General features: G+C 42.2%; 4 protein-coding genes and 3 long non-coding RNA genes across 12 annotated transcripts; 4 read left to right on the plus strand and 3 right to left on the minus strand.

Moving 5' to 3' along the window:
* Positions 1 to 589: 589 nt before the first annotated feature.
* On the plus strand, positions 590 to 4982 carry LOC138241841 (uncharacterized). The gene is made up of 4 exons (XR_011191099.1): positions 590 to 847; positions 1596 to 1694; positions 3895 to 4195; positions 4825 to 4982. It is a non-coding gene; the product is annotated as an uncharacterized lncRNA (long non-coding RNA).
* Positions 4983 to 6278: 1296 nt separating this feature from the next.
* Positions 6279 to 50176, plus strand: asap3 (ArfGAP with SH3 domain, ankyrin repeat and PH domain 3). The gene is made up of 26 exons (XM_069195570.1): positions 6279 to 6638; positions 14540 to 14612; positions 18482 to 18627; positions 21618 to 21692; positions 22893 to 22942; positions 23453 to 23582; positions 24133 to 24218; positions 24979 to 25054; positions 29252 to 29338; positions 29841 to 29950; positions 30653 to 30722; positions 31141 to 31228; positions 32523 to 32571; positions 33636 to 33802; positions 35017 to 35150; positions 35252 to 35343; positions 35542 to 35722; positions 38565 to 38650; positions 39829 to 39944; positions 41730 to 41797; positions 42573 to 42680; positions 43950 to 44136; positions 45035 to 45335; positions 46202 to 46376; positions 47718 to 47840; positions 48281 to 50176. Exons 1-26 carry the CDS (start codon positions 6513 to 6515, stop codon positions 48353 to 48355), a joined length of 2979 nt encoding a protein of 992 aa, XP_069051671.1. The 5' UTR covers positions 6279 to 6512; the 3' UTR covers positions 48356 to 50176.
* A 10109-nt stretch (positions 50177 to 60285) lies between these two features.
* Positions 60286 to 78628, minus strand: LOC107077596 (TMF1 regulated nuclear protein 1). The gene has a single exon (XM_015349095.2). The coding sequence runs from the start codon at positions 68442 to 68444 to the stop codon at positions 67962 to 67964; it is 483 nt and encodes a 160-aa protein (XP_015204581.1). The 5' UTR covers positions 68445 to 78628; the 3' UTR covers positions 60286 to 67961.
* Positions 78629 to 78894: 266 nt separating this feature from the next.
* Positions 78895 to 167595, minus strand: rps6ka1 (ribosomal protein S6 kinase a, polypeptide 1). 5 transcript variants are annotated; one of them, XM_015349092.2, is made up of 23 exons: positions 166917 to 167595; positions 152379 to 152423; positions 109009 to 109062; positions 100241 to 100357; positions 97856 to 97937; positions 95403 to 95483; positions 94620 to 94699; positions 93857 to 93963; positions 92890 to 92927; positions 91469 to 91611; positions 91110 to 91180; positions 90089 to 90177; positions 89614 to 89678; positions 88710 to 88812; positions 87588 to 87718; positions 86458 to 86580; positions 85652 to 85741; positions 84880 to 85038; positions 84451 to 84612; positions 83211 to 83287; positions 82504 to 82621; positions 81751 to 81888; positions 78895 to 81035 (listed from the first exon to the last, which is right to left on the minus strand). In XM_015349092.2, exons 1-23 carry the CDS (start codon positions 166977 to 166979, stop codon positions 80913 to 80915), a joined length of 2259 nt encoding a protein of 752 aa, XP_015204578.1. In that variant the 5' UTR covers positions 166980 to 167595; the 3' UTR covers positions 78895 to 80912. The 5 variants fall into 5 exon arrangements, with proteins under 5 accessions (XP_015204578.1, XP_015204577.1, XP_006631517.1 ...); XM_015349091.2 differs by having other exon boundaries at positions 86458 to 86583; positions 166917 to 167594; XM_006631454.3 differs by lacking the exon at positions 109009 to 109062 and having other exon boundaries at positions 86458 to 86583; positions 166917 to 167594.
* LOC138241801 (uncharacterized) lies at positions 108810 to 121643 on the plus strand. The gene is made up of 2 exons (XR_011191069.1): positions 108810 to 109185; positions 119734 to 121643. It is a non-coding gene; the product is annotated as an uncharacterized lncRNA (long non-coding RNA).
* Positions 167596 to 168160: 565 nt separating the features above from the next.
* On the minus strand, positions 168161 to 168903 carry LOC107077597 (uncharacterized). Its single transcript, XR_001478598.2, has 2 exons — positions 168793 to 168903; positions 168161 to 168525 (listed from the first exon to the last, which is right to left on the minus strand). It is a non-coding gene; the product is annotated as an uncharacterized lncRNA (long non-coding RNA).
* Positions 168904 to 175936: 7033 nt separating this feature from the next.
* Positions 175937 to 225926, plus strand: cnksr1 (connector enhancer of kinase suppressor of Ras 1). Of its 2 annotated transcripts, XM_015349182.2 has the most exons (21): positions 175937 to 176233; positions 179843 to 180000; positions 183160 to 183362; positions 184658 to 184742; positions 194464 to 194505; positions 195418 to 195537; positions 201271 to 201330; positions 204317 to 204385; positions 205901 to 206029; positions 207099 to 207172; positions 208152 to 208309; positions 208779 to 208930; positions 211235 to 211259; positions 213700 to 213875; positions 215892 to 215965; positions 217218 to 217289; positions 219177 to 219250; positions 221512 to 221585; positions 222464 to 222584; positions 222885 to 223069; positions 224020 to 225926. In XM_015349182.2, exons 1-21 carry the CDS (start codon positions 176182 to 176184, stop codon positions 224425 to 224427), a joined length of 2511 nt encoding a protein of 836 aa, XP_015204668.2. In that variant the 5' UTR covers positions 175937 to 176181; the 3' UTR covers positions 224428 to 225926. The 2 variants fall into 2 exon arrangements, with proteins under 2 accessions (XP_015204668.2, XP_015204669.2); XM_015349183.2 differs by lacking the exon at positions 179843 to 180000 and having other exon boundaries at positions 176008 to 176233.
* The last annotated feature ends 877 nt before the right edge of the window (positions 225927 to 226803 follow it).

Here is a 226803-nt window from a genome sequence, read left to right on the forward strand (position 1 = left end):
GTGGAGCACAATTATGTTTAATAAGTAGCTTTGCCAAATAAAAAAAAACTCCGAACTGTCTCATTTGGCAGCACCACCCAAACTCTGTGAGCGTTTCTGCTGTAGAATATGTGCATGTCCTTGGCACAGGAATCACACACGCAAAGACAAACACTTCCCTTTGGTGAGGAGCCCGCGTTTAAGAATTGTGAATGTGGAAATAGTGCGTTCGTATCGCAGGCATGTGACTTCGGCAGTACCCCACAGGTTTGTGGGAGAAGGCAACAGATGTTTTAATTTATTTTGCAGCAAACGTTATCTCGACAGCTCTCCAAAGGAGCAACCTGTAACACCACTGTTTTTTTAATGCTTATGACCAAGAACTGTAACACCTCAGAGTTAAACAAATTTATTTGTTTGATCAAATCGACAGGAAGTGATTTTTTTGCAAGCCTATTTTGTCCTTGGGAGTCACTATCAGGGGATTCAAGAAATAAAAAAACGTCATAACTGCTTAGTAGAAACACTCTTCACAATGCGGGCTGTGTACACAAAGAGGGTGCCAGTCTGGTGTCCTGGCGCAATACCATAGCAGGAGTAACTACAAGAGACTTGTTCGTCCAAAATCATTCAGGAATTTTTTTTCCCCTTTGTTCAGTGACGTCAAAAAGTCTGCCTGTATACAAAGACGTCGCAATGAGTCACCTATTTTGTGTTTCGCCAGATCAGAACCTGATGACAGCTGGTGTTTACTGAAACATTGATCAGAGTTAATGAATTGTTCTGGGGTACAGAGATTTTTAACCGCTTTGTCCAATACAGGGTCGCAGGGAAGCCGGAGCCTATCCTAGCAAGCAACGTGCCCCAGGTGACAATCAAGCCTTCCACTGAATGCAATTGTAGGAGTGAAGCAGAAGCTTCTCTTCAAGTGTTTGATCAGCTGGAAAGTTATAATGTGATACAACTGAGTATCTGGTTTTTACCAAAGACCAGCATGTGAATGGACCGGAGGTCTTCTCTTTTAGCTGCTTCTTCTGTTATCTTCTAACTTAGGAGGGTCCTGGACGGCTTATGCATTTTCATTCCTTAACTGTCCGTTTCTAATAGTAACATGGACATGTTTAACAGACTTTGCAAGTTTTTTACGGTGCTGATTATTTTGGGATTCTTTTGACACGTTTTTCCAGGGCTGAACCACTCTGATGGAGAAGAAAGAGGACATCTCTGATTGTGGAGAGTTACCTTTTATCGTTGAGTTATCAGGGTTTGCAAGACATTGCTGTGTAACAAGAGCTGACACAGCCCTCCAGGATACCTGTGTCTGTTAGCCACTCTGCAAACAATAAAATGGGGAAAAAGATGTCGAACTTAACACATTGCTCCTTTTCACATAAAACACAAGTCCTTCAAAGCCATCCTTTCTTATTAACAAGAAAACTCATTAGGAGTTCACTTGAAGGCTTCAGGCTGGGAGACCCTGCATTTATTTCAAATGACTTGCATTACCTAATCAATTAAGTGGTTAAAGTGAACTTGTTACTGGCCTTTAAAACCTGGTTGTGCTTTAAGACACAGTAGGACAGAATGTTTAATGGTAAATCATTATTGTGTTCTAGAAACATTGGGTACATTTGATGTCTTTCCTAGTGGTTGAAGCCACAGAAATGACTGCTGGATGAAATGAAATGCCCAACTGGACTGCCAATCATAAACAGGTAACATGTTACCAGATAATAATAATAATAATAATAATAATAATAATTGCTTACATTTATAAAGCGCTTTTCTGGACACTCCACTCAAAGCGCTTTTACAGGTAATGGGGACTCCCCTCCACCACCACCAATGTGAAACCCCCACCTGGATGATGCGACAGCAGCCATAGCGCCAGAACGCTCGCCACACACCAGCTATCAGTGGGGAGGAGAGCAGAGTAATGAAACCAATTCATAGATGGGGATTATTAGGAGGCCAAGATTTGTAAGGGCCAATGGGAAATTTGGCCAGGATGCCGGGGTTACACCCCTAATCTTTACGAGAGACGCCCTGGGACTTTTAATGACCACAGAGAGTCAGGACCCTGGTTTTACGTCTCATCCGAAGGACGGCCCCTGTTTACAGTATAGTGTCCCCGTCACTATACTGGGGCATTAGGACCCACATGGACCACAGGGTGAGCGCCTCCTGCTGGCCCCACTAACACCTCATCTTTCTCACCAACAGAAAGATGAGAAAGATCTCATCTTTCTGTTGGTGAGAGGCTGTATCCTCTTCCTAATACAGGAATCCCCAGTCCAAGTCCTGCTCACCTCATCGTCTATTGGTTTTCATACAAGCTGAGCAATTTACTCGGTTTATACAGCTAAATCTGAAACAATGTTGACAATTTGAAATGTCCATATTTCAGAGATGAAATTGGTGGACCGGGGCTGTCTTAACTGATGTGGGAACTGTGTTTAGGACAGGCGAGAAAATCCCATCTTGCTTGTTTTGATTGCTTGTCGCTTGTCGTTTTCTTGATGAATCCCGGGGAATCTGTTGGAACAGCATGGCTGGGCAGCTTGTTAAAGGCACCCACCACCCTTTCTGTAAAGGCCTACCTTCTGATTACATTCCCAAATGCCCATCCACTTAACTTCTGCTTGTCTGATTCACAAATGACTATGCAGCAGTTCCCTTGATTGATTTTTAGGGTTTTTAGTACCTGAATCAGTTCCACTGTATTTCCTGTTGTCCGACACAGTTCTTTTCAATGATCTGTCTGGTATGCTCTGTAGGCCATGAATTAACCCTACAAGGGCATACAGTCTGGATTTTCTTGTTTTCCTAGTGGAAGTTTGGGACTTTAAGATGTATTACATTTTGGAAATAAAAAAGTACAGGTTGCACAGAGGAGTGGAAAACTTGAGCAGCACTTCTGTCACGTTAGAGGAATCTTATTTATTACTGTTCCACAAGACACTGTCCTGTGCTTAGAACTCAGTATTAGACAAAGCACCCATGTTAACTGTGTGAAGAGAGAATTTAAATAAAAAAACACAGAAGAATCTCGGAATGTAGCATACAGATTTGTAAAGTCCGTCCCTTCTGTGCAACTCCCCTGCAATAATTAACTTACAGTGAATTCTTGCACCAGTATGCCACGGAAATCATTCTGTGAGTTATGGGATGACTTTATAAAACGGGCGGTTGGAAAAGAATGCAGGCTCTTGGCTGATTTCCAGAGTGAATGAAAAAAATATGGATAGTGTCAAACATTCCCTGGATCTTACTAAGAGAACACGTGATGCAATCTCCCATCCTCATGCATGGTAATTCAGTGGAATAGTTAGAAAACTAGAGAAGAAAGGGACTGCAAAATGAAGAGTTCAAAATATCATTCTACATACAAATATATTAACGTGAAATTATTCTCATTCCTTTTGTTAGTGCACAATTATTGTAAGATTACGGAACCTTAATGGCAATTGTCAACTGTTGATCCTTGGCTTTAATAAGTAGTTATATACATACTCCAAACAAAAAAAAAGCAAAGAAGCACCTGGTCACTGCTATACCAGTAGTAATGTTGACTAACATCCACATTTCATCTCACTACAAGCTCGCTGGGTGGTGTAGTTCTCTCCGAGGCCGTGTCAACAGCTTGAATAAATCCAGGACAGTTCTGCCGGGAAAATTCTCTGCCCCACTAACTTTTACTGGAAAGCCTCAGAGTAGCCCTGTTCTGACTAACCGCTGCAACCTGAAACCCAGGCTCTTGTCCCTGCTGATTGGTGGCTGGGAGAAAGTCTCTCAGGTGGGAGGAAGGGAGGAAAGCAAATGAGTCATGTGAGTTGTGTATACACAACAGGACAAAGAACGACTGTAAATGTTGCCTAAATGGTCTCTTTTCTCTCCTCTGCCTCTTTTTTTTAGGCCAGCATGTTGGCCTGAATGCAGGCCGGCCGACAACAGAGCTGAAGCGCAACACAAAGGAGCAGAACCGAGGGGGGGTTCACTTCGATAATAAAAGGCATTGTGAGCAAGCTGGCTTGGCAACTGCCGTGATAAATGGTGATAGCAGGGAGAACTACGGAAAGAAACATTCTCAGAAAAGGAAAGAAGAGAATGCAATTGTGGTGAAAAGATGGAAGGAGTCTCTTGGGCCCATCATGCATTCAGGATTATTAGAAACCTGATCCACGATTGCTCAGCAAGGCCTTGTCTGTTCATCCCAGTGAGTCAGCATTCAGAACATGACGCCGCAGTGTGCTCTGCAACCCTTCTGTAAAAAGAAGCGTCTTCTCTGCCCTCTCTCTCTCTAAACATTTGTCTTGGTCTTGTAGACTGTTCTCCACCCGCAAACCACAGCAATCACTCTCCTAGCAACTGCAGTATTTTTGTTCTTTTTTATGATTTTGTTACCAATTCATCCCTCATTCCAGAGGAAATGTGTGATTTTCCTGTATATGCCTTTGCAGGTGTTTGGAAAATACTTACAAACCCTTTTTACAGAGTTTAGCATTATTATCATAACCACCAGTAACAATCAAACAGTCTTCTCTTCTCAGTTCTGAATTTACAACTTTAGCATCACTTGTAAATGTGATAGCCATATGGAGGAGTATATGGAGTATATTGATGACATTGGCTTAGAGTATTAACAGAGTACTAATTAGAGCGTATTACAGTAGTGCTACTAATATGCTGAGTATCAAAAGAAACTGCAACACATTCATAAAGTTATGATAAAGAAAATGTGTACCTGGTGCACTGACATATTATCGGACTGACATGATATAATAATAATAATTCCTTACAGTTATTTAACACTTTTCTGGACACTTCACTCAAAATGCTTTACAGGTAATGGGGACCCCACTCCACCACCGCCAATGTGCAGCCCCATCTGTGAGGTGATGGCAGCCATAGTGGGCCAGAATGCTTACCCCCACACCAGTTCTCAGTGGGGAGGAGAACAGAGTGATGAAGCTGATTCATAGATGGGAATTATTAGGAAGCCATGATTGGTAAGGGCCAATGGCAATTTTAGGTAGAAAAAAAACATTGTAAGAGTTCTAACCAAACAACCTGCTGGTTCCATTAAGTAAAGGAGCAACAGTGAAAACCAGTGGTTGTGTGGCACCCTAGGACCAGGACTTGGAACCTCTGCTTGCAAGCATTAAGCCCTGAGGAGCTGGGAGAAGTTAGTAAATTGTTCCAATGAAGTAAACTATAAGCTGGTTGAGATGGTAAGACACACGCTGGTCCTCCAGGTGCAGAATTAAGGACCTGTGGCACAGGTGATTTCCTGCTGTTTGGAGGTTTGAACAGCAATGCCCTGTCTCTTCCTTAGTCCCTTTGGGAGGGGAGGTATAAAGTTTTCATGATCACAATCACTCTGTTAATTGATTGTGCTGCAGTGTTTGAGGCTGGAGAAGAAAAGAGTCTCAGCTGTGCTCTGCAGAGTCGGTCACCCAAAGTCCATGCGGTTTTTATCAAGAGGATTGCTTACACAGGTGAAAGCCCGGCTGGCTCAGGAGATCTGTTTATTTCCCAGAGAGGCCATGATGAGTCACAGGGGGATCTGTTTATTCCCAGAGAGGCCAGAGTGAGTCACAGGGGAGCAGTTGGAGGTTGCTCACACCGTGCAGTGATGCAAACAGTGTCCCAGGAAAAAACAGGGTTTCATATGATGCCCTAAGTGCAGGATGAAGATAATTATAATAGTTATAGAAACTCCTGGTGTTGAGAAATGCCTTGCATTTGAGAATTCATAGATTTTAAACTATTTTAAAATAGTTTTTTTCATTTTAAACTAATATATTTTACAAAGTTAAAATATGTAAAATTATACATACATGTAAATGAAAATAGACACCAAAACTATTATTTAATTAGTATTCATTGTAACTGTGAGGGAGGATTCACAATAACGGAATAATAGAAAAAATACTCGTATTCGTCCACTTCCCTTTTTCTAGGGTTTTTTCTTTTTTTTTCTGGCTATTTCGTTTGAATAGTATTTTAAATTCTGGAGCCTACACTTTCTTATCACTCATTAGGATTTTTTTTTAAATAAAATAAAGTAGCAAGTTACTACACCGTTGTTGCCTAGGAATTCACTGATCTGTCCGGAGTTACAACTCATGACCCGAACCACTGGGATTGAGGTTGTAAATCGCTCAGAGACACGGTGACACTCGCACCACGACCGTTCCTCCTTTACAGAGAAAACGAGCTGCACTGAAACAAAATTCCCCAAGACCGGAGTGAAAACATTCCCACGTGATCGAGAAGCAACTCCCTCCCAGCTCTGGGCTGCTCTGAGAGGGGAGGCACGCTGCCCCGCACACGGTACAGCTTGAATCCGAGCTCCGCTCCGACACGGCAGCTGTTGTGGATCATGACGGGACGAGCGCTGGACGTGAAATCCGGGGGGTGTCGGAGTTAGGAAGATTCCGCAGCAGTACATTTTATTTATTTTTAATTTATATTTTTACGACATACCTTCTTTTCGGATCAGCCAAAAAAAAATCATTAAAAAAAGGAAAATGCCGGAGCTAATTAGCGTCGCAGAGTTTGTTAACTTAACGAATGAGGATATCGCCTCTCCGTCTCTCTCCACCTTCCCTTACAAAGTGAGCGACTGCAGGACCACCGTGGCCGCCCTGGAAGAGGTAAGGGGCTCAATTAGGATTTGTTTACCTGTGAGAGCTTAAACAAACAGGATAGCGCCGCTGGACCTGGAGAGAACAGTGCAAGGATTGATCCTGACTGGTACGGGAGAACTGGTTTTGCAACTTTCCTTTTAGGTCAGTTGCAGTCACTTCTCTGTTTTCTTGTTTTTGCTGAGACGGATAATAAAAGGCTGTGCATCCAGCATATAAAAAATAAGTCATATTTCCATTTAAGTCTCACACACGCTCACGATATGCTTTGTAGCATAAAACCTGTTTTTTGCTTTTGTGCTTTGTGTGTTGGGTGGGAGTTCCTCGTACTTCTTAGGTGGCACCAAGTTTCTGATCTGCCAGTAAGCTGATATGTGAAGTGGGGAGGCTGTAAGCGACTCGTACTCGGGTTTCTGAGCGCTTTGAAGTTTGTAAGACCAGGCGAAAGTACACTGAGAAACAGCGTGACAGCGTTGAGCCTTGGCGGCGGGTGAACGAGAGAGATTTACTGCACCCCAAAACACACTCTCTCTCAACATTTGTCTTGGTCTTGTAGACTGTTCTCTACCCGCAAACCACAGCAATCACTCTCCGAGCAACTCTTATATATATATTTTTTTATTTTGTTACCAAATCACTCCTCATTCCAGAGGTAATGTGCAATTTTCCTGTACAGTATGTGCCTTTGCAGGTGTTTGGCAAAACCGTTTTACAGAGTTTAGCATTATTATCATAACCACCAATAACAATCAGCCTCCCCCTGTTCCAGAGTGCAAAACGCCTCCAGCTTTGAGCCCAAAACTGGACGTATGTGCTTAGATAAATTGAGGACACAGAGCAGAGAGACCCCTGTCATTCAGAGCGACTGTTTACATGACTGACTTACTCCAGTTTCTGGTCTTGTGTTTCTATTTGGGAAGATGGGTGCTGGTGTAGGTTCTGAGGGTGTCACAGGTGGAGAGACCGTTGCACGTCATGGCGATTCTTTCGACTGCTATTATAACGGAAGGAACTGCTGTCACGGGCACACCTCTGAACGGGCCCAAACAGATCCAGCGGCTGTCGTTTTCACTGTCATTCCTTATGCTTAGCTGGGTTACAGTACTGTTGTCCTACATCTAAGCAGACTGAGGATGCTTCATTTCTTCCTTAGCTTCTGAAAAAGTCCTCCTATTGCGGTAACAAACAAGAGGAGGTCATCAAGCCCGTCTTGCCCACTTGTTATCTGATTCACATGAAGATTTCTTCTAGTCATTTCTTGAAAGAAGCCTGGGTGCCAGGGTATCAGCTTCAGGGACGTTGCTGGTATCTTGTGTCCTGTTTTCAATTTTACATGCCCTTCCCTCTAGTTTCCACTTGTGATCTCTGGTTTGTATTTCGATGTTCTTTGGAAAGAAGCCTGCTCGGATGAGGTCGTCGAGGGTTTGGAATACTTGTATCGAATTCCAAATTCCTCGTAGTCTTCTGTGTTCGAGGCTAGAAAGGTTCAAGCAAGTGACGGGTGCCTGAGTCAAGAGCATCACCCTTCTGGTTTTATGTCAAACTGGGCAATCTTGTCTGTTTTATTCTATCAGCTTGTTATGGTGCTGCCTTTGTTTGGTTTGCCTCTTCAATTACCAGGTCTGCTTTAGCCTGACAGACAACCTACAGGAAATAGAAGGGGTGTAAAAAAAACCTTATTGCACTTTGTTTAACTGCATGTTTTTTTTTTTTAGCAGAGGCAGAAACAGGCAGGGCAGGAGGCATCAAGAATCAATTTTCTCTCATCAGTCGTGCACAAATACGGTGCATGATGCTCTTTTGGTATCTCAGTGGAGAATCCCCTGAAGGCAACTTTATTGTAGAAACTCCAGTTGTTCTTGAATGTCTCTGCCATTAGAGTCAAATGCATGCTGAGCTCTATGATTCAAGCATCATGGGTTTGAATACGGGTCATATCTTCATTTGGGACTGGGGTTTCCGAAGTGCTAGGCTTGGGATTACTTGGCAGGCTCCCAGGAATACACTAGCCACCTGCAGCTTTCCAAGATGTTACCTGGGTGATGTTGGTGAAGGATACTGGGGCTGAGCCTCCAGTGCAGGGCTGTGGTGCCTGAGACCTGTTGAAAGGAAAGTGGGCAGTGGGAGGTGGGCGGGTCAGAAGGTCTCCTGTGTGCGCTTGCAGGCTTTGCATCCCAGGGGCCAAGTCCTGAAAGCACACAACTTGTGTTTCCTGATTAGATGTGTACCAATAAATGATAGGAGGAAAAAAGTTGTCCCCCACATTGTGCAATGAACTGCAAAAATGAGAGAAATGTGATGTGGTGGAGTTGCTTGCATTGTGATCCACACTGTGAAAAATATATATGGTGTTCCATTTGTTACTACTCTTTAGAGTAACACATCATTGAGAAATGAAAATCAAGGGGGCACAACATCCCAGAGAAGAACCCAGCCTTAGACTGATGCTTCTTTCCATCGTGGCTGGTGTAAAGATACAGATCTGTTGTTTGTAGGGGTCTCCAGTCCTGGTTCCTAGTGCTTCAGTGTGTCTGCAGGCTTTTTAGGTCTTTGTAAGGTGCCAGCACCTGATTCTAGTAGAGTTGTAGTAGTGAAGGCATTTTTTGCCATATGTACATGTACATTGAAATTCTTATTTGCGCCACTCTTTCAAGACAATCGCAGTACAGCCGACAGCACGGAACAACAGACAGTAGCATCAAACATAGGCAGTACATTAGAAACTTACTGTAATACATAATAACCAGAGGTTGTCACGAGGAGTTGATGAATTGGTCATTAAATGAACAAGGAGCTGAATAAGGCCATCAAAAACGTTATCATATACTGTTCCAATATTCCAGATTGGAAGTGAATGCAGATTTTTCAGTTTTGTTCCATGCAGTGACTGCAGGTCTATGTGCCAGCTCTTCATTATTTCATTGAGTGGTTTTCGGCAAACAGCAGCAGCGAAGTAATTAAAATAAAAGCTGAGTCAAAGTCCTGCAATGGTACTGCCTAAAAAAGCACTTAAGTGCAATCTGAGAAGTGTACCGAAGGTTCTTTGAAGTCAGCCCAGGGTGCTCATTCTTTCTCTGATTTCGAAGAGATTGGGGTTTCAGAGGCAGCAAGGAGTCGGCACTTCTACAGTATTTCCAGGAAATTTGTATCCTCTCGGACAAGGAAATGAGAGTCTGGAGACTTTCATTCTTTGTCTCTGCCAGCATGCTGGCCATTGTCAAGTGGACGTCTCAGCCGCTGGATCTGTTCATTTAGATTATGTGCATCTGTGCAATTTTAGTGACTGGAAACTTTAAGAGCGTCTCCGGATTTTGGAATGTTACAGCAATGCCAGGTTCACAGAGAGCTGAAACTAAAACTTTTGGTATTTTCCAGGACTAGAAGGGATTATTTCTGCTTTGGCAATTTGTCTTTTACAAGTGTCATTCCTTGACAAAAAGGACCAGGAATGGTGTTTGCTTGTAATGAACAAAATAATGACAAATACTGGTCAGACATTTCATGTTTGAAAATAGAACTGCAAGTTATTTTTGGTGGTAAATATGTACATAATGTGGTACTCCCATTTCTTTTAAAAGAAACGGCTTCGACTCCAATGCTCTACAGGACGGAACAAGGACCTCCAGACGAACTCCTCTGACACAGTCAGCAGTTAGTCGCCCCTCTTGTTCCTCCACAGCGCCTCCTGGGAGAGCTGATGCTGATTGGAGGAGCAGCGCACTCTCAATGACATCATTGCCAGCCTGGAGTCCCAGGAGTTGGAGTTTTGCTGGAAGCTGAAAAGCTCCAGGCCCCACTAATAACCACTTTGCTGTGTTGTCAGCTTCTACACCCCTTTGGCACTACTTGGTGACTCTTGTTTGCGGTTGCCTAGGGTCATGACCCAGAAATGTGCCAGAGTGTTCATCCTGCACTCTAAATGAGTGTCTGTATGGGCTGAGCCCCCCAGTTATATTTTCTTTCACTTGCGTGACTTTCTTTCAGTGGTGCATTGGTTAGCGTTGCAGCCTTGCGGCGCTGGCACCTGGGATTTATTTCTGGACCTGGGGTGCCTGGAAGGTTAGTTGGTTTCTGGGAAAATTTGCCCTGATGCTTGTGTGTATGTGTGTGCACAATGAGGGACTGGTGTCCCATCCAGGGTGTATCCTGCTTTATGCCTGTTGCTTGCTGAGAAGGTCATGGTGGAGGGAGCCTCTGAATTGGTTGAAATGGTTACCAAATGGATGACTTAAGTTCTCATGAAAATAATTCCTTAGAAAAATCTACTTCTTCTGTCTGGGCAAGCATTCCTAATTTCTCAGATCTTGGCACACTGTCACCTTGTGCTTACATTCTTCAGTCTGGAGATCAGACTGGGTGCTGCAAGTATTTGTATTATTCAGTCATGTGGTTACTGCATTACATACTGATAAATACTGCTGTTAATGCATTTGTCATCTTGTGTGTTTTTGATGTGAGAGATGCATGTTTTGTTTGCCTGTCAAAACTCAAAACATGTTTTTGGCAAAAATCATAAGTAAAGATGCACCATTACATTTTCAACTGTTCTTTCTGCACTGTCCTGTGACAGAGTCCCAGTGTCTGAAACCCTGTGTTTGCTGGCTTTGATGGTCTTGTTTTGCCTTGTTAATAGCCATTGCAAGTGAAAAAACGTGCTAAAAATGAGTAGGAAGTAAGATTTTAAGAGCCGTCTTGAAATTCGAGGTTTTTGGGAGGATTATTAGCATTTTAATTAGTATAAACCTTGCAGGAATCTGCTTAGATGGCAGATTTATGCAACGGGCACCACGCACAGTGCATGCAAAGCTTTCTTTTATGTTGGGGAAACGTGAATGTTGGCCCTTTCTCTGCAGAAAGGCGGAGATTGGTTTCTATTTAGGTTTTGAGGTTCCCTCATCTTGTTGGAGTTGTCCATGTGAATCCTCCTAGATTTTAGGCAGCAGCAGAACATCTGTAGGGCTGTTTTCAGGAGTTCATTTCTGTGTGTGCCACTTGGCATAGGACCTCTTGCCTCCTTAGAAGAGTGTCTGTGCCCTGGTAGGCTGTGATTTTGGAGTGGCTCAAAGCCCCTATGTCCTGAACTCGGGCTGTAGGAGCATAGTGCCCGGCCACCCACTGTGGAGGAGTGTGTCTCCACAGCCTTATTAACACTTTCCACTCTTTCGGTGTGTCATGAGGTGAAAGCTGACAGAGAATAAACGTTGGTATGGAGCCCATGGGCTGGAATGCGACCTCGGGCCTCGTCAGCTTGAAGGTGGGCCAGCCAGCTGCCCGATCCTCCAGCTTCCATCACAACACAAGGGGCGCACAAGCGCTTGCCGTTAGTCACGGAGTAGGACGAGGCTCCAAGATCTTTGATTCAAACCGGGGGGTGGATAGCGAGGCCATTTCAAGTGATTTAACTTCATTGTCACCACACTCGGATTTTTTTTAGATGACCAAAACCCGATCTCAGAGACCTAACAGATTTTGACAAGGCAGTTTTGTCTTGAGTTCATTCATCTTATTGCTGCCCTTCCCACTCACTGTGACATGTAGAGGCTCTGCCAGCATGTTTTTGTGCATTCCTGCCCCAGCTCCAGTGCTGCTTGTGTAAAACCATCCCTAGTATGTAGATACGCTTGAAGGAATTTGAGCCTGATGGCAGAAAGAACTTTGACTCGCTTGGTGAACATGAAGGAGTGTGGCAACAGAGCTATTCTTAAAAACATGCTCTTACTTAGAGGCACAGTTTAAAACATTTGCTCTTGATGTCTACCTGAAGTGACTCTGCATTCCTCAATACAGCTGTGTTGTGAAACTTTCTAGTGTAAGATTTTTTTTTAAAGTAATCTGTAATCAGTTCTTAATTATTTTATCACCTTTCTTTGGGTGTGGAGCCTGGGGGTACAGGATCAGCTCTTTGAGGTCAAGATACCACAGCCCTGAGGTAGCCGTGTGTGGCATTGGTGCAGTTCTGAGCCAGTTCTAAAAAAAGTATTCATTGCACATTAGTCTAGTTTTGTTATAGAAAGAAAATCTATAACATATAACAAATCTATAAGATCTCGTTCTTTTCTTTGTGAATGTGATGAAAATCAACACTGCCATTCTGGATTTTCTGCAGGGTAACTGAACTGGGTATTTAATTACTATCCCATGTCAGGAACATTTGTTAAGTTAAAAAAAATCCCTAAACTGTCAGATTTAAGCAAGTGCCTCCTGCTGGTCATATCACTGGATTATTAATTGGTTTGGAGGTTAGTGCTGTGGTCTCAAACCTCCAGGATCCCGGGTTCGATTATTTGTAGATGCTTGTCTGTATGGAGTTTGCTTGGGTTTCTGTTAGGTGGTCTGGTTTCCTGCTGTCTCCCAAGACTAGCAAGTTAGATTTTCTTGGTTGTGCAAGAGAGGGGTTTATTCCTGCTATGACCAGCAAGAGATAGGCAAAATGACACTGGGCCGCTTGAACAATCTGTCCTTTAGTCACACTGTTGTTCTGCCCCGAAGTGGATCAAACTGCTGTGCAGTGGGCGTCTTATTTCAGAACAGAAATATAAACAGAGTGTAAAAAAATAAAACAAAACATCACAGGGACACCATATTTCTGTCGTGTTGAAATGACGGTCTCTTTGGGCCGCTTGAGATAAATACAGCCCCTTGTTCTTAAGCGCCGATGATTTCATGAGCTCGCAGAGTGGTGCTGGAAGAGACTGCTGGACCCCTGACCATCCGCTGCCCTTTTTCTCCTGTCGTCGACTTGTGGCGAGACGATGGAGGCGGTGGGCAGGGGCCGCGCTCTGGGATGTGTGTGCCTGGATGCCAGTGCTTCAGGGAAAGCAAGCGCAGACATCCCATCTCACTGGAAAAGCCGGAGCAACGCATTAAGCTAGTCTGTCATTCAGAGGGTGAACAACCTACAAGTCACTTCACTCCTCTTGTCAGCTGCTGCTGCTCTGCCTCTTAAACAGTTGGTTTTAAGGGGCGCTGAAGTTAACAAGCCACATTTTTTTCCTTCAGTTCCTTCTAAATCTCATTGAATTATTAAGTGTAAAATTCTTTGATTTGCTGCGCATCAGCAAATGATCAGTCAACCCTTTAAATGTATGAAACCTTAACACTTTTACGATACAGGGCACAGATAGTAGTACAGTAGCTTTAACGGTATAGTTGATGCATTACGTAGTACAAGAATATTGGCAAAATGTAAGAGTGCATATCATGACAGCCATTCCTCAGTTTTCATAGAGTTTTTAAGAAGGTGAAAAAGTACTGACAATTTGGTTAAAGTATAAAAAAAGTTCTTCATAGAACACACCAGAGTCCAAGATGTCCAGTCATGTGAGTAAAGTAAAGTTTATATGAAATGGAAGAGCAAGGACATCTGAGGGGTGTAGAGTAATTTCTAATTTATTGCTGCGTATCGAGGTTTATTATTACAGCGATGTGAGTATGCATATACCAGGTCTCTTAATATGTGACGCGAGACGTCTACTGTAGCATTGTTCCCCATGACATTCCAGAGCATTCAGACTCCCATGTTTTGCAATGCCAGTCTTTTTTAGCATAGAGGGTTTGACACATGTCTGTGCTTTGTTGGTTGGGTGCTTAGTTGTGTCTGACATGACAGCTCAGGACTGTGTTCTAACTTGACATGCTAGGCACATAGTAATGCATTTATGAGATATAGAGACATCTAGCATTAGACTTCAGTTCCCTATTACACATGCATAAGAATGAGGAAGGAAAAGACTGCAGCACTTGTCTAATATCTCTTTTGGAATCTGTCTGTGTTGAGGTGTGGACCTGCCAAGGGTACACCGTGGGTTCTGTGTATTTTGAGGGTGTGTGTTGTCTGTAGGAATGTTGTAAATAGTTAATCGATGCAGAGTGTGGGAGTCATGGTGTTTTTTTGTGTTTTTGTGTTTCAGTCACTGGAAATGGATCAGAGTACCCTTCAGAAGATGAAGAAAATGGTCAAGGCCATTCATTCAACAGGACTTTGTAAGTCACTACCTTTTCAACACTGTTGTTCTAAACTTTGTAGTAATTTAACACATAAAAATCAGTCTTCATCTGTTAGTACGGTTCTTGATACAGGTGGTATGGTCATTTAAGGAAGTGAAGAAAAATGATTAACTTGACCAGCCACTCGCTTGCATTTCTCTCATGCTGATTGGTTTGGCCTGCACTGGCCACCTCAAATCTCATGAGACCCCACCCAAACTTTTCTTCACAGCTTGGCTCACTGCAATCGAGCCTTTCGTCTTTTGACAAGCTTCAGGGTCCATGTTTGCTACGATCTTTCATGGACTTCACCACAGACCAGCAGGAATTTAGGGAAGCTGTAGAAGTCCCTAGTTTTGCCTAGAGCAGTGAGAGGCCTGGTCTGCTATGCTTGAGCTCACGGCTTCATGTCCTTAGACTTGAACCTGCACTGGAAGCAACAGCCCCTTACTTACTGAGCCACTCTGTGCTGTGGCTTGTGCTCTGTACTGAGTGTGCGTCTCTTTAAGGCATGTTCGTTTGGTCTGGGACTGAGAGACTGCACCGGGAGAAACATCCAGTGCACATAAAAGCACATGCACAAGACTTTGTAGTTACAAATCCCCTCGATACACAGTCAGTCTTCATTAGCACTTTTACTGGTATTTTCTGCATTTTTTTTATGGCTTTGAGGCAAATGCACTTGCCTTCATAACTGCGTTTCAATACACATAAACCAATGTTTATACTTTTCATTGAAACAGAATAATCAATTATTAGTGTGTAATGTACCCAGACAGCTCATTCAGTAGTCTGATATTTCTTACATAATAAGAGATAATTACTGTTTATCTAAGGCTTGTTTGTGCTTGGTCTGAGCTGACTGAAGGCTAAGGGATTTGTTTGTGTGCCTGTTCCAGGTCAGGTTTACTCAGGTGCACCTTCTAAAATAACAGTTGCTGCACAAGTTAAAGGTCATTCTCCAGCAAAGACAGACCACCCACTACCCCCCCCTTAGAGCTGAAGAATGACTGGGCATTTAATGCCAACAAACTGGCTTGTGTGAAGTACGCTGGTGTGAAGAAAAGAGTGTGGTTCAGTGGAGAGCTTCTCTTTATCTGGTGTTCACTTGTTCACCTTAGGTCTTAGTCCTCATGAGGACTACATAACAAATTGCATGAAGACTCCACTCAGGCTAGAGGCTAAACGGAGTGATTTTATGTGGCTTTGAAAGATCCCAGACATTTATGCTTCAATATTGTGGTGTGGTAATCTGTTACACTCATTGAAAGATGTTTACTAGTTAAAAAGTGTTTAAAAAGTCTTTTTATTTTACAAATGGCTTCTTCAAGCTTGGTGTTTCTCATTCATAATTTGTTTTTGCTACGTGTATACATATTCTGCACTTCTCCACACGAAATGGAATCTGCCAGATGTTTGCCTGCCAAATGGTCTTGTACTGTTAGTGGTGACACTCGTATCTCCAAAGCAAATGAAATGAGGACACAAATGGGAAATTAAGAAGATGTGCATAAAGGAGAGAAAATATAGGGCACTGCTTTGCACAAAGAGTCTTCATTGGCTGTAATAATCAGCTCAGCCATATTATTAAAGCAAGTTGAAAAATTTAGGAAATGTCTCATTGAATCACAAACCATCTAATAATTAAGCAATGCGGATGGATCATGTTATTTCATCTTGTTTCTTTTGTTCTTATGTTTTGAAGGTTGTGTTATCCCTGTATTTTCTCAGGAGGTAAAAATCACCATTTGGAATTACATTTGATCTCTCTGATATTGGTCAGTTCTATGAAGTAGGATTAAAAATCCGGTTTGATGCAGTAAACTGTATTGTTTTTTTCCCTCAGAGCATTGATTACAGGCTGTTATTCCAAGAGTGTGGTTTGTAAAGCTAGATTCCCAGAGTTTCAGCTGTAACTAGCGAGCCAGGTTGTGCAACATTTTGCTGATTTCCAAAATGCATTAATTTTCAAAGAGGAAAATGGAAAAAATAGCCCAACTCACTTATGAGAGCAGTAAAAAAAGTAACTCTGGTCGCATGTGACTTTGCAGGTCTTGGCGAGACTGTTTCCGTAAGTCTTTTTAAAAAAGAGTTGGTAGATCAGAAAATGTGCTGATCTTGGTACATCAGTGTATAAAATTACCTTTTTGAAAGGGACTACCTGTTCGTGACAGGTTTACTTAGATTTTTATAAACAGGGCTGTATAAAGCAAGATTATCTTGGTGAATGATGCCGAACAGAAAATCTTGAACCCTTTCCTTGCTCAGCAGTTAAAATTTAGAGGCTAACATTTGAACTCATTACAGTGAGGGGGGATATTGGAATGTCACAGTCATTGTAACCACGAGACAATAGGTTTCACTGAATCAATTTAATTACTTAAAAGCCCGTATCGGCCTGTCTGAATCACAGATTAGACTTGAAGTTATCCATTATGAATTTATTAAAAAATGCAGTTCTGCATCTACTTAGTGCTTTTTCTCAATTGCAAAACTTGTGCAAACATGGGGGAGCCAACCTTTTCTGTAGGGCTGCCTTCATTGGTACCCTGTTGTGTTTGTTTTAGTAATCCAGGTTTGGCATCTTGTAAACGTCACATAGGCATGATTGACCCTGGAGGTTTGTGTTCAAATGGAAGAGGACGTCCTCCTCCAGCTTCCTCTTCTTAAACACAGTCGTGTGTCTGAGTGCAGGCTGCTCCGGTGAGCTCAGTCCTTTGCCCCCCTCATGAACACGCACACTGGAGGGAGAGCTCTGTCCCATGGTGGGCCTCTTCCCTGCACTCCACTCTTCTCTCACTTCAGCTCTTGCTGGTCTCTTGCAATCCTCCTTTTCCTCCTCCTCTCCTCACTCTCCCACCTCCCGCAACCCTCGTCTTCCTCCTCCCCACTCTCCTGTTTCTGCAACCCTCCTCTTCCTCCTCCTCCTCTCCTCACTCTCCTGTCTCCTGCAATCCTGCTCTTCCTCCTCTAGTCACTCTCCCGTCTTGCTTTCTCTTGATTTGTATTTCTGCCTTTCACGAGCAGTTCTCAGGCTCAGCTTGTCCACGGGATCTTGTGTTTTGGACGGAAAACTGAATTTTCCTTTAGAGATGTTTCTTTTCCCCCAAAGTGCCTCTTAATTTGATGGTATCAAAGAGTGGCTTTGTCGTCGTTTCTTACCACAGCGACTGGGTTGGTTACCTTTATGGCCTGGGATGGATTGAGGGGGGGCAGTGACCATTATTGCAGTGAAGCATAGAAACATTTTGTTGTGTCTTTGTGCTTTCCAGTCTATATGAGTTATGCTGGTAGTCTTGGTTCCGGCCATTGTGCGGTCTGGAATCAGGCCTGTGAGAAAGAGGCTAAAGACAAACAGATGAAGGGATTATTGCCTCAGAAAGAAAAGCATGATGGATGGAATACTTAAACAATCAGCTTTTTTAGTTTCAGATTTTTCTCTGCAGTTTTTGCTGACTTCATTCATCTGTGGAAGTGTTCAGTTTGAGCAGTCATGTTTTGATTACAAATATTCACTCAAAAGCCTACAGTCCATCTTTATTCAGCAAAATGGTACATCATTGGAAGAAGGTAGATAGGCTTCTAAGGCACCTCAAGTATGAATTGTTTTCAGTGTTTATTAAAAACGTGAATGTTCCAGTTTTCTCACTAGTCAGAGATGCGTCTCAAGTTGAAAATGGAAAACAGTTACGTTCCTCTGGGGCCTTGCAATGCAGTGTTCTGTTTTTTTAAAACATTCCGTGACTTCAACCAACTTCAGGTACGGCCAGGATGTGGATCCACATCACAAACCTCAGCCTGTGACTTGTTGTTGATTCAGAGAATGAATGCTCAGGTGCTCCTCTGCTCTTCTGTTCCCCTGACAGCTCACGTCGAGAGCAAGGAGCAGTACATTGAGGTGCTGGAGAACTTGGGCAATAACCACCTGTCCCAGGACAACAACGAAGTGTCCACCGGCTTCCTCAACCTGGCTGTGTTCACCCGGGAGGTCACGGCACTGCTCAAGAATCTGGTGAGAGGCGTCATGCCCGTCAGGCTGGTAGCCTAGGCTCTTGTTCGTGTCAGTGTCCACACCAGCTTTGCAAAAGATGATATTCATTCAATATTTATCAGCTGTTCACTGAGTTTGAACAGACGGTGTTTTTACTATGACACACTAAACGTTTGTAAGGATAGACTTCAGTACTGCACAGGCCATGCAAGTGTTCCATTATCCTGATCCTCTTTTCCTTGGCTGAGTTTATTAGGATTCTCTGAATGCAGATTGGAGGCCTGGCATTTATTAATGGAAGCCATTTAGGAAGTGTTGGAAATCCGATGACAGTGTCAGAAGATTTTCACTTCTTACCCTTTTGAAGTCCGATAAACCCAATTTGATTTTCAGAAACGCGACGAGGACGTGCTTTCCACACCAGCGTTGCCTTGTGCTGGATTTACTCCTTTAAGCTCTCCGAGTTGCTGTGGGGAAATAAAGGGGCTGCTGGCGGATTTGCAGAAAGCTGGGAAAATGCCCTGTGCACGCTGCCAGATTATGCATTTAGGAAGGGCCGTGCAAAAGTCGCAAATTCTAGACGAGGGAGGAAACGAGTGAAGAGAAATGCATGTACAGCTTTGCATCATCCTTCAGTCAGTTGTCTGACTTCAGGGAAAAACCAAAGATAATCAAAAGTTAAACACAAAAGGAAGCAAACTTTTGGGAGCCTGGTATTAGTCATTCTGTACATTGTTAATTAAAACACAATGGGTATCATTGTGCAACCTGTCTCAGAGCTCCAACATTATTTTAGCCTTACAAGCTCCACACGGTTCTAAATGATCACTGTTGTGGGTTTGGTTTTTCATGAATGAAAAGCTGACATTCTTCTCCAGCTGTGAGCAGGGCTGGCTTATCTCTCCTGAGGGCCAGCAGACCCACACTCTCCACTCCGAGGGGAGAGGGGCAGGGCAGCATCTGCTTGTGAGGCCTCCAGACCACAGCCCTCTGTAAAAAAAAAAACTCCTACTGCTCATCTCCATAGCAGCACTAATCTATCCCAGACCTCCATGGGTAATGAAAGCTGCCCCCCCCCCCCGGCCCACCCTTTACATATTAACTCTTTACTGGCCTTTTCCACAGCCCTGTGACCCAGAGATTTCTGGGGTTCATGAGGGACAACACAGGGGATATGCATGATACCTGACATCACCTAACACTAACAGACCTATCAACACTTAGGCCTCTTGTTCAATCATCCGTTTAGTTTTTGCAAATCCGAAATGCCTTCAATGCAGCTTTTTCAGTCCCTTGCCTGTATGTCGAGGTCCTGAGTGTGGAGAGATTTGTGAAAGAGCGGGGAGCTGAGATACCTGTCCTGTTGTTAAGAACTAAAGTACGTTCGCAGCTCTTTGACATTCATCTTTAAGAAAAACACCAAGCGACTGCAATCCACTTTTGAAGCGAAAGATTTCATTCTGGCCTCCTTGACTCCCCTTTAAGTGTCAACTTTCAATTGATTAGCTATGTATTTTCTATATTAAATGGTTGGAATCTTAAAACCAAAGATTCCCTGTGTGTAACCCTAATAGTGAAGCAGCATGTTAATAGACTTATGATGCTCCGTTTTACCTTCATTTTCTCTTCATTTTCTGAGTATTTTTCATTTGCAGGTTACAACATGTAATCATTGTGGTACAGATTTCACAGATGGAAAAAGATTATTGGACATTCTTAAGAAAAAAAGTGTCTGAATGTTTTCAATAAGATATTTAACGAGAACTAATTCTCTACAGTATTCTGAGGGAAAATATAAATACAAGACAAACTTCAAAATAGAGCAACTCTGACTAACTTTTTTTAGTGTAAGTTTTCATAAGTTTTATTTTACCTTAAGTCCTGTTAGAAAGACATCTGTCTTACAGATACATACAGCTCCAGCAGTACTGAGCAATTGTACAAGAAGTACAGTAGGATTGTAATTGAAATTAAGATCAAGTTTAATGTTTAAGATAATTAAAATTAAACTTACCTCATTGTAGTAGAATCCCTCGTGGATGGTCCGTGCTTAAAAATAAATCTAAAGGTAAGGGTTCCTCTTTGGAAAGCTGAAGGAATTCTTGGTGTAAAAACTGGTGTAATTTCAGAACAGTTTACTTTGGTCCAATGTGTATCTTGCTTTTCTGCAGTCTCAGCTTATTTTGCAATAACATATGGGGCCCACCTTAGTCCCTGCACAGAGCCAGTATACAGTACATGCAGACAAAACGTTGAACTGGTTTGATAAATTGACATTATAATATATGCATGTGTTCTTAACAAGAGGCAGATGTTTGCCAAGTTGTACGTTTGCTTAATAGACCCTTTGTCATAACGATAAATGAAATTTGGAATTGAAATGTGGTTTTGCAACAGATTTTGAAATGCACTTGGGTTTGAAAAGGAGGACTTGTCTATAGCATGCACTGTATTTTGTTATTTCAGAGATATCTCTGGAGAGGTTTCTAGAACTTTTCTAACTGAGCCTCTCAACCAGGAGATTGCCTGAAACAAAAGGAAACCTTCTAGCCCCCAGTAACATACAGTAGAAAGACAATCTCTTCCATTAATGGATCTGTGCGAGGGCACTTGTAGTGGGTTTGTTAGCCTGCTGTTTGGTTTTGAGTTTTATTTTCATACAGTATTTTAAAAAAAGTAAAGTCTCAAAATTGTAGCCAGATTGACATACTGCGCCAGAGCTCCTAGTTTATGTAGGACTAAGTGGACCCAGTGTAACTCTTACATTACTACATTATTTATACATTTAGCTGGCACATTACCTTACTAACAGTTACTTTTACTTACTACAGCAGCAGCAATTCGAATATTTTGCTAACTGGGTCATGAGAAATGGAATTAGTTTTCATTTGTGATTTGCAGAGAAAATTCAGGGTGGGTTTCAGTGAGTCAAAGCCCTCTTTTTTTTTTCTTGTTGTGTCTCCTCTCTGTTAAAACGCACGTGGGCTGAACAGTGTTCTCTTCTCCTCCAGATTCAGAATCTGAGCAACATCGTCTCCTTCCCTCTAGAGAACATCCTGAAGGGAGAGCTGAGAGACGCCAGACAGGTGAGTCTCAGCTGGCAGTAGGATTCTGGGTGGTTTTCCTTCTGTTTGCGAAACACGGCCAAACTGGTTTATTTTAATTCCTTTTTAATGTATAATTAGGAACAGTACTGTAATTAATGGTTCAGCAGACAAAATGACTGCAATAGGTACAACTGTTTCCTTAAATGACTAGTTACGTGAAATTTTGGGAACTCCCAATAAGTGTCACTGGGCATGTTTCCCTGTACTCTCTTATGAACTGGATATGAGCTTTTAATGTAACAGGAATGGATAGTGCAGTAGGCCTACCACAGTTGTGTGGAGTTGGCATCCCCTTAAAACAGGTTTCTCGGGTTTCTCAAGAAATAGTGTCTGTGGCATGAATGTTCACCCACTCCGTGATGGTCTGGCTGCATGATTCAAGTGCTGGTGTTTGTATTGGCTGCAGTGTGCCTGTAGAGTTTTGCTGCACGTGTACTCTCTTCATATTCAGGCTGCCCAGGCTGCTATGGCTTTATTGTACTACTGAACTTCTAAAGCAAGTTGAGAGAGCGAGAGCGAGATCACTTTATTAACCCTATACAATTTTTTGCATTAGGAATTTGTCTTTTCGCATACCCCAGCTGATTGGGTCAAGGTGTGATACAATGTAATTAATTGATGAACATGTCTTTTTTTGTTGGAAATGTGCACTCTTTCATGGGGACTTCCTTTTCATTATTTATAGGAGTGTTCTAATCTTACCAAGTGACACAGGATTAACAAATAGCGAAGTTTGCTTTTAAAGGGGCATGTTGGTTAACTGATTTAACAATCAACTTCCAAAACTAGATCCATGTTGGTCCAGACCTGGACGGAGGCCACAGGCTTCCAGCAGGTGTAATGTATGTATGCGTACACACTTGGACAAGTATACTTAAATATGTATAGTGTATTATATAGTATAACCGGATACTCAAATGGGCATATAGGTTTGGACATTGTTTCTAAGGTGAGAAGGTCTCTTTTGTGCATCACTCTTCATATTTGAGCTACAGCCAAAGAACCAGTGACTTCACTGGCTAGGCTATTCTGCCTGGAGTTGAACCTGCTCCACAGTCACGTGCCTTAGGTTCATTGAAGAATCAATGTGTTTAGACTGAATTCATAGCCCCAAAGCTCTTGCCAGAGAAGAGCCCCAGCCTGGTCATGTGCTGAGCTAAAACGGTCTCTTATTTCCAGGAACTGAAGAAACAGATGGAGAAGAGCTGGAAAGACTATGACCTGAAAGTGTGAGTACTCTTGGGCTTGCTTTCCCAGTGAGGCTCTTGCAGGGTTTCCTTGATCAGCTACCTACAAGTTGAATTTGGCCTTGGGATGGAATTAGATAACCCCAGCTGGAACTGAGTAGTTGAATTCAGATGGCTTTTTGAATTCAAATTTGTCTTTTTCAGTAACAGACACCCTGATTCCTATCATTATTTTAAGACTGTCATGTCACAGGTCACTGTCATTGACCTGTGTCTGCAATGCTCAATGCTCACGTGCAAACACGTTTTGGTTTTTTAAATGTAAAACACAGCTCGGACTTTCCACCTTTGTTTTTCTTAAATTGCAGGCCATATAGAGGCACAACCCCAGATTCTGCTTTTGGTTTTTTATAACATGTGGCTTGTGAGGTACAGATTAACGTCAGCACATCAGCAGTTTCCCTGCAGACCGGAGGTGAATCTGAGTGCAGCTTGCTTTCTTTGTCCCTGCGGGCTTTGCAAGCTGCTTGAGCTTTCCGTCTCTCCCCGCAGTGCGAAGCTGGAGAAGGAGAGGAGAGAGAAGGCCAAGCAGCTGGGCGTTATAAAGACTGAGGTGTCTCCGGCCGAGATTGCTGAGGACATGGAGAAGGAGAGGCGTGTTTTTCAGCTGCAGATGTGTGAGGTGATGGGGGGGGGGACATGTCTGGGCCAACCTTAAAGAACCAAACTGAAAACCAAACCCCTGAAACTGGGCCATCGTTGTGCCTTTTTCCCCCTTTTGCACAGCTTATTGTTTTAACATCTACAGGACTTAGCGTGATTGATTCCCTTGTGGTGGAGGTCCTTCTGCGGTTAGTGGGCCTAGTCAGGAAACTATATGAAACCTGTGGAATGTCCAACCACTGCCAGTCTTGAGTTTTTGACCCGATGAGTATTCTAGAAATCTGCTCTGCTTTGCATTTAAAACAAGCACAGGTCTCCAGTTTTAAAGCAAAGGCATTAGTGAGTTGTGCACAATGTAAATGAGTGCACGAGGTGCTTCTGAAGCTAATTGGCCCCCTTATTAGTCTACAGACTTGGTGCTGCTAATGGAACCTGGAGAAAAGCATTTTCCATGGTGCGTAAAGGGCAGTGACGTCCTAGAAACACTTGGGTGTAGACCACTCTTGCCAGAGATTCCACATCTGATTTGTATGTCTCACTGATATGTATTTTTCCTCGCTGTCTTCCAGTATCTCCTGAAGACACAGGAGCTGAAGGTCAGGCAGGGTCCTGATCTGCTCCAGAGTCTCATCAAATACTTCCAGGCGCAGCTGAAGTGAGTGTCGGTGCTGAGGGTAATCCTTCCCCCCCTCCATTGTCATTTCGGTGTCCTCTGCCTCAGGGAAGTTTCCCATTCTCCCTCATCCCAGCCGCTCTGACAAGGATGCCAAGACAGAGGCCGTCTTGTGACTGGGCTATACTCTTTCTTGTGGGCTCAGATTCCTCAAACCAAGCGAAACCAAAAACATGGTGGCCAGCATATTTTCTAAAAAGAATAAGGTGGCAGTCAGTGACTGAGCTGCAAAAATTAAAGAGGTAAACGCATCTGTAAATATAAAAATATGTATATCTAACACACATAAAATGCAAAAAGAAATCTATATTCATTTAAAATATTTTTTTATTTATATGAATATTAAAGTATATGAGTATAAATGAACAAGATTTCTGGCTGGTTTTTGTAGTTTCTTCACTAATTATAATAAACCCCATCGTTAGACTGGACCCATTTGTCAGCTCCTCTAGCTTTGCTGACTGCATATTCTAGAAAGTGGCAGTTCCAGTAACTGAACTGATTGGAGAGGCAGGGCAAACAAATGACATATATACAGTATGTCTGTCAGTTTTCTGTGAAATTGCAATGGCATTACCCTCACAGATGCAACTAAAAAAAAATAACAGCTCAGGATTAAACAGTTTGACTTGTTCCAGTAACCCGTGGTGGATGCCTGTGTGCTAATATTGTTGTATCTCTGTTTGTTTCGGGTTATTACAGCGAAAGCAGTTAGTGGCTCAGTGCAGTATTCTGTGTTCAGTTTTTTCCAGGATGGCCTGAAAGCTGCTGAGCACCTCAATCCTTTCGTAGAGAAGCTGGCGGCCTCTGTTCACACGGTAAGGCAATTTGTACATTTCCCAGCATGCACCTCTGTCCCATGCTGTGTTTCTCTTAGGCCTCATTAAGAAACTTTGTGTTGGGGTCACCAGAAATCTCACTTTCTCTTCTCACTTTATTAAACATTTATTGCAGCCTTTTTCAATATATCCAACTCCTGCCATACTCAGATGCAGACAATATAAAATGGGAGCAGGGAGGCAGTTCTCCTAGTAAAATGCAGAACCAGACATTTTGTACATTCCACAGGATGTCAGCAGCCAGTGAGTCCTTGAATTGTGCCCTTGTACACTCCCAAATTTAAATTGCAGTCTGAAGCAATTCAGCCTTTTGTTTTGTATGCTCAGGAATACACACAGAAACGCTGGGAGGTGCCAGTTTTTTTCCCAACTTGAGCTGGCATCATCAGACACACTCTATTAATGTATCAGAAAGTTTAGTCTTCACTCTGTGCCTGAGACCTAAATCTCAAGGCCTGACGAATCACTGCAGATTGTAATATAGGAACAAGCAAAGGTTAATTCCCTGCCGAGAAGCAGAAAGATGCAATGTTTTGGCTGTTAAGCTAAAGAGGCTCGACCACAGAAATGTGCTTTTTTCTTTTCAAGTTTCCAATGTGGAATCAACTTTTACTTGTTCCTCTGCATCAGTGTGATGCAACTCGGCACTCCAACTTTGCTTATCAGTTTTATTTCACTGAAAGCACAAAGAGACTACAAATGTCTGGTGTTGCATAAGCCCAGTCTAATTTAATTTGTGGTGCCTAACCTGTGTTTGTTTAAACTTTTTAATCTCTGTCTCTGTTTCTGTCTGTTGTTTGTGGCTGTAATATTGGCTCTGCAGGCAAGAGCAAACAAGTGATTGTGTTATTAATAAGGCAGTACCATTAAAAAGTGGAGTCAGACTGGCATCGTCTGCTAATATTGCTGTGTCGAGGACATGATACTACTTGTTCAGACTTGTCATCATCAGGATCGTTGACACTTTAATGTTTGTTTTAAAAGAAGAAACAAGAAGACTCCTCAAAATCCTTGTGTTTGGCGGGGTGGGAGAACTCTTCTCAGTTGCCAAACTGGACTCCACAGTGGGGAAAGCTCTCAGGAACCTAAATATCTCAATTCCACTTACTCTCAGAACACGTATCCTTGGTGATTTATCAAAGGTTAAAGTAGCAATTCAATATAAAAATACTTTTTTGACACACTTGACACTTTTTGAATGGATTAAAGAGGCTGTATCACAAGTTAAATTTGAAAATTGAAGATTTCATATAATTTACAGGGGAAACTTAATGAGTGTAGAAATGTTTGGGGCCCATTAGAGATCTACCAAATCTTTTTTAAAAAAGTTTTCTTTAGATTTCTTTAGAAACACCTACCCACGTCTCAAATTTGAAAATGTTTCAGTTTATAGCTTAGACTAGGGGAAACCAAACTTCTAAGCTGATCTGACCTACATAAGAGTGGACTAGAGTTTGTAATCTGTAGGAGAGCAAAAACCTCACACTACAGCTCTGAACCTCATTATTCTTAGCATGACAAGTTGAAAGGAATTATAGTTGCCTAAACTGCAAATCAAACAGCATTTTTTTGTGATCCAATACATTTGTTTTCCTTTTTCTCTTTGCATTCATCCATTTTTGTATTTGCATTTTTCAACATTTCGACTCGATGTTGGTCTCATCGTATCTGAATGTCTCATCTTGAAGTGCTAGAAAACCAGAAACCGGTGTTAACTGGGAACCTCAGTGAGGCTCCATGCCGAAGTCATGATTCTGGGAGACAGAGGTCTGTAGATGCATTCCTTGTGGTGAAGAGAACACTTTTCAGAGGGTGTCTTCTGAATGTTTGGGCTCACTTCTGGCCTTGTTGGCTTGTCAGCATGTACTGATAGGTCTTGTTGACCACAAACGGCTCTGAACAAACTAGAAGATTAGAGAGCACCTACCCGTCTGCAGACAGGATTCCTACAGTGGGGAGAGGTTTGCAATAACTTTGCAGGGAAGAATGTGGAAATCGGGGACATGATGATTTAGGGCATGGGTAGAATTGATGTACAGCTGCCAAGATGTGTTCCTCCTTTGGAAAGTTGAGATAACTGTGCTGTTGGGAAAGCTCTTTAAAAAGTGTATTAACTGGGAATTTGCTTCGATGCGCCTTGATGGATCATGTTTGTGAATTGCGTGGTTCACTGGGTTTAGAATGAGCAACACCTACAGTATCTGATGGCTTTAAGATGATGACAATTAGTTATTAAGATTCTTGAAATCTGTCTGCATAGTTATCAAATGAAAGGAAAGAGGAACACTCAACAGACAGGTTTTGTGACTGTTTTTAGCATAACACGAACCATGGTAATGTCTGGATTTAAAAAGGAAGACATAATACAGTACGTTTTTTTTTCAATTTATCTTCGCTGTCTGAAAGAATTTAGAAGCATTAATAGGGGTTTGAATTTTCCGTGTGAAGACATTGGAAATGATCCTTTCTAGATTATCATACAGTAAAACGAGGGTTTCTTGCATGCGAGGAATGCATTACCAAAAAGTATGTGTTTACTGTGGTATGCCTTGCAGTGTAGGGCAGTGTAGCATTGTGAAATTGTTTCTGATTGGCAAGACATGGTAAATCTTAATTTACATTATGCAAAGTCACGGCAACGTAGAGAGATTCTTTAACTTGCAAGTCCCTTTGGAGACAGTCGTCTTAGAGTTATGAGAATGATGTCAGGCCACTGTAACCGTAAAAGCCTGACAATGATTATGTGACAGACTGCACATTAGCTCTGGTTTCCCCCCACAGTCGAAAGACATGCTGGTAGGACATGTAAGACATGCTGTAAATTTGGCTCTGATGTGAGTGTGTAGTGTGTAGTGTCTCTGTGTGTCTGACCTGTGATGGACTGGCATCCTGTCCAGGCTGTACCCCACTTTGTGCCTTTTGCTTGGTTAGACAAGTCACCCCTGCTGCGCACACTTGATGCCCTCTGGCCGTCTTGTCTTGTGCTGTTCTCTTGTTCTCTTGTTCTCTTGTTCTCTTGTTCTCTTGTTCTCTTGTTCTCTTGTTACCTTTATAAACTTTATAAAGCCCAGATCATGTGATCCAAGTCCATCAATCACAACCCGACAGCAGTACCATAATGTATTAAGTATTAAGGGACTCATACACATGAGGTGTTGACTGCTCAAATAAAGGACTGGAACATATGAGAGACAAAATAATTGTAAAATAGACAAAACAATCTAACAATTCAGTAGAGACAGCTAAATGTACAAAAATGTTCAGTAACTTCATAAAAGAGAAAAGATAGAAAGTAAAAATGCAAGGAATATAATATCCTGGTCCATTCTTATATATGATAGGTAATAAAGATAAAAGGAAAGATGTTCTAGTTTTGAATGAAAATTATTCTAAGGAAGAACTCAAGATGGTGCCTCATTGAAACGTGTTTCTGAAATGTATTTCAGTGTAGCCTTTATGGTTGTATTATTACAGATTATCTGTGTACATAGAGGATTAAATCCCTGTCTATGCCTACTGAATTTTATAGCTCTGTGCTTTTGTACCTTTCCCCATCTATGTGTTGCATTCTGGGTGCAGATTCCTCTGTGCTTTCTGCTGTGTGGTATGCTCTTGTTGGGGTCTCCGTTGTATGGTTCTATACATTGTGAGATGTGCTCTGTGCTATGGGTAGACATTGTGCTACTGTATATGTTCTATACATTCAAGATTCAAGATTCATCACATTGTGATAAATATTCTGTATGTTGTACTGTGAGTATACATTATACTAAATGTTCTATACATTGTATGATGTGCTCTGTGCTGTGCATTCTATACATTGTCTCATATGTTCTGTATGTTGTGCTATATGTTCTATACATTGTGTGATGTGCTCTGTACTGTAGGTTCTATACATTGTGCTATATGTTCTATACATTGTGCGATGTGCTCTGTGTTGTATGTTCTATACATTGTGCTATATGTTCTATTCGTTGTCTTGTGGGTCCTATACATTGTTCTGTATGTTTTATATGTTGTGCTGTGAGTCCTATACATTGTGCGATGTGCTCTGTGCTGTAGGTTCTATACATTGTGCTATATGTTCTATTCGTTGTCTTGTGGGTCCTATACATTGTTCTGTATGTTTTATATGTTGTGCTGTGGGTCCTATACATTGTGCGATGTGCTCTGCAGCTGCGGCAGGCGCAGGACGAGGAGATGAAGCAGCTGGCCCAGGTCCGGGACTCTCTGAGGGGCTTCCTGCAGGTGGAGGGCAAGGAGGTGAGTCCAGTGTCTGATCCCCCGGGACTTTACAGATTCCCGCAGCTCTCTTCTTGCCAGTGTTAACACTGTTGTACAGTATAAATGATCAGCAATCCCTACATTTCCAGCTCCTAAATGGATACTATACTATTTGTAATAAAACGATCAAGTCTGCACACCAAAAGAAAACATTTTAGTTTGCAAGAGAAAAGCCCTTTTCTGTTGTTTTTTTTAACTCCTGCAGCTCCTTGCAAAATTGAACTCCTCAAACAGCGTTTTGATGCCACTACGTTACCTTTTTCAGAGACATGTCAAACAGGACCTACCTTGCAGGGAATAAGTCTTCACTCTCTGCTGCCAGAACAGCCTGAAGTGTATTGGACCTATGGCCCAGGTCACTCAGCACTATTACTCTTGCCCAAGTATGGCTGAGCAGAATCGTATATTGGGGAAAAAGCCGAGCCTGTGGGGAATTTTTCTCTTTTTCTGCTTAATCTTCATAGTTTCTGTCCTTTATCAGGACCACTTGAACAGGAAGAACTCTGGGAATGGCTACAGCATTCATCAGCCTCAGGGGAACAAGCAGTATGGCACGGAGAAATCTGGATTCCTGCTCAAGAAGAGCGACGGGTGAGGGGTCTTTCGGCCTAGATTTATTTCCCCCCTTCACCATGAGTGAAGGGAATACATTGGCTCTGGGGTGGTTAAGCCTTTACAGGGCCGAATCGCTGTAAAGCTGTGTCTGATTAAAGAAACTGGAAAATGAGCAAGCCCCTGATCACAGGGGTGGGGCTGCTTTGTTAGTTTCTCCAAGATGATCAGAGGCTGTGGTGAAAGTCTTGCTTGAAAGCAGTAGCAAACTTTTCAAATGCAGCTGCAGATCACTTTGTTGGGGTTTTTTTTTTGGTGGGGGAGGGTGGATTTTTTTCAAGTCTGTTTTGAATTAAACATATAGAGGAAGTACTGGTTAAACAAATTCTGTTGCCGTTGTTTTAAGTGACTAAGTGCTGAGATCAACGGTTCGTGAGGCCTAAACCTTTGGGTCTCTTGTCTGTTTACGTACATTATTTAATGTAGACTGGTGGTGTCAAAGATTAAAGACATCAAAACACTTATCCATCCATTCATTTTCCAACTGCTTTATCTAGTGCAGGGCCATGGGGGAGTTGGAGCCTATACCAGCAAGTAATGGGTCCATCTCAGGGCACAAACAGCCACGCACTCACATCAGGACCAGTATTCTCTGAAGCCAGTTAAACTCCCAGCATGTCTTTGTAGTGTGGGAGGATATTCTAAAAATCAATTTTTGGGTTCTTTTCTCACGCCCTGCAGGATCAGGAAGGTGTGGCAGAAGAGGAAATGTGGAATCAAATATGGCTGCCTGACAATATCCCACAGCACGGTATGGCAGGCTCCTGCTCCTGAGCCTCTCCTTCTGCTAATGATCTGTTTACACTTCCAGCGGTCTCCCTGCACTCAGGGAGCCTTGGCAGGTGCCTAATGCGTTTTCCAAAGAACTGCAACAGATGTGCGCCAAGGAAAAAGCTCGTAATGTTTCAGACTGTTATACAGCAATTTAAGCTGTGTTTTGGGTAATTATCCTGTGTACTGCCCAGCATGTGTGCCAATAACTGTGTGTTTTTACCATTAATGTGTAAATGTTACCCACATTACCCACGCACTTTACATGTTTGAAACCTGGGCGTATGTTGCAAAGTTGGTGCTGCCGACGCGTCAGCCTGGCCGCCTTCCTCTGTCATTCATGAACGGCGCTCTTGGGTTTGTCGCGTTGGGCCGATTTGTCTCTCGTCATCCCGCAGATCAACAGGCCCCCCGCCAAGCTGAACCTTCTGACCTGCCAGGTTAGGCCCAACCCCGAGGAGAGAAGGACCTTCGACCTTGTGACGCGTAAGTCCCAGCAGGGCTTGTGGAACTCCTCAGCAGCTGCTCAAACGAGACAGAACGGGTAGCAGCTGGACACCTTGTTTTGAGCCTCTCGAGCGGACAAGTTTTACGCGAGGCGAAAAGGAGTGTTCGAATATTTGTTTGTGGAGAGAACAATGGCTAACTAGTGTACTAATATGTCTTTAGTTTTAGAAATCATCACACTGACATAAAAACTGCTGCCATTTATCATCAGCACTGTTTGCAGTGGCTATAGGTCCCTCAAACAAGAAACTACCTCTCAGACAATGTTTTTGCCACTTTTTACAGCAGTGAGTCCGGTGTACGTTAACACCATCGAATCTGAGCAGTGCAGCCAGCAGTTGGATTCTGTGTGCTCGTGTTAATGATTTATATTAAGGAATTACTCTGCTTGGGTTTTGTACATTATAAGGGCAGTTTTCAAGGTTGCACTTTCAAGTGCCAGACTATGTGAAATTAAAGACGGGCTGACTTGAGAAAGCAAAAGAAAACGTTCATTTTTTTTCCTTTGAATTCAGCAGCTATGGCAAGCACATCTTTAAAAGAGCAGGGTGTAAGAGGTTTGCCCAGTATTGTTTGTTTCTGTTTGTTAATTATATTGTGTGCCAAGCAATGTGTATGTCAGGAATGGCAGTCTCTCCTGCTAGCCGGTGTTTAATCCTTTATATAGGTCAGGTTTTGATTTGAAGCACATGTGCTCAGATTTTTGGATAAACATATTAACGGCACTACCGGTTGCTCATTTTTCAGCGTGGAAGGCCATAGAAATCCTGCAAGTCATCAGATTGTGAAGCACCTGTCTTACATTAAGGTTAATCCCAAGGAGCCACACCGGAATAATTCCTTGCAGCACTGGCTCCTGCTGAGTTTACGGATATAACACTGCTATTCCATGGCCAGACAGTGCACTGGGTACTCCAGTGGTTTTGGACTGTGCTGTAATTCCTAAAGCAGGTTCATTAAAACAACAGCAGTTACAGCTTTGAATTTCCTTCTAAAGGCTTAAGTGAACTTGATTTATTTAATCTCTGTAAACAATTCCTCCCATCCGCCACCCTCACGTTTCTAATTCTTCAGAAATAAAGAGCAATTAGGGGCTGGAAGATTCTGACTGATAGAAAATGGCTGTATGGAGCAGCAAGTTAGTTCTTGTGCAAGAAGTTTTGGTTTCTTTTTGCAGGTTTGATTTCTGCACGCAAGGCTTTGTTAGAAAACCTGGCCTGCAGCAGTAATTTACCAACTAATTTCCATCTCCTCCTCTCTTTCTGAATTTCAGATAATAGGACTTACCACTTCCAGGCAGAAGATGAACAAGAATGTATGATGTAAGTAAACCAGATGTATTAGAAAGCACTTTCCATATGCAGTAGTGCGTAACACTATTGTTATAGTCTCCTTTCTCCTGCAGTTTTCAAATTTAGTTCAGACCTGGTACAGAGCAGGACCTTAGATTTGGCTGGAGACAGTAGATGTTTCACTTGGGAGCAACCCTTTGTAGACTGCCCATCCTTTCGGCTTCCCACATGCCAGGGTGTTTTGCCAGACGCCTCCTCTTCCTCCAGACTACAGGCAGTGAGGAGCAGAGAGCCCCTTCACTCGAGCCCCAGGCTCCAGCTGAGGCGGAGCCGGAGGAGGCCGAGCGGAGGTCAGGCGTTTCTCGGGACACCAGGGGAGTTCATTTCTCAATGCGAAGCAGATGGGGCCTCTGTCTCCAGCTGCTCCTCCAGTTCCCACTACTCCTGAGCTCAAACATTTGAGGTTTTGCAGGACGCTAAAGAAACACCCAGTGTTTGATCTGTCTCTTTTCTGCTTTGTACACATGCATCAATTTTTTTTGTCGTTGTCCACACCTCTTAGGCTGAACCCTCGATTCAGGCTCTGCCAAACAATTGCTTGGGAGGACAATAACCTTGGGGGGGGAAAGAAAGCTAAACTAAATTATACTGATGTTGTGAAGAAAAACCTGTAATGAAAAAAGAGATCATATGCAAGGTTAATGGAATTGCAGTTCTGTTTATTTAAAAGTACCATAAATCCTGTTTTTTAGCTTCAGGGAAGGTGCCACTCCTTTCTTTTTGAAAAGAGAGAGGGTGGGAAGCAGAGAGGAAAGTCAGAACGCTTTGAAAAAGGTCACAGGAATTCCCAAAAATGACATGGAAGTGAGCTGGTTAAATTTATTGCCTTCCTGGTAGATTTGACAGTTTAATGGACCTTTATTATGAGTAATCCCTAACAAAAACAGTATGGGTTAAAACCAAGTAAGGTTTTTCCAAGTTCCTAGTTGGATGGGACTGCGGTATTAGTATCGCTTCACCTCAGAGCGCGAGACGCTCGGGGAGCAGAGACAGAAGTGAGCGTTCACGAGGTGGCTGCGTACGTCTTACCGCAGATGGGTGTCGGTGCTGCAGAACAGCAAGGAAGAGGCCCTCAACGCTGCGTTCAGGGGAGACCAGAGCCAGTTCAAGGACAGCAGCCTGCAGGAGCTGGCGCGGGCCATCATCACCGAGGTGCGCCACATGCCGGGCAACGAGGTGTGCTGCGACTGTGGAGCGCCAGGTACGCGCACTTCAAAGCCCCACCAGTAGGTGGTGCTGTTGCGTCCCGGACGGGGTTTGGACTTGACCACTGTCGCTATGAACACCAATTGAAGTGCCAGGAAGTTGTTTAAATCACTGTAGTTCAGTGACCCGACCCCCATCAGAGCTGACTGCAACATTGAATTTTATTAAGTACTGTTTTATTTAGTATTGCACTAAATTATTCACTATTGTTGTGGGTGGGTGTTGCTCTCCATTCTCCGTTTGCGTTCGTAATCAACACTTGGGTGTTCATTGCTAGCAAGTCATGCAAATTCGTAGTATATGTAGCAGTAGGTTGAGGAGGTGGTTAAGGGCTCGTATTACGGACGTCATGGGATCCAGTCTCCAGATGGGGACATGACTGTGTAAGATAATTTGCACAGCTTGCTTCTGTAGAGTACCTGGCTGTATAAACGGGTACACCTGTAAAAGAGTGTATAAAGACATTGGCCAAATGATTTAAAATAAAAAACTAATCATCTAGGGTTTTGTATAAATTGGGATGAGATGTTAAATGGTGGACATCTGATTTTTTTCACATCAAAACTGTAGGCATTTAAATTACAGTTACAAGACATATGCGGGAAATATCAAGTATCACAACCTTGCAAATGCTAAACAGATATTTGCATGTGAGCATCGGTCACAGGTGACCACGCCCAGTGTTAGGAGCTGCTAGTTGAAAGGAAAATGGTCCTATTGGGACTTGACAAGACCGATGGTGATCATGACAGCCCTTACTTCACTAGAGCAGTAGCTTGAAGCCACAGGCCCTTGTGGTCTCAATCAGGTGACCTCATATTACTTATGACCTCATTCCGATTTTCTTCAGCACACTGTCCAGTTGTTGATTGGAAGGCAGGCAGTGAGGGAATCACAGGTGCTCCCAGGCCAGGCTGACATGGCCTTAAGGAGACCTGTTATTGCTATGAAGTCATTGGAAGAGTGGTTCTGTTCCGTATGGCTGTTAACAGATCACATGGCTTTTATCTTCTCCTCAGATGTTTTTACTTTGGATCCACCTGAGTGAATATCACTACAGATCTGCATGTGAATAGAATTTTGACAGCCTAATAGTGCTGGAAGAGTCTTCAGCTCCTTCTTTTGACTTGTGTGTAAGCAGCGAGCCAAGGAAAATGGAGTCCTCTTTGTTGTAAACTCACTGACTGGCCCTGACTCCTTGATCTGCAGATCCCACATGGTTATCCACCAATCTTGGGATCCTAACCTGCATCGAGTGCTCTGGAATTCACCGGGAGCTGGGAGTGCACTACTCCAGGATCCAGTCCCTCACTCTGGACATGCTCAGCACCTCTGAGCTGCTGGTAGGTCAGCTGCCCCCTTGGCACCTGTCCCAAGGTGGATTGTGGAGTATTCTGTTCAAAGGCTAGGTGTTGCACATTTACCATGAGGCTCTGTTTTGCAGCTTGCTGTGAGCATCGGAAACACAAGGTTTAATGATATCATGGAGGCAGGATTACCCAGTGATTCTGTGAAACCTCTTCCTAACAGTGACATGTAAGTGTATTGCTGCTGGAGATTAAAATGAGTTTTGCTCATGCATGAACAGTTTACCATTGCAGACAGGAGGTTTATCCAGATGATTAAACAATGGTTGCTCTGTGATATGATTCTAATTGTTTAATTGATTTCTTAGCAAAATAAATGTCTTGGGCTGCAGTTCATTTTTTAACAGCAGTATCTTATCTGTTACAGGAATGCCAGAAAGGAGTATATCGTAGCTAAGTATGCAGAAAGGCGGTATGTTCAGAGAAGCGGTGATGAGGACTCCTACCGGCTGTACGATGCCATTAAAAGCAGAGACATCACCACGCTGCTCCAGATATATGCAGAAGGAGAAGACCTGACCAAACCAGTGACCATCCCAGAGGGACAGGTCAGTGAAGTATTTGAGTAGGAATATCTTTGTGTTACGGATGGGATCTAGAACTTCAGAGGCTCAGGCAATAAACACCTTTGCTTGAATGGAAATTGGGCTTTGTCTTCGTCTTTTGTGGTTTGGGCTCCGTTGTTGTAATTGGGATTCCTCAAAGGGATGAACCACAACTGGCTCAAAACTTTTGGGGTTTGGGGGTCAATGTCGGGTGGGTTACCTTAAGCCTGCCACTGGCAGCATGCCCTGCAACTGTGAGATGTCAATGTGATTGTCTTTGAGAGCTGCAGCAAATCTACAGTGATCCTGCTTACAGTGAGAAAAAAACCCCGGTAATTTTGCAGTGCATGTTTCTGGACAAGCCTCTAATTTTTTGTGTACTGATGTAAGCGTTTAAAAGGTGCACTTAATGAATAAATAATTAATGATCCCAAAATGATGGGGGCTCTTAAATAGATTGCAGTCAAACCCAGGACCCACAACTGTGAGTCAGCAGTGCTAATGGTAATTCCAATATGCTATTCATTTGGTTTAAGCTCTAAAGCTATCTTCTAAAAAACAACTGCAATTGGCCCTTGTCAGCTACAGATTTGGTCATCATGGAATTTGACTATGCAGAGTTTCCTGTATGACCACGAGCACAAGCTTTTGAGAACTCTTAGTTTTAAGTGTAGAAACTGAGGGGGAGCAATTGTTAATTTAAGTCCATGGAGCTTGGCTACAATCCCATGTTTTATAGCCAACGTGTTGTACGTGCTCAGCAATTCCTTCATTTTTAACCCGTTTTACTGCTTTTATGGTATTTAAAATCGTGGCCCAAAAACATATAAAGAAGTGATGAAAATATTGCTGTAAGGTCTCAATATATGACATCTTTAGAGAATAAAATAACAGCTTTACATAAACTTGGCCACGGTAAATCTTTTGCTTTTTTGAGGATGTTAATGTTTTAAAATCAATGATTGGGTTTCAAGGTAAGTCTAAACATTCAATTGTACAACAATCAATTTATTTTTATAGGCAGGCTTTAGTGGCAGCACATTCACTAGACTGTTCTAGTTTCTCTTAAATCCTCCCATGGTAGACATCACAGCCTCTGTCTGTCAGTTTTCGCAAACGCAGGTCTCTCATTTGACTGTGGCACCGGTGTCCATGACCCTTTCGTTCAGCGCCGTTAGAAACCGGCCAGCAGTCTAGCCTGGGAGCGCTCCAGGGCTGCGCAGATGTGCGGCTTGACTGCTCAGGACTCCAATTGCAGGGGTCCGTCTCACTCTACAACAGTCAAACAAACAGAGCACATCCGTTAAAGACCCCCTGCTGGCTTGCACATGTGTTTACTGCCATCTGGACACGCAGCCGCCAAAGAACACGGACCTCTCAAGCTTATAGAAACGCCAAACGTCATCTTTGGCCAAACAGCTGTTGAAACTCTCAACTGCAGCCTCTGCCTCACTGATGGCCTTATGCCTGATCTACAAGCAGTAGGCTTGTGTTTCGAACATAATGATTCCTGAGAGCCAGAAACCACATAAAGCTGCTTTTAAACTACCAATATCTGGAGAGCTGGAAACAAGATGAGACTGGTTTAATCAACAATCTTGTGTGTTTAAGACCTTGGGTTGAATGAAAGCCAGAAGATGCTGTACTCCTTGAAGACTCTACTCTGTGCAGTAAACTGTGTAAATATGAAGGTTTACCTAGCAAAATGCTCTTACTTCAGCTTCTATGCAGGGTGTTTGCTGAAATAACTGTAGCTGTTAGACCAAATGGAACAATTTGACAGTCCAAATTAAAAATAGAATTGCCATTTGTTTTTCTTTCTTTATTCCCTTATTTGAAATCGGCTAATTTTAATGGTCTTGATTTGCCACTGTAACTGTAGCAACAAAGAGTGAGGACTATACCAATTGTGTGAGCTCCATAGTACCCATCAGGAAAGTTGCATTGCTCACTGATGGCTCTGTGAGCTCACAGGTGTCCTACAAGGTGAGGAGACCCCAACCAACTCAACTCCTGCAGCACTTGCACAGTTGTGCAAAGCTTCATATTCAATGTCAATAAGAGACATCAAGGCTTGTAATTGGTTTCAGCCTGCCTTCTGAATCAGTGCCTTGTCTGCTTGAACACCTGGACAGTCCAATGTGCCAGGAAATCATGACTTTGCTGGAAAACAGAAGCCAGGGAATCTCTCTTGCTCATGCATGGTACAATTTGCTATACACATGTGCCTGGAAAACTGTCCAAAGATGTCTCGTCTTGGAAACCAGACATTGCTAAACCACTCTGTCTCCCAGGCCACAGTCTCAAACAGTGTCACCACATCAGTTGGGCCGCAGTTCTAACCTGGTATTCACTTCTGTCTCTGAAGCTCTGAGGCTCTCAGGGGTTTAAAGCTGACCATGCTACCAGTCTTTTAGTCCCTGCCAGAGTACCACACCCAGAGTGTGGTTAAAAGACCACAGTGTCTTTCAGTCTCTCTGACTGATGTCGGGCAGTTTGGATCTCAGCAAATCTGCTTTTGCAGTCTCTCAGGTGTTAAGAGTGCAGGGTAATAATCTCTTTGGGTACAGGAAGACTCCTTTGTCTGCTAGTTTTGGTTCTAACTAAGCTGAACATTCAGTTCCCTAGTCTTAAGTGACCTTTTCATTTATATAGTCAGGTTCTTTAAAAAAATAGTTGTTAGGTAGAAACAATTACAAGGATCTGGTTAAGAATGTGTTTCCTTCGATTCAGGACTCGATGGAGGGAAGATCTAAGCAACAGGACGGGTCCTAGGTGAAAATGTGGCTTTGCAGAGTACTTGTGTACAGTGAAGGTAATTGGCTTTTCTCTTCTGCTCTTGCAGGATCTTGGCGAGACAGCTCTTCACCTGGCAGTGAGGGTGGCTGAGAAGAGCTCTCTGGCTCTGGTGGACTTTCTCGCACAAAACAGGTCAGCAGCTCTGTGAAATCCCATCACCCGTCTCCTCACCACCAGGTGATGTTTCCAGCTGACCTGAATAATTTCGGGTGCCTGGATCCATTTCTACATTCACCAACCCTCTTTTTTTTTCCTTCCTAAATGACTGCAGAATATGGCAGGAAAATACAGAATTAAAAAGTAAATTATGTGGATGTAATGGCCTGACACTGTAGCTCTCTCTTACAGCAAACTAAATAACTGAATTATGTTAAATTCTTCATGGGCTTATGTCACTACTAGGGTTGGACTGCACCCTTTCTGTAGTGGTGCGCAAACTGATAGAACAGAGCTCCTGGTTGGGGAAACTATAGTTCATTACACGAAGTTTGAGCGGGGATCTGTGCGTGGGCTACAAAGGAACAAGTTAAGGTTAATTCCATGCTGGAGAATAGAAAGACGAAATGCAACATTTGGGCTTGTCTAGTCCATTACATTACAGCAACTGGGTGGAGCAGTCCCTTCGCAAACTGGACATTTTCACTGGACATTTTCCTTCATCTATGAGTTGATCTTTATCTTCAAACTACTTCCCAAAAACTTGATGGCAGAACTGTTATTTGTGAAGGCCTTAAATCTCCACCAGTGCCGTTAACTTAATGATCAGTGTCTTAATTGTAAACATGATTTGTAAAGTCAATCAAATAAATCAGTCCTTTTCTTGTTTCTAATTTTTTACATTATATTCCTTTTAGAGTTGTGTTGATAAAAACAGTTTGTCAAACATTGTGTCTAGCAAATTTAAATTGTTTTTGCTAAAAATGTCAAATTAGACTGTTATAGAATCATTTATCTCAACTGAAAGGCTCAGAAGTAGCAGTGTGATCAACATTTTGAGTCCGTGGCCAGCCAGCAAGTACCTCTTAGAGCTGTAATTAATTCCTCTGGGATTGTCTGAATGGTTAGTAGGTGGCTAGGTCTGTGTATCCTGATTGGCTGGATCTCCAGTTATTGCCTGCCAGCTTGGATCACCCTCCTGTCAGTGCAGTGTCAACTGGAGTGTCCACTCCAGGGACTTGAGCTCACAGGTTGCATTGATTTGTGTGTTAGGGAAAACAGCCAGTGCTGGAATATCGTACAGTAAGTGAAAGTACAGTACTGATTATGGCCATGCAGTGTGTCAACGCTTCCTGTTTTACCTTTCTGCCCAGTGGGTGCCTGGAGAAAAAGATCTCAGAAGGCAACACTGCACTGCATTACAGCTGCCTGTATAACAAGACTGAGTGCCTCAAACTGCTGCTGAAAGGAAAGGCAACATTAAGCACCGGTAAGAAGATACTGCATTCTCCATTAGAATTTCCTACAGCTGCACAAAATCACAAAATCAAATTCATGCTTAAAGAATACAATGCTACCTTACAGTGAAGATGGAAATCATTCATTCTAGTGCAGACAAAGTTAAGATTTGAGCTAGAGATTGTTTTAAATTCTATGAAGTCTGGTAAGTGTTACTGGATTGTCTTAAAGATCAGGTTAAATTTGGCATGGTGGTTAGCATTGCTGCCTCACAGTTCTTGAGTCCTGGGTTTGATTACAGACTGGGGCACCTTCTGTCGGGGAGTCTGCATGTTCTCCCCCATATCCATGTGGGGTATCTCCAGGTGCTCCAGTTTCCTCCCGGTAATCAACGACAATAGGTTAGATGACGTCCCTGGATTGTGCTTACGTGGGTGGGTTTGTGTGTGCATCCTGTGATGTACATGCATCTTGTCCACAGTGTGGTCCCGGCTTTTCCTGTGTTTCTGAGATAGGGCTGGTGTTACTGCGACAGCTGGCAAGAATAAGTGGCTTTCTGTTGATGGACAGGTGCGGTTGAAGTTCAAAGTCTGAGCTCATCCCTGTAACGCAAATCAGAGTACAAGACTTACTCTAGATAACCCACCCTAATTCTGCTTCCTTCTTAAATTACAGTACTTAAATTAAACTCAAACAGCCTTTTCTCCCTAAATATACCCTTTAAATTACTTGCAATATTCCTCCCTCCCCCCACACCCCCAGCACTAGCTGTGGTTTAAAAGCGTGGCTGTGTATCACAGTTCTGTTTCTTGTTTTTCAGTCACTATAGCTTTGACAACATTTTTTTTTTTCATATTCTTACCAGATGTGCATGTGACTGGAAATAGACCAGCTGACAGTACTCATCTGGTCTGAGCATTCCTGTCCATAGCATAACAAAATAGGAACAGATACTACAGGCTGGCATTGCTTGTTGTGAGGTCTCATCACAAAGCCTGCCTCATAATCTGCCTTCTCCTGTTCGACGTCATAGTTAATGACAGGAAATGGACGCCTGGTTTTGGGGACTTGGCTTGAGCACCCCCAGAGATGAATTTTGACTGCATACCAAGGGATTGAGCATACACAAGGCTAAATAACCATTCTCTTGTCTTGAACTTTGTAGTCAATTCAACTGTCTATTAATTCAGATTCAGTTAATTTATCAAATTAATTAATGATGATTTATCGACTTATCAGTGAATAATGGGCAGCTGAAAAGGGATCAGGGCTGGTCCCTGCCAACAAATGAACGTTACAGAAGTTATGTTTCAGAAATGGATGAACTAAATAAATTCGGAAAACTGGCACTACAGAGAATAAACCCCACAAACTCCAGTATGTGCAATTAATTTGACGCCAGAGGCAACACTGCAGAGGAGCCTGTGTTGTTGAAGAAGGGATTAGAAGGAAGGCAAAGTGTAATAGTAAAGGTTTAAAAGCAAAACCAATCTGATCATCATCATGAAGCTTCTATAACGAACATAAAAGGTTTTGTTGCCACGTAATCATGGATATTCCATTTTACTAGACATTGAAGACTTTAAATAGCTTTAAAGCTATTTAGCAGAAGAGAAGTGCAAAACAACACGTCTTCCTTAACACATTCTTGGGGTTAGTGAATATCAGAAAATATTTTATTTTTTTGTGTGTTAAGGCAAGAGGTGGCAGCATATAAATGCTTGGTTAATATGAGTTTGTTACAAGCCCTGCCAATTATTTTGAAAAGTTGGGGTCTATGGGTACCTTCACATTTTTTCTCTACTCACTTCTGTAGTTAACAGCGCCGGGGAGACAGCATTGGACATAGCAAAGAGACTTCACCACACACAGTGCGTGGAATTGGTAAGAAGCACAAGTGAATGCTACTTCACTGAGAGGGACATAACTACTGCACACCACAATATATTCCAACATTCTTTATAAAACACAATAAGTAGTAGAATGAGTGCAGTTTATTGCTTTTTATTTTTTAACATTTGCTATGAATCCACCACTGGACCTCGAATTTGCAAGCCATTTCTTTGGTAAAGAAAACAATTCTGTGCTAAAAAAGGAAGCCTGACGGTATCTTGCAAAGAATTAGAAACTGTGACATCGACACAGTAGTGGAAGAAATGATGTCGAAAATCAGGGTAGCGTGGGTGGCGTGAAACTTGGTGATCGTCCTGTCTTACCAGGGACAGGAAGAGTGAATTATCTGTTGCACAATGTAATACTGTATCAGTCTAACAAGGGCTTATTATTGATTAATTTGCACTTTGGATTAGTTTAGTTTAAGGGGCAAGTTTAGAATAATGGTGCTATCTCAGAACATCCTTACGTAAAGTGAACCCTATGCCAGCATGTGGGGAAACTGAGACAAATTGTGAAAGGTGCCTGTAGAAAATCAGAACCTAGATGTCCGTAAGAGTTCATAGATCTGCTCTTTAAGAAGTCTGGTCACAAAGAGGATTGATTAAAAGCAGCATCAAACTCAAACTTTCTTTGTTGTGTTATAGAGGCCTACCGGGTGATTTCTTTCACAATGACGCCTGACTGTCAGAGGTCAGGAGGCTAGTAGGCCCTGATGGGTTTACTGCCATCATGACGTTGCTTCTGCCCTCTGTATTTGTCCCAGCTGGAGCTGGCCCAGGCGGGGAAATTCAACTCCCAGATCCACGTGGAATACATCTGGGAAACGCAGCAGGAGTACATGTACGACAGTGAGGATGAGCTGGATGAGAGGGTAAGACACAGCTCCTGTTATACATGGCCAACAGGCGATTGCACCCCGAGGTGACCCCAAAACTAAGTGGGCTCATTACAAACTACAACCCTAAACCACACTTTCTCTACTCTGTGTTTCTCTTGGACTATGTCTTGTATTTTGTTTTAATCTCAGCGGTCTCTTAAGTGGCCCCCGACTAGCTCCGTTGGTAGAGCATGAGACTCATAATCTCAGGGTAGTGGGTCCGTGTCCCATGTCCCAGGCCAACAACCCTGTCCCATAAAAAACGAATGTTATGGAAACAGCAACAGGATGTTGCTGCCCCTACATGCCGGAAGGCATAACGGGTTAACATCCATGGAACCGCGACCCTCACAAGGAAAAGCGGAGTGAAAGTGGATGGACGGTATTTTGGCTTGTTTCTTGCTTACTATGGTGAGGAGTCCCCAAATATTGTCCCTGAAATGCTTGTTGTTTCCCTTTCCGATATATAGTACTGTCTAAACAGCTCTTAGTAAGTTGTTGACAATGTCCATACAGGTGAGAATTTTTTTGTGTCAAAAACTCCTGTAATATATACCTACAGTATAACACTCCTGACTCAAATATGAGCACAGGACAGGGTGGCATCAGGGTTAATCCTGACTGGGCTGGGGACAGCAGACAAGAGCCCATTTCCTTCTTCAGTAGGCCCACACAGGAACTGAGCCCCGGACGCTAGGGCTGTGAATCAACCAGCCATTGTTCCCAAACATGACTAATCCTGCAAGACTTCTGTTCTTCACACCACGGCAATCCATGTGAACTGGGCTCTTCTGAAACACAGCAGTTGGTTGAGTGCTAATTCCTCTCCTCAGATGACCTCCTTGAAAGCTGCAATTTGCTTATGAATGCATTTTGAAATATAGTTCAATTAAAGGTTGAATAAAAAAGGCTGAAAAACAGGACTTGGTTTGCACAGACTTTGCTGTTATTATGTTTATTCAGTATGTAAATTCAAATTCTTGTGTTTGAGCCTTCTGGTGGAAGAACATATGCCTCCTCTTGTTGAACACCTGTCATCTGCACCAAATGTACAGTTGTGCCATCTTACCAAGCTTATTTACAGGGTATATTTACAAATAATATTTACAAATTTATTTGTTTCTTAATAAAAAGCTGTTTTATTTTTTTACAGTTCCTAAATACTCTCGAGTCACCCAGGGGTGAGCAAACAGCTACAGTAACGTTTTTAAATGGGGTCCTCCTTAGCGACTCCGTCCTTTTACTCTGTGCTTGTTTTGCCAGGTCAGCCCATTACAGAGGTCTCTGCGCTCCACCATACCTTCTGGGCCACCTCCGACCCGCTGGAGCTATACCAACACCAGCATCTCCAATAAGACCTACGAGAACATTGACTTCCTGTGTCGAAGCCCAGCCTCCAACAGCTCCCCCTCTGAGCCCCCACCACTGCCTGCCAAAAGCATCCAGAGAGGTGAGGGGTTGCACTGCACCACAGACTCAGAGCACACGGACTGGAGCAGCGCTACACTGCGCCACAGTCTCAGAGCACACGGGCTGGAGCAGCGCTACACTGCGCCACAGTCTCAGGGCACATGGACTGGAGCTGTGCTTCACTGCGCCACAGTCTCAGAGTACATGGACTGGAGCTGCGGTACACTGCGCCACAGTCTCAGGGCACATGGACTGGAGCTGTGCTTCACTGCGCCACAGTCTCAGAGCACACGGACTGGAGCAGCGCTACACTGCGCCACAGTCTCAGGGCACATGGACTGGAGCTGTGCTTCACTGCGCCACAGTCTCAGAGCACATGGACTGGAGCTGCGCTACACTGCGCCACAGTCTCAGAGCACACGGACTGGAGCTGCGCTACACTGCGCCACAGTCTCAGGGCACATGGACTGGAGCAGCGCTACACTGCGCCACAGTCTCAGGGCACACGGACTGGAGCTGTGCTTCACTGCGCCACAGTCTCAGAGCACACGGACTGGAGCAGCGCTACACTGCGCCACAGTCTCAGGGCACACGGACTGGAGCAGCGCTACACTGCGCCACAGTCTCAGGGCACACGGACTGGAGCAGCGCTACACTGCGCCACAGTCTCAGGGCACACGGGCTGGAGCAGCGCTACACTGCGCCACAGTCTCAGGGCACACGGACTGGAGCTGCGCTACACTGCGCCACAGTCTCAGGGCACACGGACTGGAGCTGCGCTACACTGCGCCACAGTCTCAGGGCACATGGACTGGAGCTGTGCTTCACTGCGCCACAGTCTCAGAGTACATGGACTGGAGCAGCGCTACACTGCGCCACAGTCTCAGGGCAGACAGACACGAACTGGATCTGTTTCCTTCCCCCCCCCTCCTCCCCAGGACGCTCAGACCCCCAGATCTCCATCTCCGCCTGGGAGGGCAACCCGCCAGTGCGCCGCTCCTCGAACCCCCTCTCGCAGCGCCACAGCCCCCCCGCGCAGGACGGCCAGGCGCCCCGGACGCAAGCCGCCCCCAGGTCCCCCCGCAACGGCGTGCTGCGCAGCCAGAGGCAGACGGTTTTCTGGGAGAGCCAACCCCAGCATGATGGCCGCAAGGCAGCAGGAGACCCGGGCTCCAGCCCCACTGGCTCAGAAAACCGGCTGTCTGTCATCTCCCCAGCGACGCCTTGTGGGCCATTCAGGTGGAGCACAGCCTTGCCGAAAAATACTACTTGCTCTTCATGCAGATCTCGCTACATCACATTACATTAGTCATTACGGAGACTAGTAAACAGGAATCACCGTGCCGCCTCTCATCACAATTTGTGGAAACTTGATGACTAACAGTACTTTCACGATTTTGTGAATTTATTTTGTTACTGCGATTTAATAAGCGGTCTGAGAAATTGGGACTGCAGTTCCCCTTTAATACATATTATTTGCGCTGCTGCCACAGAGCTTGTGATTTCCTTCTCCACAGCGCCACCTACTGGACAGCTGTGAGTCCTAGCTCTGTGGTTTCAAGTTTAATTCTAATGCGGGGGTTGGCTGACTGTCCTGCTTGTGTATACAGAGCTTTAGAGCTCTGTGTGAAAACTGTGGCCAAAGCTGCTGACTCCAGGTTTTAAATTACGAATACCTTTATTTTATTATTGCGTTTACCTGTCTTTTTTCTTTAATTGCACTCTTGCATCAGAAGTGTATTAGATAGATACTTTATTGATCCCGTGAGGGAAATTGCAGTGCAACAGCATCTTAACACAGACAACACAGCCACAGTGTAACGAATTATATAATAATAGTACAATACATACAATACAATACAAGAGTTACTCACAGTCCGGACACACAAAGAACAAACTAGAACAGAACAGTACACAGAAAAATCATATCGCACATATGAATATAAATATAGATGTAAATATAGATATAGATATAAATATAGATATAAATGTATTGCACAGGCCCATGGCATATATTGCACAAAAAGAGCTTACGTTGTTCAAGAAGGAAAGCTCCTGGGGCTGGAGTTTAACGTTAAATGCCGGCGCCGTTTCTGTGCTTCCAGCTCGGAGAAGACCACGTCGTACCGGCGGACGAGCAGCGGGGGACAGGGGAAGTGTGCGGTCACCTCGACGAGCTGCGCGGAAAGCCAGGAGGAGCTGTACAGCGGCCTGATGGCAAACCCGCCCGCCTCGCCGCCCATCCCTGTTCCCGTGCCACGCCCAAGGAGGAACGCCATGGTTAGAGCTCCTTTCTCACTGGGGTCTGAGCTCGGGAAATGAGGAGTGGGAGTGGCCCGAGCTTCTGTGCAGCTCTGCGCCTGTGGGCTCTTCATTTTCTATCTACTGTATCTCCTTTCTTTAGACTCCCCAGCTTTGGAGTCGTGGAATAATCTCGTATTGCCTCCTCTGTTAGGAAAGCTGTGGAAGTCATGGCCCGGGTTTCCAAAGATGTGCCCATCTGCTTTCTAGATAGACGGTCCTTAACGTAGACAATTGTGTATTGCAGGGAAGGCCGACTCTGACCCCTGAGAGCCTCAGTAAAAGAAGGCCTGATAAGGTCACCCATTGTAAAGGGCATTACCCGTTTGGAAATACTTGGAATGTCTTGGTTCAGTTAAGTTGGGAATGGTCTAGTGTGTTCCTTAAGAGAAAGAGACAAGAACCTGGTGTTTTAGTTTCGGGTGATCTTGTAACTACTCAAATCGCCTGACTTCTTAAGCGGTGAAAAGAAAGTGTTTAAAAATGGCCGACACAAAGGTAAAGAAAAAAAACCTACTGGCCTGTGGCTCGATTCCACTAGTTTTCCCTTGCAGAGTCGGCGGTGTTTGAAAAGAGGCAGAAGGTGGTAACTGCACCTCACTGGCTTTATTACGCTTGCCAGTTGGACAGGTGTGCTAGTCGCAGAGATGAAGCTTGGAGGAGAGGGCAAGCAGTGGAGTAACAGCTATAGAACAGGCGGAGGGAAAGAAGTCCCATTTTATAAAGGGCAGGGGGAGAGGAAGTAAGCTTGTAAAAGGGGGCAAGTGGTCAGTGTTCAGAGGGTGTTTGGACAGACTGCTACCAGGGAGGGGTGCTACAGAATAGTGATCGGAGAACAGACCTACTGAGAAGGGGGTGCGGGGGTGGGTGTGGTGTGGCAACCTCAGGAAACCCTGACTTTGCTAGGGGAGTCATTTGTACAGCAATCTCTGGCCTACAGGGCTCCATTCTGAACTGTGGACCTCAACAACAGGAGCCTCTGTTTTTGTCACGCCCTGTGAACACAGGAAGTGTGAAAACTGTCAACTGCATGAGACTGATTTGATGAAAGCCTTAAATCAGGTCTACTCAAGAGTGACCCCTCATCTCTCTGGCCAGTTTTGCAGCAGCTAGCTTCTTAATGTGGTGTTCATTTGTTGGATCAATGCAGCAATAAAGGAGCAGGGAGAGGACTGAAGGGACTGCAGATTTAGTTGTTCTGCATTATATGACCCAGTGTAAGGGAAAAGGAGACAGCTTCAGTTTGTCACGGTCCTTTATTAATTGTTATTCCCCAGTTGCAGTTGCTTCTATCCATGGATCCTCGTGTTCTGCTTGCAGGTAAAGCCGAGGCAGAAGAGGGTCCAAGCCCTGGTGGACTGCAAGCCGGTCAGCACAGAACAGCTGGCATTTTGCAAGGACGAGGTGATCGTGGTGACTGGAGTGGAGGACGCACACTGGTGGGTACGTGATTCCCGAAGCCCTTCCCAGCTGGCAGCGGCTTTGAAGTCTTGTCCTTGAAGCGTGGTGGGGCTCCCTCCAGTGGCCTGTACCAGGAGAGGAAGAGGACTCTCTGTGACCCAGGCCCTGGGGTTAGAAGAAGATGATAATGTCTGTTGCGCAGGTCGTCACTTTTGGACCCTTTCGGTAATGGACTTGTACAGGAAGCTTCGTTTGGTCAAAGCCGCCGCCAAAAATAATGATGATAGAGAATGTGAAAAGATAATGGACGTCATCTTGACTGAACGAATGTGCCATTCATAAGAATTTTCCAGTGTGCATTAACACGTTAAAAAGGTAGTAGTAAACATGGGTGGGGTAGGTTTTGGAAAAGGCCAGAGCAGATGTTTGAACTGTGATGTTTGAACTCTTTGTCTGTTTGCTGATTTTCTGTATGTTGGCAGGTGGGTCACATCGTTGGAGACACATCGAGGACAGGAACATTCCCAGTGAATTACGTACACATGTTGCCAGATTAGCACTTCCAAGCTCTTCACACCAGAGGGCACCGACAACCACAGACCAGAGTCAGGTGGGGGAGCAGGAAATGGGACACCAGCTTTTCGACTGCACCAGCAGTCTGGTCAGCATGGATGAATGTATAAGACCAGAAAAGGAAAGAAAACTGTATTTTTAGATTGTGAATAAGATTGGACAACCAGCAGTTTGGTTGTTGATCTCCATTAGTATGCAGACGTTTTTTGTGCATTTTTTATAAGCTTCAGAAAGTCCATATCGCGTCCTACTGACCTTTTGCCCTGCAGTAGCCTTTGTGTGACGCAAGTTGTGAACTATGAGATCTGATCTCTCATGCCAGCCTTCCTCTCTGGCAAGAGGATGTGTGCTGATGGGAACACTAGATCTTTGCTTCCCAAAAAAACTCCAACCTGACCCGTGTCTGCACATCTTCCTACTTCAGTTTGACCTGCCTGCTTGGAAGTGAGAAACATCACTGCTCGTCAGCCACTTATCAGCACCCTTGCTTCTCCTAGACAAATACGACAGTCTTTGCCTGGATGGACCAAAGAAAGTCTCTGCAGTCTCTGTCCTGCTTGTTGGGAAGTGTATGTTTTCAGTTGACAAGACAAACGTGAATAAGACCCTGAAGAATAGTACAAAATGGAAATGTGGGCAAATACTGCTCACAAGGGAGGAAGAGTCATGTTTGGATTTTCTCACTCATCATACATCCTCTTCAAAACTGCACAAAAAGTCTTAAAAACAACTTGGAAGTTCTCCATTTACAACTGGTGCAGTGGAGAAATCTCACGTGCTGTGGCCCATACCAGTTGACTGGGTGGTATTCATCAATGACCTAGAGGAATACATAGGGTACTCTGTACTAAACGAGTACAGATGTGTCTTGTGATATTTGCGAAAGCACACAGTGCTTATTTTACTGTAGATATTTGACATAGGAGAAGCAAGCAATCTTCCTTAATGTCTTTGACGTTAGTGACTGAATTCTTTGGTATGATTGCTCAGCAAAAACGAAAAAGGACAGAAATGGCTGTCTGCTTCAGAGCTGGAGTTGTAGCTTATTTCAGACTGAAAGCCCACTGCTCTGTGTGCCACACTGTGGCAGCTTGCTCATGGGGTTTGTCGAGATGCTCAGCCTAAGTTTAAGATCTCTCCTGACTGATCCCTGAACTATGAACTGTCTCAAAAAATAACTGTCACTAGGAAAAGTAAACAGAATTGGTTGCTCTTCATCAAATGTTTATGTTTCTGAGCCATTTGCTTTGTTACAAGGCAGGAATTGATCCTTTAAGCAATGGCAAATTAGATCAAAGTGCCATCAGGTGTGGTAGGGATTGTCACCAGATTACCAAAACTTCATATCATTATCTTCACCCTATATTGGGACTGCAGGTAAATGTTTGATACTATTTTTTGTACTCAAGCTGCAGTGGTTACAGGGGTGATCCTTATTGAAAGAGCCCCATGCTGATATGGAAAATCTGGCTCCAACATAAAAGCATAGTGTTGATCTCAAGCTGCTGAATGTTTTAATTTTGTCAGATCATTTCATTAGACTTGGTCTCTGAGTCAGCCTTTTAACTAGAGATAGGAAATCCACTTTAGTGGAATGACTTTCTTCATGGGAAGTTATTTCTAAAAATCCTTAAAAATCCAGAATTTTCCAAAAGCCCATGCTAAAGACTGTGCTAATAGCCTAGCACATTTCAAGGTGCTACCTGTATGTGAAAGACTGCCTTTGTTCTTATTTTGCTGGTGCACCTCATTGAAATAATTTTTTTCAAAGTGTGTATCTTTTTTATTAAAAAATGCTTCATCCACTTGATGAGTGAATTGGTCCTTCAATAAGCTGTGTGCTAAACTAATTTCCAGTAACCCTTTCCAGTAAACCTGATCCCAGTGATAATGACATAATGAACAGTCTGTAAAAAGCAACATTTGCGAGCACTGCTCAACAAGACGTCTTTCATCGTTTCAATGAAACACTGACCTGACTGCTCATTATGTTCAGCACAATTGTTGAGTTAACACATATCATCCTAGATCATCATTTTCTATGGTGAAAAAAATCGATAAGCACAAAAACTGTACTTCGTTATTCTACATAGAATGTGGGTTATTTAAAATGTCATTTGTTTCAGTATATTTTAATTATGTGATGAGTTGATAAAGCCCCTCAGCAAGCTGTTGGGCTGTTGGATTCTGGGAGTAACACTATGCCTTTGCTGAGTACAACATTCAAGTGTCCTGCTATCAATAACACTTGTGCCCCAAAGTTCTTAAAATGCATGCGTTTGCAGCAAGATGTGCCTTGTGTTTCACCTATTGAGAACTAAAAATGCTGTCAAAATGCCTCTGCATTTTGTCTCTTCTGCACTAAACAGTTTCCTCGGATTTCAGCTTGTGCTGCTGGAATGGGCTGAAGTCCCATGATTCAATGGTTTTTCGTTGGTTCTCTCAACTGTATGTCCTCCGTCTGTCAGCATCTTTATCTTGTAAGTGACCAGCTCTTCCTGCGGACATTTAGAATGAGTAAATAACCAGAACTGCCTGATTTTCCAAATCCTAAGCACATAGTCTCCTTTCTTCCCGACAGCTGTCTGCAGTGAATTGTGTGTCTATATAGAGAATCTTTATTCCCAGATGTATCTATAATATGATGTATCTAAATATCTGCCTATTGGTACAGCACATACAAATCTGAAGGATGCGCTGGTATTTGGCCCAGGATAACATTTGGAGCAAGGGTTTTGAGGCCTGCATAAAGCCTGTGTTTAACTAATGGCATGTGGTCCTGCAGTTTAGTTTAGTTTAAGTTCACCATAAAGCAATTTAGATGCAATTTAATGGTTTAGAATATTCTACTTTAAACAATCCATACACTGTCATAGCACTAGTTTTGCAAACCAACAGTTATTATTTTTAATCTGTATATACTTTTACAGACCTCATTAGGGTGTACAGTACCTCATTGACTTGGATTAGGAGTGATGTGTATTGACGTTTGTCTGATGGATCCCAGAGCAAAAGTGGGCACGATATAATTTGATTCATTGGACTAGTGTACAACAAAGTCTTCACATTCATGAGGATTCAGTCGTAGCCAAATTCACATATAACATATTAGTCCACTCCATAGCCCTGCATAAGGTATTACAGTATATACAGTAGTATGTAAGACATAAGTAACCTTCCCTTATATGATAATTAAAGTACTAATGCAATGACATCCAGTTAATTTAAATTACATTGATAATGTAAAAGAAACAACAGTGATGACAAACAGTAATCAGCTAAAATAAATCCCACCTCTGTATCCTGCCTGCACTTTCTCCATGATCAGCACACCCCACTGTAATCAAACTGTCAGTGAGCCTGTGGAATTGTCATTCCCCACACTGCTGACACGGAACCTGGAGCGTTCGTTACAATGTGAAAGGGCCGCGCTGAGATGCAGAGGCTGGGTAGTTGGGCAGGGTGTGGGGAGAGGCTCACTAGCTAGGCTCATCTTGCAATCCTAGGGTGTCGTGCTGCTGATTTGAAAGCTGCAGTTAGCAGCTTTCAGCTCAGTTTCAATCTGCTCTGCTCTTCTTCCATACAAAATCCCATCTGCCAGAAAAAACAGAGAATCGGCAAATGTTACATTTGCAGATGTCTAGACCCTACTGTATATTTCTCTCTTTGTCTCAGGTTTTGCACATTTTCAATATGCTTGTGTTTTCTGTGGTTCTGAGGAGGAGTAAGGTTTGTCAAAGTGCTCCCTGGTTTCAATATAAAGACCCCTACAGTGTTCAACAGACCACACCTGTGCTCCCTAATATACAGTAGATCAGAATCGGAAAGAAACAATAAGGCCTTAAAGCCTTAATTGTTTAGCTTTGTTTAATTGATTTTTTTCTCTCTTTCATGCTGGCTCCATTTTCTTAATGTTACAATTTCTGTTGTATTATCGGTGCATGCATTTGTATGGGTTTCTAATGACTGTTGGCAGGTTGGTTTTTTGGAGAATTAAACTATTTTCCTAAGGTGGTCTTTATCTTTATCTTCTCTGCAACAGTAACTTAATTCATTTTCTCCTTTTACCTGGTGGACATTGCAATTAAATCCAAGCTTTATTGTCCCATGGGGAAAATGTATTTATGTTTTAAGAGATTACAGAGCAGATGAAAGATTTATTGAGTTTGGGAGCTGTGAGGGTGAGCATCATGCAAACATTTGTAACTAAATATTAATTACAGACACACAACTGTGCTGCACCAAACCACATTCAGGTGATATCTTTAGGATATAGCAGTTGCTTTTTATCAAGAGACAGACTCTTTACAAGCATATCATTTGCAGGGTTAAACACAGCAATGGTCTTGCCAATTTTTACAGCTGGTTGGACTGGAGCAATTGGGGTTAGATACCATGGTTAACAGTACAACAGAAGTGTTCACAGAGGGGACTTGAAACCACGATCTCCCACTTATGAGCCCAGAGTGCTAACTTCTACTCTACATTAAGCACCCGAGGTAAGAGACGGCAGTTTGTTGGCAGAACCTGGACTTGAACAGGAAGCCTCCTGGTAATAAGCCTTTTACCATATTCTGACCTGTGTCTAGAGGTCAATAAGGCCTCTATTGTTTGTTTATAGGTTCACATGCAATGTATTAATTGATTCAATAAGTAATTAGTGAATGACTGAGTGCCACATTTTCATATGGGGTTGATTTACATCAGTTTGGTATATAAAAGGTGTGCTGCATGGTGGTGCAGTGCTCAGAATTGCTGGAGTGCTGGCAGGTTAATTGGCTTCTGGGAAAAATTGACCCTGGTGTGCATGTGTTCCTTGTGATGTCCAGGGTGTACCCTGCCTTGTACCTGTTGCTTTCAGGGGTAGGCTCTGGCTCCCCTTCACCCCTCTACAGGGTAAAGCCAGTAGACAATGGATGGATGGTATGTGGAGGGACTTGGTGATGGGTTGTTATAGGGTAGGTCTTTGTGTAGTGGGATCATGGGATGTTGCTGAATAAAATACTGTGCAAGGAGACTTTGCTGTCAATCATGGCAGGTACCTCCACTGTCATAGATACCCTCCATAGCAATGTGATGGACAACCTCCACTGTTCTCCTCTGTGATGCACTCTGCAACTCGCAGTGTAAGAGCTGGGAGGACAGGAATGATCATGGGGGAAAAAAGGGAAGAAACTCTGAAGAGCACAGAATGCAGTTTCTGTGAAATTAACTGTAAAGCTACAACAGCACAATCATTTCTCACCATGGCCTTATTTATTATTCATGGGAGAAAAACATCAAAAGGAAAGTTTAAAAATGAACGAGGCTGGTTTCCCCAAATAGACAACATGAATATTTCAGATATGACGTATTTTCTATCCGTATAAGTCAGAAAGCCTTTCTATTTCCATTCTTCATCCTTGTGACTCCCACTGGTATGGGACTCAATAATTTATGAAAAGCCCAGAGATGATAAGAGAAAAACCCTTCTGTGTTAACTGTGTGCCTATTCTGCCATATAGTGACTCTCCTGGGAGAAAGGACCCTGTGGAATACTGAGCCTCCACTCTGTTCACACTACAGAAGATGAGGGGGGGTAGAAATGGGATGATGCAATACCTGTCGGGTTCTTTCGTAGCAATCTCCAGAGTTTTACTGTGTTTGCAATGCAGTAATTTGATTGAAGTCATTGAGGGGTGGAAGGAACACTGTCAATTAACCAAAAGTAAGAAGGAAAGAAAATTTAAATTGTCACTTAATGTCCTATTGATAAACCTACTGTACCATAATATTGCCACACAGCTGCAACCTGTATCTGACTGGTTGTGCATGTAGGTCAGAAGTTGGTTGCCCTTGAGTATTTTGAGCAGCTCTCTCTTGGGCAAGTACTGTATATTGCAGCCTTTAGTAATTTCATTTCAAATCTGAGTCAGATGAAAATTTCATTTTTCATTTGATTGAAAGCTTGTCTAAAGAAGGCAAAATATGAAGAATTTCCAAGAGTTTGATGGTTTTAGGCGCGGTTATTTTTGGTTTCAGGAACATTATGAAATCTGATGACTGGAGGGCTTCAGGGAACGATTGCAGGATTGCTTTGTTGAAAACCCAGCTAGGGTTAGGGTTAGCATTCCCACAAAACGTCGACCTTTTTTGCGCTCAGTAATGGATTTTGGGTCCCAAGGGGACTTTAGGAAGAGCTGTAATTTGCTCTTATCTGCAACTTTTGTTTAGGACACTTTTGGATGTAGATGTTGAATAATGCACCGTTTTTGTGGTTGTGCTCAAAAACATTTAGATGAAAAGAAAACCTGTTCTAAACTCTCTTCGTTTTTTTATGTAATGTGCAACTACATGTATAACTGGAGAGAACATTTAAAGGTTCTTGTAACCCACACCCTATACTAGCCTGAAATGAATTCTCCTTTCAATATCATTTTCTAGCATGTTTGTAGCTAATTGAAAATTTAACTTTAGTTAACACATTCTTGAAGAAGAAGAATTTTGTCAATGGTTTTAGGATCAAATTTTGTTTGGTTTGACGAACCAAATGACTAGAGGGCTTCAGAGACAGATTGCAGGATTCCTTTTGTAACGAATATATTTGAGGGCTTTTTGAAAATTCTTTCCTGTTCTTAAGAACGTCAATGAGATTTCTAATTGGTTATACTCGGTCAGATGGTTAGCTAGCGAAAATATTACCAGTTGGACTTAAGCTGAAGGGGAGACACTGCTTTACAGATACAAAGTCATTTCCACCTTTGTCTGTTCATCTTGAGTTGATCACCTAAAGTGTGATTGATGTTTAGCCAGCAATAAGGGTACAAATTCTTATTAGCAAAATAAAGAGAGGCTGTGTAGAGTTCTGTTTTTGTTGGAAATAATGCTCTTTATGGTATTTTTTAAACCAAGGACTGAGGGCAGAAAGTCAGATCACTTATAGGCACCAGTGATTAAGGGTCCACTTTGGATCAAAAGTAAGCAGATACAGGGATCCTTCTGCACCAGGACTGACAACCGCTGCTTTAGGGTGACCAATCAAAATCTATCTGTCCTTAAGAGTGGTAGGAAACTGAATTGCCCGGATAAAACTGAAGAAAAAATGCAAACACTAGGAGAACATGCGGACTCTGGGTAGATAGAGATACCCAAGGATAGATCTGAGCACAGGAGGTGTGAGCCAGAAGCACTAACCACCACCCTGTTTTATAACCACAACAAAATCACGCAGTAATAGAATTATAATCGCTGCTGTGTGGATAAAAAAAAAAACATCAATGTTATAGTTTTGCATTCTATCCATTGGTAATGAAAGAATTATGCTTCACAGAAAAGAAATATGCCAACAAGCTTCGATAAAGTCTACATTTCCTATTCCATAGTAGGTGTTTCAGCCTACCAGTGCTTATACAGTACATCCTTAAAATAGACTAGAAACACACAAACTGCTTGGCATGCAGTGAGGGGCTGGCAATAAGACCATGTCTGTTGTTCTGCAGGGAGTTACAAAGTCCCTTCTGGGAACACTTTTTCAGGAATTCATTTTTAATGTTTGGTATCTGTTTCACACCTGCGAGGCAAGACTATTTTCCAAAGATCTTTCATCACCAGGTCTTAGCACTGCTTTTCTAAGAGACTAGTCCTGAGAAGAATGGAGATGGGTTGCAAAGGGAATCAAAAATTGAAAGATTGTAATGCCAAAAAGTTTAGATTCAATTTTTTAATTGGTCTTTAGGATAAGTTCTGCTGTTGTAATCTCCTAGTCCAATTTGATAGGAAACTTCAGTTCAGGCACTTAAGGACACTTACATATTATTACCTTCACTCACATTTTTAGATGTATATTGATTTCTTAACTGCCAGATTCCCGTTAATACTGCGCAGTTCTATGCATTGAAATAAAATCTACCTCTCAGACCCAGGGGTATGAGATGATTTATTCTATTTATTGAAACTGGAAATTGTCTTAAGATGAGACAGTCTGGGGCCTCCTGTGTGACTCAACCAGGAAAGGCACTCCCCAAAATGCTGGTCGATGTAGTCTAATCTAGTAACTGCAGTTACTAGTTTATTTTTAAAATCCTGTTCTGATAGAACAAGAGAAGACAAAAAAAAAGTAAAGTTAGTTCTGACTAACGGATATTGTAATGGTCAAACAACCATCCTTTAGACATGATCCCGGGTTCAAATCTACGGCATATTATTAGACAACTGTGACCCGAATTCCCCAAGTGGCACCACACAATTGGCCAGGTACCTTCCAGGACAGGTTGGGAATAGTCAGCCAGTGGTTTGGCTGTGTCCACCTCAGCACCAGCACATTTGCGGTGCTAGAGAGAGACACTCATCTTTTCCAGTGGGGTCTGAAACTACTCTACATGTTTGTGATGCTTAGATCATGTTCAGAGAGGAAAGGCATAAAGGTGCACAGGTCAGAGGAGCCTATCTGCATTTCCTCATTCTCCCCCGTGTGCTTATGTTAGGTTTGATACCATAATATGAGACATGAAAAATGATTCAGATTCGTCTGATGATGATTCAGTGTCCTAAAAATTATTGATGATTCAAAATTCTGCTTTGCCAGAATGATGGGAATACTAAAAAGCCGCAAGCCTTAAGAAATACCTTCCTTTTAAGATAAAAGAAAGCGATGAGAAATAATTATGGATTTGCACATAATTTTGTTACACGGTCCACTCTCCCACGTTTGTTGATGTGCCATTATTTCAGGACCGGTCATGATGAGCTCATATTGGTAGTGTGTGGGTGGAAAGCTAAGCTGAATGTCTTCCTCTTTTTGTCTAGTTTATTTTTAAAATCCTGCATTCTAATAGAGCAGAAAGAAATCTAAGCAAACTGTTACAAGAGAAGACAAAAAAGGTAAATTTAGATCTGACTAATGGATATTCTTATGCCAAATAACCAGCTTTTAGTCACCAATCTTTCAGCAGATATTCCTCAAATGTGAATTTTGTGTGTATGGATCCCAGGTTAATATGACCATCTTGGCTCTTCATGTGCTGACTCAGGGATGTTCTTAAGGAGATGGCAGATTTTCATGCTGGAATCAATAGCATTGATTTTGTGGAGGGGTAGTTGGGTGCAGTCAATTCAATTTACCAATAGCTTAAACTAAAGAAAATGTTGAGTAGTAGGGGCCAATGTGTAACACGTCCTGGAAAGCATGGTGCACTGTGGTCATGCGAACCTTTCTGACTCAGGTCCTTGGATAATATTGAGCTATTTTCCCAATAAGACAGAAAGGACTGCTAATGATGTACATTGTAATTACTGCTTATGCATTATTAAATGGAATAAATGGATAATGATGCATAAAGGGACTCCTTGTCTACAGCCCTTCGCCGTTGATCTAAAATATTTAAAAGCACCTTTAAAAGGACATTTTAATGTTTAGTAAAAATGTTTTTGTAGTCAGAGCTGGGCACCTCAGTAAAGTGGTTAAAATCCAATAACACTTCCTAATATCTGTGGGAATATGTCAGCATAGTCATGCTCATGGCCTGAAGACAACTTGAAGTTCAACTGTATTTCTAAACTTTGTCCCGTAAAATGGAAAGACAATACGTTGGCCTGCAGTCACAGAGGCGGAATTGTGAAATTGTTGGTGGCCATGGGGTGTCTGTGGTCAGGTGTAAGGAAAGTTATCAACCTTGTGGCAAAACCTAAGAAGAAATACATGATGTTGTGTTACTTTCATAACATGCGATAAAATGTGGGGTTTTTAAGGACTGCCAAAATATCTTGTTAATCTTTGTATTTTGTTTTTAATTGCTGTACTTCCCCCTTTTTGTGAGCTCTCTTGATAATTTTTTGCCTTGATCTGACACTTTTCAAATTTTAATCAACCTTTTTTTTACAAAGGTGTACTGTACCTGTAAAATAGGTTTGTTCACCGACAAGCCAGAGATTGTGCTGACTTCGTCCTCTGGTGTTGGACAGCTGTAATACATTGGGCACACTGTACTGTACTGTAATACATTAGACACACTGGAGTCCTGTGTAAAATACCCCCTCCCATATCCGACACACATATACCTACACCAGAATTTCAATATAAATCTATGGATTTAACTAGGCACTGTCTCCTGAGCTGGATTAGCAGTAAAGACATCTGTAAGGGCGGATTAGAATGTTTTACAGAAAAAATGGTCTCATTATCCATTTCAATTCCCTCATTTTAATGGCTCCTAATGGATATTCCCTCTTGGCAAAGAGCCCCTGTTGACCTCGATTTGGAAGACACTGGATGAATAACTTTATTTACAGTCAAAATTACAGACAGTTGCTGCAGGTCACTGCTAGTTTCATTTTGAGATAATACCATAAAAAAAGAGCAACCTCCATGCCTCATGGGGCCACAAAACTGTATTGACACTCCTCTGTGAGAGAACTGTAGATTGTACTATGTTGTTCTCTATTAATAGAGTGTACCTCAGTGCACATTAGGCTTTTCATGATGAACACTTGTGGTCCAGTGCTACTTGTACAATTAAGAAATTTCTGTATCTACACAATGGTTTTATGTGACTAAATAACTCCTGATAAGTCTTCTTAAGGATGGCACAGTGGCACAGTAGCTGGCATTGTTGCCTTCAGAGATGGGGCCTTGGGTTCAATTCTAGACCTGGGGTGTCTAAAACTGTCTGTTTAGAGTTATGTTCTTCTCATGTTTGTGTGGGTTTCCTCTGGGTGCTCAGGTTTCCTCCAGATACATACTGGTAAGTTAATAAGCTTCTAGGAAAATAGGCAATGCTGTGAGTATGTTTGTGTCTGTGTCTGCCCTGTCTGTCCCTTTTCTTCACATCTTGCACATTTAATACAAACAAGAAATATAATGCATGGAGTTTAATTTTGGGAGTGGTGTGCATACATTGTACGACAAAGAAACTGATTTCACTCTGGTTTTTGTTAGACTATAGGTGGGGACCTACAGTATGAAGGAGGAGTTCTGAATCATTTACCTTCTCAACACACATCTTTGGCACCTCTTTTACCTTGTGTGTGTCCACTGGAATAACAACAGGGACTGTTTTAATCTTTTACAACTTGTTTATGGTAAGATGTTCAGCCTTCCCCTCAGAGAGCTTTCACATGTCTTTGCTGCTCAAGGCCTGACTCTTGGGGCTGAGGTAGGCCTCGCAAACACCAGGGACTGGATTTTGAAGGAGGAGGTTTTTCTGCATCTTGAAAAATGAGCAGACGGTGGTTAGCCATTGCTGTTTCCCCCTTTTCGCTGCTCTAAAATCACAACCAGTTAAGGCTTTTTTGCTCAGAGTGGAGTTTGGGCTGTTGGAATTTCCCCAGTAGAAACACACCCCACTGAGCACCTCTTATTCACAACTGTAGCGGTGTTAACCTGGCACCCTGGTTAAAGTCCACTCTGTGCTTGTGTGATATGGTCTCCCTAATATTCTCCTTTAATTAATTGTGAATTGACTCCCCTGATCTATGCAGATCTTCTGCTATGCAGGCTGCTGTGTGTCGCTCCGGTGGGTGGTGGATGAAGTCCTAAATGTGATTACTTTGTGATGAAAATCTCTACAGAAATGTGAGGAATGTTATGAATATTACTAATAACATTTTAGGAAGGTAAAGATGCAAGAAAAGGTCCATTTTTCAATTATACATGTACTACCAACAGTGAGCAGAGCTGACAATTGGTAGCATAAGTTTAGAAAGGGATGGATGAAAACAAAAGCAAATGACAATAGCAAAGTGATAAAAAGGGTCCCTTTCTTTTCAAGAAATTTAATCTAAGTAACTCAGGGACGTGCAAATGCAGCACAGAACTTTCCGATCTTGATCCTTTTCTATTTAACTGCATTTCTTCCTGGCTTGATCTTCCAAGTCACTTTTAACAGGCTGTGAGGGGCAGTGCATGTAAACAGATTGGATAAACCATCAAAGACAAAGCTGCTCTTCTCAGATAACTTTTATTTCACAATTAAAACCTCATACAGACATTCTGCTCAGTGTACATTCATCTTTGTGCAGCCACAGGTTGAGATTGACATTAATCCACATTGGGTACAACCACAAATCGAAATGCATATACACCGTCCCACAAACATTTGTTCATTTGAGACATTTGTTCAACAGTTTGAGCCATCTCTCTCCAAAGCATGACTCCATGTTGATGTTCTTGATCCTTTCTAGTTAGCGGGAGTTAGTTGATGGTGTTTCCTCTGTGGAGACTGATGTCTGGAAGGCTTTACAACAAATCTAATGCTAAATCCTTTCCAGGGACAGCTGAGGTGGCAGTAGCTGTTTTGCAGAGACAAGCTGTTATGTTCTTGGTCTTCCTGGTGTCCAGTAGCTGTATTATTGAAGGCAGGGTGTTCAATGTATATTTCCACTTGTTGCCATATAGTTCTGTGAGAAATGTAGTCAATCTAATAGGCAAACTGCTTGCGGTGCTACAGTATTCTCTTGTTAAATGGTTTAAGTTTACATGCCTCACATCTTTTTTTCGGCAAACAACACAGTCATGTGGTGGTAGGGAGTTACGAGTGGTTGGGGACTCATGACACTTCACTCAAAAACATTCCTGTCGTTTATTAAAAGTAATTAACAGCTGTGCCTTTCTGTGTCCCTTAAAAAAAGTCTGAAGTTTGTGCATGGTCAACAAAAACTTAAATGTACATTCGTACTGCTTGTGGGCCCACATTTCTTTGGGAAAGTGTTTTTTACATAGTGAAGAAAGGAAAAAAAAGGTACAGTACAAAGTAAATACAGTGCAGCTGCATTCCTGTTTAGAGTGATAAAGATGTGGCTGCACTAATCATTCTAGGAATTTGAAGTGCATTTTAAAGATTACACCATTCAGTAAAAAAACAATGAGTAAGGCATTATAATGAACATCACAAATGATCAGCAATACATCAGCATCTAAAGATTCCTAAGCTTGGTTAAGTTAGTATATAGTTGGAGCATTTTTTAAATGCTAAGATTTAGTTTAGTTCATTCATAAAAGATCCCTAAACAGACACATGAAATATTTGATACTTGTTTACCTTAGAAGCTCAGTCTGATTTATCTAAGAAATCTAGATTCAATAGTAAGCACTTAATGATGTAAGAGCCTTAAGATGTTCCTATGAAACCCTCACCCATCACTCAGCATTTTTTATTCCCCACATTTGTCTTTAGTGGCTCTTTGTGATGTTTGCATCCTTAAACCTGAGGAGACAGACACGGCCTGTGACCACGGCTCTGCAGGTACAGTAGCTGTGCAGATCTGTCAGAAGGTCAGTGGGGGTCAGGTTGATTGGTCAGTCAAGAGTTCCCATGCTGAAACCCAGATTACTGCAACTTCCTGGATGTCTGTGAGAGACCTACTGCGCCACCACTCAGTGCTGTTTCTCCTGTCAGCTGCCATGGAGTTCACAGTGGGTCAAAAGACAAATGGTTTAAGTGCTGGACTGGGGGAGCATGGCTGCCCTTTCTCCTTCACTTCTTGCTGTGCAGGAGTTGTTGCTCTCTGTTGAGACTATAAGAAGCAGTTGGTTGCCTTAATATGATGTGACAGGTAAAGGTGATTATAAATTGAGTGGGTAAAAAAAATATTTTGTTGTACAGGGTCAGCATCAGATGGAAGATACAGCACTGCAATTCATGGCAGGTCACTGTCACATAGGCAACACTGGCTGACTTAAACCCTTTGGCCTTCATTGTACTGCACTAATATTGTACTGTCAGGTCACTGGATGAGCTGGATCACAGTTGACTGATGGAATAGCCCACACTTGAACCAGTAACATACTGTATAAGCTGCAGTGCATATGAACTTGCCCAGTGCTCCAGAAAAGCACTTTAACTAAGTGAATCTCTCTTTAGCTCCCTGACTTATTTTTCTATTGTGATTCCGAACTGAAATTCTCAGATTATTGTGGAATGGGAAAAAAAAATTCCACTGTCGTATTGAGCCTGAAGCAACTGTGAGAGATCTGCACTGAAGCACATAAGTAACACAACAGAAGAGTCATAATCTATAACATGACTCAAGCAGGAGTGACTACAGCACAATTTGGCTGGATTTTACCATTGCAAAGTAAAGGTGCCCAACAGTCAACTGAGAGTATAGGAAAATACAATAGCTAGTACAACAGGTTTTTTACTTTTGTATTTTCTGAGCAGAACAGCAGTTTAATAATTCAAAGACGGCTTGTTTTATCTGGCAGGGATACGGAGGTAAAGCAGAAGCATTGAAGCTAGGCTACTCTAGTGTACTCTGTGCGGATTATATCCAGCTAGAACGATGGTCTCTGGGGTTTTTCTGTTTGTTTCAGGCTCAGAAACGTGCCAAACACCCTCTTACTAGTGTGAGATCTCTGCTGAGGTGTTGCTAGGTTTCTGATGCTCCAATAGCAGAGCCAATGCATTGCCAGCCTAGAATTAACAAAACTAAATGTCACTTTGCACACCTGCAAGAAGTTGTAAAGCCAGTCAAGTCCTTTTTCTGTGTGGCACTGCTTCAGGGCTTAAAGGACCAGCTAAGAGCCTACCACACCGACCGTGGAGTGAATTACTCAACTTTGGCCCTGCTCCCTGGCTTTAGACAGACAATAATTTAAAAAGATCTATAAATCCTTCAGGATTATAGCTACCTTCCAGTGGTCAGGAAGCCAAATGCCATAATCCTAAGAATTAAGAGAATCTCCAGGTGCAGGTGCTGATTCTCTATCGTAAATGGATACTACATTCCATTTTTTTTAATTGGCTAAGGCTCAAGAACAGCTAAGAACTGGTGCTCTATGAAACAATAGCTTTTTAAAAATTTGTTGCTGAATGCGTATTTCATTTTGCAATGCCAACCTTGCCCAGAGAGAGTTTCAGTGCCCTTTGAAGACTTGTTGCTATAATATACAGTATACAGTCTTTAATGCTGAAGAACAATAAGTGTAAAAGGTGCTTATAATGTCAGTGGGGTCATTCCACAGATTTCAGTCTTGTTCAGTCCCACATGCCATAACTTTCCTCACATCCTCTATCACAGGAGCTCGCACAGGAAAAGTGGGATTGTTGTGGACTGCCTGTTGAGAAACATCCAGCATTCTGTTCCAGGTGATTGGAGTGCTTAAAGAATCAGAGCACAGAGCAGAGTGCTATTTGGAAATAACTAAAATTGCTTCAGTTATGACTTCATTGTTACACCATCCGTTAATGCATCATGTCTCCAACTCTATAGCAAGGCAGCTGTAGAGCCAACTTTGGCATAGCAAGTGTCTTAGCTGAGTGTATGGTAGGTCCAGAAAAAGAATATGCTATTTGACTTTTCCGTTTCAAAATATTGGCAAAGTTTCACTGATATAAAATTCTGCAGTGGCAGAATTCTTTAGCTGCAGTGGTTGGTTATGCTGTTAGGTACTGCTTTCTCATATGCAGGTCAAAATGTAGGATTCTTTTCTCACAAGATGGTCGGACTATGCGTTTTCCTGAACAAATTGAATCGGCAGCCAAGAGGATAGTCTGAGGGAGTGTGGGGGTGTCTCCCAACTCCACTCACACCTAGTAAAAAAGAAGAAAAAGCCATCTCTCCAAGTCTGATTTCTTTAACTACAACTAGAAGGCTGTGAGAGGCATTTTAGTTCTGAACAAACAGGCATGCCAGCTGAAGAGCATGTTAGTGTATTTCCCCTGTTTGAGTCTGCAATCACAAATATTAGAATACCTAAATATACAACAAGAGTTCTTTCTCTGCATTGTACGATATTCTACTGTGAGAATTTGGAGTAGCGGAATGAGGTAAGTTGCATTGGATAGATTGTAGTAATGATATGAACATTTGCAGCTTGGGGCTAAGGGATTTGGTAGTGAGTGCTGCAGAAAGCAGTGGCGAATAAGAACACAGGTATGATGAGGCAGATCTGCAAAGCACAGTGGTACAAAGATGCACGTTCCAATTGATTTGATCTTCCTCCGCCCTCCTCAGCGCTAAGAGTCAATAACGTGATCGAATAGGAAGCTCTTTAGGTACACCTCCACTGTGTCCCCTTGCGTGCAACGTGCTGGTGTCAGTGACTCACTGAAGCAGCACTCCAGCCTACATGCAGTACTGTGTCCATCCCACACAAGTGCTTGACTGAGGAAAATGTTTGATAGCACCTCTCCAACGATTTTACGTCTCTTGGGAGTCACGGAGGAAGCATGACTGGTGTTGGTAATTGCTACATTTAAGAATTTCACAAAGCAAAAGAACCGGTGCAGAATTAGTGGCACAACTACATATCAAAGCCATACTCCAGCCCTTTTAGCAGTCTGTTACATTAGCATTTATGCATTTATCTGCTGGCTAGAGCCCAAAATGCATATGCATAAAGCTGTTATAAATTGATTTGAATCCTGAGAGTAATGGGGTGTCTTCTTGTTTTACTGGTTTCAACAAAGAAATGCATAGTTGAAAAAGCAAATGTTGCCTGGCTTTGGTGGCTAAATGTTGCTCCTCCCCATTATAGAAAGAGAATCAATTCACTCAAGCAGTAATGGAGGAGCCCCATTCTCTGGGGTCTTTTGCAAGAAAGCAGAGGAAGTACTGTATGATCTCGTTTCTGTTCGGTTCCTCAATTTCTGGCACTTAGAAAAAGAAACAATTCGCTCTAACTGGCCAAGTGAAACAAAACTAGCTATGTTAACTTTGAGAAATGGATGCTTATGAGCCCTCTGTTGTGCATTAGCTATAAAACCAATAAAAAGCTAAACAAAAACTCTCATGGTTTTAACTATACCCCTTTATGTGTCACTCCATAATAAAAAATCCTTTTAAAGTTATGACGAATGGAAAATTCTACTTTCTTTAAGCAATATGTTCTCTTCACCACATTTTTCATTCAGTGGCATAGAATCATTCTATAAAGCAATCCAATGTATTTCTACAGTCCACCTTTCTGCATCCATCTTTTACTCCACTGATCCAGTGGAGGCTGCCTGCAACATGGCTACATGGATCCTTTCCCAGAAGAATACCATTTAAGGTGGGGTTTTCTTTCTAGAATGCCAGTCCATTTCAGGGTCACAGAGAAACAAACAATTTTGAGTAGTTACTCAAACCTAACCAGTCTGTCTTCAGATAGAGGGAGAAAACTAGAGAAACAAGTGAAAACCCTTGCACACATGAGAACATGCAGACTTTGCAAATAAATACTTTAGAATATGGGTGGAAAATAGCTTTTGTGAGACTTCATGAAGTGCATCATGCTTACATTCAGGCCAGTTTTTCCCTTTTGCATAAGATTTTTTCTATACTCCTCTTTCTTCAGCACACATTACCCGTTATGTGTTAAGACGTCTAAGAGAGAGGTCTGCTTTGCAAGTCTTTATCGCAACACTTATTTACTCTCTGTCACTAAGTGCTGATACTAAACTCTGAAGAACTGCTAAAGAATTAGGACAAATGATCACAAGATTTCTCCCAAAGGCAGGAGGTAGAACCAGAAATGAGGACATTGTATTTTGGGACCGCATGCTGGCTGCTGCATACCTCTGAGAAAAGCAGTAACGACCTTATTCTGAAAAAATAAACCTGCAAGTAACCCAGTTTTAAAGAACATTTTCAAGGACAAGTGGTAGCTTTTCTTACAATGAGCAACCGGGATTAAAAAAAAAACGCTATTTTTCTCATCTATGTACTGTATCATAAAAATATAACATAAAACCCCACACATTAACCCATTACTTAGAATCTGTACAGCATTATAGGTGTAGTGTAGGAAAAATCAAATAATGAAACTTCCAGTCTACTCCAGTGTGAGTTTCTGGAATCAGCTGTTTCATCATATACATTAGTTTAATGCAGGGATGCACAGCTCCACTCCTGAATTTTCTTTCAACATTAAATTTCCACATGAATTCCGCATGAAGCTCTCAATTACCAAATTGAACTCATTGTTTGCTTAACTGGACAAGGAAGCCTTTACTTGTCTTAAGAAGATGGAGATTAAAAGAGACCTATAACACCTGCTGGACAGCAGTCCCTGAGGAACCAGAGTGGGGACCCCTGGTCTAATGTACTGTTATAGTAAATAATTAAAAAGCTTCTTGTACACGGATTCTGTACAGTAATGGATTGAAAGTTTCAGTATTTGACTTTCCCTGGTGTATAGTATTTAAGTGAATTTGAGAATAATAACAATACAGAGGAACCTGGATAACCAGTGCTTTGCTTTAAAAGCTATAAAACTGGATGCAACACATCTCACTACCTTACTGCCTACCCATATTATTTAATACCTTAATTTCTGTAGAAAATCTTTATTCTCACATCTTTTGTGGAAGATACATGAAGCTGTGTTTTTACGATTTAGCCAGACAAGACCATAACTGCTAGTTTTGTGGTCGTATAAGGACCTGCACACCCCAAGTCAAGTTCAAATAATTCTATTTGGAAATTGATTTTTATAGTAATTTTGCATTGGTATACATAAGTAGCATGCATTTTCACTTTTTTCTCCAGTAAATTTGATCTGCAAATTGGAATGTTCTCAAAAGCTACGACGAATAGATATTGTTATCTAGGATCTACTGAGATCCGGTACAATTTACCTCCTGAGAACAGTACAGAAACTTGCAAGAAAAAAATATTTAGTCCTGTCTAGCAGCGTTTTCAAGAAATATCAGTTAGGAGACAGAGCCAGCTTGATAGTTTGACAAAAGCTGGAAACAAACAACATTCTGTTAGATGTAATAGCAGATTAAATTGGTCAAAATCTTTAGTCAATCTAATGTACGCAATCTGCTCAGTGAAGATATACAGTACACCACCTTTAGATATAACTGAGGGTCTCTTTCTGAAGGTGTGTTGATAAGCCTGTTTGTGGAAAGATTGCAGCAGTGCCTTTCAAGATCATGACGGAGAGATACAAAGTGGATTGCTTGATCTCCATTGACAGTCCTATTCCCCTCTCCACAATGTCTGGATAGCAAAATCTGAGCCTGCTTGCAGAGAAAGGGCAGAGCTAGGATCCAGCTTAAAGCCAATTCCCACACAAGACTCACACTGACAGGTACTGTAAGTGTATCAAACCCCCCTCCCCTCCCCATTACAAACACAGGGATGTTGTAATACACATCTGTCTAAGGGAATTAACAGCTCAGATGCTCTCACTCTCTGGTGCTGTTACATAAGACTACAGCGTAGCCCTTCTAGTGTCATTAGCAGGTTTGGGAATTCAAACCCTTTAGCTCAGCAGTGACTGACCTCTCATGGTTATGCAACACCAATTTTTTACATAACCTGCAAACTAGAACTGAAGACCGTTACCTTACAGCTGAGCGTTGCACGTATCCCTGGAGCCAAAGTCTCCAGGAAAACAGCAGCAGGCTCTGACATGTCCTTGCCTGTTGTAACTGAAAAACAGGGATGTTAAAAAAAAAATGACAAAAAAGGATACTTTTTCTCATCCGCCGAGAGGAGTCTCAAAAGTTTTGGTCTGAAGGGTTGAGAGAGAAAAAAAAGGATTTGTTGGGCTTTGACTGCGGGGCAAATATTTACTGGCATTTAGAAAGAAAGCAAACCCAGTTTTATGGGTGAAGAGAGTTCAAAGAGCTAAAGGCAATCCAGGCACAGTTCTAGTGGAGGTCACCATGGCAACAGGGCCTACTTGAACTTTACTGGCAAAGGTAGACAGGTCCTGAGACCTAACATGGAGGCAAAGACGATGGTAGGTCGGTGCTTCTTGAACTTGAGGGTCTTCTTCTTCAGGCTGCGGCAGTTCTCTGCGGCAAAGAGCTCCCCCTGCTGGGCGGCGCCGGAAATGCGGGCCACCAGCTCCCCGTGTTCCACCACCTCCTGTTCGGACTGCACGAAGATGTCATGGAGCTCCTGCAGCCTGCTCTCCATCTCCAGGATGACCCGCTGACGCTCCTCCACCTCCAGAAGCCTCCGGCGGGCCGCCTCAAACTCCATGCTGCAGCTGGGAGTCACCAGCTTGGAGGACGGGGCGGTGACGGCCGCTGGGGGGGGCTCGGACTTTGGCAGGGTAGCCACCCGCTTGAAGTCCCCCAGGGAGATGGAGCGGCGCGTGGCAGAGGCTCTGGGTTTGGGTCCTTGGCTCTCCATTTCTTGGCAGTGTCCCTTCATGGCCAGAGACTGAGCGGAGCTGGTGAGTAGCTTGTTTAGATCTCCTCAGATGGGAAGGAGAGCACAGCCTGCTCCTACTCCTGCTTCATTCATTAATAAGAGATTCCCAGCAGCTCGGGGACTGTGTTTCGGCCTGCGATTGGCTGCCTGGTCGATGACTACATCGCCTGCCGAGTGGCTGCCTTCCTCTCCGAGTCCTGCCCCCTTTCCTGCTTTCCCCCTCACTCCTGGTGCTCGGTGTGAGAGAACTGCTTACTTCTCCCCCCCCCAAAAAAAGCAATTGTTTTTCTCTACCTCTCTCTCCACCTCAGCGGTCAGCCCTCCCCATCCACCTTCTTACCTCCCCCCTTCCTTCCCAGCTCCAGCACTCTTCCGCCTCCATCCCTTCCACACGTTGCCCGTAGCAACAAGGCCTTGACGTCAAGTGGCTTGTCTCTGGGGGTGTGCCTGCTCTTCTCTCAGAGCGCTCAGAGCTATCAGCCGCATCAGGGTTGTCTTTCCAACTGCGAGCTCCCTGACGTGGAAGCAGACCTCGGATGACGTTTTTGTAGCTGTTCTGCCCTGAGTGGCAGACAGTTATGGGAGAGAAAGGTAACAAGATTAAAGGGTGGCCGAGGGTACGTGCGTGTTTGAGCCCACTTCCCAAAACTGGGAGTTGGGGAGGGGGGAGATTGATAGAGCATATTTCACACTGTGCAGGACAGATGACAGCCCATTTGGTGCGTTGCGTGAGCTTAAAAAATATCATATCAGGATAAACACTATAAACAAAGAGGAAAAATTCTATTTGATACTGTACCTCTCCTTGTTGGTAAAAAAAAACATATTTCAAAACAAGCTTTTTCACTTCTCTTTTTTCTAGAGTTCTCAGAGTTTCTGCTAGCTGGTGCCCCTGTGTTTTGATCACTTGCTTCCTAAAAAAGCTTTGCCTTTTCTGATTGGGGAGACACTCTTTCAAGAACTCCCTCTTATTTGAACTTGGAAACAAACTGGATTTTTTTTAACTGAGCTGTGAATAACTGGATCAATCTGTTGCTTAATTAAGAGAAGTTAACATGCTTTTACAAATCTTACCAGAACCAGAAGCCAATTAACCTACCAGTATAGGACTTTGGACAGTGGGAGAAAACAGGAGCACCCAGAAGAATCCTGCACAAACTCCACACAGATAGCACTCCAGGAATTGGACCTATAACTCCAGCGCTGCAAGGCTTGCTGACTAAATTAGTAGAATAATTTCTACTGTTAGTTATAAAACAATGCATATATAACAGCAGGTCCACACATCCTACAGTTAGCAATTTCAAGACCGAATTCACTTTGATATTACAGACTCCAAACCTTTCCCCATGTTTCCTGGGATCTTTTATTCAAGAAACACTCCTCTGCTCCAGGGGTAGTCAAATCCCAAACTTTCCAATACATATAACAACATATAACAGTTGTGTTAAACCTGCCGTCCAACTGTTTGATCAGAATACCAATTCATTCAATTGGTTTACACAAACTAGGCAGCTGGTTATATGGAATACTATATTTTCAATGGAGTGTATCAGGCATACTCCTGTAAGACTTCCCCAGTCCTTGACTACTACACTGCCTCTCCCCAGTAAGCAAGGACCAGCAAAGCAAATTAAAAAAGCAACCTGTCATGTACAAAGCAAAGTAAAAACACATTGTGCCAGTTTCTGATGTCAACAGTGCAGAGGAGGCACATTACAGCAGGATCTCAGATTGAGTGAGCGATATGCGACTTCCACAGCTAAGCCATGCACAGACCAGTACTTTAAAACTCGGATTAGACTGAGAGAGATATGCTACTCTGCCATTAGTCTTGAACATTCTGTTTCTGTTACCTTAAAAGAAACAGAATGTTCCTTTTAAGGTAAAACCTAATTATACCTTATTATATTATTATTATTATGTAACCTTATTTTCATAACCTCAATTTTGTGATTTTTGTGAGCTTGCAGAAAAGACATTTCATTGCCAGCAACTACTGCTGCACCCTGTATTGTTGTGCATTTGATAAACTGATTTGATTTTGATTTAAAGCAGAGTACATCTGGGAGTTAGTGTACTGGAATAAAAAAGATATCTTTCTGAGCAAGTGTTCTGTGTAAAAGGTCTCTCAGGTCTCACCATTTTGATTTGGCTCTTTTATGTTCATCTTTTAAAAAAAGAGTAAAAAATTCAATTTTCCACACGCAATTTTCTCATTACTTCCATTTGTTTTCATTACTAGCTTATTCCTGGTTTAAGTGTCCAGACAAACAATCCTGGACAAATCCTGGAATCTTGGGCACACAGGACAATTTAGAGACTCATTAATACTTGCACTTTAATATTTTGTTTGTTAAATAATTCTGTCATAAATGCACTGGGCTTTCATCCTTTAAAAATAAAGATTTCTATGCGTAACTGCAACAGCAATGACCACGCACACAAATATACTTAAAAATTCTTCACTGAAAATATGCTTAAAAACAAACCAAGCAGATAATTGTTATTTTACGCTTCGATTACAGCACAAAACTGTTGTGTGTGCTGTTTCAGTTGAGAATTAATTTTAAAAGGTACATCAAAATTTGGCCACCCACTAATGAGATTGTTGCTAAGCAACAGGCAGGCCATTCCACAGTAAAAACAGTCCAGTTAATCAATCTTCTGCGTTGGCTGAATTAATAAAATAGGGGAAACAAGTGCATGGTTACCATAGCAGCAGACAATAGGAATGTAATCTGAGATTAAAATAAAAATATGACCACTGTAATGGAGAATATCCATTAACAGTGATCACATTTCCTACAGAGCTTTAAAAGCAATTAGGATAAGGGGGTACCAGTAATTAAAAGATATTGCTCAGTCAGCAACACTTCAATCTTTTTGTTTTCTTACAAAGGCTGTTTTTTTGGTAAACGTGACAGGCCAGTCACATGAATTTCAGGGAGTGTAGTCTCCAACAATCCAACATTAAGAATCCATTCCCCAATTATATAAAAGAGTATTTTCATGTATTTAAGCCTATGTTTCATTATTAATACAATTTGGGATTTTGTCAGACTGTCCAGGAATATAATTGATTGCTTTATGTATGACAGTGATGGGAGACTATCTGAGGGTGATAGATAAAAAAATCTTTTTAACTTCTGATGTGAAGGCTAGTGAACAGGGCATGCTGACAGCTGAGTCACAAGAGAATGACTGCAGTTAGGTTTTTGACTGCTCTGAATGTTTATCTTTTAATACACAGTAAGCATTATATCAGTTGAACAGGGAGCAGATTTTTCATTAATTTTTCATTAATATTTGCTCCTAAGAAAGCCTCATATTTATCTAGGCACAAGGTCCTCTGAAAGGTCTACTGCATTTGAGTGATCACTTTCACATTTTTTTTTCAGTAAAAAAAAAAGGAAAGAAAAAATCTTTATAACAAAACCAGCATGTTGAATTATTCACAAAAAGGATTCAATTTTGTTAAGGAGACAGGAACTATAGTACTTGCCACAAATTAGCACGTCCCCTGCAGGCCATTAAAGTAATGTCTCGTATATTCCCTTACAGAGTTTCTATTGGAAAAATAACAGATAGATATTTCTAGAGGGACTGGCCTGAGTATAACTCTAAATGTTATCACTCCTGCCCCAAGTACAACAATGCTTTGACATCTGTGAGACAAATATAAGCTACCTGCTTGACTATTTGCACGGTGAGGCTGAGCTTCTAGTAACTGTAGTGTTTGTGTCCCCTCTCTTTCCTGCTAGGTATTGCACCGTGCTTGGTCTTGGCAGGGTCCACACATGGCTGTTTTTTCTCTGAGACAACAGTATATTGAATAAATGTGTTATGTGAGACAATGAATAAAGGAAGCTATTATTAGCTCTGTGACAATGGAGCTGAGTTATCTCCTGGTGGAATCTATAAGACCGGACGATGCTTGGCGCATCACTTCAAACCTGCCCTGCGGACAGCGGTCCACAGCAATGCCCTTTTTCTCAGTGAAGGGGAACATGTGCAGCATTGCAGATGGTCTGCTTCAGGAGCTGTGAGGAAGGAAGCAGGAGGGCCGTGTTACCCCGCGAGAAGGCAGAAGAATAAAGCAGAAGAAAGCTGACTGCCCCCTCGCCTGTCTGAGCAGCCCTGCCGAGAATACTCTCTCAGCACTGCCCCAGGCAGGGCTTGAGTTTCAATGCCCAGGCAAGGAGCATATCGGCCAGCTTCTTCTCACAAGCAGAAATGTGAAAGCACAGACACATACTGCGGCAAAACGTCTGCTGCATTCCCTACATAGCTAGCTGCAGCTGACTTAAATTTGGGTAACTGTCGTGTCTGTCAGGAGCCATCAAAAACGTACAGTACGCAATTATAAGGCCTGATGTACACTCGTTTGGCATCAATGAATATTTTATCAGATGGTTCGCTGGTCATCTCAAACATTAGCCCTCCAGAGGGAGAGAGAACAGTACGCTTGTGCTTCACGGAGAAAATCAAAGGCTAAACGAGAAATTAAAAAGCTTGACGGAACAACTGAAGTTTACGAGCACCGGGCACTGTTCAGCTTTGGATATTTTTCTCACATTTAAAAAGATATGTATTACATGAGGTTCACTGGAAATAACGCCATCCAGGAATTAGATGATCTGCAAATGTTTGATTATTTAAGTATAATAAGGTTTGGCTTAACCTTCTTGGGAAAGAGGTAGCCTCCTGGGCTTAAGGTGAGGAGTCTGAACCCAGCAAGGTGGAGATGCAAAGGTGGAGATGGGGTGGATTTAGGATGAACATGGAAAACGCAGGATGAAGTGTGTGCAAGACATATATAGCACAAGTCGGTAAGATTCGTAATGTAAACCAGTTGGATGAGATGGGCTTATCTGTCACTTTCCTTTGAAAACATGTGTTCAAAACTTCCATGAAACAGCTCAAAGGTCCTCATTTGTAACCCTTCTTATTTCCTCTTTTTCTTAAGTGTTGTCACACTGTGGTTTGTATTGTTGTCATTGAGAGGCATATCAGGACCAGTGTAGTTCGACTTTTCTTAACTGGAGGTTTGCAAAGGACAGCAGTCCTTAAATAGGGAATGTTTGTTGATTTTTACAAATGACCTGAGACACAAATGAAGCTGCAACTTTAAGTTCACAGCCCGTAAGTGGGGATAAAAGCATTACTCTAGAGCTCATTACTCTCAGCGCAGGACATTTATGATTTCAGAATTGTATTACTTAAGGAGAAATCTGTGGTTCCCTTAATAAACAGTAATTACCCTTTTTGACTGTAACCTTTCAGGATCAACACCACACAATTCCAGTGCTCCAGGGTTACTGTAGCTACTGAGCTCTTCAGTAGTAAATGGAACTAATCTGCTTCCCAGATTGAAACCAAGTAATGACATAACGAGACAGAATAGAAACTCTGAAGGACTTTGAGATGAGGGTCAGGGTCAGGCCTTGGTCTTGGACATCCCTGGTCCTGGAAAGCTCAGCAGTTCCCATGTGGCTGTCCAGGATCAAGACACCCCTGGCCTGAACAAATCACCTAAATACACTCTAAAAAGCATCTTCACTCATAGTCAATCTAACTGTTATGTGTCCTAATTCACAGTCCAGACACATTCACTAAACAATAGTGTCTCTGTATACTCACTGGTGCGTGAATCAGTGCTGCTGCAGATTGACATACTGTATACCTGCTGAGTGAACAATAATAATTATGCCTCCTGTTATGCTACACAGACTGGAGATGATTTTCTAATCTTGTAATCACTCGTGGGCGGCACGGTGGCACAGTACTTAGTATTGCTGCTTTGCAGAGCTGGGACTCTGGGTTCAATTCCTGCGCTGCTGTACTGGATGTGTGGAGTGTTCATGTGGTTCCCTCCAGGTGGTAGGGTTTCCACCTCAAGACATACTGGTAGATTAACTGGCTTCTGGGAAAAGTAGCCCTGGTGTGTTTGTCTGTATGTGTCTTGTGATAATCCGATGTCCTGTCCATGCTGCATGCCAGGACAGGCTCTGGCTTCCCTGAATTGGATAATGTGGTTAGAAAATGGGTGGATGGATGCCATCACTAGCCAGGCACAGCACATGTGCTGCAAATGATACAGCTGTAGCAGTTCATCAGTCCAAGTCAGTGATATTTTCCTAAATGTTTCTCATTTCTGTATTATCCCTGGGCAGGCTGAGCAAAACCTGATCTGGGTCTAAATTTCTCATTTCTTTTCAAAATGTTTCTTTGCAGAATGTAGGGATTTATTAAATGTTAGGGGTTGATCAACATTCAGGGACATCAGAAAAAATGTATTGAAATCTATTGAAAAAATGGTATTGAAGAATTATTCAGATATAAACTCTTTCTTTTTTTTCCAGAGAAAAGAGGCCTTCAGCACTCTCCAGTGAGGCCCCTGTGGAACTCATCAAATGGCAAGGGACTCTGTGTCTTTGAGGAGTGAAAGTGTGTGTCCTTACTGCAAATCTTTGAGCTCTTTATTGCAAGTCTTTACCCTTGCCTTCAAGATCATAGAATTAATACATTTTATAATATATTTATAGCATTCTAAATAGGGCACTTCTGAAGGAGTGTTGAAATATGCATTTTGTATGCTTTCCAGATCCTTCTTCATCTCTTAATCATACCAGCTATAAAGTGGGAAAGACCTACACTCTCCCACCCTCCACTAACTCATAACATGTTTTCCAGTAATTCCCCTCATTGTGACTTTGTAAAAGTAGAGGTATAACATTGTATGAGGAAGAATTTAAAATTCATTGGTTTTCCAAACATACTTTGCCTCTTTGACCCTTTTCCATTGCGAGCAGAGGTATAAGCTGCCTAATGGGTTTAAACATGCCTGGATAGACACAGAGAAGGACTGGTATCCTTCCAAAATTGTTGCACTGCCTGCAACACTGGTGATGATACAGGGGCCTGTTACAGCTAAGTCTCGGCCTCCAGATTTGTTTTACTGTGTCCTCTGAGAGCTAGGCTTACAGAAGATTTACTGAAGAACAGACTTTGGCACAGAAGTCACCAAGAGCCCAGAACAAACCCATACTGCTGCCACACCCCTTAGTCTGTGCTGCATGTTGGCTTGAGCTCAGGTGTTCTAGCAATATGAGTGTTTTCTACATGGAGAGTCAGTATTGTAGCAGAATAGACAGAAAGTGAGCTCTCTCTCCCTGCCAAAGCATTCACTGGGCTGCAGCATTCTGCTAGATGCAATGTAGCAGAGAGAGATATCAGCCCTTATAATAGCATCTTGCAAGGTACGCAGATTCTGAGGTCACATGCTGTATGTGATATTTATATTGCAGAGCTCCTATACCTCACCCTTTAGACCACACTGGAGACTAACTTCAGCACATGCACATTACTGAACAGTGTTTTACTTCTAAAAAGACAGCAGGTATAGTGCTCCTAGAATTAGAATAGATTGAAATAGGAGCTCCCCCTCTCTGCCACCATGACTCCCTAGACCAGTGTTTCCAAACTTATATTGAACCAGGGAACCACATCATTGAGGTCCTTTTCCTTTAAGGACTGTTTAAAGGGAATTGGGTCCATAGCAAGAATGCAATTCAGTACTTAAGGTTACAGCAGGGACTGCTTAGCATTGCTTAGTGGCCTGTGGTGGTCAGAGGACGAGGGCTTGAGAAATGTGGCCCCAGACTACATTATAACTAATCAAACAGAGCAAGACTTGTGAGCTCTGTTCCCTGGGCTCAATATTTAATTACACACTCCTCCCACTGTAACTCAGACAGACATCTGTGCTTATACTAGCTACTTGCAACATATGTTAGTGCTGAGTGCACATCTTGTATGTGATGTTTAGCTCCATGAAGTTGGCCTCCCTACAAACAGTACAATGAAACCCTTTGCATTTGTTTGTGCTCTGTCTGTGCTGGTTTGTGCTGTTGAAAGTAGTGCCTCAGGTTTTTGAATTACCCAGATAAAGCACCTTCTTTTTCCAGGGTGTGACATCACTCAGCTTCCCTACAACAGTGACAAGAGTCAGAAAGAAAGAAAAAGCACCTCTGATGGCACACATCAGCACAGACGGAACATTAATGAATGACACTGGCTTGGCTCTCCTTGGATGTTATGTGCCCTTCTGGGAGGTGGAGTGCAGAGGGTTGCCAAATTCACAGAGCTGGAATGTTTGTATTGGAATACTTTACCAGAACTCCACTTTGACTACCTCTCCTGCCCATGAGAACTAACAGTTCCAGTGTTTTATAAAGATTTTTAAGAGAGATTTGGCATTTAAGTCTCTTGTTTCAACACTGTACTTACAGTAAAAGATCAGAGACCCCAGGGTATATTTTAAATGCTAGAAGCATGCCATTATCAGCACACATCTTATATGTGATGATGCCAGCACATTTTCACCCTATTGCTTTCCTTGCACTGGCAGTAAAAATGTTTTTTTTTTTTATATATATATACGGAGGGAAAGCCAGCACTTTGAGCCCAGTAGCATTTCTCCTTTCCTACTTTAGTATTTATTTAGCTTAATGTTATATAGCAGAGAGAGATAGCAGAGCTTCAAGTAGCTGTTTACAACATATGCCTTTTATCAGAGCACATTGAAGCCCTCTTCCACCACACCTCTGACCTGACAAGATGCTAGCAATGTTATTTATTTTTTTTGCAGACAGCAGGAAATACTTGGGGACCTGGTGCTGTAGACTTTTCCGCTAGGCTACACCTATAAAGGAGGCATTAGATCACTGTATATTTCTATTTTCACCTCTTCAGAACAAAAGAAAGTGTTTCAAAGAAGAGGAAGTCCCCTCTGGCCCATCTGGTGCATAAAAGCTTATGATCCCAGCATCTCATCCAGGTGTTTGTCCAAAGAAGCCGGGCTACAGTCTTCAATGACATGGTTGGACCACTTGTTCCAAACTCCTGCCAGTCTTTGGGAAAAGCACTTCCTCTTCTCATTTATAAATACACAGTCTCCACTCTGTTTCACTGTTCATACTTAAGATGCTGAATGCAGTCACCTCCTACTTTCCTCTGTTCGAGACTAAAAAGGTTTGGATCTTTCAGCCTGTCATTGGGAAGAGCCATTTAAGTCTCAGAATGCATCTGGTTGCTCTTTGTGATTTTATTCATATTCAAATTTTTATCTGACAGCTTTGGTAAATCATTATGTGTTGTGTGTATTACTACGACAATGCTCTTTTTATTACTACTGCTATGGATTTTACCATTGTCTTTAGACATATTATTGTCAAGACTTGTCATTTTTAACATGTTATCAGATGTAAAGGCACATCACCAAATATCCTCAGTCTCTCCATATTTGTCTTGTAATTTCTTTCCTATTTGCTTATTTTTAACTGCAAAAAAAAAAAGATGTTTGATACTTGATACTCAGTTTTGGGGAGTTGAAAAGAGGAATTCCAATGTCTTATTGGACTAATAAACATGAATACATATGTTTTCCCACATGCTTGTTCCTCTTTTTCCTATTGTAAAAAGATCACTAAATGTATTAATCAGCCCGTTGGCACCAGCCAGTACTGATGTGAAAGAGAACAGGGATAGAGGCATGGAGGGATGGAGGCAGTGCAGAGAGACACAAGGAGGGGAAATGGAAAGAGCTAACAGTCTCAGAAGGATGGAAGGGATCTCCGCTCTCGCTTATGGCCAGACCATCTTGAGCACACCTGATCTCGGAAGCGAATGCTTTTTTGTATATCATTATCATCAATGTTGTTTTTAATACCACTGCTAGTATCACCATCTTGCCGTTGTCTTCAGTGGTTTAATCCCTTTAATTTAGAGATTAAAAAGCACATCCATTCTCCTCAGTCCCCCCCCCCCCCCAATATAACCCTTGTAACGTTTTCACTGTTCGCTCATATTTTGAACTGTAAGAGTACAAGAAAAAAGCCATTTATTTGATACTCAGAGTTTGGGAGAGTTTGCAGGATTACCTTTTAAAAAAAAGGTCTTTGACTGTAAATGATCAAGCTATAGATCTAGGCACTTTTTGTCAAGCAAAGGACACGCAGGTCTGGAAGGACACTACTGATTTGCCATATGGCCCAGACCTGAAACAGGGTTCTTCCCATTCTCTAAGAAAGCTGTTTGCGCGAGACAGTAACATACAAGCCATTTTTATACACTTCTGTGATGACTAAAGTGTCCCACAGCCTAAGTTAACATAATATTTCAAATAAGATCAAATGGATATAGCAAGAGCAGTGATCCCTGTTTAAAGAAAAACAAAGGAGACAGATGAGTTGTGGGAAACAGAGCAGAGGAAACAGGTCGAAGAGAGATAAGTTTTAATACAAAGGCATCTCAACATGATAAACCCCTGAGTCACCACAGAGAGACAAGGTAAGTACCGTCTGGAGCCCTGGGCACTCACACCCTGAAAGAACAGGGGAAACCGCAGAGAACACAGGCAATCACACAAGAACATTAGTACGGCGAGAACCTTCTACAGTCACATTTTATCCAAATATATAAAACTTGACAAAACCGAAGAGATTTTTTTTTTACAAACATGTCCAACAATCTGCTGAAATGGTTTTGCGATTGCCAAGATTGGAGGGCAAAAACATTGTGAAACCCATTATGCTAAATGACATTCCCGGGTGTGCTGACAGGCATCTAGTATTGAACAAAAAATACACCCAGCAAAAATATAAAACTGCAGAAAAAAAAAACACAGACAGAAAATGCAAGTGACACCGCAATGATGCAGAAGATTTATGGTTCCCAGCAACCTTGACACTACAGTGAATTTTCATATTGTGTTCTTATGCTTTGAGTATTTCTTGGTTTATTAAGAGGGATATTGTGTTTCCTGCACAATGACTTAGGATCCTATTAGAACCTATTAAAGCAGAAAGACTGTGATGGCTTCAAATTGGAATGTGGACCACCTGCTGGTCAATAAACAGAACACTTCTCAGCAAAGGTCTGCCCAGGAGGAGAGTACAATCCTGTTTTTTTGACCGAACCCTGAACGGACTGTACGGGAGTGTGCTTACATTGTTTTGGAATTTTTCTGCATATTTGTTTTAATTTGAGATTCAAAACCTGGGCATAGGTCCTACACCATGCAATTTGTACAAGCAGGGTGTATTTATGTGCCCTCATTTTGCCACAAAAGAATAAGCCAAAGTGTGGTTTCCTAAGAAGTTTGGATTAACCAGGGGTGTCCCCAGTCAGTTCTTTAATTAGAGCATTTGAACAGCTTCTCCCAGCTCTTCAGGTACTGCAGCTTTAAAGAGGCCTAGAAAACCAGCAGCCAAGATTGAGGACCCCTGATCCACAGTGAGCATCTCACCACCTGGTTCCCCTGTACTCTTGTATGAAAACTGACTATGAAAGACTGACCACTTAATATTTAAATAGATTCTCCAGGAATAACAGTTTAGGTGGCATATGCAATATTCAGTCAACAAAGAAAACCCCATCTGTATCTGTGACCAAATTATCTTTAAAATGCAATTATTTATTATTCTGGTCTCCAGCAGTTTACTGGAGTTCTCAATGAGTAGTACAATCTTAGAGTGTCACTCCCTATCCCCTTTTCAATTTTAGCAGAGAATTTGGGAAAAAAAATTCAATTTTTACCCCTGAAACTTTTCTTACTGTTGCTTAATCTCTTGTGCCCAAAATTCCACATGACTTTTTTTTTATAAAATAGGAAAGGAAAAATGGCAAAATTAACACAGTCCAAGAAAACCAGAAAAAGGAACATAGTATCTAAACATGCCATTAGCTGACTCATGGACAACTGTACATCAAAAACACTCTTACAAATGTTTTTCGAAAGAATGCCATTTCTGAGCCACAGATGCCAGCACATTACCAAGCACAAAGCCCAGGGTAGCACACAAGACGCAACACAAAATGTAAGACATGCCTTATGCTTTTGAGTCTTGGTTTCTGTCTCTTTATGCACTGAAAAACTCCAAGTATAAATACGGATATTTTACCACCAGAATCTGAAAGTGATTGCAGGCACAATACAGTAGCTTCTACGCACAGTGTCTGTGTGGTTATCTGGTGCACGTTAGTGGACCTCATGTGGTTCTATAAATGCTTGAAGTAAAGTGCGTTCACATAGGTTTTCTTTATTCAGATCCAAGAACCCCAGCTGTAATCCTCAACCAAAAACGAACACGGAAATACAAACACAACCGTATGAATACGTAGAGCTGGCTATTTTTTTAAGAAAGAAATACTGATGTGCAATTTGTTTCTAAAAAAAAGCAACCCTGAAGAATAAGCAGATGTTCATGTGGTCAACACACCGCTTGGCCAACTGAGGCATGCTACGGAGACACACCGTCCTTTACAGATAAATACAACCACGCTGCAACCCCTATTCTGCCACTGACAAAGCCCAATAAAATGACAAGAGTCCATCATGCATCAGCTGCTGGAAGGTCATTGCCCATGGCGCCGTATCCATAGCGACCTGGCTTGTGCCATGCCCTACAGGGAGGTGGAGGGAAGTTTCTTCACTCTCCTCTGAGCCAGAATGGAGGCCTCGATTGGCTTGAGCTGTGGTGTGGGTTTGGAGCTCTTGAGCGCCGAGTATGTTGCTGCCATTGCGCCCTGTGAGGCAAAGCACAATGCAACACAGGGCTCAGTTAATCAGCTGAACATTACAAGTGTTGAAATGACATTTTTCAGGAACTTCTTAAGGTATCAGCTGGGTCAGGAAACTTAAGATCCTGTAGTTTGTGTCTGGACAGGATGTTCAGTTAATGAAATGGTCACTCGCATAGGCCAAATTACTGTATATCACTATCTCCTGCCTCTAACCCCCTGATTTCTTATTCAGACCTTGCTATTCTGATACAGAACACATGACCTTTAATTACCCCTCAAAGTCAGAGGACAGGAATACAGGAGTATAGAAAAGTAAATCTATTGCAAGAGTGGTCAACCCTGGTCCATAGTGTTTTAAAAAAAGATGATTTAAGGGTGATCCTCAAGACGTCCGCTTCCAACACTGGCTACCCCCGATTTTTGGGGGTTTACTGATAAACTAGCACTGATATACAACAGTTCTCAAAAACATGCAAGAACCTTAAAATTAGCATGAGGTAAACAGTCTTAATCCCTCTGTAACCAATACAAAAAATAAATGGTGTAAAAACCACAGTAATTCACGTGTTTCTTTTGGTAAACAAAAGCATTGAGAACAACAGCAAATGCTGAAAGGCACTCAGCTAAATTTAAACCCTGCAAAGGTTATTTTTCCAGATTTTAAGGTGTTTCTGCAGACACTGTCCTGTGGAAGCTGCAAATCCTGGGAAGAAGGTACCTTGACTAGCTGGGCATCCTGGTGCTGTAGCTGGCTCTGGGGCAACTTGTCACGGTGGACTATCCAGGAATGCTTCAGGACCTGCTTGGCTGTCAGGCGTTGGTGAGGGTCTATATGCAGCATTTTGGACACCAGGTCCTAAGGAGGTCCCAGATAGACAAGAATCACTGTGCAGCTCTTTGTTATTATTATCTGATCATTACAATTAATTTATCTGGAACTGGCTTGAAGGCAGCTTACTAGGGACTCTGCAATTCTTATACATGAACATTTGGTTAAAACTCCCATAGTCTACTTCAGCCTCAACAAAGAAACAAACACCACTGGGCCTGAGAGGAACAATACATTAAACATTCTACATTTTAATACATTCTTGTCTTTACGCAAAAGAACTGTGGCCTTTTGTGATACATACAGCAGCTATATGGCTGAGGTATCAGCCAAGACAGAGCCCCAATGTGGAGAATTAGGGCTGTCTTCTCAGCAAAACATTTGTATCAAAACTCTTGGAAACATTTTGAACAAACAAGGTGTTGATGCTGATTCAACATTTGGCTGAAAGATATTCCGGTATCATCTGTGACCTTTATGTTTTCCATTCTTAACCCACTCTTAATTCAGTCTCTCAGCCCCAATTCACAATTAGAACTAATAAAAGCTTGTGTGGCTTATAGCCACAGTCTACTGTATGCAAAACCCATCAGTTAAAAATAAAGTCAGATGAAAATCCCATGAGAGCTTCTGAAGGCTCACCTTGGCAGCATCTGAGATGGTATCCCAGTTTCCCCCTTTGAGGTTGAAGCGCCCACTCCCGATACGTGACAGGATCTCACTGGGGGTGTCATCGGGACCGTTCGCAAAAGGGGTACACCTGGAGAGAGAGGGGTGTCAAGGTCAGCCGGTTCACAGTACCCACCATTCGACCTCATAAAGCAACTACAGTACAAAGAAGAACAATTTTCCTATTACAGAACTAGAGCCTGGAAGAGCAGAACCGAATTAGAACCATCTTTATTCACCAAGTACATTTCAAGGAATTTGCTCTGGTGTACATGATGCTGTAAAAACATTTTACATACTGTATACCATACACAAACAAGACTCCTGGACATCATTAAGATGCACATACAGTATAACTAAGAACACGTATCACTTCATCTATGTTCTACTGAGATCACAGTTATCACAGCCTACTGTATATGGCGCTTTCTGTTCTGAAAACTGTGATTATCTCCAAAGCAAAATTCATGTCATACAGTGTTCTTACATAACACATGTGTAGTCTGATTCCCAGGGTGCTTTGCAGATAGCACCCCAGAAATTGCACTTGGGGCTCCAGCACTGTGAGGCTGAAATGCTCTTATTATTGAATTATCGACTCACAAGGGCTGCCAGTCCAGCACGGCTTTCAGAATCCTGGCCAGAGGCCTCGAAGCTAACGCACTGTGGATTCCACTCACCCAGCCAGCATTGTGTACAGCAGTACTCCCAGGCTCCAAATGTCACACCCCTCATCGTAGCCCTGGCGTTTCAGGACCTGAGCAATTGAAGAAAAACAAAACGTACAGAAGAAGCAGAATTTATTTCTACCAAACTTTCATTTAGTACTGAGAAAGCCAGGCTGGTCTTGACAGCACAAGACTATGCTGTACTATTGCAGCCGGGTTTACAAGACCTTGCAGGCTCCACTCTCTCCACATTTTATTCTTAATTGAAATTGTTGCACAGCATTTTAAAACCCCCTGCTCTCCCCCATCATCTTAAAAAATAAGAAATGGGTGATTTATCCATCCACTCGTTATCAGAATTGCCGAAAACACATGGCAGGACTGAGAAAGACTAATGAGAAAACTGCTGCTGCCCTGAATGACACACCTCAGGACTTCACAGGGGCAATTTCGAACAGGCAATCAGACTAGCCACTGTCCTTGGGAAGTGGGAGGAAATTGATGCAGGCTCAGGGAGAACTGTACAGATGGAGCCCTCAGACTACAACTGAACCCAGGGCCCAACACTGCTAACTGCTGAGCCACTGTGTAATCAAATTAAACAAATTATTAGTTCTGACTGAGTAATTGCAAGCTCATCTGGATAGAAAACTGGGAAAGCCCTGCGGCTGAACGTGTGTGAGAAGACTACAGGTTTCAATGGCTCTGGCTTGTACTTGTTCACTATCTTTACAGTTAACAAGCCATGTTCTGAAAACAGGACCACACCCCCTTCTGTTGTGAACGTCAGCTCCAGGCAATTACAAACGCAACTTAACTTTTACTCCTCCTCATCCCCTCTTCACCTGGCAGCACCAAGAGAATAGGTGAGTTCACCTGCACCAATTTTTCGTCACCTGCTCCAGACTTATTTACTGTATTTAGACCATATGTTAATATTCTATTATGCATTCCAATGTTTTTGTACATTATATTGTACTGTTTTAGGTTTGCTTACTGTAGGCTTCCTTTCAGTGTTGGTGTTTCTTCTAAGTGTAACCTCAGTACTTTCTGACCCTTGTTGTTTGTTGTTTCAGTTGTTTAGTATTATGCTGAATTATTGTATTTACAGACTTTAGTGTTTGCATGTACAGCTTACTGAGTGTTTTGAACAAAAAAGGTGCAATTTATTCAATCAACCATTCAGAACACAGCCTGCCAATTTGCAGCATGATGTCTTGCAGCTTGAGGTGTGTGGCCCAGACACACTGACCTCAGGGGCGACGAAGTTGGCGGTGTAGCATGGGGTCATCAGTAGCCCATTCTCCGCCCTCAGCTGCTTGGCGAATCCAAAGTCACAGATCCTCAGGGACTCTGGGTTCCCCGACTCATCCACATACAGGATATTGCTGGGCTTCAGGTCTCTGTGGACCACCTGTAGATCGAGGATTGTGGGACACTTTAACTCAGAAGGCAGTCCTGAGACAACCATCTCACACCTGCATCTTGGCGGCTTCCACAGACAGGTTAAAGGTTAACTTGGAGGATACAACTCTGTACTGAGATAAAAACTAAAGACAAGTGCAGACCAGGAGGGAGAAGGATGAAAGGCCTTTTTCTTAATTTTTCACTTGCTGCAAGAGGCTGTTGTGCTCCATGAAGGGCTCATCCTCTCCATAGAGCTATAGGTTCTCCAACTTACCCCCTGTGAGTGCAGGTACTCCACTGTCTTGGTGATGGTGTAGAGGACGGCGCTGGCCTCGCGCTCAGAGAAGCACTTCTGTTTCAGGATCCTGTCCAGCAGTTCCCCGCCCCTCATCAGCTCTGTCACCAGGTACACGTACTTCCCATTGTCGTACACCTGTCGCCAACAGCACACCGCCTCAGTGAAGACGCCCCACCGGCACTCTGGCCTCGGGCACGAGCCCTCTTTTCCAGCCATGTCTGGCCAAAAGTTTCTAAACTTTTGTTAGTTGTGCTGCTTCAGAACACTTCCCCATGGTTAGCCACCTCTTCTTTCTTAATCTCTGCTGAAACATCTTTTCAGTGAGTTTCTTCATTTTGTTGTCAGTAATGATGTACCATAACTAGGCGGTATCTACTTTTCAATGACAAGATCCCAAGTATGGTTTTGAAAGTAGAGGTTTCACATCAAAGGCAAGTGATTTCAAACAGTAAACCTTGCACGTCATTTACCTTTGATTTAGAAAGGTTCACATTGGTCACGCTATAGTGAAATGTATACAACAGAAAAAAAGCAGTGTTTAAAGGCATTAGTATTCTAAAATCATGTGTAATACTTTTACAGTTGTGTAAGGTTTTTTAGTGCCTGTGAACTGGCCAAGTTGTTCAGTGCCCTCTGCTGGCCTGCTAGTAATAACATTTTTCCTTCCACCAGAGTTTTTACAAGTGCACAGCAAGCATTCAAGAATCAAGTCAATCCTCAGTTCAACCAGTGTGAGACGCCCACTCACGTCCTTCAGGGTGATGATGTTGGGGTGCTGCCCGTATCTCAGGAGGATCTCAATTTCCTCTGAAGGGTCCGTCCTACTCTTATCAATCACCTGAAAGTAAATTCAAGGTGGAGAATAAATGCTCATTATCCAATCAGAGATGCTGGAACATCACTTGATGGAACCTTCACTCTTCCTGGTGATGAAATGTACAGTCCTGTTGTGGGTGGTGTTGTTTCATAAGGCTCCTTTTTATCCTGAATCAGTTAAACATGACTATTTTTCTTGTGTTGAAAAGTGTGTTAAACGCTCTTTAAAACGTTTATAACAAGAGGGATGGCAACAACCATGTTTAATCAACCCCAGCTGTCAGTGATCTGTAATCATTCCTGACATCATTTCCTCCCATAAAAAAGACTATAAATACTGTATTACATGTCTCTCTTGCATATGTCTTCTGCATCCTTTCCTCCGGCCCATCTCCACCTCTGCAGCCCCTTGCTCACTCCTCACTCTAGAGAGATGTCCCAGCCTCCTTATCCTCTGGCCAGGAGGTTATCCCAGCCAAATCCATTGTCACCAAGACACTCTATAAACCTTTCAATATGCTTAAGTCTAGCGTGTTATTCCCAGCGAAATATAGCCTGCTGAAACACTAAAATGTTTCTCTTTCCAATCTATGGAAATCTATGGAATTCTGACAATAGATGTTTTTCATTTTGACTCAGGCCTTTTTCTAATTATGCCAGAGGTGAAAAAGAATCCTCCCTATCCTCGCCCTCACCTGGAGCAAAAAAAGAATGCTAATAAAGATAAAGCACTCTTACCTTGGCGGCGTATTCTGTGTTCGTGGCCTTGTGAACGCATCGCTTGCACACGGAGTAGGACCCCATTCCGATATCCTCCTTCACAACGTAGCCGTCTGTGAAATGAGTGTTCTTCCCGTGCAGCTGCTAAACGAAATCACAAACCACAGAGCTCTCACACAGCAGACGTGGCCACGTACAACTTCAAAGTTGGGCATTTAAAGTTGAAAGAAACACCTCAAGAAACAGTGAACAGTTCTTGAATTACTTCATGAAACAGTTTGTTGTTATAAATTGACATGTACAGTATCTCCACCTTCTGGCTAAATGTGGCAACGCTCTGCTCCGATGGCACTTGAGAAGCTACAGGATTCCCAGTAATATTCTTTAGCTGGAAAATGGGCTGTGGACCATGCAATGTCTCTTCCACCAATTCCTTCCCAAGCAATAATTCCTGATGCAGAGATTTAGCTGGATACTTATTAATTTCTACGTTTTTGTACCTTTCTAATGCACGTTTAGGCTAGAATGCCAAAACATCTTCAATGTGATTCATAAGTGATTCGAACTCAGGCCTGAATTAAATACAAACTAAATAAAAAATCTCAGCAGCATATTCCAACTTCAAAACTTGACCGAGGTGTACTATTTTCCAGGTGTTTCCTAGGACTACACAAAGGGTTTTAAACGTTTTTAAAGTTTTTAAAGTTTTAAAAACAAAGGGACACTTTTCACTATGAGCCTTGTACCGTGTGAAATCAATGCTCTTACACAGCTATTGTACTTGATTCTGCATGTTCCTGCTGTTCTGCTTTGAAAGGTTAACAATTAATAACTGCATTGTCTATAATAATTACAGATGTCAGTCTCAGTATATGCCTAAACTGGGATCTTTATTGATAGGGCTTTCTCAAAGATTCTCCAGTCACAAAAGGTTGAAAACAGCTAGCATGACCATGGAAACCATTAAGCCTTACATGAAGTATCCTTAAGCTGTGAATGGTTGATGAGTCTTAAAATTGGCTGGGCCTTTAACTGAATTAATCTGTACACAATTTACATATGAGAGCTGCTCTAAAGATTTCTTCCCAACCTATAGGTTGTGCCTTGTTTGAAGGGTGTGAGACTGAAGCCCCTGAAAGACAGCAGACCTGCACTACGGGGTGTGAGGTCAGATGGACCGGTTCCTCTTTCCCTTCTTCCTCCAGCATCCCTGTGGCAACGAAGCTGAAACCTCGAAAGAGCTGGTGTGCGCCGGCGCTGGGCGGGACCCCCGGGGAATCTGCAGGGCCAACAGAGGTGAACTTTGAACCCTGGCCTGGCTGGGCTTCACTTCTAGGTGTTTAACTCACATTCTCACTCTGTCCGCACCAATACCAGTAACAATAACATTTTAATGACTTTCAGTTATTAAAATGACCCACAACAGACACGGGTAGACCCACAGTAGTCAAAAAATACATTTTTCCCATGCAATGTGAACACTCAGGCTTGCAAATGTTTACTACTGTCCCATAATATCAATTAAGTGCTACCCAGTGTTAGTTTAGGATGAGGAAATAAGCTGATGGAAGGTGACGTGATTTTCTAGCACAAGTATCCTAGTACTTTACGTAGATGAAGTCTTAGGAACAGGTTAAAAAAAGTGATTTGCAATAGAGTTTTTGCAATAGAGTTTATAACTTCTGAGATTTTAAATGTTAATACATTCTGGTTAGCGAATAAGTATTCCTTTAACACCACCCAAATTACTTTGCTACTTTGGGTTTGCAGTCAAAATAGTCTCCTTCAAGTATCTTTTTTTCTTCAAGAAAAATACAGAGAATGCTGATGACACCACATGGCCTGTTCAGTTATTGCATTCACAGAGCTCCACAATCATCTAATTCCTGTCCGAGATCACCAGTTCAGATTTCAGAAAGTGCTTCACAAATCATACATTACAATTCTACATTTTTAGGTGCTCTAGGACCCCAGGAGTTAATATAATCCTCTCTTTGTGTGCAGAAATTACATCTAGTTTTTCTGAAGAACAATAACAGAAGTACATCTATTGGCATCAATGTCAAGGAAGAAAAAACTGCATGCAGAGCAATTTGATCAACTTCAGCTTTGACCAGCAGCAGATTCTTATACAAATTGTACTGGCAAAGTGGAAGATTTTCATATTTAATTTTATTTTTAAATTTGCCTCTCTTTGTCAATTTGCTTAAAAATAAGGATTCCCCCTGCAGTGTGACCTGCCCACAGTGTTCAAACATTCAAACATTCACCTTTGGGCGTCCGCGAGGTGAACTCGGAGTCAAAGTAGAAAGTGTCGTCCGGCCTTGCCACAGCGGGCTTGAACGGGGGCTTGATTTCTCGCCGAAAAAGCTTCTAGAAGACGGAGAAGAAAGCCACCGCACAGCTGTATTTCTGAACTTAACAGATATGATTCCAAGCTTTGGCACCTTGTTTAGACACATCTTTTCATGTAAAGCGCTGGGGGGGGGGGAAAATGTGGCAAAACTGGTCTGCTGTGTAAGCCTGTGCCTCATCATGGTACCAACGGCATCAAATCAGTAGAAATCTGTGACAAGCTCCTAGAGTCAGGACATAACTGCCAGCTGTACTTTGCTGTTGTATAGACTGGAGATTCTGAGTCTCAGGTCAGGGCTTGGACGTGGATATTCGTCTACCTTTCACCCATAATGCCATCAACACTCACAGCTGCAGTTGATTCAATCTGGCAAATTACCTTCCCTCCGGAGGTGCAGCATGAGATAGCAGTGCTTAAGGCCAGCCAACTTTAAACGGACAAGTGGAATTAGGGCAGAGAGGCAGGATGCAGTTGTGGTGTTATTCATGGCCTGATGGTACTTTCTAACCCTAATAGATGTCTTTACTGTATTAGTTGAAATAGTTTTGTATTAAACTCTCCCTGTATCCACCCACCCTTTATGAAAAGCAGGTTGCAGCAATCCAGAGTATGTTGATTTCGTACCAGAGCAGGAATAAGGTACAGGATGATTTAAGGGGTGTTCTCATGCCATGAGAGACACATGGCTTGAGCATGGGTGTGTTGGGGTGGCAACACTGAGCCAAGTCAATTAACAATCGATTGTAAATTGGGGGACATGAAATCAGAAAAGTAACTGGCAATATTAAATTTAAAATTAAATGAAAGCAGATGCTTACATTCCAGTCTATTGTGGAGAAGAAAGCATGGCGTTTAATCTCCTCTGCGCCATCAGGTCCAGAGCCTGCAATCGATGATTTAATGAGATTAATTAATGAAATGACTTTGAGTGGAGTGTCCAGAAAAGCACTATATAACTGTAAGCAATTAATGATTATTATTAATATGTCCCACAGACCATTATACAGAATGCGTGATGCACTTGTGTGTGATGGAACAAAGATTTGAAATTGTGCATGGCTTGACCCACTTAAGTTTTAATAAAAGTCCTATGTGACCTGTACTGGTGAAGAAAAGTAAAGACTGAACCTTGTATTATCTAACTCCACATGTTGCTCAAATGACTTCAAATTTAGCCCTCGTAATGAAATAACTACTATCGTGGTGCTACTTTGCCTCCAGTTCTTTAACCTGAAATGTAAAACATTCTTCTCACAGGATGAGGTTTGATATTGGTTAACCGGGAAAAGTTACCTAGTCTGTTGGCTGGGTTCCTTTTGAAGAGGGCTCTCAGCAAACTCTGGGCCTCAGCGCTCAAGAACTGAGGCATTCCGAGTTTTGCCCTGCAGGATGGGTGATAAAAAAAGAAGACATTTGAAGCCATTCACCTGAAAAGAAGTACTAAAACATTAGAACTCCATTAATCCATTAACCAAATTCCTGAGCATTTTTTAGCAGTAGCTATTTAGGTCCAAACCAAATATTAACTAGGAATGCACATAATACATACTGTAATGCTTCATAAAAGCTGAGTTTAAGAAATAAACTAGAGCCTGATAGCAAAAGAACCAAGACCTGCAACAATGAAGAAGGAATACTGAATACAGCTTGTGTTAAAATACTTGAGCAACAAAAGCAAGAATGAATGAAGAGATCTGTGTAGGAAGATAACTGGTACGCAGACAATAAAAAGGGAATTTCTTTATTCACTTGTTTATACTATTTCACAGAAAAGACATTTAGAACAAAATCCTAAATTTCTTTTGTTACACCTGCCCATATTTGGAATAGCCTACTGTGTATTATTCACGTGTCGGCCTGCTGCCACAAACCCTGCGATTCACACATGGGGGAATAGGGGAATGTTTACAGACTCCTCTCACCCACCAATCTTCGAGCCACTAGTCTTGTAACATGGCCCTGACACCACAGCCCTGTTCCGGAGATTGAGCGCTGACTGGAGGAGAGGTGTGTCCCTCACTGGTCCCATATGCTTGCAAGTACCCGGGAGGCCAGGGGAAGCTCTACTCTACATTTTGATGTGCCAATACTTGGGAAATTCCTGTCATGGTCACATGACTCAGGCTTGAACCCGGGATCACAGAGCTCAACCTTTACTAGCTGAGCCATCTGGGGCACCCCATGGTAATCCCTATGCTTCTAACCTTCAACAGTCTGAACTGAAAGGCTATATAGCACAGTACAGCAGCACAGTCGCCATTAACTAATGCAGACCAACAAAATAATCCACTTTCATAGAAACAGCAGTACTGACTTGAGAATGAGGTTCATGGTCTCCTTCCGATCCTTTCCTTGAAATGGTAACGATCCTGTGAGCATTTCAAACTGAAAAAGACAGACAGATTCAGCTCTGCAATGGAACTGCAAGACTGAACCAGAAAACAATTGCGAACACCGATGTCTAGATGTCTAAAAGTTACATTTAAGTCACATTAACACAAATTTAAAATAAGAATCTACCCAAAACCAACCAATGCCCCTAATAAAAACATTCAAACCTAGTGTTAGCATAAAACCTACAGTACATCTACAAATGTCTGTTCTCCTAAAATTATTCAAAAGCCAAGCAAAGTCAAGAGGATGGACTGCAAAGGGTGTATCATATTTACTTACCATTAGTACCCCAAATGACCACCAGTCAGCGCTGTGTATGTGGCCCTGGCGGTTTACTACTTCTGGTGCCATGTACTCCACGGTGCCACAGAAAGAGTAGGCTTTCTTCTCATGGTCAATGGCTTCTTTACACAGGCCAAAGTCTACAGACAAGAACAGGACTTACAGGACTCACTCTTCTGCAGTGTGACCCCAAGCTTATCCAGCCATTGTCAGTAAATCACTTATCCTGAGGAGGAGTATGGATAGGCAGAGTCTATTCCAGAAGCAACAGCATGCAAGGAAGGTGCTAAGAATCCACAACAGCTCTTCCTCCTGCATGGGACACCAGTCCATCACAGGGCAACACAGCCTTGTAGAAAGTCTGTTTTCTTTAAGTGTGGATTCTGTCTTCTCCCCTGAAGACTCCATGTGTAATGGTTCTAAATAAAGCTTTTGCTGTCTACACCAGGACCTGATTAAAGTCCTTGTAGGCCGTGGGCACTTCTGTTTCCTAATGCCCTGTGGCGGAGGCATTTTTACAGGTGTAGTCACTATGGGTAGAGGGGTGATTTTGAAAATGATCTTGAATTTTTTTTCTGGATAGCCTACTCTAGCTATATACTGTACAGTATATATTCAAGAGCAGACCATTTTTATCATACAAACAAAAAACAGACAACATTTCTTTACAGTTCCTTCAGTTTTCATAGGCCTTAGACACAGCACACAGCGTACAACAGACAATACACTGCGTCTACTGTGCCTACTGGATAATGTGGACCTGGTCTACCCAGAGACATTCTAGGGTCAAAGGAATGTCCTACCATTACAGGGTGACAGAAAACTTTTAGTCCTGAACAGCAAAGGCTATGAAGAGACCTGACATAAGTACTCAAAATCCTCAAAGGAAATAACAAATTTAATCCACTGAACTTGTTCAGAGTCAATGAAACACAAACCAGAGGACACAACTGAAAACGATTTTTAAAAATAAGAACAGGAGGCAAAAGGTTGTGGGTCCAAGAACAAGCTACTCAGCCATGCTGTTCGATTGTTGATATCCTTGCTAGCAGATGGATGGTTCATTTAAAACTGACTTCATATTATTTTATAGATGCTCATTGAAATTCTGGAGTATTCTGAGGTAATGGTTAAGAAATGTTACATTAGCCAGCAATAAAATCTTAAGACTGTTCTGGAACAACCATTTGATTTGCTTCAGGTATCTTACGGTCATCAAATAAATCAACCAGCAACATTATAAACAACTGATAAAATTAATCAACAGAGCTCACTGAAATGGTTAAGAAAAATACAAAACGCAGATAAGTAAAAAAATGCACATGTTCTTGGAATATACTGTACAGAACAAAACAAGACAAAAATTAAATTACACCTACAGATCACATACTGCATGGAGACCATTTCCAGCTCCTTACCTGTGAGCTTAATGTGTCCTTCTTCATCCAAGAGGATGCTGAAACAAACAGAGGAAACACTGCTTAGGAACAGGATTCATGCTGCAATTGTTAAGCATCACTCATATTACATGGACTTCAGAACCAGCGACTAAACCAGGACCCGACAACACAGATGGAAGCTAAGAGTTTGCATTTTACACTGAGAAAAAGAAAGCGTGGTGGGAATGTGGAACAATCCACCCAACCAGCTTGTTGAAGTGGTATGCCTGTGGTCTTTGAGCTTCAGGCCTCTTTGATGGTATGGCATTGCTATACAATGCACAGAAATGCCTAGCAAATCAAAAAGGCTAATCTACAATCGAATATGCGTCATAGCATAGTCAATCACCACTTGACCACTTCCTCTGGCTTAAAGATAACTCCCAGCAAAACAAAATATAGACTCTAAGTGGATTTCAAAGCACTTGCTAACAAATATTAAGACTTCTCCCCATGCAAGTGAAACTTTCTCCTTTAGAACTTTGTTTAGACTGCATTTTATGCTCCTTCTTTGTTCACTCAACCATTTTCATCTTCCCTCCCCACAACCACAAGCAGACGTGATCTCAGATATGATCTGCAAATTACTATTGAAAAACTATTACAGCAGTTTTGAGACAGGATGCACTCCCACTCAAGGTGAAACCTCATTATCACACCTCTACCGATTAACGGCAATCCCATGCAATATCTCTTGCAAACAATGTAAAGTAATTTGCTTATGTAATTGGAATCTGATGTTAAATACTTTTCCCCCAGCGGGTAATAAAGTCTGAGGTGAACTGGGAAGTGACAGCTGAGATGTGCTTGAGAAGATCATATACATTTTGCGTAGCAGAATGGCAGTTAGCAGTGGTGTAATTAGGAGGCATCTCTTTGATAAATAAGGGTGATCCCATTCGACTACAAGGCATCACTGGACAACATCATGAAAAGAGGTACGTACTTTTCTGGTTTGAGGTCTCTGTAGATGATGCCTAGGCTGTGCAGGTGGTCTAGGCCCAGGGCAAGCTCAGCCAGGTAAAACTTCACATCCTCCTCAGTAAACATCACCTGAAAGAGAAAGCCCAACCAAGATGTTTGGAATACACCCCCCCTACAGGGAAAAATCCCCACAAGAAAATCTGAAGCTCAATGATTAAAGAGCCTAAAGAAGAAAGGATATAACGATAAATTCTTCCCAGTGTGTTTAAAACCAGCCAGGACATTCAAAACCGAAATTCTTTTTCACTACAGCCACATACGCCTCAACTTAAAAATATACACATACTGTATACAGTACACATCAAATCGATTAACATGGAGCCCAAGTGACAGTTGAAGACCTCCGTCTCTTACACCATGTTAAATAAAGTACACTATCATTCAAAATATTCATTCAAATATATCATGCCAAGCAAAAGCATACATGACGCTGTTGATGGAAAAAAACTCATTTTTCTTATGACCCCAAAACTAGCAGAGGATAGACAGCAGAGTGGAACAGCAAGTACTACTTTGGATTGCAGGCTACCCCCTTGGCTCACAATCCTCCAATCACGTTTCATACGTGCTCTATGTACAGTAGATAATCACTTATACAAGAACCTGACCCCTTTTCGCTTACCTGGTGAAATTAAGTAAAAAGCAAATTTTAAAAAATAAATGAGCAGCCTTTCCTACATGAGAAAACTGTGAGGGTGCTACAAGCGCTTCGGACCCCGAAATACCTCTTTCGACAGCCTGGTGAAGAGATCCCCTCCGCGAAGAAAATCTAAAATTAGATAGAGCTTTCCCTCAGTCTGGAAAGCTACCGGGAAACAGAGAGAACAACATGTCAACATCTTGCAAACAGGTACACACATCAAACCAAGCAACAGGACACTGTCTCTGGAGTCCTCTGCTCCTAATGTTTCATTTACTGTATGCAAGTCTACTCTGGTGAATGACAGCATTTTCACACTGGTCTTAAAGGAGCTTTTCACACCAAGGGCTCTCCAGGTCGTCACTATGCTTCACTAGACAAGACCATGGGAATACCACTCTGGATAATAACAGATGAAATCTCTTTCTACTCTGTCATTGAGGTCCACTGTATATACCGACAATCATCATACACAAATCTTGCACCTACAATACATTTTTGTTAAGATCTCTGACCAAGGCAGTCTAAAATTAAATTTCACATTTTTCGTGCAAGCAGCTTCTTGCTTGCTGGTGTGCAGACGTCTTATCTGCTTATTGAATTCGGGTTATTTATAATCGCCTTCACAGCAGCAGCTGTGCAATTTGATTTTTCAGATAACTGGAGGCTTTACATCATCTGAATTTAAATGCTATAGGTTAAAAAAACGTTTAATATGCTGTACATTTGAATATGCTTCCAAATATAACCAGCCTGTAATTTTAAAAGTACCCTTTAGAGACCAAAACATCGTGCTCACTGTCCGAGACCAAACAAGAGAAAAACAAATAGATTTGCAGGCACACCCTCGTGCCTCCTGAAAGCTCACCATAGTGCAACTTCACAACAAAAGGGTGGTTCACATCAGCTAGAATGTCCCTCTCCATTTTCGTCCTCACTCGGTCCCGCACTGGAGGAAGGAGCAGACAGATGTGTTAGAAATTTACTGTTGTTTTAGTGGTCCTTGAGTCACAAACAGTGGGATCCAATTCTGGTCTTGAAGATTTCTAGATCAATGGCCTGAATTATTTTACCTTTATGGCTCAAATTCATATTTCCATGTTAATCAAAAGGAATAAGTGCTGATATTGTTAAGGAATACTTGAAAGGAATACTTCCTTTGATAGAAAAAAGGTTTTCAATGTTGAATGACAATATTTACAGAAGATCGGATTTAGAAGTCCTATTCTGAAAGTATGTTGTATATATTTTGAATACTTTGTCAGGTGATTGTTTCATTACTGACAAGGTGTGCATGTATTGTTTTCTTAGATACTGTTCATAAAACTATCAGATTTATACCTTTTTCCAAGGAAGATGTACAGTATGGGATGTATTAATTAATGATTCCTCTACAATGATTCAAGTTCAATGGAAAAAAAAAATATTTCTGTATACAGTAATAAAGCACACAAAGCAGTTAATCACTGCAAAAGAAAACTGCACAGTTTGCACCCTGAATGTGGCTGAAAATATTTTTTTTTAGTGGCACACGATTCCCATCTGGCTCTAATTCTGGCCTGTGTCCACCTCCGTTCTGCAGTCTACTGTCTTTAGACTTGATTTCACAGCCCTGACAGCCCAGAAACCAAGATTCATAGATCATACTTTTTCTACTGGCCATAAACTTTATGCAACAGTCCATATAGTGTTAAAAAGAACATGAATTATCATATATGGGACTCCCACTATAAAGCAACATTTAACAATCAGAGCCCAGACACACAGAAAACAGAATATACCTGGGACAAAACACAAAGCACATGAAGGAGCAGGCACCAAAAAAAATGCATCTGATAACATGTTCCCTGTTTGCATGTGACAAGCAGGGCCTGACGCAGATGCTTGTACAGGTCACAGGTATTTATAATGGAAGGATTTTAAACCTACAGAGTGTTCCAATTAATACGAGAGTTCACACTTGTTTATGTACTCCACAGTGGTTTTAAGAGGGAGGGGTAAATAGCGAGACCTCTCTTTTTTACTGAAGGGGTGAGGAGGTGGGGTGGGGTCTGGGGGCAACAAAGAGGCAGCCCTGTGAACACAAAATGTTTTTGGCTGCTCTTTGAAGAAACTGTGATGCACTGTAGCTCTTGAAAAACAAAAACAGCCACTTCCTGCAAAAACAGTGCTAGGGCTTGAACTCACACAAGAGGTTGAGTGAAAAACATACAAATGAAATTTGGGAGGAGTGAGGGGTTTTTAATCATGTAAACTGCAGCAAAATACATCATTTTATAGTGCATTTGTAACCCTGAGATTTTACTGTATACATTATATTTCAACTTGGAAAAAGAAAACTTGCCACTTGGTAAGAGCTGGATGGAAGACACCAGTCAGGGCTTAGTTGCACTTGAAAGTTCTCTCATTTTGGTGTAATTTTGTGATCTACAGTAAAAACATTTACTATGTCAGAAGTGCAATCAATGTTTCTGTACAGACAGGCATTCCTCTTGTAGAATTTATAATGATCACATCAGTACTTATGTGGAGCTGGGGAACTCAAAGTTAAAAAAATTGTCAATATGTCATTTCCTGATGAGTGCTTGTTCAAAAAGATTTCAGGATGAGATAACACCAGTTCTGAGCATCTGAAACCCCCTTTAGGACATACATGATTTATAAAGTACTGTAAAATTACAGACTTGGCAATCCATCTCCTTCACAGTATAATATGAAGAACGAAACGCGTTTAAGTACTAAAATAGAAAACACGTTGAGTTTGCTGAGAAACCATAAAAAGAGATTGCTAAGATCTTTAACATGTCTACTGTCAGTGCCAGAGCTTCATCAGCAAACCAGTACTAAGGATATTCCAGACTTCTTCAGATACTACAGAGGCATCACCCCATGACAATTCAAAACATTTGGAAAGCATATTGTTGCTATATAAAATCAAACCTGCTGTTCTGCAGGCAATTCTGTGCAACATAATTAAGAAAAACCAAGAAAACCTTGTCACATTCATGACAACTGGAACAGTCCATTCCAGTGGCAGCTGCAAAAGATGAATGCAGTGCATCTCTAGTCTAGAACATATTGTCCTGCGTGTGCTATTGCACCAGATAGAATCTGAATCATGAGTTGGGTAGCTCTGGCTGAGCTGATGTTTAAGGACCATTAATGAAAACGCAATACTGTGGATTTTCACAGATTAGAACAGCAATTCAAACCTGACAAGCAAAACCACTGTTAAAACCCAGGCCTTGCGGTTCAGGGACACCAGTTTGAAGTAGCAGAAATACTAATTCCAACAAGGTGGAACGCTGCTGCTCTGATTACCTTTTAGAGTGGCCTTCTTCAGGACCTTCATGGCGTATAGTTGGTTGTCGTCGGGAGGTGTGATTTTGCGGACTAGAAACACCTGAACGAAAAACAGAAGCAGACATAGGACCATATTCATAAAGCATGTTCCTCTTACGCTGAATATACAGTTCTTTCCTAAAAAAACACTTCCCAATGACTCTCAAAATATAATGGGTGGTGGGACAACATTGTATACAATTTCACTGTGCTGTTTAGGAATATGGAAGCCATGTGTATTGGAATATGGTTCTATTCTGATTTGGCTCTATTCAGGACATGACTGACTTTCCCTTAACTGTGGTGCTAACTCCAGCTGGTGTAAAGTCATTAACAAGGTCTTGATTATACATCTCTTCCAAAGAGCAGACCACATGGAGGTTACTTTTTTAGGAGGTTTTCTTTCAATCTTTCTCTCAGTTTACACATCTGATTAACCTAAATAGATCTAAAATAGATCCTAGGCTTGCTTTGGTTAAAACACATCCATTAAAAACTACTAAATCTTCTATAAGTTAACGTTGATGAATAAGCAGTTCTTGAAAAATAACTGTTTTAAAAACTAATCTGTAAGTTAGTTTGCATTCTCAAATAATGGATGGGTTTTAAAAGAGCTCAGGGCTTGTCAAATTACCTTTTGAAAATTAATTATAAAATATCTTTTGAAATCCTTTGTACTTGGAATTCTACACCTGAAAAAATATCTCAGGTAGTCTCCAAATTAGAAAAACAGTTCTTGGAATTTAGGTTCTGATATGGGACTTGTTGCTCTTGCTTTCAAGAGCACAACAATTCTAGTATTTTCCAAATGGAACATGCCTCTGGTAAAATCCAAATTTACTACACCAAAAATGCTATGAATTCAGATTGAGAGCAGAAAATATGGCAAATAACTAAAACTGGACTGGATAGTTTTTACACCTTGCTCTATGTACTGTACATTACCCTTGATATCTAAAAAGCTTTCCATTATTAGGTACTGTAACTTCACTGAATATAGGAAGGTACAGTAGGGTGGAATGTAGCTTTGACTGTAGAAGTTTAAAGCTAAACGGACTAGGGTCCCATCTCTGGGAAAACATAAACTTCCTGTTTGCTTAATGCTATAGTGCTGGAGGTACAGTACCATTGTGCTCCAGATGTAGTGGGATATTAGGTCTGTAGAGGCGATTAACCCTTTTTGTTCTCAATGCTAAACGAGCAGTTTTGGGAAATCCCATTAATTGTAATGGGATGTTTCAAAAAAGGAGAGAAGAAAACGTTTGAAAATGAGATGACACTTTAAGAAAATGGGGGAAACCGTATTCTAGCTGGGTTGTTAAAGGTTGCTGAAAATGGTCTTTTTTGATCTTAAGTGTTGCATGCTGGCAGCTGCACCTGCAAAGCACCTTGAGGTTTTTAGTCTACTGTATGTTGATAAAATAAAGCACGCTACTCTTGCTGAGGACAGAGGCCAAGAGACTCCAATGCGATGCTTGATGCTTTTCAGCTGGGAAACCGAGCAGTGGCACTAAAGCCGTGAAAAGATAAATCCAAAACTGTCTTCTCTCGCTTAATTAAGGCATGAAATTAAGAGCAAGGCTAAAGAATGAATCATTCAAATCCCTTAATTCTGCATGGATTAATTTTTTTAACCAATTTCATGTCAGTTTGAAAGATAAGTGCCCTGGTTCCTTGCCTGCAGTTGATGCCGATTTGCATAAATGCACAAATAATGACACCCCAGCTCTTTAGTAGATAATTTAATGCCGTGCTTCACATTGTGATGCACACCTCCACCTGATACGCAGGCCCGTGACAAGACAACAAAGCTCCTTTCACACAGACCTCAGAGCCCCTTTATAACAATAAAGCTGTGATCTCCTAAACCGATTTCTTTTTTCCATTAAGGGGTGGACAGTGAAAGAAACCCAAGTTTTGCATTCAATCTCCAAGATGATACAGAGAAAAAAATACCAGGTTAAACTAATAGCTATTATTATTATTTCCAGAGCACTGTATTTTGGAATTGTTCAGGGTACTGAAATTCCAATTTGAGTCGTGACTGCAGAGTTTTTGTACATTTGGTGTTTTTCTATCTATATTCAGAGAAGGAAGCTATAAAAGATAATGAAATGTTCTCAGTATATAGTATGAATTCCTACCCCTTTCTAAAAGTTCTCACAGGTATGTTGTATGGATGGAAATTGTTATACAAACCATTTCCCCTTTCATTCCATGTTGTACAGTAAGAACCTCTGATCTAGTTAAAACCAGTGTCTTAAAGTTGCTAAAGAAAGCCAGAGGGAAAGGCAGTTAGTGGCGTTTTCCACCCAAAGGACACCTGTTTAATGTGCGTTTTTAATTACCTTCTGGGACACCTACCTTCCCAAAGGAGCCCTGCCCCAGGACTTTAAGCAGCTCAAACTGGGAGGGATCCGCCTTCTCTGAGCCCTCCTTGACATGGTGCGTGATGTTGATCTCCTTGATAACATCGTCCTCCTGAAAGGAAAGACAGCTCCGTCAGAAAGGGAAGGACTGGGGTGTGCGACACTCCAGGGCTCCTGCAGCTCCCCAGCTCTCTTCACAACAAGCCAAGAATTTCAGGGACACTTGAAGCAGTAAAAGCAAAGCCAAAAAGGAGGATAAAACAAGCTTTTAACTCCATCCTTTCTCAGGGAAAGCGAACAGGATTGAAAAATGAATATCAGGCAAACATCTTCTGACCTCTTCTGCTGAAGCTGCATCACAACACAATGGGTGTCCTCCCAAGTGATTGAAGTAATAACGGACAGCATTTTTAATTCAGGATCACAGTTTGGACATAATGAACATTAAGTAGGTCTCTTTAAGTGGTGACATTCACTAGGCACTGAGTAACCTGTGCTGAATGAGTTGACAGCAGGCTTGCAGCTTTTTGAATATTTCAGTTTTTGCACAAAATGCCACAACAAAATGCTCACCTCTAAATTGAACATTTTTAGGTCAGCCCTCACAAGTGTAGATCACTTTCTTGGCCATTCAGGGATAAGGTAGCTTCTCCATTTAAATTGATTACCATCAGTAATTTAACTTTTTCTTTTTCCAGATTAATCCTAAAATTAAAGCAACCTCAACCTGCATATTTTTAGCCAATGATTCACGTTCAAATCAAGTTTTTAATTGATTTTTATTAATACGTTCATTTTCTGAAATCTCTTCTTTACCACATCATTACCACTATTACTACTAGGAGAGGTGAAAACATACTGATTTGATCACAGTGTTCAGGAAAAAACAAACATTGAAAAGAACTGATTACTGAGCCTGGAGTTGTGGTCTCACAGTGAAGGTGAGGTAGACAGTCTGATAACTCTTTCCAGAGGAAGAGAACACTGATCATCAACTGGACGCTCCAAACAACAAGCAGAGATATCCAAGTACCCGGAAACCAGTGGGGTGAGTGTCAAGTCTTTCTTAAAGGTTACTGGGAATCATTAACTCTTCACCTGCCTCAAGGCTGGTAATCAGGTATTAAACTTAGACGTACAGAGAATTACCAATTTTACTTAAACATTGACAGGCACAAGCACAAGTAAACAGAAATAAAAGGATAAGAAGAGACACTGAAGCCCCTCAGGTCCACATTGGAAGGGGGCTCATAAACATCACAGCCCTGACTTTGGAAGAAGGAAGATGCATCTTTTAAAAGCTACTTGACTGCTCAAGCTCAATATATGAACAGCAGAATCTGCTGCTGTTCAGCATTGGGATCAAAGACCTTGAAATATGCCCAGATTATTGACAGGGTCTGCAGCCCATGGGTTAATTAAGCAATTAAGAATCAATTCAGTACTTGACTTATTGGAAGGTTCAAAGCCCAGGTGCAAAGGGTGACTATGCTTACCCTATGCAATGCAACACAGCCTGAAGCATTAACACGGGAAGAGCACCAGACAGTACAACTGCTACTATTATAAATGTGGGAAAAGAACCATTTATAAACCAAGTTGAAATACCTATGAATAAGACATTTATTAACTGACATAAGCCGAAACATAAAAACCCTGGTGCTGGCTTCTGATCGTGGGTCCACATCTAGTGAAAACCAGGAGTGGATCAAACTGCAGTCATATGAAAGGCAACTTACAAATGAGATGCCTTAATAACCACGGCCATGCTTTGCTTGACTAATGTTAAAAAAACACCACCATAACTCCCTCCTAAAAACAATACAATATAACGGATAAGAACCACTTAGCAAAATAAAATTTTGCATACTGTACACACAGGAGGATCACTGTTACTGAGCTGCATCTACAGAAAGTCTCTCTTCGGTCTAAAGTCCTTCAAGGTGTCTTCCTCCATTTTCATCTGATTTCCCTCTGCCTGAAGATTAGCTCTTGGTTTGTAGATGTACAATACAGTGTGGCATAGTAATACAGTACATTACAAATAACTGCTAATAATCGTGGTCCTGTCACGTGATGTGCACAAACAGTTTTAGGGTTTATGCATCTTATGTGTTGCGTAGTATTTTAGGAGTGCTTTTTTAACCTCATTCAAGTCTCATAAAGCCTCAAAGTATTACTACAACAAGTCATTGCCTCTTTCTAATCCACTTTATCCTCCATTTGCAGATCCCATATGGGAGACGCACAGCATCCATTCTGCACCAGGAGTCCCACTCCACAGTGGGAGTCACAACTCCCATTGAGAAGTCAGAATGTACTTGTCAATATCTATACACAGAGACATGTACTGTAGGCAGACCAAAGTGACATTTGCAAAATGAGAATGAACACAGCACTATTCAAGTACCTCGATGCTGGTCTGATGACCAAGCGGTCAAGAACTCTGTTTAATCTCAAACTAAAAGACAGCATAGGGAGAGGGAAGTTCACCACCTACCACCATAGACCTCACCAGGCCAAACCTTGCTTAGCTTCTGGTTTCTATAGTATCCAAACATGTACAGTACCTAGAACAATGTGTGGAGACTATGCACAGCAATTTGCAACAACATTTTCAATTAGAGTACATCGCTGCTAGAATCAGCAGCATTGTAGCCTTTTAATGTTGCTGCTGGGAATTGTGTTATTTTGTCATTTGTCATTAGCAGTTGTATTATTATTGCTAACAGTGAAATTCCATTGTCCAAGAATTCCATTGGAAATTCCACTGTTCATTGGCCAGCTTCTTATTTTAAGGCCTCATATTTTCTCTCCCTGTTTACACTGGTGAAGATGGACTACAGGCCCTGACAATCTGCTGGCTTCTGTAGTTCCAGTATCAGTTCTGGAAACAGTGAGGCCATACTAAAATTAACACCAGAACAATTACAATGATGAAACCAAAAACCTACAGTCAGAATATTGCACACAGTGACTACAGCCAACAGAAGGCCCTGCTGCTCAGAGAGGAAATGGTTCGATGCAGCAGTGCTAGAGTGCTTCCTGAGGAAAAGTATCTGAGAATTTCAAAATCAATGTTACAGAAATAACTAGGTACAGAATCCTAGGGAAACAATCCAAATCATGTCGATACTGGTAGAAAGTTAACATAAAACAAAAAAAAGCCAGAAACAGGCATAACAATTAGTGAAGAAGTGTTGAAAAACACAATGGGAGAACAATAGTGAATTCTGGCTAATCATACTCCTAAAACTAAAATTCATTCGTTTGTGTAATTTTAACTCACATACATCTAAAGATACAGAAAGGACAAGCAGCACAAACTGATCAAAATAATTAGCTTTGTGGGAATATTTAACAGGGTACACAATGAAGTTTGGTGGAGTACAATCATATTTCCTGCCTGAAAATTAATAAGCTTGCAAAAGCAGTGAGCTAACACCTGTGTGACAGCCTGAGGTTGTCTGCAGCAAGCAGGTCTTCAGTAAGTAAGCCTTTCTCTTTAAAAGCTCCCATGTGACATACTGTAGCAGAGGCTGTGACGGTAAGGACTGTAGACTAGCAAGCAGCATGCAGAGCACAGCTCCTCTCTAACCAAAACACACAGCAGTGAGTTATAAACGAGCAGGAAAATCTACTTTAAGCCACTGTTTCTTTTTATCTGATGCTATTGAAACAAGCTTTTGATCTGTAAGTTTGGGATAAACTGACCGTTTAACAGCACTAAACCTGCTCTCTCGCAATCGGAGGTTATTTCTGAAGCATGTTTTTTTTTTTGCATCAGGGCTAAATTTGCTTTTGCACATAACCCTGGCTTTAACCCTGAGGTCACAGCTGTAAATGTAACGAGATGAAAAATGCAAAGTGGTAGCTCCTTTAAACCATTATTTTAGAGCTTGTCAATAAACTGAAAAACATATATACTGTACTGTATACATGCGCATATACTGTATTAATACAGACTTCAGATTGCCAGCATACTGTGGTGCATTTTCACACACAAAAGAGCGACTTGCACTGAATTGAAACCTAAGCAAAAACACAGATCCAATTCCAGTTAGTGTAATGCCAAGACACCTCAGCCCACAACTAAATGTGGATTCCTTCCTTTTTTCAAGCTTACACACATCTGCACAATTCCTTTCAGCAGATTCCAGGACATTCTCAAAGCCCTCTGGTAAAAAAATCAGAAGAGTACAAATGGGAAAACGTAAAGGGTAGAGCTGCAAAAAAAAAAAAACCTCAAATTAAACTTAAACCCAACTGGTAGACAAAGAGGACCAAGAAAAATAAAATGCCTTCGATACCAGGGATGGTAAATCCTTCTTCCAGCCACCTGGTTACAAACTTTCACTGCACTGTATGAAACACTCTCTCCCCAGAACGCTGCTGCCTAAATCAGGCTCTTTCAAAGACCATGTGGCGTAACCTGTAGTCAGGTCCAGTGATCAGAAGGGTACTAACCGGGTTCCACTCGTTTCCGTCCGTGGGTGCTGCCGAGGTGCTCACGGGCTCCTGTGTGCTGCTCAGAGCCTTGGTCTGATGCTTCTTGAACAGGTAGAGTGTGAGGAACCTGCTGACCTTGAACTTCCTCTTCTCTTTCTCCATGTCACCCCAACAGCCCTGGAGCTGCCCCCCCCGCGGCCCCGGCTATCATCCCCGGGCAGAGAGAGACCCCCCGGATCCGCGCGCAGCAGGGCAGACAGACCGGGCGGGCGAGCAGGCAAGCGAGCAGGCAAGCGGGCGAGCGAGGTTTTCTTTTTTCTCTCTTTCAATCTGTCTCTTTAATTTTTTTTTCGGGGTTGTTGCTTTTGTTCTGCTTCTCTGTGCAGTGCAGGAAGGAAGCAGGTGGTGTAGCCCCGACCTAAATAATAACACCAGCGAACCTGCAAGTCAGTGTCCCAAAGAACTTGGCAAGTCAGTATGTGCAGCCCTGTGAGCCACTTCCGCCAGTATTTAAAACATTAGAAACATTGTTTGTATCGATACACATCTTCATGATCGCTGCCTCCCGTCCCTCTTACCACAGAGTAACAGCAGGTAACTCCCTGACTGTAAATACTGCTCAACAGAGGGCTAGTTTTAATAGTCAATAATAACTCTTCTTCCTCTTTCCTGTGAAATGAATGCTTTGAATTGAAACTAAAGACTGTCCTCCACTTCAAACCACTTCTTACGGGTGAGCTTGACCTCTTAAACTGAACAAAATGCAATTGAAAAATCAGTATATGTTTAACTATGTACAGATAAAAAAAAGGTTTAACTGGATAAAACAGCCGTGCAAGAGAACTAGACAGAGGTTACTCCACATAAAAAGGAAGAGCAAAGGACGAGCATGATCCTCAGTTCAAGACACCTCTGCAGTTTTTGAGCAGGTGGTCTGTGAGAAAGACACAGTCTAACAGATCCGATCTGAAACGGGAAACAGATGAGCCTGTCTTTGCTACCAAGGGAGTGCTGGACTTTCACATCCTGTTACAAAAATGCTGTCTTTGCACGGCTGCAATTGCTCAAAACACAATGACCTAAAACGCAAAATCTAGGCTTGTGGGAGTCTGTGACAAGGTGCCCAGCCATGAGGATGAACCTGATACCCTGGACTCTTTTAAAGAAACAACCAATTCTCACATCAATTAAAAAACATTTTCTTTTCCAAAACAGAATCAGCTTTAGTTTCTCGAAAAAAGGCAGAAAGGCACACTGGGAAGTATTCAGAAAGCCTGCTGGTTACAGTCCTAACTAATAAAGAGATAGCTCGATAACTAGAAAGTAACTACCTGGTCTTTACCTAAATACACAAATTCAGTATTTCAAAATACTCGACTAGAGTGCATGTTTCCGCCTTTTGGAAAATTAAATTAAAAAACCAACTTGCTCAGCAGGAAATTGACTCCTCTAAATCAGCACAAGGTAAGCACAGATTTAAAAAATACCACTTTACATTTGATCTTAAAAAAGGCACCATGAATTCCCACTAATTCAGTTTGTTGAAATGCAACATTCAATAAAATGTTGGTTTTTTTTACAGCTGTGACAAATTATCCTCAAAAGTGTTTTTTACCTCACTGAGGCTAACAATTTGAATCATAATGCACCTCCCGCCAGCTGTAGCACCTAGTTTTCAACAGGACCGAGACACAGCTTCGTAGCTTTTTCACTGGCAAGTGTCAGCGCAGGCTGACCCCCCCAAACAAATCACAGAACGTGTAGGAACTCAATGTTTGTGAATAACGAGCTTTGTACAGGTTGACTATGAAGTCTGTCGAGTTACTGGAGCACCTGAATCTTGAAAAACAATGGGTTTGGGTACACATACAAACTGAACAATGGCAAACACATTCCAGGGGACAGCAACAATACAAGTTCAAGGGCAATATAACTCGCATCCACCAGAGGGCAGAGAGTCCGTTTCTAGGACATAAAGGTGCAGTGGCATTGAGTGGTGTACGTTTTCATTGTGATGGTCCCATTTGTGCATGCACCAAATTCCACTGCAGCAAGGCACAGTCTTGCCAATCAGCTACCTTTCTAAACATGCTGTATAAGGCAAAGAGGACCACACAGTGATCATAGTAAAGCTTTGCAAAATAATCAATAGGTCACATCACAATTCTCTAAAGGAACCAGGAACTTCAGGGCTTCTGGAGTCAACAACTATCTTCAGAGAGGTTAACAGTCAGCTGAGATGAAGGAATCTCAACAAGGACACAAAACATTCTCAAAATACAAAATACCTAAAATACTTTATGTACTCAACCAGCTTTGCTGTTTATGAGATCAGCTGACCTATGAGAACATACAACAGCAACATAAGTCTTTTCAACCTCCGTAAACTCACAGATGAGATCCTGAGTATGTATGTTTGTATGTTCTCTCAGTGTTTGTGTGGATTTCCTTCAGGTGCTCTGGTGTCCTCCCACAGTCCAAAAGCATGCTGGTAGATTAGCTTCTAGGAAAATTGGCCCTGGTGTTAGAGTGTGCGTCTACAGAATGTCTGTGTGCGTGCCCTGGAATGGACTGGTGTCCTATCCAGGCTGTATTCTGCCTTGTGCCTGTTGCTTGCTAGGATAAACTCCAGCTGAACTGCGACCCTGAATTGGATGGATAGATGAATGGACATCTTAATCTAATAAACTCTGGAACACATAGATTACAGTACAGCAGTAAAACATTCACAACACACACCAATTGCAGTAAACTGAAAGGAACAAATACCCCATCTTCTACTTTCTAGTGTGACAAGCATTAAACCAAACATAGCCTCAGACCACTGCTATTTTTATCAGCAGAGAAATCGAACAGAATTTGTCTTTCCCATATGTGCTCCGTGAAAGCCCCCTTGCTGTGTCGGAAGAGAGGCCAGAGACAGAAAGGGCTATGTAAAAGAGGGATTACAAATGTTTTTTTAAAGTAGGGAATGTTGATGTTCTCCACATCATAAAACGACATATAAACCTAAGAGAAAGAAGAGGAACTTGATTCACCCAAGGGCTTAAGCACATGACCTACAAGAACACACAACAGGAACTGAAGTCTTTCAACCTCAGTAAACTCCTAGATGAGATCCTGAGATCAATTCTCTAACAGCAAGATGGGCAGAGAGGGCTCCTCTCGGCTATAAGCTCCAAGATCTTCTCCGTTTCGCAGGCACTGCTGCCCGTGACGTGTTAAGAGTGGTTTTGAGGTGCCCACGCCCACGCTGCCTCTTTCTCTCCTGTGTGTAGTCAAGGGCTTTGTGGCTGTGAGTCGAGGTGTGAAAAAACATGACATTCATGTAGATGCTAGAGAGGGTTTCCTGTCTGTGTCTCCATGGAGAGAAAGCTGGGGTATGCGAAAAGACGAATTCCTAATGCAAGAAAATTGTATAGGGCTAATAAATAAACATTATACATTATTATTATAGATGCTAGAGAGGGTTTACTCTTTCCACAAAAGGCACATGAAAGCAAAGAGAGTTAGAAAGCTGCAAAACGCAGCTACAGTACATGATAGAGGCACGTGGAGTAGCTTTGAAAATACTGTATGGCAAGCTCTGGTAGAAGGGCAGATAGATTTTGAGTCTTTGGGAGTTGTCTCCATGAAGTTTGCATGTTCTCCCTCTGTGTTCAGGTCCCCTCCTATCTCCCAGAAACATGCAAAATAGGCCTGGCTAGCTATTTTAAATTATCCCTATGGGACCTCACACCCATCAAGAAGGCTGATAGTCAGCCACATCATTGCCATCAGTCAGATGGTTATTGGTGCCTCTCATGTCTACAATCAATTCAAGTTATGGGACTATAAAGACAGATGACCTATTCTCCTCATAACATTTTTGCACTGTTTATTATTAACCAATTTATTTTCCATCTGAGGACTTGGATGAGCACAGTGCAGACAGTACCAAGGCCCAGGGTCTAAATAACCTCCTGTTTTCCTCTCGCTAAAGGACAGTGATTGAAACTTCAGACACTCTGGGAGCATAAAGCTACCTCTAAGATGAGTCATGGGAATTTGCAACAGTCATCCTAAACGTTTGGAGACCTGGTTGAAAAACAAACAAAAAAAAGCAGCAGCAAAGATTACAGAGGACTGGCTGGGTTAGTGACATGGCAGTTAGGAGATAAGAGTTGCAACACTGTGCTACTTGGTCCCCTGCTCACTACTGCAAAATTACCACAAAAGCTGCAATCTAATCTGCAAGTCAGCGTGACAGAAATTAGAAGAAAGCAGCAACACAAACAAGCAAAATGCAATCAGTTTTAGTCATAAAGATCTTACCTTGACTGCTAAATTGGCAAAATCCTTCTCTACCCAGGTTATTTCTGATTTATCCTGTGGTAAGGTTGGGAGAAGACATGTGTCAATACATCAGACTCCATTATTAGTGATCAGGTCAATAGTGTCAACCACTTTGAAGACACCCATGACTAATTCTACCAGAACTTAACTGCAAAGGTATGTAAAAACTATGTAATAGGTTTTTTTTTTATTTTATGTTAGTTCTATGTAACTTATGCTAGTAGGCCTTACCAACAATTTTAATATGGTCAAAGCTGAATTTTTTAAGGTAAGCTCTTCTAACTTAGATTTGATGGAAATCTAGTGGCGAGATTTAAGAAGGGTAGTGTGAGAATAAAAGTGGGAGACTGTCTTTGGAAATGCAGGAGGTTGCTTTTTACAATAAATTCAAGAAAAAAAAATATTGATGGGGGATTGAAGACTGGAACCAAATTGCAAAATTTTCAATCTGAAAACTTGAGATCTTTTGAAGGTTTTAGCAAGCACCCTTCCCCAAGCAATGAATCATGTATCTTATAAGTAGGAAGTGAGAAAGCCACAGAGCCATCTGCTGTTTCAAAGACTTTTTACAGTTACTCCCAACAACCCCTGCACAGCGTCCTACACAGGAGAGCACTCACTGTACAGCAGGGGGCTCCACACACTGGAGGACTCTCCCACTGTACAGCGGGGGGCTCCACACACTGGAGGACTCTCTCACTGTACAGCGGGGGGGTCCACACACTGGAGGACTCTCTCACTGTACAGCGGGGGGCTCCACACACTGGAGGACTCTCCCACTGTACAGCGGGGGGGTCCACACACTGGAGGACTCTCTCACTGTACAGCAGGGGGCTCCACACACTGGAGGACTCTCTCACTGTACAGCGGGGGGCTCCACACACTGTGGGACTCTCTCACTGTACAGCGGGGGGGGTCCACACACTGGAGGACTCTCTCACTGTACAGCGGGGGGCTCCACACACTGGAGGACTCTCCCACTGTACAGCGGGGGGGTCCACACACTGGAGGACTCTCTCACTGTACAGCGGGGGGCTCCACACACTGGAGGACTCTCTCACTGTACAGCGGGGGGCTCCACACACTGTGGGACTCTCTCACTGTACAGCGGGGGGGGTCCACACACTGGAGGACTCTCCCACTGTACAGCGGGGGGGTCCACACACTGGAGGACTCTCTCACTGTACAGCGGGGGGCTCCACACACTGGAGGACTCTCTCACTGTACAGCGGGGGGCTCCACACACTGGAGGACTCTCTCACTGTACAGCGGGGGGGTCCACACACTGTGGGACTCTCTCACTGTACAGCGGGGGGGGTCCACACACTGGAGGACTCTCTCACTGTACAGCGGGGGGGGTCCACACACTGGAGGACTCTCTCACTGTACAGCAGGGGGCTCCACACACTGGAGGACTCTCTCACTGTACAGCGGGGGGCTCCACACACTGGAGGACTCTCTCACTGTACAGCGGGGGGCTCCACACACTGGAGGACTCTCTCACTGTACAGCGGGGGGCTCCACACACTGGAGGACTCTCTCACTGTACAGCGGGGGGCTCCACACACTGGAGGACTCTCTCACTGTACAGCAGGGGGCTCCACACACTGGAGGACTCTCTCACTGTACAGCGGGGGGCTCCACACACTGGAGGACTCTCTCACAGTACAGTGGGGGGCTCCACACACTGGAGGACTCTCTCACTGTACAGTGGGGGGGCTCCACACACAAGAAGACTCACATCAGTGTCCTGCTTGCCAGAGCACATACTTTAATCAAAATTAAAAAACGTCAAGCCATCAAACAAGAGAAAATATTCAATCATTTCAGGTGATTTGGCCCTCAATTTACATTTTCCAAATTCCTTTGCCGTGGGAAGTCCATCTGTCACTTAACCAAGTCCAGTGAGACAAGGGTGTGAACCAAGGTGCCAACAGGCTGATGGGTGACTCCTATGATAGATCGGCTGGTGTCGTGCACAGTATTTAAATAGCAGCACAATGCTCAACCAGCATTTAACAGAACTTTCCTAACATGCTCTTTGAAGGAGGTCTGCCTAAGCAGCCGGCAATGAAGAGTAATTTTACTACAGTGTACCGCTGCTCGACCACTGCTACATTCAAGGTACTCAAAGCAAACACAAAGCACTAAAACTGAAAGTAGGAAGTGAAAGCCACTGCACTGCTGATATCAAATGCACAGCGCCTTCATTAATCTACCTGAGTGGAAAAAAAAACCTTCATTGTGTTTGTATAATGGTTTGCTTTGTTTAGCTGCTATGGCAACCAAATATGTTAGCTCTGTGCATTTAAGGGTGTACTCACAGTGGGGTTGTTTGGTCTGAAACATACGCTAGCTGACCGTATTCATGTCCCAAAGAGTTGACTGGGAGGAGAACTGGGGTTCTCTAGATTTGTTCTTTTCAAGTTTACACAAATAAATGTTTTGTTTCATTTGTTTAGAAGTGTATTGCTCAGATTGTTCTCCGTAAGATCCTTACCCAGCTGAGCAATGAAAAAAGCCCCTATGTTAAAAGGCCTGAAATATTCAGTATTATTGTCTGGTTAAGGCAGGTAAACTGTCAGTTAGGATAAGTGCTGGACCTCTGTGTTGTGGTGGGATCACAAATGAAGTGTCCACTTTTCCCTGAACCATGTCTGTCCTCTGTGCCACAACCAACAGCCTAAGGTCATTGGTGTCATGTCCTATACAAAGCACAAGACAAGTCTTTTTGCCAGAAAGTGCTGATTCTGATTCTACTGCCTTTTCGTACTTTTTGAATAATTAAAAAAAAGAAGTGCAAGGTAAGAGAAAAAAGACATTTCCTTGGATGAAACTAACAGCAGCCAATACTGGGGCTTCACACTGACTGGTAGACTCCATTACTTTATTTATAAATGGAACAACATTTCAGTGTCAATATAAAGCAGACAGTACTGCAACTGTTAATCTTTCACGCAAAATGTAAAACAAAGCAGCTGTGAAACTGATCTTTTAAAAGATGATAATTACTGTATGTACCTTATTCTCATTGTAACTCTATAGAGTCTCTGACCTCACAGCAGCACAAGAGGGAGGGTTACCATTTAACAGAAGCAATCAAAAAGGAAAACCAAATAAACCAAAAACTGAAAACATCTACCGAGAGGCATTAAAATGACATGTTTCAGTGCATTTCTAATGCCTCTTAGTACAGTATATAAAGATTCTGTGGTATGTGTAATATAAAGGATAGTGTTTTAATGACAAATTAGAGGTCTTTTAGAAGGTACAGTACATAGGTGCTTGAAAGAAAAAAGCGTTTATCAAATTTCACTTCACAGAAACAAATAAATGCCTCATGCGTGTGGAAACACCTTTTGTATGATTCAGTGGCATTATTTGGGTTACTCTGTAAGCTCTGGACAGTTTATAAAGAATGCATAAATTATATACATTTACTGTAAGTAACAGATTGGAGTAAATTAATAAAACACAGAGCTGTTTCTGTTAAACTCCTTTTGCTGCATTCCTGACTTATTTTCAGCAGTTTGTGAAAAATGTATAGTATACTCGCTCTTAGACAAGCACTTAAGCATTGTTTAAGGATACGATTCAACAAAATTGCATTTCATCCGATTTCGCTACTTCGCTACAGAAATTGTCTCTTCATACGGTTTGAGAAGGAATGAAATTAAGTTCTTGTACTTGATCCATAAGGCATACTTTTCTTATGATGCTCATTCAAACTCTTAGGTTTTATGGGCAAATAGTTGGAAAACAAATTTGTCTGCCTAACCTTTGTGGTCGGAAAATAAGGGAGCACATTTTAATTGGCCTTCCAGCAAGTTCATTTTTTGTATGCTAAAACTGAAGCATAGACTCTACCAGGCTTACATTAATGTATACATTAATATATAGTGATATTCCAATTTTACATGCTTAATCTTGGGAACTGGCTTATTCACACTTTTAACCCTTCTGTTGCTCTGTTTTTGACCTTTTTAAATATTACTCTTTTATTCAAATTTAACTTGTATCTTTTTTACTTTTCCTGTTCCACTCTGTTATTCGTATAGAGCAGATACTGTAGTGCTTTTGGGAGAAAGATTTGAAAACTTGCACAGATCCAAAATATGACTAATGACCGAACGCACAGAACATGCTTGAGGAAACCAAGATGAGGTTTCCTACATAATATTGTAATTTAAAATGAAAGTTCATGCACTCTTCATTTTATATTGTAGGGTTTAAGAAAAAACAGCTAATTTGACATTAAGCATTTAATTATTCGATAATTAAACAGTGTGCAAAACAAACAAAAATGATGGATGCATCCAAGCACAGAGGAATGTTGAAACATAAGTCAAACTATGTAATTTTCCATGTCATCTTGGATTCAGGTACACGTGCTGCTCAGCTTTTACGGAGATACTTCACAGGTTAACCACAAAACCTCTCTCCTCTGCACCTTGCGTTCTCACGAAACCTCACTGCAGCTCCTACACTTGAACGAAGCTATGAGAAACCCCACAAAGAGAGACACTTGCCTGGTGATCGCGGTGTTTGGTACGGAATAATAGCCTCCACATTTCAGACACAACTGGCTGGGCACTTCCATGTCATCTTCAGCCTGCCTAACTGCCCTTTATCATTGTCAGGGAATGACGGTCACTAGCCGGCACCAGCACTCTTGCAAAAACACACACCAGTACATATGCACAAAAATGGAGAGATAAACAAATGTATGCAAATAGATTTCTCACAAACAGCTAGCCCTTCTCTGTTTGGGGGGTGCTGTTGAGAAACTGGAGGAAACAGTGTAACTTCCTAAGGAAACCACATTTTAGTCACTGCTTACTCACAAAAAAAACTTACCAATCTGACCAACCCAAGGCAGGGTGGTGAATTCACTGTCACAAAACAGAATTTGTCTTAAGTATGTTACTCAGCTGGACGACATTATTATGGCAGCATCATTAACTGTTCAAACCCAATATTTAGTTCTTCATTGATTCTACTGAACTGCAAAAAGGAATGGTACATTGAACAATGACTTTTTTCAAAATCAATGCAAAATTCAAGATGTTTCTTGAAGCATATCTGTATAATGTGTACTGATTGTTAAATATCATCATAGAAAGTCTTTTGCAGAACAGTAATTATTAAATTCCACAAAACGTTTTTTTAAAGAATCCCTTTGCGCAATTCTTTTATCTTTATATATTTAAATCTATCTGCTAATCGCAACAGTTATTATTTCAAGAATGTAAAATATGAGCAAGCTATTCAATTTTGTTTTTTTCTATTTTTTCTATTTAAAACTAAATGGTGCAGGGTTGCATGGAAAGATACAGAAGAGGCTAACCAGGTTTAAAAAAGCAGAAGAGGAAATTTCTACTGACAGAATTTCATTTCTCAACTGAATGTCTTGTAATATAGCGACAGAGACTCACTTCAAAACCAGAAGACTTTCAAAAAGCCTACACTCCACACGGAACAATACCGCTTGCACAATATTTCCTGGACGAGCCATTCATTAAAATTGCTTGGCTTCATAATCAAACATTACAGATTCAAACATTTTACTTAACCAGGAGATTTGCGAGGACATATAGAACAGCCAAAGATGCAAATGTCTTTGCCAGAAAGGAGGGTAAGGATGATTCACACATGTTGTATGGACCGTTTGATCATCACAGATCTCTTAGCGGTCTGGATGCAGTTTAAGATTGTAGCAGAATTGTAATCACCGTTTGAACGAAGGGCGATTGAGTGGAGTGTGAATAGGAGGGAGTTCCCTTTTTTATAAAAAAAACTTCTCTTAAGTAGACTGTTCAAGTGCCGCGCCGCCCCCCCCCCCAAGAATAAATCTCATGTGGGACAAAAAAATGCACTGATTTAAGATCCTTACCTACTGCTCCCTTCATTTCCATGTTATTCTGTCTCAAGTTCTTATCTCCACTGATCATCAGCTGGCCTTCAGTGTGTATATCCACAGTACACTCCTCCTTTATAACACATCGGTCCTTGCGTTCACTCCAAGCATCTTCAAGCCTGGTGCTGTACCTTGTATGATTTATAAATAGCCATCATCATCAATAACCACGTATCCAATTCAAAATCACAGAGTCCTGTCCTGTAAAGCACTGGGCACAAGGCAGGGTACCCCCTGGACAGGACATCAGGCCATCACAGCGTACACACAGACAAACAGACTTGCACACACTCACAGCAGGGCCAGTTTTACAGAAGCCAATTAACCTAAGAGTACGTCTTTGGACTGTTGGAGGATACCAGGGCAGCCGGAGGAAACCCACGCGAACACAGGGAGATCGTACAAAAATGCCATGCAGATAGAAACCCAGCAAATTGCACCCAGGGCCCCAGCGCAGCGAGGAAGACATGTTCACCACTGCATCCCTGGGCCACCCCTGATTTACAAATATCTTACTAAATTGAGCTGCACAACTGTTTGACCATAAATGTATTCCAAAAAAACAATTTTTACTCCCCCTCCCCGCCAACTTAAACGTTGCATAGCAATCTGACCTCCACAGTCTAGGGTTAAACCACAATAAAACTTAAAATACACTTCAGCGGTGAGCTTCTGAGAAGGGCCTGCAGCTGGTTAACTCAGAGCTACAGGGAGCGTTTGTTGAAATAGCAGCAGGATTCTGAAAACTTCACCAAGGTCTGAACTGAAAGTGAGAAGTTAAGGGGAACTGCAGTCCCAGTGTCTCAGACCAGTCATTCAATCTCGGTAACAAAATAGATTCATTGGTTGTACAGAAAAATTTGACAAATTTTGAATTAAGCAAAAAATTGCGAACTTTTGACAAGGAGCTCTGAGGTTGGAATTCTTCTCGCAAATCCCCGGTCCCGCCACCGACTAGAGCGAGAATTCACGGGAATTGTGACATGATGCAGCCCTTCCTGCTCACTAGTCCCTGCAATGACTAATGTGATGTACTAGTGAATAAGTACAGGTTGTGCAGGACACATTTCACCACAGAAATGTACCAACGTGATCTGCGTGCAGAGTTAACAAGTAAGCTGGATTTGTCGGCAAAACTGTCTCAAAGTCAAGAGCAAGATTTAAATTGGATTAAAACCGATGGATCCGCAAGCTGGCTTTGGTTGCAAAGTAATAAGGCCTCTTCACCTCACCAGAAGTTTTGTTGCGTTGTTCTGAATTGCAGAATATGGCATTGTGCGTACCTGGAAATTTCGTCTTTATTGGGATGTAAATTGGAGATTTTACATGTTCCTGTGTATATTTCATTTTATTGTGGTTTGAAATGCAGTCCTCAAAGCCGATTCTTTCTATCCCCAAAATATAAAAATAGCGTTGCAGCTCCCCTTGAAATTACACAACTGGCCTGCCAATCTCTTAACCAATTATAAAAAACTGTAGCAAATTTATTCTCACTGATTGAAAAGAGAGATGAATGAGTCAGCCCAGCCTGTTGTTAGATTTGACACTTATTTGAAAAAAGTGAGGCATCTGTACAGTGAGCCAGACAGGACAAAAAGCTTTGAGAGGAGCAGATGGGCAGCACTGTCTGAGAAACACAACAGCTTTAAAGCTTCAGAACCTCTTCAGGATGGCTCTGGCGGGACATCTGATACTAAAATATTACATTTTCAAACAGATATTAAGAACACAACAACTGAAAAATAAGGAATATAAGGAACTTTGCAGACCGTCAGGGACTTAATATGTATGGTGAGGGCGAAACTTTCCAGGATTTATTAGTTTTGATTAGTAATTTATTATTAGGATTTATTCAGGTAATTCCTTTTGGAAGCAAACACAGACGTTCACATAAAGCGAACTGCAGTGCACCAAGCTTAACATGCAGACTCTAAGTTTCCATACAGCAGAGTGCGCCAAGTCCTACCTGACTTTGGAATGCAGTAATAATGTTGATCGGAGGAAAAGGAGAGGAAGAAAAAAAGCTGATTTATGCAGCTCTTATCTTACGCATCAAAAAACTGTATCGGCTAACCAGTAAGGTCAGGTCAGATCCAACTTGTTAATCTGAGCCTCAGTTCTCTCGCCAGATGTATCCTAAAGACTTCCCCTCCCTCTACTTACCATTAAAAGGCATTCAAATAATTCTACCAAAAAATATTTTCTGTTTGTAACACAGCAAGAGGTCCTGTTTAATATCATGCTGTTTAGTATTTTATGTGTAAATTTACATAGTTTTAGATAAATTCCTCCCACACAGAATTCACGTCCGTCCGCCGGGAATAAGGCAGTGTGTTCGAATTTCTCAGATGGATGAACTAAAGTAAATCCTCTGAATTGTGTAAAATTGTCTCTTCATTTCATAACCTACAAGCCAAGCTGTCACGTTTTGTGAGGCAGTGGTTTCAGCGCTGTATTCCTCGAATGTGTGTGTATATTGTGAGCAGACACTGCCCAGCAAGTGTCATTTTGCCAGGAGGTGTTACACACATGCTTCAGCCCCAGATGGGTAGGCTGGGTTCAAGTTGAACAGAACTCTCGCTAGTTTGCCATGTAACACTGACCCCTGTGGTTTCTAAGCATTGGAGCCAGCAGTGGTATCACTTTCAGCTGCTTCACACTTGCATTTAACAATACAACAATAAAAACTGCATTGCACAGAGTCATAGCACACAGAGCCCTGCATCATAATCATCACCGTCGCCCTTGTCATGACAGTCATGACTACAACGACTACATTACCACAGGTCTGCTCCATAATCATTCACAAAAAATTTAGTAAATGTCTACAAAAGATGCATGGAAACTGTATCCAAATTCACCCATTAGCAGTATGAGCTGTAATTGTCTGTATTCACCGAGGTGAGGGCCCTTTAGTTAGAGACATGCCATGGAAATTACCAGGATATCTTCAACAATGCAACATGAACCTAACACACGTCCAGATGCAACTTAAGCACAGGTCACATGAGAAACTGTTCCATATCGGATGATGCACCTGAAAACAAGGAGTGTTCAAGTTTTAGCACATTGCACACAGGCATCGTTGACCATGAAGGACAGGGCAGGCACTTGGAATGGATATGACAGTGCAAACAGAAGTAATTGTTTTTTTAAGGGATATTGTGAATAGAATTGTCAATACAAAAAAAATGTAAAACCCATTAAGTTTTTAAAATGGAAAAAACAAGGTCTTTCAGTCCTTCAGTGTCTTCTTCCTCTTTGCTCTGATGGTTTCCGGACCTCTGTGATGAGATAAAAACCAGTGCTCTAGGTCCCAGCTACTGGTAATTAGAAATACTTTGGCAATACAAAGCGAATGGTGTTATCCCCATTTCTTTTGAATCTTTCCACATCATATGTGTACATTAACATGCATTTCAGTGTTCAGCATGTGTAAACTTACACATTTGTATTTGCATGTATGCGCATGCATATCTAAGGCTGTCAGATGCAGAGTTTTCATGGCTTGAGAATATGGAGTTTCATTACATGCCCTTCATTTTTGGCTTTTTGCACATGCTGCCCATGATATAAATTCTGTAAGGAACAGCTGGCATCAACCAATATACAGTACATCCAAAACCAAAATTATTTTATTCCTTTAGTTGTCACTCACTGAAATGGAATCTACATGGAAATAATAACTGTAGACTCCTACGGATGACACATGATTGAGTCCATGTTGTGAAAATCATAATTGCACATTGGCCCACAAAAGATAATGACACCCTATGGTGAACATGTCTCAAGAGCCTAGTGGAGCAGACAGATACAGATTAACCAGGTACTTATTTCCCTTGATCACCTGTCTGTAAATATTAAACAGTAAAGGCTAGCCTAGCAAAGCACCTGTGTTTTACGTCAGTACTCTCTAAGTACAAAGTACACAAGTCAGCCCGCTTATACAGTATGTTAACTCACACACGATATACTGTATGTTTTCCCTACAAGTTCTGCTATGAAACCTGTATAACAATGTTCAATTTAATGTTGCACTGATAAAAAAGTAAAACAAAGTTTTACTAAGTGAAACGTGTTATTTCCAACCCAAGAACTTGGATGAGTATTTTATTTATTCAAAATATCAAATAACCACTGAGTAACATAATAAATGACCTACAGTATAAGATCAGAATCCAGAATACTGTCAGTGCTCATGGTTTCCCCAGTTCAGCCTACCCAAAGTCTTTTGCCAGCCAAACAGGAGATTTCAATAAGCGTTTACTCCTTCTTACAGAAATCTGACTGTGTAAAAGAAGGGTCCCAGCTGTGTTTGAAAGCTGTGTAATGTCTAGTGTTGGCCACTAAGTGGAGCTACAGGCCCATCCTCCACCTGATTCAGCTCTAGCAAGTACAGTCAAGTTCCAAATGCTGTGTGCTTGGAGTAAAATAGGCCAAAAAGAGGTAACAAGGGCCTGCCTCCTGAGCTCCTTTCAAACAGTTTCTTGTATTACAACAAGAGCAAGAACTGAAACAGGACACCTTGTTTTGTGTTAACGCCAGACACAAGGACTTTGTGGAATTACAAGCTCTCATTATTACCAACAACTGTAGCATGATCGAGATGGGATGCATTTCTCTGTCCCCTAGGCATTTTACTTACTTTGAGGGATATTCCCTTGTAATAAAAAGCCCTCTTCTTAAATATAAAGACCGAAACCAACGGGATTAATAGAGAGAAAAAAATCACCATTAAATAAATATCCATCCATTCATACATTTTTTAACCACTTTATCCAATACAGGGTCGCAGGGGAGACGGAGCCAGCAAGCAATGGGAGCAAGACAGGATACACCCTGGATGGGACACCAGTCCACTGCAGGGCAAACACAGAGGCAGAAGCCTGATGCTGCACCTTGTATGATTTATTAATAACCATCACCATCAATAACCGCTTATCCAATTCAGGGTCAGAGAGGCCCAGTGCCCGTCCCGGAAAGGCAGGGTTCAACCTGGATGGGACACCAGGCCATCACACAGACAAATATAGACAAGCAAATACTCACACCAATGCCAGTTTGACAGAAGTCAGTTAACCTACTACTAAGTCTTTGAACTGTGGGAGGAAAACCGAGCACCCAGAGGAAACCTACGGAAACATGGGCAGAACATACCAACTCCAAGCAGACAGCACCAAAGGAATTGAACCCAGAACCCCAGGTGCTGCAAAGACACTGCGACACCATGGTTCCCTACAGAATGAATATGCAATGCTTCAGGGTGCATCTTCTCGGATGCTGAGGAAAAATGATTTTTTATAATTTTTTCAAGGGAAATTTCCAGCCACTTCAAACACTGTATTTGATCAGTTTGGTTACAGAGACCTCTTAACACCTCTGGATGTACAATTACACAAGGCCCTCTTATCAGTCACAGAAGAGCAGCCAGCATAACAAACTCCCACCTTGTACAGCCTCTGCTCCCTGATTCAATTCACAGTCACCGATCACACTGAAGCAGGGCTGCAGCGAGACAGGAAAGTCAAACTGAGCACAACTCAGAACAGGGCAGTTACATTACAGGCGTATCTGCAGATATTGTCCTGATCATTTTATTGGAAAACCACCTCAAATCTTTGTGAATCTCTGTGGATGACACAATAACCAGGAAGTCCAATATTCTTTCTTCTTTTCAGATCAATCAGAACAAAGAGGCTGGCGCCCATAATTAGGGTAATGGATTTAGTGTATCAAAAAATACCACCAGAGTGAAAAATGCAGTTTCTTTCCAGAGAAAGCATGTGGCATTCTGCAGATAGCAATAGGGAATGAGGTCATAGGGAGCAGTAATAGTGCTTGCCTAGTGCATTTCATTTACTGCAGTATGATGCTGCATGTCACAGCAGAAGGAATATAGAAAGTAGAATACAATTTCCTTGAAAATGTACATGCCTCTCTCCTGATTGAATAAATCCCATTAATACGGCTATCGCTCTCTCCATAAGAGTCTCCAGACCAGTGGAAAACTGGCACACCCTTTCTTAACACAGGCCACAAAGAGAAAGAGGTTGCAGGGTGAAAAAAGAGACTAATATGTTGTGCAGAATACTGGGAGAGTGACATCTCAAAAGATACCACAGACATTGCACTGAGAAAGGAGAATGCAACACCTGACTTCTGGCCATTTCAAAGTCATTACAAACAGAGCTTTGAAACACGACAAAGCAATCCTAATATTAATGCTAATGAGGAAAAGGAATGAACGTGTCAATATGTAATGTTTTATCACATACTGCGCAGTAACCTCTTTAAGGTTAGAAAGAAATACAGGTAAAAAAAAACACACAGCTTCCATTAAGTCTCTTTGTAGTTCCTTCAGCACTGTACACACTTTCGTCTAATCATCCCCCTGGCAGAAACCAGGGTGGCTTCAGAACAAGCTTTGATAGAAAAGTGCTTTCAAATAATGGGAGATAAATGGAAAAAAGAAAGAAACAGAGTCACAAATGCAGCAGAGAAAAAGATTGAACGCATCCCTCCATCTTCTTTTATGAATCCACAGGGGACTGATTGAGTTTTTTTTTGTCAGAATACAATGAAAGGGAAACAAGTGTAGGAAGATAGGACTGTATTCACGAAACCAAAACCTTAATTGCAAGGGACTGAAAGGGATTGTCTCTAGACATGAACTGCATTAAATCTTCAGATGACTAAATTGCATTATTTTACCTTTTTTTAAAAAAGAGAAAAGCTCTTCTGGCCGAGGCATGTCTGAATGAAGTGATAAATGAATGGAGCCCATTGAAACATGACTCCATTGAAAAAGAGCTCTCTCACAGACCTCCCCCATCCTCGGGTTGTCATGGCAACCAAGGTAACTAAGCACCAGGCAGGACCACTAGTCCTTGTAACATCACAACCCCACAGTCGGGAGGAGTGAGGGGGTACAGTACGACTGGGGTTATACAAGGCAATGCGGCTCTGCACTGTAGCCGCACGAGACCACAAGCATTCTCAAGAAATCTGAAGTTCAAGCTCTAGAATGAAAATACATTCAAATTCCAATTTATGGTTTCATTGGTATTGCACCTTTTGCTATTACAATCTTACTTTCAACACTTCTGAAACCTAGTTTAAGAAGCAAATAAACCCCACATTAGTCAAAATTTCATTTCTTACAGCACTTGAACACCCAATTTTTCAATACAGCACTTGGAAAATAGCCTTACACAACTTAAACTAAGTGTCTTAGAAACAGGAAAGGGTCCTTTTTTAAAAGGACAACCAAAATCATTTCCGGAATCTCTGTTCCTCTAGTGTCTGACACATATTTGTCCACGGACAGCTGGACCTTTCGACAAGATTACAGTACCTCTCGCCTGGTAACAGCTCTGCGGTGTGTGTATGGATGGAGTGTGCGTGGAGTTAAAAAGTTAAAGGCCGTTTCTGGTGGGCTGTAGGGCGCTGATGTGTGGGGGCTGGGCTGCCGACAGCCTCAAGCTGTTTGTGTAAAATGGCTCCCCTTTCAACACTGCTGGACAGCCACTGCCCACTCGCCCTTGGGCAGAATCACAGGGCTCAGGCTTCAGAGCCTCCCACAGGCCCCCGCCCCCCCTCCGCTGCCAGCACACAGCTGCAATTAAAACACCCTCAGCCGACCCCACAAGACAGGAGACGACCCTGGATCAGTCCTTTAACTCTTCGGCTCCTTCCTGCCTCTCTCCCAACTGCTCTCCGGGCTCGCGCAGGCTCCCTGGGCTCTGCCATGTTCTTAAACCAGATCCGTAAAAACATTGTTACAAATAAAAAGGAAGACAAGCTAAAGCCATATTGTTAGACTCATCACTGAAGGCTTATTAGGATGACAGCCAACTCTCAGGGAAAAAAAAAAAAGACATTAGCTGTGAATAAATTGCTCTGTTTCGCACAAAGTGTGCATTAAAAAATTGCCGTAGTTAGGGATGCCGACATGGAAGAACAATTTTTAAAACACAGCAGGGTGTTACAATGATAATGGTGCTTCCATTAGCACAAAACCCCTCAGTTCCAGGAAAAGTATGGCAAATGAGTGGCTCATTTAGCCATGCACATAAAAAGTCCAACTGTGGAGACGCAGTCCTAATATTATGCAATTCCATTAATAGAATGTATCCCATGTAAACCTACTGTATACTCACATCACACATGGATAAAATGGTGAATCTGTGTTGTGTCTTCAGTACATTTAAAAAAAACCCTCAGATCATTTGCCAAAAACTACATCTTCATTCCTGGGACACAACATGTATCCTGTGCCAGAACCCGGCGCACAGCCGTCTGGGCTCCGGAACAGCCAGACAACTGAAAAGGGCTGAAAGGAATGAGGAATTCGAGGGGGGGGGAAGATGTATTAACCCACCACTGTTCAGCTACAACTCCTAAGTCCAAATGTCAAAGATCGCCATGGAAACACCAGCATCAGCCCTCCACCCTTAGTTATTACCTTCGACACAGCTGTGGAACATCACTGGAAGCCAGTAAGATACAGCACGGGGCAGTTTTCAGGGGGACTTCCCAAATACTCCCCCTTTGAACATGTTTTAGATGGTCCAAATTTGTTAAAACTGTAGATATACAGTAACATGTTTCATGTCATTATATGCAGAATTATACAGATAACTTTTTAAGGAAAAATAAATCAGAACATACACACAGGTGTATATGGAACAGCACAATGGCAGAGTGGGTAGTAATGCTGTCTCTCAGTACAGGGGCCCTGGATTGAAATCTAGACCTCGGGGGCCCTCTTTGTGGAGTCTGCATGCTTTCCTCATGTTCGTGTGGATTTCTTCCCACAGCCCAAAGACATACTGTACTGGTTAATTGGGAAAACTGGCCTGGGAGTGAGTGTTTGGGTGCCTGTGTGCGTACCTATTGCTAATTGGGATAGGCCCTGGCTCTCTGTATTGGATGAAGTGGCTAGAAAATGGACTGAGATGGATGGAAGGATGAATGTCTGAACTGATATATATATATGGTGCTGAATTGAAATATTCAAAATCTTTCATGAAGATACAACTGGCAATGCGAGGTCAGCAGGGTGGATGAAACTACCCTCTGTGTGACCACTCTTCCTTCACAACAGCTTGCCTGATGTACATGGTTCAAGCAGCACACTCACTGACCACTACCTCATGGTCTCAACTACGTGCAAGTCAAATTTAATACAATACGGGTGTCACCGTACAACGGTCTCGAGCACACACGGAGAAACACATGTTCAGGAATACATATTTTTTCCACATATCCCCGGACTGCTTACCAGTGTACTACTTGCATTCTGGCAGAATACTAATTTACCCACTGAGGTTGTCCAATAGTACACTCATGCCTGGTTCCTGGTTTCAGAGCTGGTGAATTCTTCCATTTTTCTCTGTACCCTTAAAAACCTTAATTTGCTGCACCCTAGTCAGAGAATTTAGTCACATAGGTCAAGAATGAAGCACTTGTAAAATTTCAACTGAAAAGATTCCAGTTAAACAACTGATTAGTTCAATTAAGAGACTGTGAGTTTGGCTGCAAGGATCCCATGCTCCACTGTACTGCATATTATGCATTAGCCAAGTGTCTGGAATAAGCATCTGGTTATTAATAACTCCAGTGAACAATCCATCAGACATTTAACAGCTCTACTACAATCCCTCAGTGGAACACACTGAGTACTTTACTTCTTGACTCCTTCTAACCTGTTTGAAGACAGGCTTCTTAGAAAACATTGGCATATGACTACTACATCATAAACCAGTAAAAGTACAAAGAGAGATTTATTAACTTCGGCCATGCTCCGAATACAGTCCTAAAACTTTTTTTTTCCCCTTAGACTTCAACAAATAATTGTATATTCCTAATAGCCTATGTGTAGTTTCAAGACTGTTCAGGAAGAGCTTTAGGTTCAGGATAAATGTGTACAGTTGTAATGTTAATGAACAGCAGGATAAAGCATAGAGATACAGTGAATCACCCACTACGGGCAACCACAACAGTGAAAATGCCACACAAAAAGTTTCACGAGGGTATTTCTGAGCCGCGGTCGTTCTGCCAGCATTTCCATCAGCGAAATAGAGAGAGACCCGGCGAGGACACGGCAGCGCGAGAAAGATTAACGACTCTCATTTATTCGTTTAAAGAGAACTGGCACTCTCCCCACCAGAAAACGCTTTCCCGAGCTCCGGCGCAGTTTCCGCAAGAACAAACGATCCATCTAATGGCGAGGGATGGCTTTCAAACACCCAGATTAACGCGCTGTTTAACAGACTGCGGACAGCAGCCAGCCAGCCTGTAAAACAGCGCACGATGGGCAGGCCTCCAGAGGACAGCGCGGGCACCTGCAGCAGCCCCTGAGCCCAGCTGATTCCGGTACGTGTCCTTGTAACCTGGCTCAGTGGAAGCTGCAGCCCAGGCCTGTGTGATTTGTGGGCAGCAGCCTCACAGCTGTGCCCTCCAACTGTGGTACAATGTCAGCGGCTCCAGTCTGGCCGACACAATGCAGAATCACATATACACGCAGGGGGAAATTCTTCTTCTTTCAGGACCATCTGATGTCTGATATACCTCATTATTGGCAGCTAAGGCTCCTGGTTCTGCCATTCTAAGTAAATGTGAAAAAACATCGCTAGGCTCTGTCCTTCAGATGAGGTTTCAAATTGCAGCCCCAAGTTGGGGAAGACCACAGAGGCAGCAACCACAGATGCTGTAAGTCACTCTGGACAAAACCAATTGCTTAATAACCCACTATTGTTTTAAATTTTTGCCTCAAAAGCTAAAGAAAATCTTGTTGACTGTGGTCTTTGAGGATCAGAGTGGAAACGTGTTCAATGGGAAAGCATTAATGTTGCGTCTTAGCGCACAAGGTACTGTATGGGACCGATGCACTCTCTCACAGACACAAAGGACATTGTCCCTGCCTCAATCTTTCTCTTCCTCCGCACGGAAGAGCCTTCATCAGATAAGTGAACAGAAGACTCAATGGAGCTCTCTGATAATAAGTGCGGAATAAAACTGAAAATCGTTTTATGAACAAATCCCCTATCAGCGCATCTACTGACACAAGTTCAGGAATCTTGTGTTAACAGCAGCCATTGCGAAACTGAATTATGTCTCCAAAGTGGCAGAAAATGCCCTTTAGTAATACAAGTAAATCAAGCTGGCCTGTACAACTGCTGATCTGTGGATTATGGGCTTTTTTCAGACAGTGGTGTTGGAGCATTACTCTTTAAGTGACAGTTTAGAAAAGATGGGGTCAAATATAGCAGCCAGGGGACACATTCAGTTCTTTTTGCCTTTACCTGTAAGAGAAAATTCAGAGTTATCTTTCTTCGCCAAGGATCTTCCCAGTGCACTTCTGACACTACAACCGTTGTACAGCACAATTCCTTCCACAAGTCAGCTCTTCAGCCAACACAGAAATTAGCCAACAGTTACAGTTTCATAGGACAGTTATTTAAACTAATCTGGTAAATCGCAAACCAGCAACTTAAAATAGTTGTTACTAAGAAAGTAAACCAGGATGTGGCTTTCATAGCTTTCAGAACGCATGATAGTTATCAGAAATTCCTTCACAGCAAGTGATTAAAAAACTGACATAAAACCCAACAAGTCAAGGTTCACTTTTCTGCGCTCTGCAGCTCCTTAACACACATCAAGCAGAGCGCACTGCGGTAACCCTAACAGTTATTCTCCAGCACGAGTCCACAGCGTATAAAAAGATCAAGCTCATATTTTAAAGAAGATATCGAATCTGATGTCAGTGACTGCGTAAATGATGAATGTGTGCTCCTCAGAGTAGCTCTTTAAAGAAACCATCAGCACAGTCTCAGAGATCTGTTTCCTGCAAGCTGTTGCAGTGAAGTGGACTCATCTCGTTAGGATCTTATGTATATGTATTTACAGAATCAAAGGTTTCAGAACCATAAGGGGGTACTGATGTAAACTGGGCATTGAAAACATATGAACAGAAAGAAAAGATAATACATCAAAGAAATTTCAGCCTTACATACTTGGCAAAAGAACATTTTCATTTTGTTTACCAGCTATGCAAATAATTTTGCTTCGTTCACGTTTTAGTGTTGTTTTAAACACAAATCGTAATAAAAAACAGTAATTAGAAGCAAAGAAACTGAACTAATTAGTGCGTTCAGGCACTATCTCAAAGGATTTGTAACCTACTATATGGAAAAGAATCAATCAATGCAATCTCTCTTCTACTGTTGGAAGCAACTTGTATAAAAAAATAGACAATTCAGACTGTTAACCCATCTATTGAGTTTACATCTTGAATTAACATTGCTAATATTAATCAGAAAGGCACTTGTACATTTAGTCCCAACAAGAATCAATATACATAGTTATATAATATACATACTGTTCAAAGCAGTGAGAACAATGCAGAGTAATCTGCAGGGTTCCAGTTACATAATTGTTTAATCTACAGTACTTATGATTGTACTTGCTGCATTTTGTGATAATTACTAATGATACCAGAAAGGCAATCTGAATGTTTCATACCTCTGGTTGTGCAAATGGACTTAAAGGCCCAAAAGCCAGGTGCTGGTTAACAGCTCACAATGCCGGGATCAAATCACTGTGAAATAGGAATCTTATTTTCTTGCATTGGAGCTTCAAGGAAGAGGTCACTTTCTCTGAAATGTCAGCAGTTCCAACAGCTAATGGAACAGGAATTTCATTAAAGCTTCCCCACCAGGGACCGCAAGTCATTTCTGCTGACGAATATTATCACAGAAATGAGCGGGGGCAATGAAGGTGCTTACTGCATCATACGTGGTGCCCAGAATTACTTGCAATGTACTGTCCCGAGGGGTTGAAACACGAGTGACGAAGAGGCAAAGGGGTTAACGGAGGTAAAAGTCGAAATTGCCATTCTTCCAGAAAAAATCAGGTCAAAGAGCATGCGATGTCATAACCGTGCAGAAAAGTAGGCCACCCACTAACACGGGGAGCACAATGGAGTCGTGCTCCAAAGGAAAGGAGAAGAGCCTTTGCAAGAGACAGTGCAGCATTAATTATTTAGTGCACGTTGCATTAGAGAACACAGGAAATGCGAGGGGTTAACTCAGACAGACTTTAAACACCACTGCAGGATAAAGGTTTCAGTTTTTTTCTCATTCAGCACATGCTCGAAGTTAATCCCAGGCATGCCTCAACAGCAGCTTGAATGACTGTGACTCATAGCTGCTTCAATGTGCCCAGAGCACCCAGAAGAAGATAGGGTGGGCCCCACTAGTGAAACCACTGAAAATTATGCAACACTGCACCATCTAACACTGATGTCTTGTTCACCTCCTAAAGGTACAGGCCACATCTGCTACTGGTAGTTCCATACAATTCCATACATCCTCGCTGCTCTTTCTCCAAGAGTTAAAATCCCCTCAAGAACGTCTCCCTCACACAAAATGCTTTTTAGTGCACATTTTTCTCAATCATTCACTAGTTGAAATTTAATTTTAAGATCTGTTACTTAATAATCATTCTAACTTGTGTACTGTATGTTCTCTTGATAAAATCAGTCAAGCTAAGCAGATCTCTTGGTCTGATCAGCTAGTGGAAGAGGGAACATCCGATCGAGTGTTTCTTGTTTCCTAACCTCAGTGATGAAGGAACAACATTAAATTTTAACAGAGATATAACAACAGGCAGCTTTAAAACTTTGTTCTTTCTCAAAGCGTGCCCGGAAATACAAGCCACGTGTTTGCCCTACCAGTAATAACAAGTGACAAATTCAAATATAAAGACAGTTAGAAGGAACTGAATGTGTTCAGTATTGAAAACAGAAGGGACATGGGCGTTGTACTTCAGTGATGAGTAAAGAGGGTTACCTACTATATCTAAAGGGCTTTAGGAGTCTTCAGAAGGAAGAGTGCAATCTACTGTAAATACAAACAATGATAAGAATGAGGTTGCACTTGGATACAAGTACTTAAAATCCATAAAAGAACAAACTCTGAATCTAACAGTGAGACAGGGACCTGAGCTGTACAGTTCACAAACAATGCATCCTTTTTTGAATGAATGATTTTGGTGAATCAAATGAATCAATTCACTTTTCCCAATCTGATTCACTGTCATTTTGTTCAGAGATGTATTGAGGATTGAGACAAGCAAGCCAACAATGAAAAATATTCCATTCCAATCTCAGAGCTCTGAGGACAAAAGCAGGAACAGGAAACCCAAGTCGAATGCGATACAGTAAACATTAAGCAATCACCTACTGTAAATAATAATGATCTGTGTGGATCTGAGGATGAAGAATGAATTTTGCTAGTTATTTCCGACCACAGTATTGATTTGACTTTCCAAAAATTCCTGAATTACATCAAACAATAAACAAATTTGTAACAATGGGTGTACCTCATATAAGAGCAGATAAGTCTATGCCTAAAGTTTTGATGGATAACCTCAATATACCTTTACTTTCCTAAAATACCTTTAGGATTTTCACAAAAAATATAATCTTCTTTCTCATGCTGTCTCTCTACATACAGTATTATGGGAAAAGGAAAACTACCATGACCTTAAAAACCACTTTTGGATAAAGTTTATTTTAAATTTAATTTTAATAGTATCTTTAAATTGACCCTCTCTGCCTTCCTCTGACCTCCTTTTCTTTGAGTATTTCAGGAACCTACATACCTGTTCCTTGGTCCTAAATTATATTGTTTGAAGGAAGTGCAAGAGGTCTGCTACAGTTCACTGTACAGCAGCCTGAAATTGGGAGCATTCCACAGACCCGGAAAACTTGTTTGCTTTTTATTCACAGTCATTTTTTCCTTAAAATATCCTTCCTAAGACAAGCACAGTGATCCTGCCTGTAAGCAGTAAAGAGTCTGTGTGTATTTTGTTTAGAACTACTGTAGTGCTACACCTTCTATACTCAAAGTAAAGCACCAGTGCAGAAAGTAATGGTGGGATTGAATGAACAAGTGACACGTTGTTGTTGGGCAGGAACTGCACATTACATAACAGGTCCGCAGCTCCCTCCTCAAAATTAGTTGAGAGCAGAGAGTGAAATGAGAGCCAGGTTAGACAAACAGTAAAAGCAGACTGGGGAAAAAAGCAGCCAATGAGCCCCGAGATTGATTACAAAGGTTATGGCCCCACCGGTTCAGTAATGGACTTAGAGGTGACAAAATCAAACACATAACAAAGCAGGTAATGGCTATTGCTGCTCAGTAATCAGGATGTGTCCCCATCACTGCGAATAGATGATCTTATTAAAAAGGCATTACCAGTTACTCAGTACAGTTGCCTGCAGTAGACAGGCTTCACACAAAGAGGCCAAAGTTCAAACAGCTTTAACAGGCAAGGTGGGTTGCAGGACAAAGCATCAATAGCTTCATTAGGTTATCTATACTTAATAGCGACTTATTGGAAAACTCCAGGGTGCTTTTAATTAGCTTCTTAAAAAATAATAAAGATTACAGCAAGACTGGGGTTTATTAACAGGATTCTATTCCACTGGAGAATAAAAGAGACATTCATAAAAAAGAGATTGCAGTTTGGCCTTGGTGGCCAAGAGACTAATTTTTAAAAAAGTGTAATGAAAACATACACGTCTGTTTCCTTCCCGGTGAATAGTTACCAAGCACTACATTTTTTTCCCCGTTGTAAACCAAACGGAGCCTCGACAGCAGTGACAACACAGGTCCAGCGCTGCTGAAATGAATCTGGATTTGATTCTTTTGATAGACATTTTTTCCTATGACTTGTCAAGGTCACAGTAGCCTCATGCAGCGTTGGGAGACGAAGGCAGCAGCTGCCCAGCCAGCGTGTCAATCGATCAGTTCCTGAGGCAACCAGCCCTCTTCCGAATCTACGGGCTTGTTTGACCTCTCCATCCCATCAGCCAGAAACAACAAACTCAGAATAATGTAGTTTAGCCCCCAAAACAGAGTCAATCCCCTTAATTAATTAGGGTTGAGATAAAAACGCAGAATGCTGCCCAAAATGAACGGCCTGAGACAGAAACACAGGACCTAGTATTTAGCTGAGAGTGAAGGTTTTATCCTACAGAGAGGATATATAATTTCACCAAGACGGCATTATCAGATCACCCCAGTTTGACTGGGATTCTTCTAGCCAATGGTGTCAGTTTACATGTCATGGACAGAAACAGTGGAAGTACGGAAGTGTGGTGGTCTTTGAATTAATTTTGAATATCTCTTAAAATAAAGATATTTCAAAGACCTTCCTTTGACTAAACAGTCCAAAGTCTATTTAGGAGACAGAAGATATTATACTATTCTTGATAAAAATGCTTGCTTTCAAACTTTGATAAAATCAGCAAGCCCACTGTAGTTCTCAGATTGTTTGAACTTTCTCTGAGTAAACAGAGAGAACATTGCACCAAAGTCATTTTCAACTGGTGTAAATAATAATACAATACAAACATAATGCCAACAAATGTACAGAGAAAGGAACGGACCGCCCACACATACTCAGTGTAGTGTTTCAGGTTCAGGAAGCAAGCAGAAGTTAATTTCTTGTTGACACAGAGGGAAAAAGGAACAAAATCTGCTTTTTGCAAACATTTAATTGCATGAAATATTCTGAACAAATTCACAGAAAGGAACAGCAAAAAGCTGATCTTCAGCGGCTGCATTTTGTATGCAGCAAAAATAATGTTGCCTTCACTTCTACAGTATGTCTGCCCACATGCCCCTTTATTAAATGATCAAAATGCAGAAACATCCCACCATGATCTCTTTTTGTTCTTAACCAAATGTGGGCTTTCATAATAAGGAAGGGTGAACTACACAATTCATATTAGAATAATGGTGTATTTGAGCTGAGAGAGAACAGGAATAAAAATTCATGCTTTACATTTTTGGGTGAAATAAAAAACACTCATACAACACAAAACGGTAAAACCAGATTACTGGAAATATCAAGAACTAAGTTGATCTGCAACTGAGTGTGTTAGAGGGTCTGTTTTTAATACACAAATACATGCACAGATCTGACTGTTTCACAACAGGAGATGGGCATCTCAAACCTTATGAAGATAATTAACTGGAAGTGACAGAAACATGGGGCTGCAGTCACTGCAGATCAAAGGTCATCCCCTCAGGGCACCAACAATTTCTACCCTGGTTGTTCACATCAGCCTGCAGATATGAAGCGGGGACATCAAACACTTTCTGACGTTAACGTCTGGCGCCGTCGGAAAGTCACCTGACCACAATGTAAGTGTGAAAAAAAAAATAAGTAGGCCAGAACACCACTGGGCTCCATTGGGTAACCTGGTTACAAACAGCCCACGGTCAGGGAGAAATCTGACAGTTTTTAACCAACAAAGCCCCATCCTTCACTCCCACGAGCTCTAGCAAATCTTACTTCAGAGGAGCCACTCGCCAGTTTTTAATGACCACACCCTACACACCCCACAGTGCACTCAAAGGTGGAATTCCACCTTGCTCACATGATTAATGAAACTTGAAACAGCAAGTTGTGTTGATATAGTGCTCTAACTGTTTGCAGAAAGGGTATTGGTACTGTAATATAGGCATAAAAGCACACAATTACAACCTCTCTCTTATAGTCTCTCTCTCCCTTATCGGCCTGGCCAACTGCCCAATCTGCACTAACTTCTCTTCTCCCAGAGCTGAAGGAATGCAGCAGACAACCTTCAAACTCTGATCTTGGAGCCTGCATCCACCACACCCTGTATAGCAAACTTGATCAATGCCGTGGTGCTATTCAATGTTCCCTGAGAAAGATGGACTGCTGTTTTAGATTGCATATCCAAGTCTTTTAGAAAGACAAAATTGATATTTTTACTGACATTTCAAATCCTCAGCACGGATTGGGAAGCCTTGAAGACATTCTTCTCTTTATTACAGGCACAATCGATTTTAGAATTATTCTAATTATTCAGCAGGACTAACTGAACACCTCCTCGGGCCTCCAAAGGAGCTAAGCCACAAACCAAGCACTTTTCAATTCGGCAAATGTAAAATTACTGTAAAACATTTTGAAAGAAATCTTAAAAATGCCCAGATTAGTAAAAGAAAATGGTAACGGAGGCTTCATGATGGTCTGAACTTGCAGCAAGTCAGAAATGGGGATCTGTAACCAATGGTGTCAAATAATATTAACAATAAATACAATACAATACAATACATACAGTAAGTCTATACTAAAGTCTACCATCTCATCGGTCCATAGTTTATCCCTCTTTCTGTAGCATGAAGTGGACTATGACACCCCCTAAATAGGAAGTGGGTTCATCACAGAGTTACCCTGGATAATCCCTGTATCCATTCTTGGTGTGAGCAGTGGGGACCTGAACCTACAACCCTCCAGTTAGGAGGCTGGAGCCCTAACCACGACTGTCTGGTGTAACCCTGTCTGGTGTAGGGAGCATGAATGTAATTACTAGCTTCTAAGCACAGAAAACAAAACTGTACCCTTTAGACTGTTATACAGGGGTTGCGTGGGCAGTGGTTAAGCTGCAGACCCATGACCAGAGGCCTGTGAATTCAGGCTGACCTGAAACACTTAGAAACGTGGTATACTTCAGACTGAATAGTCCAGCCCAGCTATCAAAATGGGTGTCAATGATTTACAGTAATTTACCTGTGGTGAATGGCTTTGTTTTCAGTGGATAAACATACCTCTCTGCAGAGTGTCTTGTGCACACGGGGAGAGTTCTGCACTGAGTGTGAATTCTGCCGAGATCTGGCACGGTATTTTTTTAATTTTTAGCTGTGCCAACATTTAATGTGAACCGTGATTGAGTGTCATCATGCCAGAGACTGTATTCTGTCCAGAGGAAGTTTTATGCTGTCAGGTCATATAACACTCCAGAAATGGGATCAGGTCTGACTCTATGGGACATTTAGGGTCTTGAAGTACTTTACTGTAAGGTACTTTGATAACCCTCTTTGCTCTACAAAACATTCACAAAGATGTGCATAAAGCACATGGCTGACTGTTTGGCCACAAAACAGAGCAGCTCCAATCGTTAAATTTCTTTTCCACTGTGGACGCATCAGACTGTATTTCTAAACACAAGTGTGTCTGTACACAGCCCAGCTGTGCTCACACAAGTCTCAGCCTCTGCTCTGCATGCTCGAGAACACAACTCATTTGTGAAATGAAAACACATCACTCAGCAGTTCTTCAGCAAGAACAGCAATGAAGACTGCTACTTCAGTTTTTGGGAACATGGCTGGCAGAGGTAACAGGAAAGGAAACTAAAGCCTGACACATTAAAAAAACTGGAGAACACCAGAGCCTCACCTGTGTCAAGACACATTGCTCAGCAAAAGAAAAAAGTTTGCAAACACAGGCCTGAGAAAAAGACAGAACTTTCACAGAAAAAAAACACAAAACTCTTGCCCCGTGATCCACAGGTAACTTGCATGTTAACCCCTAAAAAAATTTAACAAACTGTTGGAGGTCTGGCACTGGCCTTTTTCTTCTAAATTGTTGTTGTAAAATTGTGGATTTGTTTGGTATTTCTAATGGGTAACGTAATGTATACTGGGATGTGACTTTATCCTTGAGAGCTTAGCTCAGTGTACACAGAGCATAACAAAGCTGCCGTAGAATTCCTTGTTCCAAGACTCATGAACAAGGAATACATGACACCAGGGAATTCTCCACTGCTTCTCTCTGTGGAATGTGTACAGGCGGGTGGGTTTCTGTGGGGAAGGGAAGGCTTCGAAGAGTCTTCACTGTAACGAATTTTGATCACAGTTCCCTGACCAAAGTAGCAGGCCTTAGAAGGCACAGTCTCCGCCATGATGACACCCAATCACGGTTCACATTAAGTGTTGGCACAGCTAAAAATAAAAAAAAATACCTTCCCAGGTCTCAGCAGAATTCACACTCGCCACAGAACTCTCCCCACGTGCACAAGACACTCTGCAAAGAGGCATGCCGGGGTTTATCCACTGACAGCAAAGCTGGGTCTCCCCAGAGCCCAGTGGAGACAGCCTTCCTTAAGTCCAGCTAATGCACATCCAGAAGAAAATATTTACTTTAAGCACACGTGTTAGAGGTTTCCGTTTCCTCAGAAACAACAACAAATACCAATGAGCAGCCAAAGAAAGCTCCACTTTGAAAAATAGTTACGAGGGACATCAGAGGCCATTCCATTGATCAAGTGTCTACAGAAATCGGTCTTTTCCACAGACAGCAGCTACAAAATGTGTCATTACTTTTAATCATGAAAATCAGAGTCTTTTAAAAAAAAAAAAACAGGACCCCAGAGAGGCTCTATGGCAAAACCACTTGGTGACTTGTACAGCAGATAAGATTCCCACTCAGATTTACTGTTGCACAAACTGTACTGATGAAAAGCAGTGCGTTTAATATTGCTTAAAGGGGCAGATGTGTCGATGCAAATATATTTACATAAAGTGTCTGGACCAATCAGCAGTTATTATTAGGTCTATAGGAAACAAGAATAAGATCAGAAGATTAGATAAGATCACTTTATTAGCCATATACAATTTCTTCCATTAGGAATTAGTCTTTTTCACATACCCCAGGTTGCTCTCCATGAGACACAGACACACAGACAGGGAGAGAAGCTGGGGGTCAGAGCGCAGGGTCAGCCATTGTACAGCACCCCTGGAACAGCTGGGGTTAAGGGCCTTGCTCAGGGGCCGCAGGATTTGAACCGGCAACCTTCCAGCCACAGGCGCAGATCCTTAGCCACAGTCCCACCACACAGGTTGAGTCCTATGACCCAGATGTCACTCGCATACTCTGTAACCAGGACGTCCTGAGCAGCAATCAGTACACAATGGACCAAGAGCAGCCAGGGTTGTAGTTAGCTAGTCAGGGATCCTGCAGCATAGCAATCTTGAGATGTGTGGGACAATGGCCATGCAGCACCTCCTCACTTGGCACTAACTCTCCTGTAAGAGGCTGGGAGCTCACAAGGTGTGTGGTGACAAATTGACTCTGCAGGCGGGGAGTGCGTCTGCATGCCTCCCTCTTCCCCAGGCGGGCACAGGAGCTGCCAGAGAGCCGAGTTTTAAAGAGCGCGCACCCTGGTTGGGGACGCAAATAATAAAAAAAGAGAGACCGGCAAGTGCAAATATTGAACCAAAAAAAATCAAGGAGGAAAACCATAGGCCTAAAAAAAAAGATGCAAAAGGAATATTTGCAATTCTGTTTCAACTGTTATTTTGATCACTTTTTCCATCCATTGCACGTCTTCCAATTCAGGGTCACAGGGGAGCCAGTCTATCCCGGCAAGCAATGGCCGGGAAACCAGCCCATCGCAGATCAGACAGACATAAGCACACATTCACACCAGGGCCGATTTTCCCAGAAGCTAATTACTCCTACCAGCAAGTCTTTGGACTGTAGGAGGAAACCGGTGCACCCAGAGGAAACCCACACAAACAGGGGAGAACATAAATGCTCCACGCAGGCAGCACCTCAGGTCTGGAATTGCACCCAGGGCCCCAGCACTGCGAAGCAGCAATGTGAACCACTGCATATCACTATACGAATGCGCAGCGTTTTGCGATAGTTCAAATAATTTTTAGAAATCTTCAAAGAATTCCTAGAAAATTCTCTCGCCGTTTCTTTTCATCTCCCCGAAAAAATTATCTAAACAAATCAAGACCAAAAATATAGAATTGAGGCAAGAGACAACTCATTTGCAAGTGGAAACTAAGATACTGTATACAGTATAATTTAAAATACCAGTACAGACTTGTCTTTGAACTATTTGCATTGTTGTCTATTTTTAAAAATAAAGAGGAATGAATTGCTTTCAGAGTGAGGAAGTGAAAAAGTAGTAAAGCCCGTCCCTTAAGATTCGTACTCAAAATATTATCTTTGTCGCCTATGGTTATTGTAACTAGACTTTAATGAGTTTATACTGTTGGTTTTAAGTCCCCCATAGTGACTAATGATTGCATGGCAGACAATTCACTATTCTTAAAACTAGTATATATAGTGTAACAATACAATAGAAAAAACTCCTACATTGATGTTAGAGAAACTGAAACTACACAACACAAAAAATATTTAAAAAAAATACCTCAGTGCCCTGAAACAATACTCCTCAATTCTACCTGTAAATAAAAATCATTAAACAGTGTTTTTGAAATTTGAAATGTCTCATTTTCTCCTATGACTTGGCTCTGTTTTTATCATTCAGAGTACACAGATCCTTCAATGTCTAGTTTACTTTTAAAGAAAATTTTCCAAGGTTTTTTTTTTTGAAGATATCATCATTAAAACGGGCAATCTCCTGACAGACACAGGCTTGGAGATTTCTGACTCGGAGGACTGCAATTTGATCCCCCTCCCCTCAAGTGACTAGAGAACTACCAGTGTTCGGTCAGGACAGAGGAAGGACAATGGTGTGAACACAGCACTTCACTCACAACATTTGTCAAGAAGACCTCAGGACAGCCACACACACCGTTCAGCAAAGTACAGCAGCTGTCTCCAGGGTGAAAGCAAGAATCATTGACAGGAGGGATCTTCCCTAGAGTCGTTTTCCTCGAACCCAGATGAGCTCTACATTCATTTTCGTGATGCTGTTTGTCAGTCAAAACAAATTGGAGACCAGAGCAGAGCTGACAGTTCTGAGCACAGATCTCCAGCCCTGCTGTTACACTAGGAGAGTTTAACTGTGACATCACTCCGCCAGGCCAGGGATGTCAGAGCCTGGCCAGAACAGCCTCCACGCAGCACTCACTGCGAGGAAAAGCACACACATCAATGGCTCGGGGGCCATCAATGGCTGGATGAAATGACAGCAGCTCCTGTCTCCTGTCAGTAAAGATGACAGTCTATTTACTAGAAAAGAAAAAGAAACTACATGCATGGCATTTAAAAAGACATTGTAATTGAAATAACACTCGATCTTAGATCATAAGGTCGAGTGAAACACACTGCAGAGGCAGGAACAATTCAAGTGTACAGTTTATGACACCATCGCTCATAATCGTTGTTCCTACTACTCTTATTTCTCGAAAGAAGCTCCATCAGCATTCTGACATATGCCTGTACAGCTGCTGCCATTTAATGTATTCAGGGATAAAGCACACAATTTTAGAATTTCTAAATTCTAATTGTTTAATGAGTTGTAGAACTGATTTAAGCACAGATGCTCATGTCTAATTAATTTCAATTCCTTCAGTGCAAGACTTTCTCTGTACAGCGTAAAGCACAGTACTTTTTAGCACAGGACATGCTGTGGATCAAAACACTGAATTTGAAAACGTGCAGCTATTTCTTTCTATATTAAAAATACTTAAAAGACCTACTTAGGGAAAGTCTTGTCTGGTCCTGGCTGTGTTTCAGTAACAGGCTGACTCCTTGAAAAGAATAAAAGGTCTATAAGAAACAAGACGCTGTCTCTGGTAAAGCCTGGAATGGACCACATCACTGTGCAGTGGGAATGTGACCTTAATGTCCCTGGAAGGAACAGCACACAGACCTGGACAAGAGGTGAGAAGACTGGAATGGATCAGATCCAAGATGGTACCACAAGGAGCTAAATATTGCTAAATGTAAAACCTCCATATTGTACAGACTGTATAAGCAGAGGATTTTCAACCAGATATCTGGGAATCACCGAGAGCCCTCGGAGATTGTGCACAGGGTCCCCAGAAACACAGAGAACATTTTGACTCCCTATTCTAGCCAACACTCTGACATGGATTTACTCTTACAGGGCCTACAGTGATACTATAATTATTAATTAATGGTGTTTGCCTTTCAGAGTAATTTCTTCAGAGGTGTCCTAGGGTCAGTATAGAAAAGAGTGCAGCTACAGTTCTCACAAAACAACAGGTCTCCAAACCTCAGCTTAGGTGGAGTGAAGACCTGAAGACATTTGTTATCAAGATTAATAAAAGATTTAAATTGCCAACAGCCATATCACCCTGCAACTCACAACTGGCAGCCCACTGAACCTCAGCAAGTGTGAGCCTGGTCAGTACCTGGATGGGAGACCACCTGGGAAAAACTAAGGTTGCGGCTGGAAGAGGTGTTAGTGGGGCCAGCAGGGGGCGCTCACCCTGCAGTCTGTGTGACTATACTGTAGTATAGTCTATACTATTAGTATAAAATATATATATACACTATATAATATATACTATATATACATATATATAGTATACACTATTATATATTAGTATAGTCTGTGACTATATTATTTTTACTATACTGTAAAAAGGCGCTGTCCTTCTCATGAGATGTAAAACCAAGGTCCCGACTCTCTGCGGTCATTAAAAATCCCAGTTGAAACCCCCGTTTTCATAAATCACTGGACAATCTGGCATTTGTCTAGTTTCACGAGGGGCAGCTTCTGTTTTCCCCTCAGCAGCCCCGATCGAGTAATGAAATTGCAGTCTAGCAGTGTCACACGGTACGTGCCGCAAAACATACAACAGCATCCGCCGAATACATCCGACCGTTTTGGCAGACGAATTAGAGCTGTCAATTGCTGTAATATCTCAGCAATAAAAACTCAAATTGCCACTAACATTATTAGTGCTGTAAGCAGTAACGCAGATGGCTGAGAAAGGAGAGGCCTCTGTAATAAACAGAAAGAACTGACAGCCAGATATTGGCAGTTCAAATAAACCAACTTTAGTTGTCGGAATGCACTGGGATATGAACAAAGTTTAACCTGAAATTTATGTAAACACTCTGTTGCTGTGCAACCATTAAGCAACGAGCATATCTCAGATAACACCTGCAGCTCACATAAAGAGGGCCTTAAATGTTGATATAGTCAATATCAGACAGTCGTCCTTTTTTCCCCGTGTGGATGATTGTCCTATTAACGATAACTTTTATTCTGTTGAATATTAACATCATCACGTATCCACCACAGTTTGGAATTGCCATATGTCATTGGGTCTCGTCTAATGGAGGCTCCTGTACAGTATCTGTCTCTTCCACATGCTGACAATGGCTTTCTACGGATGTTAACAATGCTTTAGAGTCTGTTACTACAATGGTCACAAAATAGAAATCACAGAAATGAAAAAAAAATGGGCCAACCAGGTGTTAGAATTGAGCACTAACTACACATGGATGCCAATAGAAAGCACATCAATTCTCTGAAACGCATGCAATTAAAACCTGGAGTTTCAATAGTGTGAATTTTCTGACACTCCACTTTTAATGCAAAAAAACCCATAATGAATGGTACCTTCGGTGACTTCATAAGCAATAACCACACTAGCAGAATATAGATGACCCTGCATTGTGTAGAGATGTGGTTAGCACTGAAGTAGTATGCTTTTTACAAAGCTCTTATTCTGAAAAACAGGAAGCATCACTGCACAAACTGCACTAAATTTGTTTTATTTTTCCGTAGATAAATGAAAACACATGAAAAAGTCTGCCTCACTCACCAGGCACGTGCCCTCTAATTACTTGTGCTTCTATATGAAAAGTACACCCTGGGCAGCTTAGCCCAACGGCCTGAAGCTCTAATAATTGGAGAGAGAACAAATGTCATTTCGGAGAAAATGAAATAAATGTGGTTGGTCCAATTTGCTGTACGCGGTCGTGCTTCTGCTGCCGACACACCAGCAATACTTTCAAAACTCTCGGGAGCAGAGACAATGCTTTCCGTGGCACAGATATTAATTTGTCAGAGCTCTTAATAATGAAGAAGAGTGCACCATTCTGCTAGAATTAGAGGGTTTTCTTGCAATTTAACTACCCACTGACTGACAGCAACATGACCGTTTTAGATCTTTAGTTTAAATTATGCATGCCTTTTATACTTGGCCCTGGTTCCAGTAAGAATGACCATATCTGCAGTTAGTCACCTATTGACCAAGGCAGGCTTTCTCAGCTCCAGGGCCCAGAATCCTGGAGGGTTTCGACTACTTATCTGACATCAACAGCATTAAGACATGAAGGGATACATTGATTCAATTAAAACTTAACTTAATCAATTGAACTACAGATGTTAGAGCTTAAGTCTCCTGGATTCTGAAGGGCCAAGGTCAGGACTCGATAATGCACACACTATGACACAAGTTTAAAGTTACATTTAAGTTTAAAGTTAAATTTACCGCCACCAAACTGATTCTACATGAGAAAGGTTTATGATGATAGGATGTGATAATACTAATCACAAGACGCACCACAATTCTTAAAATAAGCCAATTTTTAAAAGGTCATTATTTTTTAATATTCCTTTGTTTTGTTTTCCCCCAGTTACTTTGATTATATTTTAGCTCACAAGTGAATATATCTCCCAAATCTGCGTGGACACTGCTTCAGGTCAGCTGCACCAATCAATCACCCTGTAATAACCTCAAGTGTCATTATGTGGCTCAAGCCCGGACCACAGGCTACCAACTAAAAGACAACCAAAGACAAGTGGAACTGAAGATAAAATAAAATTTCTTCTCTGAAAGTGATAAAGGGCTGTGCTACTGTCACAATGCTTTGGTGTAACTAAGCAACAACATCAATTTAGCAGTTCTAATTCTCCATTTACATTTCAATTTTTTTCTTTGGAGGAAAAATGAAACAATATCCCATCTTGGAAACATTGGAGCAGAGTCTGGCCCTATGAGGGGAACCTCAATAGTGGTTGATAATGGGAGACTTGCAAAATTGGAACATTTCCATCCCATACCATATACTGTACTTAGGACTCATGGTACATGGTACCATGTCAAACTCCCCTTTCCACTTTCTGTCCAGAAACAGTAGCATCTTCACTTTCCTCGAACAGCAGGCTGAGTGATAACATTCTTGTTGGCATCACCTCATTCACTGTTGTTCCAGGGAAAACTGCACAAGAACAAACAAACAGTTGCTTCCCCCGGCACTCATCCGAACTGCACACTGCAAACACTAGTTGGATAAGCTAAAGGTCATGCACTTCTCTTTTTTTTACACAAACCCTGGATCCTGTTCCTACGCTAATGCAAAGCCCTGGCACATTAAAATAAACAGTTTATCAAAAGGTATATGACATAACACCAGGCACAAAAATGGATGAGACTGAAACACAGCAGGATTCGGTGGACTGGCCTTGAATATCATAAAGGGCATGTTCATACGTTAAGGGGATTTTCATGCAGAAGTGTTTTTAACACCATGAGCGACAGCACGTAACTGGAGTCTTTTTTTTATCCCCTAATCATACAATCTGAACTACCATTTTTCTACCTGTGATAAAACAATTGCATGACTTGAACAGCTACACTTTTTGAGAGCTTATTTTAATATGACAGGACAGTAATAAGCTTGCTTGTTTCCCAGCTTACCTATTAAATAGACTGCAGAATCCACAAGATTACAAAATAAGTAAGAGTTCATGTTTTTGAGCAATATTGTGATGCTCCACTATATTAGGCAGCTAATCTCATTTTCTTAAAGCCACTTTTTTCCTGTAGCACCAAAAATGACAACTGTTTGCTTTTTTGCACTGAAACATAATTAAACGGTATCAATTAAGGATGCCACGAGCTGTGCAGAAATAGACGGACGTTAATCTCTTCTTTGGATTGCTCCCCTCATCAAAACGATCATTTCTAATCCTATAAAGATGTGCTGGTGCCACAGCTCTTCCAGGCACCATTTAGGAAAAGGGAAAAGAGGCTGTGAAAGATGTGTTGTCAAAGAGAACGCTCGTTGATTTCGAGAAATAAACCATCCTTTTAGTCTCTGTATTTACCGTTTTGTGTTGAAACAAGGCAGGGGGAGTTGGTGGGGGGATGATAATTGAATTTAAAATCCCAGTGAATGAAACAACCGGTGGTTTCACACTCTGGATTAAGAGGCTTTGTCACACATGGCTTTTTGTTGAATTCTTTTCTGGTTTATTTCCAGCACAGCAAAATTAGGAGACCGTATGTTGAGCAGCACGTTCGCTGTCACCTTGCTTTCCTGTAATAGACTCCAGATGGTCATCCAAAGATGCATAATTGCACCATTTCTTTAGAATTCCATTTTAATAAAGCCAAGTTAGTCTGATGCAGCAACAGTTTAAATCCACATCCCATTCCGAGTTATGACTGACCTTTGCAAACAACTTTTACACCCAAAATGTAGGGCTTTAAAAACAAAACAAAACCTAAAAACACTAAAGCTGTGAATACAGTAATTCAGGGCCAAACAGTACGAAAAGGTTCATGTGGGGAGCTGTGTGATGGCTGCAAAGGAACAGGTAAATGTTCATTTCCAGTTGGAAAGTAAAAAGAAGAAAATATTTTGGGAGTGGAGTCTTCCTTCAGGTGTGAATCGCACATCTGAAAAGTTCTCAGCAAAAGATCAGTTAACCTTTACTTGCTTCTTTGAAAACTTTAGGAAGTTTGACAGCCTCACAGTGACACAATCTTTCCTCTTAAGAAAAAAACAAAAGCAATGTCAGCAAAAAAAAAAATGCATCAGATGTGTAAATTTTTCGGCAGACCCAAACGTACAGCAAAATGACTCATTCTTTACACTGAATATGCAACTGGAACATAATTATTAAAATGGAATCTCTCTGGCATTCATTTAGAATTTCAAAGGCAGTCTTGGTGCACAGCAGCTGTAATAAATCCCACCAGACAGAGCCGATAGTGTGAGGAATTCTTTTAGAACCTAGCAGAGCATAGACGTCTGTATGTCAGTTTCATTTATATCAGCAAGACCTGTGTGTGGTTGAAACCAAAAGGATGGGTTTCTTAAAGCACTAATAGGCTTTTTTAAAATGCTACATCGGCGATGTGTGCTACAGTATTTTGAGAGGCCTCGACTTGTTTTCTATATCACTCATGAACTGAGAAGGACACACTAGGAAGTCCTTTCGTCCTTCTGGCTAGTCTACAACATTATGGGTCTTAGGAGGAGAACTGTCAAGCCCTTTCTCAAAGACTTTCAAATTTGATCTCTACACCTGCAACTCTTTGTGTAAAGAAGTTAAGAATAATGACTAAGTTAAATTGTGCATGAACCTTCATTTCAAACCAGAAATTGACCTTGTTAAGCTTGATTTTATAATAGGGTGATCAAAACCATAACCAATACTCTTTACAAGATCCTACCTAAGTGATTTTATGACCTTTAATTTACAGTTTGGCTTCTTGAACTCAACATTTAATTTCTACAAGAACAGCATTTACTGCTGTAAACAACATCATTAATCTGGTAGGCATGACAAGATCTTGTCAATTTAATACAATCAATTATTTTTTCTAAATTATTTATAGCAATCAGTGTCAGATTACTATCTGGAGTCTAACCAGGAGATGCAATTTTGCAAGCTTTCTAATCAGCTCTGTTATTACGAACAAGAGATAATTATTAAATATAATACATCTAATCTCCATTTTCTGAATACATTTAATTTGCTTGACACTGCACATCACAACAGTGCTGTCATCTTTCAGCTGTTGGAAAACATTGTAACCATTAAGCGCTTGGATTCATTGGAAAGTTAGCAGATTCAAATGTAACACTATAAATAGAAAGGCTTCCATGAAAGTTTCTGTGCATCTAAAATATCGTAGTGCTGATTAAGAAGAACTTCAAACAGTGCTCGGGAACTGAGGATTGCACATACAGTACCTCGACCTGCAGAGTTTAATAGACTGTGTGAATCGAGGAAAATTGCTTTGATGCTGTTTTTGACCATTTCCTGCTGTTTCACACTTGTTCTGACTTGCTCTGCCTGCGTTGCTCAATTGTCCGGTGCCGCCTCAGCACGCCTGGGGACCGATACCCCTGCAGGACCCGTGAGCTTGGAGCACCGGGGTTAGTGAGGTCGCGCTTGCACACGTGGCCTGCAGGGGTAGGCAGGAGGAAGCCCGTCGCTTAGACACGCTTCGATAGTGAACATTAAAATCAATCTGCTGCTCTGCCCCGTGCCAGATTCCACACAGTGCTTGACATGGCGGTTACAATAATGCTGGGAAAAGGGCAGGTTTCCATTGGGTGGCACAGTCCTGGAAGTTGCTCTCTGACATCTCTCTCAGCTGCTGCAGAAACACAGAGGATGTGCTTCCATCACACCTAGGGCTGCAGAAAGACGCATCAACAGCCAACTACCTAGTCAGAGGTCTGCTGCACCCAATAAAGGATGACCTCTGGAAAACGAGACTGGATGGACTGGACTTCAAAATGAAGTGGAATGCTGCTATTTCCTCTAGACATCAATATAAAAGCATTTATCCCTGGCAAAACTTAGCCTCACTTTTTATAAAACTGTAATTCATAAACATTAAAGAAACATGTGAGAAGAACAGATGGCACTTGGGTCCCATTCAAGATCTGGGGTGCTGTCTGTGTGGAGTTTGTATGTTCTCCCCACACGGTTGCATGTGTTTCCTCCAGATTCCTTCTATAGGCCAAAGACATACTGATAGGTTAATTGGTTTCTGGGAAAACTGGCCTTGATACAAGTGTGTGCTTGTCTGCGTCTGTGGTTGATCCCTGCAATGGTCTGGCGTCCCATTCTGGGTGCATCCTGCCTTGCGTCTGCTGCTTGCTGGGACAGGCTGCAGCTCTCCCGCAAATCAGATTTAGAAAAAGCAGTTAGAAAATGGATGGATGGTTGGGAACAGCCCATGGGACCATCTGACAACACTGTGCTGCTGTATTTTTAGGAATAAATTAGCTTTCAACTTAATGTGGTTGTAAGTGTTCCATGGTCCAAAAAGAGGAAGATTGGAACAAGGCAATAGTGGAATTCTCTTACCATCTCCCAGCACCCTAGAGACAGAGGTAAATACACAGAGATCAGATGAATGATTCTTTCTACTGTCTAGCTCCCTTCATTATTCACAGACCCCAAAATCCTCATACCCCATAAAGCTGGAACACAGCTGTGTTTGAAGAGCTCACACAACCTTCAATTGCACATAATATTCTAACCCCCCATGAGGAGAAAACCAAGCCCAATGAGCTTTAATCAGCACCATGCTGGCTTAGAGAGATGGGAAACTCTGGATGGATAGAAGGAAGTGCTTCATAACTGGATGGCTATTAAAAGAATCTCGAATTCCTTGTTTCGCTTAACACTTCAGATCAATAACACTCAACATCAGGTTATATGGTACAGACCATTAGGACAAAGACAAATGAACCCAGCGGGTTCACAAAGATGACAAGTCTATTTTTAGTCAACATAGTGGAAATAAACAAATTGCCTGTGGGGCTCTCTCTGTTGCCCTCACGTATCAAATGTGACAAAACACAAAATCAATTCTGTACCTTTCAGTTTCACGCTGAAAAGCCTCCCTCTACAAAATGCACCATTTTAGCCCTAACCAAAAACTCAGTATACTCACAGAATTCAAAGTCAGATTTTCTTAAAAAACAGTAATGACAAATCATTGTTATTTTTACTGCCTGCAATTTGGAATGGTCAACTCTTACTTGTCTTTGATCACTGCAGCAGGCCTTTTGCTGCTACATCACTCCGCAACTCACAACTGGCAATCCAAGCTAAGCAGGTGGGAACCTGGCCAGTATCTGGATGGAGACCTCCTGGGAAAGCTAAGGTTGCTGCTGGACGAGGTGTTAATGGGGCCAGTAGGGGGCTCTCACCCAGTGGTCTGTGTGAGTCATAATGCCCTAGCATAGTAATGGAAACACTATACCATACAATTGGCACCATCCATCGGATAAGACGTAAAACTGAGGTTCAGATTCAGCAGGGCATTTTTTGAAAAGAGCAGGGGTGTTACCCCAGTGTCCTGGCCAAAATTCCCCCTGGTCTCCTAATAATCCCCATCTATGAATTGGCTTCATCACTCCCCACTGATAGCTGGTGTATGGTTAGCATACTGGAGCGCTATGGCTTCAGAACTCATACCAGAAGGCATACGTGGAAACTACATTAAAGTATACCTAATACAGGAACACAAGGCACAAATGGGTGTGGGAGTGGGGAACAAGGCACCCACCCAGCTATGTTGTTGAAGTCAATACCTTGACGTCCTTCAGGAACAGCTGGATGAGATCCTGCGATCAATAATCTACTAATTACCAAATGGGCTGAATGGCCTCCTCTTGATTTTAACAGCTCCTAAATGAACAGCACCACTCATTGAACTGGCTGGTGGCCGAAAATTCATACAGTTTAATTTATGTTTCGATGTGGGGCCCAGAGTAAAATGGACCAAATGGATGTCCTAGTTCACAGCACTTAAATGCACAGATGGGAGTGTAATACAAGTCTTTCTCCAATAAAAATTAACAGCCATTGTGGAGAACCCTTATCACCCAAAAGGGTTTATGTTCCCCTTTATGGAGCCATCTGAGCCATAAAGGTCAGAGGTGAACTGTGATGTCACTTCCTGTTCTGATCTCTATGCATGTTCAAATGTCGCCCAGGTGGAAGCTGCACTTGAGTGGTGGGTGAATTCAGTGTCCTACGTGCAATACTCCCTAGAATCACGCAAACAATTATTTTATTACAGTGATATGTTCTCCAGGTTTATACAATTAAAGGTCTTCGGTTCTTTGCCTGAGAGATAACAGATCACAACCAGTTATCAAATCCAACAAGCAAAAGGTAAGACGAGGTGTCTTTCATCATTCCAGCCAGCACGTTCCTTTCTCCAGTGTTTCTTTTAAATAACTGTCATTTGATTAGGTGAAGATTAATAGAAAAATACTGTTTTGTTCATTACTCGGTTTCATTTTGCACCTCTAATCCACCACAAAGGGCTCCATGCATGCTGATTTTGGCAATAATGTGCCTTTCCGTGTCACACATTTCTGCCTCACAGCTAACTCCAGCTCTCCACCACCATTCCCCATCCTGATCCTGCTCTTATGACAATCTTGCCTTACTGGTGTTTGCCATTCACAGACATCACCTCCAGTGTCTCCGGCATCCCTGCATCTAGTTGTGGGAAATCCTATACCACCAGCCTGGGGGCTGTGCAGCTGTTCAGATTGAAAACCAGCTAATTGGATAAGAAAAGAGATCCATTATAGTAGCTTATCCACACTGAAATATACCAGAAAACACACCATGAATGAAACTGCCAAGCAGTATATTATTATGGTCTAAGATCTACACACAATAACTAAAATGGCAGAAGCAATTTTAAAACATTGTACACAGCTCAAACTTCCAGGTCCTCAACAAGCATCAGGAAAGTCACAAAGCCAGTTGACCATGAGGGTCACGTTCACAAGGTTGAAGATGGGCTCTGGCCTATGCTCTTGGTTACTAGGCAGTGCTAGGGGTGTTGCCATATCATAGGGGCAATGACCTGGCCTGTCATTCTTGCCAAACTTGGACTTTCCTGGCATTAAGGTTAGCTTTCCAACAATGGAAAAGTGTAAGCATGGCGTTTCTGTGATGAGGCAGTTTGGAAAAGCTTGCTGGGACATTCCAGCCTGGATCTGACCTACTGCTTGGTTACGCACATCATCACATCATTGTTTATAATAATTTATAATACTTATAATGCAGTTTATAATGCCCCGTACTGTGCATCTAGAGCTAATAAAATATTACTACATTTTGGCTTTAGAACCTTCTCAAATCAAATCAAAGTTTATTTATCAAATGCACAATAATACAGCGTGCAGCAGTAGCTGCTAGCAATGAAATGTCTTTTCTGCGAGCTCACAAAAATCACAAAATTAAGGTTACGAAAATAAGGTTACATAATAATAGATGTAATAGAAACTGAATAAAACTTAATATGAATATAGCTGCTATGTGTCCATGGTGTATGCAATATATACATGTAGTGCAGTATGCTGAATACAATGAAAACTGTGTGTCCATGTAGCCATTACAGGTGATTTGCTAAAGGAGCTGCAGGTTGTCTGTTTAGCAGTCTTATTGCCTGGAGGTAGAAGCTGTTCTGTAGTCTGTTGGACTTGGACCGAATGCTTCGGTACCGTTTACCGAACGGTAGGAGAAATACAACGCAGCAATCCTATGCGTTCTGGTGAATCAGCTGAATGCACACTTGCATCTCCAGGTAATGGGACACTTGGGACACTTCCTGTGACACTTGTTTAAAGTCAAAGATTATATCTGGGTACTGGTCACGCAATCTATGAATTCACAAAAATGAACTAGATGATTTGTCTAGAAATGTATTGCTCCTGACATGCGGTTTGGAGGGAAGCGAAACATTGGACCCTTTTCACCAATGAGATCAGCAGAAATCACGGCAAAGTGGATCTGTTATGCTGGTGGTGCAGCAATGTCTGGAAAGAAAACAAATCCATCCTTTTTCCCCAATCGCTTTATTAGCCTATCCCGGCCAGCAACGAGCGCAAGGCTGGATACTCCCTGGACAGGACACCAGGCCATTGCAGGAAAGACAAACAGACAAGACAGACACAAACACACTCACACCAGGGACAATTTTACAAGAAGCCAAAGTAACCTACCAGTATGTTTTTGGACTGTGGGAGAAAACTATAGAGGACCAGGAGGAAACCCATGAACATGGAGGTGAGAACATACAAACTCCACACAGACTGCACCACAGGTCCAGTTGCAAGACGGCAATGCTACCCACTGTGCCACACATTACTGATTTACTGACTTAACTTAGAAAAACCCAGTCTTTCACCCTCATTCTTGTTTCTGAAGAGACTGCATTCTGTACATTTGATTAGCACTTCTCATCCCAACAGATCCTGAAGAAATTTACATGTAGGAAGGGATCCACTTCATCCACTTCTGAAAAGCTGCACTCACCTGGATAACATTTATTATTATTTAAATTTAGTTTGAACTTTAGAAAGGCTGGATTGTACAAGCCTGGAGTGGAATTTAGCTAAGACTCTGGGAGTAAACTTTCATCTGAGGGGTGGCACCTCCTACAGCACAGTTCACCCAGTAACTATGCAGGGGCAGTGGTTTCTGAGGTCTGGTCCACAGGGAAGAGCGCCACCTACTGGTCCACCACCATCGCCCGCCACAACCAGGTTTTCCTTAAAGGCCTCCCATCACACTACAAACCTGGCTCAGCCTTGTTGAGCTTCGGCAATGATGACATCAGCCTGAAAGGCCGTAATGCTGCTTTTGGTTAAAAAAAAAGACAAATGAGCTATTGTATTGCTCTTAATTGCGATTCAGGAAGATGGATGTGGCATACTCTAAAATCAGTGTGCTGTTTCCTTCTTTTATTAGCCCTGCAATGGTCATTTTCACAAGAACATGCCCTCCAGTAATTCACCACACTGCTGTCCGCTCTGCTCCCTGGCGGCTGGATATAAGGCCATCTGTGTTGCCTTTATTCCCTGGGTGTGCTGGGACTGAAACACACATAATGGGTTGCATTATTGACAGGCCAAGCTATTTCTCTTGTTACAATTCAGACATATTGATCCTCCAGAACCACCCACCACGGCCAAGTGACTGAAACCTGGCGCTGTGCTTCAACACACCACGTCATGTGACAACCCAAAAGCAGGTCATGCTTACGCAGATGACCCAAATCAATACGTAGAAAACCTCCAATAGCGTGCCCGATGCACTTCGATTGCATAAACACTGAAGAAAAAGAGAAACACTTACACTGGCTTCTTACTGTGTTTTTTGTATCACCGCACCTACCCAGCTGGGCTTGGCTTTGGTTACTGAATAACTTAAATTGCATATACAGGACAGAATAAATTCAGATGCTGAAGCGTGCCACACAGAAAGCAAATGGAGAAATCCCATTGCACACAAAATAATCAAAGAAGACGGAGTTGTTTTAAAGATCAAGACTAGATTCAATTACACAGACCTGGGCATTACGAACGTACACAGTTCAAAATCCACACGCTAAGGGCCCGCTGTGTTATGTGCAAATGACCTCCAGCTTTTGTGCTTACGGCTCCTGGCTAATTGGAGTGCGATGCCGTAAGGGCGGCTGATTTGACTCTGAAGGGGGTTTAAAGGCTGACGATGCCACGTGCCAGGCCACTGGGGAGGCGAGAGGCAGGGAATGCAGGGGGGGAGGTGGGGGACCACAGGACGTCAGTTCTTGCCTTCGTCTGTAGGTCGGCTTGGTGGAGCATTTAAAAATCACAAGCGGGATGCTCCTATTCCTACGCAGGCTGTTCAGAGACTCAGTCACGCTTGTTTCATGTCTCTACAGTTAACTTGTTTTGCGCACAACTCAGGAAATGAAAAAAACAGCAGGGAACTGAAGCATAATAACGGCACAGACAAGAGCCCAATGTAATCAGGCCCACTGAGCCTCAGACATGCGATTTTAAGTCACAACTGAAAACACATATAGCACTGTACCTCAAGTGTGAAAACCACTTTACCTGAAAAAACATTTTGAGAAATTTAGTGAACTCTATACAGTACTGTCCGTTCTCCAACAAAACATTATTGCTGCATAAGACTTCAAAGACGTCAAGCTTCCTTTATATTTTGCAGGATTTAATCATGGATGACAAATAACATTGCAGGTTTAAACATTTAATTAATTATGAAATGCTTTTATACACATTCAAAACACTCATTTCACAGTTGACATGCCATTTAAACAATGCAAACTTCTTCAAAACAAAGAGTATGAAGGCACCGCCCGAACAGAGAAATCTCACGGCACCTGGAATTGGAGCCGGGGTCTAATCTGCTGCTGCTATTTCTCTCAGCAGTGAGGGACCGAAGAAATCAAATGTTAAAACAACATTCAGGAGACATTTCCCCAGACTTTGACTGAAGTACCATCCATAACAACTTTCAAATGGACTTCAGAGAGTTCTGAAACCTCTCCACCTCACAGCAGCTACCTTTCATCATGAAAGGGTTTTGACAATGAAAGCGCTTTGGTTTCGGGGACCAATGGCTGTCCTAGTGATTTGGAGAGGACAGAGTTAGTCATCCATGAGCCCAGACAGAGTATGGGACCTCAGCAGATTCTGACTCAGAAACAAGATCAAACTCAAAGGAAAACAGACAAAGTGGCCCAGTTTCAACCTCTACAACAGAAAGTCACTTGAGACAGCATGCCCCCTGGTAATGACTCAGACTCTTTGTTTTACCTCTTTAATATTTGTTTTAAATCGTTGTGACGTTTAGTCAGTGCTTTAAAATGGCAGTGACCTGATGGTATTTCAGCATTTTTATGACACGAGTGCCACAACTGCTTGTCCACCAAGAGTGAGAAAGGAAATTTTGTTCATCAATAAGCTGGTTTGCTCAGAACCTGGCACAGACACTATCAAACTTTAAAAAAAACAATGAAAAACATCTGTTTTCTGAGGTGTGAACATGAATAAGTGGCTCTGATCATGGATTAATGAATGGTATAAAACACCTGAAAGGAGACTAAATATTATGTCAGTGTGCAAGTGACTTTTTGCATATATCATCAGTTTTTTTGGTTTCATTTTTTTTTTTACAAAGACATCGCCCACGTAGGAGATCTCAGAACAAAAAATGAATGCAGCCCCTGCTTTTAGTGGTTTCTGCATGGAGAGGAACCAGAGGCCAAAGAAAGTGATTTAAAAATCCTACCTTTACAGCTGGAGCAACACCTTCCTCTGTTATGCTCTGTCCATTCTGCAAAGAAAGAAAGATATTTATAGCTCAGTGAAATGCATGTATTGAGTGAGCATAAACTGAGATGAAGCAGAGTAGGTTTCAAGAAGAGAAATGCATTAATGATAAATACAGCATTTGACAAAACAAGCACGCTTCAAAATATTGACCTTTGAAAGAGCAACAAAAACAGCTTAGTCCTTCCATCTAGCAGTGGATATTGAGAGCAGGGTAATACAAATCAATTGGAAGGCTGGTAAACAAGGACGAATTTACATTTTACTGCTGAAATAATCCAAACACAAGACATTTGTTTATCTAGGCCTGTTTCACTTTAAAAACCAAGGAGAAGCTATTGATATCACCAGTTTGCTTGGCTAAAACTAAAACAAAACCATCTTTATTGTTTAAAAACATTTTCCCCTGTTAAAAAAGCAATGCTGCAGTTTTTATACCTTGTTGATAAACATCTATTATTCAGAACCAAAAAACACTATTGTACTAATTAATATACTCATGTTCTGGGGAAAATAAAGATCCATTATGTAGGCTATTATCATATCACAGAAGAATTGCAACACAACATTTCATAACAAAAAAATAAAACACTGAAAAAAATACAGATTACACCACTGTGGCCGTAATCTCTCTCAGTCAGCCTGCTTAGGTTGGAATGAAGATTGTACAAGCAGCTGGACTAGCCCAAATTCTGAGAGCTACCTTTCTCATGTTTTAAAAAGGGCTTTCTTGCACTCAATAGTGGATCGTATACCGAGATCTGAATGTCTCCTTGTTTGTGAAAGGCTTCTCTGCACTACAACACAATCATTCATATAAAAAGAACTGTAAAGTTATTCTGTATCAACCTGTTTTTAATGGATAAGGGATGAATGCACAACCAATAGGCTCAGCAATGATAAATAAGGGCTCTCACAGAAAAAAAAAAACTGGTAGACAAGGATTCACTCGACAGAGCTCAAACCACTTCCCCTCCTGAGATCACACTGCATATACAAGAAGCCAGACAAACAAAGGGCAGGGCTCAAACATCCATCTCTCAGGCCTGTCTCAGCCCTCCTGAAACCACACTGCACACCCAGCCAGCTAGGCAAACAAACCAAATGTGCCAAAAGCCCAGTCATGTGACTCAGTGAGTCCCCAACACCTTTCCTGCTCCGGAGGGTAAATGTCATCATTACAGGCACAAAGTGAACAAGCGTTACATGGCAAAAAGAGGATACACTGGGCTGCTGTCGATCTGCAGATGTTTCTAGAAATCTCTTTTCTGCCCAGGAATGTAAGGACATCAGGGATTTCTAAGGATGTAGGGAAAAATGAACAATACTGTTCTCTCACACATTGGCTATATTCACAGAACATACACAATCAGGCTGTAGAACACCCCCCTGAGCTTGAACAGCTAACTGGTGTTTCACAACCTCACGTTCTAGTCACCTCACTTCTCTAGCGACTGTATTTCCAAGTGGTCATTACCAGCGGTCAAACAAACAACACTCCTCTCGCCCTTATATTCAGGGTTTTAAACTCCCTTAGAGTGAGTGGTTAATTAAAAATGTAACTCCCCCCACCCCGCCCATCTCTCTAGTACGCTGTTGATTTCTTCCAAGTGGTCACAAATTTTGAGCGGTGCACCGAGTGGCCAAGGAGCCCGTCTGCAGCAGCTTGCGGAAGTACGCCTGACCGCGGCCTCGCGCACGGGCCAACTGCCCAGCACGCAGCCCACGAGATCCTAACGCTGCTCTGCTGCAGACTCCCATTCCCTCAAAGCACAAATGAGTCTGAACAGGTATGAGAGGGTAGATGAAACTGTTGTTAAGCTCTGAACATCTCTTTTCAGGACTATATTCCAGGTTTGGGGACGTATCCCAAAATCCTCTAATCTTCCAGAAACATGGCTCTTACTCCTCATAAACAAGCTGTTTCAGTCAGGTCCCGACTCAGCACTGCACAGAAAGCCCATGCAAAACAGAAGAAATGTGGCTTCTCATTGATGCACACTGTACATCTGTTTTTTCTTCTCATAGCCTAGCCTATCACACAGACAGGGGTGCCCCCATACCAAAAAAAGCTAGTACAAATTCTCAAATAGCTTACACCTCAACAGCTGCCAAGCAAGGCTTCTAATAAAAGGACCTGAGATTTTTGTCTCTTCAAGAATGGAGCACAAAGAAGTTCAGCAATTTGACCAGAGCTAGGGTTTGAGCTGGGAATCCCCCCTTCAACAAACAACAGCTCCTTGCTTCTTTATCGCCAGTCTTATCCTTCTGATTGACCGTCTGCATTCGAAAGCATTCCCTTTTTACCATTGCCACATGTGAATCATCTTAGCTTATGTCTGGCACCGGAATAATTAATTATGCATACTATAGGATGAGCAAAGACAAAACAGAAGACCCTGCACAATACACAAGCCCAAACTCTACCCTGTATGTCTGTGTTCGTGTATTCTCCATTTTGAGCGTGGTATTTTATGTCAGTTGAAATCATCTCTGTGACAGTGAAGATCAAGTTAATATGACAGCTTTGTGCCATTTTTTAATCTCTTGAATGAGGGCAGAGCACATCCACTGCTCTATTAGGATAAATGTTTGCTCCTCCGAGCATTACTCAGAAAACTGAACTCCTCACTTGCATAAACATGAACTTCAACTCCCTGATTCGGCTGAGTTAAAATGCAAGAATTATTGTTGGGGATATTTATTTAACTAATTACGTATACTCTATGTCTCTCGTTTCTTTCTTTTGGCGTTTGGCATGTGTGCAGGAAAAATGAATTATGCATACTGTAGGCTACACAAAGACAGAAAAGAGGCCTGGCAGACCTAAGCAGCAGTACAATACTCCACACAGTGTGCGCTGGAGTACGTGATGAGAAGTGGTTTAATGAGAGGTTTTTTTTTTATTATTTGAAATCTAGTCGGCCTGTTACAGTACTTGGCTGTGGTGCATGCTCCTTGCCAAGAAGCGAGTTGCAAATGTCAACTGCCTTGTCTCTCCTGGACCAGCAACCAACCAAGCTGCATGGAGAAGGGTCCTGACTGGTCAGCCAGTATATCACACTGCAGCTCACAACCTGAAACTGAGCAGCTGTGAGCCTGGTCAGTACCTGAATGGAAGACCTCCTAGGAAAAACTAAGGCTGCTGCTGGAAGTTAGTGGGACCAGTAGGGGGCGCTCACCCTGCGGTCTGTGTGGACAATGATGTAAAGTTGGGGTGTTACATTTTCTAAACTTCTCAAATTGTCCCCTGGTCTTTATTAATCAGCCTCATAACGATCCCCATCTCTGAATTGGCCTCATCACTCTGTTCTCCTCCCCACTGACAGCTGGTGTGTAGTGAGCGTACTGGAGTACTATGGCTGCTGTTGCGTCATCCAGGTAGAGACTACACATTGGTGGTGGAGGAGAGTCCCCATTACCTGTAAAGTGCGTTGAGTGTCCAGAAAAGCGCAATATAGGTGTCAGGACTATTAAGGCAAAATCATGCATCCTTAAAAAAGCAGAAACAGAGCAGAGCCACACAATTCTAATCAGTCAGGACAATGGAACAATCACTTTTTTTAAAGCCCTTTTTCATTACATGAGCACATGAAGGCATCTGACAAGACACTTCGACTCATGAGAAATCAACGCAAAACCTACCTTTTAAGACCCGGAGAAAAAAAGTTGCAAACCCTTTTATTGTGGACATTGTGGACACTGTACTGAGCAACGCAGCTCTACATACTTTACAGATGGTGGAGTATTTGTCTCATACTGTACCTCCCAAATAACTGAAATCACCATCAAGAAAATGAACATATTTCTGTGGGACACTTACTTCCTTTCATCATCCCAGATGGGAAATTCGCTCAGCAGGCAGGTAAAAGATACAGTTCACAATACATGAACACAATATGAACCCTTTCACTAATTCAGACATACTGTCCTTGTATGATGATAAAGTAAAAGTAAAGTAAAATATACAATCAATTGTCCAAATTAAGCAGGTTAACAGCTGTGGGAATAAAAGATAACTTAATTCTACTGTATTTGAATTCAAGTCGTCTAAATCAACACCTAGAAGGCAGGAGCTCACACACTGCAGTGTATAAAATACTCAAATACCAGCAGTGAAGAACTGGAGCCCCCCCAGTAGAGACCACTGATTTGACCACACACAGACACCAACACCCACAAATTCACACTACAGCAAATTTTACAGAAGCCAATTAAACTAAAAGCATGTGTTTGGCTTGTGGCACACGAACTGCACGCAGATGGCACCCCATGAATTAAACGCGGTGCCCTGCGAGGCAGCAACGGTAACCACTGCACCACCATGCTGCCATTAACACTTTACGTTTAAGACAACATGTATTCAACACGTAGCCCTTCCAATCCACCCTGGAGTAGCACTATTCCACAACCAGCAACTCAGTAACCACCCTGATCCTCCTAATCGCTGAAGGAACAAGGAGCTATTTGTTACCAGTGTGTAAATGTTTCCAGAGTGAGTGGCCGCAGATATTCTAGACTAGACACTGTGCAGCTTTGTTCTAGAGCAGGATTTCTACCTGCGAAACCCTCAATTTTCACATTTTCAAATCTGGAACTACTGAACTGTGATTAACTGATAAAACACTACTAACTGGGTTGTGGCACTCTAGGATCAGGGCCATCTTTAATCATCAACAGTTTATGGACTTTAGTGGCATAAACAGCTGATTTAGCTCTATAGCCTTAAAAGCAACAGTCAAACTCTTCATCAAGAGCTGCTTACACCATTCTGAGGCTATTGGTGGGTCCCGTGTTCTACAGCAATCATTGCCTTTTAAACAGAAACGAACTTTAACTGGAAATGACTTTTAAAATATTTTTAAAAAACACAGCTCAAGTTCATATCACACACCTTGTTAAGCACCTCTATGGGATATTCCAGATAACCATATCTCTCTTTTCACTTGAAAAATACCCTCTAGGAAAAAAAAGGGTTGCAGGACATGCATTTTTTTTTAATCTTTTCTCCTATCCTTCCAGGAACAAAATTCCCTTACTAGGAAAACATGTGCAGATGTATCCTTTCTCCTAGAGGATTTGTCTTCTTTTACGCGGGATGAGTGTGTTTATCCTGGCCTTCTGGTTAACGTTACGGATGAGCTCTGGACTTCACAGGTCTTCACGTTCTGTTTAACTTTCCTGTCTGGCCCTCAGTTTGGACTTGCCTCTGCCGCAGGCCTGTGTTAACTCTCAGGCTGCTGTTTCACCCTCAGTACTTCTTCAGAAATACCAGGTACTTGTTCATGGAAAAGAATACAAGTGTCCTACTCTCACAAAACCAGAATCTCCGAGGTTAATTCTTAAGCGTACTTTTCTAGTTCTGGAAAATTGGTTCTTCTAACTATTTAGACTTAACGCAGCCATGACGGTGAAATTAATCACATTTCAAAAAGACTATTGCGGCACTGGAATCAGTTCAAAGACTTCAAGGGAAGGTCTTACACAGACGGGTTAATAGAACAGAATATCTTAAGTCTTGGAAAAACGGATGAGTCAAGTCCCTTGCAGTAAGAATTCATAATCCTCAAAATATACTGAGGAAGCAAGCGCAGTCGTCTGCAAGGTCAACAGTTAAAGACAAGCCAGAAGACATGTGAAAACTAAGAAGAAGTGCATTTATGAGCGAAAACAGGGAACACTTCTTTACACACAGTGTTGTGGGAGTGTGGAACAAGTGACCCATCCATGCTGTTGAAACTGATACCCAGGATTCTGCGAGGGATCCTCGGCTCAGACAGCAGATAGCAACCGAAAGAACTGCAGGGGCTAAGGAGTCTCTCATTTCTTACCTTCTCTCAAGAAAAGAAATACCCGGTTGCATCCATAGGACATCAAAGGGCAAATAAAAAAAACTCTCGCGCCCAATGCCTTCTCCCGAGTCTTTTAAACAAGCCCTTGAGATCCCTAATCTCTAGAGTTTACAGAAGGACGATGCTACGCTGTGTGCTGCAGGGAGGGATCTCTCAGCACACTGTGGGGTGGGGCTGAGGATTGGGGCTAGACTGAAGGAATGAATCCACATTATATTTACTCCTGCTGATAGTGAGAACATGCATCATGATTTATGCACCAAACTTGGCAGGAGCAGAGTGCAACAAAAACCACAATTCATTTGCATTGAGACAACCAGCATTGTTGCACGAAACATGTGCAAACACTCCATATTTTTGGACTTTTAAACAAACAAATTTGAAAGAATCAAAATCATCTTAAAGAGGATTCTTGAAAGGAGTCACTTTGCACAGACATCAGACTGCAAGACTGGACAGCTACTGTAAGCGTGGGAAATCTTTCCAAATTCTGCTGAAGGGCAATATTGAAGCAGCTCATCTCATTGAAAAATGGTGAGATCTTACACCTCGAGTGGCCTGTTCTTGTGATCAAAATGCTGGTGGAAGAAATGATTGTTCACAATGGCTACACATCCTGAATGCCCAAACTTTACAAACAGGTAAAGTGAAGCCAAAATGAGCAAAAAGCTTATCCTTCAGGTACCATTCAGGGAAAAATGCCTGCTGCCTTTCAAACCAATGTCCCCAGACTGAAGATACCATGCTGTAGGAGACACTGTCTTTAGGATGAGACATACAGTATAACTGAAGTCCTGACTACATGTTGGATCACACAGCAATAGGATTCTCTCTTACAATACATTCAGAGCAGGGGTGTTAACCCTGGGGTTCTGGATAAATTCCACTGTGGGCCTGTACAGGCAGGCCTCCCTAATGCTCCCCCTTAAATTAACTGCTGTGCAGGGGGGCTACTGTGCAGAATGACTGCTGCTTGACATCTAGGTGGGACTGCACTTCAATGGTAGACAAAGTGGGCCCCCTTCCTGTAAGAAAAACACTTTGGGATCCTGTAGGATAAAAGGCTCTATACAGTATATGCTGAATCAATTTTAGCAGAGAGTGAAGCTCACAGTCTTTTCTGTTTTTTTTTCTCTCCCAAGGAAAATAACTAAAATAACACCTGCCATATCCGTAAATGTTTTCAGTTAATCGCCAGGGCGCTTGGTTCACTGAGCTGCAATCCGTGACATGCCCAGTTTTGAACACAACAGTGCCCGAGGCAAAGGAGACTTTTTTAAAAGGAGGCTGTTAAAATATTTCTAGTGCCAGTACGAGCTGCACAAACTCACGCTCACTGAACCATTTAGCTCCTGCATCAAGAGCAGCATTTTGGCTTTTAGGTCCTTGAAGTTGGGGAACTCCATGTTGAGAAACTGAGGCACAGTTTGCATTTGTCTTGAATCTGACTGTAATATTAGAAGGCTGGAAAGGTCCTACACAGGTGGAGGCCATTCAGCCCCACGTTAATTTCTAGCCCTCTAGAGTCCCATAGCCACTAAGGGTTGGAATGAGGACACACCCCCTCAATTATGAACCCCTCCCATCAGAAAGGGAGACCTTGGAACAGCCAATCAAACTTAACCTGCCTGTCTCTGGGAGGAATCTGGAGTTCCTGGAGAAACCCTACGTGATCACAGGGAGTGCCACGTCACCCCTCTCGTGTTCCATTCATATAAACAGCAGATTCAGACGAAAGAATGGAACACAGTAGCCAGTAACTAAAAAACTGCACCCCCAGTATGACACTGACAAGCAAGTTATTTCATTTTTTCTAAAACTGTACCTGTACCTTTTTCAGGTACAGTGCAGCACCCATTTTCTGTCACACCAAGGACAAACATTAACTGAACTACAGTAAAAAGCCATTTTCGAAGGACAATCTTTCATACCATTACATAGGATAAAAGCATGGGAGGTTCCTTTGTCTTAACTGTTAACTGTTGGTTCAGCCTATTGAAAGTGTATTTACAATAACCTCAGCAGGAGCTCTTTTTAATAAAGAGGTAATGGCATGTTGATTAACATTTTTGAATTTCTTCCAGTTCATAGGAATTAATTAATATTATCTGATGCCTTGACAGCTCAGAGGGTGTTGCTAGATTTGCATGGTAATACCATTAAAGATGAACACAAAGGTGCAATTTCTTTCCTATTCTGTTTTCCAATTTTCCAGCATGCAAACCAAATCACCGAGCATTATTCAAAGCCAGTTGGATTTCTTGAAGCTGCCTGGCCTTTTTGCAGGGCAAGGAGAGAAGAAATTGCTCCTGAACAGGTCTGATTGGCACAGGTGTTTGAATACGCGCACGTGTGTGTGTGTGTGAGAGAGAGAGCACGCGATGGGTTTTAGTAATGGTGAATGACGTCTCTCTGTATTCGGCCCGTTTACTCAGATCACATTTTCCAGTGTTTCCCTGTGAAAAGGGTGGCAACCATGAAGGATACGGAGAAAGTTTCTCAGTTTCCACAAGACTAAGGACCCACCCCTCAAACGATTCTTGGGATTTTTTTTTTCAAAGCCATGTAGTAGCTGTGTTCTAGATAGATGACTGTAGACCTTTGTTTTTTCTCACTACTACATATCTATTGTTCCACAACATATTTATTGTTCCTGTTGTCTACATTGTGTGGTGTTGTCCGTTGTATGTTCTGAGAAATCAGCTCGATTAAGAATTCCAATGTATGTGTACATACGGCAATAAACTACCCTACTACTGCAGTTTCAAGCTACCTAGCTATCAGAGCCATCATCACCCAGTGAAGTTTTCTCTACTCACTTTACGACTGCAAGAGTTTTATTTGCAAATGAAACACTCTTCTATCTAAAGTGTCAAAACTCTTTCTTAAGCTTTTCCATGTGAAGCGGTAACTACATATTCTCAGGTTTGATTTTTAACAGTAAGGCTCGTCATCTTACAGTATGTCTTTCATTATTCTCAAATTACTAAGTCAATTCATGCCAGCTGACTTTATTATAGGGGTGAGGGTTAATAAATGAAAGGTCAAATTTCCAAGAGACAATCGCTCCCACAGGACTCCCTTTCACTTTTACACAGGACCTTGGCCTCCTAGGTGTTAATCTCTAGTCTAATTCTACACCTTCGCTGAACAAATAGTCAGCAGGTGACAGGAATTCAACATTGGTTTATTCTTTCCATTGAGTGTGTTTAAAAAATAAAAGTCACCCAACATCCCTAACACACATCCAACATCAACACTGCCACTAGATTTCCAAGCATTCAAACCCCAGTCCTTCTCCACACGGACAGTTTCCAGCACATTAGCAGACACTTTCTCCAATGCTGTCCAGTAACGAGCATGGGCAACCGAATTCTATCCACGAGGCAGCATGGCTCAAGCATTCCAGCTTCCCGAGGCCCTGTGACAAGTGCGAAATGGAAAGTGGGCCATCAGAGAGGCGGGACATTTGAGCACGCCAGGCTCTCAGCCACCTGCTGTCAGGCCCTCGCGTGGGGAGACGCCGGGACAGAGGTCAGCGCTCAGCTGTCGCAGGCTGAGGATGCGATATAAAGACACACGACGGCAAAGAAGCTGGGCGATCGGCCTGCCTGCTGGGGAGAACGAGACAGGGCACCCTCTACCCCTGCCTTGTGTACACATGTGGCTCTTGAGGTCCCACAGCGACGGGGCCGGAAATTCAGCAACAAACTCCACATTGGGGTCAAGGCAATGACTGAGAGCAGCACACGGCAGCTGTGTCCATTCCACAAGCCAGCACAGCGCTACAAACACTGGGGCCTATGAAATAAGCAACAGAGCAGTAAGCAAATATTCTGGTGAACGCCGAAGTGTGGATGGCGCTGGGAAACAGCAGCTAACAGAGCGGAGAGCTGCCTTTCTGGGCGTGCTTGTGGGAAGAGAACAGCCGCAGGTATGCAGAGAGTTTCTACTTTTAAAATCCACCTGAAGCAAAACATCTCTCAGGAGGCCTACTCAGCACACAACTCCTGTAGCCTGCTCCACTACAGGACCTGCTCATGAGTTACTGCTCCGATGCCCCCCTAGTTATCAACTGAAGGATCAAGGAACTGGTGGTAGCAAAACTCTATAAAAACAGCAAAATCACCACGACGTGCACACTCTCTCTACTCCAAAACAGTTCATTAACACTTGTCAATGTTTTGGCATCCACAAAACAACCTTCACCATGACAAACTGCTAGCAAAGAGTTCCCCTAATCACAGGCATGTGAAAACAAGTCCCCCCTTTTTCTTTAAAAAGAATGTCATGGAATAAACTTCCATCTGATACTCATATAAAAAGACCCAGTAAACAGAAATTAATGCACGTTCAAAAATATAACTTTATTTATTTACTATATAGGAAATAAACTCATTATATTCAAATATCCTCTGTTCAGTAGCAAAGCTGCAATGTAGCCTTTTCTTAAACTGTTCTTAAACTTAATTTTTCTTGTCTGATGAGGATATAATTAACCATTGCTGTTAAAACTACTACATCTTACTCTACCTTATGTTGCAAATGTTCCTTTATTAATGAGTTGCATTGGGAGTTTTTTTCCTCACCAATGTCCGAAAGCGCTCTGTCCTGACACTAACACAGTGTAATAAGAGCTGCTCTGCACCTTGGAGCAGCTGAGCAAAGGCCTTCAATGAGCAGAGCAATCCTTGGCCTTCATGATCCCAGAGAATTCTGGGGTTCCTGCCAGCAGGGCTCTGTTACTCAGCTGGTGGTTTTAATGAAACTGATCACTTGCTTAATCTCAGATCAGGAGCTTTTTCCACTATAAAAAAGTAAGTCCAATTTACAAATAAAATGTTTTACTTTATATCAAGTTCAGGTGGGTAGCTCCGTCAGCATGCGCAGGCTGCAAAGGAACAAGTAATAGGTTTATTCCATGCTGAAAAAAGATTCGGCCGTGGAGCCTTCTTCAGGTGTGAGCAGGTGTGGAGAAGACTCCATGGCCAAGACGTTCTGTTTTTTTCTTCTTTTTTCAGCATGGAATAAGCCTATTACTTGTTACTTTATATCTATACAAGTTTATAAAGTGCAAATGATGACAAAAGGTCAAATGAGAATAAACTGTATTCGATTAATATCTCCATGAGGTGGAAGAAAGCAGAGAAACCCAGAAGACACCAAGGTCAATAGGGCCATCATGGGGAAGGCCTCCTCTCCCCATGAAGACTTGTAATTGTTGAAATATTAGCAAGTGATCATTCTTTTAGATTCGAGAGAGTGTGCACCCAATTGATTCTGCGATATTTCCTTGATTTCTATTTTAATTGGGCAACAGGTTCATAATTTTTGGTTGTGCATTCTTACTCTCTTTTTGTAAGGACTCATCGTTTCCAACAGAATGATTTTCAAGAATGGTATTGTGAATATCATGTGCTGCATACTTTGTGTCAGTCCTGCAAGGTGAATTTCCTGCAATGGCCATTGTGTGCCAGGTATGCTACTTCTTTCTTTTACCACCATTTGTAAACAAAATGGATCTTACTTGGCAGTCTTATCGGTAATTTGTCCAAAGGGTGGAAATTTCTTACCAAATTGACATACTGTATCTACAGGTGGGTACAAAGAATAATCATAATGCTGGAGTTGATTTTGCCCCAAATAAAAAAATATTGAAGTTTTCATTTAAAAGCAGCAGTCTGTACCTCTTTCTACAGACATGGCCTTGCAGTAATTGATTTATTGCACTGCGTTCCAAACACAGAGCAGGTTTTTCAGTGAAGCACAATGGAGTCAGAAGATGTAATTGCAATTAAGAGTCAATCGCTTCAGTTCAAAAGGTTGAATGTCTCTGCAGTAACTCTCTCAGAAGTGGAACAATACCTGCCAGACAATTCAGATCCAAATGCAATAAAATAATCTATGCACAAAGATTCGGTTTCACAAAAAGCTTCATTTTAACTAAAACACTTTTGAAAACAAATGATCCCCTGAACTGAAATACCCTTCAGTTTGTCTGGGTTTTTTTTTCCATTTTATCCACTTCCATTTGCATTTCCACACCAGCTAATATGCATTCCTGTGTTCTGGGATGTGCTCTGGTCTGGAATCAGTGCCAAGGGAAAGTAATACAACAACTGTGCTGGACCACCTCTGCCACACAGCAGGCTTTTTTCTTGCCCAGCATGGCAGAGCACTCCAGCAATGCCAAATCCTTACCCGCATAGCTGAGGAAGCATCACAGAACCTTAGTGCATTGGCAAGGGCTTTCTTTATACAAAGCAGTTAATCCATCCATCCATTTGCTAACTCCTTTATCCAATTCAGGGTCACAGAGGAGCCAGAGCTTATCCCAGCAAGCAATGGGCGTTAGGCAGGATATACCCTGAACAGGAGGCCAGTCCAACAGAGGCCACGCACACACTCACTCACTCCTGAAGCTAATGTTCCCAGAAGCCAATTAACCTACCAGCAGGTTTTTGGACTGTGGGAGGAAACCAGAGCACCCGGAGAAATTTCACACTAACACAGGAACACCATACTGTACAAACTCCACTGTGAACACTCCAGAAAGTGAACCCAGGGCCCCAGCTCTGCTAATAGCTCCACCACTGTGCTGCCACAAAGTTAATAACTCTGAGAATTATAACAAAGGCACTTTGCACTCTGCAGACATAATGCAGCTGGGTGGAGGGTACTGTACTTCAACCCTCTCTCCTCTCTCCTCTGAGGTGCACAGTCACTGTACACCAGAAGCTCAATGACAGCACAAAAGGTAGATAACGCTGGGATGTCCCAGCCAATTCATTTAACACGGGGGCACAGAAAATGTTTGAAATGAATTCTACCAGAACACAGGAGCTCTGCACTTTTCCAGTTATCTAGTTTAATTACCAGAAGCCAGGTCATTTTCAAACTTAAGGTCAACTCATCCAAAGGTTGGCTCCAACCGTAACATTGTCCCCTACTTGGCAAACAGTATGGAACTTCTGCACCAGGAGGAAAGGCGTGACCTACCCATCCAACAATGTGCCCCACTAAATACACCTTCATCATCACTAGTGAAACCTTTCAGAACTGAATTGTCAACCTGGGCGTCTTTGACACTATCCAGGGGGTCCCCAGAAATCAAGGGAATTTTAATCCCACGATCAGTATAGTGTAAAATCTAACAGCCTCGTTGAGGACTCTGTATGCTTTGACAAATATTACAGGGGATGTGCAGCCTACTGTACAGCAAAGACACAACCTTTTCTCAACCACAACCTCCTTCACATTATTTGTTGCAATCACAGTTGTGAACTTCAGGGTAATTAAAATCTTGGCTCCTTATTAGCGGTGATCGCCCTCCGTCACGATCCTGTCCGCCTCCACTTACTATAAAAGGCTGAGAGCTCCCGTCGATCAGGCCGTACAAAAGAAAAGCTGGAGCCCATGCAATAAACACACAGGGGAAAAACACTCAGAAATAGGCTCTTTCTCTGCCCCGCGTCTGTCAAGACTAGTCTACGGCTGTTAAAAGATAATTCTGTGCAGTCCCAAAAGCTCTGTTTGGAAAGCATAGCAGCCACACTGACTGCCAGCACTAATACTGGAGCATTTTCATTGCATTCCCAAGCATTTTCAGGAAGAAAGCAGCAATCGGGCCAGTCAAACGGATCATCGATTAGACACACTGGCGAGGCTGCCAAGAACACTGACTGGAGGAGAAGGGAATTGAGAGATTAGCGAGTTTACTTGTAACTAGGGGCCGTGATTCAAACCGATTCACAAATATAAGGATGACACCGTCAATCAGATAACGCAGTCGTCTTCACCACCCCTTTAAAAGGAATAACCACACCCAGTACAGCGGACGGCTCTGTATACAATATGTAGGTAGGAACCCAGCTCTCAGGACCAACAGAATTCAGTCTAATCGTCCCTAGTCCATATTCGATTTAACGCTATACTTCAGTACCGTCATTCCTACAGCACCTCGCTGTTCTAGACACCTGTAGATTCGACACATCTGGACTTTCGGCTGCAGAAGAGCGCACCAGCTCTGCCACTTACTGTACAACCGACAACCCCAAGTTGCTCTATCAACGGGTCGAGCTTCAGTGGAAAAAAACAACAACAACAGAACTTGTTTAATGCTAAAGGTTACATTAGAAAAAAATAAAATGCAATCTCGAACCAGGCGTGTGATGAGCCTGGGATGGTAGTGGCAAGTACAACTATCTGGATGAATCTTGCTGCAGGCTTTTCTGCAGCAAGCGGATTTCAAATGTATTCACACACTAGACAAAGTAAAACTTTTCACAAAACTTTAATATACATTGCTGGGACTCGGTGTTAACTGTGGCAAAATCACATACTCCTCAAACTTTCTGCGCTCAAATGTTTACATCTTCTCCTAAATTCTTTAAAACTTGTTAATGCCTAATATTTTTTATTTCCCCCACTCAATCTATTTTTTTTATCGCAGTGCTATAGGAAACGCTCTGCTGTTATGCAACCATTACTTCATAACACCTAAATTAAGAACTTATGGAGTTTACTCCTCGAGTGCTGTAACCTCTTCCCCACGTGTGCCTACCTGGCTTCCACAGCACTTAATGGGAAAGTGGGGGGGGGGGACACTTGACTCACAACGCCAAGCGAACCGGCTGCATTCTTACCTCGGTTTCCAGCTGAACAAGCTCCATCTTGGGCCATGGGTCTGCAAGTTGTGCGAGTGGCATCCTGAAACCGTATCTTCCCAAACACCCGTAGAAATCGTTACACTAATGAAGCCAGGCTGAGCTAGAACTCCCGAGGTTTTTTTTTTTGCAGTCCACGTCTTGCTAGCAGGAAAGCTCGCTCACAGGATCCTACCGTGGGAATCTGTTGGCAAAACCTCCTAGCAGCTCCTCTATAACCCAGTCGTTTACAAACAATAATGATCCCCCTTTAAAAATGACGTCGGCGTCTCCACTTGTCCACTTGTCCTCCTGCGAGCTTCAGACGGATACAGTCTCCCGTGTTAGCCCGAGCAAGCAAGGGGATGATTCTTCGGTGTGACTCGGCGGGCTCTTTCTAGGCAGGTACGTACAGGTTTGCAAGAAAGAAACAATGTAGCCGAAGCTCTCCAAGGTCGATGGCACTTCGCACCTGAGCAGCCCTGGGTCTTTACGCCCCAGGAATCGCTTTCTGGATAATAAATTCGCAAATCGTTTCCCAGAGGTTTGCAATGCGTTGTTTCCAAACAGGCGTTTTACGACAGCTGCATGGAGCTTAACCCAGGTTGTCAGACGCTTTCCGCTGCGAACCGAGAGCGCAGCGCCGTGTATCTCTGACTCCGCAACTGGCAGCCTCCAGCCAGCTTTCACCCTACCCCTTTCACGGCTCGTCCGGGCCGTTTGTCGCCCTCTAGCGGAGACGTGGTGCAAGCGAGGACAGCTATTCCTTACGACTGAATTGATGGGGGGAGATAACAGGGGAATACTAGAGGGTATTTGCAATGTCGCCAGTCCGGAGATGGTAGTCTTTCTTATTTTATTTTTAAATTAAACAAATAAAAACGTTCAAATAACTTTGTTTTTTTTAAGATAGTGGCCAGTCTTCGGAATCCCTCCCAAAGAATATTTCAAATATCTCCGTATAAAATCTATGTATTATTCTAATTTCCAAAAATGTTAGTTACAAATATTTACTTAATGTTGCCTTCATCGCGTGTTAAAAATCAATAGCATGCAACTTAACTGTTACCATCAATTTGTGAAGTGTGGATTTTTTAATTTAGTGAAATATTAATCAATATATTGCATTCATTCAGAAATGTAGCTGTTTTGGGGAAGATTTCAGTATCCCCGGCTTGGACATCAGAAGCCAGCAGTGGAAGAGAGCACCGTCTTTTAAAGAAATGAATGAACAGCTCAGAGAAACGGGGGACAACTCAGTCCCACACCGGTTCGGATCTCTTTTTAATGATAACACACTGCTTTTCTTCCTGCCTCGATATTAAAAAAAAAATAGGCGAACTATCGCTCACTAGCTTCTCTCACGAACAAACGAATCCTTTGGGGCCCTCTGTTGGCAATCAATCCTCAAAGATTAGACCATTTGAAATTCATACATTCATAAAGGGGGCTCTTCAATAACATTCCTGCTTTCGCTTCCAATGTGATTCAATTGGTGAAGCACGTCTCCCCCTTTTCTTCTGAGCGTGAGCTGCCGATCACGATTTGTCGCCCAGGAAAGTGCTTCCCGTCGACACTTTTGGGTTCCCTCATTATACAGTACATTGTCCTTAGGAGTGAATAAGAATAAAACCAAATTACCCTCCTCTACTACTGTTACTACTAATGATAAACTACAGCAGCTACTACTACTAAGAGTCTATTATTATTATTTAATAGTAATAATTGTGTATTGCTTAAATATCATTAATTAAATAAAAAATATAATACCAAAATTAATCCTTAATAATAAATTAATATAACAAATATATTAACAATTATTATTAGTAGTAGTTGTATAAAACTGCTACAACAGAAAATAATTTAGAGTGCTTACTCGAGGGTAAGAGTCACATCACTGGTGTCAGTAACGTGCTGTAATAACAGGACCCTAGCCAGCAGTATGATGTAGAGCAAGAGAGATCTTGCTAACACCCAGACATTTCCAATGGTGATCCTCACCAGTGGAAATTGCTCACTGAAGCAATGTGCTCTGGTTCTGCAGAAATTCCGGAGCTCCTGCATCTGTGACATCACATCTTCGCTAATGTAATAGTGTCGATTCTCGATGCTAGAAGAATGCCAGGGAATAATCTTCAACAACACCCTTCAGGCTGAGAAAAGACAAAGCTCTATAATAAAAGAGACAATGTAGGCACACTAGGCAGACATTAATAAATAGCAGGGCCTTCTGCTATTCTATTAATCATACTTAAAGAAAGAAAGTGGTTTTTATTATACACTGCTAACAAAAATCTCTCAAGAGAAGAGAAATATTGAAAATTGAAATATAGCACCCATTCACAAGAAGAGTAAGGAACCCAAGCCAATGGAGAATATAATCAGATTACAGTAGAGGACTGACTGTATGGTAGTAGGATTATAAGGGATAGTTGACATGGATTGCAAGAGGTTTGTCTTGCTAACTAAAGCACTTTAGAGTTGTTTGGAGAAGTACTGTAACACCAGCAATGGATGAAAGATGAACACGTTTTATTCTATATTTAGATTTTCAAAAGCCCTTTTATGAGGTTCCCAATAAAAGGATTAATGCTCAGATCAAACACATTGCTTGTGTTTGGATGGAGAAATGACTACTAAAACAGAGTCCAAAGTTTTCATAAATCAGCAAAGTTCCTATGTTAACTTGATTGGCATATAGTCAGTAAACTAGTCAAGTTCACAGCTGAAATAAGAAAATGGGAAGATGAGCAAAGATTGTAGAAGTAGCAGAGGAAATGAAAAAATAACTTGTATAAAATCAAACCTGGTGGAACACCTTCTGGTATTTAATATAGACAACTCGGGAGAACTATATGCAATTATATGCAGTTAAAAAATACAAAGAGAAATTTAAAGGGATATTATGTTACATGTGTACAATACATTAGTAATAACACATTTAGATTTGTGATCAGTACATCCCTGGTCCCCTGGTCTTATACACAGGAATGTTATACACTTAAAATTAAAAGTTAAAATAATATTTTAACATAATATAATTTAAGCAACAACATAAGAAAGAATGCAAGCAATATCAAATATCCAACTTCCGAGTTTGATAGTTTAGTAAATTTAAACTAAGATTTCATCCAGCTTGTTCTTTAAAATGCCAAGAGCTTTGGTCTTAGCCACCTGCCTGGGAAGCGTGTTGTAGATTCCCACAATTCACAATTCACAATTTTTACATTTTGAACAGAGATGACTGCGAAGGGACCTGATTCAAGAATTCCAAAACCCCAGTGGACTAGACCACCAGTAACACACAAATCAGAGCACAAGCAAGTGCAATTCACATGAGGACAGGATGCACCTTTCTGACACAGGTTGTGGGAGTCAGGAACAAGGTATTCTGCAATGGGTTTGAAGCCAATAACCAGGCTTCTTTGATGAAAACTGGACGAGACCCTCAGAATAACTTAACTGTTAGCAACAAATAGGACAGATTGGCACAACGGTATCCTCCCATCTGTGACGTTATTTTATTAAGTATATTTCTCGAGTCTTGAGAGCTGAGTGCAAACCGGTCTGAGCAGAAATTGCACAGAAGAAAAAAGAATGACAAAAATGAAATAATGAATCGCAGTGAGACCTAACTGATCTTCTGTCCCTTCATTTTCTAACTGATTCTTCCAATTCAGGATCTCAGTGGAGCCGGAGCTTATCCTGGCAAGCAATAGGCACACGGTGGGACACACCTTGGACAGGATGCCAGTCCATCGCAGGCAACACACAGATACAGATACACACACTCACGCCAGGGCCAATTTTCCCAGAAGTCAGTTACCCTACCAGTATGTCTTTGGACTGTGGGAGGAAACCGGAGCACCCAGAGGAAAGCCACACAAACACAGGGAGAACATATAAACTCCACACAGACAGCACCCCAGGAATTGAACCCAGGGCCCTGGCACTATAAGGCAACAATGCTTAACACTGTGCCGCCAATGCTACACCAAACTAATATTTTTGTGTTTCAAAAATACATTGAAATCCAGTACAGAATTTCAGTGATGTTGAGAGATTATTCCATCATTACCGAAAGCCTCGAGGAATCTCAGGATCTTCATTCGCATGAGGGTTATGACTCAGCCAGATCAGGATTCCCAGGGCTATGCCACGAGCTAGCATAAATGTGTACTGCGGGCTCCTCACTTCAGACTAGAAATGATGTGAGTTATATCGAATGCTATTTGTTATGGAAACACTATTGAATGCCACTGGGCTAATAAGACTCTCTGTCAGGTTTCTGCAGTTACTTTTTCAAATAGTATTATCTGGAATAAATTCAAATTTTTTTGTGTGTTGACTGGAAGAAGTGAGGCTGCCTCTTTGCATGTCAAAACTGAAAATATACACCCACAGGCATGGTAGGGGTCCAACTGCACCGAGACCCTTTCAGGATAAATGTAGGAAACAGGGCAATACAGAAAACTGGTTAGTTAGGGATAAAATACTGTGGAAGATTTCAAGTCATTTGTGTGATAACTGGGAGAAAATTATTGTTGAAAAAAATAATAATATTAGCAAAGCTACTGTATATGTTCAGCTAGTCCCTAATAAGCAGGATTTACAAGTAGCCATTAATCAGCTCTTTCTAAAAGCCTTAAACAATTTGTGATTAATGAGAGGTTACCTTACGTAATTATTTGAAGCCTAAAATATATGACCATTCAACCAATGAGGCCCAGAGTTCTATGAACAAATTGCTTGCTCCATTGATCATTATGGGTGTTCCTGCTCTTTAGAAGCAGGTACCCTTTGAGACAAACTGCACTGGGGCTCGTCTGCATCAGAGCGATCAAATGTCTTCAGACAATTGCACAAAAAAGAGAAACACGACGCAGGTTCTCGTTCTTGCTTTTGCTTTAGATGAGCTGTAATCTGGCAATCCAAATGAAAGAGCAGCTGTAGCCGGATGGGCAAAAGATCTGCACTTCACAGTTTTGCACTGGCAGGAACGAAACATTCTCAGAGCCTCTGATGGCTGGGAGTCCGAAACCGTTTGGAAAGGCTTTGTGCTGAGGCCGAGCTTGTCTCGACGGGAGGAGGAATGTGTGGAATTTCAGAGCGATTCCCAACTTGCCAGGCAACACCTGGCAGGGTCAGACAGCTGAGACCACAGTGGAGGTAAATGTTGGTACCGGGGGAGGCAGACAAAGCTCTCTTGATAGATATGTCATTTTACCAGAAAAAAAAGAAGCAATGAGAGAAAACGAGTAACACATAACAGCCCTTGTATTAATATTTATAGCTATGGTAGTTACAATAATGGTAGTTATTCAAGGACATATACAACAAATATGTAAACAAGTTTACAAGAAAAATGAATGGCATGATAATAAGGCTGATGGAGCAGCGTGTGGAACAGTGGTTAGCGCTGCTGCCTCACACTGGCGGGGCTCTGTGTTCAGTTCCAGGACCTGGGGTGCTATCTATGTGGCGTTTTACACTCTCTTGTTCACGTCGATTTGCTCTGGGTGCTCTGGTTCCCTCCCAGCAGTCCAAAGACATACGGGTAGGTTAATGAGCTTGAGGTGTGACTGTGATCTTGTCTGTGTGTGTCCTGCAATAGACTAGCGTCCCATCCAGTCCTGATTGTAACGGAACGTTCTTTCAGGACCCTATGCAGACAACACAATCCGGGAGGAGTGAGGAAAACACAGGGGGGAAAAAGCATGCAGGGTTCAGGAATTCAACTAGGGGGCGTGTCCATGGTGAGCAGGTGTTCTGGGGGGTGAGTCCGGGGCAAACAATCCAAAGCAGAGCCCATAGGGAAATCCAAGGCGAGGCAAATGTCCAAAGCCGGGCAGTCCATCCGAGACGAAGACAAACAGAATTAAAAACCGGAACGGGATCCGGTGGATGTGGGGGGGGGACAAGGGGGGAACGGGACCAGGTGCTCCAGATCCCGGACTCGCTTGGTACGGGAACCAATGCAGAGCCCGGAACAGAGTGAGCATCTGGCTTTTAAGGTGGGCTGGATAGGAGGCTGGAACTGGGGGCAGGTGCACAAAATCAAGACAGAAGTAAAAGAGCCGGAGCACCCTTAAGGAGGAGGGACTACAATCGTGACACTGATGCTATCCGAGAAGGGTTCCGACTTCTCGACACCCCTGAATTGGATACTTATTAATAATAAGTCTGACAGAAACGTGAAGAGCAGTGCAGGAGCTGTGCTGGATGAAAAAAAAAAACAGCGTAATGGTATGTCATCTCAGTTCACAGTGATTCAGACCATGAAGCAAATCACATTGCCAGTTTAAAAGTTAAGCACATTGGTGCAATGCAGTGTTAAGAGTGACCAAACAACTAAATTGAGAGCTGAGAGATCACAGGTGCTGTCTGAGCAGGTGGGTCTTGAGCAGTAGCAGAAAGGACAGAGCACTTCTGATTACTGAGGAACAAGGGTGGAGAATGAAGGGCTGTGGCAGTGGGAGAATGCAGAGGGGCCAACGGAAGTCTGGCGGAAGAGGGGGAGTGGAGAGGGGGTATAGGGAGAGATAGGACCCTGAAGATAGGCAGGAGGAGACTGGGTGTGACAGTGAACAGGGGGTACTGAATTGGATGCATGCAACCATAGGAAGACAGTGGAGTAACTACTGTAACACAGCAGTGTGTGAAAAATTAGGAAAAAACAAGGAGATCTGCAGGATTCTGGATGTGTTAGAGTGGGCAGATGGGCTCAAGAGTGAAGAGAGAGTTACGTTAGTCCAGGCAGGAGAATACCAGGGCCTGGACTAGGAGCAGAGTAGAAGAGCTGGTAAGGAAGGGGAGGCTTTTGTGAATTCAAGAAGAACTGGCACGAGAGTTCCATAGAGGAGACTGTGAGACAGGCAGAGATAAATCAGGAGACATGAGTATCAGAGGAAAAAGAGAAGGAAATCTGAGCAGCATCAGTGTATGAAAATCCATGGAGAGACAGCTGCAGAGACATCAAGAAGCGCTGAGATAGAGGGCAGGGAGACAGCTTGAGTGGAGTGAAGAGAATTGATAACAGAGAGGAAAATAAACCTAGCTGAACCTGCGGAATGAAAGCCAGACTGAAGTCTGTGAGTGAGGGCTGCACGAGGGCAGTGCAGAGCTGGCAGTCCACGGCCCGCCAGACGATTTTAGAGAGAAAGGGGAGGGGGAAGACGGGATGAAAGTTTGGATGGGATGAGGGATCAAGGGTATTTTTTTAGGAGGCGTGCAATGCCGGGCTTTTTAGAAACAGAGGGAAAACAGCCTTGAGAAGAGGAAACAGTATAGGGAAGGAGATTCTGGAGGGTTAGGAGTCAGAGAGGAGTGTGAAGGAGGAAAAGCAGAGTCTGGTGGGTGAGGGAGGGGGGTAAACATATTTCTGTTGTGAGAGATATTGTAATGAATATATAGATAGATAATACTTTATTAATCCCGTAGGGAAATTGATGATATATGCATTTATCAATCACAGAGTCATGAATTAATTCGGTAATTAAAACACAGATTCAGTGGAAAACATCTGAGCAAGCATTTGAGGCGGTTTTGTAAAGAAAGACAGCACGAAAAAAATGAAATGTCTAGAGTATCTCTCTCTTCAGCTTGGAAAGGGTTCGTGTTAATTCTAACGGCTGACCCCTTGTTAATGATACTGGAGTACACAATGATAAGCTTATGGTTAATAAACTACTCAGATGGCAGTGAGACCTATAATTTTCAATATTATTATTTATTTGCATAGCACATGGTCTTTTCCAAAGAGATTTGAGTGTTTTAAGCCTCATGACATTGTTCTGAAAACAGACCGACAGGAAAACAAAGCCAACACTAGGTGGAGCTCCATCTCAGCAGGGTTTCCTTCATGATAACCTTGTAAGAATCCCATTCCTTAGCTGCCCTGTAGACTAGGGCAATCCACGAGCACAGGTTGTGATACTCCCCTCTGGACCGGCGTTGTCAAATCCATGTCCCGGGTATGCTGGCTGTTGACACTGAGCTGCGTGTGTCAACTTTGTGGTCCTGCCTGAATTCCACTCTGAGTTTACACAATCTGGCAGACCTGAAAGGTGTCCTTCTAATTTAGTAGGTCAAGAAGACTTCCCCACCTATTGTATCGGAACATAATGGGTGCTGTGCACCCGGGTGAGAGTTGCTCCTTATTGGTCGACAATATTTCCCTGCTGTATATAAAGCGACCCGTCATCTCTGGGGATTGAGAATAAATAGAATGAATCATTATCCGGACCAAGGGTGAATTACAGCATGCGCGATGATTTATATTGTCCCATAGGCAGATTAGCTTCACGATCACCCTTCACCACACACAGGCGATAATATAAACGTCGTGTAGCCCACTTTCTCGGTGGGATTAGACAGGAATTGAACCCTGAACCTTGGTGATACCAGAGCTATGCTCAACCCAGTTCCCTCAAAGAGCTGCGGCAGCCTCAGACCAAAGTAACAATAAAGGTGTGCCTCTTCTTTGGCGCTTTCGTGGGGAAAATGTGGATACCAATTGCTTTAAGAGCGTTAAATAAGTATCATTAAAACAGTATACTGTAAGGTTTTTGAGAAGCTTTTGGGGTTGGTAATTACGAGCCCTGTGCTCTTTCCGAAAATCAAATAAATCATTGGTTTACCCGTACATTTTGTTGAATGACAGTATGCCAGGCGCTTGACAATACTACACGGCGAAGCTAACGCTATAATAATAATAATAATAATAATAATAATAATAATAATAATAATAATAATAATAATAATAATAATAATAATAATAGGCTATTGAAGAAAACTTTTATTAACTGGTTTGATTTCTTGAAGAGACGAAAGCCTTGTTAGTAGGTTGAGTTTTTTCCCACAGTCGCGAAACTACAGTATTAGCCCAGTGAATCAGAATAGAATTTTCCACGCAAATCAAAACAGCTCGCTCAAGACAGAGGTTTGATCATGTAAATAAAACCCAACCCTTGTTCCCAAACTTACGCGCGTTCTCTAGCCGGGGGCTAGAAAACAGCCTAGAGAGAGAGAAGAAAGGTGGAAAAGTAACTTTTCAATTCCCTCCCTCAACGCATAACTCAAGGGTTTGGAGAATTGCTCCAGCCTGTAAGGAGACGTGACAGGGCGTAACATACCGCACAATTGGTCAGCCTGTGTGGATTACCTGCTGGTGGGAGTGCCGTGGGAAAGGCATTTTCCCTGAGGACTTTCGGGAGGGTCTGGTAAGGAATACAGTGGGGAGTTTTAAGTGTCCCGGACACAAGATATGGAGCCTATTGCGTCCTGGAGTCACGACAGAGTTAAGGACTGGCTAAAAGGTAAGTTAGAGCTGGATGTGGGGATCTGATTTATTTTTCTACAAAATCGTGACATGTAACTTGTCAGGAAAACCGATCTAAAACAGCAAAAACATACAGTATGGGACAGTTCTCGTTGGGACTGGAACGAGGAAGTGCTTTTAGTTATGCGCAGGCGTCGGTGCAGTAAACTCAGGATAGACGCACTAGGCAGGGAGCGCACAGACACTTGGCGAGTACTAATTTTTCAATTTCGTGCGAGCAACCGCCCCTCTTAAATTTAAAAAGCACCCCAGCTGCTTTACACTTATACGGACGTTTTATTGATTGTTTGTCAAATATATTTGGGAAACGCTAGTACGAGCAACACGAATGTCAACATGAACTTTTTTGCCCAGCAGGATAGCATGTGGTATGTGTTCAAAGTTCATAATTGGGTTTTTGAATACAGAATTTAGTTTAATTCCTTGTGTCAACCCGCACATTTTAACCCAAACTGAGGTTAAGTTAACAGGTCGTATTTTCCTCATATGCACTAGATTATTTTTCTTCAATGAGGACTAGCTTTTTATTCAGCGTTATTGAAATTTAGGAGACTTTTTATAAATCCCACGTTTTTATTGTGGTTACTGCTAAGGAATTCATTTTTCGGAACTATTTTTGAATTTGCACCCCAAATTTCATCGACACAGTCCGTAATTTATTCCGAAAAGGGTAAAGGTACCCAGTGCCTTCTGATTCATAGGATGAAATCTACAATTTAAAATGAAACCAATGAAACTGGTGATCTGCCTTGGACGTGCTAATGTTTAAAGGACGTTAAAGGTTTCATGAAAGTTTTCCACATTATAGGTCTTAACTTCTCTAAGGGTTATCTGCCAAGAACAAGTTTTTTTTTAGTTCAGGATATACTGGTCTGTTTTTAAAAAGCCTGTTGTGTGATCAGTGCGTCAATCAATCAGCTGATAAAAAGTCACTTTGAATTGCACCCCAGTTCCTATGTCACCTGAAGGGCTGGGGCCAATAACTTCAGTAATAACTTCAGTAAAGGTGACTTTGTTTCAGGACTAGAACTGCAGCTTGTGTCTGGAACGTCCTGGTAACCTTTAACCACATACCCACCTGAAGGCACCTGAATTCTGCTTTGCTGTAAACATGACTTTGAAAAGCATCTGTCTTTAGCCCGTTCTTGACTTACGTTAGACACAAAGTCGAAACTTCGCCAATCCAGCTAGCTCAAGTAAAGTCCTTGTTGCTTAGTAACCAAACGTAAATCCTAAAGCCGTAAAGAAATGTAAGTTCCTGTTCCTGTTTCATTTTCTGTACATAACTCTCTTTAAAACTGCATTGAAAATTAAGTTATAATCAATCTCAAACCTTTGAGAAGTGATTCCATAATTGTTTAAGAAAGCACATACAGTAGATCATTTTTAATTTACAAAACACATATAGGGCCATGTTTCATTAAAAAAAACAACTGGTAAAGTGTTTTTGTTTTATTTCAGAATTCCTTGCCAACAATTTCAGTTTTCTGTTTTATCTTTTAATACCACGACTTTTTTGTCACTAAAATGTAATGTGAAGGTAGTGTAACAGCACTTTAGGGATACAGCTCTTACTGTGATATTGTGTCTGGTTTGTTATTTAAGTAGTAAATGATCTTCAACATCTTTGCACACGTGGAGGTACAGTACGTGATTACGGACACTTAGCTTCTGTATCTCTGTCTTGGTATAATATTCATCGTGGGCCTTGTCAATTGCATTTACTTTTTTATATAATGTGACCTCATTTGTGTGTGTGTGTGGGGGGGGGTCTCATTCCCCTGTGAAAAATCTGTCTTGAGTCTAGTTTTAATGCAAACTCTGATCTGCAGACCATTTGCAATTTACAGACATGGTTTGTGGTGAAGTTTGGCTTCTTTCAAGAGCCAGCTGGATGAGATCCTCCCATCAATTAGCTACTAGTTACCTGTTACCTGTTGGAAAGTTTAATGGGACTTTATTAGCTGTATCATGCTAAAAACGCAGGTTTTTCATGTGTCCACCAAAGTGTGGTAATTTTACTATGGTGGGAAACTGATATATCTCCTGGTATGTGCCAGTGCCACATTAGTGAAAGACCTTTTTTTTACCAGGGTAACAGTTGATTCATCAAATGCCTTGCAATGTGAGTGTCCCCACTTTTTTGTAAACACACCCATCAAACTTGGATTTTGCTTTATCATACCCCCATGTAATCTTTATATTTCTGTTCTAAAGACTGAACCCTGTTAATCTTGACCTGACTGACCACTGTAGGATATGTCTTCATTCGGGCTCTTTGTTTTCAGCTCTTTGACCTCTTTGTAGTTGAATATTCTGTATCTTATCAGAACTATTTTAATATTAGTTTACCATCTAATATTTCGATTTTTGCAATCTTAAGAAATATAACTTGGTCTTGCGTAACCTAGTATTTGTTGTGTATTATAATTTAACACAGTGTACGTTATAATACACTTTCCCCTGTTATAACAATATAAATTCATAATAGGCCCAGTTAAATATTTCTTCTCTTGCCTGCCCTGGCTCAGAGTCATACTGTTTGTGTACAAACAATAGAAAGGTGGCTGAAAGGAAGCTGTGCTCCGGTGTAGGCCCAAAAATGTTCTTTATCTGTTTTTCGACGTTCTTGAGCTTTAGGCAAAGATAAAAAAGGATGAGGAAGTAAACTGCTGAAATGCATGGTGCTAGTCAGCCCAAGGCACAGCTTTCTGATACTGAAATGAGTCTGCTCTGAGGGGCTTGTTGAGTAAATGGATTCCAGTTATCACACATCCTATTTTTTCTGCATTGTTTAAAACCCTTTGATTGCAATGCTCCTGTTGAAACAATAAAAAAATAGAATAACAAAAACCGGGAGTGGTGGTGCCTTTGTTTAGGGTTGAATTCCTCTCACACAAGGGACGAGTTTCCATGCGCAGAATGTGGGCGGTGTTGTTTGTGCTGTTAAGTGTACTGTGGTACAGCATTTTCCTAAGTTGGCAGTGAGTTCCCACTAGTTCCCACTATTCTCTGTATTACTTTTTGTTTTCAGATGCTTAATTGTAGATTCTGCTCCAGTAATAGAAAATGCTTTTTACTCGGGAACGTTATTAATAATCAGCCATTTTGCATTTTATCTCAAGTGGCTTACAGAGACCAAGGGGTGAAATTTACATTTGCAGTAGCGCGCCTGAGGTCATGCCCAGTGCTTCAGAGGTGCGCACTTTACAGAAACGAAAAGTAATGCTCAGATTAGGTCTCAGTGAGTCAGCAGGCTTTTATTTTACCTGAATCCCATAACTGGTAATTCTGAAAAGGGCATCGACTGACTGTAGCCTTTGGTTCCACTGGCTGTGCTGAATTGCCCAGGGCTTAAACAGACCCTGCTTATCACACAGTGCATACCTTGCCTACTGCACCACCTGGCCTCATGCATAGAATCAAATACCTACTGAAGGTGGGCTGATTCTCAAGATGGGATTGTTCCAAATTCAGCTCAGTGCTGCAGTGGAATCTCTTAGTGTGCCTAACGAGGATGGGCATGTAGGAATAGCTGCAGTCTTTGCAGAATTATGTTGCCAATGCTTGGCTGCTGTGCTTTCAGGTTTGGAGCCCAGCCTGCAGCAGTACCCCTTTGAAGAGTGGCACCTGACAGGGCAGGACTTACTGCAGCTGTCCTACAAGGATCTGGAAGGGCTGGGGGTGAAAAAGATTGGCCACCAGGAGCTCCTTCTGGAGGCCGTGGAAAAGCTCTGCTCACTGGTAAACGAAACCCTTTGCCACTTTTATCGATCAGAAAATTATTTTGCCATTCTGTTACAGCATGCACCATCTCTGACTTCGCACGGTGTCTCTGTACACCATGGCCGAGTGAATTCACAGCTCAAGAGTAGTAACATTAACCAGCGGGGACCCAGTTTCAGGAATTGTAGGTAGTCTGTTTGCTATACATTTTCTAAAAATGGGGTTGTGGGGTTTGGTTAGAAAAGGTCATTACTGGATCTTCCTATGATCTACGAGAAATTGGATTTCTTCTTCATTTTACTAATTTAGTTTTCTAGATGTGGTCTAGCAATCACACAGAATGTGCACAGGCAGATTTACCGGAATCAAAATCGGAATCTTAAGAAGTCACAGGTAGTAATTATTTTATCTATTTTTCAGCAATGTAATTTCATGCAATGGTTGCGTGAAAATAATTCCTAGCAGGTTCCTCTTTTAGTCATTTTCTTTGCAGAAACCGATATTAGCAAGTCATCAACCTTTCAGTTTACCTGAATTCCATAATGGCTAATTCTGAAAAGAGCATTGACCGATTGTAACCTTTGGCTCTTCTGGCTGTGTTGAATTTCAAGGCCATAAAGGAGCTACAGAGCATTAAATAGGACAGAGGACTAGTTAGCCATGCAAGTATTTTAACTCTGTGCAGCATTCTGTTTACCCAGCTGTTGCAGGCTTCAGGGTGAAAGATTTACACTCTGCTTCCTTTTTGCCACAACCTGCCACTTCACACATTTAAATCCTTCACACTTTTATTTCTTTTAAAACTGTTTTCACCTTTCCTGTGATAAAAGTAAACAGGTCTTGGCACCTAGTACAATAGCTGACATCAGGTTGTCAGTTGCTCTCATCGCCTAGTCTGTGATTGGAGGAGAAATCTATTTTTCTCAGGTTTCTGAAGAGCTCTTTAGATTTTTACAGAAGTTCACTGTCAAGGACATTACATACCAATGTTAGTCAGGAATATGCTGAGTAGTGGCCCACAAAATATGCTTGGAGCTAAGATAATATCTAGTCCTTTTAAGTTGTTAGTTTATTCTTCTTATTTATGATAATAGCAGCTTTTTATTGCAAGTTTCCAGAATAAAATACAATAAAATATAAAATATATAAATATGTATCTTTCCATTGATTTTCTAACCACTTCATCCAGTTCAGGGTTGCTGAAGAGTTGGAGCCTATCCTGGCAGGCAGTTGGTGCATAGCAAGATACACCCTGGCCAGTCCATCACAGGACACACACAGACACAAACACACACACTCACATCAGAGTCGTTTTTTCCTGTTTAAGTCAGTTAACCAACCAGGAAGTTCTTTGGTCTGTGGAAGGAAACTGGCACACCTGGAGGAAACATGTGAACATGGGGAGAACATACAAGCTCCACATAGATATATGTGTATATATTTTAAATTACGTATATTAATTTCTTCAGTTTCAATAATAAATGAGAAAACATCAAGAGCAAGAAGGCTTTACTTTTTTTTTGCATTTCAAAATAGTGGAAAAGAATTTGCTGAGAAGTGTCAAGGGAAATTGCTTGCAAATTGTTTCCAGGTAGTACAAGCAGAACAAAAATAAATGAAAGGTTCTTTGAGTAATGAAAGAATTAGTCTTCATCTGTGAGTGTCACATGAGGACTGCACTAATGCCCTAATGACGTGGGAACTAGCAAGCTTATCTGATAACGTGTTTCTCCCAGATTCAGAATAAATATGAAAATTCTCCTGTTAAGGCTCTGCTGATTTGGTAAAAATTCGTTTTTAGTTCTGTACTTGTCTGTTCTTCTTATCCTGCTTTACCCTGTGCAGGGTGGCAGGGGGAGCCAGAGCCTATACTTATAAGCAGCAGGTGCAAAGTAGGATACACCCTGTTGTAAACCATTGTGAACCTGGGGAGAACATGCAAACTCCACACAGACAGCACCCCAGGTCCAGAATTGAACCCAGGGCTCCAAAACAGTTAGGCAGCAGTTCAATCCACTGCACCTCCATGCTGCTTGAGAATTTAACCTTTTATTTAATTCTTCATTTGGCTCAGCAGCATACAAGGATACTAAAATTCGAATGTATTATTAGATCACAAAGAAACGTTTTACACTCCTGGAAGTCTATGACGGTTTACCTTCTTGTTGAAAACTCCTTTCCACTCTCCGCTGTGTCTAGTTCTCTGTCCCAAATGACAGGTGACTGGGAGGGCACTGATCTTGAGTGAGAGAATAAAGTCGCACAGACAAGAGACTAGGCACCACGTAGTGATCATAGATACATCTGCCCATGGGTGAGAGGGTCGGGCAGTGTGTCAATCATTTTTTTAGAACTGGGAAGAACCAAAGTTACTATTGTGTCTGCGGCATAATTTGGGACCTTAATCAGAACTGAAGCCCCCAGAAATTGCGGTATACTTCACAAGATGGCGGCTTTCTGTTTGGCTTGGAATGTGTGATTTATAGTTGGGTGTGGGAAGAAGGTGTTGGGGTGAGGGTGAATTGACATGGAGTTTAGACAAAAGCCTCTGAGAGAAAGCAAGACACAGCTTCTTAATGTGACGTCCTATATAGATAGGGACCATCAGTTGTTCTCTACCTCACCCGCCCTTGCAGTAAAGGCCCTTGTTCTGAGTACAGGTTGAGCTCAAGGATCCTGATACTGCATGTCACGTCATAAGCCAGCTTTGACCAGAAGTCTGCAAGCTGCCACATTTGGCGGAGTGCTGGGAAGGGTCGGACTAGAACAGTAAGTTGTGCAATTTCCCAGAAGGCCACAGGCTTGCAGTGATGTCAATGACACACACCAACCCTCCTGACAGGTGCTGTGGAGCACTCATTGTGTCAGAAGATCTCCTTTTTCCATGTGAGCTACAGGAGTCATTGCTGGGAGCTGCTCCAAAAAGTTATACAACTGGCAGCTCCCAGTTACATTAAATGAAAGATCCCCCCCCCCCAAAAAAAAAAACTGTGAAAAATTGACTACCTTGTTCTCGTGGCCAGGTTGTTGCCCCTCAAATAATCAAGTCCATACCAAATAAAACTGTACTCCCTGGCGTCGCCTTGCAAACATGTTAAAATGGGGGATGATGTCTGCATTTCTTGGATAAGCGTGGAGAGCTGACGGCCCGCTGTGTGCTCTGTGTTTTGCGAACAGAATTACGGTATGTCTGGGGAGAGCATGCGCTCGGTGACGGAGAAGCTGCGCGGGATGGCCCACTCCCTCCAGATGGGCATTCAGAGCCGCTGGCGAGTCAACACCTACAACGGCCAATCGGTGTGCAAGCTGCCCTCCGAGACTCTCGTCTGTGTCATCGAGCTCATCGTGGCCGTCAGGGGTTGCTTCTCCTGGCTCAACAGGTATGCTTCTTTTAACGCACCTGCTTGAAGGGACCGGCCTTTTTTCTAGAAATTGTGTCAGTGTAACAGGACTCAATGACACTGAAGTGATATCTCCCCCATGAATTCCAGACAATGTAGGATTCTCCCTCTGCAGACAACCTGGTCTCTGGGCGTTGTGCAGTTTGCCACTGTGACCATGATCAGCTGCTCCCATCACACATGGACTAGTGTTAGAATTGCTCACAGCTCTGCAGAGCCTGAAGTGCATCTATCTGCACATCTAAAAGTAAAGTCTTTTTCATTCAGCTGTTCCTCTTTATGTTAATAAACCAAAGGAGAAGCAGGGAAAACAGGGCTACAACTTCAAAGACGGAGTGACCGAATTACAATCTTCTAAACTCTACATTTCGGGCATCTGGATTGCAGTGATGGTTGTTTGATCATATGACACACTTAAAAAATTTCTGTTCATTAAAATCCCTGAAGTCTTGAGAATCAAACAAAGTTCGCATCTCTTATGCTCGCAGAGAGTCTTTGCTGAGCCACTGGTTGTTTGCCCTTTTTTATTTGAACACAACTTCTCATCCTTGATCCTGTTTAACTCCTACTACCCATCTGCTTTAATAGGGGTCATATTGAGTGTTTTATATTTGCTCTTTATTTGTTTAATTTGTTTTTGTTCAAAAAGGCAATGTTTTGAATTTGCAAATGCAGCTTGCAAGCCAGTCCGTTATTTTAAGGCTCTCCCGACAGCGAATTGCGTAAGACCTAGGGCAGAATGAGGCACATGGCACAGACATGCTCGTCTGACACGCCCACTTGTAGATTCACTTGTCATGTGACGCGCAAGCTTAGCTCCAGTCTTACTGACTTCACTGCCAGCCTTCGGCCTGATAAATCACAGAAGCTGAGTGGTGAGAAAGCTGAGAGCGCTGTAGCACACAAATCCCATCCCTGTACCCTCTGCCAATTGTGAACCACCACCCTTATAAATCCTAAACACAGCTGCTTTGAGTCATGACCCCAGATCAAGCCCACAACATCGGGATAATAGAGCTCAGTGTGATAGAGTATAGTTTCTTTCACCCATCTTATAAATTTAATGATGATCTTTTTGAATTTAGAAATATTCATTTGTGTTAGTATTCATTCATTTATTATTTTATTTTCTGCAGATTTTTTGTTTTTATATAGACACTGTTCTTTTACTGAGGATATATTGGTCTAATTTCCCTTCCTGTAAAATATTGATATTAGGATGTGCTCACATCATTTTGAAGCCCACCTAATGGTGAATTCTTTTCTTCTGTCAGGTACCTGTGTTCTCAGCCGAGTGACTACATTCCCATTAAAGACATTATCAGTCACTGCACGGAGCTGAGCTGTATTGTCCACAAGGTTAGTGCTTGGGGTTTTAATTCCAGGTTTCTTTATATATACAGTATATACTGTATGTGGTGTTAGGAGATTGAACCATACAGGCGGAGGCACACTCGTGTGGAGAGCCAGTTGGATTCACCAGTGTCAGTCATGGAGGTTCTGGTCTGTTTAATTCCTCATCTGCTACAAAATTGCCTGCAGTCACTCGAAAGCCATTATTAGGTCTTAGTAAGGCAGTGTCTTCAAAAACGAATTTCCTCAGGGGGAGTGAACAGGTACGGAGCTGTAACAGGATCTCCTGCTTCATCATGAGCCCTGGGGACACTCCATGGTAACGACAATTTAAAGGTGGCTGGCCTTGTGTAATTCAGTCACTGATCAAACACAGCATTACTCTCTCTCCCCCGGCTAGCTGTGGGAGGCCGTTCATTGAAAATGGTAGGAGCTAACCTAGGACCTGCTGAGTAGGAGCACCCAGTGATCTCTGCTTTTTCAGGGCTTAATGAAGCTCCTTCTGCAATTCTAGCAAAATGAGGTTTAAACATTACAATAAGCAGATGAAACTCATGCCTGTGACCCAAGATATACTACTGATGAGCTTGTTTAAAAGTAACTTTGTTTAGTGGTTTGTTAGTTTTTGTCATGGTCATAAGGATATAAAAAGCATTGTGAGTGCGTAATGTGTATACAGCAAAGTGTTTTTTTACCAACGAAGTGTTTTTTTTTTTTAAAAGTACAGTAAAATCAAACAGCAGTTGTTTAGCATCTCTTTCTCTAAGCTTAAAGAGGTCAGTGGTGGTGCAATTTTGCAAAACTACCTCACCTACACAGATAGGGAGCGGAGGAGGAAATACAGTACAGTGCTGTACGGGAGTGTGTGTGTCTTGAATTCCTGGCATGATGTAACGCGTGCCCCCGTCAGAGTGGAGTGGCTGGCAGATCTGGGCCGTGGCTCTCTGCGCAGAGCAACACCCAGAATCTGGTTCGACAGGTTGGCAGGACAGCGATCCCAGGATGGTATTCACGAGGGAGTGTGCCTGGTTGTGTCGAGGGCGGCCTATGGGATTAGGTCAGAAAAGAGCGATGGACTTTTCCATTGTAGTGGGGTACACAGCGAGGCTCGGCACTCTCTGTGACTGAGGGTACAATATTGCAAATGTCTGACTCACCCCTGCATATCTAGGGGGAGTTTTGTGTCAGGATTTGAACGCTAATGTGCCACAAACACCGACTGCCTGTGGGATATTGTAATTAGTTATTTAACAGACACTTGTATCCAGAGTGACTTACAGACACCAGGAGAATGTTAGATTCAGAGGGAGGGGAGAGAGACCTGGAACTGTGTCTGGAGATGCTCTTCCACCTGGGGCCTCAATTCTAAGTCCTCAGAGCAGAAGATATTGTATCAGCTTTCTCACACACACACACACACACACACACACACACACACCTGCAGTTTCACTGATTTCTCTGAGCCCTGATTCTGTGGTTTTTGCCTCTGGTCTGTGGGTTGGATGTCATTTTCACCTTGAATCGCTATCAGAAACTAAAAACTAAAAGCAGCCAGCAGCTACTATACATCACCCCACAGTATCTAACTGCCAGTCAACTGAAACTCAGCAGGTGAGAGCCTGGTCAGTACCTGGATGAGAGACCTCCTGTTAAAGCTAAGGTTGTTGCTGAAAGCGGTGTTAGTGGAGCCAGCAGGGGGTGCTCATCCTGCAGTCTGTGTGGGTATAAATGCTCCAGTATAGTGATGGGGACACTGTACTGTAAAAGAAAAAAAGGCACCATTCTTTGGATGAGATGTAAGACTAAGGTCCTGACTCTCTGTGGTCATTAAAAATCGCACTGCATTTCTTGAAAAGAGGAGGGGTGTATTAACCCGGTGTCCTGGCCAAATTTCCCTCTGGCCTTTACCAGTCATGGCCTCCTAATAATCCCCATCTATGAACGGGCTTATCACTCTGTTCTCCTCCCCACCGATAGCTGATGTGCGGTGAGCTGTCATTGCATCATCCAGGTGGGGCTGCACACTGGTGGTGGTGGAGGGTCCCCACTACCTGTAAATTATTATTATATTAAAAGGGGGGACATGAGCTTTGAAAAGCAAACAGAGATTAGTGCAATGCACATTGACACCTTTTGACAACTGTTTTTGTCTTTATTTTTGTCCAAGACACAGACGTTTCTCAGTTTCTTTGCTGTTATATCTTTTTCACTCCAGATTACTTCTCTTCAATGCCCTGTGATTGTGCAGTATGAAAAGAATGTTCTGATGTGATTTTATGTTTCATGTCTGTGACCTGCAACATTCTCTCAGCTGTTCAGTCCTAGGGGAAGCAATTTCTTTAAATTTTTTACAGTAGTATGTGTAAAATAAATTTAATTTATTTAATTTCTTATAATTGCATTCAGCATAAGTGCAAGAATTGTGAATACATTCAGTTTATTTTGTGAATAAATGTGTTTCCTGGCTGTCCAGTAATTTAACCTTTCTAGTCCGCCCAGCTGTACGAGTGGGGACCAGCATTGCCAGGGTTAATTTCTGTGATGGTTGTGCGTCCCCTCCAGTTGGGAAGCCCCATACCCTTAAGTCCACTTAACTGTACAGGAACCATGAGGAACTCTGGCCTGATAAGCTACTGTGACTCTGGTGTTGACTCGACCTTTTTTCCCATACTCTCAGGCAGACTTGGCTCAGGTAGACTGCGTCGTTAGAAAACAGGCCATACGTGTCCTGGGTTGTACACAAGCTTCCAGCTGTCAAATGCAGATTTCCAGCCCAGTGCATCAAGGTGTCTTTCCCTTGTATGGACACAACATAAGAACAGGTTACAAATGAGAGGAGGCCATTTAGTCCAACTCGCCTGTTTGGTATGTAAATAGTTAATTGATCGAAGGACCTCATCCAGCCATTTCTTGAAGGAAGCCAAAGTATTGGCTATAACCGCAGGCATTGGTGGGTTTTTTTTCACATTCACAGAACTTCAGTGTAGCACTTCCATGTACTGTAGTTTCTGCTTGTGTCGTCTGGTTCAATTTTTACTTTTCATTTTGAAGATGATGTTCATTTTGTCAGTGCTGTTAAGAATTCTGAATACTTGTATCGGGTCTCCTCGTCGTCCTATATGTTCAAGACGAATGAAGTTCAGTTCCTTCAGGCTGTCTGTCTAGGGCAGCAATATCTTGTTTTGTAACACGATGACCAAAATTGTACACAATATCCTAAATGAAGCCCAACTGGGATACCCTTTCAAGACAACATCACTTGATTCGAAATTCTACACTTTTTGACTACAGTATGTAGCCTAACATATTGTTTGCCTTTTTTATGGCGTCCTCGCATTGTCTGGAAGGCATACAGTAAGTGATGTTTCAACACAAACATGTGAATCTTTTTCATAAGGAGAGACACCTGGCAAACTGAACACGTCGTGAAGTTTGACATTTTTGATTGCCAAGTTGGTCGAAGTTTTGTTTGCGATCTGAAACTAGTGTTGGTTTTTGTTAAAGCCATGTCCTTTTTAATTTAATTGAATTAAACATCCCATAATCAGTTAATAGGATAATTGTTCCACTATAGGTCAAATGAGTTTGAAATAAGAATTAGATTAATTCACCCTTGTTGTGTTTTATTAAAAATGGCATGAATTGTACACTTTTTCTTCTCTATTTGTTTTCTTGTTGTAATGCAAAGCCCTGTACTGCACATGAAGTGAAGCTGAGCTTTTTCAGACAGATACGAGTTACAGCACATACTGCACCATGAGTGCGGAATTTAATTAGATTTGCAGAACAGAAATCTGCTAAAATTGTCCCAGCCTTCTCCATTGTGACTCGGTGCCCTTTGCAGGCTGTGTTTAACGTGTGTTTCCTGGAAAAACAAATATCTGCTGGATATTTTTAGAAACCTGCCCGGCCTCCGCTGTGTCCACTTTGTCCCCCTGATTAACAAGACTGAGGCTGTATAATTGTGGGATAATCTGGGTTCACATGTCACGTCTCTGGCAGAATAATGACGTGATGAAAGAGTGCCTCTTCACAGAAAGAGATGTTCTTCTGTGTAGGGCTATTAACCTGCGTAATAATCCTAATGTCATCTTTGTCCATTTTGGGGAAAAGCACCAGAAAATGCCAACAGGTTTTTTTTGGAAAGGCTAAGGTCACCATTTGTTTTAAAGATCACCCTGCCAAAGAGGCCCCTTTTTCCTCCTCCAAAATTCAAGCCCCCGTCTCTCATCGCGTGTTTATAACTTTCCCGGGTGACAGGAGCACCCAGACCATATTTATATCCCAGTGAGTCGGGACCAGCTTAAACAGGACGTCTCAGTTTTCCGAGCGGGACCGAGGCGCTTGCAATATTTGTCCGAGGCTTGTCTTACACTCCAGTCACTTGGCTTGTCTTGCCAAAGGAGGAAAGCAGTCGTGGAACGAGAAATGTAAAATAGAACGAAAAAATACAAAAAAGTCAAAATGACTTCTAGTAACAATATGCCTCTGAAAAGCACTATTCTGAATAGCATGTGGGTTCTTTAAACCAAGCAGCATGTTAACCTTCATGAGCTTCCTACTCAATTAGAAAGTGCTGAAGAGTATTTGGCATCAAAAATAAGTGTGTCTTTCAGAAGTGACTTCAGAGTCCAGCTCAGTATTACATCTCCAGGGTCTGTAGCAGAGGGTGCTTTTCACCTGAAAGCCTTTTTCACTTGAAGGTCTACTAAGGATGTGAGACAAAAAAGAGGAAGATGAAAAAAGCCAAGAAAAATACACTCCTACTTTATAATGACTGACCTTTTCCTGTCAGTCATACGTGTACTGTAACTGTGGATTTCTGTGGATCGTACTTCTTTTAAAGCTTCTGTTCTGTGCCCTGCATTGCGTGAACTTTAAAAGGGGCTTTTAAATTTCACACAAAGGTGAGTTAGTGTCTCTTGCAATTACTTTATTTGACAATTTCACTAGTGTCTTTTTGTATCTTTGCTGGAAATATCCAACGAGTTTTGTTTCTTAACCAGATGCATTGCACGTAATAATAGTAGGACTGTCTGCTTCAGATTCAAAAGTGATTTCCCTGCCTTTTTGTGTCAGGAGCAGCTATGAATGAGTCAGTTTTATATCTCAAAAGCTTTTTGTCTTTTAAAATCACTTTTTTGTTAATGACCCTCGCATTTGAAATTTGTTTAATGTGTGAGAGTAGTGAATCATGCCGTGAGTTACTGTACAGTAAATGTTCCTTGTAGCTAATGTAGCTGAATAACTAATGTCATTGTTACAGCTGCAGTTGTTGGCAGATACTTATCCAAAATTGCTCAGAATTGAGTAGCAAAACATGCGAGAAACACTTAATAGAAATGCTGACTTCTGCTTGGTTGTTTTCTGCTGTTCTGTCGTGTTGTACGAGATCTATGAAATATAACACCTTTGGCAGTTTCACAGCTTGATTTTCTAAAATGAGGTCAGGCTTGCTGAGGTCCTGTTGGAGAAGAAAGCTAGGGTCACCTTTTCATCTGTTTTCTAACATATGTGTGGCTGAAACAACCGTAGTCAATTATAGTAAAATAATTAAATAACAAACTACAGCATCAATGTTACTTTGTTTGTAGGTACCTGCCTTCAGGGGAAAAAAACTCTTCCTATACCTTAATGTCAAAAACGTGTTAAACAGTGAATTGGAATACGTAAGGCAGCACATAAATTAATTACATTTGAGCTACTTGTGGATGCGTCGTTTCTTCTTCTGGATGTGGAATGGTTTTTAATTTAACTGCAGACACTCTGTTCCATCAGTGAGTCAGCCCTGGCTATGCTAATCATTTCTGCTTTTAAATATAATGAAGTTCACCATTTTTAAACATTTTTTTTTAAATTTCCTTTCGAGAGTAAATGCTTTAGGAAGTGCAATCAGCACTAGCTAATAGAATGTGTATATCTGCCTGTGCTTCCTACTCTGTCAGATTATAATGTCACATAAAAGATTGTGTGTAATCAGTCCAGCCATGTACTATAAAATAATATAATGTATCACTGCATTTCCTTGTTCATGGTTTTTGTCATAAAAATAGGAGTTGTCTTGGGAGAATGTTCTTCAGATCACTATCACACGCATTTTATAGCAGTTTGTAAGGAATTTTTCTGACAACAGGAAGGTAGTTTACCTTATTCAAATGCACCTGGTTATTATAGTCTTTATCGCAGTTCTTTGAAAAGATATTTGGACTTGAGTGGAATATCAAACCAGTACTTTGTGGAGTACGTACCCTGAGCTTATGAAAGGCTGTGGAATACCTTCTCAGAGTAGTGCTGTACATGGTCACATGGTCTGTCTTTTCCCAGCATTATCTGTCATTGTAATTTATTGATTAAGTAACTCCTTATGCAGGGCGGTTTCCATTATAGGCTCCCATTATGTCTTAACGATGCCTGTAGAGGTCTCCTCCTGCAGGGCTGCAAGATCAGCGGGTTGATTCTGCACTACCTTAAGATTGAGGGAAAATTGTGCAACTGGTCCAATCAAGCCAGTCATGAATAGAGGTTTAGCAGATAGGAGCTGAAGTGGAGTTAAAAACCTGCAGACTGGGCAGCTCTGCTCTAATGTACCACATGATCACCAGCAGATTTACCACCCTTGGTTTGCTCAGCACACACATTTCTCCTCTGGTTCTAATCAAGCTCGGCAGTGAAGTACCGCATTGCGCATTGAACTATAATTAGAGACAAATCTATATCATTAAGTCACACTGTGAACCATCCATCCATTTTCTAACTGCTTTATCCAATTCAGGATATCCAATCTGGCATGGGAGAGCATGGGAGGTGCCTCTTCTAGAAAACAACAAGCAACACGGGACGCCAGTCCATCATAGGTCACACACACACACACACAAGGGCTACCCTTCCCAGAAGCCAGTTAGCCTATCAGCATGTCTTTGGAGTGTGGAAGGAAACCAGGACACTCGAAAGAAACCCTCACAAGCACAGGGAGAACATAGAAACTCCACGCATATAGAACCCCATGTTCAGAATCGGTCCCCGGGCTCCAGCACTGAGAGGCAGCAATGCTAAACACTGGGAACCAGTGAAAGAGTAATCAGATTCTTAAAGCAAGCCAGGAAGCATAATCCCATGTATCCGCCTGTGCTGCACAGCCAGGAGATACTAACGCCCCCAGCCCCCCCATCAGGAAACATCCTTTGTTTTATAACATAAGTGGGATTTACCATGATGGCATGATGGTAGAGAAGAAAGAGGCATGGGGGTCAGATGAACTGTGACACTTCGATTTTACCTCTTTGCGGGACAGAAATACTGAAGGCGTGAGCATGATGAAGGTTCAGATGGCACAAACCATGGTTACTGGGTTTCCTATCTACCACCTGGCTTTCAGGAAACAGTTCTGGTTAGATAGGGGAACTTTGTTGTGCAAAACAAAACCTTTAGTATATCTAATTTCCTGTTGTTTTCAGGACTGAAGTCCCAATTATAACTGGAGTATAAAAAATGTGCAACCCTGTGGAACAAGAACACTTTCCTTCATGAGAAAAAAAGTCTCTTATTTCCCTCTGGCAAGTGAGGAAGGGATTCTGGATATCTGTTGAATGTAACATGAGAAAAAACATCCACATTGAACAGGAAACACTGCACTTGTACATCGATAGCTGAGTAAAGATATTTAAGCCTTTAATGAGAGTTTACTAATCTTTCTGCTTGTCCCTAGGTAGTGTTGGTGTATCTGTTTGTAGGGATTAGATCTCTTGAGGAATTTGTGAAGTGTGGCAGATTTGGATAAGCAACATTGTGCTGGCACAAGAATTAGTGTCTGTGGGTGGCTCTGGTTGAACATCTTTGCCATTGCACGGAAGGGAATTGGACTCAAAGAATTTATAGAAGAGCTCTGGGTCTCCATGCACATGATGGTTTAAAACAGAGGACCCTGACAATTTGATGGGATCCATTTCAGGTTTTACAAGCTGTAAACTCTCATACAGATTGTCTTGATAAAGAATGGACAATTCTATTACAGCTTCGCAGGTCTGCCTGTGTAATCTTAACCAAATAGAGGTAAAAAGAAGGAAGAATCAAGCTCCCGCTATTGGTGTAGAGTGCAATAGCAGGCTTGTTTTCATCAGGAAGAGCTCTGATATCAGGGGGTTAACTAATTCACAAGTTCCATTGACAGATATGAATTTGAGAGGAGTCAATGAGAAAGAAAAATGCAATTGTTCTGCCTACCTGAGAGTCACAGTAAGTCTGAACAATCCTGACTTTTTCTCTACAGTTGCCACCAGCTTGCTATATTAGGGATCTTCTTTTTTAAATATCTTTTTATGTGCACCCTCTTTTAGCAATTCAATAATTTTCTAAAGCTTTTCTATTTTCATTTTAGAGAAATTTAGGTGGAATTAATAATGCATTATGCTGGTGCATTTTAAGGTTTTTTGAGCTTGGTTTTGAATTACATGAATAAGAAAGTAATTTACTTTGTGAGAGCTTGTACAAATAGCAGCACAAGCCAATGTTATACTGTACAGTATGTGTGGCCTGACCCTACAGTATATGAGCCTATATTAGGGATGAGCCAAATTCTACTCAGTTACCAATTTGTGTCCTAACTAGTAAGAGCCTAGGATGCTAACTGGTAATTTAGCTTATTTGATCCATATCCAAACAGAAAAAGAGAAAATGAAAGTGAACTAAAATGGGAAAGAGGACCTTTTCTTGGGTCAAGAGATTTCACTGGTATAAAAAGAGATCTTGATTGTGGGATCAAGGTTTCCAAAAATATTGAGATTCAAAGCCAGCATCGCCTGTGTCTTTTTTTAGTATGGGGGGGCGTGACAAAGACAAAAGCTTTTTTGAGCAATCCGACTTTTTTATGCCTTTGCAAACGAATATTCAAAAAAAGATATTTTATAATATATAATATTAAAAATATTACAAAGTAAGTGGGCTGACAGCAGTAGTCCCAGTCTGTGACCTTCTGTGTTATTGTGATTCAGTGTGTTTAGTGTAGAATCTGCCATTCAGAGGTGGAGGAAGGCCAGGTTTGCTATGAGCAGCTGCTGTGAAGTGAGGGGAGCCATCAAGCACAGCAAACTGAGATCGCTCGCTGTGAAGATTTTTATCAGTGTTGTATCAGTGTATCAGAGCTGCTAGTCGCATCTGACAAGGGGGCTTGAGCTGTAGCTGAACTGGCACTCTCTGCAATGGAAGAGGCTTTGATTGAATAAGCTGTTTCTGCTGAGTTATTTCTGATGTGTGGGCCATTGCATTCGAGATTACCCAGTGTTTTTTATCGCTTTTTTGTTTAGCTTTCTACACCACAGAGTGGTTCTCTATATGCTTCACCACTTTTGGCAAAGGATTAGTCCACTAGATCTAAACACAAAACATGCATGGTAGTATGTTGTCTGTTTTCAGCAGGGCCTGAGGTTGATGCTTATACACGAGGTACCTGAAATCATTTTAAAAACTGTACAATTTAGCAAAGTTTTGATGGGGTGCTCACTAATACACCTGGGCTCTGTGCATATTTTGTTGACTAAAGTGTAAATATCAGTTATTAATAAAAGATAGTTAAACAATCCACTCTATTTGTTGAACCAAAACCCTTGGTTAGCTCCCTGGTAAAAATAATTTACTTTAACTTTAAGGCTGCAGGTTGATTCATTTTTCCTCTCTAAGACTCCTTGACTCCATTTTCTCTAACTCAACAAAATGCTCCTTTTCTCCTTTACAGGACATTAATGCCTATGAAAAAGAGAAAGACATCATATCGATTGTGAGTATCCTGAGTTTTATTCCATGACTTTCTGTTTTCTTTCTTTATCCGAGTTGAATTGAGAGGATGAATTGTCCTGTCATTCCTTGTCTCTGTTAGGATTCCAGCAGACCTGGGAAACCATGACTATTCCTTCATTCCATTGCAAAGGAAAGGGACCAGATCCCAGCATAGCAGTGTGATCATTTTTTTCTCATTGATCATATTTCCTTCTCGACTGCAGCAGCCTGGGGGGATTAAGAGTTATTTGAAAAACCATTCCCAAACAGAAAATAAAAACGTTTCTTCTTTCTTAGTGATGCCAGTGAACCCACAGCCAGTATTGTACACACAAATGTATCTTGCAAGGAACACCTGTCAGATGGAGAGCAGATATTTGAAGAGCTAATAATATAAATAAGTAAGGTTCATATAAACACCCTCATAATTTAAAATGACTAATGCTTGCTCTTAGAAACACCATGGGAAAACTGAAATATGTTCTTTGTGCAATACATATACACACATATAGTATCACTGGCCAAAGTAAGGTGTGTTGCGTTGATAAGCTGTAATAAGCTGTGTGTTTGCTTGATTTGACTTTATACACAGAAAGTTGAATTAGAAGTCTCTTTAGGTGGCTCTGCTTTCTAGTATTGTATAAAGGTCAGAGCTAATTAATATTCCCATTCACAAATTCATATGTGCTAGAGAAATCCCCATGGCATCTCACCAAGAGGAGTGCCTGAAAGTGCATCATGAAGTGCTGGGGTTCACATAGAGGGTGGTGGCAGTAGTGCAGGACAGTACAGCAGTGTGTGTAGAGGAGGCGTGAGGCAAGTGGGCCCCCGTGTGTGAGGTGCTTTTGGAGAGACAAGACACTGTGCCCCCCCCCAATGGGACCTGATCGTGTTCCTTCTGCCCGTCCTGCAGTGCCGAAAGCTGGTGGCCATCTGTGACGACGTCCTCAGCAGCTGCCCAGAGAACCTCCTCAACCACACTACCAGCCTGGAGAGCGTTGACCTGGTGCCTGCTTCTACAGGAGACAATCTGGTACCGTACCCACCCTCCCCTTCCCTTGCCTGTCTCCCCGGCTCTCTGCTGGACAAGCCGTGGAAACCTGGCAGAGCTTCTGTCTGGCTGCTCAAGGTTTCAGCCTCTGCAGATGACACCACAGGACGATCTCGCCTCTCTCTGCGGGGGTCTGATGGGCAAGGGGCGAGAGGATTCTGAGACAGCAGCAGCCTACAAGAAGTGCTTTCAAAACCGAGAACAACAGGCACATCTTTATCCAAAGGGTGGTGGGGGGGTGGAACAATCTACGCAGACGTGTTGTTGAAGCCGATACCCTGGCTTCTTTCAAAAAACAGCTGGATGAGAAACTACCAACTAGCAAATTGGCGAGATGGGTGGATTGGCCTCCTACCATTTACAACCTTTCTTAAGATCAAACAAATGTAAAAGCTGCATAAAATGAAGTGTTTAACATCACCACATTACTACATTAAACTACATTTAAGAGTGGGATTTCTTCAGGTTTTATTCATTTTTCTGCTCTTCCTTTCCAGTTTAGGCTTTTAAAAAATTCTTACCTGCTTTCATCAGCTGTAACTTTAAAAATGAATTGAAACGCCCATACCCATACTCGCTCAAAAATGAAAATGTTCCTGAACGCGTTAAGAACTGAAAGGTTGATTCATGTTCGGTGGGGGTGACACAGTGGTTAGTATTGCTCGCTTGCAGCACTGAGGACCTGGGTTCCATTCTGGACTGGGGGTACTATCTGCATGGAGTTTGCATGTTCTCTCTAGTCTCTCGCATTGAGTTTCCTCTTACAGTTCAAATACATACTGGAATTGACTTCTGGAAAAGTTGTCCTAGGTGTGAGTGTGTGTGTCTGTTCATCTGCCCTGTAACTAACGAGTGTCCCAAACATGGTGTACCCCTGCTTGGGCCCATTGCTTGCCTGGATAGGCTCCAGCTCCCCTGTGACCCTGAACTGGATAAGGCGGTTTGAAAACTAATGGGTGTTTAGAGTGTGTCACAAGTCTAAAAGACCCTCTTTGCACATGGGGTATGGTTATGGAGTAAAGCTGGGTGTATTTTAACTTTTCGACTCTGTTGTTTTGAAGACTGATTACAATCAAGTGCATATACAGTCTAGAAAAGTATCTGTGATCTGGCACAGCTACAAGAACATAGCAACACCAGTATTCCCTTTGAGGCTCCACACAGTTACTGTATATGGAGAAATTCTCATTGCTTCATGTAAACACATATAACCCCAGTAGGAGTACTGTTATTAACCCTTTCAGCCTTGCAGGTTTTTTATGCACAATCGTAGTGGTTTTCATTTCCACTGATACATTTCAAGTTACAAGACACCCTGTTTCTGTTATCCAAGTGAATTCTGCTCCCATGCTTTGATATCTGCTGCCCTGTTTGCAAATGGCTTCTGTTGCTGGGCTGCAAAAGAAAAGCTTTAATTTTATCTAGGTAAGATGGCAGGGTACCCCTTATCCTGGTAAGAGGATGGAGTGGTGGATGCAGTGAAAACGCATGCCAGGGAATGATTTATTGGAATTTGTTCAAAAGCATCTTTACGGTAAAATGGCCAACATTGATGGGCTGAACTGTATCTTTTCTTTCGTTCTTAATAGACATAAGTGAAAATTGACATGTTCTCCCAGTAAAGGTTTTATAAACACAGATTTGGCCTTGTTGGCACCAGTGATGCTCCCAGCATCAGACTCTGACATTGACGTTATTTGTAGTATATAATTAGAATAAGCCATTTGATCCACATTAAGACATTTATTAAGTTTATTAAGACATTTATTCAGGTCAACTAGGCCAAACCTGTGTTTATTAAACATCTGGAGGAAGAACTTCAGTGATCGCTTATGTCTATTAGGAATGAAAGAACAGATCGTGAAGACAACATACAGTTCAGCCCCTCACAGTTGGTTATTTTTCTTTAGACAGTATCAGGCCTAGTTGTTAATGTTAGCAGCATTAATTATTTTAAGATAAAAATGCCTAGTACAGAATTAGAACAAGTAATACCGTACTGTAGGTTTATTCCATGCTGAAAAGAGAAGAAAGAAAACGCAACATTTCAGCCGTGGAGCCCTCTTCAGTACTGAATTAGTAGTCTTTTAAAATGTCTAGTAGTGCAAAATCAGCTTTTACGCAGTTTCCAGCTGTGTACTGTTAACTGACCTTTAACTATAATAACCAGAGGGACTTAAATTATTTTCTTTAAAATTTTAAGATCTATACCAGATTCTCTCTCAGCCACCTTGTAATGCGACTGAAAAGTTTCTTCATCCTGTCCTCATAACTCATCTTTCAAAACCCTGGAGTTGCTCTTCTTTGGACTTCCTTCTGTATTTCTTGGTCCCCTTTGTAATGTTGTTTAACTACTGGAGACCAGAGCTGTGTGCAGTACACCATATTTGTTCTAACTACTGGAGACCAGAGCTGTGTGCAGTAGTTCAGGTGTGGTGTAACTAATGCATTGTACAGTTTCAGCAGTCTCTCTCTTGACTTGTTTTCTATATCCAGAATGAAAGATTGGGTTACCAGCAGTGCAATCATTCCTGTCTAATAATAGTGGCCTCCAGGAACTTAATGCGAAGCCCTGCCTGTCCAATGGTCTCTCAATGCAAACATTCTGAGGAAACGTGCGCCATCGTTAATGGATACAATAGAAATCACTGCCTGATAAGTGAATTTGTAATTTAATGTCGATCGGGGTGAACTAGCTTTTCTGTTTCACGTTATTCATCCTGGAATATGTTAAAAGCAGATCTGTAAACTTTCCTATATCAAGTTTGTTTTCAATGTGCACTTTTTAGGATTTAAGGATTTGTTCTAGTGGTTTCTTATAAATTCTTCTAAAGAAATGTTTAGCGTTAGCTAAACGTTTTGCTTCCAGGAATGTGTATAAGGTACAGTCTTATAAAATCTGACTGGGGTAAATTCACATGGTCATTTTCAAGTTTTCCTCTGCTTATATTGTGAATTTGCAGTGCCGTACCATAGACTCCATCATGATTTTTATACTTCTATGTTCTTTCACATTGCTTTTACCAGGAGTTTACTGCTTACATTTTGATTTTTCTGTTATATACACCAGTATTATTAGGGATTTGTAAGCATCATGATATTCAAGAGACGTGGCACAAGAAAGTGTTCTGAGTTACAAGATACGAGATCAATAAGAAACAAGCAATATGAGCTTTTTTGCTCTCATTTTCACTTTTGGCACTTCCCTGTGAGACAACCGAACATATCTAGAGCATCACTTGTTTTCCTGAAACATGAGGAAGTGCAACTTTGTTTAGCAGAGAAGAGTATATAATTAAAGTAGAGTCTAGTCCGATTGATCTCAACCGCATGCAAATTGTATATCTATTCTAGTCTCTTGTCTCTCTCTGATACTACTGTCTTCTTGCGAAAGTCCAGATTCTTTCTTTCGGGAGGTATTATTTTAGTTGATTTTACTTGCTTATATTAAAAGGGTGAATATAAATATAAAATTCTTCTTTTGACCAGCATGTGGTCCGTTTTCCATGAGCATTATATGGTGTGTACCATATAATGTGTTTGTACCATGGTGTGTTTGATAGAAGAGAAGTTGCCTTAAATCATTTTCTAAAGTCAAATATTAAGAGTCTGGGTGACTTAGGCAATGATGTTTGAATTATTTAGAAATCTGAGTACTTCGCTCTTATTTTTACGCAAATAGTAGTCTGCCTCTGTATTTATTGATTTTTCTTGCATCTGATTTGCATAGTTTTGTTTAGTTGCTCCTAGTCCCAGTCCTGTGAACTCTGTAATATTGGATTTTCCAAGTATATTTATTTTTTGGAGTTTATTTAATAACAAGCTGTACCATGGTGAAGCAGAATGAATATTTGCTACACGTCCAGGTCCCAGAAGGCACGAGTATGTTCATACAGCACAGATTTGGAAATGTGTAGAAACAGGTAATGAGACACTTTCTGGATTTCAAAAACACGCTGTGAGTTCCTAGGAATGTGCTGGAGGAAAGGCTGGTTAGGATTGCTGTTGAGTCACATCCATTCAGTAAAAAATGACATCTGAATCCAGTTCTCACAGGTAGCTGCAGGAGAGGAAACTGAGAAGCACATCAGCGTAGAAAACCAATCTGAATCCCCTTGCCAAGGTATTGCACAACAGGCATGTACCTCACTTCCATTCCTCGCCTGTAGTCTTGAAAATTAATTTCTGGAGCTATTTTTGATAGGATGTGTGCTGTGCTGTTATCTTAACAGCAAATTATTATAGGGAGCACCAGTTGAACCAGTGCCTTTTCATTTCAGGTGCAATGCGTGTAAAAATTGTATCCTTGGCAAGCAGTACTCTCCACAAGCCCCTGCAGGCAGAAAGACAGAGGTTAATGGCTGAAAGAACTGGCATGGATAAGGCTTCTTGGATGCAGTTGCCAGCTGTAATGATTGTATTTGGTTCTGTGGTGAAGAAATAATCGTGCAACCTTATTTAGAAAATAAACAACAGGGAGGCGAGATTAGCTTTTAGGTTCCATCACAGAATTTCAGAATGTGGATGACATTTTGGGCAGCCCAGTGGTGTAGTGGTTAGCATTGCGCCCTAGCAGAGCTGGGTTCCTGGGTTCAATTTTGGAACTGGGGTGCTACAGTATCCGTGTGGAGTTTGTATGTTCTCCCCATATTTATGGGGGTTTCCTCTGGTGCTCAAATTGCCTCCCATAGTTAAAAAAATGTAGTGATTGTTAATTGGCTTCTAGGAAAATTGGCCCTAGGTGTGTGTGTGTCTGTGGTTGTGTCTGTCTGCCCTGCAGTGGAATGGCATCGTGACCGGGTTGTATCCTGCTTTGTGGTTGTGGTGGGATAGGCTCTGGCTGCCCCACAACCCTGAATTGAAGAAGCAGTTAGAGGATGGATGGATAACATTTCTGCACCTTACGTTTCTGCAAGTTACAGTATAAACACTTGAGCCACTCGAAATGCGGTATGGGGACGCAGTTCCTCATGAACTTTTACTGCAGCACCACAGAAAGTACCCTCACTAGAGGCATCACTGTGTGGTACAGCAATACTACCGTGCATGACAGAGATGCACTACAAAGGATATGATTTACCATCAATCAGTGAGATCCACACCATCCGCTGTTGCAATAAAGCCCAATCCATCATTCAGGATCCTAACCATCCCACCCACAAAGTGCTCTCCCCCCTACCCTCTGGCAGGCAGTAACGTACTGTTAAAGCAAGGACCACTAGACTCAAGAACAGCTTCTATCCCACTGCAGTGCGCATCCTCAACAGCTAACTGCAGTTCCTCAGGCTCAATACACATCTGCACTATGCTCTTTTTCACGGTCTACCATGTTTGTTTTTTTTGGGTCTCACTACTACATATTCATTATTCCACAACATATTTTTTGTTCCTGTTGTCTACATTGTGTTGTGTTGTCTGTTGTATGTCCCGAGAGATCAGTGCGATTAAGATTTCTGATGTGCATGTGGCCCTACACTACTCTACTCATTAGCATTAAGCACAGCAATATCAGTAGGCATGAGGTTGCAGGTTTAGTTTTGTGTCGGGGATACTGAGGAGCTGTGGGAAACTCTAGGGGTGCTCGTGTTAATGTGGCTGTCATTCTGAGTGATAAGGCTGAGCCTTCACAGGCAGGGCTTGCTCGCTCTTCTTCCGTCTGCCGGACGGAGCCGGGTCTGACTCACTGATGAAACTGGCTCTGTTTTCTCTTGGCAGGGCATCGAGATTACATCCACAGGTTCCAGCCTGCACTACGTCACGGGCACCGCCGCAGAGGTCAGTCGGCTGCCTTTCAGCTCATGTTCAGCTAATGGTTCTGATTTGCAAGGGAGGGGAGCTCTCTTACGGAGGGATTTATCATTCTGTGTTGCCAGTAATTCAGTGCAATCCTGTTTTTCTGTGTTTGATGGATCATAATTAGGGCTTTCACAGGAGCACAGGTGTGTTTGTGTGGGAGCACAATTGTAGGACTTGTTCTATCATTCACTGTTTTCCTCCTATATGCATCACTTTCTATGTATTGTAATTGCGGAGCCCTGCCTTATTCCACGAATAAGCAAAATGTTGGCGTTTCGCTGTAAGTATGTATTGGTCATTATTTTCCTTGGGAGCCAATCACTCACTCCACAGTGAATGAATCCGATGGGTACACAGTGTGCCCTCAAGGCCAGCGTAGACCAAACTGTGAGGGTTGCTCATTATGATACCTGATTGTTTGTTACGAGATGGCAGGCCTGTCTAAAATATGGCCACTGGAAATTGTGCTCTGTAAATGGTTCAGGCCCTTGTAGACACAGTTAAAAATTGTCTGCGACAGGGGGCATGAAAAAGGCTGTGCGTTTTCCATGATGTCTCCTTCCAAAGTATTTTCCCATTAAAGGAATTTTTCTGAGCTCCCCTCCCCCTTCCACACCGCACACAGGATGACTTATGCTGCAAAGTTGTCCTTCTTGGGAACCGAATGCGTTTCCGAGGTTAAGCAGGCAGTGTGTAAAAAGCTCTAATTTAGCACACGTGAGCAGGCAGGAATATTATAATTCGACGAGGTTGTGATTGAGTGCAGCTTTGAAGCTGCACGAATGGGGTTTTCCTGTATTCTATGAATTTTCAGAGTGGGTAAGCTGTGCATGTTTTTTTTCATATTATACAGTATTTACCTACAGCACTGTTTTCTTTAGTAGTAGGGTCTCCACACTGTGAACACCCCACTAGAAAATAGGGGATTCCATTTTGTCTTTGAAGGCCTCCCCATTCTCTATAAGTGACTTTTGACCTAGCAATTAGGGTAGGTTCACGAACACACTCAATTCTTCAGCAAACACTCACTGTGGCATCTCCGCCTTCTGCTTGCTTGACAATCAGATCTTCTCTCTTTCATTGATAGAAATGTTCCTTTACAACAGTCAGTTGCTGGTTGAGAGAGAATGGAAGATGGTTTGCTGTATGTAGAACACGGCCTCACGTTCTCATTAAGGAATCTTTGCAAATAATTTGCACTAAAGGGTTGTGGCTCTTCGGTATACTTTTACACAGGGTTTACTGTGGGAAACAATTGAGCTTCAAACATTTACTGTTGTCTCTGGAACTATCAATTATTGGTGTATAGCCACCAAAACATCAGAACTGAAAATGTCACCTCCCCAGTTAGCACTCAAGAGAAAAAAGGAAATAAGAAAAGTTACAAGTAGAAGGAGGACATGTGGCCAGCCTGCCTGTGTTGGTTGTTAGTGCTGTTTAAGTGCGATAAACAGTGCAGTGAGGAGTAATGAAATTTGGCGCTAGCAGAAATAGGACCGAGAGCACCTCACTTCCACACATTGTAACTTGTGGCCATGAGCGTGGTCGATGATCCACACACTGTCCCCTTGCAGGAGTACTGCCAGTGTCGGGCTCGGACAGACCTAGTGTTCGAGGTCATCTTGAAATCATGACTAAACTCTGGTAGTATTGCAGTTTATAACTGAATGACAATGATGTGTCAAAAAATATGTCTTTTAGCTGGCGGACATCTATCATTGGGATTAATAACAAGAAACTGGAATGAATTCCTTGCATTTTATATTGCCCTGTTCATTCCAAATACTCCAAAAGTGCTTTACCTATAGGAAGAAACCCACTTTTTTGCACCCCTGGAGTGCAGCCTCGCCTGGGTGACACAGCAGCCTCAGTCTGCACAGCAGAACAAGGGAGGAGAGAGGAATTGCTTCCTCAAATGAATTAAGTTAAGACTACAGGGAGCCAAGACCAGGGTTAACACCTCTACTCTTCGAAATAGGATATTAAATGGCCGAGTGGTCAGTAATTCAATTTAATGTGTCATCCTTAGGATGGCAACTTCACCACAGGGCCAAATGCCCTCTACTGGTCTATTAACATCACATAAATCGGGTTCCTTAGAGACCCCCTATTGTAGCACTGGTCTGGCTCTGCCTTACCTTCTGAAATCCCACCAGATTAGCCCGGGGTGTGGGAAGGCTAAATGAACAAAGAAACATCTGATAAAACAAATCACGTGATTGCATTAATGGGGCACTGCTTCATTAAATTGAACAGGGAATTCAAAGCTCTTTGCACAATGATCTAGTCATAGGTGCTCAACATGTGACAGCAGTACTATATACAGAGGTACCTTAGAATAGCTGGACTTGCTGGCAGTTAATCAAAGGTATTAAACTAAACGATTTCTTATTACTGCACTTTTCTTACTGATTTAGCGGCGACTTCAAACGCCAGGTTCGTCTCTGCGTTGAGCTTAACAAAGAAGCGCAGAATGCCAGTGGGTGAGACGGGGGCAAGCTTCAGTGTGCCTCTGCAGCGCCCTCTGGTGTTCATTGTCATTGGACACAGGGCAGCTTTCGCAATGCTGTGGTTTGATGGATGTAACTTCATAAGCGCCCCGTAATTAGTCAAAAGCAGAGTAGCCTAGACATTTTCTGAAGGATCCCAGACAATTTACGTCAATAGCACGGCTGCAAAGTTTGTTCCAAATACATTATACATTCAGCACTCAAGTTTTATTTGACTGAAGCAAAGGCTGTCAAAACAAAAATGCAATTAATAAATAAAAGCCCTCCCTCATGGCTGGGGTTATAGATTTTCATGTGAAAAGCTGTGGGGTTTCCACAGCCAAAGAAGACGTATGAGGCAAACGAAAGCTGCAGATGTCAAGAAGAATAAATGTACACTTTCTACAGAGGTAATTAGAACATGACAAACTTACCGTTGCTGATTAATTCCTTCTGTTACTTGTATTTGCATGCAGTCACCCGCAGAAGTCTGCGAGAAGATTCTGGCGGGAGATGAAGTGATTCAAGTCAACAACCAGGTAGTGGTAAGTACTGCTTGTGGGATTATTTTTTATTAATTGCATTTTGGCATCATTATAGTGATTTTTACCTTTAAAGACCCCAAAGTGCTTGAAATCAGTTTGGTTCCTGCTTAAAGTCCAACTCTCGCATGGTGGGGAGAGTATTCAGCGTCTGTAGCTCAGCTGAACAGCTGACTGAGTGTGATAGGTGAGGAGGAGTTTATCGTTTTAGCAGAAAATCAGGTACAATAGATCCACTTGATTTTCTAGAGCAGCCTCTCAGTCCAGCACTGACCAAGCGCAGCTTCTGAGATCTGATCCAGTTCAGGCTATAGAATAGTGTTGAACTGCACTGAGCCGACTGATACCTGGTATTTCACCTGTATTATCAAAAGGCGCATTCTCTCCCTGTCAATCCTCCAATCTCACTGGATTGAATCAGAACCCATTTTCTCCCAAAACATCAGGGAACAGGTTCTGATACTGAAAGTGCATCTCTCTTGTTTTCAGGAGGGAAGGGTTGTGTGAGTGTGGTGATCCAGATGGCTTAGGCACGCGAAAAAGATTTAAATATCTTAATACAGATCTACAGTATATACGCTTGACGCACCTAATGACCATGGTATTAGAAGTATTCCGGTATTCTAATCAATTCATTTGATTTATGGAATGTGAATGACCAAAAATAATTTTGATTGGCAAGGAAAGAGGTTAGGCAGATGAAGCCATCAGGCTAATCTTATCATTTCTTTGTTACTTGAGGAGAGAGAGCCCAGACAGGAAACGGACTCCACTCGAGTCAGTCTGTGGGCTTTCAGGAACCACCACAATTAGGCACAGGGCGAAGACGTTTCCTTTTCTGCCACTGCTGATTCCCTGTTGAGTGCCATTAAATATTTAACTCCACAATTACTGCCCGTGTGAGCATGCGTGTTAGAAGTCTAAAATCATCCTTCCTGTATAAATCATCTCCCAATACATTACCGGCTTCTGAACGCTAGAGAAAAATCTTCCATTTTTTTTCAAGTAAGTCTTAAGATATTATATGGTGCATATATGATGAAAGACAGCTTAGATATGTAGAAGTTTTCTTTTTCCATTTAAATATTATTTGGATCTTTTCCACCCAAAGGATCACTAAACACATTACATATAACAGGGGACCCATTTCCCTGAAGTGGAGCCATTCTGTGCACCACCACATTCTGATCTTTATTGCTCACACCCGTGTAACGCTATCACAGTAGTTAGAACCTATCATGTCACAAGACACAGAAGTCAAAGCTTTGGGGGGTTTGCTTTGAGAGATCCAGAAGTACAGTTAACCCATACAGAGCATAACGCATCAATCGAGAGGTCTCGACAACAAAGCAATGTCTGGAGTTTTCCCTTTAAGACGAGAAGGATCAGGATGTTAATCAGCTGTGTTACTGTAGCAGCTGTATCGGCATGTGAAGTGTCATGCTCTGTTATCTGGAGTTATCTGGATGCTTGCTTACTCAGCAGTGAGTACCAGCTGCTGTGTGTATACCATTGTAGGTGGGCTGGACGCGAAGAAACCTAGTGAAGAAACTCCAGGAAAATCCACACGGAGTGACTCTGGTTCTCAAGAAGGTTCCTGTGTCAGTAGCACACCAAGAGAGAGCCGCCAAGCCTTCACCTTCTCCGGTAAGCGATTTTGTCTGCGATCTCAACACCTTAGCCCTGACTTAAATCAAAATGTGTTATTTGGTGAGCATTTACAAATCCCGTCATAAACATCAACCAAGGTGCAGTGTGCACAAGTTACAGAGTGTGCAGTTCTTTCTGCATTCATGGCTCTGCCACTGTTTTTGCATTGAAGCACCAAATTAGGCACATTTGCAGTGGCTACATTATGACAAAGATTTTAGAAAACATGTCCAGGACCACACACATGCACAGCTCGTATGCACTCTGATACTAGTTTCTTGTTCATTTCTTTTCCTAGGCAGCGTTGGGTTCCTCAGCTAGTAAACAACAGATTATTAAATGGAGTGTAAAGCTACTATAAAATGACTTGCTCACACATTTTCATGTTATCTGGAAGAGTATTATCTTCTTAAAATAAGACGTTCTGAGCAGTCGGCTTCTTCCTTGGTGCTGTGGGACTGACTAATCATACTGCTTAATATTGTGAGCATGATCAAGATGAAAAATAATATTTCCATTGTTAGCTTTGTGTCCATTTCTCTTTCTGTTTTATTAAACTGCACGTGAGGCATATTGCTGTAATTGCTAATATTAGACTCCTTTCTCTTCGGGCATCGGTTAAGGATTCTAATTTGTTGGTTTTCATTTGCACAGTGACTAACTCAAACACTAAAATGTGCGCATCGCTCGGGACACACCAACCCAGCCCCAGCGATGGGGAATGTTTGTGTTCCCAGTAGTCTTCAGATTCAGTCCTCTACCTTTCTTCTGCCTTCTGCCTGACATGTTGGGGAAGGTTATTTTTTTTATTGGTATATTATCCAAAGATTGCTATCAGCCGTAAGCCTCTGTCAGTGGTCTACAGTCTCTGAAATTTGCAGAACAGACCAAAAATAAAAACAGACACCTTGGCCCAACAGGAAACGGTTTTTGGCCTTTCTCTTATGTGGGTTCTGTGAGCTCAGCTAGCACTAACGTGGGAGATTTCCTTCCCAGTCTTCATTCTTGTTTTGTGGGGCAAAGACGTTGTAAGAGGGTCGGTTTCTTTTTTTGTTGTTGCTTTCAGAAAGATCCAGAAGTCCGTGACCCATCCTCAGTACTCCAGAGAGTGGCTGCCTCAGTACGGACTCTCTCTTTTAAGTGAGTTGCTGTCTTATTTGTGCGTTCAGAGCTGTTTGAGTGCAGGCTTGTGCACAGCTGAATTGTTATGTGTGAAAGGCAATGACTCTCTTGTGTGAAGTGTGTTGGAGCATTCTGCTTGATTGTGAAGATAGTTGGTGGTTACTTATCTATTCAGCTAAGTGTTGATATTGAAAACTAGGTAGGCAGAATTTGTACATTTTCACTTGTGAAGACCTCTTTGGGACGAAGTTTTTACGTGTCCCTTTTAGAAATAAATGTGTAGGGACATCATCTGAGGTCTGACTGGAGCACCGGAGCAAATGTCAAAATGGAATTGTTCATTTTGGGAGCACTGGCAGACATCCTGCTCCTTCCTGTTAAACATTTACTGTTGAATATCATGATAAAAGCTCAGGAAGGTTTTGAAAAGTGGCGGTGGGATCAAACCAATAAATGGATCTCCTCCTACACCAATACTTACACTGGCAATGTACTTTTTCAACAATGCATGTTTAAAAGCATGCATTGGAATAAATAGTAGTTTTTAAATTTCACATTCTAGTTTTTGGGCATGGTGATTCAGTGGTTAATATCGTTGCCTCGCAGTACTGGGGCCCTGCATTCAAGTCAAGACCTGGGGTGCTATCTGTGTGGAGTCTGTATGTTATCCCCACGTTTGCATGGGTTTCCTGCAGGTACTCCGGGTTCCTCCTGCAGTCTGCAAGAATGCACTGGTAGGTTAATTGGCTTCTCTAAAATTAGCTTTGGTTGAGTGAGTTTGTGTGTCTGTCTGCCTTGTGATGGACTGGCATCCCATTCAGGGTGTACCCTGCCTTGTGCCTGTTGCTTGCCGGGATAGTCTCCGGCCCCCCTCACCACCCTGAATTGGAAGAAGCAATTAGAAAATGTATGGATTGATTCTTGTATTTTTTTTATATATTTGTGATTCCCTTAATAGGTTCTGTGGTCTGTTAATGTGTCCCGATCCTCTTTTCAGAGCAGCAGTTCAGGAAGAGGAAGTAAAAGAGCAGAAGGCTCTGGAATTAGAACTAGGGGACAGAAACAGTTCCCCCGAGTGCGTGTTCTACAGTTCACACCCCAGCCAGGGGGGGGAGCCCTGGAGCAATGAGGGAGTTGCACCGCTAAACCAAACGGGTGAGAGCAGCACTGCTTTTGCTCAGATAATGACCTTTCTGATCAAGTTCTTTGTTTTGCCTGATACCTGTTGCAATTCCTATATCCTATATTCATGCCACTCAGTTTCAGATTTCTGTATTTTGTGTTAATGCAATAATGGTGTGTATGTACTCACCTCTACAAACGTTGTTATTTAGCATCAGTTTTGATTCACCCACAATTTGAACTATTTTCAAAAGTACATGTACTCATGTACATGAGCAAATTTGTGCAATAAAGAAGCATCATCTGTGCTGAACATAGAGGCCAAAGTACATTGCAAGTTTAAGACTGACAGTATGAGAAACATCTCTACTAAATGGAAGTGCAGACCTTAAACACCTGTGAGTGTTAAACTAAGTAATAAAGACTGAACCGATGTTGTTGGAAGTTGGTTGTAACAGCTTATTCCAATAATATTCCGTCTGCTGTTTGTGGTTGTTGACAGAGCGAGCTGATTGGGATACCCCCAAGTCTGCCTCCGGACCCGGTGACTCCCCGGTGTTACCCGACAGCCCCCAGCTGATGCCCAAGGAAGCCAGCCGCGCCAGCGTCACGTCTCGCAGTTCCTGCCCCGAGATGGCGGGTCAGTTGCAACAGGTGGGCCAGAACTGTTGTCACGCTCGGTCCCAGGCTTGAACCCGGGACCCTTGCAACCCAGAAAATAAAACACTTGGCTTGAGCTGGAGAGGAAAACCCTTGCAGTGGGTTTGGCAATTAATATGTACTGTATATGTGTACGAGGGACTTTGTTAATTCAGTGTTTTTGACATCACTGGGCGTATTAGTGCAGTAAGTTCTGTAATTTTACCACGCGAGAAAACAGAAATTCCAAAACAAATAATGCACTGTTCTGTTATAGACATTACACCAGGGTTTACACAAGTACTGTACACTTGGATTTCAGAGCTCTGGCTGAAGGCTCTGCAAACCTTAATTGAGTAATGGATAGGAACTTGAACTTGAACTTTATTGCCATATGTAACTGGTACTGGTACAATGGAATTCTTACTTACAGAAAGTCTCTCGATTGTAAAACAAGTGTAAAAAACAAGACAAAGTGCAAACAGTGCATCAAGACAATATACAAACAAACAGTAGACAATGTGCAAGTAAACATGTAGACAGTTTGAATGTAAACAAAACAGACGTGTAAACAATGACTGGAGATGTGCAAAAGAAAAGAAATCATGATGAGGTAGATGGTGATGGTGTAGGTGTGGTCCGAGGGGGATGGCTAAAAGTGTTCGCCAATCTCACTGCTTGTGGATAGAAGCCATTGAAGAATCTAGTGGTAAGTGTCCGTATGCTCTTATATCTCTTGCCTGAGGGCAGTGGGGTGAAGAGCTCATGCCCGGGGTGGTGACTGTCCTCTGTGATGGCCAGAATTCTACCACTGCAGCGGTCCTCATAGAGCTGTTTAATCTCGGTGAGACCGCAGCCGATGATCTTCTGGGCCATATTGACCATTCTCTGCAGTGCCTTTCTTTCTCGCGAAGAGGTGTTGCCATACCACACGGTGATCCCGTTGGTGAGGATGCTCTCGATGGTGCAGCGGTAGAAGTTCACCAACACATGTATTGGCATCCCCCATCGCTTGAGGCACCTCAAGAAATAAAGGCACTGCTGAGTCTTCTTCATGATAGAGTCTCTGTTCACAGTCCAGGTTAGATCTAGAGATGTGAATTCCCAAAAACCTAAAGCTGATGACTGTTTCCACTTCCGTTCCATCAATACTGAGTGGGCTGTGAGTGTGTGGAAATGGATAGATAGTATTTTTTAGAAGACGCTTGCAGTAATACAGAATTTTTTTTTCTGTCGTATGTGACACTGCAATAACACCAATCTAATGCAGATCAAGGGAAGTGAGTGAGCTTGTTACAGCAGACTGATGCAAGATCAGGCTGTCTTGGGTTCAGGAAAACTGCACAGCTTGGACTGCCTGAATGTGAGCACTTTGATATGAGAGCTGTCTCGTTGAATAAATAACTGCATTACCCACTTCCGTCTCTTCTGAATCAGATAGTTTCCCCTTTTTTTTTTCAGAAGTGGAGTGAGTTTGTTTTAAAAGGTACTTAATTACGTATTCATAAATGCAAGAGATAAATCATTTTGGGTCCCAAAATCCAGCACTGAGCATAAAAATGTCTAAGTAGTGTAGGAATGCTAACCCTAACCCTAGCTGGGGTTTCAGCAAAGCAATCCTGCAATCGGTCTCTGAAGCCCTCCAGGCATCAGATTTTAAAATGTTCCCCAGAGCAAAAATTATGAGTCTAAAACAGTCAAAATCATTGGAAAAAGCTCCTGGAAATTGGTCTTCTTCAATAATCTATCTTCCTTAGGCAAATTTTTACTCAGCTAAAAAATGTTGCTGAAATTGTTTTTATGTGAGCATGCATTTCAGGCCAGTGTAGGGCTAGGGTTGCAAGAACCATTAAATGTTGACTGCAGTAATACTTCTAGTTGCTCTTTAAATGACTAAATTAAGAGAGCAGATCCAATAGAACATTTTTTCTTACATCTTTTGATTTGACTCAGTTTTGGAATACAATTACTGAATGGTGCAGTATACAATATACTGTAATCAGCCAAAACTCTCCCAAAAAATCAAATTGAAGATAACAGCAAATTATCACTCATCTTAAAGTTCACTTGGTCCCAAAAATTCAGCACTGAGCGTAAAAATGTCTGAGCAGCGTGGGACTGTAACCCTAACCCTAGCTGGGGTTCAGCTGAGCAGTTCTGCATTCTGTCTCTGAAGCCATCGAATCATCAGATTTGAAACCAGCAGTGCTCTCTCACTGAATCTTTGTAATGTGTGGTTGCATCAACTGCCAGGTTGAGCAGAGTTCCCAGTGTGGATTTACAGGAATATTCATAAGCAAAAATTTTCTTCTTTTGCAGGATGAGAAAAGGCTAAAAACGAAAGGTAAGAGACTGGGTCACGTCCTCCTCGCTCTTTTTTCTTGTGGAAAGCTACTAACATCCTCAAAAGCTTAAGGGTTATTTCTTTGAAAGGTACTGTGTTTGATCAGGCCTTTCAGTGGTAGTAAAGATTCGCACGTACTATGCCAAACTGGCATCAAGATAACTGTTCTGTTTGCTTATTTCCTGGTGTGCTTTCCCACAATACATTGTGCAGTCTCAAAGAATATTCCAGTTTGGCACATGATCTCCCTTCCCCAAATATCCTCTCTTGACGGGAGGGCTCAGTTCCTGTTGAAGGGGGAACTGTAGTCCCAATTTCTCAGACCAGTTATTAAATCTCTGTAACAAAATAATTTCATTGACGTTATAGAACAAAATGACACATTTTGAATTAAGCACAAAATCGTGAACTTTGTGAAAGTCCTGTAAGTCACCATGTTGATGCAACTCAAGTTCCCATGAATTGCCCTGTGACGGGCCCTCTCTGCCCATTAGTCTCTGTAATGAATGATGTGATGGAATGTACAAGCGAATAAATACAGGTTGTGCAGCAGACATTTTACTGCAGAAGTGTTTCAAATTTGATCTTCATGCAGAGTTAACAAGCGAGTAGTATTTGGTGGAGAGAATCAAAACCGCCTCAAAATCAAAAGCAATATTTCTATTGGATTATAGGAGGTGTATTCACAAGCTGCTTGTTTACGATGTCATAGGGCCACACATGTCACCAGAAATTTTCTTGCCTCATTCTGAATCGCATATGTAATCTATTTTGAGATTGGGGGGTTTTACGAGTTAATGTACATTTTACTGTTACTGCAGTTTGACAGGCACTCATCAATGCTGATTCTTTCTAACCCCAGAATATGAAAATAGCATTGCAGTTGCAGGGGTGGAAGTGACACTGTTTTTGGACATGTTGGACTGCATGGTGCTGCAGAGGGAGGTTCAGTGGTGAAGCACTGCACTGAGCAAGATGTCCATTAAGATAGTTCTGTTGTAGGTCTCTCCCTGGTGATTTAGTCAGTGAAGACACTCTCAGAGTGCAGGCTGAGCTCCCTACACCCAGACATGAGGGAATCTACAGTACATTCCCAACTGGGAGAGTCAGTTGAGGTGTCCCCGGGAGGTTTGTGTAGGGAGAAGTGCCTGAAAAGAATCGGGCATAGTAACTCAGTGCAAATGAGATTGAGAGGCCTGAACACATTGTTGACAAAACTGATGACCGTGATAAAGCAAGAGGGAGGAAGTGAGCGGTTCTTTGAGAAGAGGAGACTGGTGGTGAGAGAGACAGAGAGAAGTGAATTAAAGAAGTTTTGTTAAATCATTATCATTTTTAAGAGGTTTGGAATTAGTTCCACCGCCTGTACAGGTAGAGCAAAAGTTTATTTAAAAGCAAAGTTAGGACTCCCAACATTGTGGTTTAAAGAAAAGATTTACTGAGAAAACAAGCTCTGTAATGGAACTTGGAAAAAAATGAGCACTTTATTGAGCGGCCATCTGTCATCCGGGTCGTATTATATAATTCCTCAGTGGATAGTGCACAGCTGGCTCCCCCAACATAAGGTGGGACAACCTGTTTGTTTGTCGAGTATCAAAACTCCCCTAGCCTGGCTCTGGGAGTTTGTATTGACGTCAATCAGAGAGGAGTCGTTCCTCCAGATGACACTTACTGTACACCTGCGTAGGGCACTGAGGAGCTCAGCGATGAGGGGCCCAATAGTGGAGGTGTCAGAGCACAGCAGCCACATTTCCTGTTCCCCCTACAGGTATCTGGGTAGTGAAACAGTTGAGCCGTAGGGGCAGGTGTAAAAAGTATTAAAAATAAAACTCAGATCCAAGTCCTAGTCAGTATTTTGGGGTCATGTTTGGTCACCTGCCAAAATATTAGGATCCCCCTCAAATGAAATGTTGGGCCTCTGTGAGAAACAAGAACGGTTTGAACATGAAATCGACTGGGCAGGGGAATATTTCATGTTCATTTCAGCAGAATAGCCTTTATTTGTGTTTTCAACTATTTTGGCCAGGCCAGGGAGCGTGCGTATTCTATGCAAAAGGCTCTTGTTGCATAAGGCCCTGACAGATAGGGTGAGCAAACCGCTTGCACAAGCAGAGAGAAAAGCCAGTGGTGTAATTCTTTTGTAAGGCCCGCTCATGTTTTCAGAAACAAAAAGGAGCAGAAAGAGAAACAGTCCCTCAGCAGCGCGAGGTTCATGGACTCCAAGCGCTATTGGGGAAAAGGGGCTCCTTCAGGTTGAGTCCTGAGAAATGGGATCCCAATTTTAGAGAAGAACGTAAGGGATCGTCAAGACGACACCCACACTTTCTGCGGCTGAGGGCGAGAGAAACCCGTCGAGCGGACGTTGGAAGAGCCCCGCGGGGGTGATGGGAGGGGGGGGTTCGTGGCCCATGTGACTCACGGCACGCCTCCTCACCGGCAGGCACGCTCACCGCCATGAGCCGCCGGCGGGTCTCGTGCCGGGAGCTGGGGCGGGCGGACTGCGACGGCTGGCTGTGGAAGAAGAAGAAGGACAGCGGCGTCTTCGTGGCGCAGAAGTGGCAGCGCTTCTGGTTCGTGCTGAAGGGGCCCTCCTTGTACTGGTACGCCAGCCAGCAGGTGAGTCCGGGCTCCCCTGGTGTTCCAGTTCAGGTTTTACGAGCTGCCGGGCGCTGTACAACCCAGCCCCCCCGGTGCAGAATGGGAATTTTAAATGTGAGAATCGGGCCTTTTTTCCCCCTCGCCAGTTGGCGCCAGGGCCAACAGGTTGTAAAATCTGAATGGGATCCGCCTGTTCGTGCAGTGGGGGGTGGATATGTTTCCCGAAAAGAGTCTCGCCAGCTGGATTTGTGTCCGACCAGGATGCAATCTCCTGTCTCTCAGGCATCAGGCATGTCCCAGAGCCAAAAATCTGGATGTGCGACCTATCGGATCTGCCACACCTTTCAGGCTCTGCAAAGTTATGTCACCTTAACAGGCTCCGACTGGAGGAAGCTTCACTGAACATTACAGTAGTTAAAACAGTCGACTGCTAGGAGTTGTACTTTTTAATTAAAGGGAATATTTTAAGTGTCTATTTCAGACTGGGAAATCGGATCTAATCAAACTTTAAACTGCCTATAAATTATAAATTGCAGAAGCAGGCCCATATTTGAGAGTGGATCTTGTTTGCCTTTTTTTCTAGCCAGTATAAAGCAGTCAAGTTCTGAGGCTGTAACTAGCGTGTGAGTTAGATTTAAAATGGGCCTGACTTCGGCACCTGCCACATAAACACACCAGGAGGACCTTGATTAAAAGGGGAGTCTGAGCTGAAATTATTAAAAAAAAATTAAATTCATTTCTTGACTAAAAGCATCTAACATCTTTTTTAAATTCTGTTTGATGCTCTTGATGGCCTTGAGCCTCATTTTCATTGTATTTCTTTATACTCTCAATAAAACAGATTTAGAGCCCGTAACATTACTGGTAACAATTATGTGAAAAAGCACAAAATCGCTTGGTTAGAATGCTGCTAGTGTTTTTTTTTTTTTGATGAATCAAAGCATTTTCAGATGTATTTCACAAAGAAAGAAAACCAATTCTTAGAAATGCACCTGACAGTAACAGTGAAGTCAGTAACATGTTTTTCCTTATATACTGTACTAAATGGTAACATAGTTGTGCATTGCATTTATTTCTTAAATACTTGGTCCTTGTCTTTTGAAATGCCGATAAAAATGCCTTCGGGATTCTGAATAACTCATTTGTCTGTGAAGTGTCTGCTAGTGCTCAGGCAGCAACCATGTCTGATCTGAATGAAGCTGTGTGTACTGTGAGCCACAACAAGCTCTGTTTGAAAGAGACATTCACCTGCTGGGCAAAGACAAACACAGTGACTTCAGGGCTAATACCTGGCAAAGACTGAGGCCTGAGAATATGATGTATGGAATCAGCCAGTATTCAACATAAATTTTTGCTTAATAGTAAAAAAAAGGGAAATTAATCACAGCTGAGTGGTTTTAATTTGCATTAGTGGAAACAAAGTGCTTGTCTTGGCAGCAGCTCAATTAATGTCTGGGCAAAACCAAGCTTGGCATATTTGAGGAAAACAAAACAAGCATGAATTAAAGCAGAAGGCACAGATTAAATTTCTGAAATTGAAAGTTGTGGCTTTCACCAGACAAAGGATGGAGAGCTCTAGCATCCATAAGCACATACTCTACCAAATGTAGGACAAGTCACAGGTACCAGTAGGACCTAAAATAGCTGTGGCTATGTTAGACAGCACTGAGGCAAATTTTATCCCAGGTACATTGATGACAATGACTAACTGTACCGCTTTTTCTATGCTGTTCCTTCTCTGTCTGTGGCAGATATCAGCCTGTTATTTTGTAAGATATGGTGAAATGACCACATGCTCTTTCGCATTCAGAGTTAACCTCTGGTATGTGGAAAAGCTGAGCCTTGGGCACAGTTGTACCTAGTTGGCAATGTTGCTGATGCATGGCACAAACTATTATTCATTCTCTTGATCTCCGCATTGAGCAAAGATGTTGAGAAAGAGCTGATTGGCTTTGTTTTTTAGTATGTACTACAGGGTGTCACAGCACAGACATCACCGTGTGAATTTGTTTTGTTTCTTTCCTTCTATTTTAGGAAGAGAAAGCTGAGGGCCTGATTCATATATCAGCTTACAGCATTGAGAGTGCTGGGGAACACAAGAGGAAATAGTAAGTCTGCAATCTGCGTCAGTGTTAATTTGCTCGGCAGAAAGTCAGGAGGCGAACCCGACTGACTTGACAACCAGCCACTTGTCCTGTTAAACCACATCAAAGTGGGAACACTTTGCAGAATATCTGCACAAGAAGAACAGGGAAAATGAGCTTGGTGACTGTCCTTTTGTCTTTGTGGTTTTCTTGTGTATAAAAAAAAAACTTTGTAGTCATTTAACCCTTTTTTGGGAGTTTTCGCATTTTTGCTCTTGAGATCATAACAATTGCAAATAAGAAGTTGCAAGTAAGAGGAGGCCATTTGGCTAATAGCTAATTACCCAGATCTCATCCAGCCAGAGTTCTTCTTGAAAGAAGCCAAGCTGTTGGCTTCATGTGCACATGTGGGCAGCCTGTTCTTAAGTGTAAATGCACCTCTTGCAGTCTGCTGCTGTCTCAGAATCCTCTTTCTCTCCCCTTTCCCATCACATCCCTGCAGAGAGAGGCGAGATCGTCCTGCCTTTCTCTGCAGTGTCATTTGCAGAGGCTGAAACCTTTAGCAGCCAGACAAACTTTCTACCCAGTATCCACTGATCGTCCAGCAGAGAGCTGGGGAGACAAGAAATAAAGGGTGATGGGTAGAAAAAACCAAATGAAAAGTGTTTTCCATTGCAGGACTGGCCTGTACTCATTTGAAAAAATACAGTAGAAACAGTGTCCTAATTTTATAAAGAAAGCATTTTAACTGTCCGTGTTAGGGACTTTTAAGTTGTCCTCTATTCATATTGACTTGGGAGCCTAGAATTTCATATTTTATGATCATGAGAAAAATGGGCAAGCTCATCTTGAGAGGAAGCTGTCTGAAAGGTTGTTGTAACTCTTGCATTTTGTTATGCTTTCTGTAAAACTTGAGCTGCTCTTCCTGCTTGCTTTATTGTCATTTGATTATGTATTATTCACTATTGTATGATTGTAATTTATTGTGTAGTGCCTGCATCACTGGATCCCTTTATACTTAACACATAATGTCGATAACAATAAAACGAGATTCTCTTTCCACAGCTAAAAACACATTTATAAGATTGAAACAGATGTGAAACTCCTTGTTGAATTGCGGTTCAGGTACGGAGGCTGGGGGTGTTTGCAGTGTTAATAAGCCAGTTTCCTCTCTTCAGTGTGACGCCTCTTGAGACTTCCCTCTGTGCCAACACTGAATCCGGAGTGTACAAGGTCTAACAGCGCTGTTTATTTTCCTTTCTCTCCTCCTTTCAAGCGTGTTCAAAGTGTGCCATGAGCGCTTCCAGACTTTTTTCTTCGCCGCGGACAATGTTTCAGACATGAGCAAGTAAGTGAAGCGCATTTTTCTTTTCCTTCCTGCTGTCCTGTTGAAATGTGCTGAGGGTCGGTGGACAGGGTGGTGGGGTCGAACTCTTCTCTGCCTGTTTGCTCGGACTCCGCGTCCTGGGTTATGGCTGGATCTGTGGTGCACAGTGAACTGTAACAGAGAGCTGACCAGCCGAAAAAGGGACCTTTTCTACTCTTCCAGTTCGGAATAGACAAGTTACTGATCAGTCTGGCTCCTAGATGCAGCACCTGTTCTGGCGCAGTGTTGTAGCTGGGCATATTCCTGACTGAGTCTGTGTAGAAGTTCTCATGTTACAAGAAGTAAATCTGTTACGGTGATGTCACTCATTGGGTTTCTCAAAAGGCATTGAAGTATCCTGTGCTTTTAGGACTGCACAGGGGGTTCCAATCACGGCCCTGTTGATCCCTAGGATTTTGTTACCCTTGAGCACTCGTTTAAATTTTTTAGCTTGATCTCAGGCCAGCAGGGCTTCCCGAGTGAGCACCCCTCACTCTACCTGGCACCCCAGAACTGCCGTTAGTGCACCAGAAAGCAGCTCGCACAGATACAGAGTGGAAGGACATAATCTCTGCTTTCCCATCCAACAAAAGTAGTGTGCTAATTATCTGACTGAGAGGGCAAATATATTTTGGGACTTGGCTCGACATGATGTGTAATAAATATTTTAAAAACACTCCTTTTTTATTTGCCACGGGGGAGCCTTCGAAAGAACCAAGTATTGCCAGCGCCTTTTACCACAAATATTTAAGCCGACTCTGGATGCGGTTTTGTCAGGCCCGTTCAAGGTAAAACTAAACAAATGCAGTTGTACATCAAGGCATACTGGTAAAACAGGAACAAATGGATAAAAGACAGCTAAAAAAGCAGAAGAGCAATTCATGGAAAAGTGACGTCTCTTCTCCAGCCCCTATCCAGAAACTCATAAAAGGATATAGAAGTGAATATAATCTGTGAATAGCTTGGGGAGTCATTTTTATGGGTTTTTTAGCTGATCTTTTCTTGCTGGTGTGGATCTAAAAACAAGCTCTGTTATCTTCACGAAGCATGGGTGCACTTATCTGTCAGCAGGCTGGGCAGAGCACACAGCACAGACTGCAAGAGACAAAACAGGTTTTTCAGCTTCTAAAGTCGACCAGTGCCCCCTGCTGTCAGCTCATTATTTTTACTGTGAAAACCTTGCTACATTTTTTATTCCTTTATTTGTCCAAGTAAATGAACTGGTATATTCAGAAGGAAACCTGGAGATCCATTCATACAGCAGGGCATTTATTGGAGCATTTTGAGTGATATTTTTATTTAAGATTACAAAAGCTGTATCCCGCCTGGGTTTTGAATCCATTACCCTTTGATCAGGAGTTCAGATCCCTAATAATGCATTACTGTACTTTCAGTGGCACAGTATTTTAAACGTGATTATAGGAGGTTTTACGCTAACATGCCGCTAAACCAGTTGGTTGTTAGTCAGAGCCGTGTAAACACTATTGTTAATTCAGGAGGGATTTAAATTGGAATTCAAATTAATTTAAAAAAATGTTTTTTTGCCTTCCTGCCTAATGTGGAATCTCACCACTGCCAGGTCACTGCTGTCTCCTTTATCTGGGAGGTGTGAGTCTATCCACTTTGCTTTCAGAAACACTCGCCATTCACCCCCACTTGCCAAGGCTCTGCAGTGCCTCACTGGCACCAGTGGGAGAAGAGACCACTCTCACTGGCTACACTAGAGGCTCACGAATCAGACCTCTGCAGGCCTCAGAGCTTCAGACCAATGCGCAGGGTTTTAACAAGCCAGGAGATATTGCCACCATTAACTCCCTAAAGCGTCTTTTTGCTGTTGATGATGAAGTCACCCTGGTTTTTCTCCTCCAGGTGGATCAACTATTTAATTACTGCGATACAAAAACACAAAAAAGACCACAACAACCCTCCAAACAGCGAAGAAGGTAGGCCGGAGTGTGATCTAGTCTTATCTGCTTTTAAAATTCTCAGAAATACAACTTTTCTTCTCTGCATGCTGATACATTGAAGTAATGCAAGTAGAATTTTCCTGCCCAGATATCCTTTTATCGTTTTAGCCGTGTACAATCCTACATGATAATGTGATATAATCTCCTACATCATTAGAGGGTGCCCTGACAGCATGTTGGTCCACCTGCTGTAGACAGATGTTCCCAGATGTCTGTGGAGATAGGGACAGCCCCAGTGGCATTTATTTTATCTGCCAAAGTAGAAGTCAAAAAGCTAAGTTTGTTTCACCCCGGCTTTTAAGGAGTCCTCTCATATTCTGTGTGTTTGGTGAGTGGGTCATGGTGCTTTCCTTCTGTTGTCATAGGTCTTTAGCCTGGTACTAGCAGTTTGTGGGTGTGTGCAGTACCTGCCAGCTTAGGAGCTTATATTTAAGCATTCTGATAGGGGCAAAACTGCACACAAAAGAGTGGCTTACTGTGCCACATTGAGAACAGTCTCGAAAACATCATAACAAGGAATTTATATTGCTATTAAAAGGTTTGGGATTTAAGAAAAGATGGTTACTGGAAAGAATAGTGCCAGTTGTGGGAGAGTGCTGTGTAGAGCTCTCCTCAGAAACAACACATGAGGTCTGTCTCAACACCCCTTTCTCTGCAATGGTTGCGCCTGAATTGATGACTCTCACCTGGGCTGATTAACAAGTCAGCAACACGCTTTGCTTTAATTACACCAGTTATTAAACATGTTGCATTTCGGGTAATTAAAGCACAGCAGTAGAAGAGTTTCAGCTGCAGCTGGACCCAGTCCTGACAGCAGATGAAACAAGCTAAAGTGTCTTGTGCTGGCCTGCTAAATTGTCACTGGGGATATGTTGTTAAATACATTTTAGACTAACAATATGCTGCTGCTGTTGAGAAGAATGCCGCAGGGCAGACCTCTGGCACTGGGGGCTTGTGGTGGCATGGATATTGTGAAGGACTTGATGTGAAGGTATCTGGGTTCAACCAACAGATATGCACATGAGTTTGGTGGGTTCATATGAGAACCTTCGAACAGTTGCAAATGAGAGGAGGCCATTCTAGCCTGGCTGGTAGATAGTAACTAATTGATCTGAGGATCTCATCCAGCTGTTTCTTGAAAGAAACCAGGGTCTCTGCTTCAACTGCCTGTCTTGTTCCACACTCCCACAGCCCTTTGGGTAAAGAAGTACCTCCTGTTCTCATTTTTAAGGACACTTATACTGTATGCAGTTTCCTCTTGTGCCCTCTGGTTTGTGTTTCACTGTTTATATGGATGAAATCCTGTTGTTGTCTTCATCAGTGCGCGTTATTATCCAAAAATGGAAGATTATTTTCTCTGTCTTTGAGGTAGGAAAAGGGAAGTACAAGGAAATTCTGTCATTTTGTATTAACTTTTATTATTAACGGAAGCTGCAACAGTAGGTGGGCCAGTGTTTGTGTGATTGCTAGAACTGAGCAAGTAATGGCTTCTTCCCCAGCATGTTTGTCCACCGAAAAGCCTTGTGCCTACATGACTTTGTGGCAGCTGGTGATTTTAATGTAGAGCTCGGAGATCGTTCTGCCCCTTGTTAGTGCTGCCCTAATGGTTTCCCCAGGAGGAGGTCGCCATGGCAACCTGATATAGTCCTCCTCTGACTTCCAGAAGGCTGATGGCTACTTGTGGGAGAGATGGGCAACACTAGTCTGAACACTTGTGTCTGATATTACATTTCAAAGCAGGGAAGGGAAACAGGTGTTTCCAACCCTTCCTGTGTTCCTGACAATAATCTTCATAAATTCAGCAGGCTGCTCAGACTAGTGTATAATGTATAACCTTAAGTATAGGTTCTTTGTTTAAATGAACCGGAAAAACTTTGTACTGTTGTTCTAAAACAAATAAATAAGTGATCAAATATTTAAATTATTACTATTGAAGCTATGTTGATCTACAAGTGAGTCTCCCGATTTAAAACGAAACCAGTAAGTTTGGTCAATGCTCATAACCTGCCAACACTTTAGGCTACCTTCAAAAATAAATATTGCTGCAGGCTCCTTTGGATTCCAGTCCAGTCAAGCAGATACATGTTTCATTGAAGGCAATTTCAATGGCTTAATAGCTCCTGATTGAGTGCCTGAATGACTGTAGGCCTGGGGCTGTAGGTCTGCAGACCCCTGCTGCTCACTTTGGGTTTGGGTTGGGGTGTTAGTGCTGACTCCTGTCCTGCATTCTTCTACAGACTGTTACAGTGAGACGGAGCCTGAAGACGAAGGACCAAGGTCCCCAGGAGCCTCCAGGCGGAAAGCAGGGACAGTGAGTATGATGCACACAAGACCAGCAGATACTGCCCCCTGCTGCCATACCGACCTGCACACCAGACCAGGAGATACTGCCCCCTGCTGGCATACAGACCTGCACCTTATGTGGCGCACCAAACTATCTGACTACCTGTAAGGCCAGTCAGGTCTTCCTGAAGCTCTCTTCCTCATAATTTGTAATCTTAAAGTAGAAGATTAATTAATCTTAAACTGGCAAAGTTAAGTTACTGTTAACATAAACTGGCCTACCAAAATGTTAGATGATGATGTGTTCCATAGGAGTGTCCTGTCCTGTCCTCTCTGAAGAAGTGGAAATACTCAGTCCTTGGTATGTCCCTTGATTTCTGAGGAAGTAGAAGCACACCAGGCATTTTTACCTTTACTGTGAAACGAAGACTGATAACAGTGATTGGTGGTACATGCTCTTCTGCAACAGCAGACCTAGCAAATACATCAATTTAGACCCCTTTGAGGAATTGCAGGCGGTGGTTGACAAAAGAAAACTCCAACAGGAAGTGCTATTCAGGTTACAACAAACTACTAGAGGGAGAGATGGCAATTGTCACATTCTATGAGAAAACCAGGGAGCTGTCCACTACCTCCATGCACATCTGTGAACGCCTAGTGAAATCAGTGCCACCCAGTTTTCCAGGCGTAATCTCCAGTGGAGGTGGACTGACTCCCTGCTGGGAGTATACTCCAATATTTTGGTATGCCTGGAGGTGGAAATGTCCAGAATGACCTGTCTTTGGTGGGAGTGAAAATGTCAACCCAACTGCCTTCTTGGAGAAGTCGAGAGAAGGCACTCTTGTTTTTATTTATTTGATCCATGTGGTATTTCTTCCGCTCATTTTATTTCTTTTTTGTCTTCAGAAAAAGCCCTCTGACCGAGCTGTGAACACTTTACCAAGGATGAAAGTCAAAGACAAACAGCCCAAAAAACCAATCCTGACCCAAGGAGTGATGACTACTGCCTCAGACAAAAGCCAGACAGGTAGCCTGCTCCCAGCTTTCTCCTGGAAATGCTGAACTGGTTTATAGGAAAACATTTAAGTATGTCGCACTCTTGTGTTGTGAAAAATGACTGAAACATCCAGAGAGTCTTTAATTTCACAGTAGATGAGATTGTTTTAGTAACCTTTTATCTCACTGATTTTCTGAAACCTCAAAATGTGATATTCAAATATTGCTTCTAGATTTTGAGTACATTGACTCTTAACTACTTCAGCTATAATAACTGGGATATCAGGAAACCAGGATTTTGTTCATTTCTTATCTAACTTCATTTTTCTAGCACCTGCCCCTGAAGATGAGATGGGCATTCTTTTTCATCGTCTCAAGGAAGGGGGCGTGTCTCTGATCGGCAATGAGCAGCTGCTGACCAGAGACCACTTCCGGAAGTCCTTTATCAAGAGGTGCAAGAATCCAGTCATCAATGAGAAAATACACACCCTGCGAATGCTGCAGAGTACCCTTAAAGTAAGGAAGGTGCATCATTCCACACCCTCATTTCCAACATCCACCCATCTATTTTCTAACGACTTCATTCAATTGAGGGTCACGGGGATGCTGGAGCCTATCCCATCAGGCAACAGGAGCAAGGCAGGGTACACAACTACTAAGTTGTGTATTGCACTTCAAAAATCTGTTGTACATAAACATTTTTAATAGTGTATTTTTACAGTTTACCTGATGCTTGGTTTAACCGTGGTAGTAGACACAGATGTTCGGAGTTGTAAATACCAACAGCATAAGTATTTCAAGGGCAGACTGGATACAAACATAATGTAGTGACAGGAACAGGATTTAGAGCAAATGCAGAGAGTACAGTCTGGGCAGGTGGGTCGTGAGTTGACACTGTAAACTGAAGGACTGGGGGAACTGGGTTTTCAACCACTCCTATGTTCCTTAATACAATCTAACCAGTTTGAGCATCCTGCTGGATTTCGACCTTCAGAAAAGGGTCTTTGTGTAAATTAAGCAGACAAACCTCTGTGCTACAGTTCCAAACAAATAAATAAGCAATCAAAAATTTAAGGGAGTGTCCTGACTTACAATACAACCAGTATGTTTTGTCAATGCTGATACTTTGCTAGCACGTGAGGCCAGCTTCAGAAATAAATATAAAGGGCAGATATAACTATTTTGTTTTAGCCTTCTGCAAAATCTTCCTTGCTATCCAGTACACACAAATGTGTACAAGGATATTTGGCTCTCTTTAATCACATTCTGTTCTTTAGCATTTGTATTTTGTGTTTTAAGGCTCCAGGAATTATTAATGTGGCAGAATGTACTTCATGCTGGAAGGCGATTAGAGATGATCTAGAGCTTTAGCAGTCTTTCTGCCTCCTGGGTAAAGCCGGCCCCACTGCCAGTGACAGTCCAAGGCCCGGCACTCCGCCAGCGTGATGGTAACTGTTTGGTTTCAGGCGAAGGAATCAGAGCTGGTGATCATCAACAAGATCCTGGATGACCCCCGGCTGACATCGGAGAAATTCCGGGAGTGGAAGCAGAGGAACGAGGAGCTGTGCCAGGAGATCGCCAAGCTGGCCAAGGCCAAGCGGGCTGTGAAAGGAGCCACGCCGGGCGAGGTCAAGGGCGCGGGCGAGGACGAGAGCGGCCAGGAGTCGGGCCTGGACAGACACTGCCCCAGCAGCAACCAGAGGGACGCCTTGCTGGACGCGAGTTTCAGAGTGAGGCTGACCCAGGGGGAGCAGCTGGTGGACTCGGAGCCCGCGGGCCTGGACGTCGAGTCCTGCCCGATGGAGACGGACCCTGCAGACACATTGCCCAGCGGGACAGCAAACGTGTCCTCAGACAATTACTTCTTCATCTGAGGACTCCTCCTTCTTCGTGAAAGTCCTTCACAAAGCCAGAAGCCCGGGCTAGCTGACCGGTCTGGATACATACAGTAACTTGCTGAACGCCCATCATGCCCTGGCCATTTTGCCCGGCAGTATTTTCTTAGCCAGTGTTTTTAATTTGATGATAGAAGAAACCAATAAGAGGAGGTTTTTGGTTATCCTCACAAAGCCTTAGCATTTTTTTTTCATTCTTTCATCTCTAGTTTTTAGCAGGAAAAAAGACAAATGTTTTTTTTTTTAATGGAGGACAATCCTATTTTTTTAAATGTGTTGATATTAGGGAATTATTATTGGTTAAGGTTCTTTCAGCTTTTACGTGTGTATAATTTTGCCTTCAGTTTTGTGCTAAAAAATCTTTTAAGAATACCTGTATGTATATATTGGTTTTATATACAAATTATTGAAGCAAATGTGTCTAAAAGTATTACCTCTAATATTTCATGCCACACTAATGGATAAAATCTTGAGAAAAGGGACATGTGTTCACACATTTAACCTCACCGCCTGAGGAAAGCAACGGGGAATATTGCAGAGGCAACAATGGGGAACGTGATCATAAATCATTTACCTCCACGCTACATTAGCAACTTTTTATTTCAAATTGAAAGTTAAACATAATACAGTTGTTAAATCTAATGATGTAAAAACCTTGAGGCTCTTTTTCAATTTCAAAGCGCAATAAAAACAAATATCATATTCACGTTCCAGGATAGTTCATCCATTTTTAATGGGAAACGTTAGGAGTTGATTTTTATTTTTCTGTGCTAATGTTAGCGTGGTGGAAAATGGTTTGTGAGCACGTTTACTGTTGGATCCTGTGGGTACAGGTAGATTAGAGATTAGAGACTGTTTAGCAAATACAGCTGGGTGAATTGGCCTTCTGTATTGTGGCTTCATCAGCTGGTTACCACAAACCCTGGAATACCTCAATTTAAGTGAGGCAAGAATTTCATGGACTTTTTAATCAGGGTCTCTGAAAGTACATCAACATCTTGTAATCGTACATGTGCTACAACCCTGAATGGCTCAACCAGTAAAAGCACCTGCTCAGAATTTACACTGTGGCCTGAGGTCTGGATGTTTTTTTTGGCCAGGCAACAGTGACTCCTTGGGACCTGCGAGGGATGTGAGTGCATGCAATGCTGCAAATTCTGCATGTGAGCATGTAACAGCTTGACCCTTAGCATTGTATGTCTGCACAGCCCTTGGTTCACCAGTAAGCACCATGTTGGAGATTTGTGTGCACAACCTTGGTTCACCAGTGCTGGTGCAGTACTGGGACAGTAGGCTCCAGTACTGTTACTGCTCATCATAACAGGGAATTGAGCTCTTGAACAATAGGTGATCTAGAGATTGGAACAGTGAAATCTAGATGGACAATTGAAACCCCAAAAACATTTTAGAACATCTGTCTTTCACAAATCAATGGGTTCACTGACAAAATACACTTAATAAAGCCGTTGTTTTAGTTACAGAGTGCCAGTTCTTACTGTATGTCTGCAATAACATTCCATTAAATGATCCATTGATATGTCCAATGGTAAAGGGTGTATTATTTGGAAAAAACAGGCCTGTACCATATAATTGGTCTAAATTAGACTTACTGCCACAGTTGGATGATTATCTGTCTTAAAGGGGAGGCCTGTTTGGAGGTTGTGGCCAACTAATAATTGTTAATCCATTCATTTATTTTCTAACCACTTCTTCCATTTTGAGGTCATGGGAGAGCTAGAGCCTATCCTGGCAAGCAGTGGGCACAAGGCAGGGCACACCCTGGACAGGACACCAGTCCATCACAAGACACACACAGACACGCACACTCTCACACCATGGCCAGTTTTCCCAGAAGCCAATTAACCTACCACTATTTCTAGTCTTATCTTTGGACTGTGAGTTTCTATTTTACATTAAACTAAATTTTGTTCCCGATGACTCAATGTTTAGAAAATTGATGAAAACTGTACAGCCATCAGGTGCTGAGTCTTGAAAATCTGCAAAGAACAGATTAAAGTTGATCTAATTTGTATTAGTTATTTATGTTTTTTTATGTTTTTAGCTATAAGTTAATATTAATTTACATCAAATTAGTAATGCTCTATTTTTGATTTCCTTGGGTGGCACCTAATTTACTCTCACTATTTATGAAAAGGAAGGGTGCATTTTTTTCTAAAATTATACAGAAAAAATATTATGATAGATGCCTTTTTCCAAAGTAAATTACAACATTATGAGTACTTCAAAAAGAAGATTAACACAAAACAAGCTATGGATATATTACAATTAGCAGCAGATAATTAAGAACCTGAAAGAAGAAAGTTATGATCGTAGATTAATTAATGCTCTCTCAAT

This window comes from Lepisosteus oculatus, chromosome 11, assembly GCF_040954835.1.
Source record: "Lepisosteus oculatus isolate fLepOcu1 chromosome 11, fLepOcu1.hap2, whole genome shotgun sequence".
Lineage (NCBI taxonomy): Eukaryota > Metazoa > Chordata > Actinopteri > Semionotiformes > Lepisosteidae > Lepisosteus > Lepisosteus oculatus.

Coding starts and splice junctions, on each gene's coding strand:
- rps6ka1 (XM_015349091.2), bottom strand. CDS start 166,979: ATGCCACTCGCACAACTTGCAGACCCATGGCCCAAGATGGAGCTTGTT. Junction 93,964..94,619: donor TCACCAGGCTGTCGAAAGAG/GTATTTCGGGGT, acceptor TTTCTCTTTCAG/GTGATGTTTACTGAGGAGGA. Junction 81,036..81,750: donor AGGATGCCCAGCTAGTCAAG/GTACCTTCTTCC, acceptor TTTGCCTCACAG/GGCGCAATGGCAGCAACATA.
- cnksr1 (XM_015349182.2), top strand. CDS start 176,182: ATGGAGCCTATTGCGTCCTGGAGTCACGACAGAGTTAAGGACTGGCTA. Junction 183,363..184,657: donor TGCTTCTCCTGGCTCAACAG/GTATGCTTCTTT, acceptor TTCTTCTGTCAG/GTACCTGTGTTCTCAGCCGA. Junction 213,876..215,891: donor ACTGGTACGCCAGCCAGCAG/GTGAGTCCGGGC, acceptor CTTCTATTTTAG/GAAGAGAAAGCTGAGGGCCT.
- LOC107077596 (XM_015349095.2), bottom strand. CDS start 68,444: ATGAAGGGACACTGCCAAGAAATGGAGAGCCAAGGACCCAAACCCAGA.
- asap3 (XM_069195570.1), top strand. CDS start 6,513: ATGCCGGAGCTAATTAGCGTCGCAGAGTTTGTTAACTTAACGAATGAG. Junction 18,628..21,617: donor CGGCACTGCTCAAGAATCTG/GTGAGAGGCGTC, acceptor CTTCTCCTCCAG/ATTCAGAATCTGAGCAACAT. Junction 21,693..22,892: donor AGCTGAGAGACGCCAGACAG/GTGAGTCTCAGC, acceptor TCTTATTTCCAG/GAACTGAAGAAACAGATGGA.